This window comes from Zootoca vivipara, chromosome 12, assembly GCF_963506605.1.
Source record: "Zootoca vivipara chromosome 12, rZooViv1.1, whole genome shotgun sequence".
NCBI lineage: Eukaryota > Metazoa > Chordata > Lepidosauria > Squamata > Lacertidae > Zootoca > Zootoca vivipara.
This window is the reverse complement of record NC_083287.1, coordinates 34,745,197-34,995,551: the sequence shown is the minus strand read 5'-3', so window position 1 is coordinate 34,995,551 and position 250,355 is coordinate 34,745,197. Positions and strand designations below refer to the sequence as shown.

General features: G+C 42.9%; 3 protein-coding genes across 10 annotated transcripts; 2 read left to right on the top strand and 1 right to left on the bottom strand.

Moving 5' to 3' along the window:
• The first annotated feature begins 20,787 nt into the window (after positions 1-20,787).
• Positions 20,788-29,086, top strand: C1QL3 (complement C1q like 3). Its single transcript, XM_035129561.1, has 2 exons — positions 20,788-21,375; positions 28,907-29,086. The coding sequence occupies exons 1-2, from the start codon at positions 20,788-20,790 to the stop codon at positions 29,084-29,086; spliced, it is 768 nt and encodes a 255-aa protein (XP_034985452.1).
• A 3,731-nt stretch (positions 29,087-32,817) lies between these two features.
• PTER (phosphotriesterase related) lies at positions 32,818-71,388 on the bottom strand. Of its 5 annotated transcripts, none has more exons than XR_009558402.1 (6): positions 51,146-54,211; positions 48,825-49,273; positions 47,740-48,005; positions 41,899-42,039; positions 34,840-35,273; positions 32,818-34,797 (listed from the first exon to the last, which is right to left on the bottom strand). XR_009558402.1 is itself a non-coding variant. In XM_035129505.2 (6 exons), the coding sequence occupies exons 3-6, from the start codon at positions 49,254-49,256 to the stop codon at positions 35,063-35,065; spliced, it is 1,050 nt and encodes a 349-aa protein (XP_034985396.1). In that variant the 5' UTR covers positions 49,257-49,273; positions 51,146-51,195; positions 71,275-71,388; the 3' UTR covers positions 32,818-35,062. The 5 variants fall into 5 exon arrangements, 4 of the variants coding, with proteins under 4 accessions (XP_034985396.1, XP_034985397.1, XP_060136772.1 ...); XM_035129505.2 differs by adding an exon at positions 71,275-71,388 and having other exon boundaries at positions 32,818-35,273; positions 51,146-51,195; XM_035129506.2 differs by lacking the exon at positions 51,146-54,211 and adding an exon at positions 69,435-70,314 and having other exon boundaries at positions 32,818-35,273.
• On the top strand, positions 38,774-245,794 carry MINDY3 (MINDY lysine 48 deubiquitinase 3). 4 transcript variants are annotated; one of them, XM_035129659.2, is made up of 16 exons: positions 208,732-208,874; positions 209,092-209,334; positions 217,623-217,702; positions 218,357-218,414; positions 219,152-219,325; positions 223,349-223,400; positions 224,541-224,655; positions 226,248-226,321; positions 226,683-226,762; positions 229,586-229,656; positions 231,214-231,294; positions 240,963-241,035; positions 241,674-241,746; positions 242,811-242,898; positions 243,294-243,365; positions 244,441-245,794. In XM_035129659.2, the coding sequence occupies exons 2-16, from the start codon at positions 209,238-209,240 to the stop codon at positions 244,588-244,590; spliced, it is 1,338 nt and encodes a 445-aa protein (XP_034985550.1). In that variant the 5' UTR covers positions 208,732-208,874; positions 209,092-209,237; the 3' UTR covers positions 244,591-245,794. The 4 variants fall into 4 exon arrangements, with proteins under 4 accessions (XP_060136771.1, XP_034985550.1, XP_060136769.1 ...); XM_060280786.1 differs by lacking the exons at positions 208,732-208,874; positions 209,092-209,334 and adding an exon at positions 212,025-212,150 and having other exon boundaries at positions 218,357-219,325; XM_060280788.1 differs by lacking the exons at positions 208,732-208,874; positions 209,092-209,334; positions 217,623-217,702; positions 218,357-218,414 and adding an exon at positions 38,774-38,967 and having other exon boundaries at positions 218,513-219,325.
• The last annotated feature ends 4,561 nt before the right edge of the window (positions 245,795-250,355 follow it).

Sequence of the window (250,355 nt, the reverse complement as noted above, 5' to 3'; positions counted from 1 at the left end):
GTCCTTGAAAATTCAGCAGGGATTTCTTTCTGTTTTTTTCCTCTTTCCTATCCTTGCTCTTGCATCTGCTCCACCAATTAAGATTCCAAATAATTCAGAGGCAGCCATGCAACAATTGCTGAAGGAAGTGCTAAAAATACAACCAAGCCCTTAAAAGAACCAGAGCTATGCTTTGGCAGTGAACGAAACATCGTGGAAATCAAAGGTTTGTAGTCCATTCCTAAGTCACCTACAGAGAAGAAGCCAAGACTTGGCTCTCAAGGCTCAGGAAGCTGCAAGGTGGCCCTCAGGAATCCAGGCCATATGGAAACTGTTCATGTCAGCCTTCGCCAAGCTGGTGCCTTCCTGATGTTTTGGACAACAGCTCCCATCAGTCCCAGGCAACATGGCCAATTCTCAGGAATGGTGGGAGTAGTCCTCTAAAACAGTGGTCCTCAACCTTGGGCCTCCAGATGTTTTGAGACTACAATTCCCATCATCCCTGACCACTGGTCCTGCTAGCTAGTGATCATGGGAGTTGTAGGCCAAAAATATCTGGAGGCCCAAGGTTGAGGACCACTGCTCTAAAACATCTGGAGGGGACCATATTGGCTTCCCCTAGCCTAATCATCTTGTTACTGCTTGTTACTCCTCCTCGGATGAACACACTGTTCTCTCGCCTAGCTCCCTTGGATCTCGACCCAGGGTAGCATATCGTATATGTCAGGGGCAGAGGAACTTTCAGCCATCCAAATGTTACTGCACAACAACTCCCATCACTTCTAAGCATGGGCCAGGCAGGCTGAAGTTGATGGAAGTTGCAGTCCAACAACGACTGGAAAGCTACACGTTCCCCATCCCTGCTATGTGGTTTGAACATCAGGTGGCTATTGGTTTGTTTCAATCAGATCCCAAACTGTTCGCAAATACATCTTCACAACCCGTCAGCTTTAGCATCAAGGCACATTCACTTTGCAAGGCGCATTCACAGATCCTGCATGCAGCATTATGAAACTCAAGTGCCCTGACTTCCACAGTAAACTATTTACACGTCTGAGTGACAGCCATCATTAAGTGATGAATGTTCATGTAGGTATCAAGTTAAGATGTTTTTGCTTTGCTGATATGTCTTTGATGCTGAGGTTTGCTTTTATGGATTAAGTTATTTTAAGTAGTCTTAAACTGTTTTTAATATTGTGCAATAGGTAAAGGTAAAGGGACCCCTGACCATTAGGTCCACTCGTGACTGACTCTGGGGTTGCGTCGCTCATCTCGCGTTCTTGGCCGAGGGAGCCGGCGTACAGCTTCCAGGTCATGTGGCCAGCATGACAAAGCCGCTTCTGGCAAACCAGAGCAGCACACGGAAACGCTGTTTACCTTCCCCTGCTTGGAGCGGTACCTATTTATCTACTTGCACTTTGACGTGCTTTCGAACAGCTAGGTTGGCAGGAGATGGGACAGAGCAACGGGAGCTCAACCCGTCACGGGGATTCGAACCGCCAACCTTCTGCTCAGCAAGCCCTAGGCTCAGTGGTTTAACCCACAGTGCCACCCGCGTCCTGTGCAATAATTGTGTTTTAATGTTGTGTTTTAGTTGCTGCAACACACCCTGGGACCTTAGGCTGAAAGGCAAGCAATAATTTGTAATAATTTTCATCGTCTATTACTTATTATAATTCATTGTTCTGTTTTCCTGATTTTATTATATACTCTATGCTCTTAAAATGTAAGTCACTTAGTTACTCTCTATCTTGCAAAATTATTTTTGCTGTATTATTATTATTATTATTATTATTATTATTATTATTATTATTATTAGCTCATTTATAGTCTGTAGGCAACAATTCAAATGCCAGAAGACAAGATGGTTGAATTGCAAATGCAAAGAGCAGCAGAATACAGGAGTGCAACATCTCCACAACACTGCTCGCCCTTTATGAAGGCATTTAGGAATTCCTGCTCTTTTATTCAAATCTAGATTAATGTTTAGATATCCTGGAGATGCAGCTACAGGGCTTAATTTCTTAAATGAAGAGAGGGTTGGACAGATCAGTCCTTTTCCCGTCTGTATCACCTTTGCATGTATTCAGAGGTGAATTTCTTCTATCCTATTTCTTCGTTAATCTGCACCAATCCTGCCTCTCTTCTTAATCTGCACCAAAATGTGTATATAAATATGTATTTTGGATGAATCCTCAGAAAATGTGCATTTCTAAACTTACTTCTCTCAAAATACACATTTATAAAGGCACATCATCCTGGAATATACATTAGTAAACATGGTTTCATCCATTTCGGAGCCAAAAACAGCATCATAGAATTCAGAGAAAGTGCAAAACCAAAGGACAACTGCCTTCCAATATGCACATTCACCCAGGAGGTGCAGGTTAGGTATTCATCATAAGCTTTTTCTTGAAGCATCCCTAGCTGAAGAGCAGGCCTGCCTGGATGTCACATGAAGAGGAGGAGGAGGAGGAGGAGGAGGAGGAGGAGGAGGAGGAGGAGGAGGAGGAGGAGGAGTTTGGATTTGATATCCCGCTTTATTACTACCCTAAGGAGTCTCAAAGCGGCCAACAATCTCCTTTCCCTTCCTCCTCCACAACAAACACTCTGTGAGGTGAGTGAGGCTGAGAGACTTCAGAGAAGTGTGACTAGCCCAAGGTCACCCAGCAGCTGCATGTGGAGGAGTGGAGACACGAACTGGGTTCCCCAGATTACGAGTCTACCGCTCTTAACCACTACACCACACTGGCTCTCTTGAAGCTGCCTTGTTGTACTACTGAATCAGACCCTTGGTCCATCCAGCTCTTTGCTGGCTGCATAGGCTGGCTGCAAAAGCTTTCAGGAGGATCAGGTGAGGGGCCTTCCCCACCTACCTGAAACCTTTGCTTTAACTGGGGATGCTAGGATCATCTGCATGAAAAGCGGGTGCTGGGCCACTGAGCCCTCCTAACTAAAATTGAATCCCTCAGAAATCCTGAGCCAAATAGCTTTCATTCCACTAATGCAGGCCACTCTGCCCTGCCCTCTGATTTGGAACAGGAGTGCAGGCTGACTGGTGGTAGGGAGGGGAAAGCACTTTGCACATGCTCAGAAATGCATCACCCTCCTTCCACCATGCTTTGCATTCTCCAGGGCTGAGCATTGGGATTTAAGAAGAAGTTTCTGGGGCTGAGCCTTGCTCAAATTAAGCTCTGTGTGGCTGACAGCGCCATGCATCAACACCCCTCTTGGTGTGACAATTAATCAACCGAGCCTTTCAAGTGGATGGCAGGCACACCATTCAAGAGTTATTTTGATATGCTGTCAGATATTGAAGGCCTGATGCTGAAGAACATCCAGCTACATCATTTGCGTGCATAATTATATTGACTATTATTTTTTTATTGGCTAATCCTAGAAGAAAACGTTGAACAACAACTAGTATTGAATATCATGCATGTCTAATTTATATATATATATGGTCCTGTAAAACAAAGCACTTAAATGCTGTTAGGCAATACTTTAAAAAAAATTCTTTTGATGTCATTAGTCAACAAGGACTGCAGCATCTGCATGATATAAACTTATATATCTAGCAAGTTTAGGGTTTGTTGTGTTCAGTTGTGAAATGGCGAAGATCAGCAGTGGGGGGAATATAGGAAATGTGCTTGTAGTACCGTATGATCCCAGGGGCCATTTGTGAATCCTGAAAACATGAACATAAGAAGAGCCTGCAGGATCAGGCCAGTGGCCCATTCAATTCGGCATCCTGTTGGAAGCCTGAAAGCAGGACTCAAGCCACAAGAGCACTCCTCTCTCCTGTGGTTTTCGGCCACTGGTATTCAGAAGCATAATTGCCTCCGTGTTCAATCTGTGCACCTCTCTACACAAATAGTTGAGCTGTACACTTGTATAGTTGTTCAAATGCAAGAGTGTTCCATCTAACTACCTGTGTACGCAGATAGCTGGGCTGTACAAATCGACAAGTTCGGCTTTTTCATGCAAACACGTGTACAACAGAGACCTTGTACCTGTGCGGAGTGTAAGAAACTCAGTGAGAATCCTGGCAAGACCCTGTGATGGGTAGTTCCTAAATCTGGATGATTGGTCAATTGCGTTTTGGGTGGAGTCACACACACACCCTCCTAAAGGAGTAAGTTCATAGTCCAGGTGTGCTCCTGGGTGATTATAATGATACTACACAGGCCCAATCCCCGCACAGGCTCCTCTTTCATTTTGTTCCTCCCCTTACCCCTTACCTGGCAGTGGTAGGGTTGCCATGTCTTCCAAGAGCAAAAAAAGAGGCACACAGCCTGAAGCCACCCTCACCCTCACCTGAGCCACACACACACACCCAAAAAAACCCTCAAACCTGAACATTTCCTTTAAAATGTAAAAATCCCCCCCCCCCGGTTGGGCATGTTGGCTTCCCCAAAGAGGACATGTCCAGGATTTCCCGGACATATGGCAACCCTAGGCATTGGCAGCAACGCAGGATGCCCTTTCCCTAGATTTGTTGGTGGCGCCTATAACACCTTATGAACCACTGTGGGTGCTCAAGCTGACATAGGATGGATCTAGACACATTTAAAAAAACATTTCAGGAAAACACGTTGTAAACGTCGTAATAGGAAATGACGTTGGCGAAAGACGAAACTCTACAGCGCTAACTGTTGCCACAGTGTTATAATGCATTGAAAATGATTTTTCTTTACTAATGTAGCCGAGTCCTTAATTATGGCTCATAATTAGCTGAGGAGGAAGTTCATACTCCAAACTCCCCAACATGGCCCGTATAGCTCCTTCCCAGAGGAAAAGTTCCGTTTGCAACAGCAGTGAGATTGAATATTCAATGTATAGAATCTCTGCCTGACAAGGCGGCGGCATTAAATCAGTGGGCATCTTGCAGCGAAGATTTTTGCAAAGGTTAACTGTCAACCAGAACAGACACATTATCAAGAGTATGTTGGTTCAACCTTTACTGAACAGGAAGTGGAGCCTACAGCCGGAGCACCGCAAGGAACTATAGCTGAAGCTTTCAGGCATGGCCCCAACAGAGACCTCTAGGGCAGGCATTCCCAAACTTCAGCCCTCCAGATGTTTTGGACTACAATTCCCATCTTCTCCGACCACTGGTCCTGTTAGCTAGGGATCATGGGAGTTGTAGGCCAAAACATCTGGAGGGCCGCAGTTTGGGGATGCCTGCTCTAGGGTTTTGAATCAAAAGGAGGGACAAGTGTATTCAAATAAATGCTTTGGTACAATAAATCCATATTTTTTAAAAAAATAAAATAAAGTGAAGAGCCATTTCTTTGCAAGTGACTTGAGAGGCCATCACCCTGGAGAGCAGACAATAGCTCTCAGTGAGGGAGAGGCCCTTAAACTCTGTAGAAAAATACCTCAGCATTCCACAAGCAGTTTAATGTTAACTGTGCATAATAGGCTGGTGTTCATTCTTCTGCTAATCGGTGTCTCTCCCTTCCATTAACACTAACGGGATAATAGGTGCCATGCATCATCATTAGGACACACACCCTTGCAATCGCAGCAGGATTAGGGGGAGACTATCACCTCAGCAATTCTGAAGACAAAGCCACTTTCCGGACACCTAACTGTGGGTTTACGCTGAAACTTTGGCTACTGAAGGCAACGGATTTGGAAGGGCGAGCAACGGGGTGTCGGGGAGCTGTGGCACTTGCTGGCTGACACGAGTCCGAGAAGAAGCATTACGACTTTCTTTTCTCAGCCTGTTCATCCATGGTAGGCAGTGGTGCCATCAGGGCAGGGCTCTGGGGCAAGATCCTGCTCAGAACAAGTAGGAAGGCCCTTCAAACACAAGGTTATGGGGCCATAGAATTATTGGACTGCTACTCCTTAACTATTGAAACTACTGGGGGCTGTGAGGACCATATGTGCAGACAGATTGAAATAATTTAAACTCCAAAGCCATCCAGGTTCTACAGGGACTTTGATTAGGAAATGCATACAAACCTAGGAAGCTGCTTGATAATGAGTCAAACCATTGAGCCATTTAGTTCAGCAATGTCTGCACTGACTGGCAGCAGCTCTCTCCAGAGTTTCGGACAATAATCTTTCACAGGCCTACCTAGAGATACGGTACTGGAGATTGAACTTGGGACCTTTTACAACCTCCTGGAAGATGAACTTTCACTTCAACCCCCATCCTCTCATCCAATGGTATGTGAATTAGTGATGGGCAAGCCTTCACCAACCCGACTCATAGGGCATTTGTGTTTTGAAGCCCCTGTCTTTGTGAGAGCAGATGCAAAAATCCTACACATCAAAGCAGCCTATAATTAAAAACTTAAGAAATGTTTCTTCCTACTATTGACTATTATTTTTGTGATTGACCAACCACTCTTGCTCCCAGGTTCACAGCCTGTGTATAACATCTTTACAACTAGATGGGATCTGTCCTGTCTATATTTAACGCGACTCCAGAATTTAAAGAACCAAAAAAGAAATATTTTACCTCATAAAAAGAGCTTATGCGAAGTATGAGAGGTTAATTATAATATAACATTTATATTTTAATTACTCTTTGAGAGATGGCCCATTTTCCACAGAAGACTTCATCCCATTTGAATTAATTGATCCAACACCATCTCCAAGGGTCTTTTCCGGGATATATTGTCTGATGGAAGACTTTCCCTCATTGTCCTCTGAGGTCATGCACATGCCAAAAGCTAAGTAGAAATTGGTTATCCACTTATCTTTCATTGGAATAAGGTCACATGCTTTTTTATTAATAAACTAAGAACTTGTTTGCAGGATCATTACACCCCAGTTTACATAAATAACAATGCAGCATTTTTATGGAAGCGTGGATTGCATTCTGCACCCAAAAGGTAAAAGACCCCTGGACGGTTAAGTCCAGTCAAAGGAGACTATGGGGTTGCGGCGCTCATCTCGCTTTCAGGCCAAGGGAGCCAGCGTTTGTCCAGACAGCTTTCTGGGTCATGTGGCCAGCATGACTCAACCGCTTCTGGCACAGCAGAACACTGTGACAGAAACCAGAGCGCATGGAAATGCCGTTTACCTTCCTGCTGCAGCAGTACCCATTTATCTACTTGCACTAGCGTGCTTTCAAACTGCTAGGTTGGCAGGAGCTGGGACAGAGCAACGAGAGCTCACTCCGTTGCGGGGATTCGAACTGCCAACCTTCTGATTGGCAAGCCCAAGAGGCTCAGTGGTTTAGACCACAGCACCACCCACATCCCTACTACTCTGCACCTACCTCCCCCCATGCAAGGAGCCACTTAATATGCAACAAGAGGAATACTTTTAATCAATCAATGTTCTTTTATCTGTTTGGTGTGTTGTAAATTTTCTATCCTGTACACTTTGATAATTTTAAGTTGTTTTGAGACTTTTTAAAGTGGTACGTAAGTGTAGCCAAGGGGAGGCAGATCAAATAAAATAATAGAAATACTTAACTGACAAGAACTCAGTGGAGGGAGTAGCCAGCCAACCAGCCGAGTCTCAGGGGAGGGTACTTGCCTGGAGGCAGAGTCCATATGCAACATTCAGTCCAGGAGTATCTCAGTTCACGTAGTCAGATGATCCAGGGGTCAAGAAAGCCGAGGGGTCACAGTCATGAGAAGCAAGAAGCAGCAAGGTCTGGCTAAGAACGACGAATGTTGTTTCCAGCAACTGACTGAGGCTGGAAACCCTGCTTAAGAAATCTGGAGCCAACTGGTTCTCATCAGGAGCAAGAAGGCTGATCAGCAGCAGGTGGAGTCACTCTGCCTCCTGCTCCTTCAGGCTGCTGATCAGCAGGTGAAGCCGACTCCTGGCCCATGGCATACAGTTCCCAGAGTTCCATGGGAAGAAGGTTTGACTGTTAAGCACTACGGGAATTGAAGCTGTGTGAAGGGAATAGGGGCCTCCTAACAACTGTGTGCTGCTCTGGTTCGCCAGAAGTGGCTTTGTCATGCTGGCCACATGACCCAGAAGCTGTACTCCAGCTCCCTCGGCCAATAACCTGAGATGAGCGTCGCAACCCCAGAGTTGGTCACGAGTGGACCTAATGGTCAGGGGTCCCTTTTCCTTACCTTTAACAACTCAGCAACATTTGACAAACTACAGCTCCCATAATTGTTTGAGGGAAGCCATGGCAGTTTAAAGTGGTATCATGGTGCTTTAAATGTGTGGCCTCAGAGTGGCGTTTTCTTCTTCCAGGAAATGTGGAGGGTTGGGCTCTTCCCATCTCATTGAATTCCCAACCTCAGCATGCACACAGTATTTCTAATAAACCTAATAAAGCAGGACAAATGCTATGAAAATGTTATAAATCACAGCTCACTGGCCATCCTGTCAAAAGTAACATCTTTGACTTACAGCAGAAGGAAGGAACTGAATCAACTTTTCTCTCTCTCTCCCCTGAAGCATGTTTTTTTCCCCTTCCCTATTCTGATGGTGTTTCTGATTTCTCATGTCTCAACTCACCGAGGCATCCATCTTGGGTAAGAGTACACACCGCACTTACAGGTTTGGACAAAAAGGCAAATACTCACCCTTGTCTCCCATTGATGGCACTTTAGTCCAGTAACCTGGGGAAAATAGGGTGCCCCTCTTTCAGCTGTTACTAGGAACCTGACTAGGCTTCCCCCCCCTATGTTTTGTAGCAAAGGGTGGATTCCATGCACATTTTCAAAGTCATCAATTTTGCAAGGTGAGATTACTAAGGAATCAAATCCCTAGATCATTTATTAGTCTGCAACAGAGCAATGTGTCTTATATGATGGCTGCAGGAGCTTTAAAATGTCCTCTTCTCCCAAAATGTGCTCAAACAAACCCACCACCTATCTTTGAAAATCAGATAATACAGAATACTATTAAAAACTTTTATGGGGCTCCCTCCCCCCCCCCCACAAATTGTTCACGTTAGTAACAAAACAAAAGATCCCTTCTTGTCGGGACCTCACAGGCACTTTCCTGATAAAGCAAGCAGAGCTATTCTTCAGGAGGCGCCTCGCACCAACTCACCAGCCTGACTCTGATGCATATCCGACAGTTGCACAGTATTCCTGACATAAGTGGGCAGCTTTCAGTAACCGTAGAGTTTGAAAGAAAGAAAAAACAGCAAAGCACAAACTGAGAAGTATACTAATTATCTTGGGTAGAGAGGTCCTTGCCAGCTTAAAAAAAATCAAGGCATAAAAAAGCAATTATTAAAATTAATGCAACTTACCATGTGTTCCACTTCTTGAAAAAGCTATTTTTGGCTAGAGTTGCCATCTGTCCCATTCAGAACGATCGGCTCCCGAGTTTTTGCTCTCTGTTCTGCCTCCTACGATTCCCACGTGGAGGTCTCCAAACATACTCGCTTGGAAAGGAAAACTCAAAGAAGTTTGGGCTTCGGCACCAGCTGAACTTTCCTGAAACTGGCAACTGTTAAAGGGGATGAGAGGGAGACACCAGCCATCTAAGGAGCTATTGCTACCTCCTCCGTGAAGACAAGATCCCCCTTCAAGGCCTACGTCAGAGGATCTCCTCAGGGCCTCTTCACACATGGTGGGCCCTTAAATACGTAAAATGTGGATGTGGCAAAGTGTTTTACAATATATGGCTCGTGGAGCCACTCTGTCTGTCAGTTTGTAGAGGTAGCTGAATGGCATTCCCTATTGGGCACAAGTGGAGCTAATCCAGTTTTGTTATTGCTAGAGTTACTATTACTACTAGAAGTTTTAGGAGCTAGTCTGGCAAAGTTGTTAAAGAGATAGCGTGACGCCTGGGAGACTGGGGGGGTCAAACCCCCACCCAGTGAGTCATGACGTGCACCCTTGGGCCCATCACTATCTCTCAGTCTCACCACCCATCTTGCAGGGTTGTTGTAAGGAGGAGGGGAGAGAACCGTGTAGCCAGCCTGCGCTCCTTGGAAGAAAGATGGGGGTATAAATCTAATAAATAAGTTAGTACAGCAAGCAACAAAAATATGTTTTCTTTTTATTAGACATAAATTCAAAACAACATATTGCTCGATGTAGCAGCCCTCAGTTCCTGGGGTCTGAATGTATGGAATGTAGGCACTAATATTAAGACTGTAACTTGTTGGGTGATCATTGCTTGCCTGGTGCATATTATGGGTGTTCAAAGGAACCGCCTCATGCTCTTAATGAATCTAGTGAAAGCAGCTTTTGGCTACGCCATTCACATACCCTCAGTAGCTGCAACTTTTGGATTAAAGTGGTGTTTCCAGCTGGTCTTCAAAGGCATATGCTTCGCATGTAGCACATCCCAGAAATCTCATCTGGACGTTACCTGCATATGGATAACTGTGACCCTATTTTCTTCAGAGAAATGTTGGAGGGTATGGAGGAGTTGCACTTGACACCTTGCCAGTGGGAGGTGCTTATTGCCACTTGGCCTCCACTGACAAAACTGGACCAACCAGCATTGCCAGTGATTTTTTTTAAATAACCAATTAATTGATTTTATAATAACAAAAGAAAAGAAAAAAGAAAAATCATAAACCATTACTTTTTGCTTGACTTCCCTCCACCCACCTTCTTGGTTTCATTATTTAAGACTTGTTCAAGAACGTCTATAACACCTTACATTTTTAACAATCCCATTTTAAAACCTTCATCTTATTACAAGTGGCTTAAAAAAGTTATACTAATGTAGAAACCTAAACACAAAGCTTAAAAGGTATGCATTAAACATTACCCTTTTTTATAAACTCAAAGTCTCTTTCCTTAGAATCATAGAGTTGGAAGAGACCACAAGGGCCATCCAGTCCAACCCCCTGCCAAGTAGGAAACACCATCAAAGCATTCTTGACATATGCCTGTCAAGCCTCTGCTTAAAGCAGGCATCCCCAAACTGCGGCCCTCCAGATGTTTTGGCCTACAACTCCCATGATCCCTAGCTAACAGGACCAGTGGTCAGGGATGATGGGAATTGTAGTCCAAAACATCTGGAAGGCCGAAGTTTTGGGGATGCCTGGCTTAAAGACCTCCAAAGAAGGAGACTCCACCACACTCCTTGGCAGCAAATTCCAATTGCTAATTTGTCCTGCATAGTTCAATAGTTAATTTTGCCAATCTTCTTCATCTTCTTTGGTGGAGGCTTCTTCCTTCTGCAGGAGCTGGCTGGTCTTGGCCTGGCATCCACTCTTAGGTACAGGCCAGAATGATTTTTTAGGGCAGGGGTAGGGAACTTCAGGCCTGAGGCCCAAGAGCGGCCCTCCAGCCCTCTCTATCTGGCCCTTGGAATTCTTGCCAGGCCACACCCCCTCTGCAGCCACCCCCTTTTTCTCTAGGTTGAACCCTTCACCGGCCTTGCTAGGCATCCTCAGGGTTGTTTGCCAGGCTAGAATGTCCCCTTGAACTCTGCTAAAGCCTCTTGTTCCCCTGAACGGAGGCTATAAAGGGGTGTCTGAGTGTGTGAGGGAAACTAGCCCACTGTACAAAAACAAAATATATAGTTATTGCTCCTCCCACTTTTGCCTCTGGCCCCACCCACCCCCGGAAGGTTGCTGGGAAGATAAAGAGGCCCCAGGCTGGAAAAGTTTTCCTCCTCTGCCTTAGGAGGAATGCAAACTCATCCAGAACAATTTTTTAATACCCACCCATTCAAAATGTTTTTGTTTTTTACATTTAGCCGTTTGCTGCTTTTCTGCTCGCTTCAGTCTAATATTGCCATTTTATACTTTAATTGTTTAGTAGTTTTAAATGTAGTGCTATTAACTGGATTTGTTGTGTTTTACACTCTTGATGTTGTTGTTGTTGTTTGCTCCATAAGTACACACATTTATGGAAAAGCAGCAACAACAGTAACAATGGTGATGGAATATTATCCTTAATCCAGTCCAGTCCTGCACGCTGCACCAGAATAAATTCTCCAGAGAGGCTGGGCCTATCACTCCTGCATGAGCAGACAAAACTACGCTAGTATTGATGTTTAGCATCAAGAGTGCGAGTCCAGGAAAAGGGTTCTTTGGAAGGACTTTGCAAAAGTTCAAAATACCCTTGGCACTTATCAGGATCCGATCCTCAGCAGCTTAGTGGCCTGTTCTGTATCTTGAAGGAGGATTCCCTGGCTTGAAACACTCCCTGCTTTATTATCACCCCCACCCTCTCTTTTTTAGCCTTACAAATGAATAATTAAAATGATTGCAATTTGCAAAGTAAATTACACCATTAGCAACTCAGGAATTAATAAGCAGGGAACAAAGAGAATAATATATTGAGAGGCTGACAAGGGAAAAAAATAACAATAAATCTCCTGGCAATTCACCACTCTTAGGATTTTAATTTTGAGTTCTCCACTCCCAGCTATCCATTCTTATTGCACATCCATCAAATTCCTGATGAATATAAAGGATCACCGTATTTCATGTGTAAGGTTGCAGGTAGGGAGGGGCAATAGCATGGGAGTCTAGAACTGTAGATGACACAATAGAGGGGCTTGTCCTTCCTGCTACTTCTGAGTCCCCATCGTCCAGCATCCAAATCTCCATTTCAAAGGCCCCTACATTCTTACTTCATGGCCAGATTCATTCCCCAGGACTGACTTTAACAAGTGCCATAGCTTTTAATAAAAGGCCCGTGTGATTTATGCCACAGTTTATTCATAGATTTTAGGGGTTCTGTTTAATTTCAGTACCTTGTAAGATGCATTTGTCTTCAGCCCCCTTAATATTTACCGTTTACCTCCTAAGGGAGAAAGAAAAAGGAAAGGTAAGCAAGCAATATGTTCCCATTCGTCAGGTTAACATCCTTAGGCCTCAGGTAAAGAACGTATCTGTCCTATTCTGTTGCTCCAAACAGTGAAGAATCCAAACAGAGAATCACTACATTGCAAGATCAATCCCAGTCCAAAGAAAGATGATTGAATGCAGGCTTGGAGGTTAGGGAAAGTTATGGTATTTCTTTTAAAAAAAACAACTATATCTTTACAACAAACAAAACAATTTGAAAAATACATCTGCAGTTTTTGATTACGGTAAATTGAAAGAGGAATTTAAAATATTTTTAAATGTGTATTATGTTTTTCAGAAGAGGTCACTTATAAACAGAACAGCATTGTGGGATATACATATTTAGGGTGTTGGGGAGAACAATAATGAAGACTGCAGCTGTTTGACTATTTTATTGTCCCAGTCTCTTGTTGCTTCTTATTTATTATGGGTGTCAATTTGACAGAAAATGAATGTCCTGAGTAACAAATGAGTATTAATTAGTGTTTAAAATATTGTATTCTACAATATTCTAAGGAAAAAGGGGACATTTTCTTCTCTCTTTTTTCCTTTTTGGAAACAGCTGTCAATTTCAGCAGCTATCCCCTTGCAGTTGCCATTTTACTTTCCCAGAATGCTCTAGATGTTGTGCAAATTCAGGCCTGGGGGCCACATCTAGGGTCTATCTGGTCCTCAGGATTCTCCACAGGCCACACCTTCCCATCAGCAACACCTCTCACTCACTCGGCCTCACACCCTCTTCAAGTGTTTTTGCAGGTCTGGAATGTGTCCTAAAACTTGGATCATGTCTTTTGCTTCCCTTAATGAAGGACAGAGAAGAGGATGTCCATGCAGAAACAAAACTGCTGTACGAAGACAACATTTATATGCATTGCTCCACCCAATTTTGCCCTTGGCTCTGCCCACCAATGGTATGTGAACTTGGACATTTGCGCAGGAGAGAATGTGGTCATTGGGGGTGTAAAATTTCCCCACCCTCTTCCATGGCTTTCTAAGGGAAGGGACTGTGACTGCCACCCCACCCCTCACCCCAAATTCCTCAGAACAATGCAATAGCCAAGGCATTCTAGGAAAACAAAATGGCAGCCGCTCTGCTGTTATAGCTCCCATAGGTGAAGGCACAAAAAATTGCAAAAGAAACAGGCAATGAAGGGGGGGGATGAATAATGAAGGCAAATACAAGTGAAAGCTTGGGTGTTGTGCTTTTGCTCCTCCGGGCAGTGTGGGACATGAGGAGACCCCACAACATCAGTCCTGCCATGGGGAGCACAAATGATGAGTGAGCGAGTGCTTGTCTGTCTGTGGCATATGTGTAGGTGTGACTGTTCTGCCTCCTTTCCTGTCCCCCCCGAGTCGAGTGTGTGAATGTGCTGTGCATGTGCATGTGTGAGATGCTCACAGGTTGGCTTGTGACCCTTGGAACCAGGGCCAACCCTCAATGGGACCCTCAGAGGCTGAAGAGGGTTAGCCACCACCGGTTGAAGCAAAAGTAATGTAAACAAATAAATAATGAAACTAACAATGTTTTAATAATGAAAACAAATGAAACAAAAAATAATTTATGGCACACCCTTTTATTTGTGCCGGCTCTGTATTCGTCTTTTATTTTGCTGTATTTTTTTTATTCTTTGTTATTATCACATTTATCTTGGATTTATTATTGTAATTTTTTGATTCTGTAAAGGGTAGGCTTTCTGCAGTTATTTAACATGCTGTAGTACCCCACATTGTTCTAATCTCTTTGTAGGCTATCTAGATTATTTATCTCTTGTTTATAGAATAATTTTCCATTCCCTTAACTTGGCTCATTATGTATGTGCTCTTTACCTCATGACTACTAAAGCTTAGTTTTATATGTGTGTAGCAATATGTGCAGGTACCAAGTATAAATGTTTCTATGGTACTCATGCTTAGTAATAAAAAAAAAATTAATGGGTGACATATGCTTGGTAATCCTATGGACGCTTATCTGGGAGTAAGACCCATTCAGCTCAATGCGACATAGCTCAATAATCATGCCTAGGATTGTGTGTGTCTGCTGCTTCCCTATACACACACCCTGTGGATGCAATATGGAACATCACAAGCCCCATTTGGTATATTCAAAGTATGTCTAAGTCTTGATCCAATCCACTGAGTTGTGTCCAGTGGGCTTCTTTCCCCTGGAGGGAGGCAACACCCTGAGAAGAAGAAGAACCCATCAGCTACAATATATATTGTGTTTGATCATCATCATCATCAACAACAACAACAACAAACACAATATATATTGTTACAGTCATACCTCGGTTTAAGTACGCTTCGGTTTGAGTAATTTCAGTTTAAGTATTCCACAGACCCGGAAGTGTTTACTTCCGGGTTCCGCAGCACGCGCATGCGCAGAAGCGATCTGCATGCTTTGCGCATGTGCAGAAGTGCTCTATCGGCGCTTCACACACACACGCTATCACCGCTCAGATTAAGGACTTTTCGGGGTGCGAATGGCATCCCGGAACCGATTAAGTACTTAACCCGAGGTACCACTGTAATAATTTTATTTTATTTTATCATCTACAATACTGTCTTATTTATTTTATAGTACAGTACATTGATTATTGCCTTCATTTTATGGATCAATGGTCTCATTAGACAGTAAAATTCGTGTTAAATTGCTGTTTTAGGGGGTGTTTTTCATCGTCTGGAACGGATTAATCCACTTTCCATTACTTTCCATGGGAAAGTTCGCTTCAGTTTAAGTACGAACTTCCGGAACCAATTAAGTACTTAACCCGAGGTACCACTGTACATTTATATTATATTATATTATATTATATTATATTATATTATATTATATTATATTATATTATATTATATTATACTATACTATACTATACTATACTATACTATACTATACTATACTATACTATACTATACTATACTATACTATACTATATTAATTATTATTATTTCTAACCTGGTCTCCCCAGCCACTCTGGGCGGCTTCCAACAACAGATTAAAAATACATTTGAATCCCTCTCTCTATCTACTCTATATATTAACAACATTTAAAACTGGATACAAATCACACAAGGGTCTCAAAAGTACAAGTGTAAAACCGTCCTCACTCTGAATAAATGGGAGGTGCATTCTTTTCTTTAAAAAAAAACAGAACTTTGGCCAAAAAAAGAGAGAGAGCTGGTCAGATAAGCACAAGGGATCATACATTTTGGTGATAGCTGTAACAAGGGCAAACTTTAAAGGGAAAGAACTGAAAAAAAGACTAGAATTGTAAATATGTACAACTGGTTGGAAGATCAACGTGGCAGTGGAGGGGGGGGGACAGTAGTAGAAAGGGAAGATAGAGGAAGGAAATAATTCTATAAGAGCAATAGTATTCCTAAAACAATGGTTTGCGATCATTTCCTCTCAACCACTTTACAGCAAGCTCTGCAAAGAAACTTGGATTACACATGCTGAGCTCTTTTAGCATATCCAAAGTTAAAAAGGCAAAAGGCCTTTGAAAGGGATGCAAAAAAAGCCCACTGTGTCAAATATTTCTTAATAAATGAAGCCTTTTATCAACGATTATGGATATCAAAGGTGACTGTAGAGGTGAGATGAGAGGAAAAAGCAAGAGGGAGTTGCAAAGAGTGCCACATGTGCGCTTCAAAGAGGACTCTGAATTTAGAATGGAAGTATGTATTTAGTACCTGTAGCAGAACAATTTTATGAATGCCTGTAGCCATCAAATACCAGTATACTCCATGGCAAAGCAATGACATCAAGTTTGTTGTTCTGATGGCATCCATTTTTTGCAACACCTATTCAGATATTATTATTATTTTGAATGAAGCAGTAAGAGAATACTAGCTGCAGTAAGAGGTAACTTTGTAAGTGCAGTAACTTTGCACATGACTGATTCATCTTCATGTGCCGAGTGGTTTATTGTGTGAAATACTTTTATTAAGCCCAGTAAACCCCAAATTAGAGCCTAGGCTGCAGTATGCATTCCATGCTAAATCTTCCAAAAGTGAGTACTTGTTTCCTGTTGGTCAACTTGCTTCCTGTTGGTGGTTCAGAAGCCATTTCTGCTAAACAATAAATTGTGCTTTTTTCATGACACCAAATGAACATTTGGTTGCACAAAGGTATGAGCATAATATCTGAAGTGTGACATGGACATTGTGTGTGAAGCATAGAGGAGAGGGTGGACTGAGAACTGCAGAATCAGCATCTGAAAGGGTGAACTATCTGCCTGCCCTGTCCATCGAAAACCCCTTGAAGGTGGGAAGAGGCTGTGCTCACTTGCAGGAGAAAAAGCTGCTCTTAGATGCTCAGCCATAGTCCAATTCACCTTGCAACCACACTTCTCTAACATTGTATATCTTAGCAATGGAAGTATCAGAAACATTATTTCCCTATCCTTGAGGGCTACATTCTTTCTCACGTGCGCCATTACAAGCATGTTGAATTGGAGCCTAGAATTTTTCCATTTGTCTTAATCAACTAAATACATAAAACAGGGCCAACTTGAGGGTAGCACAGCAGGATGGCTTGTTTGCCTAGAGCTGCTGCACTCTGAACTTAGATCAGTGCAATGGATCAGAGTGTGCTTATGCATGTATGCACACCTTGAGCTGCTCAGGTTTCATTAATGCTCCTTGAGCAGAGATGGCCAGAGATACTTCGTTGCCTGAAGTGATTCTCTCCACCCCACATATAGAAACCAACCGAGCTGACTGCTGGATTTTAGTTCAGCACCGGCAGTGGGACAGCACCTTCCTCTGCACCAGGCTAGCTGAGGCAGTCCCTGTGGGACAGGCACCCCCAAACTCGGCCCTCCAGATGTTTTGGGACTACAATTCCCATCATCCCTGACCACTGGTCCTGTTAGCTGGGGTGATGGGAGTTGTAGTCCCCAAACATCTGGAGGGCCGAGTTTGGGGGTGCCTGCTGTGGAACTTACAGCTCTATCTCCTGGCAAGGAAGTACTGCTCATGAATCCACAACATCTGTTGCCTGACACAGCTGCCTGACTCTGGAACAAATAACATGGACATATATTTGGAGCCATTTCAACATATACACAGATCTTGAAACTAAAAAAAAAAGGCAAATGAGATCTGCAATGAAAAGTTTCAGTGCAGACTATTCAAATTTATGTTTTGGCTACATAATGATCCACCTTTGAGGAATGATCTTGTCAGTAGCAGTATGACATAGTGGTCAGAGTGCTGGACTAGTGCCTGGGAGACCAGGGCACAATCCCCATTCAGCCATGAAATGGGTGAAATTCATCCATGGGTGACCTTAGCCAGCCACTGCTTCTCAGCCCTACTTACACAGGGTTGTTGTGAGGATAAGCTGGGGTGGGGGGGGGAGCCATGTTCACCCCCTTGAGCTCCTTGAAGGAAAGGTAGGATATGAATGCAATAATAATATTTAATGATAGATTGTGCATACTTTTTATAGCAAAATATGATGCTCTGAAAACTTAATGTTTATGCAAGGAATACAAAAAACTGGCTGTGCTTCTGACTTTTCCATCTTTCTCTCTCTTTACAAAGAAAACCTTCCTTTGGGGAGAAGCTGATGTAGCATAAACAAGACACACGCCCATTAAAAAGAAGAAGAAGAAGAAAGCCTTTCACAGGATGGCCTGGGAGCTTGAAGCAAAGGGATCTGGCAACTGGATTGTGTCTTTGCGAGATAACAACTTTATTAAAGGTTGAGCTCTGACAAAATGCAGAAAAAAGGGGGCGGCGTTGGGAATATTTACAAATGCCAAAAGCTGAGGCTTTTATCAGCAGCACGCTGTGGAGATAAGGAGCTGGGCCGGTCCATCTGTGGCATGGTGTGGCCACACGCTCTTTGCTTTTTGATTCTCTTAGGAAAGAGAGCAAGGAGCCGCTGACATTTCTACTTAAAAGGAAGAATCGATGGATCTTTGTTTCCCCACTGGCTGCTTCTTTGACCTTATTGTGTTACGGAACAGAAGAAAAAGAACGGGAGTCCGCGGGGGGCGGGGGGCGGTATTATGAAGAAGAGATTCGTGCTATGCAATCCCCAGACAAGATCACAGCTTTCTGATCAACACTCGCCGGGGATGGTGTTATTTGCTTATTTGCTGCTTTTGCTCATTTCAGATTCTTGCCCTGCCGTAATAAGTCACACTTGTTCAGCCATCATCCCTGTATTGACAGGCAAATGTCACCTGCATTTGATTGACGTCCAATTGCTCCTGAATGCAGAAGTACGATTTAGGAATCAATTTGGCCTATTTGTTTAAGGCAGCCCTGTTCTGCCTTGTGCTTGGAAGGGAAATGGTACTAGCTTGATAGCTGTTGCAGAGAACTACCAGTTCAAATTATGGAAAGCTGGTGGCTTGGTCACCTTGCCGGAGAATGACATTCACCCCCATCTCCAGTGGGGAGGACGGGGAGAAGGGATGGAAGGCAGTTTAAGAAAGGAGAATTCAGTTGAGCAAACACTACCTCTCTTTGGGAAAAGGTGCTCAGAGTTGGCACAGAAACTTCTTTCTTGTCTTTGCTGTATATCGCCTTGGCTGGAGGGTCTCTTAGCCTGATATATTTAAAGGAGCACTATTATAAAGATATTTACAGTGTTGCCTAAGGAATTATTGTTAACAGACGACTAATAATAATAATGCTGCAGTGTCTGACCAAAGAGCAGGGGAAAGTCCTTTATATCCTCCATAACACTATAGTTCCTCATTTAATTTCCAGAGAAAGAGAGACAGAGAGTATTTTTCCATGTGTTTTAGGTAGATGCAGATTTAAACCAGGAAACACGTCCAACTCTCTGCATGGCAGTGGTTGGAGCGGATGCTGTTTCCAAATGGCTTTTTGCTGGGTGAACTGTAATACACTGCCCTTGTATTAAAAGTGATATTTCACATGACAGACAGAGACCGCTGGGGGAACTATCCAACAAGAAGTGTGGGTGACCTTTACATTCTGGATCAGTGATCTGAAGGTTATCCAAAAGGTGCTAAGTAGATCTCTCTCTCTTCCGACCCCCCCCCTCCTTGATCTGCTCCAGCAAAAAAAGAAAAAGAAAAGAAAAAGAAAAACGGGGTGGGGGAGCTGTCATCACTCAGGGCTCAGCAAGGGAAATGCTCACAATTTCTCTGCTCAGCGAGAATTTAAAAAAAAAAAGTAAGACGGGGAGGGGGGTTGTGGAGGGAGAGAGGGGAGGAAAACATTTCCCCACACTTGTCAGTGAGATGCCAAACTCTGGGCGAGTGGGATGAGCGGAGCAGATGCTGGGATGAGATGCCAAGGCAGCTCCCCTTTCCCCTGCGCTTTCGGGCGCTTATAAATTACCCCGGCGGCGCCTTTGCCAGCCTCCTCTTGTCGTGGCTGCGCGCGCTCCGACGAGCCTGTGGACAGCTCCCGGCAGCGGCACCGAGCGGCTCGCGGACCCCGGCAGCTTCAGCGAGGAAGGCGGCCAAGGCTGACGACGGGGAGCGCCCCTCTCTCCTCCCCTAGCTCTACTCTCTCTTGATCTGGCTGTAGCGCGAGCAGGATTTCCCCAGGAATCTTCGATCCCGATCCCCTCGCAGAGCTGATGTAGCTGACTGCTGAAGAGACAGAATGAATGAGTGACGGAAAGAAGGGGTTGGAAAGAGGAGAGGGGGAGAGGTGAAGAAGAAAAAAAACCGCGGGAAGGCAGCGAGAGAGGGAGGCTATCGGGAGGAGCAGAAGAAGGGAACTTGATTCGAGCTGGCACAGGCGGGGGGAAAAAGTCGATCGCCAACAGCAGCATAAAAGTGTGTGCGGCTCCTCTCGAGGGGAGCAGCGGCGGCGGCGAAGGCAGCCACAGGTGCCCCCGACGGGGAGCGAGGCTCTCGGGACTCGGCCTTGGGGATCGGACGAAGGAGCCCTTCCGGCGTGCTCCTCCCGGCCGCGAGGAGGAGTAAGAGGGCGAGCAGCCCCCTGGGACGCGGGGAAGGTGCCCCGCGAGGATTTCGGCTCGAGGAGGTTCCCGTCCCACCATCAAGATTTTGTCCAAAAGCAGGCAAGAGGATCGCCCTGCGCTGAGCCGCCTGGTGGGCAGCAGGCGGCGGCTGATCGCGGCCGGAGCGCTGGGGGTGGTCATGGTGCTGCTGCTGGTCATCCTCATCCCGGTGCTGGTCAGCTCGGCGGGCACGTCGGCGCACTACGAGATGCTGGGCACCTGCCGCATGGTGTGCGACCCGTACGGCGGCACCAAGGCGCCCAGCACGGCCGCCACCCCGGACCGAGGCCTCATGCAGTCGCTGCCCACCTTCATCCAGGGCCCCAAAGGAGAGGCCGGCCGCCCGGGCAAGGCCGGGCCCAGAGGGCCGCCGGGGGAACCCGGCCCGCCGGGGCCCGTGGGTCCGCCGGGGGAAAAAGGAGAGCCTGGGCGCCAGGGCCTGCCGGGCCCGCCCGGGGCGCCGGGCCTGAACGCGGCCGGGGCCATCAGCGCCGCCACCTATAGCACGGTGCCCAAGATCGCCTTCTACGCGGGCCTCAAGCGGCAGCACGAGGGCTACGAGGTGCTCAAGTTCGACGACGTCGTCACCAACCTGGGCAACCACTACGACCCCACCACGGGCAAGTTCACCTGCTCCATCCCCGGCATCTACTTCTTCACCTACCACGTGCTCATGCGCGGCGGCGACGGCACCAGCATGTGGGCCGATCTGTGCAAGAACAACCAGGTGGGGACTGGCGGGGAGAAAGAGAGGGAGGGATAGATGGAGAGAGGAAGAAAGCCGGTGGGAGGGGAGCCCGCACGTGGGCGCACGCGGGGAGCGCGTCTCGCTCGGTTGCACTCCGCGCAGCAGCTCGGATCGAGGCCAAAGAGGCTTGCCATCTATTTTTGTTTGCCTGAGTTGTTATTACCTGGCGCGACTCTCCTTGTTGGCTAGCCAGGTGGAAATTCAACAGGTGATGCAAAGGCGAGAAGAGCGCGTTTGTGCCAAACAAAGCTGCACCTGTTGAATTTCTGCCGGGGAGAGTTTGCCAGCCCTAAACCCAAAGGAATTCAGAGGAGCGCCGCCTGGAAGTGGTAGTGAGTAGAAAAGAGGCAGCCTCAAAGCCGGGGAGATGGTGAGATTTGGGAAGGTGCCCAGCGCTTAATTCCTAATGTTAAGAGATAGTCAAACTAGCTTGGATACTTTTAGGAAGCTATGAGTGGTGAAGAGATGGGACTCTGCGTATGTACTTTAAGACACTCTTCCTTGTTCAGTGCTGAACGTGGTGAGGAAGGGGTGGGTGCGGCGGACAGACAACCCCGGGGTTGTTAAAAAGGTCCCGGGGCTCAGCCTGCCCGCTCAGAGGAAGAAGGAGCTGCGGGAGGCTCCCACGAGGCAGCAAAGTCCGGAACTGGCAAGGAAAAGCCACAGGGATCGGCTGCAGTGTCCTGCTGCCGTTACACCCGAGGCAGCCCGTCAGCTCCGTATGTGCAGACTACTGAGTAAGCGTCGCTGCTTCCCGAGGCGACTTAAGTTGCGCGAGCTGCTCCATTCTCCCAGCCCCTGAGACTGCATAAATGGCAAGGAAGGGCCTTTTCCAATTCCACCCCTTAGGGAGTTAGGGAGGAAGCGAAGACTATTCTGTGCACCATGAGCCTGTACCGCCCATCCATAAGACAAATTCACGTGGGACGCCTTTCCTTTCTCCCTTCCTCCGTGAGGGAAAACAGCAGAGGTTCCACGGGACGTCGAATGCGAGTCCATTTCGGGAACCCTATGATAGAGCTGCGGCTGGTGGCAACCCCAGGGTGGGGGGCTTGCGACCCCCTAGACGTGAAACTCCAACTCCCATCAGCCTCAGCTGGCACGGCCAATGACCAGGGATGATGGGAGCTGTAGTCTGACACCCGAGCCTAAGTGGGCGAGTTGGACGGGGCGGTTCAGTCAGTCGCTGGTGCCTCTGGGGCAGAAATGTTGGCAGGATGAGCCAGAGGGACCCCCGGTGCAGAAGGGCTGGCTGGCTGGCCGCCTTTCGAAGCAAAAGCGCGCATTGCCCTCCGCCCCGCCCCCCATTAAGTACAGAGAGTGAAAGTGCCTAATTGATGGGCTTCAGTGGACCGTGAGCCGCAAAAAGCAGGCGGGCGCCGGGTCAATCAATTTATGCCGGGGAGAGGGAAAGGAGTCCTGAGAGAGAGGGAAACGGACTCGTGGGAAAGAGGAGCCTCGACCTTCCTGAGGGGGGGTGGGGTGGAATCCGGGAATAGGAATGTGGGGCGGGCGAAACCCAGCCCGTTTGTGTGCCGTGCTTCTCCCCCCCCCCCCCGTGGTCGTTTTTGAGGCTAGAGACCCCGCTCCTCCCGCCTCGTTTAATTGGGTCTCTTAATAAACGCTCCTCCTCCTCCCTCTCTCCATGCCACCCCCCCCCCCAGCCGCCTTCTCAGAGTCACAAATGAGTGAGCGAGCCCACAATAACAACAAAAGGGTTTACCCAGGCCGCGCTCAGTCATTAAGGGCAGATCAACTCACCTCGTGGATTTTGTTGACCAGGTTGCAAAAAGCGAGGAGAAAGAAAGTAAAGAGCGCGCGGCGCGCAGGCGTAGCTTTTGTGTTTGTGGTTTTTTTTGCGCGCGTGTGCTTTAAATGGATTGAAACAAAAAACAAAAAACCTGGTGTGACAAGCAGTCCCGTCAAGAAATGCTTCTTCTTCCCCCTTGCCCTTCCTTCCTTTCGCGGGTCGCCGGAGGGCGAGGGGGAAAAGCGCGGGCCTTTTGCTGCGCGCTTTCCTCGTGGCGCCGGAGTCGCCTGGCGGGCAGGAGGGAGAAAGGCGGGGAGAGGGTGGGGATTGTGGAGGGGCGGCTTCCCGGGGGCGAGGAGAAGAAGCTCCTGAGCAGCACGCCAGCCGCCCTCCACTTTCCCTGGAAGAAAGAGCCATTTCAAGACAGGAGAGGCTCTCCATCTGCTCCGAAAGGATCTCTCTGGGCGGGGGACCCACCCACGCCTCCTCGAGAAAGGAAGAAAATGGCCGGGGCTGGGAATGGACTGGGCTCAAGGCAATGGGAACTTTCCGCCCCAGATTCGTGGTTTTAGGGATAATAACCTGGAGAGTGGCCAGGATTATTATTATTTTTTAAAAAGAAACTTTTTTAAAAAAAGAAACTCAACATTTACAGGTGGAGAGACGGGGAGGGTAAATGCTAGAATGACAAGCATAAGTTCAAGATTCATGACGCTGCTGGCACTGCACTAAACATAACACCCGGCATTACAACCCTATCAATACATGTTTTTATTTACTCAGCAAGAAGTCCTACTGTGCTCAGTGTGGCTTACTCCTAAATCAGACATGCACAGGGTCGCATAGGTGAAGGAACTTTCCAACCTCACCAGCAACTCACCAGACTGTTAAGAGGAGGGTCTGAAGAGTAAAGCTTTTAAAACAACACCATCTTTGCTTTGCTTCCAAATTTAGCACCCCTTCCCAGCCACCCTTCAAGGCTTTTCTAGGCCAAACATTAAAAGATCACGTGTTTCTATAAAGTGAAAGGCATATATAATCCATTTTAAGTAGTGCTTCCTTTGGCTTTAAAGTGGCTCCCAGAGATCTGACATACATACCACACACAAGCACACTTGCATTAATTATTGTTTTTGTAAACAAGATTGATAATGGCACAGGGTAAGATAAAATGAGCCTAGAAGGGCTTTGTTGATGCAGAAGTCCAATAGATTGTTTATGGGTGAAAATAAAGTATAATAAACATTACAGATGTATCCACAATCAAATATAAACATTCAATCCTAAAAAAGGGAAAACCAAAAAAGGAGTTTGATTAAACTATATCACATGTCTTAGGTTTAGAAATAAAGTAGCTTTAAAAACCTTTATCAGAAAGCTTGAATTTTACATTTACTGTACTTCTAAATAGTTATTTTATATCAGTAGGGTGCTAAATGCATAGTGAGCATAGATTACTACACTGTTTCTCCCCAAAGGGCTTGTTAGTCATTGTTTTCATGTTTACAGCAACTCACCAGACTATTAGGGGTTCACTTTTAATATTTTATTTTCATTATTTTATATAGCCTTAATTGTAGGTAGCACAGTGAACATGATTTCACAGTATTCTAACCAAGGTTCCCAAAAAGCTGAAATATGATATTGTGTGTTTGTAGAAAGTGCCTGAGACTGAAGAGATTCCCCCCCCCTGAAAGGCAGAATAATGAAGCTGAAATTGCTGAACACTGGTACTGAGGAATACCAGTGTACCGTAACCAGATGAGAGCTCTTTCAGTCACTTCAGCTTTGTGTTAAACGGCAGATCACAGATGGGAGCATCAAAGGCTGGTATATTAATCTGATATGCCACTTAACCTTTTGTTTATGGTTTCTCAAAAGTACTGTAAAAATGAAATTATGGGGACATCAGTAGAAATTAATCAAATTAGCAAACACCTGCCATAAATATTGCTTTTAGAGATGAGACCACATTGTTAAACATTAAATACAGCACAGCAAATTGTCATGTCTCACACGTACAACCATCTGGTTCAGGGAAAAAAAAACTTTTTTAATTTTGGTTATTAAAAAGCATTATTAACACTTGATAGAAATAAAAAATAGAACACAGTAGAGTGCATGGCATATTTTTATGATCATAAATATTAAAATAAGCCCGAAGATAGACTAAGTACATAATTCCAGACATTTATAAATTGCTTAATTTAGTCACTCTACAAACAGAATAGACAAATATTGATCATGCAGTTCTGAACTCAGTTTATATTTATTCAGCCATAAGAAATTCTTAAGACTTTTTTTTTCCATATTAGTGAGTAGCTTTAGTTTGGGGGACTGTTTGATTTGATGAAGCTGGCAGCTAATGAACTTGAACAATAGAGCTTTCAATACAAAATATTGGTGGGACTGGCCAAAAAGAGAGCAGGGTGTTAATAGATTCAGGATGGTAATGTAGGAAAACATGAGTACAGTACTGAGAGTGAATATGACTTGCAGGGTTGGGGGTGGAATCATTCAAGAGCAACATTTATTGAATATCTCAAGGACTCCCATGTAACACATTGCCTTCCTTAACAGTTGGCTTAAATATAGAAGTGCTGAAGCTATAACATAATTGGTTTGTTTGCAGTTTTAATGTCCCTGTATACTTGTATAACTCAGTGAGGCGAGCCATTGTGAAACTTATGTAACACACACATTAATTGTTTTTAATTTTGAGGCACCTTTAACGTGTACTGCAATACACTTAGGGTTTTTTCTAAGATTGTCCTTATAGGCTTTAAAAAGAAATTACATTGGTTGCCAGACAACAACAAGAGAGGCAGTGTTTTGTAAAGGTAGCGCACACATAGTATGGGATCGAGGTTAAGTCACAAGGCATTGTAGCTGCACACCAAATGACTGCAATCTGCAAAGTATTTTTAGGAGTTCAATCGATAAATCTTTCAATTATTTTAGTGCAGACAATGTCCATTGCTGTGGAGAGTGCCCACTGCCTTTACATAGTCTTCGTAGTGATATATGAAGCACATTTAATGCTAAAGCCAGTAGCACAATAGACCTCGTGCTTTTTGTGTGGGGGAGTGGGGAGGATTCATCAGACTGTAACATAAAATGCTACATAAATTCAACGTGCAGCATTTACATAGTGCATGAATGGAATTTGCGCGATAATTTAAGCAGTCCGATTTAATAAAATGCAGGCATTGGTTGAACTTAAAACTCTGTGATAATAATTCAAACAAAAACAATCATCCCTTCTTTCTCTTTACTATTTGTAATATCACTAATAATCTCAAAACAGGGTAATTCCTAGGGATGAATATCTCTGGGGTTAATGGTCTGAAGCACCTGCTCCTCCCAAGCACCCGTTAACCCTTAGGAAATACACAAGTTGATAGTTTTTTGCTTTATGAGTAGCCAAGGCAGATCACTTCAATAAGTGTCATATTTCTGAGGATGCGAATCCAAAGTAGAATTGCCTAGGATATTATACAGTATATCAGCTTAAATTAGAACATTTGTTAAGCAATTACAAATCTTTTAAGCCTTTCTGAACCTTGTTATATGATGCAGAAGAGGAGGTTTTTTTTTCCTGCTCCTGTGATTTCTAAGCTTCCTAATACCTTATGAGATCTAGCATGGTGAAAAGTCTTATCCATTGTTAACATTTCTGAATTAATGTGGGATCATATCACATGAAAATTCAATTTGAAAACCTATCATTTATACTTTTGAAAGGCACCTGTGTATTTATTATTATTTTTACTTACTCTACATTTTTCAATCCCAAAAAGATTTTTAAAAAATATATCCAGGAGATTGCATGCCAAGTTATGCATTATTTAGTTCAGGTTTGCAAAAGCCCTAAATCACCAGCAGTTCTGTGTATCTGTGCTGGAATAAGAACAGGCAACAAGGCAGATGATGATGTGTTATACTAACATAAATCGCATACAAATAAATAGTTAAATATTTTGCTACTGAAACCAAACTAGTAAGTTTTCTGAACGATTCTGTTAAACTGGTCTATGTGCAGTTCTACTTCAGTGGGTTTAGGATTGTGGCCAGGTTTGTAAGACTCAAGTTTGTTAATTATATACAATTCAATATGGCATTCTTTAAAACTCCAATACACTTACAACTCTAAGCTTGTAGACACTGCATAATTAAGAATTCAGGGTTTTAAAATATAATCTCAAATCAGAAAAGCTGGTGTGATGTACATGTCCCCTGCATTAATTTAATTTGATGAATGGCTTTCAAACTGCATATATTCAATGAATGTGGAGGTAGTTGATTTTGTAGCTTGCTCCTGTGTTGCATCTTCTTCGTATATCAATTTAAACTTCGTATATCAATTTAAACATGATGTAAAGTTCATTGATTCAAAGTCAAAGGCATCAAGGGGTGGTTTTATTATATACTTACCCCTCTTGACATCTCTATGATAATCTCATATCCTTTCTCCTACAATGGGCCTGATTCTGATCATGAGCCAAGCCAACAGGAGTCTAGTGCAATGTTAGACTGATGCATACCTGTTGAATCTGATATGAGATCAAGACTGTGGTCGGCTTCTCCTGCCTCCCCCAACCCCCCTCCCTCTGCTTAGGCTCATTAGGTGGGATTGTGCTGGCCCAGTGGAATGCTAGCTTACTCCCTTTTCATTTCATATGTTCACAAGCTGCTTTGAAAAATTCCCCTTCGTGTCAGAAGCAATTTGTCATGCATAGTGGGAGGCACAGTTCAAGGAAAATAAGGTGCAAAGCACACCGGCAAAACACCAAGCTCATAGAACTCAGCATCATGCTCTAACCATCATGCTCTAACTGAGCTATCGCTGCTTGTTTCACAATTCTGTATATTTTGGCTTAAGTCTAGAGCACTGATCTGGTGAATTGACTAGTGTTGTACTGGCTCAGAATACCTCTCAGCATTCCAATTCTTGGGCCTGTCTGTTTCTCATCCTAATGTGAGAAGAGTAATCTTCACCTACACCACTCTGAGCTCCCAAGAGCATGGGCTATGCACAGTGCCAGATTTACGTATAAACTAAGCAAGCTATAGCTTAGGGCCCCACTCTCTTGGGGGCCCCCAAAAAATCAAAGGAAAAAAATCCCTGGATGTACATGTCCAAAATATAAGATAAAAAGCAAATATAATAAAACCTACTTACAACAACAGTGTTTTGTGTTGTGTAGGCTCCTATGATGGAAATAATGGCCCTGCCTGCTAGCCTTTTGTTATGTGCAAATGGCTTTAGATACCTATTAGGTCCATAAATTACCATATAGCGTATATTCAACACAAAAAACAGTGACAATTTGTTGTTGACAAAGGACAGCTGGACATATAAAGGGCCCCATTACCTTCAGTAGCTTAGGGCCTCATCAAACCTAAATCTGGCCCTGGCTATGCATATGGGAAACAAATACATAAAATAGTGTTTCTAGTTATTAGAAGTGATTTTACGACAGGTTACAGGCGTATGTTGATAGACGGGGAATTAGTCATGTATTATTCAGTCAAGCAAGCTGATGTTGGGTGGCGTAAGTTAAAATAATTTGCTATGGCTGACTCTTCTGCTAGTCTCTTATATGTCAGTAGCCACAGTGGTAAAGGCAAAACCTTTTTCTACCAAGAACGTAATCATAAAGGGCATTGGAGCATGCCACTCGTGCACTTCCGTTCCACAGAGCTGACGAGTATTATAATTGTAAACCACATCTTCTCATTGTGTTTTGTTTTATTTAGGTGCGAGCTAGTGCAATTGCTCAGGATGCAGACCAAAATTACGACTATGCCAGTAACAGCGTCGTTCTACATTTGGAGCCAGGAGATGAAGTCTACATAAAATTAGATGGAGGGAAAGCACATGGAGGAAACAACAACAAATACAGCACATTTTCTGGATTTATAATTTATGCTGACTGATAATTAAGTGAAACACAAAATCACATTCTTCTAAGTGATGGATTCACGTGGCAAAAAACAAAACAAAAACAAAATCGACGAATCAAGAATCCCAGAGGATACTGGCCGAGGGACACCTCATTAATGTGGGGGCAAAATGCTACCTGATTCACATCTGTACAACCCAGAGAGTGTGTTTAAAAAAAATATAGAGCAAGTTAAACAGATGTGTGATCCACTATCGCCAAAGCAAAATACTCCTTGTTGTTAAGTGTCCATGTGAATGAAGTCCTATATAGATCACAACTTTTATAGAGGGGAAAAAAATCTTTAAAGCACTGAATTATTTCTTCGGCATATACGATACTTTTGGTGTGCTATGATCTTGCTGCTTTTATCCATCCATCAGCTTTGGTACTTGTGACTTACCTGCTAACTATGATGCGTGTGGATCCAACTCATAGTATGTGGTGAGGAATGATTTTACAATAAAAAGAAGATGTAATTGAATTTTTGCTTATTCCCTCCAAAGGAATTTGCCTTGTCCTTATATGCCCTTAACTACCTAGAAATAGAAAATATACCTGCTTCAAGCCTTAGCTCTAATTTTACTGTATATAGGTGCAAGTCAGGGGTTGAAAATGATTGTAGCACAGTTGTGTCTCATTTTCCGTTCTTCTCTGTTGCTCCAGTCCGTCGATTTCTTACACACATTTTGTAGCTCCAGCATATGCAAATGGAGTTGCATCACCCACAAGCGCTGACCCATTCATCTCAACAGAGGGAGCAAATCTGTGTATAAACTCCTTTATGCGAATAATTCTGCTGCCTCCACTGAAGTGAATGGGCAGTCTCTGCACAAGCAAACGAGCCACATGCACAGGGAAGCACTTGCAGTGCTCTGAATCAATGTGCAAAAGAGAGAAAACCATAGAAAAGTCCAGTTCTGTCAAGACAATATATTGCCATTTCCATTAGGTATATGATCTGGTGCTTGACCTTTGTTTTAAAAACCTAGTCAAGTGTTACAAAGGCTTCTTCCCACCACGTAGGTCATGTTTTGGGGGGGGACCATACCCTATTTCCAGTGTCATATACCCACTATCAGCAGTGTCTCCAGGTGCAACATTGTTTTTCACAGGCACGAATAACCATTGGCCTATAAGGAAAAACTGTAAAAGTGGATACTCAGGAGCAGCATTTTGGTAGGGGTCGAGCTATCCTTGTTGGCTAGTTTCTTAGTGAAAACGCTGGGGGAGCAAGTGTTGCCCCAACATCTTGCCCAATCCTGCCCATTTGCTTTGCCCTTCAGAACTTGATGGCGCTTGAGCCTGATCCTACCTACAGAGTTTTCACCTTGTGCTTCATTTCTTGGGCTCCATCCACACTTAACTACTGCTGGATGGGAGCGTCTCCTTTATGGTGCTATCCAAAACACAGGCAGCATGCAAGGTAAATACAAACAGGTACAACTGATTATACAGGTTCTCAAACACGCAGCAAGGGGCCAGTCACATTGCCAATGATCCGATGCAGTCCTGTCTGTAGGGTTTGGTATATTTGCACACATGAAGCTAAACATTTCATGCAGGTACGTGTGTATGTGTGCATATACGGAAAAGGGGGCCTTGAGCATAATCTTCTATGCATGTCATCTCAGAAGTAAGCTCAGAAGTATGCATGCATGGGATTGCAGCCTTCATCGTGTTAGAACGTGAGAGAGGTGATTGTTGGTGCCTGGCTATTTATCAGATGAGTAAACCATTTTTACACCCTGGTTGTAGAGCAAGCTGTCCCAGCATGTGCAAATAAACTGTTCCACTGCAGCATCAGAAAAGTCCTACAATTCGATAGACCATCAATTACATTTAGGATGGTGTTGTTCATGGGCAGAATGCCTTTCAATCATCTTATTTCTGTAACAATCCTATAAATGAATAGCTATGGAATCAGAAGGTGAAGTTCATGATATGCCAAAAGCCACCAACAGTACCCATTGCTAAGTGCTGGAATATATAGGTCCGCTAGTGTTAAAGCAACAGTATTTATCATTATTTATATATCACTCTCCCCCCCCCCCAAGAAGATCAATGATGTGCGGTAAATCACTATAAAATATAAAACATAGAAAACAGCAGCCTGATTAAACTGATTTGCCTTCCTAAACAAATGTAGTAAAGGAGTCAATTCAACTCATTACACCCTTTTTACCAGTGACACTTGCTCTCTCCTGCACCTGTTGGTATATATACAATTTTAAGGTAGCTGTTCTTAATGGCTTATTTAAAGTCCGACTGAAATGAGTGTTCAAGAAACAATACTGGATGAAAACTTCTAGTTTCTATTTTGTTTGGCATAAATGTTTTAAGATTTTATATACAGTACAGTATGACAAAGCATCACTGTAACGATTACATAGGGAGTCATGAGGATATATTAAGATGCAACCCTTATGCCCACTTACCCAGGATACTTCTGCATGGGACTTCCTTCTGAGTAGGCATGCAGGATTGCACTGTAAGAGTGCTAAACTAAAAGGATGGGCTTCGTCTTACCATTAGTCCAATACAAAGGCCTTCAGAGTGCCAGATTGCGGAATAAATAATAGGATTGTATAATATATGTATATTATTAAAATATAATAAATTATGCAAAAGGAGACATTCTCAAATGTGAAACAAAAAACCATGTTTACTTTAAACCTATTTTTGTTATGTCAAGTGGTTCAAGAGACTTTTCGGTTGTACTTCCATGAAAAACCATTTGACACAATTAATGCTTCTGACAGTTTTTTTTAAAAAAACCCACTAAACAATTGAAAGCAGAAATTATCGGGGGACTCTAAATTGGACTGTTCAAGTCCACCTTTGAAATGCTTTCCTAATGCTTGTTGTATTCACTCCTAGATGCATTTACATGAAAGTAATTTCCACCAAACCCAGTTGTAGTTAACTCTGGGTATAATGGTTTTAGGATCAACATGTTGCAAATATGGAGCTTGCGTAAATGAACTTATTTTAATATTTTGCTTATAAAGAGAAATAGCAGCACAAGCCCATTAACAGAAACCATGAAAGCTCAACTTCCATTTGAAAGTGAGGCTTACTGTATGTTCAAGTTTCCTAAATATCATTCCCTTATTTCATAATGCAGTCTTATTTTTTAAATGTTTGTAAATCAGATATTAAAAAGGTAGATCTATTCTCCAAAAGGAACTTTGGAATTATGTCATTATTCCATTATCTTCTCCCTCTTTGGAAGGCATTCAAATTCATGATGCTCCACCATGCTATTTATAGATAGCAAAATATGTATCCAACAACACATATTCTTCTCTCAAAATACGAGTACTTTTCACTTGATTAGCTGATTCTGATTAAATTATCCTAATGATTGTTTGTGAGTTGATGCAGTAATTTTTATTTCATTTTAATGTAAGCATATATGAACTGAATATTTCTGCTTTGATGAAAAATACATCTGACTTCATCTACTGATTTCACAATTGATTTGATGGAGAGTACACTTGGTATACATCAATTGACCGCAAATCATTGGAGATTTTCCCCATTGTCATATAGTGTGTTTCAAGCAAGACAAAAGTTATGAAGGAGCAGATTCACCTATGCAGAGGGGCTATCCCCCCCCCCCCTGGAAAGAAGTTTCCATTGCAACTCTGGATGCAGTAGAGTGCTGCTTTTTTTGGAAATGCAGAATAATGTTTCCACTACACATGTGCAATCCCTTTTTCTATGCAGTTCACTCAAATGTGGCCTATAACTAAACATGCACAGCCAATATGAAATAATACAAGAAATTTATTGCCACAGGATATCAAATGCTGTGCACGCTTGGAAATATAATAAGCGACGTTAGATCACCAGACTGTCATTTTAAACAGATAGAACACTTTCTTTAGCAAAATCAGCATTTTTATTTGTTAGAACCACAGAAACAATAAAAGGCAAACTTTTAAATCATATCTTGACAAACTGATTTGTAAATTATAGGCTTTGTTACATTAGTTCATTATTGTTATTACATATTTTGATTTTGGGCATTGTCTCCACAATAATTTGCGACACAAGCATTTCTAAAAGAGTGAAATCTTGCTCAGCTGCTTTGTTTATAAAATACATCGTGTGTGTGTGTGTGTGTGGTGTTTTGGAAGAAAAACAAATGTTTGGATCACCTGAGTCCATGGACCAATAGCTGATGCAGAAATGACCATGTTTAAACCTGTTGAAATCAAAGTAAGGACATTTCATCCTGTGCGCCTGTGGCTGCTGATTTTCAATGAGAATGAAGTGCATTCAATTGAGCCTAGTGTGTATTGGAGGCCTTTAAATGCTTTTATTCACCCTGATACGGTTTTGAAATCCAGCCCTTAAAATGCTATTTGAATATATTTTCAATATGTAAATATACATTGTCAACATTTTTAAATTTTGAACATTATTTTATAAAAACTAATCATTAAATAAATAGCATATGGATACTTAGTAGGAGCATCAGTATTAGGAAAAAAAATCATTTTGGAGGGAGGTAATTTTAGCCAAAAATAACCCTAGGCACACCTACTTGGGAGTTTGCTCCATTAAACTAAGTGGATAAAGATTGTGCTTTTAAGTGGAAATCCTGAAACCACAAGCACTTTACTTGGGAGTAAATCCTGAATGTCTGAATATACATGCATAGAAAATGCCTAAAGCAAATACAACCATTACATCACCTTCAAAAATCCCCACATTTAAAGCAACCTCTTAATTTTCTTAGAGCCCCAGTCATATTTTTTTGCTTTACTTTTAAATTTCAATTCAAAGCAGCATTCACACAAAATATTACAAGGGAAGGTCAAAGGAGGCACTGGGGTTAAAGTGTTTTGACCATAAATATCAGGAATACAAATATACTAAGGCAGCTGACTTTGATGTAGGTTTGATGGAAAGCTGACAAAAGTATTATTGTATTTCTGCTTCTACTCATGGTTCCTCCCTTCTCTATAGCAGCTCTCCTGCAGATCAACGGCAATAAAACAGGGCTGGGGAACCTGTATCCATCCTTATATTATTAGGACTCCACTCCCAGTGATCCCAGTTAGCATAGCCAGTGGTCAGGAACGATGGGCGTTGCAGTCCAGAATCTGGAGGGTAACAGGCTCCCCACTCCTACTTTCAAGTGTCACCTGACACATCAGAGTGAAGTTGAAAATAAAAAAACAATGGGGAATTTCCTGTGCCGAAGTGCCTTAGGCATGCAGCTGGGGTTTGCAGGAGCCCAGCTAGGATTATGTGTAAATGTTCCAGCAATGGTACTTGGACCCAACTCCAGAATGAGTCCGCAGAAGCCATCATAATTACTCCATCAGTCTCAGCCCTTGCACAGCATGATGCTGTTCTCAAGGCTGTTAGGAGTATGCCCTAAAAGCACTGCATGAATGCATCCCAGCAGCTTTAAGCAGTTTTGTGGCGATTTTAGAAATAGTATGTGGAACAGAGCTATACAATTCTACCATACAGTCGTACCTCGGGTTACGAACCGCTCGGGTTGCGAACAGTTCGGGTTATGAACTCCGCACCCCGGAAGTGTTTTCGTTGCGCGCGCGTTCCGCGCATGCGTAGAAGCGGTGCGCGCGCTTTGCACACGCTTTGCGCATGCGCGAAAATCACAAAAACCGCGCTTTGCGCATGCGCAAAAATAGCGCTCGGTTTGCGTCCTTTTCGGGTTACGAACTGCGACCCAGAACGGATCGAGTTCGTAACCCGAGGTACGACTGTACTTGCTAAGCAAATGCTTATTACAGATAAAAATTACCCTTTGGCGAAGCTGTGTAACTGCCCCCACTCCCTGTATCTGAAAGGACATGGACACAATACTATGGCTTATTCTACTCTTAAGATGCCAGATTTGTAGGACTTTAGTTTTCTTCAAATAATTTGGATTTCAAATTTCCAGTTTCACAGAAGCAAATCTAGCCACAGCAATACTTACAAGTCCCTACTTGAAAGTCAACCATCGTCTGGGATTTCCAACCAATAGCTTATCGATCTTTTTTTGTGATATGCCTCTGATTAACATTTTTGGTACTATGTTTTCAAGTATGTGAGAATATCCATGACCCCCATATTTCTTCAACCTATTTTTTGTGTGCACATCATGAGCAAGCAAAACTCTGTCTTCATAGCCTTCATCAATCAACATCCGAACCCTGCAAAAATACAGACAATACACATCTGTCAATGTATAGTTCATATTAATCTGATAGGTGCTGTGGGTTAAACCACAGAGCCTAGGGCTTGCTGATCAGAAGGTCGGCGGTTCGAATCCCTGCAACGGGGTGAGCTCCTGTTGCTCGGTCCTAGCTCCTGCCAACCTAGCAGTTCAAAAGCACGTCAAAGTGCAAGTAGATAAATAGGGACCGCTACAGCGGGAAGGTAAACGGCATTTCTGTGTGCTGCTCTGGTTCACCAGAAGCGGCTTTGTCATGCTGGCTACATGACCTGGAAGCTGTACACTGGCTCCCTCGGCCAATAATGCGAGATGAGCGCCGCAACCCCAGAGTCGGTCACGACTGGACCTAATGGTCAGGGGTCCCTTTACCTTTACCTTTAACGCAGAAATAATTATCAGGTACAGACTCACACTATTTTAAACTAAATGACCTATTCTTGTGTGTTTTAAAAGAAATATAATAAACTAACATTTCCATCCTTCCTGAGGAGGAACAGTTTGGAAGCTTTTGCTTCTGTTTTTGCTTAGCCACTGTTTGTCATATCATTTGGACCAACAACTGTGGTCAGTTTCAAATAAGCAGTCTTGAAAGTGGCCTGTCTGAAACTTACCACAGTTTAAGATAGGCTACAGGTCTGGGGTCCAAGGGACTTTGCAAATGACATGGCAAGCCATAGATAATCAAAAGTGGAAGCAGTAGCTTCTGAACTCCTCGTCCTGGTTCTGTGGGAGGAGGAACAGGGAGACTGCACAATCCCAAGGCTTGCTGTGACTTGTCCCTGCTAGTTGTGCTAAACTATAGTTTAGCATGATATGCAAACACAGCTGCTATGCCTATAAATTGGCTGAAAATGATACTCGCCCAACCCTTTGGTATTTGCCTGCCTAGGCACCAGCTATTGGCAGAGTTGTTGTGACATAATGGAATGTTTATCCAAGTTATAGAATGCTTTCAAATAATGCAGCTTCTTTGAGGGAAGTGGAAAATCAGTTTGGCTGGGAAACATCTAGACAAAAGGAGAAGTATGCATTTGAGGGCTGGCAGCTGAATGGAGAGGGAAGTTGTCTAGGACAGGGGTTCCCAACAAAATTTTCACGAGGACCCCTCATCGAGCCGCTATTGTGACAAGGACCCCCATTAATTCCTAATCCTAAAATTAAAAAGTGAGAGCCAAATTAAGAGTCTTTTTTATACGTTTTTTTTTTACAGTTACAACAGAGTACTCCATCAGTATACAGTTAGTTTTAATTTTCAGTTCTTAATGAGATGAGTTAAATCTGAAATATTAGGTTCCAAACTTGAAACTTTCACTCTGAAATCTGACTGCAAATCTCTACCTGCCTACTAGTCAGCAGAAAATAACTTTTGGCTCCATTAGCACCTTTTTATTAAACAATTATGGCTGAGTGAAACATATCCAGCGCCGTGGTACGAAGATCCCTCCGGCGCCCCCCCCCCAAAAAAAATTCCCAAGAATTGACAACCTTTTTTAGGCAGGGGACCCCAAAGTTGTTGACCATTTTTAGGAAAGGTTCCCCAGAGAAGAAGCTGACAAGAAGCAGCAGGTGGAAATTAGCAAATGCTAAGGAAAGAAGGGGTGAAAGAGAGAGGGAGGGAGGGAGGGAGGAAGGAAGGAGTCAGAGAAAGAAAGAGAGGGAGAGAGGGAGGGAGGGAGAGCCGCGCACAGCGTCCAAGCAGCTCTTGCTTTTCTTGGTGGTACAGCGAGCTGGGAGAAGGGACGGACTGACAGGAGCTCCCGTCCACCACCACCCCTCCCAGCTCGCAGCAAAGCAAGCGGAGCAGGCTTGGTAACTGGCAGCAGGGGGGAATGGGGCATCCCAAAAGTGCTCCTCCTGCCTTCCGTGCCTGCGTTCCAACGGAAGGCAGGCAGGGAAGGCAGGCGGCTCAGCCCGGGAGAGGCTGTTGCTTTTGCAAGCAGAGCTACAGCCTCTTCGGGGCTAGAGCGCCTGCGTTCCGTGGGCTCTTCTAAAGCAATTACTTCGCTTGCTTTAAGGAGAGCCAACAGAAGGCAGGCAGGCGGCTCAGCCCGGGAGAGGCTGTTGCTTTTGCAAGCAAGGTGACAGCCTCTTCGGGGCTAGAGCGCCTGCATTCCATGGGCTTCTCCCACCCAGTCACCCCTCTGTGCAAAGGGGGCTGATTTGTAAGGCGCCCACACTGCTCCCTCACTGACAGAGGGGGTAAGACCACCACCCCCAAAAACAGTGCCCCCCTCTCTCTCTGGGGGTGGGGGTGGGCAGTGGAATGGGGTGGGGGAGGGGAAGGCGCAGCTGCCGAGGTGAAGAGGCGACCTCGCGCCTGCTTCAAAGCCTCCCACCGGGTCCTGAATTGAGGGAGCAGGGGCGCCCAGCAGCGAGTCCGCCACCCTCCGCCGACTTGGGAGTCTCATTGGGTCTCCTCGGAGGAGGCGGAGCCACGCCAAAAACTCCACAGAACAGCGTCTGGTGCTGCTGGCCACAGGCAGGGAGAGGGCGGGAAGGAGGCAGGCGAGCTCTGGGGCTTTTGGCGTGGCGCCTCCTCCTCTGAGGAGACCCAAGGAGACTCCCGAGTCGACGGAGCGGATTGCTAGGGGTGCCACGCCGCGGCAGCAGTGCGTGGCGCTCCCGCTGCGCGTGCGCCGCTCAGTACGCGCATCTTGGGGAGGTGATCTTGCGGACCCCTCTGGCATAGCTCACGGACCCCTGGGGGTCCGCGGACCACTTGTTGGGAACCACTGGTCTAGGAAAACTGAAGATGAAATGCAATCCAACACAGACAGCCACCACCCACCTCCCAAAAATCCTACAATGCCTGAGAATGAAGGTTGAGGTTTGGCGATTCCATGCACAAGATACAGAAATCTGCACACTCTCAATGCATGAAATCTATAAAGAATAGGCATCCAAGAGCATTCTGTCTTAGATCTAACTGACTACATAAACCTATGACCAAATGAAGCAACAAGACCTAGTCAGCCACGGGCTGAGAAAGTTTGCTTCCTGGAATCCTGAGTATGAGATGACAGAGCTGGATTTCTTAATAGCACCATGCTTTGAATGTTCTACTAGCAAAACAGGTGTAATTCAGGAATACTGAGAGGTCAGCACAGTCCAGAGAGCAGAATTCTGTAGTTGGACATGGGTCATTTTGGGATACTCAGTTATCCATTATTATGAACACTGTAATCATAGAGGAATGAATCAAGATTATCTGATCACAAGCATTAAGAGTTGCCTATGTTGTTGACTATTATCAGTGAGGCTGAGCTTTACATGATCACTGTAGCCACATCTGAGCTAATAAGCAGCAATATATTATTATGAATGCAGAACTACATGAGCATAATCGCTTCACCCACCTCAAACATCCTTGAATTGACAGATTAATAAATAAGCAAGCCAGCAATGACTTTAAAAGAAAACAACTTTCCTTCCACATACCCTGTTTCTCATATTTTAAGACATACCCATAAAATAAGCCATAGCAGGATTTTTAAGCATTCAAGGAATATAAGCCATACCCCGAAAATAAGACATAGTGATAGGCGCAGCAGCAATGCCGGCCGCGGCAGGAGGAGGAGGAAAAAAATAAGACATCCCTTGAAAATAAGCCATAGTGTGTTTTTTTGAGGAAAAAATAAATATAAGACGTGTCTTATAATATGAGAAACACGGTAATTGCTCTCAAAACTTACATAACTATGCATTTGAATATTTCAGTAATAATTTCCAGTAATAAAATGTTGAGAAGTTATCGTAAGACAAAAAAAAAAAATCTCTATACAATCCTATGCTGTCTCAAGGGACATATTTAAAGATGCACATGCAAATTTGGATATTTACAAATCTTTTATTCAGCGTTAGTGGAACTGAACATGAGTGAAGTCTTGAAAAATACCTTTCTCTCTCCAGTGTTTATACAACCAGACACAGAGGTCAGCTTGATTTGTATGACTATGATGAATACAAGCCAAACATGAGCTGACTATGAATTAATAGTAGCCTGCCAGTTTTCCTAGCATGCTCACCAACAATAAACTGAATGCACAAAAAGAAGTTTAATGGCATCTCTAGCATAAATGCGCAAATCGTTCTGGGTGAAAGGCAATCTTGTCTCCCTATAAAAATCTACTGCTACTTTTGTTCAATGCCAGTTTTGGGAAGGAATTATGAGGGAATTGTCATGGTGAGGAAAAAGGAGTATTGTATTGTGAACTGTTGCCACAATCAATAGCAAAAGCATTACTGATAATAATAGCCTTTCTACCTGCATAACTTCCAATCGTATCTGTCCAAGGAGCGCTTTCATTCATCACAAAATTGGCTCCAGATTAGTCAAGAAGCAGAGAGGTTTTAGGAGCAACGTCACAGTATGTTAATTTAACTCAGTATAGGGCAGGTTGATGGAGAAGCTGAAACGAAGTTCACACCTTCAGTTTTACCTAGTTTAACTTCTTTTCTAATGAGAGCTGCAGGATTTTAAGCAATGTTATTACTCTGTGATATGCAATCATGTGCTGTTGTTTTTTGCAACGTCCCTATACGCATAAAAGCTAAAAAAAAAGACGCTGGTTTGTATTGACGAAGAAATAGTAAGTAAGACAGCTACTTGTCTTGTATAGAATGCATCATCAGAGATCTACAACCTCTCCTAGACAATGACAGTTCTCTTTCTCAAACTCTGGGAGGAAGACCTTTCATTGCCTACAGACAGCCACCCAATCTTAAACAACTCCTCACCCACAATAATACAACCTCCAGACTTAACATGGACACCGGTACCAGAGCAATAAACCCAGATGCCAACAGCTATCAGTCAAGTCAATCACCTATACCCCTCCCCACCCTTTCTCCACATATAAGCGTCTGGGGACTTCTATTTCAGTGTATCTGAAGAAGTGTGCATGCACACAAAAGCTCATACCAAAATAAAAAACTTAGTTGGTCTTTAACAGGCACCCCTAAACTGCGGCCCTCCAGATGTTTTGGCCTACAACTCCCATGATCCCTAGCTAAGAGGACCAGTGGTCAGGGATGATGGGAATTGTAGTCCAAAACATCTGGAGGGCCGAAGTTTGGGGATGCCTGGTCTTTAAGGTGCTGCAGAAATAGACTGGAAAGAGAAGTTGCTGAACTGCAATTTATCACCAAACTTAAAACGATGGAGAAACCTGGTCTAAATAAAGACATTGGATTCTTATCTCCTTATACATGATAAAGCTATCTCCTTATACATGATAAAGCTATCTTTAACCATCTCACCCCTTGCTTTTCCTGTGGGACCAATTGTAAACAGTCGGAAATTCTTCCTGTAAGACCAAATGCAGCCATAAACAGTCCAGCCCCTCCCCACCCTCTCACTATATGTGGGGATCTGGTGACTTCTGTTTCAGTGTATCTGAAGAAGTGTGCATGCACACGAAAGCTCATACTAATGACAAACTTAGCTGGTCTCTAAGGTGCTACTGGAAGGAATTTTTTTATTTTGTTTTGACTATACCAGACCAACACGGCTACCTACCTGTAACTATAGTTAAGGAAGATATTGGTTAGCGTTAACCAGACATAGGCAAACTTGGCCCTACAGATGTTTTAGGACTACAACTCCTATCATCCCTAGCTAACAGGACCACATCTGGAGGGCTGTGTTTGCCTATGCCTGGCATTAACCCTTAACCATGAAGTCAAAATGGAAGCTTAAGAGAGTCACCACCTCTGTTACAATGCTGGTTGTGCCAATTTCTTATCAAACAGGGTATAGAAGAACCATCTTCTGGCTGAACCCTTCCCCTATAGATGCTTTCTCCCCATATATTGTCTCCTGTTGGGGCTGGACTTTTGGTCTCAGAAGTTTGAATTCCCCCTTTATGCCACAGCTGTGCTTTAAATGGCTCTATCACTGCTACAGGATATTGAAATTACAGAACATAAATATTGTGCTACTATAACACCTGGTTTGGCCTATGGTGAAAGATCTCAGGGAAAGAGAAGGATAAATTTTAATGCAAAAGGAATGAGGACGGCCTCTCCACCATATCTGCCAAGTTCCGGCCTGAGAAATAAGGGACTGGACCGGAAGTAGCAGACCGGAAGTAGCGCTGCCGCCATTTTGGAACTGGGCGGAGCATGCTCAGAAGCAACTTTTGATGCTGGTCTGCCCTGTTCCAAAATGGCCGCCACACCAGAAGTCGCGCTGCAGCCATTTTGGAACTGGGCAAAGCAGCTTCAAAAGTTGCTTCTGAGCATGGCTGCCGCGCCAGAATAAACCGGGGAAAAACAAAAAAATCTGTTTTTTCGGCTGGGAACAGCTGGAAAAACGGGGGTTTCCCAGGGTATACGGGAGACTTGGCAGCTATGCTCTCCACTTCTTATTTCTTAACCATGCTTAGCGACTGAGTGTTATGTCTGCCCTGGACCTTTGTGATTTAAGACGTTAAACTAAGTAGAATACCTATCCGTGGAAGGCAGGCATATTGAAATGCCATGCTAGTGCAAGTTACACGCAGGCTCAGTTTGTGGTACTTTCAAAACCTGGACACTAACAACATTGCTATCTCCAGCAGAAGTTTCCATGTCTGTACATTTTAATGCATTGCAATACATACCTTAAAATTCTTTCGTTGTCACTTGGCATATCGATATCAGGATTCATTTGGTACAAAATAAATTCTGTTCCAAAGAGGTCGTACTCTAAGTAGCATCCAAGCTCAGCAAACTCCAACAGTTTCTTCTCGTCAAATATAGTCCTGTACAAATCACAGTATACACTATAAACTTGCTCAATGCAATTCTTTCTCATAGCTGACTTGAATCATTTAACCTCATTTGAAAATAGCCTTCAAACACAGCAAATATTCTTTCATAATGGATTCATTCATTAGAAGTCAGCTTCATGGCACAATCCACCATATACTGGGTGAGTCTTTTTAAAAAGAGGCCCATGGAACATGTACTCTGTATTCATGGAGCTTCCTTTACTCACCCTGTAGGTCTGCTCTGATGTACGTCCCGTTGAGTCCAATGTGATTTACTCCCAGGTAAGTAAAATTGCAGCCTACATTACATAACTGCAGAGGTTCTGACCCCAGATATGCTTACAAATATTATTATTTTTGACACACATGGGTATCAACAGACTAGCTAGTCATCATAGTTTGATTTCTTACTTATTCTTTACTCTTCAGCAACATTTATGGTGTAAAGTCAATTAGCAAAGAAATTGTGAACACTTCTTAAAATAAAATTAATTTCTTGAACTTTCTCCCCATATTCCTATTTTGTGTTGGTTCAGAGTATTTCCAGTCTCGTCACCACCATAACATTTTGCTGATAAAACCTTTTTTTTAAAGGATTCATATACATAACCATAACCAATAGGTCTCAAGTAGAATTACAATCTAGTTTAATTTGTCACCAAGCCTTGAAATTTGACAACATTTCAAGCTACCACATATTTATCCTTACAACCATCAAAACAGTGGACTGTATTAAATTACATTTTATTTTTCCATTTTGTGAACTATTGGAAGGGATAGACTTTGGTTGTGGAATTCTATGTGAATATGTTTAAAAACAATGTACAGTCTCTCAAACAATAAGCAGTCTATCAGTAGTATTCAACTGAGTTAAAATTAATCTACAGGACTAAGTTAGGTCCATTAATTTGGTTGGCCACTGTCAGGACAGGATAGTGGACTAAATGGGCCACCAGCCTGATCCAGCAATCTCTTCTTATGCAATCACAGTGTGTCTGCTCTGAGTAAAACTTAGCTGAATGCCAGACAATATTTTTAGGTGAAAAATAGCAACCTATAAATGCCTTTAATTATTTTTTGTTCAGGAATAAGAATACACCCAAATTCCTCTACTATATGTATTGTGTAAAGTTGTTTGTTCACTGTGCATTTGGACAGCTCTTAAGACATCAAACCCAAATTTTGCATAATCAAGGAGCAGATTTTAGTCAATATTTGAATCCAACTGGATGCCATTTTGAATCAAGAAGGTGGACTGAATCTTTCAAAACTGCACTGATTCTCCTCTCCCCCTTAGAATTCCTGGGCAACCTTGGGGAGGAAGTTGCTAATAAATTTTAAAGATATTCCTGACATAATTCCAGAGACTAGTTTGGTCTTCTTGGAGACATTTTTTTTTAAAAAAAAAGTGGTGGCATTTCTAAAAGTTTGTGGGCAAGTAAATTTTCACATAGCCTGCATTGCCAGCAATAGTCCAGATTCAGAAAGCTCGTTAAAAAGAACGTATGCACACCCCAGCTTCCCAGTTGTGGTTATTTTTAGCCTAAGATGGTAAAAGCAATCAATATCTCCATAAAATAAGCAGATACCTCCTAACAAACCTAGAAACAAAGCAATTTATAGTTCATTGGGGAAAAGCCATACAATTAATATTTTATATTTATACATGTTTAATAAATAATTATGTAATTCAAATCATGCTTTTCTTTAATTATTTGTGAACTAAGTTGTCCACCAATTAATAAAGGTGAACTACCGCAGATCACTGAGGGCAAGAAGTCAGAAGTAGGTTTCTCCACCTAAGGAAACCCCCTTTGAAAAATGGGGGGGGGGTTACATTTCTAACATGTGGTCGTAATATTTTGTCTCCTGTCCTTCTGGTTAATGAAACCTTCTGGTTATTTTTAAATATAACTTCCAACAGAAACTTTAATTTCTGATAAGATATGAGGTGATGTCAAGAAGAATATATATATATATATAGAGAGAGAGAGAGAGAGAGAGAGAGAGAGAGAAACAGAAACAGAAACAGAAACAGACAGACAGACAGACAATAACTTACATTTGGCATAAATGTTGGCAAAGGACAGAGCGGAAACAAGGAGGGTTTGCCTCCATGAAGTGTTGGATGTGGGGTGTTGTCAAACTATTTGCATTCTTCTACCCTTTCTCCTTCTCTTGCCTGACTACCCAAAAATACTGTATGGGTGAAACTCAAAAGAATCATTCTCACCTACATTACTTTGGTGCTCCTTCTGCTTAATGCCACAAAGGCATTAACAGCTAATTCAGTTGCATCATAGTCTGTTGCTATGGAAATGACTGATGTCACAAATTCAATATTGTGACTTAACAGCAGGATTAAGTAGAAGGAACAGATGGAATGAGTGAGAGAAAGCTCTTGTTGAAACACAACTGGCACCAGCAGGACACTCATTATTGCCAACTGTAATTAATAATAAAAATCTTTTTTTAAAAAAATAATCACAGTTTACATAGGACCAGAGATTCTTATCCAATGGACTTTCAAAGTACTGTGCAAGTAGTATGGCTTTCATTTACAGCTCATCACTAGAAGCCAAAACTGCTATGTAAATGTATTTATACGCTGTAGTACCTTGGCAATATTTTGTATTATTATAATTTTTAAAATCACGTTCATAGGAATATGCTTTTCTAGGTATAGGTGTGAAAATATATTAAAAGAGTTGGGGATTTATTTAAATTAGGCCTGTCAATAGCAAACCGGCATGGTTACCTGAAGCAATCAAGAATTAATTCTAGGCAATCAGACAAGAAAGTAGTTGCAATTTGGAAGAGAGTTTGTGTTTTGTTTTATTTTTTTAAAAAATCATTTAGGCTTCCTTTGTCTCATAAATGCCTAAGCATGAATGGAAATGTAGATAGTAACATACATGGTGTTTCATGGAAAGTACATTTAAATTATACATGTATGATCAGTGAAAATCAGTTTTAGAGCAGTCACAACAATTCAATGATAAGTCATATGACTACAAATAGCTTCCAGCCTTCAGCAATGCCAATCAATACATGGTCATCTGCCAACTAATCATCAACCACACAAGGTCATATAAAATGTGGCTTAGCAGCATAGATCATGTTCTTTTAACTGAAGGGGTGAAGCATCCACTACTTTGCCCTCCATGGACGTTCTGTGACTTTTGTTTACAGAGGTAACAGTAACAATCTTGCAGTTGTAGCAGGAGAGGATTCAACAGATGTGATGTAGATGTAGCTATTTAAGGACGTGTGGAATTGTTAAGGTTTGGGGTTGTTGTTGTTTTGCAACATAGTCTGGAGAAAGCGGAAGATCCATTCTTATCCTGCAACAGAAAACTCAGGGAAGAGAGCCAGGCTATTTAAAGCTATCTGATCTGCAGATACATAGCCCTCCAATGTGTCCATGCCAAATGTTGCCATGTACTGTACTGCCTTTATGCAGCAGGCTGGACCAGCTACCAGCTAGGAACATGGGAAGCTCTTCTTACACAGAATCAAACCTTTGGTGCGAATAGCTCAGCGCCGTCCATTATCCACAGTTCTTAAGCTTCTATCTGAAAACTGCAGAGGGTCTTGGTGTACCACTTTATACCAGCTAGCTGACAAAATGCAACCAATTCAAACGATAAGTGGTATTTACCTAAAACTAAGGGGACCCAGGTGGCGCTGTGGGTTAAACCACAGAGTCTAGGGCTTGCTGATCAGAAGGTCGGCGGTTCGAATCCCTGCAACGGGGTGAGCTCCCGTTGCTTGGTCCCAGCTCCTGCCCACCTAGCAGTTCGAAAGCACATCAAAGTGCAAGTAGATAAATAGGGACCGCTCGGGCGGGAAGGTAAACGGCGTTTCCGTGCGCTGCTCTGGTTCGCCAGAGGCAGCTTTGTCATGCTGGCCACATGACCCGGAAGCTGTCTGCGAACAAACGCCGGCTCGCTCGGCGAATAGAGCGAGATGAGCGCCGCAACCCCAGAGTCAGACACGACTGGACCTGATGGTCAGGGGCCCCTTTACCTTTACCTAAGGCTAAATAAATGGGCATTAAGTTAGTACCATTAAATAAACAGGACTTCTCTGAGAAAAACTTAGCAGAATACCCCAGTCGAAGAACCTCTATTTGTACTAAAGGGCAGCACCTCTTCAAGAATTCAGACAGCAGTCTTTCCCAGCCCCACTGGGAGATGCCAGAGGTTGAACCATTGAAAGCATGTGCTCCACCAGCAAGTTATGGTCCTTCCCCTTGCCACTTCAACTAGCATGCATGCACACAAATGGGCTTATGGTGCAACCCTATGCATACTTACTTGAGGGAAAGCTCCATAGAACTCAGCAGAACTTGCTTCCAAATGAACATGTGCAAGACCGGGCTTTTAGCTGATCTTAACTAATGTACTTAAGGGACGAGGGTGGCGCTGTGGGTTAAACCACAGAGCCTTGGGCTTGCCGATCAGAAGGTTGGCGGTTCGAATCCCCGCGATGGGGTGAGCTCCCATTGCTCAGTCCCTGCTCCTGCCAACCTAGCAGTTCGAAAGCACGTCAAAGTGCAAGTAGATAAATAGGTACTGCTCTGGCTGGAAGGTAAACAGCGTTTCCGTGTGCTGCGTTTCCGTGTGCTGGTCCCTTTACCTTTAACTAATGTATGGTACTTGAGGATGCCCCCTCAACCAGTATCCCACCTAGAGTTTTTGCCACAGAAGAGTATGCTAATTTAAGAAGCCAAATTAGTCAAAGATGAAAAGACAGGAGATATTTGTGTCTGTTCAAAGTTGTGTGCAACTCGATGCTATATTTCTCAAACTACACATTAGGCATCCTCAGGGGAATGTGGGACACTAGCAAGGATGCTTTATTGCATCTATGCCCAGTCGTGAGCTCCAATGTGTTTGATGTGGCCTCACTGGAATACTGAATGGAGGGGGAAACAGGGTCACAATGCTCTAAAGAGACATGAAATGGCAGTGAGAAAGGACAACACAGGAGTCCAAAGGGAGGAGCATCACTAAATGTACGCCTGTTAATGTGGGGAGTTAGCAGTAAGTGTTGGGGGTGTGCAAAGCTGGGGGGGGGTAAGCAACTAAAGAGGTTTAAGAGCCAGACAGGGATTACCCAATGAAGTTGGAGAAGTGACATTGATATTCTAATAAGTTTTGAAGGGGGTTGTGCAACTTCATATAGCTCAAACACTGTTGTAAGTGTTGTATCTCAGCACAATATTTTAGTTATGGTGCTGAACGTTCCTCTGACATAAATGGGTCCTGATAACGCAAAGTAGACTTTGAAAATGTGATGATTTATTTAGGTGCTCAAGGAGAGACTCCCCAACATGAACAGACACTCTTATTCTAATGAGCACTGAGATCTACAAACCATTTAGACTGCCGGCCTTTTGGAATTAAAGATTTGTAGGTGTCAGCAGGACTAAGCAGTTTTGCACATACATGCCACTTTCAGGATTGTCACCAACTTCACTAGAGTTTCAATCTGGCAGTATGGTATGTATCGGCATTCTAGTATTCCTGCAATTGCTGGAACTGTGATGACAATGCTTGCTGTAATGAAGTATCAGAACACTGATAAAACCTGATTAGGTTCAAGCTGCTGTGGGTTTCTTAAAAGTTCCCCTGTCTAGAAGCAGAAATATTTACAAACAATCCAACACCAGAGCGGCCCATTTACCTGTCCATGTGAGACATGACGGTTTTTGAGGTATCGGCACCAGCTTCCTGCAAAATTCGAACGATCTGGAAAGGTGAATCACTATTCCTGCCAGGGTGGATGATGACAGGGCAGCCAAGCTGAGACTGAGCATGTGCCGTTGCTTGCAGTACTTTGTTTTCACTTTCTGTCAGAGGCCATGAGCAGCCAACCTCTCCTATGACCCCACACTTTATGTCGGTTCCATCAGCTCCATTGAGAATTTCATTAACTATAACCTCTGTCAGCTGTAGAAAATAAACACCCTTTTAGTTAAAGCTCTCTGTGCTGCATGGTATCAGAACTTAAGTAAAACAATGTAGTTCCTAATTTCAAGGTTGCCATGGTCAGTATCTTTCGGCCTTCGAATGCCTGAGTGAGCGGGAATGTTTTTATATCTCTCCTGAAAATCAATAGACACACCTCACCAAGGATGGCATTGAAAAATGGCAAACCATCACCAAAGGGAGTAGGCAACAGAAACGTAGCTCACACATGCATCCTAAAATACTGTGCATGAGATTGCAGGATGCTCTGTGTATAACAGCAGCAAACCCACTGGTTTTCAGGTAGGTAGCCGTGTTGGTCTGACATAGTCAAAACAAACAAACAAAAAATTCCTTCCAGTAGCACCTTAGAGTCCAACTAAGTTTGTCATAGGTATGAGCTTTCGTGTGCATGCACACTTCTTCCGATACACTGAAACAGAAGTCACTGTATCTGAAGAAGTGTGCATGCACACGAAAGCTCATACCTATGACAAACTTAGTTGGTCTCTAAGGTGCTACTGGAAGGATTTTTTTTATTTTTTGTTTCCACTGGTTTTCAGTTCATTTTCTCATGGAAGGATCTTGCCTTGTCAGGAAAAGCACTTCCACCAGAGAGATGACTTCCTCTGTATCCAACCCAGTGTATTATGCACACACACACACGCACGCACACACACACATACAATTCCCAATTTTGAGGCTTCCTATTTTAATTATGTTAAAAGCAAACAACATATATTGAGGTATTCAGAGGTTGCCAATAAGAGAGCCCAACTTTCAGTACGTATTGAGACCCACCTGCTCGACAGACATCGCTCGTGTTTCAGGAGAATGAGTGGCACCCACATAAAAGCCAGCACCAGCTATAATATGGACACCGGTTTCTTCCGCAAGCTGCTTTAGGGTCTTCATGTCTCTCCTTATCCCTGTGGTTGTATTTTCCACTATGGTCCCACCACCTGCAGCTTTGAATTGCAGCAGTTCTTCCTTCACAGCACTTGTTTCTTGATGCAGGAGGAGGTTCTCTTTGTGGCTGTAGGGATTCTGTTTCAGCCAAAACAAGTTCTTCATCTCAATGGATGTTTCAGAGAGTGCTTCTTGGCCTGAAGGAGGTGGGTAGTAACAGCAAGTGTAATCCATTGTCAAGTGCTCGTGGGTCATCGTGTAGCCAAGCTGGCTAGGCTCAACAAGGCCCAAAACAGTCTGGACTTTACCCTTCAGCGAAGGCATGTTTAAAAAGGCGTATTCTAGGAAAATAGACAGAAAGATGTTAAAGACCCCATACACCAATTTTCCTCCATGCATCAAAGAGCAGACTAAACTAGTTTCGATGTGAGTTCCCTTCTTTTGGCTGAGAAGGGTGGTTTAGACCACAGTTTAGACCAGGCACCCCCAAACTGCAGCCCTCCAGATGTTTTGGCCTACAACTCCCATGATCCATAGCTAACAGGACCAGTGGTCAGGGATGATGGGAATTGTAGCCCAAAACATCTGGAGGGCCGAAGTTTGGGGATGCCTGGTCAGAGGCCTAGTAGTTGCTGCTGCTTTTACTGTTGGGTTATTTAAGAAGGTGTGCTGTTGGTGATGGGTCAGCCAAGGAATTTGGGTGTCTCCTAGTTTGTCTTATATTTCTGGTGTTGGTATGGGTTTGCCATTTTCGATGTTTATGACAGCAGTGTCTCACACCAAATGTAGCTGACCTATAGAAAGGACTCTATGAACTGAGAACAGAGATCTTGTATGTACCCTCCTAATGCACACTGATGAGTCAAAGCAAAACTCAAGGCTTTATGGAAGGACTCGTCACCAAAGCTGGATGACGAGCTTTTTTGTTTTGCAGTCCATTCAAACATTACTAAGTCTGTATATATGAAGAAGAAGAAGAAGAAGAAGAAGAAGAAGAAGAAGAAGAAGAAGAAGAAGAAGAAGAAGAAGAAGAAGAAGAAGAAGAAGAAGAAGAAGAAGAGGAGTAGTAGTAGTAGTAGTTGGAGTTTGGATTTGATATCCCGCTTTATCACTACCTGAAGGAGTCTCAAAGCAGCTAACAATCTCCTTTCCCTTCCTCCCCCACAACAGACACCCTGTGAGGTGAGTGGGGCTGAGAGACTTCAGAGAAGTGTGACTAGCCCAAGGTCACCCAGCAGCTGTATGTGGAGGAGCGGAGACAAGAACCCGGTTCCCCAGATTACGAGTCTGCCGCTCTTAACCACTACACCACACTGACTTCCTCTCCCCACCCACCTCCAAATCTGTAGTTTTATAGTCTTAAACACAGTTTCAGAATAGTTTGTCAGGCTTTGGGGTACTTTGGGGGTAGTGAAGCACAGTACAGACAAGAGCTGCTAAAATAAGTGAATCTAGGTAAGGCGAAAATTCCTTTTAAATTATTGCCTATACCTCTGCCCTGATATTGAAAGTACTTACTGGCTGCTTCTGTGGTACAAGGGGGAGGAGAAAAATACAAAGCAATCTTAACATCTTCGCTCTTGCTAGAGCATGAAAACAACTAATGTATAGTGCTGACCGAGGGGGGGGGGAGGGACGCAGAATTGTGAGGGTGAAATACTGGCTTTTCTCCAGAATTTTAGTTACATTTTTCTTGCTTCGATTCAAAGCCCTATGGGAGGCTCACACTGAACTGCTATTGTACAATCAAGTAAACCACAAGTCCTCAAAGATTCAGTAAAGCCTAAGTAGTTGGCCTTGCAACAGCAGGACTACCCAAGTGGGAATGCAACCGCAGGAAAAGAGATTGGGAATACAGAAAAGGATGCCAGAGCATTAGAGACCTTGCATTTCTAAGTGAAAGGGGGGGGGGGAATACATCAATATGCCATTGTGTTAGGCAAGCTGTCATCAAGGATGAGGAAGAAAATCTGTGCAACTCAGAGAGAAAAAATAGGCAGGAAAAATCAAGGAGAGTATGAACTTACAGAGAGCCTTCAGTGCAAGAGAAAGCTGAAGGGTCTGTATTTTTCTTCTATGCAGGAGACTTTCCCCAGACAGATGCTGTTGCTTTTAGGACACAACTGAGTTACGGATACTAGTGTGGATCATGGAAGCACCATAAATTATGCAAAACAAATGTCTGTATGCAGATTTGTTGAACTTGCACAAACCTTTCTGACAGATGAGTATCAAGGCTTCCTTAGCACCAAAGGTGGATCTTCTTTTCATTAGAAATGAAACATATTGCAGAATTAATAATGGATTTAAAGGAAAACATCATTGCCATTTGTTCGAGAGTTCTAAAAAGTCAAGGGCTTAAATAATTAAATAAACAGCAATGCTTGTTTGTTCAGTCCTCCCTATCAACTGTTAATTTCATTGGCTTTCTCAGCCACAAGCAAAAAGAAAGAAAGAAAAAGTTGGTAATTGCCTGGTTCTTTCACTTTGTCTACCACATATCATTTATCACTTAGAGCCTGATCCCACATGTTTAGTTGTAAGTAGGTCCCACCAAGTGCCATGCAATTTATTCCTAAATAATCAGAGTCCGACTGCAAGCCTATGTATCAACGCTTTATGCCAAGGAAACCAGTGTGCATCTTTCCAAGCTGGTGAGATATTATGGTAGATCTGTTTAATGGAGCGCATTTGTTAACTGAAACTGCTCCATTGCCGAATAAACATTATTAAGTAAACCTTGAACGTACATTTCCTTACCATTTAAACCAGGCATCCCCAAACTTCGGCCCTCCAGATGTTTTGGACTACAATTCCCAACTTCCCCGACCAGTGGTCCTGTTAGCTAGGGATCATGGGAGATGTAGGCCAAAACATCTGGAGGGCCGCAGTTTGGGGATGCCTGATTTAAACAAAATGTAGTGCGGTTTAATTTGATTTTTAACATGCAAAGTTTTCAAGCTTACTAGTAAAGCTCCTCCACAGTAGGCTACAGCATTTAAACATCAAGCCTTACTGCTGCTGTCTGACTGTGTTCAGAGTCATGAAGTCTGCTCTTGCATACCATCCACTTCTATTATTTATAATTAACTCCCAACTCTCACTTATTTTTAAGTTTACTTTCCACATTAACACTAAACATAGCTGACTGCCTAGCTCAATTCAGATCTGCCTGATGGTAGATGCAAAGGCTTGAGGATATCTAGTTATAAACTCCAGTCAGCTAAAATCATCAGTTATGAAACAAAATACATGTTTAATGATGTCCAGAGGATAAGACTAACTGGAGCATACATTATTGATTAAACAGAAGCCTTTCCTGCCTGCCTTTTAGCGCATAATACCATAAACATTGGTTTGCTACTGGTAAAAAGCCCTCCAAGCAGATAGTCAGTGGTTCCCCTTCCCTCTGCAAATGCAACAGATAAGCTGGAGTCAAGAGGGCAAAGAGCCCGAGAGGCTCCTTTCTCCAGCAGGCCCATTTTTAGGGCTGCGGAGAAACAAAGCATCAAATTGGCACCCTTCCACAGCGCCATAGGATGACCTACCCACAGTGTACCACTATAAATATAAAGTGCCAGCAAATAAGCAAACGGAGTCCGTGTCACCTAGCAGTCGGTGAACGGTTCAGCTGTTTTCTGCGAAACCTCACCTCATGCAGAAAGAACACCTGCCAATTTGCCATTGCATTTATCTCTTGCATAGAATCATATAATACTGCATAGCTTATCTATGTTGGGGGGAGGATGCTTTTCTTGGGAATGAAAGGGCAAATGTGCCTGTCCTCTTCTAAAGGAAAATATCACTAGAGGGTAGAATGAAAAAGGGATTGGAGTCTTAATTGGAAAGGATTTCAAAAGGTCTTCTAGTCCAAATCACTGCAAGGAAGGGAATCTGTTGCTACACCATTCCTAATATGGGTAGCCTTCCAATCTCTGCTTTAAAATGTCTAACAAAGTAGAGTCTATCACCTTCTGAGGCAATCTGTTCATCGCTGAACAGCTCATGCCACCAGAAAGTTCTTCCTAATACCTCATGGAAATGTCCTTTCTTGTAATTTGAACACACTTGTTTAGGCCCTATCCTCTGGAGCAACAGAAACAAATATTTGAAGATGGCTACTATTAATCAGCCCTTCTGTTGCTAAACATGCACACTCCTTAAACCCTTTCTCAAGGGGTTTAAGCTTCTGTCTCCCTTGCAGTATGTGGGTCAAAGTACTGGTTTGTTTATTGAAGGTAAAGAAATATTGCTTTGCTAGCGCTAGCGCAGATTCCTGGGCCCAGCAGCAGACAGAAGTTAGGTCACAAACAGTGCTTACAATCAACAAGATTTCCAAGGGGATTTCTCTAGTGCAAAGCATTAAAAGCAAAATACATCTCCTGTACATTCTGATTAAATTTGAGCTCCCTGCCCTGGCTATTAATTGACTACTTTTGATGAGAGCTAACATTCTGTCAGAGCAGGCTACAGTTCTGGTGAAAGTTCAGTGATCCTACCCATGCTTACAGTCAAGGCAAAGAAGGAAAGAAAAGTTAATAGGACTGCGCAACACAGACTGGCTTTCGTCACTTAATAGATGTTCTCATTTTTAAACAAACGCCCACTGGAAAGTTAATTAGATTTAAACAATATGCTGAGCTCAACATAACTTATTCTGCATGGCTCCTTTTAAACTCTGTTAAAACTACACTGCACAAAAATAATTTTAACCACCGAGGTGTGTGTGTTTTTCATCTAGTTTTCTATAACAATGAAGTCAACAGCTTCCCCACTATTTCAGTTTGAGAGATTCATGGTACTTCTAGAAAGTGGTGGGCGCTTGTATGTCTTGAGTAAAAAGCATAACCCATGTGGGAGAACTTGAACAATTTGCCTTGAGCACTGATTTCTGCCACTGGATCTCATCCTGCTTCAGAAGTCAAGTTTGCATCATTACATATGCACCATTTCTCATATGTTACACCATCTTTGTGGGTTGTTTACTTGCACATACTGTCAAATGCAAATATCAGTAGCTGAACATAACATATGAATCAGCCAAAGTGTGAAACCTCCACACACAACCTTACATTCTGTAGTTTTGACTTGACCAACAATTCCATTGAGCTTCCTGTGGATTTTTCCTATAATTAAACATGTACACAGAAGATAAGGGATCAGAAAAAACCTGACCCTAAGCCAATATTCACATTCCTTTTTTGTCAAGAGAGTCATACTTGAGCATGAAAAATTGTATATAAGGTAATTTAAGAATACTGATGCAAGCACATCTAACATCTAATTTGTTCTGACCAACCTGTCATAGATCAGTCTATTCCAGTGTTTTTTAAAAAAACTTGTTTGCACTGCAGACCACTCTTCTACAGTGTTTGAAATTAGCCAGGCGTCAGGCACATTTTGCACCTGGCTATTGGCCACTTCCAACCAAGTGAAGATGGCTGGGCACTAAGATGGCACCTGACATCACCACCGCCTGGAGGTACATGCCTGGGGAACACTGGATCTTGACTGTTTTCTCACACTAATGCCACAACCTGTAGATTTCTATCAGCTATATTTTATCTCCGCAATCAAAAGGGATTTCAGGAACAAAAATGCTTTCTCTCTGCAGTGTCAGCAGGAGCAGTGAACAACATTACAGTGAATGGTTGTTGCCAGGGCCGTCTCAAGCGTGTCTGGCGCCCTGGAGCCGTGGTGCGGAGATCGCTCTGGTGCCCCTGCTCCACCCCGTTTCTTGCCGCGGCTGGTGGGCGGGTGCAGGGCGTAGCACAGCTTCCGCATGATGCCCCCCTGCCGGGCCGGCGCTCTGGCGCCCCGCACCACCCAGCCTACCCCTAGAGCCGGCCCTGGTTGTAGGGTTGTAGCTTGTATTCACTTACTCCACCCCACTGCCTGCTTCCACCCCCTGCTGACGGTTGTGAAGAATATTCTTACGTTATGAATAGTTTGTGTCACCATTAAGAAAAGGAGGTTGGAATAGGCTAATATATGTGTGGACAGTCCCTGGATAAAGTGACTTTTCTTCTTTCAGTTCTCAAATACCTTAACCTAGCTCAAGGTTGTCATCTGAACTAGCCAGATGTTTAACAGCCAGTCCATCATTTGAAAAATAAAAGTTTAGAGCTGTCTTGCCTTAAAATGACAATTGCATATTCTGTTTTGGAGACTGCAACCTTGTTTTTTTTTTTTAAAAAAAATATCATTTTTATTTCAACATTTCTGAATTTAGGTACATACAATAATGGAAATTAATACATATACATAAATAAAAGCAAACATACAAATCTATGCACCTCTTAAATAAACTTTCTTTTATACAATCAGACTTTAGTTGTGTCGTGATTATCTTTACTTTTCCTATAACGTTCATCTTCTCCACTTGTTCTTTCGAACTGGACTTCCTCCTGTTTCTTTCTTGGTTTTATTTCCCATTCCATCATTTTCGGTGCCATACTTTTTCTTGCCTGTCCTTATCTTACTTAGAATTTCCCTTTGTATATATACATATATATTTTCCTTCCGTTTGTTCTTACCTATATTTAACATATAATTTTACTTATATTTTGTGGACAATGGCTTTATAATTCTTTGTTGTATTTTAAATGTAATTCTACTAGTGTTTCTAATCATTTAACATAATCCTTCAAATATTCCATGAACTTATTCCACTCCTTTCGATACCTTTGTTCTTTTTGGTCTCTTAGTCTTCCTGTCATTTTTGCCAACTCTAAATATTCTGTCATTTTCTCTCTCCACTCATCTATGTTTGGAACCTCTGGTGTCTTCCACCTTAGAGCTAAAATAACTCTCGCTGCCGTGGTGGCGTACATGAAGAGGTTTTGATCTTCCTTCTTAATCTCCCTCCCCAGTATACCCAGCAGCATTTCTTCGGGTTTCTTTGGGAAAGTATAACACAATAATCTTTTTAACTCATTGTAAATTGATTCCCAATAAGTCTTTATCTTGTCGCACGTCCACCAGAGATGATAGAAATCCCCATCTTTTTTATTACATTTCCAGCATTTCTTATTGTTTGTTTTATATATTTTAGCCAATTTGACGGGCGTGAGATGCCACCTATACATCATTTTCATGATGTTTTCTTTCAGTATTACACAGGCAGTGAACTTAATCTGGTGGTTCCACAACTTTTGCCATTGATCTATGTTTATGTTATAACCTAGCTCCACTGCCCATTTAATCATACATTCTTTTGTCGCCTCGTCTTTTGTGTGCCATTCCAGTAGAAAGTTGTACATTTTGGACAGCAGTTTCTCATTACCTTCCACTAATTCTAATTGGAATTTGGATTTTTTATTTTCGAATCCGAGGTTCTTCCTATCTTTCATGAACAGGGCATTAATTTGATGGTACTGCAGCCATCCTATTCCTTTTTCTTTTAGTTGTTCGTATGGCTTAATTTTCCAACCTTCTTTCGAGTCTATCAGAATGTCGTCATACCGTAACCAATTTGCCTCCATATTTATCTTTTTTATACTCAGGACCTCTGTTGGCGACAGCCACCTTGGAGTTTTCCTTTCTAGGAGATGTTTGTTTCTAACCCAAACCTCATATAGTGGTTTTCTAATTACATGGGTTATAAAGCCCTTATGTCCCATTTTTTTCTCGTACCAAAGGTAGCTGTGCCAACCGAATACATTGTTAAACCCCTCGAGGTCCAGGAGGTCGGTATCTTTAAGTGTGACCCATTCCTTCAGCCATGTAATACAGGATGCTTCATAATACATTTGGAGATCTGGTAGTGCGAAACCGCCTCTTTCCTTTTTGTCAATTAGAAGTTTGTGTCTTATTCTGGGCGGTTTCCCCTGCCAAATATATTTCGAAATCTCCTTTCTCCATTCTGAAAATTGCCCGGTACCTTTTATAACTGGTACCATCTGAAATAAGAACAGGAACCTTGGCAAGATGTTCATTTTCACTGTGGCAATCCTGCCCCATAACGACAGCTGTAAATTCTTCCAGATTACCAGGTCCTTTTTAATTTCATTCCATGTCTTATTATAATTATCATTGTACAAATTTATATTTTTGTTGGACAACCAGATTCCCAAATATTTTATCTTTTTTACCGAATCAATACCAAGTTTTTCTTGCAATTCAATCCTCTCATTCTTCATCAGGTTCTTTGTAATCATTTTTGTCTTTTTCTTATTTAACTTAAAGCCGGCTAGATTTCCAAATTTTTCCAATTCTCTTAACAACTCTTCCAAACTGGATCTGGGCTCTTCTATCGTTATCACAAGGTCGTCGGCAAAGGCCCGTTGTTTATACTCTTTGTTTCCGACCCTTATCCCCTTTATATCTTTATTTTCTCTTATCTTGTCCATCAGGACCTCTAATACTAATATAAATAACAAGGGTGATAAGGGGCACCCTTGCCTCGTACCTTTTGATATGTCTAACTCCTCCGATAACATATTGTTTATAATTAGTTTAGCCCTTTGTTTCGAATAAATTGCTTCGATAGCCCTTCTAAATTTACTTCCCATTCCTCTTCTCTCCAATAATTTTTTCATGAATTTCCAAGATATATTGTCGAACGCCTTTTCGGCGTCGACAAATACCAAAGCCGCTTTTTTATCAATTTTCACCTCCAAATACTCGATAATATCAATTACATTCCTTACATTATTTTTCATATGACGACCTGGTAGGAAACCTGATTGTTCCTTATGTATTATTTCTGACAAAACCTTTTTCAATCTGTTCCCGACAATGTCCGCAAATAGCTTATAGTCTAGGTTTAACAGTGAAATAGGTCTGTAGCTTGTAACATCTAGTGAATCTGAGTTTTCCTTTGGGATTAAGGTTATATGCGCTTCCTCCCAGGATCTAGGTATCTGTCCTCTATCCAAAATCTCATTCATCATTAATGTCAATATTGGTGTTATTTCATCTTTCAGTTCTTTGTAATATTTTGCTGTGAACCCATCCGGGCCAGGAGCCTTTCCTATCTTCATTCTGCTGATTCCTGCCTGCACTTCAGCCGATGTTATTTGGGCATTTAACATACTGACCTGTTCCTCTGATATTTTGCCAAGTTTGCAGCCTTCTAGATATACTTCAATATCTTCCTCCTCTTCTTTCCCTTTCCGGTATAAGTCTTCATAAAATTTTTGAAAAGCTTTCCTTATCTCTTTTGGGTTTCCTGTCACCTTATTTTTTTTCTTGATTTGATGTATATAATTTTGTTTTTGTCTTTTCTTAAGTTGCCAGGATAGTAGTTTCCCGCATTTATTTGCGTATTCGAAGTTCCTCTGTCTTAACAATTTTAATTTCCATTCTATTTCTTGATTAATTAAGATGGAAAATTGGGTTTGCAACATCTTTATTTTTTGTTTTACTTTGGTATCTCCTGGCTTTTTGTTCAATTGTTTTTCACTTTCAGTGAGTTGTTTTATTAATTCTTCCTTTTTCTCTTCTCTTTCCTTCTTTTTTATACTGTTTTGTTGGATTAGGAAACCCCTCATGAGAGCTTTCCCAGCATCCCACACTATATTTATATTTATATCTTTTTTTAGGTTGAAATCCAGAAATTCTTTGAATGTATCTTTTGCTTTGTCTATTATCTCTTGGTCATTGAACAAACCCTCATTCATCCTCCAACGAAATGAGGGCGTCTCTCCTGCCAATTCCAGATATATCGGACTATGGTCCGAGAGTGTCCGTGGCTGTATGTCTACTTTTTTAATTTTTGAACTCAGTTCTTGGGATATCCAGATGTAATCTATCCTCCCTGAGCTTTGATTGGGCTCAGAGAAGTGTGAGAATTGTTTTTCGGTGGGGTTTTTAAGCCTCCAACTGTCAATTAAGTCTAATCTTTCTATCATGCTGAAGAAGGTTTTTGGGAGTTTACCCTCCTCATTTGTTCTTTTTCTTTCAGTTCTGTCTAGGCTTGGCATTACTACCCCGTTAAGGTCTCCCATCAATATTATTTTATCTTCAAGGTATTTCATCAGTATTTTATCAAGTTTTTTTATAGAAATCCGCCTTCTTCTGGTTTGGTGCGTATATACCCACTAGCAGTACCTTCTCCCCCTGCACCATTATGTGTACCCCTACTACTCTGCCCTCTTCATCCTTGAAGAGTAGCTCCGGTTTATATTTCTCCTTCACATATAATACCACACCTCTTTTCTTTTTTTCATTGGATGAAACAAAACCCGTTCCTAATTTTTTATTACCCAAGATCCTTTCGTGTTTCTTTGAAATGTGCGTTTCCTGTAAGCATATAACATCTAGTTTTTCTTTTATCAGCACATATTCTAATTTGTTTCTTTTACTTTTATTATTTAATCCGTTCACGTTCCAAGACTTTATTTTCAATGCCATATTTTGTTTTATTTATTATTATTTATTTATTTTATTTATTTTTTACAATATTTAAGTTCGATTTTCCTTATCTAATTCTATTTCTGTATCTACTTCCCCTTCTTCCGCGCTACTTTTCCCTTCATCATCCCCTTGTATCTCTTCCTCTTCCTCCTCCCCTCCTGTTGCACCTTCTTCTTTACTTTTTTCCATTCCTAATAGTTGGCCATACTTCCTTCCGAACTTGTCAATCTCGTGTTGGTTCCTAAGTATGAATCTCTTGCCCTTAAGGTAAAAGGAGACTCCGTCTGGTATCTCCCACCTAAAGCTTATTCCATTCTTTCTTAATACTATTGTAAAATCCCGGAATTTTTCCCTCTTGCGCAACATTCTTGTTGGCACTTCTTTGAATACAATTATCTCCGGAGCTTCCGGTTCAGCGCCAGCGCCGTCCGGCGGGGTCCGTCTCGAGCTCCGAGGCGACCCGTCTCTGCAAGGGAGGGGGAAGCAGCGGGAGCGCCGCTGCACCCCAAAGAACCCCAGATCGCGCGTTCTGGGGGCAGAAATAGCCAAGCAGCGCCCCAATCCCGACTCCCCAACTCTCCGGTAGGCTCTAATAAGAGCTCCGGAGCGAGAAGGGTCGCAGTCGCGGGGGCCATTTTGGAGCGCCATCGCTACCCTCGCAGGGAGAAGCTCCGTGCCGGAGGCGGAGAGCGCTGGATTTTTCCAAAGAAGAAGTCAAATTTAGAGACCGTGAGTAAAAAGGACTCAAAGATTTAAAATTGGATTTGAGATTGGGAATGGGGGTGAGATTTAAAAAACGGAAGCCGATCTCCCCCTTACTGATCTAAAAACGAAAGCAACTTAAGGAGGAATCCCAGTGCCGGGGGCTAAAAATTTTAGTGTTTGAATATCTCCAAGGACTGACTAAAGACTCTCCTCCTGAGGCAGGGTTAGGGGGGAGAACTGTTATAGACAATAAGAATCCCTGCAAACATATTTAGCTGAAGAAGAGACCCCCCTCTGTACCCTGAAATTCGGCACCCCGAACAGAACAGCGAGTGGAATATAATGGGGTGAGTGAAAGGAAGGAATTGACACTTTAAAACTTTTGGTTCGATATTTGAGAATATACTGTATCCAGTTTGGGCTATGTGGAAGAACTGCAACTTGTAACCACTTCCTGTTTTCCAAGTCTTGCTCTGCCCTTGAAAAGCTAGAAAAATGCCAACAGAAGATTACACACCTGGCTTCCAGGAGAAAGTTTTGAGACTCTTGTGGGAAATGAGAATTAATATGTATAAGACCCAACAACAATTAGAAGGAACAAACCAAGATCAAGATTTACAGGAGGATGAAATACTTCAAGAAATGGTGCATGAGGATAAACAGACAGATGAACCGATTTACAACACAATTGAAGTAAATGATGATGAAATACAGGATTTGCCAATGAATAAAGACTTAGCAGAGAGTGGAATTAACCCTCCTCAGGAGGGGAACAAGCAAGAATTTTTGAAGAGACAAAAAACTCACAAGAAAAGCATCATGCAAAGAAGAAGGGACTTATGGGGGGGAGAGAACAGAGAAGATTGGATTGAAAAATTGGTCAGGGAGGGGGTGGGATGAAGGAGGAATATTTGTTGTTTAATAGGATGGATAAAAAAGGACTGAAAACTGGATCACAGACTTTGGACTTGCTGGACTGGAAGGGGAAGGCCGGGATCAGGGGATAGAGAGGAAAGAATTGAGGATAAAGACAAAATCTAGAATTGGGAATGTAAAAAGGTTTTTAAAATTAAGGGAGTTCTGGGGGGGAAATTGGGGCATGGGGAAAAAAAGGAAGATTGATAAGTTAGAAATAAGATTTAGGAGTTATTTAGAAGTATCAAAAAAGAGAATTTGGTAAGATGAATGATTGAAGGGACGGTTGGGGGTTCTGGACCTCTTGTCGGCCCTCTGCGCGCGGGGAGCTCCTGGTGGCAGGGGGGGCTCCTGGGGTGGGGAGGGCGGGGAGGGAGGGAAGTCCCAATTGGAAAAAGAACCATTGCCTCTCCCTTTCTCTCCTCTGGGGCTCTCGGTGGCAGAGGGAGTGCTGGGGGGGAGGAGGGGAGGGAGGGAATGGGAAAAGATGCTAGAAAATAAATTTAATAGAAATAAGGATACTACTGAAGTAAGTTTAGAGAGATTGGAAAATAGAATGGGGAATATGAGAAGAAAACTGCTAAAATGGAGTTAAAAATGAAAATCAGAAAAAGGGGGAGGTAGGGGAAGCCCATAATAATACAATGATTTTAAAAAAAGAAAAGAAAGGAATAATTAATAATTGTTCCTTTTTATTTTTTTCATTTTTTCATTTTTTCTTTTTTTTTTTTGCAGCTGTTCTTTTATCCTCTTCTTTTCTTTTCTATTAATTATTCCTGTGGTTTTTTTTTTCTCTTTTTGGGTGATTTTTGATCAAGTTTAGATAAATAGTTGGGTGAACACCCACCCGCTCTCTTCTTATATCCCTAGGATCTCTCGGTGACAGGGGGGGGTTCTGGGGAGAGGAGGGGGGTGGGGACAAGCCCAACTATAAGATTCACCACCTTCGACTGCGCACTGTCCATGGGAATACCTGGTGGCAGGAGGGATCTCATGGGGGGTGGGTTGGAAGAGGGAGGAAAATATGTTATTTTTTTGTTTATGTGTTTATTTCTTTGCTTTGTTAATATGCAAAATCAATAAAATCAATTTAAAAAAAAATGAATACAATTATCTCCCTTCCGTCAATTATCAATTTTCTTAGGAAGCTCTGTCTTAGGATTTCGTTTCTCATATACATTGAATTAAAAATCACTAAGCAGTCTCCCGGTAATTCTTTAGCTTTTGCTTTTACGGATTTTACCTTGATTCTAAATGCATTCGTGATGACTGCTTCTATTTCCTCTTTATTTACCCCTAACCACTTTGCAATTTCGGTTGACAGTTTCTCTTTGATATTCTCATCTTTCTCCTCCGCCACTCCTCTACATTTCAAGTTAAGTTGTCTCTGTCTTAGCTCCATCAGAGCTAGGCTGTCTAGGATTTCCTCCTTTTCCTTCTTTAGTCTATTGATCTCCTCTCTAAGACCATCTGTCTCTTTCTTGATTTCTTTTACCTCCTTCTGTACTTTTTTCGAACTTTCTTCCAGACCTTTGGATTTTGTTGCTACCTCCTGAATTTGTTGGGATAACTCCCCCACAACTTTTTCAAATTTTTGGTCAATTGAATTCTGAATGTCCCCCAATTTTTTTCCAATGTTCTGTTCACTCTGTCTTATTTCTTTTTTAATCTCAGTTAAGAGTCCCTCCCAATCTCTACCCTCCTCCTGTCTGGAGGGACGCCTATCTGAAGGCGTTGCAGTTGTTCTTATGCCTTTTTTATCCCCCATGTTTGTATAAACTTTTAGCTTTCTAGGCCGTCTTTCCAAAATCCCTAAAGAGGAAAATCCCTGAAAGCAACCACCTTATCAGATTATCCTTTGGGACTGCTCTTACCACCCACCAAGCCTAGTCTTTTCCCGCTCAGTTCCCCCCTTAAACCTTTTAGACAAGAGCAACAATATCAGAGGATCTTACATCCACCAGAACAATCAACTGAAACAGTAATCTATTAATTTTCAAAGAAGTTCTTTCGCCTACGCCTCAGTTCAGTGACGTCCTGTATCTCTGTTGTCTTAGAAGAGATGGTCCTTTACTTCTTCTTTTCTTCCTTCTTGTTTTTCCCTCTTTAGACCCAGTCAGTAGATTCCAAAATAAAATTGAACATTCTTAAGGGTCCAGAAGAAAAGTATGTCCCCAAAGCACAACAAACCAATAATCCACAAAGTCCGGAGGTGATTTTATCTCCTCTCCTAGGCCAGTCACTAGTCTCTAGGTAAGTCCTTAAATTTCTTAGGCAAGTCCTCGATTCACAAAGTTCCTGAAGTCAAGTACGTCCAAAGAATGTTTCCCAAAAATATTCAATGAAGATAATCCAAGGTAAGTCATGTAAATACCTCTAAACTCCAATCTGACCCCAGGGGATAAATTCAGTGGTAGATAGGTATAATTCCCACAGCTTTCCAAACTTTTCCAGTAGGTTCCTCTCAGTCTTTTCTTTTTCTTTCCCCTCCTTTCAGTTGGGTCGGCTTTTCCCAGGAAGAGTAAGCCTCTTTATTTTTGCACAAAGGTAATATAAGACTTTAAGCTTTTTACCTTTTTCACCCCCTTTTTCTCCCACCGCTTATTATGGGGGGGGAGTGCCTTTTTAGTCTTTGTCCTTACCGCCAGGCGTGCACCGTCAGCGGGCCACCCCTCCGCGGTCACTGAGCTCTTCTTATCCACGTCGCAGAGGTCTCTAAATCAGCTGTTTCCTACAACCCCCAGCCGGGCGCCATTTTCACGCCAAGTCAGAAAACAGGTCCGTTTGTGCACACCCAGTCCCTCTGCAGCTGGTAAGCTTCTCAGGTTACTGAAGAGTCTGCCGAAGCTGCAGTTAAACCCCCACGGAGGCAAGCCTTGTTTTAAGGAGCCATTTGGCACCTAGCTGATATATCTGAGTTTCTAACACTTCTCTTCTGGCTAGATAGTTCTTTGCATATCACATTTTCTTATGTTCCAGCCACTACATAGGAGGCTACTAAAACATTTTGAAATTAAAGCTATATTCCTTTCTATTCCCACGCAGCTGCTCTAAATATGTAGACCCTACATAGTTAGTAGCAAAGGAACAAGAGAAACACTGCTATACAAAGCTGGTACTAGATTAAGTTTGCAAGACTAATTTGGCAAGTTAACACTCTGATCTAGAAAACCCCGCAGATTGAATCAACCTGAAAGCACACCACAAACAATTGATCATTCTGTCACCATAGTTTAACAATCAATTATAAATATAATCCAGAACCATGCCCACAGGCAAAACGCTTAGGTAACAGTACATTTTATTTTAAAACAGGGGTATTAATTTCCAATGAGATTAGAATGGTTCCTCAAATTATTATAGCAGTGCAAACATCTCTCTACCAAATAAGGTTTGTGCCAGTGGAGTAGTGTGAATATCAGCCCCGAGTCATTATAATGCTTTTGTAAGGAGCACACTCCCTAGGTTAATTTCCTATAGTAATGTCTTTTTGCTGTACTATAATAATCGCACACACAGTCTCTGCAGTCATTTCGGCTTGGCAAGCACATTTTAATGCTGTTAGTCCAGGCTCTCTATAGTGACATATTAAAAATGCATTTTGTTGTAAATGCGATGCAGAACAACAATGCTGAATCCAGATTGCTATGACCCAAAATGCTTAGTAGAGGCATGTCCCAGTAGCTATTCGTTGCCTTCTATGGGGTGGAGAGATAATTGTAGCTTGCTCTTTTGTAAAGATGAGTTGCCATGCAAAAAGCATGTCTATGCAAAGTATTGTATCTTGGTTTAGAACTGTTATTTCTTAGAGACAGCAGTAAATACTTTAATGGCAGGCATGGTGCTCTGTCACTGACATTTAATAAGACCTGAAAAAACTGAAATGGTTTGAAGACACAGTGAAACTTTACTGTACATATCAGTATGTTAGGAAAGGTGTGAAAAGCAGTGGAATGCAAACTGTAGAATGGAAAAGTCATATTGTGAGAAATTGCATAATTTTAAAATTGCTTAATTTTAAAATACTTTAGGTTCAAACAAAACAAGGACCTGCGAGCTCATGGAGACATTACTTTTTTTTTTAAGTACCATGGCCAGCAGCTTAACTAGCAGAAGTACAACCCCACTAGCCAAATTCTGCAGCAATTGCATGATTATGGTTTCATCCTTATGGTGGGAGAGTGTTGCCCCCCCCCCCGCCGCCACCACCACCATCAGTAAGACTATTTGCTGTTTTAGTGGCAAACCAACACATGTTCCCCTCTGCTGAGTTGAAGCGGGACATTCGCTGTCAAATAAAATCTTTTTAAAACAATATAAGGGATAGAGGAAGAATTGCTTAAGTCTACACATCCACACCATTTTTTTTTTTTAAAAAAAGAAAGCATGCAGTAGAAGAGGTAAGTATTCATCCAGAAACCTGTTTTAATAAAACCCAAAATATACTTCTTCTTTTTTTAAAAAAAGGCCAACTTGCTCAGGTAGGGGGCAAGGGTGGGGAGCAGAAACTGTGTCCCTTGTAAGATTAGGACTGCAGCCCGATAGCTACCTGCCTGGGATTAAGCCCCACTGAATTCAGTGAGGTTCTCTTCTGTGCAGGCATATATAGAATGGTGCTGTCCACTAGAGCTCCTTACTTAATGCCACTATGTTTTTCAGCAGCAGCACCCCCACATTCCACTTGTGTGCAACCATGTTAATAAGCAGGTCATCATTAGGTAGGTAGGTAGGTAGATAGGTAGATGATAGATAGATAGATAGATAGATAGATGTTATTTCGCTCGGGGCTGCTGCCTGGAAGTGAGCAAGGGAAGGCATACTGGGCTGCTCTGCAGAGAGGGAAGACTTAGGACAGGCTGGGCAGTGGCCCTGAGCAACTTCCAGCCAGCAGCCCTAGCAGCAAGTGAGTTTCTCTCTCTCTCTCTCTCTCTCTCTCTCTCTCTCTCTCTTCTCCCCGTGCACCATCCCTATTAAAGTAACCTCAGCCTAAGTAGGGGGATGCCTGTACTCCCATAGTTCTAGTTTCTCTCTATCCCTCTGTCTCTCCTTAAAGCCAATCCAAATTTGCAGGCCTTCTCAGAACTTCCTGCTTCCCCCTCTCCTATTCCTGCCAGCACTGCACCATGAGCAAACTACCAGCCTTGTCATGATGCCCAAACCCAGGCTCTCCACCCCCCCCCCTCAAACAAACCACAAGCTGCATTTGAATGACATCAACAAGTCAAAGTTGGTGGCTTGTTGCTCCTGCCACAGCAGAGCCAGGAGAAGGGGAAGGGTAAAGTAGGAACTTTTGAGCAGCATGTGAATGAGCTGCTCATCACATTAAACAAACCCAAATGGAGCCCCCAAAATGGGGTAAAGTCAGCCTGTCAATACATTTATTGAACCAGTCAATAGACCTCCAAATAAAACTTCTGCAACTGTTAACATACACAAATGAGATACAGGATCAAAGAAATCTATCATGGGTAAGACAAAGTTGTTACATTTATTTGGATGCAGATGTAGCTTGCATCTTTCTTGCTCTCAACAGGAATTTTGCTACAGTTTCTGTAATAAACTTATTTGTATCAGAAAGAAAAGGTGGGGAAAACATAAAGTACACATATCCTTCTAGGATACAAAATGATTACTGGATCAAGCAATTCTTTCCAGAGATTTTTATAAAGGTTGCAAAACAAACAACAACAACTATAAAGGTTGCAAAACAACAACATGGCTTGCTGTTTCTATTTATTCTGAGTCACAGGGACATAACCTTATCAGAGAGTTTCCCTAAATCCAAAGTCCTTCTAAGCAGAGGAAAGGCTGAAACCGAATGGTGCAGCACCTGCAGAAAGTGCCAGGTTCAATTTCTTGCATCTCCAGGTAGGGCTGGGAAAGATTCTGGTCTGAAAACCTGGAGAGCCACTGTAAATCAGGGTTGACGCCATTGAGCTAGTTGGCAAAATGGTCTGCCTCATTACATGCAGCTTCCTATGTTCTCATCTCCCTTATAGGAAATTAAATATCTCGATTTTTTGCTGGGACTGCAAAAACAAGGGGGATCATAGCTGCCAACTCCCGGATTGAAAAATCCGGGATCAGCAGCGGCGCGGCACCGGAAGTCGCTTCTACGCATGTCCGGACATGCGCAGAAGCGACTTCTGGTGCCGGCGCTGCCTGTGTCTGCATGTCTGGGCACCAGAAATCGCTTCTGCGCATGTCCAGACAGCTGGGAGCTGGGACATGGCCGCCGGCAGGAGCTGCATTCCAAATCTGGGAGATTTACGGAATATAAATCCATTTGGGATAACAGGGGGTAACAAAATATGGGGGGTTTCCCCGCGAAAAACGGGAGACTTGGCAGCTATGAGGGGGGTATTGGTAGGATGTCCAGATGCCAAAGACTCCTGCAACTCTAATAGTTGTAGGCAAGAGGGTATTTTAAGCAGATAGACTAAGCTACAACTGAAATTCCTTCTTCTGCATCCTATTTGTCAGATTATGTTTGGCTTGATTTAAGTCACAAGCTGTGCAGGTCTGGAGTAATGTTCAGCAGAAAGTAGGCTAAACATATCTACTCAAATGTAAGTCCCACTGAGTTCAAGGGAACTCAATCCTACAATCCTCCCAAGTGTTTTGTAGGAATGCAGTTGAATGGCAGAAAGCACACCAGCTGGGAAGAGATATATCACATTTCATGCTTTGTCATACACTGAAACATTTCACTCTCTCAAACACCTGCAGAGTTCCTTTTTGACTGGGAAGAGGGACAATGAGTCGCAGATCTGGTTTAGCCAGAATACTTGAAGGTTTAATATTTAATTCCTGTAGGTAATGCTAACAGCTGGCTATTTGGGACAGAATGTTAGGTTTCCAAAGAATAACATGGAATCATTTGAAAAAATTAAGAGTCAGCCAGAAGATCTGCACTGAATCAGATAATGAAACAAATTGATTCAGTTCCTTCAAATGGATTCTTATTCCATTTTCCTCTCTGGCACAGTGATAATCCTGGATCTTTCTTCTCTAATGGACTTTGTGACCACCATTTTCTTCTTCTTCCTAACTATGGCCAGAAGCAATCAACTTTGTGTGCACTGCATTAGTCACTAATTTTATGAGTTAATTCTGGTCACCTTTACAAAATGTAATTAAACATCTGACTGCCACTGTTGCCACCTCTAATTAAAACAGCAGAAGTGATTGTGACAATGGTGTCACTACGGAAAACATTATGTCCGTAAAATCTTCTAATGTAGGAAGGGGATTAATAATAACAATTGACATTTATATAGCCTTTTTAATACAACACCACTTGACAGGAAAACACAAAAGTCCATATCACAAGTTTTGCTTCCACCACCCCTGAAGCATAGCCACATAGCGCAATCCTGTTTGTGTTTACTCAGAATTAAGTCCCACACTGTGTTCAGTGGGGCTTGTTGAGGATTGCAGACTTAATCCCTTGAAAGCAGTGATCAGACCACAGTTTAGGACAGAAAATCGAAAAGGATCATAAAAGCTGTAAGGGGAATCAAGGTGAAAGAAAAGGAACTGCTGCCTGTGCCTGTTTGATCTGTTCCTTTGGAACAGGTTGTACCGCTCCGTTTCTACATGTCATTCATGAGTATCACCCCACCAGGTTTCAGTAATGCAAGTTCTTCTTGCTCGCTTCCCATGCTCTGTGCACTCGTGTAGAGACAACTGAAACATTGAAACATTCCTTCAAACACTGCTGCCTCTGTCCCCCTACAAAGGGAGTCCCTTGCCACAACCACAAGTCTCTTCCTTCTCTGAGGAGTGACAAGAATCGTTCTGCTCACTGCACCTTCCACAGCCACCTCTGTTATTCTTCCTCGGGCTGAGAATCAGGTGAGAGCATGGAATCAGTTTTGCAAAGACACCATCTGTCCTGCACTGTGAGGAGGAAGAGAGGGAGGGAGGCAGGCAGAGACAACATCAGGGCTAGCTCCTGTTGGGCTGCGCACCACCACCCTGCCAACTTACTGGCTGGGGTGAGCAGATATTGCTAAGAGGCCCTTCAGCATTAGTTTTAGGATCTATGACAACATTAAACACTTTAGCATTATTATTATTAATTTTCTTCAGGCACACATTTGTGCACAGTATATTTTAATTACGGACTGTCCAACAAACCCAATATGTTTTGCTTCTGTCCTTCAGCTCTCATTGTTGCTTTCCTCCTATTCCAGACAACAGGCACAGCAATCAACTGGTCCAAACTTCCCTCAAATTCTGGAGATCTCAGGGGCTTTACAGACAAACATTTTTAGAATAACTTGCATGGAATACTGATGGAAAACATTAAAATGTTGAAAATAATACTGGATTTCCAGTTCCAACAAAATGCTTTCCATAACATTATTCTAAGAGAAATTATTCCCAAAGCACTCCCAGGAAAGACAGCATGACATCAGAACAGCTCTTAATCTTATGTCATAGGATATCGATTTTATGGGCCACGTTATCTATATACAAAAAGATGACAATGGTAGATATCTAGTCTAGCCAGGGCACCTGTTTTCCAATGTTATCCACAAGGGCAGCATTCAATCACGGAGTCAAGGCTGTAGCTTTTCCATTTATCTGCACCTCCGACTCTCATGGTGGCTGAAACTGAAGAAGTGCTAGCTAGAACAGAAGCATTTGGTCCCGACGCAAAACCTGTTGTTGACATACGAGTACTTATGAAATCATTAATAATAGCAAGCAGCTTTGTTCATTACACTACCATTCATCTTCATGTGACTCAGAGTGTGTCCATAATTCAGCTACCAGATCTTGCATTCTGCGAAAACCCTGCCTATCCTACCAACGTCATCGCTTTGCAGGACAGAGAGGCAGCCATCTATTCCAGGCAAACCATGGGGCTATAGTCAGTGACAGCTAGTTTGTCAAATCCCAGCTACGTTCAACTGCAAGAATTACCCTAACTCATCATGTCCAGTAAGTACGGTAGTCTGCTGCTCTGGACAATCCGAAAGCATGAACAGATAATGGGGACAATGAAAGGCTGCTGTGGGTCTCAGCACTGGCTCCTGACATCACCTGCAGGGGCTGTGAAGCAGCAGATCTGCCCTGGCAGGGAACCCAGGAGCCTCAGCTGGCAAGAAAGTGGGGTGGCTGCAGCAGCCCCAGTGGCTTCAAAATGCCGCTGGCAGGCAACACAACTGGGGGCAATAGCTGAGGCAGAGGAGCATAAAAGGACTGAGCGAAAGGTGGAGGAAGAGAACCACAACGAGTGGGCGGCATGCAAGAGAAAGCATGCAAGATGGTCCATGCAGGAGAAAAAACAAGGACAGCCACAGGGAGAAAGGGAAGGACAGTGGAAATACAGTGGTATCTCAGGTTAAGAACTTAATTTGTTCTGGAGGTCCGTTGTTAACCTGAAACTGTTCTTAACCTGAAGCACCACTTTAACTATTGGTCTCCTGCTGCCGCCGCCGTGTGATTTCTGTTCTCATCCTGAAGCAAAGTTCTTAACTCAAGGTACTATTTCTGGGATAGCGAAGCCTGTAACCTGAAGCGTCTGTAACCCGAGGTACCAGTGTAAGTTGGTAGGGACAAAAACCTGGAGCTGGCTCTGCCTCCACCCCTTGGGCACGACAATACCACTTACTTTCTTACTCCACTGTGAATTACCACGTGGTAAATAATCACTTATAGTCACCCACTGTCTACATTTCGATCACTACATTTTCATCAGTTACATGCTTTAATTACTTTTGGGGGGCAGGACTGGTAAAATGATAAAAGAATCTACACACACACACACCCCAATCCTGTTACAGTGGGTTACAGCATAAATTCTAATTAGTGCTTTTGAAGAACATACACAAAGCACTTTGAAACAGTAATCCAGATTCTTACAATATCTTAACAGCAGTTTATGACGATTGCAAGCTCATAACAAACTAACAACAATCTCAATGGTGACTGATTACAGAACTAGGGTCTGCAATTCCAGATTAGGTTTTAAAGAGGAGGGGGGAAGTACGACCCAAAGTCCACCACGATCAGGAAAGCCAGCCATGAAGAGATCCCTGCTCCAGTCTCACCGCCACTAAGCTATTGGCGATGAAAGGCCTCAACCCCGCAAATATATCCGAGGGGATTCAGGGACTAGTTGCCTGACAGAGAGAACCGAGCAGCGGGGCCGGGGACCCTTCAGCCGGCTTTCGCGCCCTTTTATTCAACCCTGGGCGGGGAGAGAGCCGAGTCCCTGGTGCTTTCTACCAAACAAAGCAGGCGAGACTGACAAAAAGCGGCGCCCTAAACTTCCCGCCTTGCTAGCGCGGGTGGGTTTCGCAAGGCCCCTAAAAGAAACTTATTCTTCACTCCTTTTTTCCAGGCTCACCCACTGTCCCAGCCAGGTCACTCTCTCCTGCTGCCGTCGCCCTCGCGGCTCCCCTCCCCGCAAGGAAGTGGACTTCACTCCGGAGCTAGAGGGCCCTGCTCGCCTCTCCGCGCCTCTCCGCCTCCTGAACTCCGCCCTTCTCCTGGGCCAACCAGGGCGGCCGCTGAGGCCACAGGCCGGAGCCTGCCCGGGGAGGCGGTTCCCGCCTAAAGCTCGAGTTCCCTTTTGCTCGCCTCAGGACCTGTCAGAAAGCGGCTCGCGCGTAGGGAGGGAAACGCCAAGGCGTGCCTCGGGGAAACCCCCGGTTAAATCCGCAGAAAAGGGCCTTGGTTGCCTTGCAAACCCCCCGATCTTATGCACGTTTAGTGAGGGAGCCATGTGAGCAAGAAGGAAGCCACACTCGTTTCTCCCTCGCCATATGCGGCAGATCCTGTGACCTCAGAGCATCATGGTTCCTTCACGCGCAAGGAATTAGGCTGTGGACACGTCACCGGCGCAAAAGGCAGCCGGCTTGTTCTTTTCCCCAATTCGAATCGAAGCTGCTTGTTAAACTATTTTAGGATGCAAGCCCATTTCGCACAATTCTCTCCTCCCGTTGAAGCCTCCCAAAGCTCCATCCCACATTACTGCTGCCAATTAGCTTGGAATCCGGATACATAAAACACGGGGCTCATCCGTTATATGCACAACTGAACGTGATATTCTGCAGGAGAGGGCACCCTAGGCATGGGCGTAGCTGGGGGGCAGGGGGAAGCTGCCCCCCATAATCAATACAATACAAATATGAGGTGCTGCCCCCCCCAACGAAATGTTGCGCCCCCTAACAAAAATCCTGCCTACTACACCCATGATCCTTGGGTATGCCATCTTAACAGGCGGCCTGATCTGCACAATGTCAGATCAAAAGGCAATCTTTAATGAGAACAAAACAACAAGTGCTACGTTAATCAGTGCCTTGTAAACTTGGTGGCATTTTATATACAAACACCAACAACAGTTTTAGAGCTTTAAATGCATTGTGCATCTAGAAGCAAAGCAAAGGAAAACCAAAAGATTTAGAAAACATGCCCTCAACCAAAAGCAAGCCACTCTAGGAGAGAGAGTTATTAATAAGATCAACAGAGAAGCCCCGTCGGTATCTACTCATATTGCCTGGACGAATTATTCTGATGAAACAATTATGTGTGTATAATGTAGGTCAGTGATGGCTTTCAAGGAAGAATTCTAGGGTGCTCATGACTATATTAAACAAATGATCATTGCCTAGTGGGAATGTTACCAGTTTACATGGTCAAATGGGAAAAGTATTGCCTGACCATGAGGAATCTCTTACTACACTTTTGCACCTAGTAAGAAATCAAGAGAAGCAATGGGGTTGTTTTAAAAAGGAAAATACTACTCTCTACTTGGCTGAACAACGTAGGCAACCAGCTTGTCAAATGGTTATCTGAACACTGTGCTAAATGAATACTCCGCATTGGTTGCCTATATTTGATCACTTACTGAGAAAATGTAGCAAATGTTTTCCTGCCTGTAGGTGTGTAATTTACAACAAAATAAGCTTCTTTCCTGGGGAGAATATAGCAGCTTGGAAGAAAGGGGGTTGTTGTTGTTGTGACTATGGTGCAGGAAGAAGGAATCAAACCCTCTTCCTTGCATATTGGGGTCTTGATCCAGGCCCTCTTGGCTGCTGCTTATCACATTTAAAAAGTTTCAGAGAGAACATTACACATGTGCACGTGCTTAATATCACATATGCTTGGGGCAGCATAGATATAAGGAACTCCTGGACTTGTGCTACAAAGGGAATTAATGCTGCTTGTCTCTATGTATATTGAATGTAGTTTAAATTATTTTAAAATCACATAACTTAAACAGCTCATATTATTCCCAACCATTAAACATTTGCTTAAATATAATATAAAGAACTTTATTGTTGCTAGTAGATATTATTGTACTCTGGCAGCTCATGAAACCAAATGAGTATCACAGAAATGGAGGTGGGATTTTAATACTTTCCCTCCAATATTTACATGAAGCTTATCCAAAGAAAATTAAAATAGTCATCTTGGGCAAAATTTATATTTAAAAACTACACCCCAAAATGGCAAGGCCCTCAAGAGCATCTGCAGAATCGGGGGCCATCCCCCCCATTTATTTGTTTCTCAGGTGTAGTTCCATACACATTTACTTGTGAGTAAGTCCTCTTGAATTAATTGACTTCTACTCTTTTAAAAAAGTCATTTTTATTAAAGAAAAAAGAAAGCCAGTTTAATAATTGTGCCTTACTTCTGAGTAAATTTGCCTAGGATTAAGTAGCATCATGTGCCTTCTATTTTGGTAATGCATATTGTAAATTCAAAATTGTTGACCCTGTCACCTTTAGTGCTAATAAATTTCAGAACAGAAACAGAAGTTGCTATGTTTAGGAAGCTTCATCCTTCTACTTTTTTATTCATCGGGGGTTTTCCATTAAAACAAAGCAACTGTTCCTGAGAGCAGACATTCTAGCTTGATTATTTAGTATGTTCTTAAGTGTGTATCCTGTCAAGGAAAGGCAAGGTCTATTTTCTTTTAATTGAAAACAATCACCCATTTGGCTGCTGTGTTTCTTTGATTTATTGCCTCTTGGGCTCCCCTGGGCAACAAAGAAATTTGGACTTTGCATTGTGATGCTATTTGTTGGATCTTGGATAAATAAAATCTATTACATTTTAAGGATGAAACCTGCTCCTATGTTTAGATTAGCTCAGTCAGGCAAACTTGAGTTACAAAGAAGGTGGTTAGGTCTGCACAAGGAAGCTGGCAACATAGAGAAGAATAGAGAAGTATGCAGATAGCCCCAAGGGCCCAGAGCTAACCATTTGGAATAAAATTTGTGCATAATGTACTATGAAAGGTAGTTATCAGACAATGAAAAAACAACAACCCCATCCAGTGTTGTTGCTTTTAGACTCATTTTATAGTTAGCAGGCACTAAGGAGTGAGCCAGGTACAGGCAATCAGAAAGGTGACCATAAAGACATAAGAGCCTGCTGGAGCAGGACAATGTCAGTGGCCCATCTATAGTCCAGCATCCTCTCCTCCCAGTGGCCAGCCAGGTACCATGGCAGGCCCCCAAGCGGGACCTGAGCTCAACAGCACTCTCCCACCCTGTGGTTTCCAGCAGCTGGTATTCAGAAGCATACATCCTCTGGTGGTCACATACTGGTTTTGGTAGTCACATCCACACAATACATTTAAAACACTGTAACAGTCGGTAGCAAATGAGATTTTAGGGGGGGGCAAAGCACCAGAGACTTGGAAAGAAGCCTTTATCTCTCTGATACCAAAACCGGATGTGGATAAGACTCAGGTTAAGAACTATAGACCAATCTCCTTATTAAATGTGGACTACAAGATATTTGCTAGTATTTTGGCGTCAAGATTGAAAAGGGTGTTGAAAGATTTAATTCATAAAGACCAGGCAGGATTCCTGCCTGGAAGACATATGAAGGACAATGTAAGATTTATAATAGACATTTTGGAGAGATTGGAAGTGAAAATAAACACCAAAGCAATGTTAATCTTTGTAGACGCCGAAAAAGCCTTTGATAATATTTCTTGGAATTTTATGAAAAGAAATTTTGAAAAAATGGAGGTTGGCCAAAACTTTGTTAATGGGCTTAATGGTATTTATTCTGAGCAAAGAGCGAAGATTATTGTAAATAATGTGGTATCAGAAGAGATAAGAATTGAGAAAGGAACAAGACAAGGGTGCCCACTCTCCCCCCTGTTATTTATTTCTGTCCTTGAGGTTTTGCTGAATATGATAAGGAGAGATGAAGGTGTCAAAGGGATTACAGTGGGTTCGAAACAATACAAATTAAAGGCCTTTGCAGATGATTTAGTATTGACTTTGCAGAATCCCGAACAGAGTGCAGTGAGAGCACTGCAGATAATTCAAGAATTTGGCAGTGTGGCGGGTTTTAAGCTGAATAAAGGGAAAACCAAAGTATTGGATAAAAATTTGACATTACAAGAGAGACAGAATATAGAGGAATGCACAGGACTGAAGTGTGTAAAAAAGGTGAAATATCTAGGAGTTAATATGACGTCAAAAAATTTGAACTTGTATAAAGACAATTATGAGAAATTATGGAAAGAAATCCAGAGAGATTTGGAAGTATGGACGAGGTTGAATTTGTCTTTAATGGGTAGAATAGCAACTGTTAAAATGAATGTTTTGCCGAGAATGTTGTTTTTATTCCAGGCCCTACCGATAGTTGACAAAATGAAATGCTTTCAAGAATGGCAGAAGATATTGTCTAAATTTGTCTGGCAGGGGAAGAAGCCAAGAATTAAATATAAACTTTTGACTGATGTTAAAGAAAGAGGAGGATTTTCCCTGCCGGACTTAAAGATTTACTTTGAAGCTGCTGCTTTTTGTTGGTTGAAAGATTGGTTTTTGCTAGATAATGATGATTTGCTGGATTTAGAGGGCCATGATAATGCATTTGGTTGGCATGCATATTTATGGTATGATAAAGTGAAATTGCATAAAGGCTTTAAAAGCCATATAATTAGGAAATCGTTGTTTAATGTCTGGATGAGATATAAGGACTTGTTGGAAAGGAAAACTCCTAGGTGGATCTCACCACTTGAGGCAAAGAAACCTAAAAGGACAAATATGGATGAGAATAGGTTGAAATACAAAGACATTTTGATGGAAGTGGGAAACCACTTTAAGTTAAGACCATATGAACAATTGAAAGATAGGTTGAGCGACTGGTTTCAGTATGTGCAGATAAATGAAGCATTCAAGCTAGACAAAAAATTAGGATTCCAATCAGAAAAATCGAAATTAGAGACGGAGTTATTAGAGACAGACCACAAAAATTTGTCCAGAATGCATAATTTGTTGTTAGAATGGCATTTGAAAGATGAGCAAACAAAATCAGTTATGATTGAATGGGCCAAGGATCTGGGTCATAATGTGATGATGTCGGAGTGGGAAAAATTATGGAAGAAAGGTATGAAATTTACGGCTTGTACGGTGTTGAAGGAAAACTTGATGAAAATGATGTATAGATGGTATCTGACGCCGGTCAAGTTAGCTAAAATGTACCACAAAGGCGACAATAAATGTTGGAAATGTAAACAGGATGTTGGCTCATTCTACCATATGTGGTGGACATGCCCTAAGATAAAAGGCTTCTGGGAAATGATTTATAATGAATTGAAAAAGATGTTTAAAAACACATTTTTGAAAAAACCGGAAGCCTTTTTGCTTGGAATAATTGGGGAAGAAATTCCCAAGGACGATGTTAATCTGTTTATGTATGCCACCACAGCTGCTAGGATTTTAATAGCAAAATATTGGAAAAAAGAGGAATTGCCTTCGAAACAGGAATGGCAAATGAAAATGATGGACTATATGGAATTGGCAGAATTGACAGGAAGACTCCGGGACCAGACAAATGACAAAGTTTTAAAAGACTGGAAGAAATTTAAAATGTATATAGGGAATGTATTTGATAATTAGAGTTCGAATATCCAGGAAAATAAAGAGGTTAAGGCATTAGGGAAATAATAGAAGATTAAAAGTTTAAAATTAGGGTAGAGGATATGAAGAAGAATTAATTTTGAAGTTTTAAAGGGATTACATGATGGGTAAGAAAGATGATTTAGAAACTGCTATAGAAGTTTATAAAAATGAAAATCAGATAGTAGGGAACTGGGGAAGCCTGAAGACAATGATTATCAAAATGGATGAGAAATGATATATTTTTCTGTTATATGTTGTTTGATTTTTGTATTTTTGTATTTTGTATCTCGATGTTTTTTGTATTTTGTATGTTTGTTGACAAAATGATTAATTAAAAATATATTAAAAAAACAACAACACTGTAACAGTCATGTTTCTCCCTGGGAACTGGAGCTCTGTGTGGGGTACCCAACCAATTGTCCCTTTTTAAAAATATATATAACTTTTATTAAATTTTCTGTTTTATAATTTCAAATAAACATTTTACATACTTAAGATATCGGTGACTTCACTTCTTCTCTTTCCATGGCTCATTTTACATATCTTATATCCCTGCATATTTCACAAAAACTATACCAATCGATTTTCCATTACTGTATTGCATCTATCAGAACTTATTTACACTGTTAATGCTGCCAGTGTTTTCAGCTGTACACAATTATTTTCCATATATTCAATCAACGTTTTCCAGTCTTCTTTAAACAAATGTTCTTCTTGTTCTCTTATTCTATACGTTAAGTCTGCCAATCTTCTTTGGTTGGGACCTCGCTCGTTTTCCATTTGGGACTAACAAAAACACGGGCCACAGTTGTTGACCTTTTCTGGGTGGTGGTGGGGGGGTCCCGATACAACTCTCAGCACCCTTAACAAACTACAATTCCCAGGATTGTTTGCGTGTGGGAAACAATGATGGTTGGAATGCAATAAATGTCTGTTGTGGGTGTGACATCAGTATGGCCAAACTAGATGGGCACATGGTCTCCCTTAATAGAGTTTCAGATATGTTTGTATCCCAAAGCTTGGTTGTGTATGCTGACACGGGAAAGATGAGTGGGAACGGGGATGGTAGTACAACAGGAAACGCTTCTAGATTGTGCCTCAGATGGTTTAAATCACATCTGATGTCCAAAACTAGACATTCTGTATGTTGCAGCAGTATGTAATATTATGTTCCATCTGGCAGCTGCTTTTGAACTACTCCAGTGAGACAAAATCACAGCTCGGTGACAGTATGCCCATTTACAATGCTTCACTATTAATCAGTGAGTTTAACACACCATGATACCTATGAATAAATGCAGGCGCCAAAGGTGTATATCAGCTCTTGAAAGGCAGAATTCACAACAGATATAGGAGGAACCTTTTTAATGAACTGGGTTATACTTTGGTCGCACCCACATCATACATTTATACCACATCCATGCCACATTTTAACAGCTGTTGCTCCCTTCGAAGAATTCTGGGAACTGTAGTTTAAACCCTCACAGAGCTAGAATTCCAAGCACACTTGACAAACTACAGATCCCAGGAGTCTTTGGGGGAAGCCTTGTGCGCTAAATGTATGACCTTGGGTGAATAACAGAGGGAAGAGAACAATTTGGAGGATAAAACAAGAACCAGGATAATGTGGTGCTCTGTTTCTAGCAAGTTTTTTAAAAAATCTGTAATCAGTAATATGAAAAGCAGCAGGTCCACCTAACCATACTAAAATGGGAATGCATTGTAAGACTTCTACTTCTCTCCTTAGTCCCCCAGAAAGGCCCTATTATGTCAAAGTAAATTGTCCCAAGTGCCTTAAAGTGGTGCCTGTCTCTTCTAATTTTATTGATATAGCAAGAGAAACCCACATGTAATAGTGATTGTAGTGTCTCATTAGGGATGTAAATGATACAAAAATACAATTATTGCATAGAGGAAGAGGAAAAACAACAACTTTATTTTGATACTGGTGCCATAGAAATACACACACACACACACACACACACACACACACACACACACCAATGCCGTTCTTTGCAAAAGCCATGCCACTACCATTGCTTTCCAATTACACAAAGCCTCTCTAAGCTTACCACTAAATTTAAATGGGGTTCCTTTTAGAATGCCTTTTTGTCCATCTGGAAACACTACCAGAATAAATTAGTTTTGTTTAGTGCGCTACTCCGAAAGCATCTTTTCAATGGCTCTGAAAATAGAGCCACTTCCCCAGTTTTATTGGTTTATTACAGATCTGTACAACTCAACATCATTTTATTAAACCAGGCTGTGTATTTTCCCTTTTTGCTTCTTTATGGTGCGAATTTAGTTTTCATGAAAAGTGTCAGATTAACAGCCCTAGAGACTTAACTCTATTTATCTAGAGAGCAGCTACAGTATGACCAGTGGCAGGTCAGTGTTTAGCACTTTGCTGCAGCAATTGCACGTAACATTGATGTGAACAAATGAACTGCCATAGTGTGTCACATCAAAGGCCCAGCTAGCCCAGTCTTATATATCCAATAATGGCCAGTAATGGATGCTTCAGAAGAAATGTACGAACCTCCATAGTGCAATAATAGTATCGCCAGGTGTTCCATCCTCTCTTTCAGCAAAAGGAAATGCTGTGACAATTTGACTACGGTACAAAGCTACTTATCAGGTCATTGACTACTGAAGGACCTGACTTCTTCAAACTCACCTACTTGTATACTTTTTTTTAAAAAAAATCCCCAATAATGTTAGCCTTTTAATTAATATTACATAATATTGTAACACTTTTATGACCTCTTCTACAATGTCAGATCAATCATATAAACCAGGACGACTAACTGGTGTACCACCAAATATTGTTGGACAACAACTCCCATCATCCATAATCATTGACTATGCTTTCAGTGACTGATGGGAGTCCAACAGTATCTGAAGGGCCATAAGTTTCCCAAGCCACAACCAACTGTTGCAAATTTCTTTAGAAGAGCATCCTAGGTAATGCAGAAAAAAAGGAATTTGTTTTTGGTCCACATTCCAAAAGTTATGCAATGAGGAATGTTACAATGTGTATATAGGTGGAACCTTTGCCTATGTTACACATCCAGACTCTCAAAGACTCTCTGAATTTACATGGGTCACCTCCAAGTAGCTTGTTTCCTCTTCACATACAAAAAATTATTTTTGGTATCTAAAGAACCAGCCAGCAGTGGAGGAAGCTGCTCGTGTGCCTGGGAGGTGCGCCCAGGGGAGGGCGAGCTGCCCATAGGGGTGGGGTGAGCCACCCAGAGGGGCAGGGCACACTGCGGGGCCTCCGGAATTTGCCTGCCTCCTCCCACTCAGCCGCCCTACAGCTGGGGGGGGGAGGTAGTGTGCGGACTGTTTGGGCAGCCCGGAGCCTGCGTGTGCTAAGCCACTGCGTCTCTCCCAGGAGAGACGTGTGGTTCGGGCGTGCTGCAGGCTCCACGGTGAGTGCCGCCCAGCATTTTGTCACCCCCCTCAGTGGTGACACCTGGGGCAGACTACACCCACCACACCCCCTTCCTCCGCCGCTGGATCCAGTATACAGTGGTACCTCTACTTACGAATAACTCTACTTACGAATGTTTCTACTTACGAATGGAGCTCCGTCCGCCATCTTCAATGCGGTTTAGATAGGATTGTTTCTACTTACGAATTTTTAGATAGGGTTGCTTCTACTTATGAATTTTTTCTCCCAATGCATTCCTATGGGATTCGACTTGCAAATTTTTTCGACTTACAAATGTGTGTTCGGAACGCATTAAATTCGTAAGTAGAGGTACCACTGTATATATTTTTCCAGTATTGCCAGCAGATGTCCCCTAGTTCTTGTCTTTGAAGATAGGATTGATTACCATCTCCAAATGATAGATTGGGGCCCATCAGTATTCCACAGAAACCTTGTGTGTGAGTTGCCAAGCAATGGTTTGTGGATGTTGGCAGTGTATGGTACACAAAAACTTTAATTGCAATGGCATCCACGTCAGATTGTTGTGCCAAGCAAACACTAACATCCTTTCCTCTTTCCCCACTGAGGTCCAGCTCCGAGGGCCTTCTGGTGGTTTCCTCACTGCGAGAAGTGAAGCTACAGGGAACTAGGCAGAGGGCCTTCTTGGTAGTGGCGCCTTCCCCTGTGGAATGCCCTCCCATCTGATGTCAAAGAAACAAACAACCACATTACATTTAGAAGACATCTGAAGGCAGCCCTGTTTATGGAAATTTTTAAGGATGATTGTTTTAATGTATTTTTAATCTTTTGTTGGAAGCTGCCCAGACTGGCTGGGGAAGAAATAATAAATTACTACTACTACTACTACTACTACTACTACTACTACTAGAATGCATATAAATTTCTGGGACTGAATACTGTCATCTCTAGATCTGTCCTAATCCCATCCAAGAATGCCATTTCAAGATGAAATGCCCCAGTCTTTTACATTTACTTTATGAAAGCATTTCATTTGATCATTATGCATGCTGGCTTGTGCTGGTCAGCATGCATCTCACCAGCATGGGCCTTGCTTTGTTTAAAAAAACTTTTAAAGCACTGATCAGAATTGCACATAATGCACAGAACTGACAGTGTTTTATTGTACTGTTTGCATTGTTTTATGTCCATTTTGCTGCATATCACATTTATTAACTACTACAAATCCAAGTACAGTCAACTGGGCCATATCAAGGGGGAAGTTACCACTGAATTGTGCGCTTTTTCTTCCTAGCAACTCTCCCCCTTTAAATCAGTTGCTGGTGCATTCATTATTAAAGCTATCTCCTCCATTATGAAAGGGTTTCTGATAACCCAAGTACAATATATAGCTCAAATGACCTGTATCCATATACTCACTGGCATTCTCAAAGATTAGGGAGAGCAAACAAGGAAAAAATATTTCAGGAAAAAGAGCTGCATAGCAATCCCAACCCCGCTTACACTAGAGTAAGCCCCATTGAATTCAATGGGGCTTCTGCATCTTGAGTAGGCGTGGTTGCAGCCTCATTTTCCTTCCCCTCTTTTTGCCCTCTAATATTCCAGTTCTAAATTTCTTCACTTCCTCCCCCCACCCCCCACCCCGAGTTGCAAGCTTGGAATCATTTTTCAGTGTCACTCCATAATCAATTTTTAAAGGCTTTGAATGTCCTTTTTTGAGGTTAAATTTAGACTTTTATTATTTCCCTAGCAGTACATTTTACAATGTTGCTAGGATGTTCTTGAAACTGTTTCTACTTGTTACAGAATCACATGAGATTATTCTGCTCTTCGGTGCTGGTTGTGGAATTCCAACCGTGCTTTCAAAATAACAAAATGACTAGGGTTGCCAGGCTCAATAGAAGACAGGACCTCTGTGCCTTTAATTGCCCTGCTCTCTTTTGAGTCTGGAAACCTTAAAGAGAAACCAGCAGACCCTTTGTTTAATTTCCAAGCAAAGGGTCTGCTGGTTTCTCTTTAAGGTTTCCAGACTCAAAAGAGAGCAGGGCAAATTAAAGGCACAGAAGTCCTGTCCTCTATTGAGTCTGGCAACCCTAAAAATGACATAGGTAATTAATTTTGGACCTGAATAAACATATCAATGGTCTGATTATTTGTTTAGAAATTAGGAACCAGATACAGTTTCCAGGAGCTAGATTGGAAAGAGGAAATAACAGAGACCTGACAGCACCAACAGCTGTTCATGCTACAGGATTGGTCTTGCTCCTAACTTACATGTGTTCAAAATACTCTGTTGAAGTACAACTGTGTGACAATAGGCTTGTCTGCACATTTAGGGATTTTGTTTTTACTAGGTTCTAGACTCCACATATAAAGCCTATATAGTTTGTATGTACATAGAGTCCTTTTTACAACCTCTATTGAAAACACATAGTTAGGGACGTGGGGCAAGAAATTCAATTCAGTTTATATTTAAAGGCAACCCTTCCTAACTTGTACTTTCCAAACAATATTTGTGTGTGTGTGTGTAAATAAACAGCCATTCTCCAAATTTTGCATTCTCCAAAATTTAAATGCAATTATCCAGTCAAATAATGTGTACAAAAGGGCATATACTAGTGGAATGTGTGAATATCCGTGTATTAGTGAAAATAGTGTACATAAATTTGCCAAAAATGTGTACATGAGGCAAAATTGCATAGAAAAATGTATGTACAATGAGAAATTCACAGTAAAGGGTTGATGGATTTTGATGAAATTTTCCTTCACAGACTGATGTGAAAATGTATAGGACTGAATTTAGGACTGGAAAAAATGAGAGCTGGAGAGAAAGCAAAATTTACATATTTTCCTATCCCTAGACAGGGTGGGTCCAATAGGGCTTAGTTCTGACATGCATAACTTTCCCCCACATTCCTTGCACATACTAAGTTGCATGAACAACAAGAGGAGAGTGTCTGTCCTTGCTGGGGTTTCTGATCTGTCACCCTCTCCTCTCTCCCTAAGCAGCAACTGATTGAAGAGCTCCAGAGCTCCGCCTTACCTGGGATATTTGGACAGAAGGGTGTAAGATGAAGAAGTGGCCAGCTCCCACATACAGCTGCTCATACGGGAGGAGAAGTAACATGCTTTATGACTTCTTTGGCAACCAGGACCATTTTGTCAGGTGGATGCCTGGATTTTAAAATACCCTGCTCCCATCTCTCTCTCTCTCTCTCTCTCTCTCTCTCTCTCTCTCTCTCTCTCTCTCTCTCTCTCTCTCTCTCTCTCCCTCTCCCTCTCCCTCTCCCTCTCCCTCTCCCTCTCCCCCCCTTCTCTCTCTCTCTCTCTGTGTGTGTGTGTGCGTGTGTGTGTGTGTGAGAGAGAGAGAGAGGACTATTTTTATCCTAGGTGAGGGCAGCTAAAGGCTATTTCAATTTAAACTTCCCAAACTGGAAAGAGAGTGTTTGCAACCCTATGCTTTGAAATATGACAGAGAAAATGCATTTGCACAGTATCATCACCCCAAACTGAGCTGTGACTAGATATGCAGTACAAAATCAGAGATTTTCCTACAGGCCAGGTGAAGTAGAAGCATTTCCACTGTTTCTTATAAATAAATCAGAAATGGGAATATAAATTGATACCCCAAATAGCTTTATTATCTCCCAGAAAACATTCACTTTTAACTCATAGTTCATTAGTATTTGTAACCCGAGTTTCCTTAGGTTATGATCGCAACCCATAAGTTCAGAAGGAATAAAATGTGCTGCTAAAGGTAAATGCCTAATTCAAATTCATGGGAATGAACCAACACAGGAGTCCAATAATTATGGTAAAAGGAAGAAAACTAGTTATACTTTTTTCTCTCCCCCCCCCAATAATCTGTGTTTATATTTAAAAAACCGATATTTCCCATATCTTCTCCCTCCCAGTCTTTATTCTTCCTCCTTACTGATGGTTTCTCTTATCTATGTGTCTTATTTGCAGCTGTTCATCTCCATGGGCTCAAAAGAAGATCCCCCATATCTCTCTATTCTGATTTTGTTGACAACCCCCCCCCCAAATAAATTCATCATAATCACAGTTAACTCAGTTGGCAAACCAGCAGGACTGGAATGGAAAGAAACACTATGGAGAAAGAAGAGGTGCCTGCTAACGGTGATGTCTCTGTTGGAGGCAGTATGCTTCTGAATACCAGCTTGTTGGAAACTGCAGCAGGAGAACTCAGGTCCTGTTTGCAGGCTATTAAAAGGCCTCTGGGTGGCCACTTTGAGAGCACTATGCTGGACTAGGCGAGCCACTGGCCTGATTCTCACGCATCATGTGTGTTTGAGAGAGCAAACCCCCGATGAGAGCCTAAGGAAGACTGGCCATGCTCGGTTGCCACAGATAGTTGAATGTGAATTGGAAAGGAAAAACAGAATATGGAGTGGGAACACAGGGGGCGGGGGTAGAGAGCCTGTTTTCAGCCCTTATAAATTATGGTAACATGACAGAGGGCATAGCAGACTGGAACCCTGAACAAGAATACGTCTGACAATACGCAAGCAGCATCTTGAACTACTACTACAGTGGTGCCTCGACTTACGAATTTAATCCGCTCCAAAGGCACCTTTGTAGGTCGAAAAATTCGTAAGTCGAAAAGTGCCATTGGAAACGCGATTTCCCATAGGAATGCATTGGAAACGGAGAAATTCGTAAGTCGAAGTAACCCTATCTAAAAATTCGTAAGACGAAAAATCCCCATCTAAAACCGCCGTGATTTCCTTTTGGATGTCGAGACATTCATAAGCGCACGGCCATTTGCCCCATTCGTAAGTCGAAAAATTTGGTTGTTGAGTCGTTCGTAAGTCGAGGTACCACTGTATTAGTGATTAACACCATCTTCCAAGGTTATTACCTAGTCATGCTCAAAGTAATCATTGGCTTCAATGGTCTTAAATTAGTCATGACAAACTGCATGGATTTCAGTGGATCTACTGCATATTGCTCCCTGTGGAACACCCTCCCATCAGATGTCAAGAAGATAAATAACTATACAACATGGCAGCCATGTATTGGGAAGTTTTAAATGTTTGATGTTATTGTGTTTTATGTGTGTTGGAAGCCACCCAGCCAGATGGGTGGGGTATAAATAATAATAATAATAATAATAATAATAATAATAATAATAATAATGTAATAATAATGCCCTTTTTGTCATTGGCATAATCACTTCAAGGGGCAAGCAGCGCTAAAAGTTGTTTCTCCTTATGGGTTGTAGCTAATATTGGAACTACTCAGCGTAGACCCATTGAAATTAATGGTCATGACTGCGTTTAGGCCCATTAATTTCAATCGGTCTACCATGAGTAGGACTTTGGTGGCTACAACCCTGTGCTCACTATGGCAAGCAATAGGGGCAGAACCACACAAAAATTGGATTTCGGGTTAAAGTGGGTTATTCACTTAAGCTGAGCCAAGAAGGTCCACAAACTGTAACAGTGACTAAATAGAATTAAACATCATCTATATTCATAATGTGTCACTTTTTCATATTTAAATGGATTTAAAATCAAACAAGAAATAGCTGCTTTTGCCCAAATAACATAACAAAACTCTAAAATGTATTTTTTTAAAATGGAACTCTTCGATTTAAATTTTTATATTTGAATTTCATTTCAGCTCGAACATGACTTAAAAAATGAACAAAACCCAATGCAAATGTAGTTCTTGATCTAGCAGGTTCAACTTGCTTCATCATCAAGTCGGAGTGGGTACCTGCCTTGACAGTCTGTCCTATCTCGGTGAAAGGATGCCTTACATTCAGATGAGCTAATTATTATTGTTCCTGTGAATACCAAAGCAATTAATAATGATTAATTGCTTAAGTTAAATGTCACCATCTATATTTGATTTCCGAAAGGATTTCGGATGGCAACTTTGCTTGAAGACGATGGCCGTGCCTTTGGGGAAAAGGTATCGAATGAATACTGAACAGATTTCGGAAATAGGGTGTGTCAAAAGGCCAGGAACGGAAAAGGCAGCTCTAATGTTTACAGTTGGATTTATGGGTCGTGTTGGAGACAGATGATGCTTTCCTTGAATGGCTGAAGGCTGGGACCAGAAGACAAACATTCTCGGGATCAGATAACTAGTATCACTCTAACTATGCATATATATGACACATGTACATCAGAGCCATGAGGTCAGTAGTGCAAGGAGAATGTGCACAGGCAAGTAATGGTGGCTCTGCCCAGAATGCATTGGGTCAATCTTGAAGATATAAAGTGGTGTTGCCCCCCCACATCACATGACTTTATACCCAATAATACTTGGCAAGGATCACAGGGGCCACTGCCATACCATACCATTTAAAGTGCTCTTATAGACAGAGTCTAGGGCTTGCTGATCAGAAGGTCGGCGGTTTGAATCCCTGCAACGGGGTGAGCTCCTGTTGCTCGGTCCCAGCTCCTGCCAACCTAGCAGTTTGAAAGCACATCAAAGTGCAAGTGGATAAATAGGGACCCCTCCGGCGGGAAGGTAAACAGTGTTTCCGTGCGCTGCTCTGGTTCGCCAGAAGCAGCTTTGTCATGCTGGTCACATGACCCGGAAGCTGTCTGCGGACAAATGCTGGCTCCCTCGGCCTATAGAGCGAGATGAGCGCCGCAACCCCAGAGTCGGACACGACTGGATTTGATGGTCAGGGGCCCCGTTACCTTTACCTTTATAGCACTTTAACAGCCATGAATCCCCCCAATTCTGGGAACTGTTGTTTCTTAAGGGTGCTGAGAGTTGTTAGGAAACCCCTTGCAGCTCCTGAGAGGGGCAGGAAGCAAGTCTTACTTCATCACATTCTTGCTGCCCAGTTCCAAATATATTTGTTTCCAATGGAGCTTGCTCCAAAGTGGATAGAGAATCGCCGCCTTGAAAAGACCACAAGAATACATCAAGCACACTTATATCTATCAGGGTACAATGCACCCCTGATGTGATGCTGCAAAGGGACTGTAGATCAGTGGTGGGACACTCACAGCCTGCTCCACACCTCTGCCAGAAGACCCTGGCCTCTCCATTGAGAAGGATCAGAAGCTGCTGCCAGTCAGAGTAGATAACACTGGGCTGGATGGAAAAAAATAGTCCAGCCTGCTATATGGCAGTCTCCTAAGTGCTGCAATGATGATGATGATGATGATGATGATGATATCACATACATGGCTGGCTTCTGGCTTCATTCAGACAGCACCTTACCAGATACTTTCTGTGTTTTATATTATCTTTCACCCAATGTAAAAACCACTTCTGGAAATCTAGTGGGATCTAGCAGAAGCTTAGTGCCCATATCCATGTTGATCACTTCTTGGGGGAAAAAAAGAGAAAAATGCAAGCTTGTTAACCTAGAGTTGTTTTGTGCTATAATTTCCCTATGGTTTTCATGGATCATGCCATAGGATGACATTTGGGTGGTATTCTAGCACAGAGTTTTTCCTGGCCATTTTTATGGGTGAATCATCATAGAATTGTAGAGTTGGGGTGCTGAGGATCATCTAGTTCAATCCCTTACAATGCAAGAATAGGCAGCTGTCCCATATGGGAATCGAACCTGCAACCTTGGGGTTATCAGCACCATGTTCTAATGAACTGAGCGATCCATGCAGTGGAGGAACAGGAGAACACATGAACATTAAAGGGGTGAAGATGGCCCATGATATTTGCTGTTGTGTCACACCAAGCCCGCTGGTATGAATTAAATTTAGTGCGGCTGGCAGTATATTGACCAAAACAACAACAACACAGTCCCACAACGCAACAGGTAATGCAGTGTGAAAGGAACATTAAAGCACCGGGACAGTAGTGCTAGCTTTATAACCAAGAAAACTAATGCAATATGTATTCTCCATGTCTGAACATGCAATCTGTCTTTGATATGTTGATCTTGCTACCGGTAGATAATTTGATTCTCAGTAGTACTGAATGAGAGGCTTGGACAGAAGGGTGAGCCTTCCTCCTTAGAAAACAAACTGTTCAAACCAACTGGGTCCCATTTAATAGGAAGGTTTCCACAGTGCAAGAGGGAAATAAGCTTTGTATATTTATTTACCTTCCGCCCAACCTTCAGAGATGCAGGCATTGCTCAAAGGTTTGTTACTATGGCACTGCAGCACAAGCTTGTGCTTTTTGTTCATTCCTTATTATTAACTTTCCTTTCTTGAGAGGAGTCCTGACATGAGTAGACATGAATTTTTAACAGATACATTTCAGCAGTCTCGTCCCCAGTAGACAAGACAGGCGCTGTTTTTATATAGTTTTGTACAAATTATATCAGTCAGCTGAATGAGCACAGTTCTCCCACCCTCCCCTCCATCTCTGCCTTTTCAGCAATTCATTTACTGAAAAGTGATGCATACCGTACATTCAAGCAAGAGCACACAGTAGCTTTCAAGGCATTTCTATCAAGCAAGTAGCTAAGTATCTGGTTAAATGTGAGTATATGTGGCAGCAATACTGAACTTTCAGAGGCAGCCCCTAAGCCACCTTCTGTGGTGGTAAGCGCTGTGATCACACAACACTCAACTTCCCACATTTTCCCACAGATGATCTGAGTATTTCAGGACCCCGTGGAAGCATCGTGTATGGTTCTATAACAGAGGCAAGCTGCTAGCCTACAAACTGTGGATTCTGGACTCTGTTTCACCTCACACTTATAATTCCCTGCAACCAACTTAACCAACTATGGTATCCAGAATTTATCAAGGGGGGAAAACGTGCATCAAATGTGCTTTTACCTTTAAAGGTATAGTGTGTACACAGCCCAAATCATGCTAAAGTTGACATAAGTCTGAGTCATTTTGCTCAATATAAATTATTTAGCTTCCTGTGCTGCTTCTTTCATAGGGTTGATAGTGTTAAGAGTTCAGATGCTGAGCATAGAAGCATCTCCCCAGCCGAAGATGCCAGAAGCAGGCAGCCGACAGGGCGCCGAACAGATAGACAGGTGAAACCATTACATAATTAAGTCACTTGCTGCAGAATCACCTGCTTATGTCTGATGGATGTAAGCAAAGTGATGCTAATCTTTCGTGATGGAAACAGCAGCTTGATTGGTTTGCCGTAATGAAATAACGCCAGCCAAAAGGGCAAGGGGACGTGAGGTTTGTTAGTCCTCCTAATGGACGCCCACCTAATGAAGCCCTGAAGTGGCTCAAATTAGAGGCTGTTCACTAAGTGGGCTTCAGGGTACATTATTTCGCAACACTCTCCTTGGGAATTAGAGGAATGAATGGCAAGAAAGAAAAAGAAAGAAAGAAAGAAAGAAAGAAAGAAAGAAAGAAGCCCACTGTGCTTCTTTTATTTAAGATTTGGCATTTTTTTTTACATCTCCTGTGGTTTGATAACAGTATCCCATATGAAGCCTGTAAGGCTTAATACAAAGCTCAGCATTTTATTCTCACCAACCTAGCGGCTGGCCAGGTTGGGCCCTGGCTGAGGCCCCAGGGCTCAAAGGGCCCCTCAACGGTCTGACTCAGCCTCACACTCACTCACAATCCCACTGCCAGGCCCTGGGCCCAATGTGTTTTTGTGGTGTCAGTGCATGAGTGCAGCTTTTACATGGCAGCCAAGGTCAGCTCCCATCGACAGCATCCAGAGGACTCCCTGCCTCCACTTCCCTGCCTCACCTCGCCTGGGTTCTGAGAAAGGACCGAGCATCAACACTGCCCATCACAACATCCCTTGCCTGCAAATCTGGTATTTTAAAACAGGTGGTATGTGAAGATGTGCTTTATTTGTGTCTGTCCCGAATCGCCCATCATTCAACTTCGTGGGATGACTTTGAGTTCTACTATTATGAGGAGGGAAATGTCTCTCCCCAAACCACACATGACTTTATACACCCTCATCTTCCATTCTGCCCCCCTACATAAAAAAGCTGCAAACATAAAGGTAAAGGGACCCCTGACCATTAGGCCCAGTCGTGACCGACTCTGGGGTTGCGGCGCTCATCTCGCTTTATTGGCTGAAGGAGCCGGCGTACAGCTTCCAGGTCATGTGGCCAGCATGACAAAGCCGCTTCTGGCGAACCAGAGCAGCACACGGAAACAGCGTTTACCTTCCCGCTTGGAGTGGTAACTATTTATCTACTTGCACTTTGACGTGCTTTCGAACTGCTAGGTTGGCAGGAGCTGGGCCGAGCAACGGAAGCTCACCCCATTGCAAGGATTCGAAAAGCTGCAAACATAGGGGTTGATAATTTGGTTACCCTTTTCTGGACTTTTTCCAGTTTGGCAATATTCCTTTTTGAGGGACGGTCCTGCTTTTGATGACTCAGGATAGGCTTGTGCTGAGCACTGATTCACACACGCATGCTCATTTGTTAATGATTGTGGTATCAAAGGGATGGCATCCTTATGTGAATGAGCCACCCCAGATCAAAGGCCACAGGTAGCACTTTCATATCAATCACATGTTCATCCATTTAACTGTCTGTTTTTACTGATCTGCAATGCCATTCTGGGAGCCTTTTGGGGAGGGGGAGTGTTAAAGAATGGGATAAAAGTTATTTAATGACTAACTAAATAAATGCACAGCACAGATGCACCAGTTTAATTGCATCTCCCTCCATGTCCGCAATTACACTTGAGCAACAGCTGGGGAGCCTGTTGATCATCAATGCCCTGGGCCTTGATACTACACGCTGCAGGGCTGACTGAGAGAGATACCTGAGAGATGAGCAAATGACTGACTGTCTGCCTTTGACACCCTTCTTTGGGCTAAACTGGCAGAGGCCTGCCTTTCATTTGAGTAGCATAAGCTCTCCTTTCTCTTCTCTTTGTTTCCCAGCAGCAAGCCCTGCTGTGCAATGAAATGTCACTCAACGTGTGCAATTTGTTGTACTCGTTTCCACTGTCACTTGCACACACAAATGGCCATCTCTCCACATGAATCATTGTGATGGCTGACTGATCTGGGGCCTTTGCTTCTACCCATGCAAGTGACTAGTGAGAGGGCAATTAAATGAATCATTTCGGAGGCTGATTTGCTACATCATGGCCCCCCTTTGTTGTTGAAGGAGCTCCTGCACATGAGCTTCCACAAAAGCCTGTAAGCATGGGAAAGAATAGTATCCTTCCCCACTTTGCTAATTTGAACTGGATTGTGAACATGATATTCTTGGCCCAAATCAGGAGTGAGGAACCTCAGGTCCAGGGGGCAAATACACCCCTATAGCTCTCTCTCTCTCTCTCTCTCTCTCTCTCTCTCTCTCTCTCTCTCTCTCTCTCTCTCTCTCTCTCTCCCTCAAAACTCTCATTAGATCAAACCAGGTGGGTTGCAGCAAAACTATTGCCACCATCATCTTACATTCCAGCTTAGGCTGACCAGACCAAAGGAGCACTACAAGTGTGTGTGGACTAAGACACATTCCTCTGATGAGATGTTCATTTTATCAAATCCCACAAGTGCTGCAATGTGGCAGGAAAAAGACATGACCCATTATTTTTTTACATAACATATCTCTAGCCACCACATGTTTTTGCATGTTCAGACCCAGAAACCTCCCCCCTAATTAAATCCACACATGGCTCAAATTTTGGTTTGGTTTTTTGCAGAATTTAGGCCACAACTTTATTGATTACAGAAAGTGAGTGGTTGCATAGGCTCTGGTTCGACTATCTCCCTGTACCCAGGGAACCAGCATAGGTCACCCAAGGGTGAACACCTGGATAGGCGGAAAGCCGGGAACAGGCTATGTCCACCACCCAGATGTCCCCCTGGACTCAGACACGGGCACAACCCCCTCTCAGGGGTTGACCAAACCATTTGAGTCCCTGGATACCTTTAATGGAATACTCTTCACATAGGGATGGCGAGAGCATTCTCCCATCCCTATCACCTGAGCAAGTGCCTATCCACAACGTTACAAGTTGTGACAATTTGCTACGTGGCAGGTGAAACCCAAATGGCACCAGCCAATCAGCCAAGTGGGGAAAATTCCTGCCGTGCCCCCGTCCCAATGACAGACGACACACGACGGCATAGCAAGGTGAAGCGCAACAAGCCCTAAAAGTAGGGAGAGGTGGGAGGGTGTTCCGAATGCACACACCGAAAGAGGAAGCTCAGGGTCATGTCCATGGGCATATATAGGTCCCTCGATCCATTTGGACTGTGCCCCATTGGCCAAATTGAACCCAACTTCGAGGGATCTACCAATCGGGTGTTGTGGCTGACCAATCTTACCCACCCACAACACAGAGAGCCATTCTTCAGGCCTCACCGTAACACATGCCCTCTTTGAGGGAGGACACGATTTATCCTGCCACATTGCAGGGCTAGTTTTCAATTAGTAGTAATCCTGAGGGAACACTGTGTTTTGTTCTGTGAGTTGCCATTTTAGGATTAAATAACATGCATTATTTTCACAGTTGAATATGAATAAAAAATAAAAAATGTGGGTCCCATGCTGCAGAATGGGAGTCAGAGGTAGGTTTGGGCCAGTTGAAGACCACTGCCCTAGGCCATGCCGTCTTCCAAACCACACCAACCTTCCCCCAGACCACACTCTTTAGCTGCCCTGCTGTATGAGTGCTTCTGCCTGGCTGAGATGTATCCTTGAACTAGGTCCATGCCTCTTGCTTGGCTGGAGGAAGAGACGTGTGTGTAGAAACCTCTGAAGCTTGCATGACTGGGATGTAGATTACTATATAAAGGTAAGAGTCAGATCTGTTGTTCCACCCACCTTTACCTCTGGCCCCACCAATCCCCAGCCTCTTCTGATAAGGCGGGGTGAGAACCCCCCAAATCCCCTGCTAATCATTGTAGACAGTATTGAGCTAGATGGACCAATGGTCTGACTCAGTCCCTCCAGACTGGTGTTTTACTGCAGGTGTGTTCTGCAACACGTTTTTCTTAAGCATACCAAAAGTGGGTTTATTCTGTTCTGCAGCGCTTCCCCCAATACTACCACATTATTGCTGTGTGTAGGAGCTAAAGGGCAACAAAAGTGGAGCAAACACAAACCAGAACAATTGTGGTATAAAAATTAATGGGACTTCATTCAATTGTTGCGGGAAATGCACTGATTGGCAATGAAGCAGTGCGTCCTCCCCAAAACGTTTGCAGGCACAAATGGTACTGAAAATGAGATTGTGTGTGACTGCTCCAATAGCATCATGAGCACAATTCACTGTGAATGTGCAATAGAAAGGGCACCTGGAGGGAGCCCTAAGGAGATCTGTAAATTCTATGTTCTACTTGACTGTTTTTATTATAAACAGGAATGAATATATATATATATATATATATATATATATAATTTCCAGAACTTTGCCAGCTGAAGGAAGAGGGCCACTTCAGAGTTATAGCCATGCTTCCATTTAGAGTTGTGGGTGTGTTTTTTAAAATTGTTTTACCTTTATGAGACAAGAGTGGATAATCTCAACGTTTATTGCAAGAAGCCTTTCCGTTCTCTCTGTTTCTCCTTTTTTTAATTGTGGCTTTTGTTGTCATTGACAGAGAGGGTGTTTTGGTGGGTGTTTTCAAGTTTCACCACAGCTCTTCCATTCCGCGAGATTTTGTGAACCACAAGTATAGCAAGCAAATTAATTAATGCTCAATTATAGCTGCCATCTGGGGACTTTTGCGTTAGATCCATAATTAGGCTAAATTAATGCATCGTGTGTTTAAGAAATTATGCAACACCAAATTAATTAATCATGATTAGGGGCCTTTTTTGACATGTTGCCTGTCAGTTAATCATCTTTTCTCCCCCCCCCCCCAGCCTAAAAGAAAGGAGTCCTTGGGCAGCCAAAAATGAGAATGAAGGCGATGCTCCGAATTCTGAAAATTAAAGTGTGACAATATGTATGAGACTTCGACATTTCCAGCTCCTAATTGTGAAACTGCTGCATGCTTGGGTTCAGCGAGTTTCATGCTAAGCTCATTAGGGCTGTGTAAAGGACGCAGGACTGATTGTGTGAACTTCCCAGGAGAGGCATCTGACTGCTAGCCCGTGTCCTGACTGTCATACAGGTCTATCAGTCATCCCCTGACCTTACCGAGGGGGTAGACTTTCAATGAGAATGAAGAAATGATTTTTCTCTCTTGATTGTCTTCGGAGACAATTCCCTACCCCACCTCAATTGCTCTCTCTCTCTCTCTCTCTCTCTCTCTCTCCTCCCTCGATTGCATGCAAATGTCTTATGCATGCTGGGCAATCACTGTTAAGAGTAAGTTTGGGCTGGGAGGGGTGAGGAAAGAAGGCTCAGCAAGCACAGATGTGGACTGTTTCCATCTGCAGGTATGCTTTACCATACAGGGCTTTTCATCCTGGAAATATCGCATTTGAATACAGTGGGAGCAGATACGCAGATCGGCCTTCTTCTGGTCTGTTTCAGTTCCACACGTGTTCATTCATATGTCTGTTCTATCCTGCTTCCTCCTCATTCTGCTACGTTCTTCCCCAGTTTAGATGACACAATTAAATTCCGTCATAACCTGACCCTACTACCGAAAGGCATAATAGCATGACACAATGGGAAATCATATTGGCATCCTCCTGGTAGGTTTCTCTGATAATAAACACCTAATTTAAGAAGGGGAACATCATGAATTGCTGTTATTGCAGTGCCTTACTGTTATGCATCCTTCCATAAAAATATATTTTAACAAAAGTTATATTACAGTATGGCCTCCAACGCTGCTTTCCAAATGCTTTTATGTAGAGTTTTACCATTCTGACATGAAATAAATCTGTGTCAACATTTAGAATACACATGCCTTTTCATTAAACAATTCCCCTCCCCAAAATACACATTTTGTGGGGCATTTTACCCTATGCATTTATATGACAAATAAAGGTGGGAATTGCACTCCAAAAGGCAGAGAAACATGAAAAGCAAAGGACAAGTGCATTCCCATCTTTGTATTAAAGGGCGCTCATCCACGCTTCCACTTGTCCTGTGCTTCCTAGGTGCAGGGTTTATCTTTTGCTCTGGGAAAACTTGCTCTTTACTGCTGAATCGGAACAAATGGAAATCCATAGATAACCTGATTGGTGTTTGTTCTGGTTCAGAGGTAAATAGCTGGTGTTCCTGGAGGAAAGCAGCGGGATGAGTGGAAGTGTGGATTCCAGACCAAACAAAATAATCAAGTATTCCTAGTGGTGAATGCACATTTTGCTCTAACTTTTCTTTGCTGAAGTCCGCCACAGATTTCCCAGCTCTGAACCACCACAGCTGGCAAATTCAGCTCCTGCCCCACACTCCCCTCAACAGCTCAGGTACACAGGGCACATTTTACTGGTACATGGGAAACCTCATCCCCAGGGGCCAAATGCAGCCCTCCAAACCTTTCTATCTGGCCAAACACCCGCCCCAGCCCACACTCCCTACCAAACCTGCTTTGCACCCTCATGTGATTTTGCTTGACTGGACCATGTCATTGGACTCAGATCCTGCTTCTTGCTTATTCAGATGCATAACTGCACACAGAATTCCAGCCTTAGGCTTGGCACAGTGCAGGCTCCTGCGTGTTAATTGAGAAGGATGTTTCACTGAGTTCAACAAAGCTTACTCCCTAGTAAGTATGTTTAGGGCTGCAGCCATTAAATGCAGCCCCTGTGCAACTTAGAAGTAAGTCCCACTGTACTATGGAATTTACTTCCAGGAAATGTGTGCATCATATCTCAACCTTACTGAATCTTCATTTTGCCACAGATATGTTTCATTTTTATTCCCCTTTTCTTTCGTTCAGATGTGTGTGTGTGTGTGTGTGTGTGTGTGTTTCTCCTTCTCAGCCCCAGAGCTCCCCCGCCCCACACCTTCTCAGTGCATGTGGCCTGTTAGCTCATTCTTCCTCTTTGTCCATATTCTGATTCATGCCTCTGCATTTCCTGTTGAAAGCTTCATTGGTGGGTGGGTGGGGATTCCTGAGTAACCTCCCACAATATTTTCTGCTCATCCTGTTTGCCACAGCACTCCCTGCAAGAGAAACAGGGGGAAAACAAGTGGCTTGCCTGCCAAGGAATTCTGATTCTTTTCCCCCAGTTGGGCAGGCCGGAGGGGTTAATTCTCATTCCTACTTCTGCCAGGCAAGTGCTGACAATGAGGGAAGAACCCAAACCTCTTTCATGGCAAGAAGCATCGTTTCATAGGAACAGATAATAGTGACAGGACTTGATATCTCTACACATAATGAATTTACCCATGAATATATGGTGGTGGGCGGCCAGGAAAGGTCCATAGCTCAGAGGTAAATAGGTCCCATGTTCATTCCCCAGCATCTCCAGTGAGATCCCTGTCTAAAGCCCCAAAGATCCTCTGATGATCAGTGTAGACAGTACTGAGCTACATGGACCAATGGACCATGGGTTTCTGTTTTTGACACAACAAAAGTGGATTTATTCTGTACATTATCTTGGGAGCTCCCAATTCAATTTCTCCTTGTAAGAGCAGGTGTGTTGCCTCCCAGTTTGTACCAGGCTATGGCATGGGGAGGAGGACTTCCTGGTTCACCCTTCCTTCTCATGTTGATCCTTTCCTCCCCATTGAATATAAGAAGAGTCCTACTCAGTCCAGTGTCCTGTTTTGCACAGTGGCCAACAAGATGCTTCAGGAAGCCCACAAGCAGGACATGAGTGTGATAACAGCACTCTACCCTCTGTGCTCCCCAGAAACTGAAATACAAAGACATGCTGCTTCCAGTATAGGTGGGAATAAACAGCCAGCACAGCTAGAAGCCACTGATAACTTTATTCTCCATTCATTGGTCTAATTCCCATTTAAAGCTATCCAAGTTGGTGGCCACCCCTTTATACTCTGATTATGAATTCCATAGTTTTAACTGTGTGTGGTGTGAAGTACGTCCGATTCTCCTTCCTGAATCTCCAAGCATTCAGCCTCATTCTTTGGATGAGACCTGGCTGCATTACGAGAGAGGCAGATTAAGCTAAAAGGTGGTCGTGGCATTTCAGTATTCTTCCTTATTACTTCTACTTGTTCATTGCCTTATGCAACTTGTGCCTAGGTGGCTTACAAAATAAAGTGGTGCAGTATAATACAAAGATATACAGTGGTACCTCTACTTACGAAGAACTCTACTTACGAATGTTTCTACTTACGAATGGAGCTCTGTCCGCCATCTTGGATACGGTTTAGATAGGATTTTTTCTACTTAAGAGTTTTTAGATAGGGTTGCTTCTACTTACGAATTTTTTCTCCCAATGCATTCCTATGTGTGTTCGGAACGCATTAAATTCGTAACTAGAGGTACCACTGTATTTGAGAATAAAACACAAGAAGCCTCTTAAAACATTGCAGGTGACCACCCATGATTTTGAGTCCCTTTGCCCATTTGCCCTAGCAATCAAATCTAGATCAGGCAGTGTGGGCTGCAGAATAATGAAGGTGTTTCTTGTAAGGAAAATCCCACCCACCCACCAGCCTTAGCCCCCTTTTGATGTTAGGTAAGTTCAAAACTCCACACCTATCAAAATCCTAAAGAAATTCTGAAGCACCCTGAGAATGAGGTAGAAATTGGAGGACAGATTTTGGCACCTAACCTCAGTATCGTTGTGACACAGCAATGGCAAAGCTCTTCCTGTTGATTTTCTGCTTGTGTCATGAAGCAGTTAAAGGCAACAGTTCCCTGGCAAGAATAAAATAGGTGCCTTATCTGGAGGACAGTGTTGGAACAACCAAAGTAGTCACGTGAGCTGCTTCTTTAATGAGATCCTTGCTAGCAGCTTCATGCATAGGCAAGAGGCTATTGCTATTAATATTCCTCGTGCTTTAAGGGGAATCTGGCACACACAAAGGCTTATCTGTTTGAACTTCTATAGTTCCATAGATTTCGTGGCCTTTATCAAAGGCAATAGGCTTGAAGCTTATAAGTGCCACCTCCTTTTTCCTGCCCAGCACAGACTTACTCAAAATGACAGCTGGTAGGAAAGGCTCCAGAACTTTAGAAAAGCAAGTAATTGGCTAAGAGTATTTATTCTGCATTTATGCTATGCTAACCAGTTAAATAAAAGAGTAGCAGGTCTTCACCCAGAAAATGTACCTACAGGCAGAATCATGGAATCGTAGATTTGGAAGGGACCACAAGGGTCATCTAGCTCATCATCTTTGACCACTGATCCTACTAGTTAGGGATGATGGGAGCTGTAGCCCCCAAACAGCTGGAGACCCAACTTTGAGAAACCCTGATCTAGTCCAATCCCCTGCAATGCAAGAATCTTTTGCCCGATATGAGGTTGGAACCCACAACCCTGAGATTAAGTGTCTAATGTTCTACAGCATTCTGTGCCCTGTACCTGTACCTCAGTACAAGGTGAAACTACAGGTGGTTCCTCCAGCTTATAGCCCACCTCCTTCTCTGACTTCTGTACTGCAAAATTTTAGATATGCTGGTCAGGGGAAGTGAACAAGAGGGCTACTGCTTGAATGGAAAGGGAGAATGCAGTGACACCACTCTGGTGCTTCAGAGCCTTCAAAATTATAGGCACCTTCTAGGAGGCTTAGTTACAGATCTGCAAAGAAAAAAAACAGAGAAGAAATGCATGAGTGGAAACTGTCATCACACTGAATCTGTCTCCTTTTTAGAGGACGAAGCTGGGAATTTGGAGTGGGAGAGAGAATTACTCTTGGAGCCAGCCCCGGAAGTACATAATGAACCATAACCACTTGTGTAAGAAAGAGGAGGCTCCAGCCCAAGGACATTATGTTACCCTCCTCTGACTCAAAGGACTCCAGAAATGTTAATGGAATCACAGTCTGCTCTGGTCCATTAGAGTCAACTCAAGTAGCTCAAGTAGGCCCTTTAGATGAAGAGGTTCTTCTCAGTGAAGGCAAGGGCAACTGAGGTAGAGCTGCAGCTTCTATTTAAGGCTCATTCTGAGGCTGGCTGCTGCCAAGACATCATATGAGCACCACTCCTTTAGTGGATCCAATCTGAGCTCTGCACAGGGCTGTCTAGAGGATCGCTGTCCAAGGTACCACTGAATTTCTCCTTTGCTCATCTCAGCATCGCTGAGAACAAGAATGCACACATACAGAAGTCCCTGCCCATTTCAGATGATCGCCTTCCACAAATTGGAGGGTCACTTAAATGGAACCAGTGCGCTTGTCCCCCTTCCCCCTTCATGGGCTAACAAGTGTGGCATCTAAAAGGATCTTAAGTGCGTGTCTTTTGCATGTAGCTCAGGGTGGCGGAACTAAGGATTTTCAGTAAAAAAAACCACAACAGGAGATCTCTCAAGCCTAAATGAATTATGCAAATATTGCTTTTGTTTCCTAAGGCTTCTATTAAAGACAAGCTTGGTTCTCTCTCCCAATACCCTCACCAAAGCAACAGCGATGGATTTCTACCAGTCCAGTTTGCAAGAGCAGGATTTGTTGTTGTTGTTGTTCTGTGGACTGAAAACAGCCTGCGGGGTTTATTCCTGTTGAACCACTCGCCTTGTCCTCTGTCACTGCCGGTGACCTTACATGTCTTTTGCATAAGCTAAACCATGCTAAAAGCAACATTTCACAGTAAACCAGCCTCTGCTTCAGAACTGACCATGAGCTTTGCTGCAGATGTATATCACTGAAACACAATGCCTGGCTAGCACATTCTGCTTGATGAAACATACAGTGACTTCATGGTCTTTCTATGGAAATGTTATGGAGCAAGCTACCCAATGGGGACACAATTATTTTCACAATCAGAGACCAAAGGAAAATCGAAATTTCCTATGGATCAAACAAGCATGCTTTGATTGTCATTTCCATGCCACAATTTTTTAGAAAGCATGATTGTATATCTCATCCACACCAAATTTTGAATATTCAGTATGAATCTACACCTTCAGACCAGAGATCCTTTTCCATGTGCATAAGTTTAAGATGCCCATATCATCACCATCTCACACTCACATTCACCACCCCATTCAATGGTGTGTGTGTGTGTGCGGGGGGGGGGATGACAACAGAGAGAGTAGTTTCAGCAGTTTAGGAGTATACTTCCCTGGGTGTCAGCTCCACTGAACTCAGTTAATTAAAAGATGTTGTGAGGTCTGATGACAAATCTCCATTGCCATGTGCATTTTGACCCTGAGTGACCTTTCTTATAAGCAATTGCATGGGCCTTCCCTTCTCTACCAGGTAAGCAAAGACATTTTTTTGCATTTTTTAAATTCTAGTTTATTAAAGAGCAGTGTGCACGTGTGTGTGTGTGTGTGTGTGTGTGTGTGTGTGTGTGTGATTGTTTGTCCTGTGTTGAAATGGACTGGATCCATAATAATGTAGTTGCACTTAGGTCCCATTGAAAAAGTAACCATGGCTAGCTTAACACCCATTGATTTCAATGGGAACTAAGTGCAACAACTAATCTGAATCCAACCCAATGTTGCTGTAGTTATATCATAAAAAATAACCACAACAAATGGCCTTAAAATTTGGGATTTTGGGATTTTAAAAATGATTTCTGGGGGAGGGTTGCAATGCAACCTTGAATGATGTCTTCTTACGGTGTCTCCCTCTACCATAAAATCTAAAATGACACCCTGTTTCTGAATCTACGGGCTATTTCACTAACAAATAGAACAAACAAGATGCTGAATGTGTTTGGCCATTGGATTTTGAGGTTTACCATTCTTATGGAGCAGAACCCCCTGTGCAAACTCAATTGAAGTGAATGGGAGCTGCATAACACTCAAGGGGGTTCTTTATTATTTTTTAAAAAAATATAATCCACTTTTCTGGGCCTATCACACTCACACATCAATTAAAAGCCATGTGAAATGGGTAGGTTTTTGAAGCCTGTTTAAATATTCCAAAAGAGGGAACCAACCTCACATCCCTTGAGAGAGAATTCCGTAAGTTAGGACCTATTACTGAGAAGGCCCTGTCCCCAGTGCCTGCCAATCTTACTGATCTTATAAAGGCATTCATTAAAAAACATTTTATCCCGCCCTTCCGTAAAAGAAAAGAAAAGAAAAGCTCTCAGAGTGGTTACAAATGCCAATGATATGGGAGTTCCCTGTCCTTAGGCTTACAATAAAGAAATGTCATAAAAGGAAAAGGAATTGGGAGGGGGGAGGGGGGAAGCACATTCAGACATTATATCTTGGCAATCGGCAGCTGAAATGGAAAGATTTCAGCAAGAGGTGGAGCCAAAAGCTGCTCGTCTTTTAGCAGAGCAGATGGAGATGGATTGAATTTGATGGAGGTGCCCTGCAATCCCACTGCTCTCCCTCCCCAGTAATCTGATGCAGGAGCAGTCGATGGGGTGGTGCAGACAGGAGAGTGTTGCTCACCTGACTTCCAAACACTGAGCATGAGTCCCAGTTCCTGAGAGGGACAGGAGGAGGGACAGAGGGAGCGCAGTGGCAGGGGCAGCAGCAGAGCTAATCTGACTCTCCTGCCACGCAGGCACCATGCCTGACTCCCTACCTCTCCCCACCCTTCAGGAACCAGCCGTAGATAGATGCTCAGAAGGCAGATGATCATTGCCGCCCCATCTGCCCTGCTCCACCAACCACTACTGGCCTGAAGGAGTGGCTAATGATGGAAGTTGAGGGAGGAGCTTGATAGAGCTGGTCTGTCAGCCCAGCAAAGAGAGAAGCTCCACAGTCTCAGGCCTCATGCTCTCCTGCCAATAGCCTGACAGAATCTTAAAGGGACACCAACAAGCCAGTCCTCTGATGGCAATCTTAAATCATGGACAGATTCATATTAGCACAGATGGTTCTTCAAACAATGTTCTCGCACAGGTCAAACAATGTTCTTGCAACGGGTCTTGGAATGGGAAGGTTCCCAGTGGATTTCTGCCAGCGTCAGAATTTGTATTGTTTAATTAACAGCCATATTAAATCCTAACACAGTTAATAAATAAAACACATTTTGTACAGATTGCAAGCTGCCCTGTTTGCCAACTCCGTCAGCCAATAAAATCCGTTGATAGCGTGCGTTAGCTTCTGTCCCGTTTGACAGTTTTTAAGGGTTATTATCATATATATCTATAAAGACATTAAAAAGTTGCAATGCATATATATGGTATATATCGGCCTGGGTGTGCAACATCTAACGGATAAACAAGCTGCCCAAAAAGACGCCTGCATTGGCTGTTTGGTTTTGTCTCATCCTGGCCTCACACACAGAAGCCGCCCCGGGGAGATGAATGTGCCAGGATAAGTTATCTGGGGCTCATAAAATCTTTTTTAGAAGATTGAAATAAAGTCAGTGCTTGCAGAAGACAAATCAATTGTGACATTTCTGAATGGAGTGCGATGCATTTAATTAGCACAAGACATACTGGCAAATGCTGAATTACCCAATAAATCACTGGATGCTGGAACCCATACAGAGCTGGGAATCAGCTGTCTTGTGAGATGTACAGCAAGGGCTAATAGGGAGATCTGGCCATTTCTCCTACATTTTCTGCTAAATTTCATTCATTTTGACATTTACACACCAGGTCTCTATAATTATTTCAAAACACCAAGCACCGAAGCTTCTCCAGATCCAATCAGGGTTTTCAGGTTGGGGGGATGGGGGCATGATGCAGAATTATAGCATCAAGAGCCCCCCTTTTGCTTAAATGTTTTCCCCAGGTTTGCAATTTGGATTGCCCTCATTGCAGGTTGACTCCTGGGTGCTTGTCTGGCATTCTAACAACAAGGACAATTTATGGGCTAGGGAAGCTTAATAGGTGAATTCCCAAGCGGAAGATTGAAAAGCTTATAGTAGGACAGCAGCCGCTATTGACCTTGAACCCTTGAAGTGTTTGTGTGATGTGCTGGTGCAACACTGAACAGAAGTTTGCTGTGGTCTCTCATGTGGGTATCTGAGAAGGCAGTCGGGGTTCACGGGACGAAAATGCACACAGAGTCCCTGCATAGCACCAGGGATGCTACCCCCCCCCTGCAAAATAAGAACCTGAATATTTGACACCTTTAAGGTGCATTACCATTGGTAGTCCTATAGAAAGGTACCATGGTGTATCTTGTGAATGCAATGCACAATTTAAAATTTGAGTATGGTCACACTTTTTAGACCAAATTATCTGTGCATTTGTGTGCACAAGTTATGTCTGGGCTTAAGTCTATTCTAATCAAAACTTTATAGAGCTGAATGACAAGATTTTTATAGGGACTATAATTCTTATTCCAGGTTTATGCAAATTTTGCATTTGAGTAAAACCCGCAGGTAGACTATTCTTGTCTCTCTCAATATAGATAGATGGTCTATTTAAAGATTCTGTATTGTTAGGCATTTTATATTACAATAAAGTGCTATGCCTTCACAATCTGAGAGATAAATGGATAAGCACATAAAACCACAATAATAGCCCCATGGTATCAGAGGAAGATGGTGGTGTAGGAGGGGAGAAGGGGGGAAATGACCTGGATATTCCAAAATCTCCCCCCTCCCCCGCACAACCTACACAATTGTCCACAAAATCTTTTCTTAAGTTTAGCTGCTAGTACATCAAACTGGGTCACTCATATTTATCTGCATATATTGATTGATACAGCAATGACCAAACTACAATTCTGGCCAAAATAAAATGATGCAGCTCTTTGAGAACTCTGGAAAGGGACTAGGAAAGGTGTCTGATATTTTATGTATATGTTTACATGGTGCGGGGGGTGGGGTGGGTGAATCTCATTTTGAGAGGGAATCATTCCTAATTGCCAAAGGTGTTAAGGGTTTAGCAGTCTGTGGTAGCTGATTTGTTCACTCTTTCGTTTGTTCCCCTCATAGCAAGATGGTTCTCTGGTGGCCCTTGGAGGAGAGAAAAAACACCTCTGAGAGCTGGATGGCACCAACTCGCCAGGTTATTTCTTTCTTCTCCCCTCCTCTGAGGGAAAGACGGTCCCTCAGAAGCTGTTATGGAGCTGCTACTGGGAGCTGGATCATGACGGCTCATCAGATTGCTTCTTTTCACTTCCCCTGAGGCAAAATGGCCCTTTGGAAGCCAACGGTGAAAACTGAAATAAAAAATTGAACTCTCTTGTCTTTATTTTATTTTTGATTGAACATACGCACATATGGGTTTAGTGGCCCTTCCTCATCTCCCCTCTGAGGGTGCTGTTTTGCTCCAGTGACTGTCCATTCCTTCAGCTGTCCTCGACTGAAATGCCTGGCTCTGCAAATGATTGCTCAGCCACCCCCTGCTTCACTGTCCTGGGATACATAGGGCAACCTTTGCCAATCTGGTGCTCTTCAGACATTTTGGATTATGGTCCCCACCAGCCTCAACTGGCATGGCCACAACAAGAGATGGAGAGCCTGCAGCCCTCCTGATGTTTTGGGACTCCAGCTCCCATTGTTCCCACCCATTGGTCTCAATGACTGGCGCTGATGGGAGTTGGAGTCTGTCAGCAGCTGTCAGGTCACAAGTTCCTCATCCCTGCCTTAGAGGTAGGTTTGTGACATTGTGACTCCAGAACAGGGGTCAGCAAACGTTTTCAGCAGGGGGCCGGTCCACTGTCCCTCAGACCTTGTAGGGGGCTGGACTATATTTTGGAAAAAAAATATGAACAAATTCCTATGCCCTACAAATAACCCAGAGATGCATTTTAAATAAAAGGACACATTCTACACATGTAAAAACATGCTGATTCCTGGACCATGCGTGGGCCGGATTTAGAAGGCGATTGGGCCGCATCTGGCCCCCGGGCCTTAGTTTGGGGACCCTGCTCCAGAAGAATAACAATCTCATGTCTGCAGAACTGTTTGCAAGCCTTCCCATGAGTCTCCATCTGTATTTCAAATCTGACAATTTATCTCAGCCAGAAGAACTTCAAAATAAATTTCCCCCCTCATAATTTCAAGTGCAGTTTGACATTTGAGTGTGTGTGTGTGTGTGTGTGTGTGTACACACACACACACACAGACACACACACACATATATATTTTTGTGTAGATGTGTGTGTGTGTGTGTTGGCAGAGTGGGAAGCATGTTAACAGACTGATGGCATTTTAATTATTTTATTGAGCTGGCATGGGTTCAGATTACTTGTTGAAATTTCCAAACGCACGTTGGACTTAGATTTTACTTTGTAAACTGGGCCCAAGAGGCTGACTAATTAGAATCATGACTCAAAGCTATAAAGGGGTACTTATTGATTCAGCTCATGAAAAGACCAGGACAATCAAAAGCAAACATCCATCTCCATTTTCATCTGGGGCTCAGAAGGTTAAGTACTATTTGTTTCAGATCCCTGACATTAGCTCTCTCTTTGTAACATAGGAGAGAGCACAATTAACATTCTAGAGCCATTCAGTTTTAGTATGTACTATATTATTTGCAAGAATGCTCTGCTTGTAGCCTAATTACAGGTACAGGTTGCAAGCCATTATTTGAGATCTTTCACTGATTAGGATTTTAATTTAATGTTATTATTTTTGCACTGTGCTGGCCACAGATATATCTGAATGTACAGGATGGCCCTTAAGCTCACTGGTCATTGGGGAAAAAAGCAAAGACATTTTGAGGTCCATTTATTGTTTGGGAATCTTATTCTATTTTGTGGGTGTGTGGTTGTTGTTGTTATTGTTGTTTTTTAAAAAAAGTGCTACCATTTGTGTCCAGTATATGTGTGAAATTTTCACATGGACAGATTCCCCTGTGTTACATTTGCCTGTATATTCTATGAAAATGAGATCTGAGTTCAGTCATAAGCTGTGGGAAGTTGAATTTTTCGGAATATTTCATATAGTGATCTGTGCCAAAAACATTCATTTCTAAGAGCTGGAAAGATTCACACTCTCCCACGCTCAGAAAAGTTTTGTATGGCAAGAGTTACTAATTCTGTTAGAGGCATAAAAACTGAGTGAATATCTGCAATCTTTCCCCTCAGGATCATTCATTCAGATATGACTCCTGCTAATTTTTATTGAAAATGGCAGCTTACTGCACCCAAAGTCCAGAAGTGGCAATTTGCAGCCTGGCGTGACTGCAGCTGAGGCGGCGAACCATTGTCCTGCCCTACCCTGCCCTGCACAACCATTGGAGGGCGTCAATGGCTCCTCCCACAGCCATGCAGGATGCTGGGAGTCTGCTCATTTGAATTAGCCAATCACAGGCAGGCAAGGGGGTGTAACCACATCGCCAGACCTGGAACCCAGAGTCTTCACTCAGATATATAAGAAAATAGCCATGCCAGAGCCAGCCAGCTTAGCCAGAGTCGGATTCCCCACGGCCATGCAATAGACTTCGGCGTTGTCCAAATGTAAGGGAGCCTGTCTCATAGCCATCATCACGACTTTGTGGGCAGATAAGGCATTGCGCTGGATCATTAGCCTTGGCGAAAGGGGATGGAGGTCCCAGGGTCCGCCCTTCTCCACGACAAGAAATGGGTACCTCATTAAAGGGGTCCTGGGGGGGGGAGTTTGTTTGGTTGCCCAGATGGGGGTTGATGGGTCAGAGCATCCTCCCCAAACGGTGTTCCTGGTAGAATCATAGTCTACTGCAAAGAGGTAAGAGTCACACTTTCACCCCCTTTAACCTCTGACCAAACTACTGGCATGTGGACCTCAGATGGCTGCCCAATGTGGCCCCTGGGGTGAAAAATATCCCCACCCCCGTTATACCGAATGCATAGCTGCCAAGTACCCCGTTTTCCCCGGGAAACCCCCGTTTTTACTTACCTTTTCTCGGCGGTCTCCCATATCACTTCGTCTCCCATTTTTCTCCATTATTTTCTCCTGCCGGCGGCCATTTTTTTCCCCTGATTTGCCCTTCTATGGGCACCAAAAATGGCCGCCGCCGGCTTTGAAAGTCGTGTCTACGCATGTCCGGAAGTGCATAGACGCGACTTCCGGTGTTGGCGGCGGCCATTTTTGGTGCCCATAGATGGGCAGAGCGACACCAGAAGTTGCGTCTACGCACTTCCGGACATGCGTAGACATGACTTTTGAAGCCGGCGGCAGCCATTTTTGGTGCCCATAGAAGGGCAAAGCGACACCAGAAGTTGCGTCGATGCAACTTCCGGTGTCACGCGGCTGCCGGTCCCGGATTCTGCAGTCCGGGACTTGGAAGGTAAGTGAATGAAGTAGTAGAAAAAGGTGATAGAAATCTGGATCATACCACTTCTGACTCAGGTGAGAAGTCACCTCAATATAAACGCTCCCCCGTGTGAGAAGCTCCCTTTGTGTAGATAAGTAGCTCACTGGAGAGATTGGGGGGGGGATTAAATGCATCCCTCTGCTTGATGAGCTAGGTTGCTACATGCAGGATGCAGATGGGTCACTTGGAAATATGCCCCATCCTTGTAGTGTGAAGTGATATGGTCCAGGGTTTGACCACCTCAGTCCACCATCTGATGCCACACAATGTGTGCAGCTTGACTCTGAGCTGTTCCAGAAGCACTACATTTTCTTTCTTTGGAGAGAAAAATTAAAGGATTGACAAACAGATGATCTGCGAATGTTACCGGATGACAAATTGAAAGTTAAGCCTGCCGTGGGAATATGGGAAGAGATTGTTAACTCAAATGGCACTAGGTTTTTTTTTTCTTCCCATGGATGAAATGGTTCCAAGCTGTGTGGGTGACAACGGAGGTTCAAACGCCTGCAGACATTATTACTGTTAATATTACTTTGTGTTAATTACCAAAAATGTGATCCTTTGTTCCACATTTAATCATAAACCATTAATTGATTCCCACCGCCCCTTCCCCAACGCTCCTAATACATTTGGCAGTGGGGTATAGATGTGCTTCATGTAGCGAGCGTTCCATGTGCATGAATCACAGACATTTTTTAACAGTTCTCTCTGGCTTTGCAAGCATTTGTAACCATCTCTAACACTGCATCATATCGGGGGGGGGGGGGAGAGGACTGCTGCTCTGAAGCTGGAAGGTTTTCTTTTTAAATAATAATAAAGAGACGGACTAGAGAATATTCATTTCCAAAACCAATTAGAAGCATAGACAAGTAGCCGTCCACAAATGTATCCTGGGGGGCATGGAGATTGGATCAGATCAGATCAGATCAGATCTGTACCTCCAGTACCACAGATGGAGCTGGAGATCCAGTCTCTCTCCCTGATGCTGTAGGACAGGGGTGGCCAACTCTCAAGAGACTGCGATCTAACTGGCAGTGATCAGGTCAAAGTTGTTGAGCTTTTTTTTTGCGTGGGTTTGGGTCAAAGTTGTTTCAGGGAGGAGGTAAAATGTTGAGCTTTTTTTTAGGGGAGCCACAGTTGTTCAGCTTCTTTGGGGGTTTGGGGGGAGCCAATGATCTACCACAGTTGTTCAGCTTCTTTGGGGGGGAGCCAGTGATCTGCTGCAGACATCCAGTGATCTGCTGCAGACATCCAGTGATCTACTGGTAGATTACGATCTACCTGTTGGACATGCCTGCTGTAGGAGACAGTGGCTCTCCAACTTCCTTTTCTAGGCCACACTTTCAGAATAACAATTCGCTCACACCATACCAATTTTTATATTATTATTATTATTATTATTATTATTATTATTATTATTAAGAATAAGAAACACTTTGGAAAATGAAAACAAACAACTCCTAGCAGTGCTTGATTTATAACACAGAACACAACTACATAATATGATTGTGGGACATCCAGAAAGTCGGAAACAATGCAGCTACACAAGAAAATGAATCATTTCCAAAATATAATTATAAACAAGCCTTTTACATACTTAGGTATGTATACATGAGAGGTGTGTGTTTGCTTTTTGCTGCACAAAAGGTCTAATTTGAGACAAATGGACTCTCATCTAGTCATCAACACAAATAAGTCTTCCTAAAGCCCTAAACGGCCTCAGTCTAGTATACCTGACGGAGTGTCTCCACCCCCATCGTTCTGCCCGGACACTGAGGTCCAGCGCCGAGGGCCTTCTGGCGGTTCCCTTGCTACGAGAAGCCAAATTACAGGGAACCAGGCAGAGGAGATTTAGACACACTTCTGAGCATGCCACAGTATTTCCCCTTTCGCAAATGTAAAAATGTTTTCTGTATTTTATTTTTCTGGAAAGAAATGGAAAAACACAAGAGCTTTCCTCCACACTCAACTTCTGCCCCGCTGGCTCAAACACAGAGAGGCATAAGATAAGTTGGTGGAAACATCCTGGGCTTATTTTCAGCTGGAACTGACCACAACTCAGTCCTGACATGCAGGGCCGTCTTTAGCATATGCTCTGCCGGGGTGCAAAGATCTACCCAGCACTCCCAAATTTAGTGCTGCTCACGTCTACACCCAAGATTTACTTCTCCACAGTTGCAGGAGAGGCGTCTGTGTTGGTGTCCTGCTCTTCCAAGTCTCACTGTCATCGCCCCTCAAGAACCAGGCACCCGAGCTCTGTAAAGGCGCTTTTAAAAGCTCCCCAGGAGGAGAAAGGAGAAGAAGAGGGACACAGCAGCCGCGCTGATGGTGGGCAAGAGAGCAACGCCTCTCCATACAGGGCGGGACTCTGTGGAGGAGAAAGCGGCCAGGGTGGAGGTGGCAGCAGCGGCTGGCTTTGAATGTCCACACTTGATCAAAATTATTTATTATTTCATAACAGGTAGATAGTTAAGAGCTTAGGTGGCTTCAGCGGCGGGCGCCTGGTGCCCCCCAGAATTCAGCACCTGGGTGCCCCTCACCCCTTGCATCCCCAGGTAAAGACGGCCCTGCTGACATGTCTCAGGTGAGTGCCATTGACATTGGAAGAGAACAAGGGAGGTGCTCGTGGTGAGTTCCAGCACCTCTTTTTCTAGAAAAGCAACACTGGAAACAACCTTGTGTTTTACACACGCACACCCTATTACAGCTTGCATTCCTTGCCTGTCAGTACAATCCTATGTGTGTTCAGTTGGAAGTAAGTCTCACAATCATTAGTGTCTGTATGGATTTTAGAGTTGGGGGGCAGGCACTGACAAGGCTCTGGTATTTTGTTTATCATTTGTTTCTTTTTAGAAGTATTTGTAGAACACGTAATCACTAACCTCTCTAAGCGGTGTCCATAATGAAGGTATGCCTCGTGAAGTTCTCTGCATGCTGCTGTGTTTTGTGTGTTGTCTCTTACAAGGAAATCTCAGCCTTTCCCATGTAATAGTTTGTGAACATTGCCTCTGGTAAGAAAAAATATTTGGTACATCTCAGACTTCGAATCCTTTTGCTGGAGTGTTGTGTGTGTGAGATAGAGAGAGAGAGAGAAATAAAAAGCACAGTTAAGATGGAAGAAAATAATAAAATGAAAACAAGTGGACTATTCTATGAAGAGAAAAGCACTTTCAAATTTTAGAAATATATCCTGTGGTGGTTGGGGGACATGGCATTAAGACAGCTGAAAAACTCTGAGCTGGTCTGTTTGTTTACAGTGATGAGAAAATTGGCTTCCTGTTGCATGAGCTGTGGGGACAGCTGAGCAGTTTTGCTGGGTGGGTTCCTAATTTCTAGGCCTCTTTACCCAACACAAATGTTGAGCTTAGGAGGTGGATTGAAACCCACAGAACTGGCTTTTTCTAACAACTATGCAGAGTTTTGTCAGTGCCAGAAAAATGGGAAGTGTGGAGGAAACAGCAGGCTGTTGAGTCACCTGTATAAATATGTGCTAAATAATTTCACTCTGCTTTTGTTTTTGTGCATGGCCTGTGTCAAGGCCTTTTTTAGTGGCCCTCAGCAAAATTTGATGCCCCGCACCAGCCCTTGCTCTGCCTTCCCAAAGCCGAGTAACAAGGCGCTGGGCTTTGGGAGGAGACATGAGGGCTCTGACTCAGTCCTGGAGTCCTCCTTCCCACAGCCTGGTTAGTGCTTTCCCAGCTCGTGTGTGTGTGTGTGTGTGTGTGTGTGTGTGTGTGAAATTTTTGCCCCCGTGAGATAAAGCAGAATGAGGCCCAAGTGTCCCGTGTCAAAGTACTCTTGTGGCCCACTAGGTATGAAAAGTTGGGTTGTCCTGGCTTAGTGTTACGTATCCAGTGGTCTGTGTTTGCCTGAGCTTGAGTCTGGATTTGATACATCATATCCAATCACAGAACATTTCAGGATTTGGGCCTCTACCATTGGCCCTTAAACTCTGAGTTATGATTTGCAGCTTGGAAGTTTAGACAGCCAATCATGTTGGGAGTGGGAGTGGCCCAGGCCTTCAGAAATGTATATAAGCAGTAGCTTTGCCCTTGTTGCCCAGTTCTGTTAGTTCAGTAAAGGTTTTTGCTATTATCACTGTGTCTTGCCTCGTGGGAATCCACCTACACTTTACTTGGACCGATGGACAATTTTATATGCTGGTTCATTAATTAAATACACAGCACTCCGCCTCCTGGTCATTACCGGTAGAAAAAGGATCAGATGTGACATTGGAAGGATGTGGATACTATGATTGACAAGAAAAGGCTTTGCCTATGAAATGAAATGTACTAAGCATGTTACACATTGATAGGTTGATGCTTGCTCAAAATGTGCTCTTTCCCTTGTACAAAATACTGCAACAGTGGCTTTTTCATAAAGAATCCTGTTATCAGAAATGGTGCTAGCCACCATCAATGTGCCAATTATAACTGTGAGCATTCATTATATCTCCAAAGCAAGATACTTTTAAGTAACTAATGACTTGTTTTTCATTTGCATGACACTGCGGCATGCTATTTGATTCCTGCTCTGCAGCTGCAAATAATGAAGCAGTAGACCGTCCTAGGCAAGTTTGCGCAAGTGACTCTTTTCGCAGTAAACATTATTCCAGATCAGATTTCAGCCAGGTCTGGAACATGGTGATGAGTTCTTTAAAGTAGGATATCATGGGAGAGTTTAAGGGAAAGGAGACTCGGGGTGATTTCGCTTTCTGAACCATCTTGTGTAGATTTTGGAATGAAGCTGAAAGACCAAAATGCCCTCAGAATGCCTCCTCACATAAATACTGCCTTATGCTGTTAGTCTAGTGGGCTCTGTGACTTTTGGTCTGGCTGAACCACAGGGAAGAAAGGCATAAAAACTAGAGTTCTACTTTCCTGTTGTTGTTGTTGTTGTTTAGTCGTTTAGTCGTGTCCGACTCTTCGTGACCCCATGGACCATAGCACGCCAGGCACTCCTGTCTTCCACTGCCTCCCGCAGTTTGGTCAAACTCATGTTGGTAGCTTCGAGAACACTGTCCAACCATCTTGTCCTCTGACGTCCCCTTCTCCTAGTGCCCTCAATCTTTCCCAACATCAGGGTCTTTTCCAAGGATTCTTCTCTTCTCATGAGGTGGCCAAAGTATTGGAGCCTCAGCTTCACGATCTGTCCTTCCAGGGAGCACTCAGGGCTGATTTCCTTAAGAATGGATAGGTTTGATCTTCTTGCAGTCCATGGGACTCTCAAGAGTCTCCTCCAGCACCATAATTCAAAAGCATCAATTCTTCGGCGATCAGCCTTCTTTATGGTCCAACTCTCACTTCCATACATCACTACTGGGAAAACCATAGCTTTAACTATACGGACCTTTGTCGGCAAGGTGATGTCTCTGCTTTTTAAGATGCTGTCTAGGTTTGTCATTGCTTTTCTCCCAAGAAGCAGGCGTCTTTTAATTTCGTGACTGCTGTCACCATCTGCAGTGATCAAGGAGCCCAAGAAGGTAAAATCTCTCACTGCCTCCATTTCTTCCCCTTCTATTTGCCAGGAGGTGATGGGACCAGTGGCCATGATCTTGGTTTTTTTGATGTTGAGCTTCAGACCATATTTTGCGCTCTCCTCTTTCACCCTCATTAAAAGGTTCTTTAATTCCTCCTCGCTTTCTGCCATCAAGGTTGTGTCATCTGCATATCTGAGGTTGTTGATATTTCTTCCGGCAATCTTAATTCCGGCTTGGGATTCATCTAGTCCAGCCTTTCGCATGATGAATTCTGCATATAAGTTAAATAAGCAGGGAGACAATATACAACCTTGTCGTACTCCTTTCCCAATTTTGAACCACTTAGTTGTTCCATATCCAGTTCTAACTGTAGCTTCTTGTCCCACATAGAGATTTCTCAGGAGACAGATGAGGTGATCAGGCACTCCCATTTCTTTAAGAACTTGCCATAGTTTGCTGTGGTCGACACAGTCAAAGGCTTTTGCATAGTCAATGAAGCAGAAGTAGACGTTTTTCTGGAACTCTCTAGCTTTCTCCATAATCCAGCGCATGTTTGCTATTTGGTCTCTGGTTCCTCTGCCCTTTCGAAATCCAGCTTGCACTTCTGGGAGTTCTCGGTCCACATACTGCCTAAGCCTGCCTTGTAGAATTTTAAGCATAACCTTGCTAGCGTGTGAAATGAGCGCAATTGTGCGGTAGTTGGAGCATTCTTTGGCACTGCCCTTCTTTGGAATTGGGATGTAGACTGATCTTCTCCAATCCTCTGGCCATTGCTGAGTTTTCCAAACTTGCTGGCATATTGGGTGTAGCACCTTAACAGCATCATCTTTTAAAATTTTAAATAGTTCAGCTGGAATATCATCACTTCCACTGGCCTTGTTATTAGCAGTGCTTTCTAAGGCCCATTTGACTTCACTCTCCAAGATGTCTGGCTCAAGGTCAGCAACCACACTACCTGGGGTGTACGAAACCTCCATGTCTTTCTGGTATAATTCCTCTGTGTATTCTTGCCACCTCTTCTTGATGTCTTCTGCTTCTGTTAGGTCCTTACCACTTTTGTCCTTGATTATGGTAATCTTTGTACGAAATGTTCCTTTCATATCTCCAATTTTCTTGAACAGATCTCTGGTTTTCCCCATTCTATTGTTTTCCTCTATTTCTTTGCATTGCTCATTTAAGAAGACCCTCTTGTCTCTCCTTGCTGTTTTTTGGAAATCTGCATTCAGTTTCCTGTATCTTTCCCTATCTCCCTTGCATTTTGCTTGCCTCCTCTCCTCCGCTATTTGTAAGGCCTCGTTGGACAGCCATTTTGCTTTCTTGCATTTCCTTTTCCTTGGGATGGTTTTCGTTGCTGCCTCCTGTATAATGTTACGAGCCTCCATCCATAGTTCTTCAGGCACTCTGTCCACCAAATCTAAATCCTTAAACCTGTTCCTCACTTCCACTGTGTATTCATAAGGGATTTGATTCAGATTGTATCTTACTGGCCCAGTGGTTTTTCCTACTTTCTTAAGTTTAAGCTGGAATTTTGCTATAAGAAGCTGATGATCTGAGTTACAGTCAGCTCCAGGTCTTGTTTTTGCTGATTGTATAGAGCTTCTCCATCTTTGGCTGCAGAGAATATAATCAATCTGATTTCGATGCTGCCCATTTGGTGATATCCATGTGTAGAGTCGTCTCTTGTGTTGTTGGAAGAGAGTGTTTGTGATGACCAGCTTGTTCTCTTGACAGAACTCTATTAGCCTTTGCCCTGCTTCATTTTGAACTCCAAGGCCAAACTTGCCAGTTGTTCCTTTTATCTCTTGATTCCCTACTTTAGCATTCCAATCCCCTGTAATGAGAAGAACATCCTTCTTTGGTGTCATTTCTAGAAGGTGTTGTAGGTCTTCATAGAATTGGTCAATTTCACTTTCTTCAGCTCCGGTAGTTGGTGCATAAACTTGGATTACTGTGATGTTAAAAGGTCTGCCTTGGATTCGTATCGAGATCATTCTGTCATTTTTGAGATTGCATCCCATTACAGCTTTTGCCATTCTTTGGTTGACTATGAGGGCCACTCCATTTCTACTACAGGATTCCTGCCCACAGTAGTAGATACGATAGTCACCCGAACTGAATTCGCCCATTCCCTTCCATTTTAGTTCACTGATGCCCAGGATGTCTATATTTATTCTTGTCATCTCATTTTTGACCACATCCAGCTTACCTCCACTCATGGTTCTTACATTCCAGGTTCCTATGCAATATTTTTCTTTACAGCATCGGACTTTCCTTTCGCTTCCAGGCATATCCGCAACTGAGCGTCCTTTCGGCTTTGGCCCAGCCGCTTCATCAGCTCTGAATCTACTTGTACTTGTCCTCCGCTCTTCCTCAGTAGCATGTTGGACGCCTTCCGACCTGAGGGGCTCATCTTCCAGCGTCATAACTTTTATATGCCTGTTGTCTTTGTCCATGGAGTTTTCTTGGCAGGGATACTGGAGTGGCTTGCCAGTTCCTTCTCCAGGTGGATCACGTTTAGTCAAAACTCTCCACTATGACCTGTCCATCTTGGGTGGCCCTGCATGGCATAGCTCATAGCTTCTCTGAGTTATTCAAGCCCCTTCGCCACGACAAGGCATTGATCCATGAAGGGGTCTTGTAGGAAAGGGGTCTGCTTTCCTACATTTACTCAAATCTCATCAAAGATTTGGCTTTGATTATCATGGGCAGCTGCATAGCCCAAGAAAAAGCATAATCTAGAGGGTGATCATTTGGGATGCTCCAAAAGTTCTTTTTAGAAGAAGAAGGAGGAGGAAGAGGAGGAGGAGGAGGAGGAGGAGGCACCAGAATTTTGAAGTGAAGTTTATTTTTTTAAAAAAACAACAACAACATATACACATAGATGGAGACTAGAAGCAGAAAATGGTTCTCCTAACATAATCTGAAGCCCCAAGTAATGACTGCGTGCTGAAGTTGTCCCTGAGCCCCAGTCTCTCCAATTCTGAAGTACAACAAGCACATTCATAGAATCATAGAATCATGTACATAGTATATAGAATCATGTACTAGTCCAACCCCCTGCAATGAAGGGATCTTTTGTTCAACATGGGGCTCGAACCTGCAACTCTAAAATTAAGAGTCTCATGCTCTACCAACTGACTTACCTAGCTTCTGCAGTTCCATGCTGTCTTGGCACTTTATAGGTACAAGTAAACTTCATCCAGTGAGTATCCAACCCCCCTCCCCAAATTTCTGTACTGCTTTGCATTGCAATAGGAAACTAAAACATAGGGCTCATCATTCTCTTGATTTTCAACATTTTATCTAAGCAATTAGAGCTGTAATAAAGAGATTACACTTAAAAAAGGAAAGCACCGAGAGCTGCAATAATTCCCTTCCTTCCTTTTCATCTGTTCCGCTGCTACTCTCTGAAGTTAATTAAAAGGAGTGATTTCAGAATCGCGGCCAAAATTCTATGAATTTCTCACTGCTACTTTTAACATCTGCACGAGAAATTTCTAGCTGCCATTCATTTGGCTGCATCTTCAATAAGAAAATGTTTCCTATTAAACATCTCTCTTTCTCTCTCTTTTCTTTTTTATACAAAATGAAAATCAAAACAGCAGCTTCACAGCTGGGATAGCCAGATGATCAGCCATCCCAGCTCTGTAAAGGGTGTTGTTTGCTACTTTTTGGCATTTGAGAAAGAGTCACTAGTTTACCCTCCGGGAACATTTTGGATCCATGCGCCTCACACAGCTGTTCAAACTAATTCTTCAGAGAGCCTTTTAACACTCAAAGCAACACCACTTTCAGAGATGATTATTTTATAAGGAATGGCATAAAATGGGAAGCTGCTTTATATGGAGCCAGACCATTGGTTCACGCAACTCAGAGAATCTGTTCTGATCAGTAATGGCTCCCAGGCAACTTTTGCAGAAGGCTTCCCTAGGACTGTGTATTTGAGAGATGGGTGATTGGACTCAGTTCATGTAAAGGATATACTCTGCCAGTGCTGCTCCTTCTGCAATGATCCTTGAGCAGGGAATTAAGAATCTGCTTTATATTGATTCAGACCACTGGTCCATCTTGCTCAATATTGCCTACACAGGCTGGCAGCAGCTCTCCAGGGCCTCAGGCAGGAGTCTCTCCAAGCCCTACCTAGAGAGCCTCTTTGGCTTGCCAATCGTAAGGTTGGCAGTTCAAATCCCCGTGACGGGGTAAACTCCAATTGCTCTGTCCCAGCTCCTGCCAACCTAGCAGTTCGAAAGCACACCAGTGCAAGTAGATAAATAGGTACCACTGTGGCGGGGAGGTAAACAGCATTTCCATGCGCTCTGGCTTCCATCACGGTGTTCCGTTGCACCAGAAGCAGTTTAGTCATGCTGGCCACATGACCCAGAAAGCTGTCTGTGGGCAAACGCTGGCTCCCTCGGCCTCCCTTGGCCTGAAAAGCAAGATGAGTGTCGCAACCCCATTTAGGCACTTTTGACTGGACTTAACTGTCCAGGCGTCCTTTACCTTTTTAAAAATCCCTTTACCATTCTGTTTGTCTGGTTTTAGTGATCTTGGCTCACAAACAGTGACTTCCAATATAAGTGCAGCATAGAAAAAAAGCAAGCTCCTGTTTTGGGCTAAAAAATAGTTGGGGGCATGACAAACTTGGTGCTTTATATGTTCTTGGACTGTAAATCTCTTCTGTCCTGACAATTGACAGTGCTAGTCAGGGTTGATGGGAGTTGAAGTTAAACAACATTGGGGGGGGGAGGTTCCCCATTCCTGCTGTAAATAATAATTGCCACTTCTTCTATCCACACACAGAGCTTACCTCCTTTAAATCTTGGTTGCATTGTCCACAAGTTTGGAAAGCAGGAAGCAATTTGCTATTCATACCGATGAATTAATTAGACAAGCTAAATATTCCTGCCCGGACAATCTCTCTTCCTGAGCCTACACATTCAAGCATGACAGGATGTATGAAACCCTGGTTGTCAATGGTTACTTGGTAGCTCTTTGATGAAAGAGCATAAACAAAAAACTATTAAATATTAGCGAAAGTCATGCTGCCATCTCCAGAGCATGGAGGAACTAATGGAGTGCATTCGACTTTTTAAAACTCACACAGGGTGAGTCATGTCAATTTCAGTTTTTTTTAAAAGCAAAAGTACCACAGATCTAATGGTTCAAAGGATCCCTTTGTTGAACCACCTTTGGGTTTCATTACATCATAGCCACCAACGTTTCATGAGGATTAGACATGTAAAATGAATTGTGCCAGTATAGCTGGTATTTGAAAATGAGACTTAGAATGCTGGTTTTACCTGTTGCGAGTGGTCCAACATCTATGGACATCTGCTCTGGTGAGTTGTGGTGTCTCTGATGCTCTGCCAGCACATTCCACACAGCAGTTCATAGAATCATAGAATTGTAGAGCTGGAAGTACCCCCAAGGGTCATCTAGTCCAACCTCCTGCAATGCAGGAATCTGCTGTGAAAGGGGCAACTCGACTATGGGGTTGTGGCGGCGCTCATTGCCGCTTTCAAGCCAAGGGAGCCGGCATTTGTCCACAGACAGCTTTTCTGGGTCATGTGGCCAGCATGACTTAACCGCTTCTGGCGCAACGGAACACCGTGACGGAAACCAGAGCACACGGAAACGCTGTTTACTGTCAGGCTTCATGGAATTGGCTCCCCACCCCCCACCCCCACCCCGTGGCAGTAGATAAGCAGAACAAAGGGAAATGAGTCTTCTTAACAGTTAGAAGCTTTAATAATCACAGCGAGAGAACAAAGAACACATCTCCCAGAATGGCAGTGCTCCCAGTTAAGGATCCCACCCCCTTCGGTCTCTATTAATCTACATCACTCCTATGTCTTGTAATCTGAGCTTGCACCCTCTGTGCTTTCTGTTCTGCCACTTTCTGAGCTCTCTGTGACTTTGGGGAAGCGGTGGGTGGATCAATGCTGTCCAGAGACTGTGAATCTGTTAATCCTCTCTCTCCCAGTGTTTCTTCTTCTAGCTGTTCTCCATCCAGTATTTCTCAGCTTCTGCCTTCTGAACTATGCCCCTCTGCAAACCACTGTTCTAAATCTATACTGTCCTCCTGCTCCTGGGAAGATTCAGGATCTGGATCAGGAGCTGGGGGGTGGGGACGGGGAGGCTCCCGCCATTCCTCCTCAGTGCAGCCCCCCTCAGCACAGTCCCTGACATTTACCTTCCCACCACAGCAATACCTATTTATCTACTTGCACTGGCGTGCTTTTGAACAGGTTTAGACCACAGTGCCACCCACGTCCCTGGTACAGGGATACAGTGTGGCAGATGATAATAAAACAGGGGGAAATAATTCATATCTGTAAGTAAAGAACACATCACAGGTAAGAATAAAAACCAGTTTAAAGTATTGCTGTGTGTACTACACAGCTTGAATAATATAATTGGATCCTTGAGATGGAGGGGGGGGCTTCTTCTCACTGATCCACCAGTAGGTCTAGCTCATTATGCAAGAGGGGAGGGCATAGGACCTTCCCTGTGGTGGTATTCCACCAATGGAACTCCTTCCTCTGGAAATGCAGGTGGAGCCTACATTACATTCTGATGTAATGCAAAACAACAACAACAACCTGAGGCGTTTGGAGGAAATTGATTGCTCAAGGTCCTAGTTCATTTATTAACTGCTGCTGTATTTATACTAGCGTATTGATCTTGTAAATTCTAGTCGGCATTTTATTGCTTCCTCTTGATTCAAAGTATCTTAGTGGTGGTGCTTTTAATTAGTATGTTGCAAACTGCCCTGGGATCCTGGTTGGGTGGAGGGTGTTTTAGGAACTGAATGAAGAATAAAATAAATGATAAATGGGGAACCAACTTACTGGGCATGGTGGAGAGAGGGACTTGCCTCGACATAGGGATGGGCAGCTGGTGTGTGTGTGTGTGTGTGTGTGTGTAAGAGAGTGAGTGAGTGTGTTGGAGGAGGGGGAAGAGGGAGAAATTCATGAGGATAAGGCTATCAATAGCTAGGACTCATAGTGGCTATATATATTACCTCCTCAATTATTAGAGGCAGCATTCCTCTGAATAACAATTGCTGGAGGGAAACAGCGGAAGAGTGGTAATTCTAGAGTTGGGTGTGTGCAATCTGGGGAAAGTGTTGGGGTTGGGGGAGTTCTGCAGGACAGACAGAGAGGCTGAGAGAGCCACAGGGAGTGTCCAGAACCCCAGAAGCTGTCAATGGACTGGCTGGACACAGAGGAGTGGTGGGAGGCTCCAGCGGGGGGGAACCCCCAAGGGAACAAAGCTCAGAGCCCAGGGATTGATGGTGCGATGATAATGAGTGGGCAGAGGGAGAAGCCTGGGAGGAGGAGATGTCGGAAGCTGAAGAGGTTACAGGCTTTAGTGAGCGGGGAGAGTCTCTGGTAGAGAGTAGTCCAGAATCAGAAGCTGAGGCAGGAGAAAAGAGAGGCCAAGAGGCAGAGATGAGTCAGACTGGTGAAGAAGCCAAGGTGTCTTGCCCTCCTGCTGCAACAAGCTCCAACCCCCCTGTCTCCTAGGACCAAAAGAGGTTTGAAGAGGGAGGAGCAGAGACAGACAAGTCAGCAGAGCCTCAGATTGCTTGGGAAGGTCCTAAGGGAGGAATAGATTTAGGCAGCTGTGTCTCCACAATCTGTCAGGGAGCCAGTTAGCAATAAATAACCCGGAGTAAGTAAAGTTAACACTTTATTAAATGAAACAGGGCCTGCTCAGGGGATCGAGGCCTGATGGGCACAGCAACTCTTTTCTGGACGTCTTGTTCCTATGAGGCAGTTGTGGAGGTTGAATGTCCCCGCTTTCCAACAGCTGCCTAAATCTGCTCCCTCCCCTGGCAATCTGAGAGACACTGTCCTAAATGAAAGCTTAAAAGTATTTGAGAAAAAGAAAACTACGACCCTGCATCTTCCAGACAAATTCTTTCAGTACTCATTATGTGACTATTTTTTATGCAACACCAAGCTGTCCTGTCCTTACCTACAACTACTTTTCTCTGGGGGCTTTATAGCTTTTGCTCTGCCATTCTGCTCTCTGGATTTTGGATTTGGAGAAGCTTGCCTACTTCACACTTTCTGAAACACAACCACCCTTCAAATTCTCATTTGAAATGCTGACCTGGTTTGTTTATGACCAGGATGCAGATGCCGCCCCCTTTGAACTGCTTCTGGCCACCAGACCTCCCAACCCACACGTCTTAAGATGAAGCAGGGATTATTCCTAATTTGTACAGTATCTCTGGAGCAGCTGCTGCCCTGGAAAAAGCCAATCCATCACTAAAGACTCCCAAGTGAATCAACTGCCTTGCAAAGAAGAGACAAATCCATCACTTGGCACTCCAAAGGTTCTGAGTGACAAAATGACTGTTCTCAGCAAGGCAGGAGGAATGTCCATTAGAAGACAGAGAGGAGTGGCTTTGTTCATTGACTGGTCAGCATAAATGGTTCTCCAACTAAGATGAATGAAAGTTTTGCAGACCTTCCCGTGTTGGCACTTCCCATTGCCTTTGATCATATGCTTGACCTGCTAATGTATATTTTTTCAGAATACACAGAGGGAGTGTTGAACAAAGTGGCATTGAGGAACATCTACAAATGCTGAAGATTCAATGAGAGGATGGGCAGCCACAACTATCCAAAAACTGGTCAAGATACAACTCCCAGTGCTATCCATGTTGTTGTTGTTTAGTCGTTTAGTCGTGTCCGACTCTTCATGACCCCATGCACTGCCTCCCGCAGTTTGGTCAAACTATCCATACAATCCCATTTATTGCAGATGTTGGCCCAAACCCAAAGAAAAGCAAATTATACCGAAATCCCATTGAAATGAATACAGCATTAATTAATTGCAACTTTACAGGTAAAGCTAGAAAAGAGAGTTGAGAGTCTGCTCAGCAAGCCAGACTGTTCATTCATTCAGAGGGAACCATGACGTTTTGAATGGTAGAAGGAGAGAATAACACACAAAAATGAAAAACAGTGTAGGGTGTTACTAATCCAAGGTAAAAATATGTTGACGCTGATGGAAGGTTTTGCAGCTTATTTCATTGTTGCCGATGCTTTGGGTTGCTCCCCCCCTTTTTTAAAAAGAAGCATAAATGTACAGAGCTACATCAGCGAACCCTGGTCGTGAAATGCAACAGATTGTTTTAAGGAGCATGTAGCAGTGGGTGCTGAGCAAATGAAATAAACAATGTGTTACTAAAAGCAGAACATCTCTTTTACATAAGCCATATGGAGCACAAATTTGCCCATGCTGTAACATTTAAAAAACCGCCACTTAGGTGATAGTGTTCAGTCACAGTGTTCAGTCACAGAAACCTCGAACATAAGATAAGCTATCCTGGATCGGGCCAGAGGTCTGTTTAGGGCAGGACCCTGTTTCCAACAGTGGATAGGCAGATGACAGTTCTTCAGACACCCTCCCGGAAAATAAGTGGTGTGAATATCTTATTCAACCTTCTCCACAGTGAAGACAAATCCAAATAATTGATTCGGCTTTTCTGCTGTCTCCCTATCCTCTTTCAGCAATCCCTTCACACTCTTGTCATCTAATGGTCACAACACTGCCTTGTCTGATTTGTTTTCGTTTTTCAGATGCTTTTTAATTATTCTCTGCTTTAATGCTTTGATAATAGTTTCAAGTATATTCTCCATTATATATATTATATTGACCATTATTATATTGACCAAGCTGCGGGAGGCAGTGCAAGACAGGAGTGCCTGGCGTGTCCATGGGGTCACAAAGAGTCGGACACGACTAAATGACTAAACAACAACAACAATATTCTCCATTCTTTTCCTTATTCGCTCTCTCTTGCCTTTCATTTATTTTCCTTGAAGTTCATGTTCCTTTTTATTTTCCTCATTTGGGCAAGACTTTTACTTTTATAAAAAAAGAACCCTTCTTGCCTTCTGTAGCTTTATTGACTCTGCTCTTTAACCATGTTGGCATTCAGTTGCATCTGTGAGTGTTTGCCCCCCTCCCCAACTTTGCTATTCTTTAGTATACATTCTCACTGAGCATCTCTTAACATGATTTTTAAACAGCTGCAAGACACCCAGAAAAGATCAGAGCCGCCTGACTATTCCTTTTAACCAATCTCCTCATTATTATTATTTTTGAAGGTTCCTCTTTCACAATAAAATATGAGTGTGCTGAACATTTTAGGCAGCTTTTCACATGCATGCATGTTGAGCTGATAGCACTGTGATCAATACTTCCATGTGATTTGACAACACACCTGACACAGGGTATTGAGCACCATCACACAAGTGTCTGGCTGCTCAGTGTTGGAACAGGATGCTGGACTTGATGAACTGATCCAGCATGAATTTTCTAGTACTCTTATGCACTTAAAACTGCCCTTCAAAACTGTATAGATTGAGATTGAATCCTGACAAGACAGAAGTACTGTTTGTGGGGGACAGGAGGCGGGTGGGTGTGGAGGACTCCCTGGTCCTGAATGAGGTAACTGTGCCCCTGAAGGACCAGATGCGCAGCCTGGGAGTCATTTTGGACTCACAGCTGTCCATGGGGGCACAGGTCAATTCTGTGTCCAGGGCAGCTGTTTATCAGCTCCATCTGGTACACAGGCTGAGTCCCTACCTGCCTGCGGACTGTCTCGCCAGAGTGGTGCATGCTTTAGTTATCTCCCGCTTGGACTACTGCAATGCGCTCTACGTGGGCTACCTTTGAAGGTGACCCGGAAACTACAACTAACCCAGAATGCGGCAGCTAGACTGGTGACTGGGAGCAGCCGACGAGACCACATAACACTGGTCTTGAAAGATCTACGTTGGCTCCCAGTACATTTCCAAGCACAATTCAAAGTGTTGGTGCTGACCTTTAAAGCCCTAAACGGCCTCGGTCCAGTATACCTGAAGGAGCGTCTCCACCCCCATCGGCCATCCTGGACACTGAGGTCCAGCTCCGAGGGCCTTCTGGAGGTTCCATTGCTACGAGAAGCCAAGTTACAGGGAACCAGGCAGAGGGCCTTCTCGGTAGTGGCACCCACCCTGTGGAATGCCCTCCCACCAGAGGTCAAAGAGAACAACAATTACCAGACCTTTAGAAGGCATCTCAAGGCAGCCCTGTTTAGGGAAGCTTTTAATGTTTGATGGATTTCTGTATTTTAATGTTTTGTTGGAAGCCGCCCAGAGTGGCTGGGGAAACCCAGCCAGATGGGCAGGGTATAAATAATATATTATTATTATTATTATTATTATTATTATTATTATTATTATTATTATCTTCCCACAAACAGAATTATGCACTGTCTACCTTCAGGTTGCAGAAAAGAGTAGCGTACAAGGGGGAAATCGGACATGAGAGCCAAATTGGAAGTGTGCAGGTATGTATCTTGCTTTTTCTTAACTATTTACAGGAGTGAGGAAGGCTAATTCTCTCTGTTTTTTTTTTAAAAAAAACATTTTTATTTGATTTTACAAATATAAAGTTATATGTAAAAAAGAACCAAATATATATCCATAAACAGAGATTACTCCGAATCTCAGGACCTCCCCCCACCCCCTCCATGGGGTCCCATATTAAACATTTAAAGTTGCGTATTCTTCTAAATTCTAACTATTACAGTCATACCTCGACATCCAAATGCTTTGACTTCCGAAGGTTTCGACTTCCGAAGTCAACACCCCCGGAAGTGTTTTCACCGTGTGCACCGAAACGGCGCGTGTGGTCGGCGCATGCGCACAAGCGGCGCTTCAACATCCGAAAACCTCGACTTACAAAGACGGCCGCGGAACGGATCGTCTTCGTAAGTCGAGGTACCACTGTGTATCAATCCATATTATCCATGGTAATTATTACACTACAAGTGAAATTAAAATCCTGCCAATGTTTCCATCTCTTAAATGGTCTCTTAAATAACTTGTAAATATTTCCCATTCTTTTATAATGTATTTGTCCTTTTGCCTTCTGAGTTTTCCAGTCAGTTTTGCCATTTCAGCACAGTCCATCAGCTTGGTTTGCCATTCCTCTCTGATAGGGGCCTTGTCTTCTTTCCATCTCTGGGCTAGTAACATCCTGGCGACTGTTGTTCCATACATAAAAAAGTCTTTTCTGTTCCTTTGGGATGTCAGTACCTGTAATTCCTAATAAGAAAGCTTCTGGGTTTTGTTTTTTTTAGCAAAAGTTATTTTAACCCCCCCCCCCATTTCGTTATAGGCCAATTCTCACTGTGAAAGCAGTTCATGGGAAGGACAGACTTATCTACACACACACACACACACACACACACACACACACACACACACATATAATGGAGTGGAGATTAGACACCCACTCACAATGCTAGGAATCTGAGGGGGGGCGGAGTCTCCAGCTTGCTAGGCAGGGTTCATTTCCATTCCGACCACAATGGGCAGGTAAAGAGATAAGCCCTGCCTTCCTGCTTGTTGCCTTCAAAGCAAACCAAAACCCAATTTCATTATGGGATAAACGCCCTGCAGCCTGTGGCCAAACGCACAACCTGTTTCCTTGATATAGTGAGAATATACACCTTGCCATTTGGTTCTTCTTTAAAATCTTCATACTAATTCTTAAAGAGCAGTAGTTTGATACCGGCTCTGATCTCTTCCCTACTTCCTTTTGCGACCTGGTTTTCATCTTAACAAAAAAGAGTGTCAGTTCCCTCTTGGCTTCCAGGAAATATTTTCTTAAGAAGGCTGTGAAGAGTAGCTCCAAAGGGATTATAGATTGTGGCACTGCAACTAAATGATAAATGTCAATGCAAAGCTGAAGCATTTGTTAGAGGCTGAATCACGTTGAAGAAAACGAAATCTGTAGGCATATAGCCTACCCTTCAGGGCCTGAGCAGAAATTTAACTTTAGCATTTTTGCCTACAGTTTTTCTTCACTTTTTTCATCTTCTGCTGCATTAGAGTAGGGAGTTGAGCAATATACTTGGACAACTTGCCAAGGCAAAGCTAAGATGTTTATTTTTCAAACTTGCAAACTAATTTGAAGTCACGACGAATAATTAACCTAACGGGGAAAGAGAATTCATATGGCACTCTAAATTCACATTTATGAGCATGTGGCTTTCAAGACACAGAAACACCCTGCATCTTACATACTACACATAGGTTTAAAATCTATTGAAGCCAGTTCACACAAGCAACACGATCAAGTGGTTACCCTTTTGTGGGGCTGTACCACTTCTGTGGGGCAGGGGATGTGTGTCTGCTTTCCTGGAAGTTACTGACTTTTAGCCATTTGTGGGCATTCAGTTGTTTAAGTGGCTCTTAGCACATTCATGGTTTCGAAAGGCTTTCAGGGATATCGCTGCTTCTGAACTGTATTGCTTTTTAAAAAATAAATAAACAGTGGTTGAGCCACCTAATGGTTGAGCCAGCTATGGGTGAAATGAAAAGAGTGGTTTTGAAGATAAGAGCCCATCAGGATCCCATCAGATCCCAGTAGAGATGATGGAGAAATGGGATTCAGTTCTCATTTAAAAGCGAGCTTGCCTACTTCACAGTTTCTGAAACACAATCACCCTTCAAATTCAAAATTATCTCAGTTTTGCAATGCAATCCTCCAATCAACTGATGTGTAAAAAAAAAGTCCATATACTATGGTAAAGTGTGCATATATATATATATATATATATGCATATGTTAGCAAAAATAAATTGCCTACAAAAATGTGTATATTTGCAGAAATTTGCACTAAAATGCTGGTAAATTTTCATAAGGATTTAAAACACACACACACACACACACACACACACACACACACACACACAAACTGATGTGAAACTGTGGAGAACCAAACTTTATACAGTCAGGCCTCGGAGCTCTAACAGAATCCATTCCGAAGTCCGTTCGACTTCCAAAATGTTTAGAAACCAAAGCACGGCTTCCAATTGGCTGCAGGAAGCTCCTGCAGCCAATTGGAAGCTGCGGAAGCTGCGATGGACGTTCGGGTTCCAAAGATCATTCACAAACTGGAACACTCACTTCCAGGCTTGCAGCATTCGGGAGCCAAAACATTCAAGCCGCAAGGTGTTCGAGAACCAAGATACGACTGTATTGGAAAAATGAGAAATCGAAGTTTGTCCATGTCTAGATCCATGCCAGATAGCAGTAGATAGTGCCTCTTTCTCTAGATCAAGGAGTGTTGTATCCAAGGCTGGCAAAGTAATATTGGTACCTGAGTCAGAAAATTCCAGACTCACCTCTCCTTAGAAGTAAACATTACAATAATAATAATAATAATAAATTAAATAGCTATTAGCTTCCTGTCCTTTCAGAACCCCCAAATCAGCTACCTGAGGCAGCAGCTCCACTCTACCGAATGGCTGAGCGGAATGCAAACCATTTAAATGAAGAAATAAATAACTTGAACATACAACAACCATATAAAACATAATTTCTGCACATAACGATCATCTCAGAGAGAAAGGTTGAGCCTAGACTTCTCCCTGAGAGCCAAACTAATACACGCACCTACGCATTGTCAGATTTTATTTTTCTTACAGGGGTGTGGGAAAGGAGAGAGAAATGGTGAAGCGCTTTCTCAGAGCAAAATGTAATGAATGAGGAATTATAACTCAGTTCCTTTACCATTCCAAGTTTGTTTCTCAATTCCGTTTACCATGTGGCGGTCTTAAATAGGGTTGGCAGCCCTGGTACCTACCAGATGGTTTTTGGATTCTCTCTCTCTCATCTGCTCTATCCAGCAGGGATTTTGGGAGCTGTAGTCCAACATCTGGAAGACCCCAGGTTCCCAATTCATAGTCTAAAAGAAGTGGTTATAAAAGAACCAGATTCACAGCAGATTTACACTAGGTTCTCCCCACTGAACTCAGCAGAGGGACCTAGGATTGTGTGGCCAGTTACCGTACAGTATTTCATTATCTAGTTATGAAAAAAACAAACCCCAAATGGTCACAATTCCCCTATATAAAAAATGTAATCTATATTAACACAGTCCTCATTTCTTTCCCAGTCGCATAACAAATTTGGATAGCAAGCAAATGATTTTACAAGAAGCGTAAACTTATCCGTTTTCCGACAAGCACCCAATTCATTAAATCCCCAGCACTTTGCTTAGCTTCCTTGTGAAAACCTATGAAAAATGAATCTCTGTTCAGACTAGTTTGCCTCACTCCTAAGTGGTTAATTATAGCACAAGCGCCCTGATTTTTGTAGACTGAGATGAAGGGAGGAGGGAAGAACCTCAGAGACATATTTAATCATTTGGATCTAGTAGAACTGTGTTTATTCATTCCTTTTTACTCCATTAGAGAGCAAATTAGATTTGATTCGCTTGCTCTGATTGGCTTAATTGCACCAGTTACAGCTAAAGTACAAATAAAATTGTAATAAATTGAGCAGATGTTTAACCTACTCCACCAAGATCTTTAATAGTCAGTTCCAATTGCAATTTACATTCAGCTATTTAACAAGACCCCAAGGAAACATATTTGATTTTGGAGCAAACTGTTTATTTCAACGTATTACAGAAACAAGAGAACTGTGTCAGATTATGGGGTGGATATTTAATTTTCGTAACATTTCCACCCCACCCCCACCCCTACCCCCGAGTTTAATCTTGCTCTGCTTTGCCATCGTGGGCTAAGGTATGTGTGTAATACATCTTCTTACTTCAACAGTAGAGCATGTTGAATTTTTCAGCTTTCAAACTGCAAAAATGAGGGGTGCTAAAAAGTTGTAACATGACTTGGGAATTCAAAATACAATTTGGTTAAATTAATATAATTTAATTTTGCTTTGCAAGTAAAATGTGTGCATCATTAAAAATGATTGTCAAGTACTTGCAGTTATTATATTATTATTATTATTAATTACTGCTATTATTTAGCATTACCTGACATTTTCAGAAGGTAAAATTTAAAATCTTTAGTTTCCCAAAAGCAGGTTATGTGCTTCTTCATGAAACATGGACTTACCAAGCTAAATGCTGTCCAATCACAACAATAATAGAAGATTTGAATTCCTCACACCCAAATACACACTTCAACACCTTTTAAACATTATTGGAATGATATTAGATATATCGTTCTAAAATGTCACAGGACATGATGGTAAATTAAAAACCTTCCTTACCATGTTTGGTCCATAACAATGCAGTTTCCCTATTGCCGGTTCCTGGTTGCTATACAGCGTCCTCTGGTGTCAAATTTTAATAACGAATTATTAACGTTACAGGCAAAACATAATGTGTCCATCTCAGATCCTCCAAGTGTCCCTTTTTTCCCAGGGATGTCCCTGATTTGGAGAAGCCCTCCCTGTTTCTGATTTGATCCGGAATGTCCCGCTTTTCCTTAGGATGTCCCTTTTTTCATTGGAGAAATGTTGGAGGGTATGCCATCTACGTTATGAAAATTATTCCTTAACCCTTCCTTACATTACAAACCATGAGTGCAAGGTAAAAGTCGGTAAAGGACCCTTGGATGGTTAAGTCCAGTTGAATTTGACTATGGGGTGCTGTGCTCACCTCTGCTTTCAGGCCAAGGGAGCCGGTGTTTGTCTGCAGACAGCTTTCCAGGTCATGTGGCCAGCGTGACGGAACCGCTTCTGGCACAACGGAGCGACGTGACGAATGCAAGAGCACATGGAAACACCGTTTTGCTTCCTGCCACAGCAATACCTATTTATCTACTTGCACTGGTGTGGTTTCAAACTGCTATGTTGGCAGGAGCTGGGACAAAGAAACAGGAGCTCACCCTGTCACACATATTCAAACTGTTGACCTTACGATCGGCAAGCCCAAGAGGCTCGGTGGTTTAGACCACAGTGCCACCCACATCCATGATCCTATTAAGCTTATTCTGTATCCTGGAGTGCCTGGAGGCGGTTGGAGGATGGATGGCGGCTAACAGATTGAGGTTGAATCCTGAGAAGACAGAAGTACTGTTTGTGGGGGACAAGAGGCGGGCAGGTGTGGAGGACTCCCTGGTCCTGAATGAGGTAACTGTGCCCCTGAATGGCTAGATGCGTAGCCTGGAAGTCATTTTGGACTCACAGCTGTCCATGGAGGCGCAGGTCAATTCTGTGTCCAGGGCAGCTGTCCATCAGCTCCATCTGGTACGAAGGCTGAGACCCTACCTGCCTGCAGACTGTCTTGCCAGAGTGGTGCATGCTCTAGTTATCTCCCGCTTGGACTACTGCAATGCGCTCTACGTGGGCTACCTTTGAAGGTGACCCGGAAACTACAACTAATCCAGAATGCGGCAGCTAGACTGGTGACTGGGAGCAGCTGACGAGACCATATAACACCGGTCTTGAAAGATCTACATTGGCTCCCAGTACGTTTCCGAGCACAATTCAAAGTGTTGGTGCTGACCTTTAAAGCCCTAAATGGCCTCGGTCCAGTATACCTGAAGGAGTGTCTCCACCCCCATCATTCTGCCTGGACACTGAGGTCCAGTGCTGAGGGCCTTCTGGCGGTTCCCTCGCTGCGAGAAGCCAAGTTACAGGGAACCAGGCAGAGGACCTTCTCGGTAGTGGCGCCCACCTTGTGGAACGCCCTCCCATCAGATGTCAAAGAGAAAAACAGCTACCGGATTTTTAGAAGTCATCTGAAGGCAGTCCTGTTTAGGGAGGCTTTTAATCTTTAATCAATTATTTTATTCTTCTGTTGGAAGCTGCCCAGAGTGGCTGGGGAAACCCAGCCAGATGGGTGGGGTATAAATATTATTATTATTATTATTATTATTATTATTATTATTATTATTATTTCCTGATTCTCATTCCCAAGAATCCCAGGCACTTGAGCTACTACAGGGAGATCCTGGCAACTCTTACTGAGGCCTATCACACTCTGTATTTTAACAAACATTTTAATAGTGAGGGATCCAACGCAACAGACTAGTGAATCTCTTTGCCACAAAGAAAGCTAATGGACTTGAACAGAGTCGCTGGTGTCAGGTGATCATTTTCAAAGTGCAGTTTTCTGAAGAGAATAGTTGGCAAACAAAAGGCAGAAACACAGCTTGGGTGGAGGGAGCACCATTTTAAATATCAAACACATTTGTCAAATGCGGAGTCTATCCCTGGATCATTTGTAGAGGTGGGGGAGTGGAGAAAAATTATATCACAGCATGAATCACTTGCTTTAACAAGTTTGCCAAGCTCCACTCTGTTCTTGGAATAACAAGGAAAATGTCTGACTGGTCCCAGGAATGGATGGAATTTGCTTCCCTTACATAATTAGGTACATAGTCGGTGAGGGGTCATAGCTCAGTGGTAGAGCATCTGCCTTGCGAGAAGAACGTCCCAAGTTCAGTCCCCGGCATCTCCAGGCTGGACTGAGAGAGAACCCTGCCAGAACCCCCAAGAAGCTGCTGCCAGTCAGAGTTGACAATACTGGCCAAGATGGACCAATTGTCTGACTCCGTATAAGTCAGCTTCCATGTTCTAGCTTTCAAGGAGAAGCCTGAGACAAAGGCTTTGTAGGTCAACCACTGGTCACTATTACTGCTGCCATGAAGGGAAGAAGAGAGCAGAAGAGGGGATCAGGCTTGAGCTAGCTCACGCCTGCACTTCCTGTACATATAGGTGCAAATGTAGAAATTATGACTATCATTTAAATAGAAAATAATGCATCTCACCATAGCGGAGAAGGCTGCGATCAGACACCTTTATGCCTGCTGAGTCTGCTGGACAGGAGCTGTCAGAAGGCCATTCCCAGGCCCCTGCTGCCCTCCCTCCTTAGAGTTCTTGGTCTGTAAACAGGGTTCAGAATGGACAGTCCTTCCAAGAGAAGACTCCTTTCATACAGAGGACTGTCCTCTGCAAAGTAGGACACATGGTCACTCTCACTGCACCATGGCTGTATTTGTATCAGCGATGGTCAGTACAGTAGCACTTACCTGACCTCCCACCACTGAGAGAGAAGCTGTAGGTCAGCATGGTGCAAAGACGCCAGCAGGAAGACAGGATGGGTTCTTACAGTGCAGCTAATCTCCCCACCATCTCACCCCTCCTGGTAAGCTGCAGCAACACTGGTGACAGGAGGTCAGGTTGCCACCACCATGTCCCACCAACTGCTTCTGGTTTGTGTGGAAGGGGGGTGCATTGTGGGATAATTGGGGTGGGCAGTGCAAATCTCTTGCCTCCCGTGCTACAATGAGGGTGATGTAATGCAGTGTTTCTCAACCTTTTTTGGGCCAAGGCACACTTGTTCCATGAAAAAAATCTCGAGGCACACCACCATTAAAAAAGTTTAAAAAATTAACTCTGTGCAGCCCTATATTGACTATATAATTATGACTGTAAGAAACACTTGCCAAAAAGATAGTAATTTGTGTCTCACTTAAGATTGTATTTTTAAAGTTTGGTTGTTAATTTAAAAGAAATAGTGAAGCTTTTGTTTCATTAGTTTGATGAATAAAAATGATGTCCTTTTATGATCATGTACTCAATAAATGGGTTTTTTTTGGGGGGGGGAATTCCCTGGATGCACACTTTAATGAAATGTGTGGCGTACACCTATGCAAAATTGTTTTGCTGGGATTCTCGACAGGAAGTGCTGTGTCATTAATCGAAATGATTTAGCCTGCCTAAAATGAAAATACGTGTTAATATCATGACAGACTTATGCTGAAGAGTTTACTTTTCATCAATAAAAGTTTAAATACACCTACACGGAGTTCAGAGCCCCGCCGAGGGAGGAGGAGGAGGAGTGGACCCAGCGACATACCCGCCCCGCGGCCGCCTGCTTGGAGCCCAGCCGGGTGCGCGGCAGCAGCCATGGCGGGAGAAGGGCCGCCGGCGGGAGCCGAGCACCTGCCTTGACGGCCCCTGGGCACCCCGTGAGCTGCGCCGGGCTGCCAATGTCGGGAGAAGGAGTCCTGGCTGGCAGAGTCGGGAGACCATGAGAGCGTCAGCCCTGCCCCCTCCCACACAGCGCGGACTCTGGCGGGCACCTCACAGCCGTCTGGAGGGCGCCGGACGACTCCCGACATTCGGGAGAAACCGCCGGAGTCCACAGCTGCGCATGCGCAAAGGACTCCCGAATGTCGGGAGTGTCAGCGTCAGCCCCTGCCCCCTCCCACACAGCGTGGCTGTGATGACGGGCGCCTCAGGCGCTGCATAGCTCGGGAGTCGGGCGCAACTGCCGTGGGCACCGGACGACTGCCACGGGCGCAGCGGCTCGGCGCCCCTGGCAGCCCGGCACCCTGGTGCATTGCGGGCGACAATCGCCCTTCTCGTCACCGCACGTCGCGGCACACCAGTCAGCGTCTCGCGGCACACTAGTGTGCCGTGGAACAGCGGTTGAGAAGCGCTGATGTAATGGACTGGCTGGATGCAAAGGATAGGGGGAAGAAGGCTCAGAGCCAGGGTACTGGTGGTGGGACGATGACGAGTGTTTTGTTTCTTTGAATAAGGAGTTAATTTCTCTGCCATCGGAGGCTTTATTGTTTTATTGCTGACCTGCGCCTGACTCCAGCTCCTGACAGCTGGTCACCTTCAAAATGTCTAGAGACTGCCCTGGGCCCTTGCCATAGCTGCCAAGTTATCCCTTTTTTACAGGGATTTTCCCTTATGCTGAATAGGCTTCCTCATGAGAAAAGGGAAAACTTGGCAGCTATGGCCCTTGCCCCAAAGACAGTGTTCTGCTCATCTCATCTCATCTCGCCCAAGGTATCATGTTGTGCTGAATATTTCCGGTTAAATGTGATAAACTTTAATTTTTCTAGTGTTGCTTATTAGTCTGTTACAGTATCACTTGACGAACTGGGCGGGGGAGGGGGGAGTTACCGGCTCCTTCATTAAAGAAAGACCCATTACACAGGGGAAACAATATGAAAAGCTGTGATCCGAGATGACAGTTGGTTTACTCTTACCAGTTGATCGCAAAAATTTCTGTGCCATCTGCAGGAAGCCACACAGGCAAATGTGTCATCACATCTAATAATGAAAAGAAGAAACAGACAGAACGTGCTGGAGAAACAGACTGCTTTAATTACTCCTTTATGCTCTCCACTCTTTCGAAATTCCTAGGCAAAGTCCTGTTGGGTGAAACTGATCATTCAAATGAGGATGCCGTGACTACGGGAAATTAAAACGGTGGGAAAAGTCGCCAAGCTTTGACCTTGGGAATTAACCTCACCCTGCACTGCTTCCAGAATACATGAGGAGTCACAGTTAATGTTTGACATTTCGGAACAGGGTGAAAAGTAAACCCAAGGCAACGTAAGTTAAAACCTAATGTTTTAACCATTTCAGATTTGCAGCGGGGGAAGGTCAAGGCATTAACAGCTGTGGCATATACAAAATGTTTGTTCTGCATCTGGATAAGGGGTCCTGACCCATATCCAAAACAGAACACACGGTGCATCCAGACTGTTGCTGTTTCAGGGAGGAATTTAACCGCAAACCGGCACATTCAGAGTGCATAACTATAGCTAGTAAGAAAACAACTCTGTTTAAGAAGTCCAACAACATCTGGAAGACCATAGGTTCCCCATCCCTGATCTATTATGTAATTCCTTTAGTGACCTGCTCTGTAAAGGAGCTTCCTTGCCTACTGATCCTGGATATCTCTGTTTTCCAGCACTGCTGCGCTGGTGGAGCCTGTGGCCCTCAGATGTTGTTGGACTACAACTTCTATGGTGTGACTGTGGGCTTAGGCAAACAATATCTAGAGGACTGCAGGTTCCCTATCCCTGGATGGTAGAAATTTCTTATCCCATTCCCTTGCCCTCGTATTGCAGAAGCATAGCAGAAAATAAAATCAGGCTGTCAATGAAATGGAGGACTCTTTTTATGCAATTTCCATTTTTTAAAAAAAATATGGGGGCCCCTCTTTTTGTTTACCAAGAGTGCCCTGATTTCTCTCAGTTTTTCCATATGTTTCTTAGGAGGATGGAAGACAAGAACAAACCCGGTAGCCCCATGTGGGGAAAACAAAACTGAAGAAGGGGGGGGGGTTCTGCCGCCACCGCTGTCTTTACCTCTGCTCATTTGTTCTCTCCCACCAATTTAGACACCAACATCTTTCAGTGAAATACCAGCAGCCCTGTAGAGCTCAATTATGTTGGTTTGCAAAAAGACCGATGCTGTTTGTCCTTTGTTCATTGTCTCTGGTGCACATTTATCATTCTTGGGGATAGCTATAGAGAAGTAAGCGCCATTTCCTCACAAGTCTGTTATGAAACATAATATTTTAAAGTGGCCTGATGGGATTAGCAGCAGGTTGGGGGCCAAGGTGTGTGTGGGGGGTCACTATTTTCGGGTGGGATTCAGTCACATGCAGGAAAATTCAGGAAAATAGCATGATTCTCAACCACATCCACACCAGACATTTGAAGCACTATTATGCCATTTTAAGAGTCGTGCTTTCCCCCCAAAGAGAGTTGTGAGGAGACCCTATTCCCTTCACAGAGCTGCAATTCCCAGAGTTCCCTTTGAAGAGGGATTGATTGCTGAACCTTTCTGCTAATTGTAGCTCTGAGATGAGTAGGGGACTTCCTTACGACTCTAATATACGTCAGATACATGCTTATTCTAAAGTTCCATAGCAATGACAAATGTGGTCCACATCATAATATAGGGTTTGTTTTAGGCTTCCATCTTTTTTTCTAAAAAGACTTTTCTTAAACAGCGCTACAGAACACAATTGTATTTGTCTTCTTGAAACCATCCAAATGGGGAATCAAAGATGCCATTACAATCTCACAGGCCATCTTTTCTGTGTGCAACTCTGCACGTGTTCTGAAACCCCAATATTCTGTGCAGGCAGGTTAACTGTAACTAGCTAAGTTAGACTGAATTTTTGAGTTTATTTGTATTTCACTATGTGCGCAATTTATTTTGTGTTCCCTTTGCCTCCCTCCCTCTCTCCGTGCCTTTCCAAAATAAAATTCTGTATACTTTGATATTTGGCTTAATTGAGCTGAAAGAAATCTGTCCAGAATTTTTCACTAAAATCCTCTCCCACATGCTAGACAGCACAGTTGTTCTGCTAACTTCCTGAGCTAAAGCTATTTCATAAGGAGTTGTTAAGTTCTGTGCACATTGGGCTTTGGGGGGGGGGGAGTATATTTTATGGTTTAATATTTTTAGTGAGGGGTCCTCATCAGTTGGGCTTAGAAATCCTCCCAAAAGGTCAGAAATCCTGGAGGTTTGGCTAGGAGCTTCATCCGAACCTGTGGCAAGCTATCATAGTTCTCTTTGGGGAAAACACATGCAAAAAGGGGACCTGCCTGTTAGAGATGCCCAACAATTTCAATGAAAATAATAGTGAAAATTGGCAAGGTTTGCTTATTTGTCCTATGTCCAGAATGGAATTCAATCCAATGATATCTGGTATCCACTGCTCATGCCTTCGGTCTGCAGTGATAGGTAATTGATTACATTGCCCCACATTTGCATTGTATTCCCTTTGCATTGAAGTAAATGGGGTGGAATAACATAAGGGCAAAATAATTTACTTAAGTTACATAATTTCATCACAGAAGAAAGTGAAATGAATAATGTTGCTTTTGGCAGAAGGCGAATTGCAGCACAACAAAAACAGCACTGCATGCAATGGATGAAGGGCAGAATGGAAAATGATGACTTTGCCCATCCCTACTGCCTGTAGGGAATGTCTCTCCCATAACCCACCTATGAAGAGGGAGATTTCCATGCGGGCCATGATGTTACGGGGAGGAGAGTTATGCTTTCCCCTGCTCTGATTCCCCATCCCTCCCAGCTGCTTTGAGACACAGAAGGAGAAACATACAGGCAATTGATATGCTTTCCCCTCCTCTACAGGGGGAGGGAGGGGCTAAAGCCCCCTCCATCTGCACCAGGACCATAGTCCAACATGTTTCCGCATTTTGGCTTTTTCTTTAAAGCAAAAAGGGGAGAGGGATATTGGATTGAATCCAGGCTGCAGTACTCTCCTGCTGGAGGAAGGAGAGAGGTGATTTGTGTAGATTTCCCCCTGCCCCATAAAGCTCCCAAAAACCTGTTCCAGGAGGGGAGGGAGAATGGGGAATCTGTACAAAATATCTCCCCTCTTCCCCTACTGGGAGCTTCTGCTGGCTCTTGATCCTTTCTGCAAATGGAGGAGCAAGTGTACCTCCGACCTACTGGATTCCCAGTTCCTGATCTCCCTGCTGCATGTGGAGTTTGGCCCTCAGAACGATGGCTACCTCTCATGATTTAATTTTGTCTGCAAAAAGAAAGTGGAGAAACATCTATGGCAGTGAAGAAAGTGCTTGGTGTATAGTATACATGCTGTGAATTGGCAGAGCAGGCTGGTACCCCACAAAGGAGATAAATAGTTGGTCAAAAGTTTGCTGAGAAAATTGCTTGCCTTCCAGTACATTTGTGTTTGTGCATGAAAATGTTTCATTTTCAAAATCAGGTTTTCTGGGCAGGACCTAAGAAGCAGAAATATTTATCTTATGTTAAAGTACAGTAAGTTGTGTGAAAATAGCCATCAGATTTTTTGAATATGTTTAGCTTGAATCCTCTCCCCCCCCCCCCCATACACATTTCATCACCTCTGCTGGCAGCAATGTTCCAGTGCTGAAGAAACTGCATCTTGTTATGAGTTTGGGGTGTTAAGATGTATGCCAGACCCTTCTAATCCCTGGATCCAGCAAGTGTTAAAAGCTAACCAAGCCTTCTAAATCTGGGAATAGCTAAACTAGCTTCCTGGTGAGGTGATGGGGGATTAAAGGGCTTACTGCAAGGCACAAATGGGTGGAGTCCTTCCCTCAGCAGAAAAAGCCAGAGTTATAGAGCAGAAATATAAGCCAGAGTTATTTAAAAGTCAGAGTTATATAAAAGCCAGAGTTATAGAGGAAATCAGCCCTGAGTGCTCACTGGAAGGACAGATCGTGAAGCTGAGGCTCCAATATTTTGGCCACCTCATGAGAAAAGAAGACTCCCTGGAAAAGACCCTGATGTTGGGAAAAGATTGAGGGCACTAGGAGAAGGGGATGACAGAGGATGAGATGGTTGGACAGTGTTCTCGAAGCTACGAACATGAGTTTGACCAAACTGCGGGAGGCAGTGCAAGACAGGAGTGCCTGGCGTGCTATGGTCCATGGGGTCATGAAGAGTCCGACTAAACAACAACATAGAGCAGAAAGTGGCAGTGATGTGAGCTAGAAACAAAGCAGCATGAGGGAGAGAGTTTGAAATCTCCAAGGCCGTGGCTATGGGAGAAACAAAACCCTTTTAGGGTGCTAATGCTGTGAACCCCTCCATTGTAGGCTCAGGTTATATGTGTGTGTAAATAAACCATCTATCATAAAGACACCACAGTCTCCATTGTGCCTCATTTCCAAAAGGAAACGGGAACCTGGGGTAAGCCGCCAGGAACCCCTAGAATCTCACACCACTCAGAGACTGAGGTAGCGTGCAACAATATATTCCACCTTCTCTTCAACAGCAGATTAGAAATTGCCCAACAAGACGGTGCTAATTCTAGGAAAACTGAGAGAGAGTGAGAGCATATGGCATGGTAATTAAGAGCAATATGGAGTGAAATCTTTATGCTCTTTGAATGGCCATTTGCAAGACTACCTGCAGCCTGTCTTCTTCTTCTTCTTCTTCTTCTTCTTCTTCTTCTTCTTCTTCTTCTTCTTCTTCTTCTTCTTCTTCTTCTTCTTCTTCTTCTTCTTCACCACTTGTTACAAGCAACAGTTCCCTAATTTCTACTTACCTTTCCTTCGTCCTCATGTCTGCAATCAAGTACTTTCCGATATCACAAAACCAGGCCCCAATTAACAGTCAGGTTTGCTAAAGAAAGCCTCCTTTTTGCACTGTGCGAAAGCAGGCAAACAACAGGAGTTAATTTTCTTAGGTGGGTTTGAAAATGTTGACTATCTGGGGAATGGATGGGTGGACTGCCACACTGGTGGATGTGAGAGCGCAGCCCCTGCTGGGGAGTACACAAACTGTCGCCTCCAGACTTCCTGCAAAAGGTGCTCAACAGATTCTCAATATACCCAGCCCAACAAACTGAACAAGATATAGTGAGCACCCATAGACATTGATAAGATGCTCAGCATACCCAGCTATGGCAGTCCACAGCAAAAGATCCTACCACACTACATATGCCAGGTCCAAGGGTGCTGTTAGAAAAAGACCCACAGTAGAATATCATGAAATTTATATGAGAAAGCAAGCCACATGGAACCGCTAATGAAAACCTTCATTAAAAAATGACAACTAGTAAAGGAGGTCTTGGAATTCCTGATATTGCAAGGTACTATGAGCAGCAATAGCAAGCTTTTAATTAAAGTGGAGTGAGGATTGTAGAAACAATTATGGGAGCTACTGTGGTTTAAATCAAGAGCATATAGTATGGACTCAAATTGCTTATCATCAACTAAATCAATTCTGAAAGTGTGGTGCCAATATAATCAAAAACAGGCTCCAAATATAGCGCTCTCATTCTCTCTCTCTTTCTCCATCCCTTGGGGTCCCTCCCAACTCTACAATTCTATGGAACAAGCAGTAATACAACTAGACTCAGTGCAACCCCCATTTCGCCAACAGTTTCAAATAAGTCACATTGCTGAGCAATTAAGATTGAAATATGGACTGCCACATGGAGAGCATTTTGAAACTCTTCTGATTAACTGAAATTAAAAAAAAATAATTAGAAAAAATTATCTACTACCATCAGAGACTACATTAAATCAATTACAACCAACTTTGAAAAGGAATTGGGAAAAAGACTTGGCAAGCGATAATTTTTCTATGGAACAAGATGTGTGGTCTTGGTTGCTCAAAACAATATCATCTTTGCTGGTAAGTGTTAACCTTAAAGGAAATGTTTTCAGTTTTGTATACCAGTGGCATATAAATGAGGCAAAATTTATTAAGTGAATATGAACTCTTGGAGATGCAAGAAAGCTCAAGCAGATTTTGTACATATATTCTGGTCATGTGGTAAAATACTAAATCTTTGGAACACATTGCTGCAGAAAAAACACAGGGTACAAAATGGCAAGGAACACCAACACTACTTTCCTTTGTATAACAAGAACAGAACTTGTCACAAGCTTGTCATTTTTGCTCTAGGTTTTGTTTTTGTTTTTTGTACAATGCTTGGAGATTTTTAAATATATATTAAGCAGTATAAAATGGTTTAAATAAAATAAATAAATAAACAACTCATACAGGGAAATAAAGAGGTTGATTAGATGACTATTGAACTTCAGCACAGTCACCATTATTACAGAGCACCTGCTTTTATGAAAACATCTCTGCAATGTCTAAAAGAGGTTGGTAATCCTTTTTTCTTTTCTTTTTAATGAAATCACTGTCCTAATATGGAAGATGCTGACTAGAGCTTCATCACCAAAACAATCCCCATCACTGCCCTTCCTGTACCACCCACTCAATAGAGAAGAGAATAACTTCAAATAATATAAAGGATGGGCAGATGAGGGTTTGTATGGGCCTATTGATCTACAGTATTTGAAAAAGGAGCTCCTCTAACTCAGGTGCAGTTTGTGGTTAAATTCAAAGCAGGTGGCACCTCCCCCTCTCTCCATCTTGGCTTTTGAGACCTGGTCTGGAAGACCTGCTCCCTGCCTTCCTGCCTTCCCCATCAGGCCTGGGAGGGCAGGGCCCTGACTGACTCCAGCTGCAAAAGCTGAGGCTGTTGGGGTATTGTTTAGGGGGTTATGTGGGGCAGGGACAGGGGCAGAGGGAGTTGCTGTTATTTATTTATTTATTTATTTATTGTATTCTTATTTTATCTTATGATTTGTGTGGAAATTGTTCAATTTGGTTGTGTATTTTTTGATGTTTTATTTATTGTTTATGACTACTTTTGTTATGTTGCCATTATGTATTTTTTCATGTTACTGAGCATGGCGTGAACTATGGAAAGGCAGCATACAAATAAAATTATGTATGTATGTATGTAAATTGGAGATTTTTTTGGCCTGGTTCCAAGCATTAGAAATTTGGGCATTTAGTTCAAGAATTGCTTGTTCTGGAGAAGCCTTTTAATACTCTCATGTATTTTGAGAGTACTTGTGAAAAGGGACAGAGAGATCCTTAAAAAGGATGAATTTTACATTATATAGAATGTTACTGTCAGAAACCAACAACTCCTTAATGGGTTTGAAAGCCATGTAGGAAGATGACATATCTGTAAAGATTTAAGTATGATACTCTGTGGAGGTTGATGTGGTAAGAACCACCGTCAAAGACAGTCTCTGCCCATATTCGAGAGAGCATACTGAACATCATTTGACAGCAGGCAAAACAACTGTATGGAGGTGAGAGCTGGACCATAAAGAAGGCTGATTGCCGAAGAATTGATGCTTTTGAATTATGGTGCTGGAGGAGACTCTTGAGAGTCCCATGGACTGCAAGAAGATCAAACCTATCCATTCTGAAGGAAATCAGCCCTGAGTGCTCACTGGAAGGACAGATCGTGAAGCTGAGGCTCCAATACTTTGGCCACCTCATGAGAAGAGAAGACTCCCTGGAAAAGACCCTGATGCTGGGAAAGATGGAGGGCACTAGGAGAAGGAGACGACAGAGGACGAGATGGTTGGACAGTGTTCTTGAAGCTACGAACATGAGTTTGACCAAGCTGCGGGAGGCAGTGGAAGACAGGAGCGCCTGGCGTGCTATGGTCCATGGGTTCACGAAGAGTCGGACACGACTAAACGACTAAACAACAACAACAAAACAACATCAAATAAATAATAACTTACCTCACATCTGTCGAAGGGAATGCGATATGGAAGGTACTTTTTGCCACATGGGGTGGAACTGCCCAGTGATTAATACCATTCTGGCAAAGAGTATTCCAAGAGATCTTGCTGAGGAGCTTTACACAACTAATACCATTGAATCTGAGTCTTGGTTTGTTGTCAATTTACCCTGAGACTATGGACAAAGTTGTATACAAAGATTTAATAGCTTTATTGCTGGCTGCTCCTCATGTGGAAGTAGCCAAGCACTGGCAATATAACATTCTACTCCTGTTGCAAGGATAGTGGACAAAGAGTTCATAGAGCAGTGATGGCCAGACTTGTTTTTGGACTACAACTCCCATCATCCCCAGCTAACAGGACCAGTGGTCAGGGCTGATGGGAATTGTAGTCCCAGAACAGCTGGAGGGCCAAGTTTGGCCATCACTGTCATAGAAGAACCGAACCGAAAGACACATTTGCAACTAAATAGTATCCCTTCATCACTTACGTTTCTGGTATGACTTATTTCTGCCATGACTTGTTTCTGAACTATTTGTGGTTTTAACTCTCTTTCAACTAAACACCAAGCACTGTAATAATACTCGTAGCCTTTGTCCACCCCTTTCTTAAGTCAATTTAAACTTCTCTTGAATATGCAGCACGATATGGGGGTGGTGTGTTTTCATTTCACTGGTTTATTCCTGTGAATTCATATAATGTCATACAGCTGTATCTGCAGCTATTTTTTTTAAAAAAAACTCAATAAAAAGTCAAGTTTCTTTATTTAAAAAGAACTGCTTAATATTTTAAACATCTCTAAACAGTGTACAGTGTAAAAAGACAACAACAAACAGTATCATTAAAACAAAAATGAAACATCAAAACAGTGGTATCAAAGGATATGAAAACAAATAAATACATGAATTTGGAGCATTCAGACACAGAAGCAGGGTCTGATCTTATGCGTCCAGGAAAGCCTGGCAAAAGGATCTGAAACAACTGATGGTTGCTAGCATATATTTCAGAGGAAAAGGTGTTGTGCAGTACAGGGACCATGAGATGCATTTTATGAAGCCAAAGAAACGTGTGAGTGTTTCCCCCCAAAATAAAAATAGAATATAACCATGGAAGCTTCAGTTCTGAATGGAGAATTTTTTTGGGGGGGGGGGACAAGTTGTTCATCCCTTCCCCTATCAGCCATGTTCCTATCCAGAATGCTGCCCCAAACTGCCTTTATCCCCTAAATCATTCTAGATAAAAGGGGGCAGAAGGAAAGATTTAAAGCACTGAAAGGGTTAAGCCGCTTTCCTTGCCGCCACTCCAAACTGCAGCCTCCCGAGTCAGCTTTTCATTTAAATAAAGCCAAAATGCCGTTCTGCATCTGCACATGCGGTTGGTTGCCTCTCCCACAGTGATGGCATGAGGAGGCTCCTTCATGATCAATGCTAATTGGATAAAGCATTCTAATTTAATAAAACCTAAAGCAATAACTTGCTACGCAGCTAGGCCCCTTGTGCAGGAGACCTAGGCTCCACACTCTGTTCTTTGACATTCTGTTGGGAGCACTAAAACCCACGTGGCCATTCTGCATGCCCTCTGGAATTATTTTGGAGAAGCCAAGAGTGGAGAATTAAAATGTAATTCACGCCATAACTATGATATACATTTAGTTTAAGTGCCAATCTTAGGGTTGCCCTATATAATTCATGAGTAAAATGCAGGGAGCCTGGGCATAAATAGCCATTTTTATGGAGGCACCCCCCTCGGCACGGACCATAAATCAGAAATGCAGGAATTGACCCCACAGCATTTGCTGACCCTTGGGCACGAAAGCTCATAACTTCCCATTTAGGGATATAGGTACCAGGAACGCTATCATTTCTACTGTAAAAATTGTCCTGCAGTCAGCACTTTGTGCTGAGCGATTCAGTTAAAAGGCAGGGCATAGCAATGCTTAGCAGCCTGCCTTTCCTTCAGTCCAATAGATTGTGTTCTGGGCATGTAGGAACATAAAGGCCCGCCTTGTACTGAGCCAGCCCATTTAGCTCAGTAATGTCTATTCTGATTGGCAGCAGCTCTCCAAGGCTTCAGACCGAGGCATTTCCCAGCCCTACCTGTGGATGGGCCCTTCTGCATTCAGAGCAGATGCTCTACCACTGAATTATGTTCTCCAAGAGGCCAAGGACATCACTATGAGCAGGGAAGAAGAGAGATTGCTTCCTGCATTCTGGTTTAACAATCCAACCTTCTTCCCAGGGAACGCTGCATTAAATATATAGTGCAGGTGGGGGAATTTCTTTCTTCTTCTTCTGAATAGAACCATGTAAACAATTTGTTTTCTTCACTACTGAGAACCAAATAAGATTTTTTTAAAAAAAAAAATCTTTATTTATTTAGTAAAACATGTCTACTCTGCCATCTATATATATATATATATTAAAAATGTAAATTGGCCGTGTCTGTTAGTATCCACGTTTCACCAAAACCGCTTGACCGATTGCGTTCAAATTTTGACATAATGCCGCATGTGAATATGAGAGCAAGCCCATACCGTTTTCAAAGACAGATGTAACACCTGTGCCACGTAAAAACCCCAAAACCCTGTATTTCAAAATACACCACTCAGACAAAAATGCATTCTGGGAAAAGAACCAGGTTGCAAACCAGCACCCTCTAGCAGCGGCTACACTGGTACTGCACCTATAAAACCTTCCCTCTCAACAGCACCTTGGCTCCCATTTACAGACTAGGCCGAATGGAGGTACTGACTCGCCTGGGTGGGGGTTGGGGGGGAGGGGACGGGATAGGTCAGGACACAGTGGAACCAGTCACAGGGATGAGCCGGGGGTGGGGGGAAGAGGGGGCGTGATACGTCATGGGTCGGGACAGGGTGGGGGGAATCACAGGGATAAGCCACAGAAACGCATGGCAGGGCCAGCTGGTTCTAGTATAAAAATGTCACCCAAGGCATCTTATATCATTTAAAACATTACAATTCCAGAAGGACCCTTAGACCCAGAGGTCATATGTGGCCCCCTAGATCTCTCTGTCTGGCCCTCTTCCCAAAAAGAGACAGGGCCAGGTGTTTAAGAAAACTATTGCTCATGAAAACATTATCTGCCTCATCATATAAAAACCTGCCATGAATTAAGAAGATATTTAATGAGTGGCAACAAGATGAAGACATGAGAGATGGGGCCAACCACATGTCATGGGACCGGGAGAGGACTATGGAACTCACTCCCACAGGAGGCAGTGATGGCCACCAACTTGGGTGGCTTTAAAAGAGGACTGGACAAATTCGTGGAGGATAAAGCTGTCAATGGCTGCTAACCATGTTGGCTATGCTCTGTATCCACGGTCAGAGGCAGTAATGGAAGGAGAGGGTTCTTGTGCTGCAAGGATGCTGGAATAGAGGGGTCATTGGTCTGATCTAGGAGGTTCTTCTAATGTTTGTGTGAAGGTGTTCCATAATCTGAGAGACCCCTGTCGTCGTCCCTCCCAGCTGCTCTTCCATCTTCCTATAGGACCTTAAGCAGTTGGCAGAATGCTGTGAGGGGTATCAATCCTTAAGACAGACTTTCCCAGCCTAGTGTGCACCTGATGTTGCTGGACCACAATTCCCATAATCCTTGACTATTGGTCATGCTGGCTGGGACTGATGGGAGTTGGAGTTCAATAATGTCTGGAGCGCAGCACCAGGATGGACCTAAGCCATTTAGGGCTTTGAAGGTTAATGCCAGAACTTTGAATTGTGCCTGCAAACAAATAGCTGGTGGCTGGATTGAGATGCTGCTCTCCTGAAGACAGGTGTGGGGAACCTTTGGTCCTCCAGCAGTTGCTGAACTGCAATTCCCACCATCCTTGGCCATTTGCCATGCTTGCTGGGGCTGGCTGGAGTTATAGTTCAGCAATTTCTGGGGTCCACAGGTTCCCCACTCCCTGCATTATGAAGTCTCTACTTTGAAGCAGCCTTCAAAAGGCTGCCCAAGGACTCCCTGCTTTCCCCTCTTTTTCTCCACAGAGTTGCAATTTAACTGCAAAGGTAGATGCTGTTATTTGTTGGCACTTGATTAAAAAAAGCACCCCAAACCAAATGCAGAGGTGTTAGAAATATTGTCATGGTTCGCCTAAGAAGCCTCTGTCAGCATTTCTGGGAGAAGAAGGAAACAGCAGGGGCTCCTCAAACGAAGTTTTAATTACAAAAGTGAAGGAACTCAGCACAGGCAAAGGATAGAGGTGTCTCCCTGCACCTGTCAAGGGGAAATTTCAGGCTCCTTAAAACTCTGGCTCTAATAAGCAGCCTCCGTCCCTGAAGGCGTTTGCCTTCTGCTTCCCTCTTCACCCCTTCAACCTTGACTGTGCCTACAGAAACCGACACTGACAAACTCTGAATTTATAAACCGATGCCAGGACGATGGAACACTTTATTTGTTCTGTTTACATCCTGCCACCCGCCCATCACTGCACTTCCGGAAGCCGGCGCCAACGTACTTACAGAAGGAAGAAGACCTGCGTCTTTTCCTCCCATGCTCTGGTGGGAGCCAACTGTCTCGCTCCAGAGCCTGGGACCAAGAAAGCACCAAAACAGGGCACAGAATCATAAAATTCTGGAGTTGGAAGGGATCCCAAGGGTCATCTAGTCCAACCCGCTGCAATGCAAGAATCTCAGCTAAAGACATGGCAGCTTCTGTAATTCTGGACTTCTTGCTTAAAATGGGATAGTTGTGCGTTATGCCATATGTCCCTACTTTACAGAGGTCCTCATTTAATGGACTTTAAAAGGAAATGTCTCTCTTCCAATGAATCGTCTGGTTGAACGGCTGCCTGGTCCAAGTCTGGTTTAAAAATAAAGACCCCCTAAGAAGGGACACAGATGGCGCTGTGGTCTAAACCACAGAGCCTAGGGTTTGCCAATCAGAAGGTCGTGGGTTCGAATCCCCGCGACAGGGTGAGCTCCTGTTGCTTGGTCCCAGCTCCTGCCAACCTAGCAGTTCGAAAGCACATCAAAGTGCAAGTAGATAAATAGGTACCATTCCGGTGGGAAGGTAAACGGCATTTCTGTGCACTGCTCTGGTTCCACCAGAAGCGGCTTTGTCATGCTGGCCACAAGACCCAGAAGTTGTATGCTGGCTCCCTCGGCCAATAAAGCGAGATGAGCGCCGCAACCCCAACCGGACTGAACTCTCGGGGGCCCTTTACCTTTTTAAGAAGGGAAAGCGAAGGGTCTAGATTTGCCCGTCGATAGTTAGCACTTGTACAACAGACTGAGCAAGCACATCAGTCACTTGATCAGAGTCTTCCCCACTACTGTATAGAGAAATCAGAAATGTAACTTTCTGTTTAATTTATATTATTTCTAAATTTGCAACTATACCTACAAATGAGCATATACAAGAGTTATGCAAATCTGTGTCCTCTCTTGACCTCTTTTTCCGGTGATGTCATATTTGTCATAGAATGTTAAGAAATACGTCACCAGGTTTGTTTTAGATAGCTTTTTCTACACTTATTGAGTATGCAGTATATAAATTTTGTTTAAAAAAAACCTGCATTTTCAGAGGCAAACTGTAATCAAATAATTTTAGATTCAGGTAGGTAGCCATGTTTGTCGAATAATAATAATAATAATAATAATAATAATAATAATAATAATAATAATAATAATTGTCCAGTAGCACCTTAACTTAGTTGGTCTCTAAGGTGCTACTGGACATTTTTTAAAAAAAATAATTCAAATAATTTTACTTTGGGATTTTGTGGTGTGTGTGCTGTATATAGGAATCTATATACGATAAGGATCATTTTTCAACAGAATCCAGCAGGAAAATCTTTTCCCCAAGCAATTAGAAGCTAACAGCACAGAAATACTGTTTTGAAACAGAAATATATAATTTATCAGATCCTGAATATTAGTAATTAGTATACAGTACTGCCATTTAACCTCCTCTTGCATTCGCTGTGCTCTATAATGCTTATCACAGTGGCACCACCTTGTGGATTAAAAGAGGCCCACGACTCATTTCTGATCTGATGCAGTGCATTCACAACTTGTGTAATATATGTCCTGCACTAAGCTTTTGCCCAAATACATAGGGAAGACCTGAAATCCCCAGCACCGAGGACACAACTGGTTTTGTATTGCCTCATGGAATTGTAGATTTGGAAGGGACCTTGAGGGTCATCTAGTCCAACCTCCTGCAATGCAGGAATCTCAATTAAAGCATCTGTGACAGATGGCCCTCCAACCTCTGCTTTAAAAACCTCCGATGAAGAAAAGTCCACAACCTCCTGAGGGAGTCCGTTCCAGTGTCAAACAACACTTACAGTGGTACCTCAGGTTAAGAACTTAATTTGTTCTGGAGGTCCGTTCTTAACCTGAAACTGTTCTTAACCTGAAGTACCACTTTAGCTAATGGGGCCTCCCGCTGCCGCCGTGCGATTTCTGTTCTCATCCTGAAGCAAAGTTCTTAACCTGAGGTACTATTTCTGGGTTAGTTGAGTCTGTAACCTGAAGCATCTGTAACCCAAGGTACCACTGTACTGACAGACAGTTCTTCCTGGTGTTTTGTCAGAATCTCCTTTCTCGTAACTTGAAGCCACTGGTTCGAGTTCTACCCTCCAGAACAGGAGAAAGCAAGCTTGTTCCTTTCGTCCATGTGACAGCCCTTGAGATATTTGAAGTTGGCTATCCTATCTCCACTCAGTCTCCACTTATCCAGGCTAAACATGCCCATCTCCCTCAATTGTTCTTCATGAGGCTTGACTTCCCTGAAAAAATGCACTTTTGTTATTTTCATGAAGACATGCATTTTAATGCACATTTTACCCTAATATATACATTTCTTTACCATCCTTGGTTGGAGAATTCAGAGACGTGTGAATTTCAAAGGATGGCAGTGTTTCTGTCTGGGTGCTATTTGGGAAGATGCAAATTAGGTAGGTTCTCCTTTAAATGTGAACTGCATTGAATTTCTCTTCCCTCCCTAAATATGGGCCATCTATATGTGAAATTAGTGTTTCCTTGGTGACAGCGATGGGTTATGACAGATGCCAGGAAATGCCGCGCACTAGTAAGAGGAAGGATAAACATCTGACAATTAAATGTTGAGCTCGCTAATTAATTTAGCCATCACAAAAGCAGCTCTCAGGAGACTTGAAAATTGTCTATCGAAAGGATCCTGGTCGGTGGGTAGGGCAGTTCACAGACACAGGCAGGAATTAAGATCCAGGTCCCTCTCTACAAAAGTTCCAGAAATAGCATCAAGCTATTTGACCAAGTCTCAAAACTGTGAGATCAAAAGAAGTTGCTAACAACACAATCCTTTCTCCCAGGTAAGTGGGCATAGTATTGCAGGTTGACTCAGAAAGTCAAAGCGGAAGCAAAGGTGAAGGAGAGGGTGAGGTTAAGGTAGATGAAGGCTTGGAGAGGCCTCAAACATGTGGCCATCGAGATGTTGTTGCACTCCAACTGCCAGGAATGAATCTGCATCTTCTGCTGTGACGGCTTGCTTTCTCTTAAGTAGCTCCACCTTGGGTTTGGGGAAGAAAAAAAAGACTCCTTAAAATGAGCAGCGTACTGCCAGTCTATGTGGGAGAGGCACTGAATTTTTCTCACACCATATCACAACCAAAAGGAAAGTAAAAGCAATTCATATGTTTTCATGGCCAGGCTCCTGTTATATGCAAGACACTGTCACCAAGCAACACCTCAAACTGTTGAGGGTGAGGGGAGCTTGCGAATCCTTCCGTTTGTGAGAGACTTTAAGCTGCAGCCTCATTTTAGCTGTACAGATGTGTTTTCCTCAGTAAAAAAAACAACAAATGGGTTGGAAAACAAATTTTGCTTTCTTTTATTAGTATTTTTCATACATTCTTGTTGAAGAGGTTTGTTTTTTTCTTCCTGTGAGAATAAATCACACTGTGCTTATTTTCTTTCATTTTTTTTTTAAATGTATATTTCTGGAGGGATGTACACATTTTCATCTCACTTTCATTATGATTCTCCTAATTAACCAATAAGCTTCACAATCAAGTATCAGGCTGTCACCAAAATCAACACTTTTCAGTTATTAATAGATTAAGGAAAGAATGTTAATTCCCCCCCCCCAATTTCTTCCCAGGCTCCATTTCATTTGGTCTCATTACTTCACGAGGCAGATGGTTCCAGGGCTAGACCTGTCAACAGTTATTGGAAGGAAGAATGCATTCAGGGAAAGCCAAGATGAAGCATGAGCTGCCCCTCAGGAAAAAAGAAAAGAATAATAATAATTATGCTTTTTAAAAAGAAGAAAACACTGGAATTCAGAGCGTGCTGCTTAAAATCCCAATCAGGCACACTAAGCTGGTCTGCTGAGAACAGAGCAATTGTGAACTGGTCTAATTTTAATTTATTTTTCTCACTGTGGCCTCCTGGTGCACCTACTGTCTCCTTCATAATTACAGCAGTGTATGACTCCCGCTGGGGAACAGGTTACTCATTCATTTTAGGTGACCGTCTAATTGCTATTTTTTGGACTGTGTGGCCTCTTCTGAATTGGCTGAGACACAGTGCCAACTTGGAAAAAAGGCAGGACTACAGAAGTTCTTTCCCTGCCACTGCCCCCCGCCCCCAGGCAATGTTGCAAACTCAAAATCTGAGATGGCTAGACAAGTGTCAGGTTGACTGTAAGGAGAGCCCTGTTGGTTCAGACCAAAGGTCCATCTCTAGTCCAGAATTTGAAAGAACCTAAAGATGAGCCAGAGTGATTTGATAGCCAGACCTTCTGTCTGACTACCATCAGTTACCATACAATTATCTTCCATCAATGGAGAACCAACAGGAAGACAGTCAATCTGCCATTTCCTCCTCCGGAAGTCCAGTATCCTGTTCTCACAGTGGCCAACAAGATGCCTGTGGAGAACCTTCAAGCAGGGCCCAAGCACAAGTAGCGTTGTCCTTTATTCAAGGGTGTACATTCCAGTTGAGCCAGGTGAACATCACACTTGGACCCACCAGGAGATAACCCTAATGCCACCCCAGAATGGCACCTTCCCCTTACCATGGATAAAATTATCCCAAACCATTTGCACAAGTGGCTAACACAGCCTCTGTGGAGTTCAAATTCCCAGTGGCAAGCTAATTGCCAGGCATATGAAAATAGGCCCATGAAGGATAGCACCCAAGACATTAGATGTCTTAGCTGGATTTCAAAGATAATGCTGTTTTCTAGAAAGGGTGTGAAAAGGGCCCTTTCATCGCTTCATTTTTTAAAATTTATTTAATTTAAGGAGAGAGACTATTGCACAGTGGAAGGGCACAGGCTTCAATCCCTAGAGTCCTGGGGTATAAAGGGACCGTGTAGCGAGGGAAAAGAATTTTGTTTGGTTCATGTTTTTAACTCAATTGGCCTAATTTGTGTCTCCTGGACCAATACACATAACAGAACATAATGACACTGTGGATTTTGCACGCCTCCAAGATCCACTAAAAACAAACAAACCCCAAACCCAAATGTGTTGAAAAATACACATTTTAAGATAAAATACATTTAAAATGCAGACGCTGAGATAAAAAATTATTTAAAAACATGTTTGTGCATTTAAATATACATTTTCGTATGCAGCTGTTCAGTGCCAAAATGGGACAGAAGGGATTTAAAAATCAACACATGTGAAATTGACGTGGCTCAGGGCACACATGAAATCGGCATGGGTCAGAGGTAGGCCAATCCCTCCAGGTAGTGGGGTGGCTGGGGAAGATTCTGCTAGAGACCCTGAAATTCCAGCCGCAGTCAGAGCATGCAAATCGGTCCCCAGTGAACAAATAGCCTGGCAGCTATCAGGCAGCTTCTGGTGTTTGCCTGACATCAGGCACTTTCTCTTCCCTCTGCAATTTCTCCCACAATGCTGCTAGGAGATATGAGTTTCTTATGCCGCGCGACCTCCTTTAGTTAACCGCAAACTGAATCATGCCGTACAGTTCGGCTGAGTAATAAAATATAATCTGATTGGGAGGAGGTATAGGAGTGGGCCACATCATTACACATCCCTTTTTTTAACCCAGTTTAACAAGTTGCTCCCGAGAAGTTATTTATTCTAGCTGTCAACATCCTGTTGTTGAGATGATGGCGATCAAATCTCTTTTAGATCCTAATCTTATCCTTCACATCCCCCTGCCTGAACTATTTTGAAAGGCTCATATTGCCCCATATCTCTTTTCTTGTCAGCAAAGTGATTTGTTTGACATTGATCATTTGTTCCAAAGCCATAGTGGTGTTGGGTTAAAATAATAATAATAATAATAATAAAAATTCAACAATTATTTGCATGAAATGAAAATAGAACAACCAGGAAACAGTTGGTTCAGAGCTGTGTATACATGAATAGCAGGAAGGCTAAACACATTCCGGAGCAGCCTATATATATATATATATATATATATATATATATATATATATATATGAGAAACATATATATCACAATTTTCTATTCCTCCAACATGCTCAGTGTAGTATGGAGGATGAGAAGTGTTGCAACCCAAATCTGTCTATCTATCAGCTGGTCTGGAGCAAATGAGACATAAAGTTAAGTGTGTCATTAGTAACTATGCCTGTTTCCTTTCAAATTCAAATTAATAGTAGGCAAACTGGAAGATCATTTTTACTGGAACCACAGCACGTGAGTGGGGAGGGGCAGTTTAACTCTTCCTCTTCCAACAGGTCCAGTGAAAATCACTCCCCTTCCTATTTCCTACTAGCCCCCCCCCCCCGAGGCAACGAAAGCTTCCCTTAGTGCCAAATGCCAACAGTGCCCTTCAGCTCTCTATATTGGACAAATAGGCCAAACCCTACGCCAAAGGATAAATGGACATAAATTTGACATCAGGAATCACAAGACAGAGAAACCAGTAGGGGAACACTTAAATCTCCCAGGCCATTCTATACAAAATCTCAAAGTAGCTGTCTTATTACAAAAGAATTTCAGAAATAGACTGGAAAGAGAAGTTGCTGAACTGCAACTCATTACCAAACTTATAACCATGGAGAGCATAGCTGCCAAGTTTTCCCTTTTCTCGCGAGGAAGCCTATTCAGCATAAGGGAAAATCCCTTTAAAAAAGGGATGACTTGGCAGCTATGATGGAGAGACCTGGTCTGAATAAAGACATTGGATTCTAATCTCATTATACATGATAAAGCTATCTTTAGCCATCCCATCCCTTGCTTTTTCCTGTAAGACCAATTGCAGTCGTTAACAGTCAATGAGTTTCCACACCTATCAGTCAAATACCCATCCCCACCACCTTTCTGAGTAATACCCCTCCCCACCCTCTCACTATATATAAGAGCCTGGAGACTTCTGTTTCAGTGTATCTGAAGAAGTGTGCATGCACACGAAAGCTCATACCAATGACAAACTTAGTCTCTAAGGTGCTACTGGAAGGAAATTTTTTTATTTTGTTTTGCCAAATAGAAGCTTTCCTTCTATAGCTAACAGCAGCTTTGGAGAAAGGTGGAGGGAGGCATTTGGCTGGGCATAGAGAACCATGGCAGGGAAGGAAAGGGTTAAATCTCCCCCTCCCCATGCACTGTGATCCTTGTGGAAAACACCCCAAGCCTCCTATTAATTTAAAACACACAGACACACAGACACAAACACACAGACACACACATGGTGAGATGCAATTACGAATGACACATATCGTATCATAAACAGCACATCTTTCTTTAGTCCTGAAAAGTAAGCTAAGTTGATAGAAGAGATTCGCCAAAGGCTCTCTGGGATGGTTTTAATTAGGCCTGTCGCCAGATTAATGGGTTCTCACACGGCAGTCCAAACCCTGGATAGGCAACAACAACGGGTTTAAAGAAAGCAGCAGGGTTATCGCCACATCCACAGCCCTGCCACTCATGCCAGCCACAGCGGCAGACTTTGGGCTTTGAAATTTCGATGGTGCCCTGTGGGACGGCATAATCTGGCGGCCCCCTGATTCCCACCTTCCATTGTCTGTCATTGTCGCAGCGCCCCCTGCAGAATGCCCCTCTGGTCTTGGCACCCAGTGCGGGCAAACTAGTCAGACTCCCCTAATTCTGCTTCTGCCAGCTGAGTTGGTGGTGGCAAGCAAATTACTGTGCTCACCTGGAACTGGTGTAGCAACCAATGTCAAGTGACAGCAGTGGGGCTGGCTCAGGATTCAGCAGATCCCAGGTCAGGTCAGTCCCACCTCGCTCCTGGAATGCCCCATTAGGGGACTTTTTGTTGGGCCTCCTACTATTGGTGGAGACCCCATGCTATGGGCAGAATGAGGAGATCTGTGCTGTTGTAGGTCCAGCCGAAAGTGGGTTTGAATTGCAGTCTTAGTCTATTAATCATAGGCTTCTTGACCGAGTAACCATTATATTTGCATGGATTTGCATGCAAAAATTATAGTTATGAAGCAAGAAGTATATTTCTTTGTTTTTATAGGCTGTCTGCACATTGCTGGGAGTGTCATCTCAGAAGAAGTATTCTTCCTGTATTGGAATGCCTTCTTTACGGTGATGTTTGCCACATGCTGCACTGAAAATTATATACGGATGTAGTGTGAATTATTCAGGGGCAAACCAATCTTTCCCCCCTCCTCCATCATACTCAGGTGCCAGCATGTGGCATTAGGGGTGCCAACTTGAATAAAATATTGGGGGAGGGGCAGGTAAGTCACAGCACGCACACACCATTTGAATGGCAATGCTCATCAATTTTGTGGGGGCCCAACCTCCTCAAAAAAATTTTTTGGGGTGAAGGGACCCTGGCCCCTCAGAGTTAGCTCCTATGTGTGGCATCCTCAGACACCTGCCTTGAGCCCCTCTTTTTTTAAAAAACTGCCAGGATCTGTGAGCCACCACATTAATTTCCCCTCAATGTCCCTGGCACAACTTTGTCAGGGGCATTATGGGAAATTTAAATGGTGGCTTCTAGCCACCTGCCACTGATTCAGAACACTTTTTCTTCTTGTCACCACCAGGTAAGTCTGTCAGAACCCACTGATGTAGGAGGGGGCACACCTAATGCATTTTGCCAAAAGGCCCCCTCAAACTGGAAAACATCCTTGCTTATTCTTGGCTCTGGTGGTTTGCGTCCAAAGAAAATGAGCATTCTCAGTAGCCCAGTGGCTAAAGCATGCGCTAGATTCTATGAGGTTCCGGGATTATGGGCTCAAGTCAGTGGCCTTAGCCAAATCCTCTCCAGACCTCCCATCTATGATGTGGGGCTAATAACACCGACCTCTCTCACCAGGTGGTTGCAAGGGAATGTGCAGAACCACTTTCAACACCCCACAAAGTGCTCTGAAAAGGGTGAGAACTATTATTCATGCCAATAAAAGATATTTTGAAAGCAGAGTACCAAGCTCATTGCAGTCTTTTATAGACTCTTTTTTCCCCCCTTCCAGGAAACTGACAACTTGCACAAATGTGTGTCGTTTTCCCCAGTTTCTGAAACAAACCTGAGTGTGACAGCTGCATTTGTCAGTGTATTGCGCTTATTTCATTTTTCTGCTTCTGCTGTTCTGCTCTGTGCCCCCTCCCTGCAGACACATACAGCACCTCCCCTTTTGTTTCTTGTTACGCTGATTCAATGCTTTTATTCTGAGATCTCATATTTTACAGATTGACACTATTGAAAAGCAAAATCTCTGCTTTCCTGGTCTGCTAATGCCTGTCATTCCTGGCCTCCGTCTGTCCTTCTGACACCCACTCTATTCCCATATTCTCTCCTGCTCATTAAAGGAAAAGGGTGCCATGTTTGGGGATATTTATTCCTTTCTCGGCCATTAGGAATTGAGACTGGCAAATTCCTTTTTATGACCATTTACAGCTTTGTGCCGTAGTCTGCATTGTTGAATATTGCAGCTGTTGAATGCAGCCTTCCCTTAAAGCTGCAAGGCTTCGGCTTCTGCTTTGTGAACTTTTGGGATTCTGTGTGGTTTGTCCATACTTTGTACAAATGCTATAAAACAGTTCATTCTGAGCCTAATAAAAAGAGAGCACCACTTTCCTTCCCATTAGGCTATTTTTGAATCATCATGATGAACATGGGTAGGCAAACTAAGACCTGGGGGCCGGATCCGGCCCAATCACCTTCTAAATCTGGCCCGCAGATGGTCCGGGAATCAGCATGTTTTTACATGAGTAGAATGTGTCCTTTTATTTAAAATGCTGGGTTATTTGTGGGGCACAGAAATTTGTTCATATTCTTTCCCCAAAATATAGTCCGCCCCCCCAAGCTCTGAGGGACAGTGGACCGGCCCCCTGGTGGAAAAGTCTGCTGACCCCTGAGTCAGGGAGTGGCAGGGCTCTGAAGATTGAGGAGGCCGGGGCCAGGAGAGCGATCCAGGAGAGTGGACCAGTGATCTATGGGGTTTAGTGACACCTGCAAGGTAGGAGCCAGGGCAGGAAAAGGAGGAAGGGGCAGGGAAGCCCAAGGTGGACAGAAGTGCACAGGATGTGACTGAGGAGGAAGAGACTGTTCAGGCAAGGGATGGGCCAGTAGACCCCTGCCATCTTCCACCCTGCTGTCTCCTGGAAGAAGGAAGAGCAGCAACAGCTTCTGCGTAGGCAGACCCTCAGTTTGCACATGTGTGCACCATCAGATGAATGCAATAAGCTGGGGGGGGGGGTTCCCTCTGTTGCTTCAACTGCTCCTCAGGGCACAAATCTGGGGACAGCTGCCTAGAGGCTAGAAGCTTGTATGTGTCTGCTCCTGTAAGTGCTTCTTTGTCAGCAAAGACTTAACTTGTCTGCGTGTGGGCCAGGACCATGCATAAAACGAAACAATTCTAGAAACAAACAGCTGAAACTGCATTAAGGCCCACCAAGGAAATGTTGAACTAGATGATAAGTGAAATGCAGGACTGCATTTTTCTACCTTTAATTTTACACACACACACACACACACACACACACACACACACACACACAGTGAGAGAGAGAACGCAAATTGTGTCCTCCCTCAAAGAGGGCACATGTTGCAGTGAGACCTGGAAACCAACCTCCTGTGTTGTGGGTTGTGCCCATGCCTGAGTCCCCCTGAGGGGGACACCTGGGTGGCAGACATAGTCTGTTCCTGGCTTTTTTGCCTATCCAGGTGTTCACCCTTGGCTGACCTATACTGGTGCCCTGGGTCAGCGCTATCTGCAAGGGTGCAAGGAGCTAGTCGAACCAGAGCCTATGCAACCACTCACTTTCTGTAATGAATAAAGTTGTGGCCTAAATTCTGCCAAAAACCAAACTAAAATTTGACTCAAGTGTGAATTTATTTAGGGGGGAGGTCTCTGCGTCTGAACACGCAAATAGCTGCTGTGGTACCACAGTGGCTGCAAAGGGGCTTCACCCTTTCCCTCTTAGTTTTCCTGACAGAAAAATGCTGCCTTCTATCACTGACCTGCTGTTTGCCCAGAAGGGAAGCAGCAATTTGTCCTCACAGCAGTTTTCTACCTGGGGCAAAGAGCAGCTTGAGGGGGTTATGGGAGGGAGGGTTGATTGGGAAAACAGCACAGCCAAAAGGCTTAATTCCTTTCCCCCGTACTGCAGTCCCAGTCTGCATTGATGCCTCCCATCACAGCTATTTACTGTTTTGTTTTGAAACAAAAATATACAAATGCATTCACATAAGACATGTGGGTCAGGCCAATTGCCCATCGAATTCAACATCCTCTTCGCTCAGTGGCCAGCCAGATTCCTGTGGGAAACCAGAAAACTGGGCATAAGCACAGCAACATCTGATGTATTTTGGCCTTGGAAGTTGAAGTTTTTAGGACTGTATCATGAAAAGGAAATTCAGACAGAGGGTGTTTGAGTAAATGCTGCCACATGAATCCTCAAGTGTGTATGAGTGAGGGGGTATTTATTCTCTTAATGAAACTGAGGTAACTTTCTGAGGAAAAAACAAATGCCTAGAACCACAGAGCCCCACTGATTTCCACAGGGCAGACTTCAGAATGTGATCAACATTCCCTTTGACATCTTTAGGTCTTAGAAGCCCTCACTTTGGCTGCTTCAAGCCTTCAGTATTTTTCTCCCTACACTACATATAAAAAGCTGTGCGAACAATGCATTTATTTGGCTCTTGCAATTCTTTAAATGTGTGTTTAAAAAGTCTGGGAGGCACATGAATATAATTGGCTGAAATTCCACTAAAGAAAGCATCAATATACCTAGTGATGATCCTTTTAGATACTTATGCAAAACAAACAAGAGGCTTATTTAATGTAGTCTCCGCTGTTTCCCCCTATATCTTTTGATCGATTGCTTTGTGGTCACGTTCATTAGACAGTCTAATTTGAACCACAATTAGATTTTATCTTTTTAAAAGATAAAGCAGATTCCCAAGTCATTAATTAAAGGACCTGACTCAGGTAGGCCGCAAGATGGATGTTACACTCCTCCACTGATGACCCAGCTCAGCAAAACAGAACACTTTAGCTTTGAGAAGCAAATACTCTCAAACTAATTGAATGCAAACTTTTGCTGTGCACTAGGAAGGAGAAAATCTCTCCAAAACATTCACAAACCCACACCTTTTGGTCTTGCTGCAATCCACCTGTAAGACTTGCTGGACTCTATTGTATGTTGAGACAACCTGAGACAGACTGGATTAAAAACAGAGAGACTGAATTAAAAACATTATCTGAAGTGCCACCGCTGAAATGCATGTGTGGCTTCTGCATTCAGCTTGCCAAACTTTTTAGCATGGAGGAAAGGCATAGATCACAGATGTGAATATGCCCTAATTCTGGACCATGATAGCTTTGCCACAACGCTTCATGCCCTGGTAACCTCATGTCTTGACTACTGTAATACAGTCTACGTGGGGCTTCCCTTGAAGTTGGTTTGGAAATTGTAGCTGGTGCAGAATGCTGCTGGCAGGTGCATTTGTTCTATGGGATCTGTGCTGGCTGCCTATATGTTGCCAGCCACAATTTTATGTTTTTACTTACAAAGCCCTGAGCAACCTGAGACCGATGTGTATTATTATTATTATTATTATTATTATTTCTTATTAAATTTATTAGGTGCTTTCTTGCCATGTCAACTCAAAGTGATTTACAATATGTTAAGTAAAACTCCCCAAAACAAACTTAATAAAACTTGCATTGAAAAAAACAACCCCTACATTAAAACATCCCACCCACAGGAAAAAGCTGTAGATAGTTAAAAGCCTGGTTAAAAAGGAATGTTTTTCTTGCCTGGCACCTGAAGATATGTAATGATGATGCTAGGTTAGCCTCCTTGGGGAGAGCATACCTTAAGCAGGGAGCCACCACTAAAAAGGCCCATTCTCATGTTGCTGTTGTCTGGAGGGGGGCATTCAAAGAAGAACCTCATATGACAATCTCAGGGTCTGCGTTAGTTCATATGGGGCAAGACAGAGCCCTTGAGGTACTGGGGCCCTGAGCTATTTAAAGGCTTTATAGGTCAAAACTAGCACTTTGAACTGGAAACAGTTGGCAAGTAGTTCACAGACAACAACAGGCCTGTGGCATAGTATTGTCTGAGCGCTTCCACACATGGCCCGCCAAGCTCCAAATACAGAGGAGGGTGCCACGAGGAAAGGGGAAGCACTAGAGGCCTCCCCCCGCTATATGACCCTCATCTCCCTCTATAGACCAACTGAGATGGGAAAGAGTGGAGGGCTGCTAACTGTCCTGCTTAAACTTTTCATTTCATTATGCAGTCATGTGTTTTGTTGTGATTAGACACTTATTGGAAACCATCCTGGGATTACCCTGTAATGAAGGCTGGTCTATAAATAAATTGGGTTAATAATTTAGTTATTAAAGTGGGTTTGTGATGAATAAATAATAGTTCGGATTCTCCTTTAGGTGTTACAGGAAGCTCTGCTGGCAGAATGAAAGAACGATGCCCCATTCAGCTGACAGCGCTCCTGCAATAATGTCCAAAGCTGTTCTTTTCTAGTTTAATATGAGCTGTGCTGACTGGTGTCTACTTATCATAGGAATGGGGAACTGCATCCAATCAGCAGCCTGGATCTTTATCTCTCCCACTCTGCAACATATCAATTGTGAGAGGTGAGTGGGTCATTGTCCTGTCAATCAACCGATGTCACAACGATGTCAGGTGACCCTTTCCCCCTTTGTCAAACCGAATCGGGAGTTCCTGCAAAACTCACTTTCGGCTGAGCATCATCCTTATCTACCCCACACTGCAGGTATGGGGCACTATGGCCCTCCTCCTGCTTCCCCCTCCCCAGAGCCTTAAAACTTCCGTAGCGGCCGTCTGGTTGGGTGTGCAAATGGCTGCTGGGGAAGGGGGGAGGGAGCCTCTCCCTGGCCCTCCTCCTGCTTTCCCCTCCCCTTAAAATATGAAAAACTTCCGGCTGTGGCGGGTGAGTCAGCAGCTCTTTTTTGCGCTCCCCACCCCCATAGGAACGCATGAATTAAATTTCAATGCATTCCTATGGGAAAACGCGCTTCGCAAAATGAAATTATCGCAACACGAAACGACTCGTGGAACGAATTAATTTCGTCTTGCGAGGTACCACTGTATGTACTTTCCCTTTCCCATTCCATAAGTATGCATGCCATCCATACCTGTTATTGTGACCTTCCAAATCTAATGCTTCTTCCTTTTCCAGTTTTATCCAGTCCCTAATCCACACCAAACATACAGCCTCATAGTACGATTTAAAGTCTGGGAGGGCGAAGGCTCCTCTTTCTTTTGTATCTGTAAGTACCTTATGTTTAATCCTTTGCCTTTTGTCCCCCCACCCCCCAAAACTTAGAAATATCCTTTTGCCATCTTTTGAGACAATCATCCTTAACCATTACTGGGACTGCCTGAAAAAGAAAGAGCATTTTCGGCAATACATTCATTTTCACTGCCACAATTCTTCCTGGTAGGGAAAGGTTTATTCAACCCCATATTTCTAAATTCCTTTTTATTTCACACCATACTTTTTCATAATTGTCTTTATACACATTTATATTTCTTGCTGTTAACCATATCCCTAAATATTTTACTTTTTTATGAATTTCTATCTCAATACTTTGTGCCAAATCTTTTTTCTTTTCTTCTTTTAAATTTTTAACTAATAATTTAGTTTTAGTTTTATTTAATTTAAATCCTGCTACTTCCCCAAATTCTGGAATTTTCTCTATTACCCTAGGGAGAGAATTTTTTGGATCTTCTACCGTAATTACTAAATCATCAGCAAAGGCTTTCAATTTAAATTCATTTTCCCCCAGTTTTTATCCCCATAATCTCTTTATCTGCTCTTATGTTTCTTGCAACTACTTCCAGGACCAAGATAAACAATAACGGTGATAACGGACATCCTTGCCTGGTTCCTTTTTGTATCTTGCATTCATTCGTTATCACCTGGTTGCAATAAGGATACTTTCAACCTGGAGAATCCAGTTGTTTTGTTCTTGAACTGCTCCCCACCACACCCTCCCCCAATACAACACTAGAATCTACCTTCATCCGGTGTCTTTTCAGATTCCTTTCCTTCTCCATCAATTTGAAATAACGAGGCGTCTCTCCGGAAACTTAAATGCTAAGGAAAGGCTGCCTGTCGCCACTGGGGAAGAGCAGATATTGTCGTGTTATCCATTCCCGCAATGACATCAGCCGCCTCGGTGTGTAGCCACAGATGCTTACACAGCTGCAATGGAGCTAATGCAGACATGGGCAATGTGATTGTTCATCCCTCATAGAATGTTTACAGACAATGGAAATACACATGAGAATTTCCATTCAGTTTCATTAAAACTATGGCATATGCATTAACTGATTAATCTGTGTAATTAACAGCATGGCTAGCAGGAAGGGAAGTGGAAGAGAAAAAGAAAGGAGTTCCCCTCTCTCCCAAATGAGCATTTGGCCTCTCACAGAGGCTTCTGTTTATTCATTTATAGAAGTATTTGCACACTTTACATAAAGGTATTTACGTATCAGAGTGGTGCGCAGCAACAGAGAAGAACATTATTTAATAAAAGAAACATTAAAAGCAGGACAGAATCATGAAAATTACTGGCTACCAGGTCCACCCTAATGGCAGGAAGTTGCAGGAGTCAGGAGAACATCAACAGCTGTGTCTATGTCAACAGGACAGCAACTCAACCTAGCAGCTTGGACTTGCTACCCAAGCAAGATGAAGGGTTGAACTCATTCCCGCTGAGCTATGGAGGTACGTACACTCAGAGATGGCGGAGGACTTTATAATTATAATTATAATATAATATAATATATTACAGTACTTATACCCCGCCCATCTGGCTGGGTTTCCCCAGCCACTCTGGGCAGCTTCCAACAAAAGATTAAAAATACAGATTATAACATCAGTCATTAAAAACTTTGCTAAACAGGGCTGCCTTCAGATGTCTTCTAAACGTCATATAGTTGTTTATTTCTTTGGCATCTGATGGGAGGGTGTTCCACAGGGTGGGCACCACTACCAAGGAAGCCCTCTGCCTGGTTCCATGTAACTTCGCTTCTCGCAGTGAGGGAATTCTAATAATAATAATTTATTATTTATATCCCGTCATCTGGCCGGGTCTCCCCCGCCACTCTGGGCGGCTTCCAACACACATCAAAATACATTAAAATATCACAAAAAACTTCCCTAAACAGGGCTGCCTTAGGTATTTTCTGAATGTTGTTTATCTCTCTGACCTCTGATGGAAGGGCGTTGCACAGGGCGGGTGCCACTACCGAGAAGGCCCTCTGCCTGGTTCCCTGTAGCTTTGCTTCTCGCAGTGAGGGAACCGCCAGAAGGCCCTCGGTGCTGGACCTCAGTGTCCAGGCTGAATGATGGGGATGGAGATGCTCCTTCAGGTATACTGGGCCAAGGCCATTTAGGGCTTTAAATGTCAGCACCAACACTATGAATTGTGCTCGGAAATGTACTGGGAGCCAATGTAGGTCTTTCAAGTCTCGGCAGCTGCTCCCAGTCACCAGTCTAGCTGCCGCATTCTGGATTAATTGTAGCTTCTGGGTCACCTTCAAAGGTAGCCCCACATAGAGTGCATTGCAGTAGTCCAAGTGGGAGATAACTAGAGCATGTAGCACTCTGGTGAGGCAGTCTGCAGGTAGGTAGGGTCTCAGCCTGCATACCAGATGGAGCTGGTAAATGGCTGCTCTGGACACAGAATTGACCTGTGCCTTCATGGACAGCTGTGAGTCCAAAATGACTCCCAGGCTGTGTACTTGGTCCTTCAGGGGTGCAGTTACCCCATTCAGGACCAGGGAGTCCTCCACACCACACCACCCCCTGTCCCCCAAGAAAAGTACTTCTGCCTTGTCAGGATTCAACCTCAATCCGTTAGCCGCCACCCATCCTCCAACCGCCTCCAGGCACTCACACAGGCACTTTGAATTACAAAGCAGACACGTCCCTTAAGAGACAGGCCATTCACAGGGAGTCTCCCTGCTGCAAAGGCCATCCACTTTTCAACTTACAGGGCACTGATGCAGTGAAGGGGGCCAGAGAGGGTGCCCCCCCCGCTTTCCTTGTGAGAATTACAAGTCACGTCAGTAAAATAAATGCCCAAAACAGAGCTTGTGAAGAAGCAGAGATTGGTAGCAGTTTAAGCTGAGCTGGCATTTGTCTCCTTACCACCACGAGTGTTGCTATCTGCTTGCTGATCAGACAGAAGTACTCCTCCCAACTGATCATTCTTAACATTGGATTTGGAACAAAAAGTTGTCCTAGAGAGTGTGTGTGTGCACACAAACAAACAAACAAACAAACAAACATTAGACCAACTGGTTTGCATTAGTGTGAGAGTAAGCAACTCCAATGTGTTTCTATTTATCACCATTTGCTGTAATTGGACACCATTCATTTCCTTCACCAGCTGATTCCTTTCCATTATTTCGTCTCAAAGAGGACTGCAATCAACATTAGTTAGTGGGAATTTTGCTTGCCTAGAAGCTTTTGTAAAAGAGATGGAGGGGTGGATGACGACCATCACTGGGTATGCACACTAGAGAGGTAGTGTTTGCTTCCACAGTTATTATAACCCTTTTGCCTTTTAAAATGGTTCATTATCCTTATTGATACAAGGAGGGAGGGCCTATGTTTTGTACTGTAAAAAACCGGAATGCATCTAAGTATAGGATTTCAAACATCTGCTTCTGGATCCCTAGATGCATCCTCTCATACTGTGATGGGAAAGGACCAAACCATCACTCTTATTATTTGTCCTGCAATGGGATTTAAGAGCACCCACCAAACCTACTATGGGTTTTGGAATGTTGCTTATTTGCTACTCATTTTGTATTATGGTTCCTGAGATCAAGAAGCAGGTTTTCATCTGCATATGGATACCATCTGGGCTTCATTTGGAATCAAATATACAGTGATACCTTGACATACGAATGACTCGACATACTAATTTTTCGAGTTACGAAGGGGGGAAATGGGGGCGCGTTTACGAATTTCTTCGGCTTACGATCGGGCCCTCGCCAACAGGGCTCAAGCACAAGAGCCCTCTCCTCTCCTGTGGTTTCCTGCTGCAACTGGTGATGTACCCCTCTCTCAGCAGCCCACCAGGTTTGGAGGAAGAAGGAGAGAGGGAGAACGAGAAAGAGACAAGGGGGGGGGAATGGAAAGAGAAAAGGAGTGGCTCATCCACCTTCGTTCTGGCCCCACCCACTGCTGACTTGCATCCTCCAACAGATTACCTCCAAGGGAATGTGGCTCTTAGCAAAAACCTTCCTCACCCTTGTGTTCGTTACAGGATCCATAAAAATAACAACAGCAACACAAAACATTTGGACTTGTCTTCCCAACCGGCACAATGTCGCCCTCCAAGCAACGCAATGTGATCTTCCCCAGGGGGGCTGTAAGAAATATTTCTAGGGCCTGAGACACGGTTAGGCATGACCTTCTTTTTAAAATGGTCTTTCCTGACATCTTCTCTTATATGTGCTTGTTTCAGATCTGAGGAATGAGCTGCATTGATCCTAGTTCTGGAGATCAGTCAGAGTAGTAAACAACAAGGCTCGGTGATTTATGACCAGGCCGGCTGATAGTACCTTAGAGATGCTTAACCACCTTCAACTTAAGAGCTGGTTTCAGGAATGTGGAATTTAAACATTTCAGGTAGCGTTCCTTCAAGCCACTCACCTCTGCAAAGTGAGAAAAGATTTCAGGCAGATCAATAAGAAAGGACTCTGATAGCTAACCCAGCTGGTGATAAGGTCTGTACTGCATTGGCAAACGGGCAAACTTCTAGCAACATGCAATGGCTGCAAATCCAAGGCGTCAAGTTTTGTTCTGTCTCTCTACGAAAAAGGATTCTCTAGACTGCAGGTCAAGGAAATGTTTCCTCTAGCACTGATCTGCATATGCAGTACAATCAGTACTCTTGGAATTATCTCCCAAACAGCAGAAGAATCCCAATTTGCAAAGGTTTCCAAGAGAGAGAAAAAATGTGTTGAAATTCCATTAGGGATCCCCTGTGAAGAGGGGGTGGTTGGTACGCCACTCTGAGAATTATTGCTCTGGGTGTGGAATTGGGGGGTCTCCCAGCAACTCTTGGCACCCTGAACAAACTACATCTCCCAGAATTATTGGGGGAATGTCATGACTGCTTAAAGTGGTATGATACTGCTTTAAATGTATGGTGTGGATGTGGGCTAAGATAAATAGAACTGCGTCGTCCTGGGAACTATGGCTTACTCCATACAGAGCTACACTTAACAAACCACAGCTCCCAGAATTATTGTGGGGTAGAATGGCCTAAGTCTGGGCTGTAATTCTTTCTGGGGTGATCACAGGTCAGGGAAGAGCTTGTGAACAAAAGATCACAGAATGAATCTAAACTGTGAAAGATACCTGAAATGAGATCTCGTTTTAGGGATCTTTTACAGTTTAGATTCGTTCTGTGCTCATTATATTCTCGTGATTGTCTTTTTTTTTTTTTTTGCTATCCTGTGAACAAAAGATCGGCAATCCACAAGATCTGCACATCTAGATTTGCTTGATTTTGGCTTCCTTCCACTGCTTTCCCTCCAAAGCTCCCTTTGGAAGGAAGAAGATCTTCTGCCCTCCTGATCTAGAGCCAGGGCTGCAAAAAGAGGCCATTAGGTAAATCTATGTATGTTCTTTAAACAATATTTGTGCTGAGCACTTGAATATCCCAGCGACGCTCCTTTCCTTCCAAGTTCCCTATCGAATGGCCAGTGAAATCTGAAGCACGCTGAGCGTTAGGGCGCTGTATTTAAAATGTACATTTTAAATAAATTAATAAGTGGCTTCTTATAAATAATGGAATGTAATTAAACTCTATATTCTATTAGGCATTCATACACTTATAAATATTTATACTGGAATTTTCAGCGCGCACTTGAAAAGAGACTTGCGTCGAGATGAGCAACTTCAACAGCCTCCGAAATATTTCCCTGGGCCATGCTGCCGACGGAGCCCTTCTGTGCGCAAACCGATGATGATAACATATACGTTCGAGTTCAGGAAGGTCTTCAGACCATGGAGTCCACGGATGGTGGGCATTATCCTTCCAGCCTTGAATCATAAGTCTCTTTGCATGCTTTTCCTGTCCAACAGTTAGTCCCCGCACCACAGGAATATAACTTAAAAGTGCATGAGCATCCAGAAATAGGAAGGGTTTTTCCAAAACAAAGTTAATACAGATGTTTTCTGATCAAAAAGGAAGACCCCACAGGATGCTGCCTGAGTGCTGGAAGGAAGACCTGGCTCCCTGCTACAAGGCCATCTCCCACCTGGCCTAGGGGGCGGAGCCCACACTCACCCTGAACAGCTAAAAGAGGCTCCTGGGAGGCCAGAGGAACAGGGCTGGAACAACTCTTGGGCTGGGGCAACTGGCTAAAATGTTTTTAAATGTTTTAAATCAGGGGTCAGCAAACTTTTTCAGCAGGGGGCCGGTCCACTGTCCCTCAGACCTTGTGGGGGGCCGGACTATATTTTGGAAAAAATATGAACGAATTCCTTTGCCCCACAAATAACCCAGAGATGCATTTTAAATAAAAGCACACATTCTACTCATGTAAAAACATGCTGATTCCTTCCTGGACCGTCCGCGGGCCGGATTGAGAAGGTGATTGGGCCGCATCCGGCCCTCGGGCCTTAGTTTGGGAATCCCTGTTTTAAATGGTTCTAATTTTGGTTCGTCTGTTTCATTTCTGTCAGGTTGGTGTTGGTTAAATGTTTAGATGGGCTTGGCAGTTACTTTAATTTGGTTATAACTGTAAACTTATTATTGTTATTATCATTGTTATTGGTTTTTATTGATTTATTGGTTTGTTTGTTGCTTGTATAGGATATCTTGTTTTGTTAATGTTTGATGTTTTGTTGTGGTTTATCTGTTGCCCAGAGGGGCTGGGGAAACCCAGCCAGATGGATGGGATATAAATTAAAAATTATTACATCATCATCATCACCACCATTATTATTATTACAGGTTATGCCCATGTCAAAGAGGCATCATCATTGTTATAATCTATCTGAACCACTCTGAAACTGTTCTGATCCATTCTTTCCACCATTTATGGGCCGCTTCACAATGTTGCCATGTGCTTCTCTTCCTGAGAGAAGTGACCTCCAATAGTAACAACTGTTAGAAGAGTTACTGGTAGGTAGCCGTGTTGGTCTGACGTTGTCGAAACAAAATTTTAAAAATCCTTCCAGTAGCACCTTAGAGACCAACTAAGTTTGTCATTGGTATGGGCTTTCGTGTGGAAGCTCATATATGAAGAAGTGTGCATGCACACGAAAACTCATACCAATGACAAACTTAGTTGGCGTAGCTGGCAAGTCTCCCGTATTCCCCGGGAAACCCCCGTTTTCCCAGCCGTTTCCCGCAGGCAGCCCAGATTTTTAAAAACCCCATAAATCCCCTGGATTCTTACCGGCCCGGGGAGGCTTCTTCTGCGCATGTCTGGAGTCTCTGGACATGCACAGAAGTGACTTCTGGTGCTGCGGCCATTTTGGAAATGGGCAAAGCATGCATAGAAGCAACTTCCGGTGCCACTCTGCCCAGTTCCAAAATGGACACAGCGTGACTTCCGGTGCCACGCTGCTGCCGATCCCGGATTTTTCAATCTGGGAGTTGGCACCTATGTTAGTTGGTCTCTAAGGTGCTACTGGAAGGTTTTTTTTTAATTTTGTTTCAACTGTTAGAAGACTTCAGCTCATTTGCATTCATAAAGCTCACGGCTTGAATGAATGCGCTAGACGCCAAATCACAGCTTGCAGCACCTATATCCTACTACTGAGCATAATTACAGGCTAAACAAAGGCTAACTAAAATTCATATGGCATGCCGGAGCTACCGTTAGGTGATCCATCTGGCCAAAGATGTGAAGATCGGTCTACAGTAGATGAGCTTGCACCCTCTGCTGTTTCTACAGTTTGAAGTTCTACCTCCCAATGTGGCCTTTTTGCAGAAAAATGCATACCGTTGACCACTCTGTAGCAGTAAGTTCCAAGAAGGAGATTTCAGATCATGCCATCTTGAAAGAACTGCATTAACATTGTTGTGTAGTCTTGTGAGCTGGCTGTGCCCCCCCCCGCCAATGTACTTGGTAGCCATGCCCACCCGCTATCTGCACATTCAGACAGCATGTGGAAGGGTCACTACATATAAACAGTTCCTCCATCTGAGGGGGAATGACCTTGGAAACTCTATGTCAGGGCTGGGGAACCTTTGGCCCTCCAGACGTTGTTGAACTGCAATTCCTATCATCCCTAGCCAGCAGAGTCAACTGTTAGGGATTATGGGAGTTGTAGTCCATTTAGAGAGCCAACACCTCCCCAGTCCTGTCCTGCGTGAATACTTTGATATGTGTGTAGATACTTTTCACATGCTGGCATAACACATGGATGGAATGGGGTGGGGGAACATGGTCTCTGGGCATGTTGCTGGGGAGGGGTAAGTCTAGCCTTGCCCCCACAACGCCCATGACCCATTCTTTCAATGAATTGGGGGGGTGTCATCTGAGCCTCCAAAAAGCCTTTTTATACTTCAGCAAAGCAAAAAGTAGAACTTACAAAAGCAATTCTTAGTGACATGCTAGGACCCCAAGTAGCTGCTGATTCCATTTCCTCTCCCATTTCACGAACAGTTACAGGCTTGTTTAAAGGACAGTGTAAAGTTCATACTAATGCAGTTCATTTTTTTTCTGGTCAGCAGGCAAGACTTTTAAATACAGAGAGAAGTGGCAAATGCTCTTTCCCCCCTACAGAGTAAATGAAATGACGTAGCCTCTGATTTTGGGAGCCAATGTTGGTTTTCCACCCCCGAGTTTTGAGACTACCGAAATAGATAATCCACTATTTTTGTTCCGAGACCATTATGTTTATCCTTTGGTTTTAGTGGAGTTGGCATGCTCATAAATCGCCTCTTCCTCTGGCTGTTATTTCTGCCTGGTAAATTATTTTTTTATTCGCAAGGCAATAAAAGGTCACTAGAAAAGGAAATATATATATATATATTTCCATCTCGTAAAATAAAGTTAAACAGTATTTAGCATTTATATCTTTCCAGGGTGGTAATCAAAATATGGTTTATTTGACTGAATGAAGACCTATGATACTGAAAGAGATGAATCCAATGACTCGTTTGAGCAAAGGAAGATAAATCTTCAGCAATGTCATGTGGGCAGCCGTGGAAGACCAATGCCCAACTACACACAGGTCTGTGCAGAAGTGGCAAGAGTTTTGGAGGGTGACCAGCAGTTAATGATGGATGGAGTCAGGAGCGCCAACTTGGCCCCATGACCATGGGTGCCCTTGGCTGTGGGTGCCATGCAGCATGCATGACCCTGGCACTGAAATTTGTGGGTGCCCGGCCCCTTCATGGGGAATTTTGTGGGTGCTCGGACACCCAGGGCCCCAGGGAGTTGGCACATGGATGGATTTGCCAATCTATGTTCTCTGTCTCGTTTCCTATCATAAATCCAGTTCTTCACATTTCTGCAGTAATTTGCAAATTCTTTTTTTAAAAAAAAATCATCACGAAAATTCACCACAACTTTAAGTGTGAATTTCCTCTAATAAACATATTTTTGGGTGCGCTTTTGACCATGGTGGACATTTTTGCAAGCAATTCCGTCTAAAATAATGCATTTTAAATGTTATTTTCACTAATACGCATTAATTTTTATGCACACTTTTCACAATATGTGCAATTTTGTACCAATCATTTGTTATTGAGAACTGGTTGGAGGAAAAAATTGAGAAATTATTGCCTCCTACCATGGAGCTGAGAAGTGTGAATTAGGTACCATAGCTTTTCATTAAAATGCAAACAATATCAGCTTTCTCCTCCATCCTTACCAGTGTTTGGGGTGGGAGAGATATCACAACCCTTCTAGAAAATTTCCCTAATGCCCATGCTGTTCATGTTGTTAAAAATCAATGATATCTTATGTTCCTTTTTATTAAAATAAAGCATTCCCCTCCCTCAATCCAGATATTCCCATGCCCAGACAGGAGTGCCAACTTGGCCCCACGACCATGGGTGCCTGGGGAGGTGGGTGACATGCAGTGTGCATGGTCCTGGCACTGAAATTTGTGGGTGCACGGCCCCTTCATGGGGAATTTTGTGAGTGCTCGGGCACCTAGGGCTGCAGGGAGTTGGCACCTATGTGCCCAGGGATACCTCGAAAAGGAGAATGTATGAGAAAATCCGGACTCAGGGAGAGAAATGGGTGGGAAGGCAGTGATTAAGAAAAGAATGTCATATGGACAATGAAGAATTAATGGAGGTACAGTAAACTAGTTATGATTTAGTTATGATTCCTGTATTACGGGGGTTGGACTAGATGACCCTGAGGGTCCCTTCTAGCTCTACAATTCTATGATTCTCCCAACATACGCAAAATTATTAGCTTTGTCTCCTTCCCTCCCTCTTTCTTTCTTTCTTTCTTTCTTTCTTTCTTTCTTTCTTTCTTTTGCCTTCATTACCTTCATCAAGTATGATGAGCCATAGCAGAATTCTGAAGTTGTTTTCTTTTTAGGCCACTCCATGAGCTGAACTCTGTGAATTAATTTTTTTCTGGCAAATTAATTCCACTCAGGGGGGAGTTTCAGAGCACTGGGTTTTCGAATGTAGCCAGAAAACGACATTCGTCTGGCATCTGTGATGCCAACAGCCTTTGTCCAGATCCTAATCTCTTTCCTGAGAATGTGGGTTTATTGGGGAACAAAACTGGCATGCCGAATCCTATACACACAAAATGCTTCTTTTGTGTAAACAACAAGGTATATATATATATCAAATGCCTAATTAAATTAACTGTAAACATATTTATTTGGAAGTAAGGGCTGGGCCACCCATACAAACACCCATTTCTCTCTCCCTAGTTTGCGTTTGCACTCCTTTCTCAATTTACACAGTGTAAATTGGATTATTGTCTTGATTAGTAGCATCAGTCGGGTGATTGCTATTCACTTACTGCATGGGTGTCTTATGCTAAGTTCTTTTATTCCACATTCTTCGAGCTTTCATAGGAGGGTGGCATATGGCAGCCTTTGCCAACCTGGTGCCTACCAGATGTTGTGGACTACAACTCCCATCAGCCTCGGCCAGGATATTATTAAAAACCAAGATCCCCAAATAAAAAAGTATGAAAACTGAACATTTGTGCTTCTGCTCTGCAAAACAAGGCAGTTGTCAATATTTCCCCCACTGCAGCTGGAAAGCTGAAATTCAGAACTTAGGACACTTCAAGACTACCTCTGCTATGTTCGGTCCAATACTGGCAAATTCAGGTTTCACAATCGAAGTTGCATTGGAGCTTTTATAGAACAAACTTCTCCCCCCCCCCAACAAAAAAGTACTGTATTTTTCTGCGTATAAGGCTAGGTTTTTTTTATTTAAAAGTTATGCTAAAAATTTGGGCTCGTCTTATACACAGAACAATCTCCGTTTTCTCAATTTTTAGTCCCAAAAAAGAGGGGTGTCTTTGTCTTATACACAGAGGCATGTTATACATGGTAATTCTATAAGGAAAGTCATGGGAAAATGCACTGGGAAATGTGAAGTTTATACCTGCTTTGACACAACAACATCTAACCTCCCTGCAACAAATCAGGATGAATGTTCAATAAATTGGTCACCTGGAAGTGACCTTACATATTCAAAGACACATTGATCCTTTTAAAAAGCAGGTTTTTGGGTGGAGAGGACACATGTACATTTCTTTAAAGCTCAATCAGAGCAAATGGCAAATTAAGTGTGGATAAGCCCTAAAACAGTTTCGCCCCCCCCCCAATTGTTTAAAATAATTCTAGATCATTCTGAAGTTCTTGGTGCAGAAACACGGTGCAGGCTAGTTAAAAGCAAGCTGATTACTGAGCAAGGCTTGAAATCGGACATTTTTAAAATTAAAAAAGGGCAAACATTCAAAAGCAGAACCATGAAGTATACCTCTCACCACAGAGGCCAAAGTTTGAGCTCTGTGCAAAGGCAAGCTGCAACTAGCTCAGATAGCTGGGGAGATAGCTTAAGTCGGTAGAGCACAAGACTCTTAATTTCAGAGTTGTAGGTATGAGCCCCACACTGGCCCAAGATTCCTGCATTGCAGAGGGTTGGACTAGATGACCCTTGTGGTATACCTTCTATGATTCTAAGCGATAGCCAATGTGCTCCCCTCTGGATATTGTTGGCCTACAACTCCCTTCGGCCCAAGACAGCATGTGCAATGGCGGGTGGGGTGGGTGGGAGCTGTGCCCTCCCAAAACCAGGAGGGTACCATGTTTGCAATCCTTACACTATCCTTAAACTTGAACTTAGAAGAAAGGTCACTTCCTGTTGCATCCAGGAATTGCAATCTTATTTTTTCCACATTTACTAGTAATGGAAAACGTCTATTTTCAGGACAGTTTCTAAAAGAATGATTGAGATTTGATGGGCCATTCTCAGTCTCTGTCTCTTCCCCCATAGCCCATAATCAAATATATACTCATTGTTACCTGCAGAGTCTTCTGCCTTGGGCACCTTGAAATTTTATAAATCCTCGTAAATCAGGTAATCTTCTGCATTTGTTCATAGCAGGGCCAGGATTTCATATTCCTCCCTACCCCCTTATCAACCAATGGCTTTTCGTGCCTTTTAACATTCTACAGAAGTCTATATATTAGGTAAAACTGCAAATGTGCCTTAAAATGCTGCCGATTTTTCACGAGGACTTTTTAAACAAAATTGCAAGCTGATACAGAAATGGGGCCAAACTGAAACCAAGACTGGGAGAATGAGAGAAACTGAATAACACACCCTTACTAAATAATACACCCTATTCTTTGTTCCATATTTGCAGAATCTTGCAAGCCCCAGTTTTGAGGCAGAACTGCAGAGATCTATGTTCCGATTCATGCAATCACATAGTATTTATTGATAATTAAACTCTTGCCAATCCAGGGACCCTGAGTGACCAGTGACAAAAGCTGTGGATCATGCAGGCCTTTTTAATGAGTGATAGTGATGGGACAAAATAATTGAACATCACATGCCGTCTGCCTTGTGTTTGTCTGCTAGAATCCAGACAAACCTTTCAGAGGACAGAGCTTGTCAGCGTGCTGATGGTGAATGACAAAGTCTTCACATAACCTTCAAACAAAGCAGGAGTTCCAGCCAATCAAAGCCCTTCGTGCGAGTCCCACAGAGCCAATAAATGTCTCATATTCATTTGTCAATACATAGCAGCTCAGAACTATAGGTTAGAAGCAAATCACACACACACACACACACACCTATAGTATTGTGACTAATAAAGATTTCTCACCTCTGTGCATCCTTCTTGGATTAAGTTTTAATTTAGTTATTTCTACACTGGGAACTGAGATGCAAAAGTAAATTAACAGCAGATGTTTTGCGAGTGATCAAAGACAGCACACCATTATAGATTAAAATTAGGTTTTTTATATAGCCCAAAGGTTTGAATAATCTCCTCTTTTCCCTTCTAAACTGGATTAATATTAATTCATGGTGTAGTGGCACCTTTCTGCTTTGCTTCCACACATCTCCACACAGAATGAGGAAATGAGGTGAAAAGACACAGGTTGCAATCCTATTTAAGCTTACATGGATGTAAGCCCCCTTGAACTCAATGTGACTTACTTCTGAATAGACATGAATGGAATTGCAGTGCAGGTCTCATGGGTTATAGGTTACATAAACACCAAGGGAATATGCAATTGTTTGAACCATTAATAATAATAATAATAATAATAATAATAATAATAATTTTTATTTATACCCCGCCCTTCCCAGTCAAGACCGGGCTCAGGGCGGCTAACAACAAATAATATCAACACAAATATAAAAGAAACAATTCAGTTAAAACAACAGAATAATACAATGTTAAAACTCAATTTTAAAATTAAAAATATACGAATAAGATAAAACCATTATAAATAAAACCTTATAAATAAAACCTTAGGGGAGGGTAACTGTGGGGTCAGACTGCGTCAGTCCGAAGGCCAAACGAAACAGCTCTGTCTTGCAGGCCCTACGAAAAGATGACAAATCCCGCAGGGCCCTAGTCTCCTGAGACAGAGCGTTCCATCAGGTCGGGGCCAGTACTGAGAAGGCCCTGGTCCTGGTCGAGGCCAGCCTAGCCACCTTGTGACTTGGGATCTCCAATATGTTATTATTTGTGGACCGTAATGTCCTCTGTGGGTCATACCGGGAGAGGCGGTCCCGTAGGTACGAGGGTCCTAAGCCGCATAAGGCTTTAAAGGTCAAAACCAGCACCTTGAACCTGATCCTGTACTCCACTGGGAGCCAGTGCAGTTGCTAAAGCACTGGATGAATACGATCCCGCGGCCGGGACCCTGTAAGGAGCCTCACTGCGGCATTCTGCACCCGCTGGAGTTTCTGGGTCAGTTTCAAGGGCAGCCCCGCGTAGAGCGAGTTACAATAATCAAGCCTAGAGGTGACCATCGCATGGATCACTGTGGCTAGATCAGGTTGAGAGAGATAGGGGACCAACTGCTTAATGCGGCAGAGATGGAAAAATGCCACCTTGGCCGTGGATGCAACCTGTGCCTCCATGGAAAGGGAGGCATCCAAGGTTACCCCCAAGCTCTTGACAGAAGGGGCTGACACTAATTGGGCCCCAGCGAAAGATGGAAGTTGGCCCCCCCGCCCCATGTCATCCCGACCCAGCCAGAGGACCTCTGTCTTCTAAGGATTTAGCTTCAGCCGACTCCCACGTAGCCATCCAGCAACAGCTTCCAGGCACTTGGTCAATGTGTCCGGGGCCGAGGCAGGACGGCCATCCATCAACAGATAAATCTGGGTGTCATCAGCATATTGATGACAACCCAGCCCAAAACTCCGGACAATCTGGGCAAGGGGGCGCATGAAGATAACCATTGACAAATGGTTGTTTATTGGTGCTGGGTAGTAACATTGTTGTTGTTGTTGTTGTTGTTTTAAAAATTCTTTTCTTTATAAATATCAGAATATTGTATTTGGGATATCTATCTATCTATCTATCTATCTATCTATCTATCTATCTATCTATCATTTCATAAAATTTCTACACCGCTTGATTGTCGGGGGAAAACCTCGAAGCAGTTTGTCTTTTGATATTCTCACTTAAAGCTAAAAGGTGACAAAGAATTACATCAATGACACGTGTTATATCATTTCACCAAAGCACAGGAGACAAATAAGGTCAGCTCTAGCAGAAGATGAGCTGCAATGGAACAGAAACAGCGCTGCATAAAGGATGGGGTGGGAAATGCTCACAGGGCATTCACAGAAAAGTTTGGTCCTGGTTTTCTTCTTTTCCAGAGTCTAATTTCAGTGAAAAATTTGTTATTTCTGTAATAACAGAAATAAACAGAAATTTCTGTAATAACAGAAATAAGAGTCAGAAATCTTTGCTGATCTATTGCGAATCACCCAGAGATCTATCTACTAGTAGATACCGATCTGCCTTCTGCCCACTTGTGAGCTAAGCAATGCGACAGTGCTTTTCTCATCTTTGCATCATCCTTTCATTTAAACACCTCTCGCTTTAGAATCTGACATCTTATTCATGAGCGTAACGATGTTGCTAAGTCTTTCCCCCATTGCTCAGTAACTGCATTTCCTATTGAAATGACACTGAAATAGGGGTCACACTGGCAGACAATTATGTGAATCAAAGGACTATTGTGCACCTTAGTCATACTGAATCAGAACAGCTGGTGGGTTTTGTACAAAGCTTCACTGCCACACTGCTGCTTCTTTTGGCTAGAGATGATTTTTGCAGCTAGGGCGATCCAAGGTGGTACGTCAGGATGTGTAAAAGAATTTCGATGGAGCTTTGCAAGGGGTGTATGCATAAGTGTTCCTGTTGCATGTCGGGATTAGACATGGGTTCCAAAGAAAGTTCATCTTACTCCTTTCCCTTAGGATGTTTTGCTATCTGGCAGAGACCTTTTCCTTCAAGAGGATCTTTGCCTGTGACACTTTGCTCTGTTTTTTAATCTAAAAATAATACCGTATCTAAACTATAATCCTTACGACCACCTTGTGATCCTTACAACCACCCCCCATATTGCGGATAGTGGGGGGACTGAGGCTGAGAGAAATAGAATCATAGAGTTGGAAGGGACCCTAGGGGTCCTCTAGTCCAACCCCCTGCAAAGCCCACTTGTCTAAACCTTGTGGGCTTATAGCAGAGGCAACACTGGAACCATGGACTTCCTGATTCAGAGTTAAGTCTCTTAAGCCACTATCATACAGCAGCTCTTCTGCTGGAAGTTTTATTGGTATCAATTGATATCAATTGGGGCTCATCAGCATTGTTAGATGTTGTAGCGGTCACTCTGACCTGCACATCACCACTGGACGTTTTACGGTCGATTGGTGATGTGCCAACTACAAAATAAACACCTCCACCAAAACACCACAGACCAGGATACAGATAAAATAAAACGAAGTTGCTTTATTGTGTGTTCATATGCTTAATGGTTGCAGTACAAATCTTAGGTTGTTCTAAATTTCAGATGGTTCCTATACCGGCCTATTACCTCTAATTATAAATTACCGGCCTATTACCGCTAAAGTCAACTAAGTAAATATTTATTAATAATCTCACAACTTTGTATCCCGTCTGACTAAATCACCACCTATTCTCCTTCCTCAATATACTAAACCAGCTCTCTCTGCATATAACCAACCACTCCTAGTTCAACACCAACTGACTCCAACCTCAACTTCAACTCCAACCTCAACTGACTAACTGCCACTCGGGAGGGGTTTTTATCCCTGGGCTGGGCCCGCCCCCGAGGGTTCTATCTGCTCCAAGCTTAACCCCTCACATGCTGGGTCTTGTCTAGGTGGCGAATCGCCACAGATGTGTGCAGCTATGTTTGTACATCGGGTTTCACCTTGCTGTTTTATGCAGTCTAGCTTTTAGATTGAATTTCTGATGTGTTCCATTACTGGTGTTGTCAGCTGTTGTGGTAAAGTGCACCCAGCAGTATTGGGAGAGCAAAGAGTTAATACAGTCGTACATCAGAAGCCAAACAGAATCTGTTCTGGAAGTGCGTTCAACTTCCAAAACGTTCAGGAACCGAGGCACGGCTTCTGATTGGCTGCAGGAAGCTCCTGCAGCTAATTGGAAGCCGCAGAAGTCGCGGTGGACGTTCAGGTTCCAAAGAATGTTTGTGGCGTTTGGGAGCCAAGATGTTCATCTTGCAAGAAGTTCGACTTCTGAGGTAGGACTGTAGTTGTAGGAGAGGGCCCCCACCTTCAAGGGGCAGCATAGGAAGGACAGCCCGCTCGTCTGTTTTTGTTTATTGATAAGATGATTGACTGCTGTTAGAGGTCCTGTGCCTCGACTGTGATCATTTCAAAATTAATTGCTTACGTTCTTTGAGCCAGTAGCAGTGTTCTCACCTAAGCATCCTTGAGCAGCTGCCAGTAGCTTAGCACCTGGTATTGCCCACAGTTAATGCCTGTTTCCAGGCCTCCTATTCCACCACCACCCCAAGCCCAGCACCCTATGCAGTCAGGTGACATGATCTTAGTGTCTTTCTGACGCATTGTGGGAAGTGTAAATGTTGTTAGATGCACACACACAAACCCCACTTAGTGTTCAGCACTGGATCATTGAAGCCAGATAAACGCACCAGGAACTACTGCCTGAGAAGGGGGGGCACTAGAGGGACACTGGGCAGGACCCCCTCAAACCTGAAGCTGACTCTGTCCCCATCTACACAAGGCCCACCTCTTCCTGTGCATATCCCCAGCCTAGATTGTTTCCTAGTGTGTTGCTAGAGGATGGGCAGCCAGTGTGATGCCCACCACATGCTGTTGGACTTCAACTCCCATCAGCCCCAGCCAACACAGCCAATAGTTAGAGATGATGGGAGTTGCAGTCATCCAAGAGCATGAGAAAAACATTGGAAACACTAGCAAAGTTTGGATATTTTAGCAGTGTGTCTAAGAGAGAAAGGCCTGCGAAATAATTATTATACAGGTTACAGGTAGGTAGCCGTGTTGGTCTGGATCGAAGTAAAATAAAAAAATTCCTTCAGTAGCACCTTAAAGACCAACTAAGTTTTTATTTTGGTATGAGCTTTCGTGTGCATGCACACTTCTTCAGATAATTATTATACAGTTTGTGTAGCAGAAAGGTCATTACTGACTGGGCACCTTAAAACTGGTGTGTCTGTCAATAACCCCTTCAAGTTTACTTCTTTACAGAAGTACTTTCCTTTGATATTTGTGAGGCAATTGTAGTTTTATTCAGCAGCAATTGTAGTCATTTTCTTCTGGAAACTCTGTGTTCCTAGATTAGACAAAGGAGAGAGTTTTCTGTAAGAATTTCACAATACAGTCATAAAGGTAAATGGACCCCTGACCATTAGGTCCAGTCGTGACCGACTCTGGGGTTGCGCGCTCATCTCGCATTATTGGCCGAGGGAGCCGGCGTATAGCTTCCAGGTCATGTGGCCAGCATGACAAAGCCGCTTCTGGCAAACCAGAGCAGCACATGGAAACGCCGTTTACCTTCCCACTGTAGCGGTTCCTATTTATCTACTTGCATTTTGACGTGCTTTCGAACTGCTAGGTTGGCAGGAGCTGGGACCAAGCAACGGGAGCTCACCCCGTCACAGGGATTCGAACTGCTGACCTTCTGATCAGCAAGCCCTAGTCTCAGTGGTTTAACCACAGCACCACCTGGGTCCATACCTCGATTTAAGTACACCTCTATTTTAGTATTTTCAGTATAAGTATTCCGTGGACCCATCTGGAACAGATTAATCCACTTTCCCTGACTTTCAATGGGAAAGTTCACTTCAGGTTAAGTGCGCTTCAGGTTAAGTACAGACTTCCAGAACCAATTGTGTTTGTAAACCAAGATACCACTGTACCTGACTGGTGGTGAGCCAAACTAGATAATGATAGGAGCATTCACATGTTATGTTCAGGGAGTGAAGAATCTGTGTATCTGTGTACTCAAAGAGCTGAGACATAAGCTCATATAGCTACCCATACAATAGACTGTTCTAGACTGTTAGTCTTGCCAGAATACATACCTTATTTGATACTCGCGAGTAGGATTTATTCCTAACATTGAAATTTCTGGCCAGAGTTCTTGGTGTAAAAAAACCTTCTTTTCGGTGTACCCATACAATAGCAGCACAAATCACTCTTTTGTACCTGTGTTCTGTGTAATGTGTGAACGAGCCTATAATTATTCTGCAGACAGTATTAGTCAAGGTATTGCATGGATTAGATTTCACTTCAAGTACTATATGGCTCTATCTAGCAATCAGAAGTGTACCTGGTAGTGCAATGTCCTAACTATTATGTAGAAGATTATCCATGCAAAAGAGTGGGTGGGTGGGTGGGTAGTACTTTTGTTAAAGTGCGCTCCATCCGAAACCTGACTTTGATTTTTGAGTGTGGTTTCAAAGTTTGGAGGCAACTAAAAAGAATTTCCTCCTTATCTAGACTAAATGAGGACAAAAGGGAAGACTGTCCAGAGTACAAACGATGACCTGTAAGATTAAAAAGAAGTCTCTCTGTTGGAATTTTATCATCACTCGTAAATGACAAAGCACCAAAAGACAGGTTTCTGGCAGGAGCAATATATTTTCTTCAGGGCAGTAAAATCATCAGCGAGGTGTCTGTATGTCTGTAGTGCTGCTTGAATATGAAAGCAATTCTCTGAAGCTGGGTGGCTTAATTCCATTGTTTTCGTCAAGAACGAATATTCTGGATCGCAATTTTCAGTGACTGATTGTAATGAGTACGGGCTTGGAAAATGGATGAGCAGGCTTCTTGAATGATTGCTGGACCCGGCTCCGATACCATTGACAGCAATATTTGCATCTATCTAAAAAGAGATTAAATGTTAACAGGGCTTCAGTACATTTGTCTGCCTGGCATCTTGTGTGACTGGTTTTCCTATTAAATTAAGGCCGAGGAAAGGGCAGAAAGGAAAGAGAAGTGGGGAGGGGGGGAGAAGAAGGGGAAAGTAGAGAGAGAGATGGCAAAGTGAAACTCTTAACATTCCCGTCTCTGTATCTGTTTTGTGTAAAAGAATTGCCGAGAAGGGAACAAAGTGGAGATTCCGGCATTGCAGGGGGCTGGACTAGTTGACCCCTGGACTAGTTGAACTCAACAATTCTACGAATTCACGATTCTATGACTTGCTAGATTATCACCTGATGTGTGCTTAATGAAAACTTGCTACTGCTCAAAATGCCTGAAATAACCGTGTAAGTTCGTTGTAGATAAACCCTCAAAGAGTGTTGTGGTGCCTTTGGGGGTTTACATTTGCTTTTAATTTGTCGCCTGCTGCTTTTATGATGTCCTCAATCCAGTGGGAGCCCTGCTCCCCTTGAAGCTGCCCTGTTGGTGTCTGACTCCTGTTCCTCGCTCTTAGCCATGGCTGGGGTCCAGAGTCACAAGGGCTATGTAATATACCTCCAAAGCTGGAGATAAGAATGCCAGTTGCTGGAAATCATGCACTCAGGTCCTGCTTGGGTATTTTCCATAGGCATCTGAGTAGCCACTGTGAGAACAGGATGCTAGTCTAGGGGGGGGGGTCAATGGCCTGGTCCATCTGGGACCTTCGTACTGTATGTTCATTTTCACATATACAAAGTCTTCCTTCAGTTCAGTAAATGCGACACCTATTCATTAACATATAATCATGGGTTACACAAGACAGTAGTATTTTTCAAGAACCTCCCCCTCTTTGTCTTTTAAATGTTACATTTTCCCCCACACTGAATTCCTTCACATTTAGACAAACACCAGTCCACATCACTGGGTCATCTACTCCAATCTCACGAGAATGAGGAGTTCTGAGGATGAAAGATCAGACTATAAACAAGAAAAATAAGCCCATTCTTCACCAATATATTGGCATTCTGTCTCTTCCTCCTACCAGTCCAAGCACTGCACATGAAAATTACAGAACTGAAAATATACTGTATCTGAGATGCCACGTAAGATCTATGAACATCTTGTCCCTCTTGTCATTGTCAAGAAAACATCAGCAGAAGGTGTGTGTGTGTGGAGGGAGGTGGGATTTAAGTCTCACTAAGATATTAACTAAACCAGCAGTTTCCCCAATCCCTACATCAGCCTTCTCCAACATGGTGCCTTCCAGGTGTTTTGGACTACAACTTCAACCTTTCCCAGCCAACATGGTTGTGCTACTTTGGGGGATGATGGGAATTGTAGTCCAAAACACCTGAAGGGCGCCAAGTGGGCTGCTGAGACAGCCACCATGATCATTTCCCATAATTCCTTCACATAGCATTGGCCCAGGGCATTGTGGGAAATTAAAATGAAGCAAACTCGGTGAGGGGTGTGGCCTGAGGAGAGCTCCAGGGGCCAGGCAGAGAGGTCTGGAGGGCTGGATTTGGCCCCCCAGGGATAAGATTCCCTACCCCTGAGGCAGAAAGTCCCACATTCAATCCCTGGCATATTCAGTTAAAAGGGTTCAGGAGCAGGTGATGGCTTGAGATCCTGCCATTCAGAGCAGACAACAGTGGGCTAGCTGTTTTAAAAAAAGTCCAAGCTGGTATATGGCAGAAGTAGAGATGGCAGAACACACTGTCTGCTGACAGTGGTGGAGCTTCATGCTCTGGCACGGGGGGTGGAGGTGCAGAGCAGGCAGGATCGGAGTTGGCGCATGTGTGCTTTCTGGGGGCTGGGCATGCTACCCGCAGGGACGTGGTGTTTGTTCTGGGGGTGGGGCACTCCACCTGTGGGGGGCGGGGCACCCAGCGGGGGCGGGGGGCAGCCGTGACGGAACCCCACCGGGATCGCGCTGCCATGGGTGGTGCGCTCCCCCCGCACTCCTCTTCCTCTGCTAGTGTCTGCTGATTCTCTGGGAAATGGAGGGGTTACAAAGTCAGGAAGTTGTGCAGTCATGGTGGCACAGGAGAGAGAGGTCACAGTAGAGAAGAGAGGGAGATAGAGACCCACCATCTTTTCCAAGTGCTCCCAGAATCTGCTGCCATTTTAAAAAAGCTTTTTGGTGCAGGTCATGGAGTTTTGGTTTCAGACAGGGCTGTGGTTCCCTGCAGAGCCAGGGCAGCTAGGATCTGAGTCCTTATTGCCAGGTGAAAGCAAATGAGAGCTCAGCTGCCGTGGCTGAGGGGAGCAGCGGGGCCAGCCAGCCGGCCAGCCTGGGGGGCTGAGAAATTGGCATGTGTCTGTCGACTCCAGTCAACCAACCGGCAATCAGCACCAGCTGAAGACCTGCTCTTCAAATGACTGATTCCGTTCCATAAGGCTGGAGTGAACCTCAGACCATCAACTCTCTCCAATATACTCATTAATACTCAGGAAAATGCCCCAGCTGAGGCTGTTAGCTGCAGGAACAGCGGCAAGGGAGAGAATGAGTTGAAGGGAGGAAAAGCACTTAGGAAGACAGGCAGGGAAATGGAAACAAGGCTTCTTTAAAAAAAACAAAAACAACAACCCCTATTTTGTTTCTGTTTTTCAAGAGGCATTTCTCTGTAGCACCTGCCATCTGCTTTCCGGTCCATTGTGACCTCTGATGATCAGGGCACCCAAACTTGGGGTTTTATTTTATTTTTTTAATGGCAGCTTTGGCAAGCGACAAGAGGTGTCTTATTTCAGATTCTCGAGTTTCCAAAGTTGTGTCTTAACCTTTCAATCTGCTTCTTAATACCCACGTCAGGGCTCTTGCTGAGAAAGAGGCTTAGTGTCACTGTCCTCAATCAGTGTCCCTTCATTCCCTTTCATTAAGGACCATGTTTTCCTGACAAAGGATAACAAATGGACACCCCTGGTCCCTAATGCGCTTTTTGACTACAGAGCCTGTTTCATTCCTCTGCAAAGCAATTGCAATTATTTGTCATTTTAATATGACTTGGCAAGGGGATCCAAAAACACAGGGCCATTATTCATCAAAAAGTATAGTCCCCCCCTCCTTGCATTAATATTACAATATCATTATTATTAACCTGACATTGTATGGTCTAGGTGTAATGGCATCATGAAAATAAAGACACACAAAAAAGGAATGGAGGGTTAAATTATTTTTCAACCACACTCATACTACAAGGCAAAAAGCAATTTAAAGAACTGCTCCATTTCTGTTAAAAATGCTGCAATTTATTATCATTAGGGCTAGGCTACCTTTTACTGTGCTACTAATGGAATCAGTATTTTTCCACAATTAATTGGGAATAGTAAAGCTGCTTTGCACAGCCATTCACATCATGCATAAAACAGATAATATTAAGTATTGGGATGTTTTACATTTCTGCCATCCCATGCGTCTACCACAATGTGCTTTGAAAACAAAAACAGAAAAAAAGCAAATTTATCCTTGAGTAGGTACTTCAACATTTCATTCTTTTGCAACCTGTCTGATTTTTTATTTTTTTTTGTAAAGTCCTACAGTTTGTCTTTGTCCATGGAGTTTTCTTGGCAGGGATACTGGAGTGACTTGCCAGTTCCTTCTCCAGGTGGATCACATTTAGTCAAAACTCTCCACTATGACCTGTCCATCTTGGGTGGCCCTGCACGGCATAGCTTATAGCTTCTCCGAGTTATTCAACCCCCTTCGCCACGACAAGGCGAGGGATCCATGAATTGATCCATGAAGTGTTCTCGAAGCTACCAACATGAGTCTGACCAAACTGCGGGAGGCAGTGGAAGACAGGAGTGCCTGGCGTACTCTGGTCCATGGGGTCACGAAGAGTCGGACACGACTAAACAACAACAACAGGTAGGTTTTATTTTGGTTCCGAGCTGTTGATACTGGTGATGGGATGAAAAGTTCTCAAAAGTAAACTTTTGGCCAGGGAGATTTGGAGATCACTGACAAAATAGAGATGATATGTTTTACATGACATTAAATTAAATTTAGAGGTCAAATTAAGCAGTAGCATCTTTAGTTAAAGCACACACACACACACACACACACACACACACACACACACACAACAAGCTCAAGACCTATCTATACAGTGGAACTTCGGTTTATGAACACCTCGGTTTATGAATTTTCGGTTTATGAACGCCGCGGACCCATCTGGAACGAATTAATTAATTTTCCATTACTTTCAATGGGAAAGTTTGCTTCAGTTTATGAACGCTTCTGTTTATGAACAGACTTCCAGAACCAATTACACCCATGCTTCAGTTTATGAACGCTTCAGTTTAAGTACTCCGCGGACCCGTATGGAACGGATTAATCCACTTTCCATTACTTTTAATGGGAAAGTTCGCTTCAGTTTATGAACGCTTCAGTTTAAGTACTCCGCGGACTGTCTGGAACAGATTAATCCACTTTCCATTACTTTCAATGGGAAAGTTCGCTTCAGTTTATGAACGCTTCAGTTTATGAACAGACTTCTGGAACCAATTGTGTTCATAAACCGAGGTACCACTGTACTATAACACAGGCATAGTCCTCCAGATATTGTGGGACTCCAGCTCCCATCAGTCCCTGCCATGTTGACCAATGGTGAAGGATGATGGGAGCAGCATTCCAGCAACCAATCCCTTATCCCTGCAATAACATAGGTTGACTTTTACGCTACCATGGCTGCCATGGCTTTCACCAAAGAATTATGGGAATTTACAGCGTCTAATCTCCACTAAAGATTGCCAGTCATCACCCCATTCTCACCACCACAGATTGCCAGGGGTCTTCTGGGAAGGGGGAATTACTTTTGACAAAGTTTAATTCTGCAGCTTGGTTATGGCCACAAACTTGGTTGGCAGAAGAAGTCCAGACATCTCCATGGATGGCCCAAGACTTCCTATCGCTAAAGCAGAGCAGCAAATGGCTCCTCCCTACCGTCGCGGTGCTTAGTGATGTTTGTGTATGTTTCATACTTGTAAACCACTTTGACTCCTATTTTAGCTTTAAGTGGCATATAAAATAATACTAATGAGTTGCATCCAGTGCTAGTTCTACTCAAAGGAGACCTTTAGAAGCTGATGGATGTGACTAACTTTGGTTCATTAATTTCAATGTGTCTCCTCAGAGTAGGACTAGCATTGGGTGCAACATCATATCATCTAAAGTTGTGTGGCAGTGAAAATGCCCCAATAATACCTTAACCATTTGCTGCCCTTTCGTGACACACAAAAGTAGCCGCCTGAGGTGGTTGCCCCGTCTGCCTAATGGTAGAGTTAAAACTGCCCATACTCTTTCTCAGGGAGAAACCCCTTGGTTAAGGGTCTGTTATACCAACCAAAGTAACCCAGGGACCCAGGTGGCGCTGTGGGTTAAACCACAGAGCCTAGGGCTTGCTGATCAGAAGGTCGGCAGTTCGAATCCCTGTGACGGGGTGAGCTCCCGTTGCTCGGTCCCAGCTCCTGCCAACCTAGCAGTTCAAAAGCACGTCAAAATGCAAGTACGGTAGATAAATAGGAACCGCTACAGCGGGAAGGTAAACGGCGTTTCCATGTGCTGCTCTGGTTTGCCAGAAGCGGCTTTGTCATGCTGACCACATGACCTGGAAGCTATACGCCGGCTCCCTCGGCCAATAATGCGAGATGAGCGCGCAACCCCAGAGTCGGTCACGACTGGACCTAATGGTCAGGGGTCCCTTTACCTTTACCTTTATACCAACCAAACCTTTTTTTGGCCCTATAATCAGAGTGAATTCCAGTTCCTTGTGTACTATAGTGTGAAAAGCTTCTCCCAGCAACAAACAGTGGGTCATTTTTCAAGTTATTTTCCCCTTAAGTGTCAGTGTAATTATTTATTTCCAGTGGAGTTGCAAGACTGGCAAAGCAGAAAAACAGAACATGCTTCTCAGAAACATCTCCCCAAATGAAGGTGTTGTGGCAAACAGCATCACATGACAGCTCGCCAGATTGGACTCTCTGCATTTGACCTCTGACAGTCCTCTAGGAAGGTGAGGAAACGTTGTGTTGGGGCTTTTGCGCTGAGCAGCAAAGGCTAATCAAGCCTTGTGGTTCTTCTCATGATGAAGACTGTTGTCCTCTGGGAGTTAAAAGCAAATCAAGCATATTTCCCATCGGAGTTTTCCACACAATCCAAAGTCCAGCTCAAGAGCAAACTATATAACAGTTGAGCTGACCTGCGTCCTCCCAAATCTCTGAGAGAGTAACCTGAACAAGTTTTACTATAAAGAGCTTGGTGTGATATTAAATCTATGAGGATTTGTTCTCATGCAACATCCTCCTCGCCCCATAATTTCCCTGTGGCTTCTGCTCTCTGGCACTAAGGTATTTGTGATCTGAATGTGTGGAACTGGGAATTCTCAGGCAATTCTCCTAATTCTTTTTCACTGCTGCGTATGGTTTAAAGTTGACTTAAGATCATGACTTGTTCCAAAGCTGGTAACTATACTTTCCCAGTAAGGATGAAATAGTTAATTGGCACATAGCGTGGCAAGCCACAAGTTGCAGCCTGGCACATTTTCTTTTGACCCCATGAACAAATCAAAGGCAATACCAGGCAGCACATCACAGTGTTGAGCTGGGTGGGGAAATTTCCCTTTCTGCTCTTCAAATCATCATGGGATGTCTCCAGACTCTCACTATTTTTCAGGAAGGAATAAGCGCACACTGGAGATTAGGTTTTTGCAATTAAAGTGGATTAAAGCCGTGGTTCCCAACCTTTTTGGTATGGCAACCCAAAAGTTCAAATTTATTTGGCACTGTGACCCATCAATTTATTCCCACATGGATTTGGGCCTTAGGCACCGTAAATACAGCCATCGATTTATCACATTTCAACTGTGTTTGCTTAGTTTATAACCATTAGATGCACCCAAGCAAAAGTTTATCTAATGTGGAATTGTTGAAATAATTATAATACTTACAAAATTATTCAGTTTTGCTTCATCTGATCACAGGATATTTTGAGTTCATTTATAAAGTCTGCAACCTACCTGCACAGGCTTCGCAGCCCACTTGTGGGTTGGGACCATCAGATTGGGAAATGCTGGAGTAAAGTATTCTGTTGCCCTAGCGCAACAAATTCACTTACAGTAAACACACACACATTTTGAAGTTAGGAAGGTGGTGGGGCAATGCACTGCAAAGTGTGGGATGAATGAGCTATTCATGGGAAGACATGCAAACAGACTGCAAGCAAACCGGGATGAATGTTCATTGTCATAAAACCAGCACACCCAAAAATCTTGAACATGTGCAACGAAGACTGAACATAGTCTAACCACCATGTAAGCTTTGAGCAAGCAAATCATGATAAACTGTCTTCAGTAGTCCATGGTCTCTACCACAGTTGTCAACCCTCCCTTTTTTTGCTGGAAATTCCCTTATTCCAGCGCTGTTTCCTTCTGCTATCCTGGATTGTTAGATAAACTGTAGACTGTCCCTGGGACAGGTGAGGCTGCTGCTGATCCCTTATTTTCAGTTGCGAAAGTTGACAACTATGGTCTCTACACACATGCCTAAGACTGTGCATGGTCACATCTCCTTTTTGCCCCGGCCCACCCCAGCATGTGGCCCTCAGAGGTGTTACAACGGAGCAATGCAGCTCTCTGCATGAAAAGGGTAAGCCATCCCCCCACCCTTTAATACTTTTGTATTGATTTCAAGACAACAAAATGAAAGAACTTCAAGAAACCATACACAGTTGAATTTAGTTACAGATACAGGTTATAGAATACTTAGTACAGAGTCAGACCAGAGCTGTTGTTGTTTAGTCGTTTAGTCGTGTCCGACTCTTCGTGACCCCATGGAACATAGCACGCCAGGCACTCCTGTCTTGCACTGCCTCCCGCAGTTTGGTCAAACTCATGTTTGTAGCTTCGAGAACACTGTCCAACCATCTCGTCTGCTGTCGTCCCCTTCTCCTTGTGCCCTCCATCTTTCCCAACATCAGGGTCTTTTCCAGGGAGTCTTCTCTTCTCATGAGATGGCCAAAGTATTGGAGCCTCAGCTTCACGATCTGTCCTTCCAGGGAGCACTCAGGGCTGATTTCCTTAAGAATGGATAGGTTTGATCTTCTTGCAGTCTATGGGACTCTCAACAGTCTCCTCCACAAGGGCGTACCCACCGCAGGGCAGGGAGGGGCCGCTGCCCTACTCTAGAGGCAGGGCCGGTCGGGCAGCTGCGGGCAAGAGTGGCGCTGCCGGCGGGGCTGGTGGGCAGAGGCGGAGGACAGCCCAGCGGAGCGCGAGTTCGGCGCCCGCAGCAGTCTCTTGTGCCCGAGCCGTGCGGAGTCCACACAGCCGCGCTGTGTGGGAGGGGGCAAGGGCTGACGCTCCCGACGTTCGGTAGACCTTTGCGCATGCGCAAAGCGGGGCGCATGCGCACAGCGCGGCTGTGGACTCCGGCGGCCGCCGTGCAGGGCGCATGCGCACAGCGCGGCTGTGCTCAAAGGTCTCCCGAACGTCGGGAGTCGTTCAGCGCCTGCCAGACCGCTGCAGCAACGGAGCCTCGGATAGCTTCGCGGAGGCCGGGGCTTTGCTCCAGACCTCCGCAGAGGCCCCGATCCAAGCCTGGTTCCCTTCTCTCCCCCCCCGCCCACCCCCAGACTTCCCTCTTCTCCTCTAGGCGGCCGCTGGTTTTCTCCCCTTCGCCGCCGTCGCTTCAGGTTTATTTTGATTTCACCTGGGCTCTGTAGCCCCGCCCACATTCCCACTTTGTGGCCCCTCCCCTCCCGCGCCTTGGCCCCGCCCCTTGCCCCCCCCCTAGTTTTGATCCTGGGTACGCCCCTGCTCCTCCAGCACCATAATTCAAAAGCATCAATTATTCGGTGATCAGCCTTCTTTATGGTCCAGCTCTCACTTCCATACATCACTACTGGGGAAACCATAGCTTTAACTATACGGACCTTTGTCGGCAAGGTGATGTCTCTGCTTTTTAAGATGCTGTCTAGGTTTGTCATTGCTTTTCTCCCAAGAAGCAGGCAGTTTCGTGACTGCTGACCAGAGCAGAGCACAGCAAATTTATTACATTATCTTAGCGGAATCATTACTAGTTTTGTGTGACTATTACGCATCAGCATAGCCCCTGCAAACTGGGACATGGGTATTGCGTGGGCCTGAGAATTCTGAGTCCTTATTAATAAAGGAAATAAATAAATAAAAAATACATTTCCTCAAGCTGTTCTTTCTGTGCTTCACCTCTCCCCACTAATCTGTGTTGTGTAAGATGTTCAGACAGGGCTATATCCCAAACATTATTGAACCATGCCTCTTTATTTCATTTTATTTCATTTCCTTTGTTGAGCGATGACCATCTGAGCCACCAGCAAAAACAAGACAATATATTTATGCTTAACTGTTGGATTAAGATCACTTTCCAGTGATAACAGTGATAGGGAAGGGTCAAGCAACAGGAGTCGACACATTATTGATGACATTGTGTCAAATACTAAGACAAAACCACATTTACTATTCTGCATTCCCAGGATGCTTGAAATATATATATATATTCCAAACACCTTCTCCAGCACAAGGGGGGATCATCCTTGAATTAGAAGCTTCCTGTTTTGATTGCTTATGCCACAAAGGCAAGAGCAAAGGAGCTACAATTGCAGCCAAGAGGTTTGGTCACATATCCCTTAAGTATCTGCTCATAAATTCATGTGTTTATCACAATCACAGTGTTTGGTGTTCTCCTATGCATGTAATGTGTGCAGTTGCTCAAAGGGACTACAGCAAGCACAAGCTTTTAACTCAATCCACCCACTTCCCCTTGCTATAGCAGGAATGTTGTACAGTGCAAGAGGGGAAAGTTTTCCTTTTAAAAAGAAATTGCCATTTCTTCCTAATACAAATCATGAAGCCAACAGAGGGCCTCCTTTCAATCCTCGTGAGTATACTTCGTTCGTCCTTGGAAAAAATATATCGAATGCAGCTTTCAAAGTGATTTATTATGTGTTATTGTTACAGTGTTCAATATTGTTCAATACCGAACTACTGTACTGATTACCACTCTCCACTCTGCTTTAGTTCTATCATGTGTTTTTATTTACCTCCTGAGGCCAGAAAACATTTTAATTGGTTTAGTGAAGCTTGAACTCTCTTTTATCAATGACAGGTTTCATCAGAAGGGAACTGAACCAGAGGAAACTCTCTGCATAGAGTTTTGCGCCCCTCTCACCAAGCAGCGAGAAACTTCTCTTCGGGGTCAGTTTCTTGGGGACAAAAGATGGCACATGTGGCTTCTCCATACCACAAACCCTTTTATTTCTGAGGTGTCGCTGTGCTATTTGTTTTGAATTGAATTGGCACTTCGTTCACATCGGCACCATCCATTTAAAGCAGTATCATGCCACTTTAAACAATCGTGGCTTCCCCCAAGGAATTCTGGGAGCTGTAGTTTGACAAGGGTGTTGAAGAGTTCTTAGGAGACGCCTATCCCCCACACACAGTTACAATTCCCATACTTTCCTTGAAAGAGGATTGATGGTTATATGTCACTCTTGGTATACAATAGGCTCCCATAGGAATTGGCTGTTCAGAGTTTTATTTTGTGTTTTGATGCATTTTTTGTAACCTAACTTTCAGCAACCAGATGTTCTGGACTACAACTTCCATCAACCTCAGCCAATATGTGATGGGAGTTGTAGCCCTAAACATCTGGAGGGCATCATGATGGGGAAGGCTATCTTAACCTTTGTATCTAGATGGGTGAACTTTCTGTTCCTTGTTTTCAAATCTACATTTCCATATCAAGTTGTGACTATAAAAAATAGTATCCATGAAGATTCATGCATTTTAATGCAAATATCATCTAATAAATACATGTTCATATGCAATTTTTCCTAACATACACATATTTGCAAAGCTATTTCTCCTTTAAAAAAAATACATTGTTGTATATTGTTTTCACTAATAATGTTCTTTTAATGGACACTTTGCCCCCCAGTATATGTATTTTTGTACACATAGGCTGGAGAACTGCATTGCAAAATTCTGATAAGTGTGATATTTCGCAGGACAACTGTGTCTTGCTTCTCATATTGTTTGAAGAAGTACAGATTAGGTACCGGTAGGTTTGCCTTTAAATGATAACTGAATTGAATTCCTTCCCCATCCTCACCTATGTGATTGTTGTTTTTATTGTTGCGCACAGCGAGAAATGGCAGGGGAAAATAATGAACTAAAAGCCATTTGAAACTTTCAAGTTCGATTGAAATTCACGAAACATGTGCTGTGTTTCTTAAAGCAAAGTTTAGGGGTTTCTTTAAAACAACAGCAACGCACACTACCCTTGTTTCTACATTCCATAAACAGAAACCATTCTAGCAAACTCAAGATTTGCATTTTAGGCAAATCCTAAAAATCACAGCGTAATTAATGACATTGTTTTGACTTTCTATATAAAGTGAAGGGACATTATACTGTGAAGTAAAATGTATAATGGACTGTTTGGGGTGTTCCATGTTTGTGATATCTTCTGAACTGCAAAGAGTTGTTAAATTATTTCAACTCCTTTTTTCCCATCCCGCTGTCTCTCTTCTTTATTAGCAACAATAAATTCTTATCTTTTATCCTTTCTTTGTTTATAGAGTGAAAATGGCACATAATGCCCTTTTAAATGGATGTAAAGTTGGACGATGATGGAGTGTCTGGGTTGTGATTTACATGCCATTGCCCTGTGCTTTGTTGGTTTTCTTAGGTCCCAAGTGAAACAATAATGTTTTATAACTACTGTATACTTCGGAATAAAATTAAATATAGAAGTATAAGCCTGGGGTGGGAGGGGATGACTTACCCAAACAATAAATTTGAAAGTTAAACTGTTTTGATCACATCTAAAATGAAAGAGGTTGCATCCGGCCCCAAACATTATATAGTAGCTTCTTGGATTTGGACTAAGATATGATATGATGAAAGAAATTTCTTTCTTTTTTTTTCAATCAGGGTCAGGTACTAATGTGGTACCCTCTCGATGCTATTGACAGCCACTCCCATCAGCCCCAGCCAGCTGGAAAGGTGGGAGCACAGATATCTGAAGGATACTACATTGGATAACTCTAATCTAAGCTAATAATGTAGCAAGAGTCCCGCAGGATCAGGCCAGAGCCTATCTAGTTGAGGATCTTGTTCTCACATTGGCCAACCAGATGCCTACAGACAGCCTGCAAGAAAAAGCTCAGTGCAACAGCACTCTCTCTGCTTGTGATTCCCAGGAATGGGTTTAGAAATGCTTACTGAGTCCGGTCCTGGAGGTAGAACGTAACCCTGTAATATGTTGGTAAAGCATGTCTAAGTGCTATGTCTGAGATGTCCTGGAGCTGCTTAGCATGCACAGTGTCCAAATTGGCCTTGGCCCTGTATACCTGAAGGAATGTCACCACCCCTGTCATTCAGCCTGGACACTGAGATCCAGCTCCAAGGGCCTTCTGCCAGTTCCCTCACTGCGAGAAGTGAAGTTACAAGGAACCAGGCAGAGGGCCTTCTCGGTAGTGGCGCCCGTCCTGTGGAACGCCCTTCCATCAGATGTCAAGGAAATAAACAACTATCTGATTTTTAGAAGACATCTGAAGGCAGCCTTGTATTGGGAAGTTTTCAATGTCTGGTGTTTTGTTCTGTTTTTATATTTTGCTGGAAGCCACCCAGAGTGGTTGGGGCAACCCAGTTGGATGGGCATCTTTCAAGTAATAAATTATTATTATTATTATTATTATTATTTATTAGGGAAAGTATAATAATATGCTGGCAGAAGTCTCTTCCATCACTGTCTTTTAGCTGGAGATGCCAAGGGTTGAGTTTAGAATCTTCTGTGTGGAAAATGTATTTGACCTGGACAGTCACTTTGGCATATGAATCCATCTTTGGGATTGGACTTTTAGAATGACACAAATGAAAACCGCAACAAAATATTGCAGCATATCTTATACTCCATCCTAAGGGATGCAAGGAAGCATTGTTTTCCTTTCCACTCTGTGTTCATTGCATTGACGCTCATTTGCCACCAAAAAAAAGACACTGTTGATCTGTGGCAAAATGGCATAGTTTACAAAGTTTATGTAATTAATTATGGAATGCATTGCTATTATGTTATTCCGCCCCATTCATTTGAATGCGAAGGAAATTAAATGCAAATGCAAGGGGGGGGGGGGGAAGAGACGTAATCAGTTACATATCATTTGCAGACTGAAAGCAACAACCGCAGCGAATACAGATCATATTCCCCAGACATGGGATGAATAAGCAAACACTGACAATTTCCACTCTCATTTCATTGGAATTCTCTGGCATCTCTCCCTCCTCCTGTTTAGGATTCTGGCCAATCCTTCTCCCCAAGCAGAATATCCTATTTCCCCATGAAGTCCTGGTCTTCTTTTCCAACTAACTGTCAGTGTTCTGTGACGAGCATGCTCAACCCCCATTGGGCTACTGGGGAGAGGGCTGCCCCCCTGAGCGTTTGTCCTCTCTGTCTCTCTCTCTCCCTCATTCTGGAGTGCTCAGGTATCTATCTTCCAGGCATGGTGGCTCCTCTTCTCAGTGGCCCCATTTGGGTTCTACTCCTGTTGGCACTCACTATCAATGTTCAGTATTAGCAAGAACACTTTTGTGCTAGGAGAGAAGTAGCATTAAAAACTATGTTCAGAGTATGCTAATGCACTGTTAAGAATTGTTCCTTGCCTCTAATTTCAGCGAAGAAGACGAGTTTGCAGTTCAAACCCATCCTCTCTGTTTTATACTCAAGGCGGGATAGTACGACTCCTTAGGTCAAAATAACAATATCTGCTGCTATACACTTCGCTGCCATTGAGCCTCATGCTATTCAATAGAATGCATTTCAGCTCCAGCTATTTCCTGTCACCCAATGGAGTATGTGAATGTCAGGCTCTTTCTCATCAAGTCTCCAAAGAATGGCTAGGACATCTCAGGACAAGCTTTGCCATAATGTCTCTGTATCACCTATTCACTCTCTTCCTTTTGTATCGTCATAATAACAGACTTGCAAGAGCTCTTCTGGCAGTTGGGAGTGCGGGGAGATGCATACTGGCCCTTTCACTATATACCTTATTTCTCACTTGCCAACAATTTTCTCAAGGGAAAAATATATATATTAGGAGGAAATTTCTCTCGGCTGTCCTCAAACCAATCTCCTTTGGGAAGTGGAATTGGTGCCGCCGTATCTTTTATTGGATCAGCCGGTCCTTGAAAGATCAGAAAGCATTTGAGTCACTGAAACGTTCGTAAGATTAAAATGTGTCGCAGCGGTTGGATTGTAGGTTACATTCCCGGGTGGCTTTCGCAAGCAAAATCCTGGCATCTTTCCTTCTATTTCTGAGGTTCAGTCTGTGAGTGCCATTGTGTATGTAGCCAGGCCAGTCAGATACAGGTCTAGTGTCCCAGGGGCTCAGAGTGAACCTTCATTGACCCAAACTGTGCCACCACTCCCTGCTGCGGTGAGGCTGAGGTCTGGTGTCTGTCTGTCTGTCTGTCTGTGTGTGTGTGTGTGTGTGTGTGTGTGTGTGTGTGTGTGTGTTAGAGATGGCACTGTGCTGAGGGGCCCCTGAAATCTGGTACCCGCCCTGTATGAAGCCAAAACTGGACATGAAGGAGGTATTGGAAGTCTGGGGGAACCTCAAGATGGACAGGATTTTTAAAGGGGGGGGGAATGAGGGATGTGAACCCCTAAAATAGCTTGATGAGGACTAAGCTTGCTTAATGGTCTTGGAGGTGAGGGAGAAATAAAACCACTCAGGGTGAGGACATGGAATGAAGTGGAATCCTGGAGCAGCAGCACTTCATCCTGCAACATTTTATTGCAGCTCCCACTTGTAGCTCACCAATTTATTCGTGGTCAGATTAGGTGAGGTCCTTCTGGTTCATAGATTATAGGTTTAAAGCAGGGGCCCCCAAACTACGGTCCCCGGGCCGGATGCGGCCCAATTGGCCTCCCAATCCGGCCCGCGACGACCCCCGCCACCCGCTGCTGCCGCCCGCTCTTACGGCGCGCGGCGCGGCGGCGATCTTCAAAATCGGCAAAAAATCGCCGAAAATCCTTTGTGCGCATGCGTATGGGCCTCTCCTGACCCAGAAGAGGTCATTTCCGATGCACTTCCGGGTCGGGGGAGGCCCATACGCATGTGCACAAGCGATTTTCGACGATTTTTCCCCGCCCGTGTGCGTGTGCGCATGCGCATGGGCGCACACTCCCCCGCCCTCCGGCCCGCGCACTCCCCTGACCTCCGGCCCAAAGCCCGGTATGTCTGGGGACCCCTGGTTTAAAGGAAACAAAAGCCCAAGATAAACAACTGAATATGTATTAATTGTCACCAACTCCCAAGTTTTTGTTCTTTCCCTCCAATATTGCCTATCGCGTGACCCGGTTTCCATAATAAGCCCAACACAGCCAGTGCAAAAACCATTATGAGACCCAGAATATAAAAAAAAATGGCACAGCATTATACTCAATATTTATAAACTACATCAATGAAAATGCAGAAAGAAAAACCCAAATGATATAAATCAAGAGATGGTAGACAAAAATCTGTTTGGACTGCTCATTCTTTTTTAATTCAGTCTGGTTTTTTCCATTGTCCTTGGAGAGAGTGGTAACTCTCAACTCCTCGTTCTGGAGTTCTTTTTTGGCAAATAAAGGGTTGTTTTTTCCCCTACGCAGCTGCTTTTGTCATGGTATTACTGTGGATCTTACTCATATACTCACTATATGAGTTCTTGAAGCTCTACTAGTTTGTCCCACAGAGATTAATAAGCAAGGATACAAAATACCACATATTACATTAATAGATTGACAGTTAGTAAAACTATTCAGTATAGGTTTCCTAAACCATGAGTTCCCTACCATTCTTATTCATCCTAAGGATGGAAGGATATTTGTCCTAAGTAGTTTTACAAATGGAGCAGAGTGTAAGAGTAAGATTCACACTAATTCCACAGAGGCCCCATTAACTACATATTTTGTAGAACATCAACGTACCCCAGAAGAACTATTTATTGTTGTTTTCATAGAGCAGATTCATATAGGGTGGCTCCCCATTTGTGGAATGCTTTCCCCAAGGAGGCTCGCCTGGTACCTTTGTAACATATCTTCAAATGTTAACCAGTCTATAGCCTTTTAAAGTGTGGTGGGGGTGTTGTCTTTAAAACAACAACAACTACTACTACTACTGTACTATTATACAGTATTATGTATTTTGTGCTTTGTGTTGTAAACAGCCCTGTGGTCTCTTGACGCCTCATTTCAAAGGGCAAGACCCACACTGTGCAAGTATGAAGTTCATTGAATGCTCCCTTTAAATTCTGTAAGTCCTAATGGATTCAATGTCAAGTTTGAGTTAACTTCATCCCTGTAACATCTGCTGGTAATTAATCACCTTCGAAGGCATTATCATAGCCGTTATAAATTAGGTTTTCAGAAAGTTGTGTTTATTCCGTCTTTTTTTTCTGGGAGAAGTGTATGTGCAGAGGTTGAGTGAAATATTGGATGGTTCATACTGGGAAAGTGCAACAGACAGATAGTTGATCAGGGCCGTCTCAAGCAGGTGGAACACCCTGGCGCTGAGGCACGGAGATTGGTCTGGCGCCTCCGCCCTCACAGCATGGCTTCTGCACGGCTTTGCCACGCAGCACCCCCCCCCCTGCCGGCCCACCGCCCTGGCGCCCCGCGCCACCGGGACTATACCTAGAGCCGGGTCTGTAGGTGATAGGTAGATAGATACTGTGTTGGATATATAATAATAAGTTGTACTTGCAGCTAAAGAATTCGTCAAGGTAAAAGCAGCTGCATGGGAACCTCTTTTGCCAGAAAAGCAGAAGAACTGGGATGCCTCTTCCGGAGTTTAAGGTTATCACTCTCTCCAAGGACAATTGAGGAACCAGACTAAATTGAAAAAGACTGAGCAGCCTAAATTAATTTTTTTTCTTTCTACTGGTCTTCTGATTTGTATTATTCATTTTTTTTATTTCTGTAGTTTATGGTTTATATACATACTGTATATATTGAGCATAATACCATGCAATGTTTATATTTTCTCATTGCTCTTGCATTGGCTTCTAGGGACCCCAATTGCTATTGTTCTTTATCCCAACACAACCAGCAACTTTTCAATCGGCACCTACGGTATTTGGGCATGTCCACTGGAAACTAAAGCTGGGCTCTGTGGCTTGTTATCTTTAATAAGATATAAGCTTTTGAATTATAAACTTTTGATCCTGGCAAGACTCTTCTTTCAAAGTCAGGAATGTTGTGGAAAGGCATAGCTGAGCTAGTGAGTGTTTGAAACTTTCAAGCCAGGGCTTCCAGAAATGCTGTGCTGAACATTTCTCCTGTTTGTTCTCATTCATGTGCGCTCTCTCTCACTCACTCACTCACTCTCTCTCTCTCACACACACACTATAAATTTATGAGAAAGAAATTACATTCATAAAATGGTGAAAGAGGAAAGAAAATTTCAGGGAAATTCTCATGGACAAGGCTCAGGGTTTATGTTCTGCTCACCTTACTTTCAAGGTGGCCAAAGGGTCTTTGTGGGTGCCCTTTCTTTTATTATGCAAATCGACTTTCCAATGGTCTGCACTGCGCAGCCTCCCTGGATGCTGATGCTTCCTAAAAAATTCAATGACACCCTTAACTGGGCTTTCTGTAAGAACAGGAAACTTGGAAGGCCTACGGAAGGTTCCCCCTCTTTAAATAAATCAGTGTGGGAGCTTTTGTGTGTGTGGGTTTTTTGGGAAAGATAAAAGGTAGGACTTTCATTAAACACAAAATCAGTGACTGCACAGTAGGGGCTCAGTAAGGGAACTCCTTGGATTCTCATGTTCAGTTAAAGCTCATGGGATGATGTCAATAGTTAACTTCTCTCACGGGCCTTTTTCAGGTCAGGAAGTTGAGGCAGCTAAGGAGGCTGCAGAGATGCTTAATGAAAAGAAACATGCACATGAGCTACAGCCACCTCACAATGATAAGGTAAGCTCACCCCACCCCACCCCAAATTATATGAATTTTTAAAGTGCCCTGGGTATGGATAATTTTAATGACAATAGGAGCAGAAATTGCCAATGTTTTCTTATTCACCCCGTGTCCAGAAAGCAAATGAGCCCAGAAATCAATATTTGCTACTGTTGTCGCTTGCAGTTTGCAAATGATATGTAATGATTATGTGTCTCTCCCCCCCCCCTCAATTTATGTCGTGTTTCCTTTGCATTGAAATGAATGGGATGGAATAACATAATGACAGGGATTAATTAAATAAGTTAAATGATTTCACCATGGTGAACAGCAAAATGAATAGCATAGTTTGTGGCAGAAGATGACCTGCAGTTGAACAGAAACAGGGCTGCATGCAGCGAATACAGGGAGGAATGGGAAACTGCTTTTGTACATCCCTAGCCCCAAGCAAGGAGCAGAATAATGGAACCCTCTTTCGCTGCAGAAGAAAACTTTTGAGAAATTAGAGGACAAATTTTGGCACATCACCATGTTCAGCTAGCATAAGCTAGCATATTTCACTGGTACTTAAATTCTTATCTGTTCCCTTGCTCCACCATAGAATCTTGCTGGGGTTTAGCAAATTAAACAGCTCTGATGCTCACACTATGTTGGTCTTTAAGGTGCTATGTTGTACTTAGTTGGTCTTTAAGGTGCTACTGAAGGAATTTTTTTATTTTACTATGTTAAGAACTACAGTGCCCTCTAGTGGGCAGAAACGTGTGATGGAATGATTCTTAAATGAGCAAAAGCCCATCTCCAAATTACCGGTTTAAAACAATGGGAGTGCTCGAGGTCACTATTGCAACTGACAATGCATTGTAGAGGATGGCTTCAGAAATCTCAGGGCACGAAGGTACAAGAGGTGGCCACCTTGCTGCAACTCAGCAGATCTGTGTCTCTTCAATGACTGGGAACCGTGTGTGAGTCATCTTGGACTCCATCACAGAAGAAAGGCAGGGCAGAAATTTAAGAAAGTAAATAAATAAAATCTACCACTAAGCACCTGCAAAGCATCCGGGATTGGGCCTGACTCCTTTTGAGGAAATGTAATGAACAAACTCTTCCAATGCTACACAGTTAATCACAGCAGCAACCTCTTGGGCACTCCCATAATTTTGGAGGGTAACTGCACTTTCTAAGGGAACGACCGCAACTCAGTGGCAGAGCATCTGCTTTGCACAGATAAGTTATTTTTATTTTACAAGATTTATGTACCATTTGGTTGCAATGAAACTTCCCAAGTAGGGCTGGGAAATCCCTGCCTGAAATTTTGGAGATCTGCTGGCTGTCAATGTTGGACAATGCTAAGCTCAATGGACCAATGATCTGACTAAGCATATGGCAGATTCCTGTGTTCCTAGGTTTCACTGCACTCGTGTAACCTCTGCATGGCATATATTATAGATATGGCTGGCAAAATCATTGCCCTTACATACTTTGGCCAAAAGCAAGTTAGCTTTGGGTCCATAGTAGTTATATATTAACCTACAAAGCTTTTGTCAATCTGCTCCCGCTTTGCTGAAAGTCCTCCAAGACCAAATATCCCAACCAGCTATAATAATAATAATAATTATTATTATTATTATTATTATTATTATTTATTTATACCCCACCCATCTGGCTGGGTTTCCCCAGCCACTCTGGGCGGCTTCCAGCCGAATATTAAAAACAGTACAGCATCAAACATTAAAAACTTCCCTAAACAGGGCCGCTTTCAGTTGTCTTTCAGTAAAATAGTTGCTTATTGCCTTGACATCTGCTGGGAGGGCGTTCCACAGGGCGGGTGCCACTACCGAGAAGGCCCTCTGTCTGGTTCCCTGTAACCTCACTTCTCGCAATGAGGGAACCGCCAGAAGGCCCTCGGTGCTGGAACTCAGTGTCCGGGCTGAATGATGGGGGTGGAGACGCTCCTTCAGGTCAGCTACATGATCACATATGACGGCTCCATGTTATTTCATTCATTCTATAGTCTTTTAATTTTTTGTTGGAAGCCGCCCAGAGTGGTGGGGGAAACCCAGCCAGATGGGTGGGGTACAAATATTATTATTATTATTATTATTATTATTATTATTATTATTATTATTATTGCATATATTCTAATAAATACAGGCAGTGGCATGAAGGGAGGCCCGTAGTACAGCACCTGCATGGCATTTTTTAAAAGATCCTAGCTTCAATTGCTGAGTAAAGCTGGGAAAGATTTGTGCCATATCCTACTTTCTCCATGTGAAATTCTGGTCATTCCGGGGTAAGAAATTCAACCGCATGTGTGAACCAGCCCTTCAGTGAGATCAGCGCAAGAGGACAGATGTGCACTTATTGTGCTGGTGTCAGCACTGTGATGTGCTGGTGCGCTGGCAAATTCTGAAGTGGAGAAGCTCACAGTGACAGTTTCCATTGCCAAGGACAGTCCAAAATGCAAGTGGCAGTGCTGATCTGCTATCTCCCATCGTCTCTGACCATTGACTATGTTGGTCTTGGACTGATGGGAGGTGGAATCTGACAGTATCCAGAGGTTGGAGAAAGCAGACATGTGATTGTTCTTACACACCTGTCACGTAACCTGGGGGTTTTGTCAGCAAATTCTAACAATGCTCATGCAGTATTTTGTTAAGTAAACCATATCATACATGACTTGATTATTTTAAAGAGCCGAAGATAAATGAACAAACGAAACATGCACCAGTTGATTCTCACCTCCTGGCAACATTTATAAGTTTGTATCTTTCAAAACTGTTTCTTATTGCCACTGACTATCGGTTATTGGCTATGTAAATAAATATGGATTTTGTCACAGTCATTATGCCGCTGAGGCAGAACACGCAGCACTTTCCCTCCCACCGAAATCAATGGCAACATTCCAATTGATTCTATGAGGTCAGGATTGCAGACAAACATTCTTGACATACTTGGCAACTTAAAAGTTTTATATTTCTCTATTACTTGTGATAACTTATATTCTCTGATTTTCCACTGCGGGTCACGACAGTCGTACCTTGGAAGCCAAACGGAATCCGTTCCAGAAGTCCGTACGACTTCCAAAACGTTCAAAAAAACCAAATTGTGGCTTCTGATTGGCTGCTGGAAGCTCTTGCAGCCAATCAGAAGCTTGGAAACCGTACACAGGATTGCATGATCCTACTAAATTATGAGTATTGTGTTAGATCAAGTAATTTTCAATCTGTGTTCCATAGCCATCCACTGATGGCATTTTGATGCCTAGTTCAGGATGAGTACAAACATGAAAATGTGCCTCTGGTCTAAAAATACATTGTCAGAAATTAGCATAAGAGCAATTTAATAATAAAAAAAGCTTGTTGGCAATTAGAATTAGGAGCTTCCATAGAAACAGAACTATAAATCATTTTACTTTCCATTCCCTCTAGATAAAAGATGATTACCACTAATACAAGCTGCAGGAGAAATCAATAGGATGTTTTATATCCCCAGTAGGTCATAAACTTACTATAATTAAGAATGGTGTATGGGTTAGCTCTTTGCACCTTCCTGTCCTCCCAGCTATTCATAGTGTTATGGGTTTGCGGGGGGCAAGGATCCTTTAAAATTCCTGCGTTCTCCCCATAATTCCTGAAATCAGTAAATGTGGGGTTTGAAGTCAAACAGGCTTCCTCAGGAGCTGGTCTTAGAAAGATGTCACCCAAGAACAGAGACAAGTGATGGCCGAGCCACTAACCTGATGAAAGGTGAATCAAGCCATCAGACAAGAAAGGGAGAGGCTGCCAATATTACAGGAAAAATGTGAACTCTTTCACAAGATACTTTATAAATTATTGGGGATTTTGGTGGGTGTAGGACTGAGCTAACTTAATCACTGAGTGTGGAGCTCTCTAGCTCTCCAAGATGCCTGAGCTTCCTGATCTGAAGAACTCCTATGGGAAGACTTAACTTTTGCTTCGTATCTTCGCTCTTTTAATCAAAGTGTGGGAAGCTGGGGAGGGTGACTACCTATTGCCTGAGATCACTGCACTGGCTGGTTTTGTTTTTAAGGGAAGATCTTCCGTTTACTCCTTACCTCTTTCGGCAATTATTTCTTCTAAATGGGGGAAGGGTTGTTGTTGTTGTTTTGTTGTTGTTTTGCAATCAGTGCCCAGCCCAGGCACTTGGTAGGCAGAATTGTGCTTTCGGCGTTTACAGGAAAGGTTTGTCAAGGACATCATGGAGTTTTCAGGAAGCATGGGAACGAAGTCTACAGAGTGCAGACAACTGAGAAATATTTGTAGGATGAATGAAAAGAGGCTCACAAGCACCTCTTGGCCACTTTAGAAGTAAGCTGAAGGCAGCAAAAACCTTACTTCCCCAGTCCCCACCCATGATAATTTCTCTTCCCATTTAGCATTTTCAAACGCAATTTCCTTTCTTGTTATGCAATGGGGAATGGCAGAGGGGGGGGGGGAAATGCAGGATTCTTATTTCTGGGCACAAAATATTAGGGAGTACATTTCCAGCATGAGCTACCAGCTAAAATTGTGGATATCTGCACAAACCCTTGGACAGCTCAGGACACACTTCTGACTGTTATTCCTCTGCATTCTAACCAAAGTTCCATTTCTTTTGCTTTTGTATTCTGCGTGGGTCCGTTATTCAACCTAGTAAATTGCTCACCCTCGGTTGTCACTGAAGCTATGCACTGACCTGATCAGTCTTGAGATCTTTCCACAATAAATTCCCCACTGCTCTCCCTAGCCAATATATGGGCTGATTGCTGCATTTGGCACACATTTCCCGGGCTGGTCTCTTGCTCCCAGATTAATTATTTCTTCTTTTGTCTATACTGAACTCGACTTGCCGTATACAAGCTATCTACATGGGAAAAAAAGCTTTATGAAAGCTTATTATATTCCTCTCACCCCCACACCATTATTGTCTCAACATCCATATTTAAGATTGCCTGCAAGACAGTTGGTGCTGTTTTAAATCTGTTTGCAAACCATTAATATCAGGGTGGCTCAACCATGAAACTACTTTGGAGCTGAATCAAATCATAAACACAGGGCTGCCAAGAGGATACCCTGGGCCTGACGTTCTATATATATATGGATTGGGCCCTCTGAATCCCTCCACTAAGCCACCACAGTCTGTTTACAATAACTCCTGCTTATGTACATATTGTTGCATGCCAGTCCAATCTCTGAGCAGTGAGAGATTCCAGGGTTTGTGTTTCCTTCGGAATGAGAGACAGCAGATACCGTGGTGTCTTTATGATATAGGTTTATTTGCGCATATATACAACTCGAGCCTAAGATGGAAGCGTTCAGAGTATGAACACCCCAAGAAGGCCTTGTTTCTTCCATAGGTCATGCCTACAACCGGAAATATGCCAAGGAGAGAAAGTGAACTTCAAGCTGAGCAAGTCACTAATAAACGCAAATCACAGAAACATAGAATTGTAGAGTTGGAAGCGATTGCATTGGGTCATCTAGTCCAACCCCCTACAAGGCAGGAATCTCAACTAGAACATACATGAGAGGTGGCCATCCAACCTCCAAGGAAGGAGAGTCCACCACTTGTTATGGGAGCCTGTTCCACTGTCAAACTCGGGCAGGAGATATAGAAGCATGATAAGCCGCACCAACAGGTTAAAAAACAGTTTCTACTCATGGGCCGTGAGGCTGCTGAATGGAAGACAGCAACATTGCAGCTGACGTTCGGGGTTGGTGGTCGTGTGACAGCCCCCAGAGTGTAATAAGGACTTAGAGATTGGGGTGGGGATGGGGAGCTCGTTTAATCTCACTGTAAACCGCTTGGACTACTGCAATGCACTTTGAAGGTGACCCGGAAACTGCAATTAATCCAGAATGCGGCAGCCAGACTGGTGACTGGGAGTGGCTGCCAGGACCACATAACACTGGTCCTGAGAGATCTACAGTGGCTCCCAGTAGGTTTCCGAACACAATTAAAAGTGTTTGTGCTGACCTTTAAAGCCCTAAACGGCCCTAGTCCTGTATAACTGAAGGAGCGTCTCCACCCCCATCGTTCAGCCTGGACACTGAGATCCAGCGCCGAGGGCCTTCTGGCGGTTCCCTCATTGCGAGAAGCAAAGCTACAGGGAACCAGGCAGAGGGCCTTCTCGGTAGTGGCACCCGCCCTGTGCAACGCCCTTCCATCAGAGGTCAGAGAGATAAACAACTACCTGACATTTAGAAAATACCTAAAGGCAGCCCTGTTTAGGGAAGTTTTTAGTCTGTGATATTTTGATGTGTGTTGGAAGCCGGCCAGAGTGGCGGGGAGACCCGTCCAGATGGGCGGGGTATAAGTAATAAATTATTATTATTATTATTAACAAGTGGTACAGTGACAATAAAGTATTTCTATAAACAGGCTCTAATGGTCAGAAAGTCCTTCCTGATGTTTATATAGCTTTTATACAATGTTGTTTATTTATTTATTGCAGTTTTATCCCACCTTTCCTTCAAGGAGCTCAAGGTGGCATACGTACTTCTCTTCCTCTTCCATGTTATCCTTACAACAACCCTGTGACGTAGGTTAGGCTGAGTGTAAGTGACTGGTCTAAGGTCACTCAAGTATGCTTCATGGCTTAGTGGAGATTTGAACTGCAGTATCTCAGGCCCTAGTCCAACACTCTAGCTGCTACCCCAACGCTACCTCTAAGGAACTCACAGTGGTGATTCAGCAGTAAACTTCTGAAATATATTACGTTCATAGTGACTTACTCAAAGCCTGGTGAGCTTTCCCAATAGATTATAGACTGTGGTCCCTTTCAAAAAAGGAAGCAAGACTTGAGAAAGCAGACGCCATCTTTTTAAGGACAAGCTGTTCTAGATGGTAACCCACTTCTCCTTCACATGGCTTCAATTTAATTAACTTGGAGTTAATCTTGATTTTAAAATCTTTTCCGAGTTCTGCAAGACTGCAGTGAAGAGCTACTGTGAGCAGTAGAGTATTTGCAGTAGAGTATTTGATGCACCTGTTGTCTTTGTCCATGGAGTTTTCTTGGCAGGGATACTGGAGTGGCTTGCCAGTTCCTTCTCCAGGAACCTATCCATTCTTAAGGAAATCAGCCCTGAGTGCTCCCTGGAAGGACAGATCGTGAAGCTGAGGCTCCAATACTTTGGCCACCTCATGAGAAGAGAAGAATCCTTGGAAAAGACCCTGATGTTGGGAAAGATTGAGGGCACTAGGAGAAGGGGACGACAGAGGACAAGATGGTTGGACAGTGTTCTCGAAGCTACGAACATGAGTTTGACCAAACTGCGGGAGGCAGTGCAAGACAGGAGTGCAGGGATACTGGAGTGACTTGCCAGTTCCTTCTCCAGGTGGATCACATTTAGTCAAAACTCTCCACTATGACCTGTCCATCTTGGGTGGCCCTGCACGGCATAGCTTATAGCTTCTCCGAGTTATTCAACCCCCTTCGCCACGACAAGGCGAGGGATCCATGAATTGATCCATGAAGTGTTCTCGAAGCTACCAACATGAGTCTGACCAAACTGCGGGAGGCAGTGCAAGACAGGAGTGCCTGGCGTGCTATGGTCCATGGGGTCATGAAGAGTCGGACACGACTAAACGACTAAACAACAACAACAATTTGATGCACCAGCCATATAAAATATTGATTTATATAAAGCAGAAACTAATGGACCCAAACCAAAATCAAAGGCCAGAGGAAGTGCAGAGAATATTCATGAAATAGGTCCTACACAGGAACTCTGATAGTTGGAAGAGCAGCATTGACACCTGGTGTTAGACCGGTAGTATTGCTTTGAAAATTAAAGGGCTTTTAAAAAGGACACTGGCTAGTTCCAAAACAGGGATGGCTTGAGACATTTCTGACGCAAAGCACAAAATGGCACCTCCTCTCAATCAGGGAAAAGGGGGTAAGCGAATATCTACATCAGGAACACCGGGGGGGGGGGAATAAAGATCTACACTGGGATCTGCTGCCCCTGTGGGTCCTGCCGCCTGAGGCAGTCCCCTCATCTTGCCTCATGGGAGGGTGTTGTAGGGTTGGCCCTGTTCCAAGCACTAAGTGGAAAACACTATTACTACTCTCACACACCTCAAGCAGTCCTCATTCTTGAAGCTATATTGTCAGAAAAGGGCAACCAGAATGATCATTGGGGGGAACAACTACCCTACAGGGAAAAGTTACAAACTGTGGGGCTTTTTAGATTGTGGCAGTGGAAGGAGAGCATGTAAGGGGGCACTGTGTCAAAATATGCATTCTTAATCCATAATTACCGGGGTGCTAGTTGTGAGTCATTCCAAGAGAAGACTGACGAGATGCCCCAAAGAAGTAATATTTATACTAAATTTTCCTTTGAAGAATATAAATTCGCAATCCATTCCTAAATTTAATTGCTAACTACCACAATTACAAGTGGAAAACAAACTTACAGTAAATTATAGCTTTTTCCACAAGATATCTGGATGCATAAAAGAAAAATAATAAATTCCACTATTAGAATAACATTCGTTCAATCTTTTGGACATGGAAACATGTCTGGTGTGCAACTGAGCATGCTAAAAGTTGTCAGTTAAAGATTCTGATGCAGCTAGCTGTCTCTGTGAAAACAAACCTTCCTGCCTAATTGGGAGCAATTAGCATTTTTTAAACACATGTAGTTTGTGGATTTGTTGTAAGTGTGGCTCATTGCTTGCAATAGATGTTGGTCAATTCAAGGTTTTATGGCTTTACAATAAGCTTAAAAGTTTTAAAGTCATGCTGTTTTAAGATAGGAGGTGAGGGAACTAGAAGATCAGTGTGAGAATCTGGCCTGTGTTGCCTCTCATGATGAGGGAATCTCAGAGAAAATGTGATGCCTTCATTCCCCATGCAATAGGCTCAGCTGGGCTACATTAGGTTGAGGGAAATTATTAAAAGGAATACAGTATCAAATATGGAGTCTGATCCATTACCACAACATAGGCAGGTTGCACAGAAGTGCAAGTATTTGCCACAAGCTGATTAATTCTGCTTTTTTTGCAGGGATCAAGTATAGCTCTACCTGCCTCACACCTGATGTTACATATGCCATCAGGTGGGGGCAGGTGGGCATGGCTTGGGGGTAATAGTCTTGTGGGCCAAATGAGGAGACCTGGTCAGCCAGAGGTTCCCTACCCCTGTCCTATTCCATGACGGATTATTATTTTTTAAGGGATAGAATGGAATGCGTTGGTAGAGCTTTCCATCATCTCCATTTACGTGTGTGTAGTCTACTACAGTTTGTGAATTTTCATAATAACTATCTGCGATTCCCCTCAGGGCAGCTGAGAAAAGAAATAGCAGTATCTATATCTTGAGAGTTATCAATAAATGAGAAAATATGGTCCACTGAGCTTACAGTGGCTACACTTGAACAATGGATGACTGAAGAGAAATTCCAGTGTGGAACTTCTGAATTACAACTTCTCGAGAAGTTCAGTTTTTTCACCTGTGGCCTGAACTGAGATAAAAGAACCACCGCCGCCCCCACCTCTGCAGGTATTAATTAGGTTGCCAACAACCTAATTGTTTGTGTTGCCTTCAATGCTGCTTTGTGAATGATTTCTCTATTGATTTGATTTTTTGTATAATCATCAGAGTCTGTATTGTTATTATTATTATGCTTTTCATTTTTCTCCAACCTCAGTGCTAAGAATCCTGTCAAAAGTATACTGCTCTACCTTGGATAACATGTCATGTATCTGATGAAATGGGCTCCAGTTCATAACAGCTTATACCATTATAAATTTGCTAGTCGTTTAAAAGGGCCACAAACTGTGTTTTTGTTGCTGCAGATGAAAATGGTTACCCCACTGGAAATTGTTTCCTACATATTCTTCTTTCTTTCCATCAAGCCCAGTTTTCTACTGCTGGCACTTTTTTGCTACTATTTTAACACACACACACACGTGATACCCTTTCAAGTACTTCAGTGCTCAAATGGCGATCAAGCAGAAAAAGGGATGTTACATATGCTCAAGAAAGGCCTCATTCTTAGGACTGAACTGGATTAGATGCTGAGAAATGCACAATGAGACTCCTGATGGCTCACTTACAGCACTTTAACCTATCATGCGACCCCCGAGACAAGGAGATAAGTAACTATGCAACTTTTAGAAGACATCTGAAGGCAGCCTTGTATAGGGAATCTTTTTAATTTTTAATGTTTTATTATGTTTTCATATAGGTTGGAAGCAGTCCAGAGTGGCTGGGGCAACCCAGTCAGATGGATGGGGTATAAATACCGGTAGTAAAAATTGTTGTTGATGATGAATAGGGCGTCCCTATTTTCATCCAAGAAATGGTGGAGGGTATGTATTATGTCAAAAAGTCCTTTGCTTGGCACTTCCTGTGGGGAACTTGGCCCCAAAGCTGATCCACCGGCACTGAACTTGTGCACCCAATTGCTTTTTCTTTCTTTACATTATTGGATCATAATTGATATAGTTACAGGTAGGTAGCCGTGTTGGTCTGCCATAGTCGTGCATGCACACGAAAGCTCATACCAATAACAAACTTAGTTGGTCTCTAAGGTGCTACTGGAAGGAATTTTTTAAAATTTTGTTTCGTAATTGGTATGCTATGGGTTGTTTTGACTTAATATGCTATTCATCCTCCTTTTCTAAATTCTATTCTGCAATATTTTTAAACCTCCAAAACTAAAAAAAAAATAGGAATCCAACCCGCGTGCACGACTCTTTCCATTTTTACCTGGACATTCGCGCACAGAGCATTCAAACAGGAAGCGAGAGCCGGGCGGGACTCTCCCACTTTGAAACGAACCCTTCTTTGTACCCACCCTATGAATGAGCACCTCGCCCTTTCTCCAACTTCGGCCGCCCGCTATGGATTGGCCCGCCTGCATGCCTGTCGCGCAGATCAGTCGAATCACAGCCAGCCCTATTGTTGATTGGCGTGCGGCCGAGCGTGTTTGTGTGCACCCCTTCCCTTCCCCGCCCCGCTTCTGACCGTGTTGTTACTCCCCGAGTCAAGATGGGCGGGGGAGAAAGTGAGTCCCGCTTCGACGCCTCCGATTCGACGGGGTGCTTGCTTGTCAAGGAGCTCCTCCAATGGGGGCCGCCCGTAGTGCCCAACCCCGCCATTCAGTATTACTACTGTGCCCTGAGGAAGGGAGCGGGTGAGGCAGGCGGGCAGCAGTGAGGGAGGAGGAAGAGCGCAAAGGCCGGTCAGTATAAGCATCCGCGACGCCGACGGGGGAGTCGGTCCAGGCGGCCCCTCGCGGGGAAGCGCGGCCTGCTCAGGCGTGGTCTCTGGGGGGAAGCCCCGGTCGGGGGAGGGCGGCGCGGCCCTATGTTGAGGGAGAAGCGCCTCAACGGGCGGCGCTGGGCCTCCGTCTGCCCCCTGTCCCCCTTCCTGAGCATCATCCGCTTCTCCCCCTTCAGGCCCGGCAGCCGCCGCGTGAGGAGTCCGCTTGCCGCCGCTTCCTCCTCCTCCTGCCCATGTTCAGCGAACGCAGGTTGGCCGCCGCCCCTTCGTCGCCTTTGCTGCCGCCGCTGTCGCCTTTCCGCCGCCGCCGGGAGCCGCCGCCATGGCTGACATGGGTCAGGAGGTCGTCCACCTCGTGTGGGGCAAAAAGCCCGGCACGCAGGGCCTCGCCGACACCATCTTCTGCCGGTGGGCACAAGGTACGTCCCGGCCTCCCCCCCCCTCGCTCCTCCTGATCTTCCCTCCCTCCTTCCCTCTTCGCACCTTCATTCACTTTTCAAATTTCTCTTTCACACCCCCTTCATCCGCATCCTGCACACACATCTTCTTTCCTTTGGACCCCTGTGCTGTTTCCCTCTCCCCCTTTCCTCGTCAGGCGCTGGTGGGAAGGGTGATGCCGTCGGTAGTGTCTGGCATGACAAGCGCTCCCAGCTGGCGCAGCCTTGAACTGCATCATGGCAGTGAAGTGGGTGGTTTGTGACTTGGGAGAATAAGGGATCTCCACCCTTCTTGCTCCTCTGTCTCACCCGCCCCCCTTTTTGCACTGTAACTTGTGATCTGAGATATATTCTCTCCCCTTGATACATCTTCCTTTGCTTGTTATTCCCGTTTTGAAATAGGCAGGAAGGGACCCAAATATACAGGAGGCACAGTCATCATGATAGCTGTTAAGATGTGTCATTTGCCTTCCCACCCCCGCCCTATGAATGAGCGGGGGATATCTTTTGCACCATAAGATTGGCAAACCCTTTCTCTTTGTCTGTAAAAGTCTTCGGTATATTTACTACAGTGGTACCTCGGGTTACAGACACTTCGGTTTACGCGTTTTCAGGTTGCGTACTGCGGGAAACCCAGAAGGGCTACTTCTGGGTTTCGCCACATGCACAGAAGGGCCAAATCACACTTCACACATGCGCAGAAGCGTCAAATCACATCACGCATGTGCACAGACGCGGCGCTGCGGGGTACGAATGCTGCAGGTTGTGGACGTGCCTCCGTCACAGATTACATCCGCAACACGAGGTTTCACTGTAATGGGAAAGGGTGTATTTGCCACCCAGTTAGGCCTGGGTGATATATCGCCCAGGGCCGGTATGAGGAGCAGACCGTGATGTCAATTTCACTCAGCGGTATATCGCTGGTGAAACTGCCTCTGCTCCTGAGTCCCTCTGCTAGCAGTGTCTGCTGGAGGGAGTCAAGAATTCCTATACTGTATCTCTGAGTGAAACCACCATCCCACTCTGCCCTCATACGATAGAGGGGGAGAAACAAGCTGTATTGGTGAGGCACCGATGCAGTTTGTTTCTCTCTCTGCATCTTTAAACTGCTCAACTGAGGAGTGTGTGACTGCCCTTGCCTGAGTTGAGCAGTTTAAAAGGAGCCCCCAGCCTGGCATTGGCTTCTGCAAGCGGGGTGGGGGCTCTGTGAAACTGCTCAGCTGAGGAGAGCGCAGTTGCCACTCCCCTTAGCGGGCAGTCAAAGGAGCCCCAATGCTTCGCACATGAGGCACATGAGCGGTGAGAGCACCAGGGCTGTCTCAACTTGGGGGGGAACCTCCCCTCCCCTCAGCTGAGTGGCACAAACAATCTGCCTGCGAGCCTGGGTGAAACTGCCTCAGCTTTTGAGGTGAGAACTGGGGCAGTTTCACCTGGTGTCTCGTGGGTAGAAGCCAATACACCTTGTTTTTTCTACATCATGGTATATTGCCAAACTGTGATGTTTGGCTGGAGATACACCATGATGTTGAAAAGCTGTTATCACCCAGCCCTAAACCCAGTAGGTGTCAAGATACATCTTCTGCTGCTCCTTTGCCTCTGGTCAAGGACAAACTAGTAATTTTCTCCCAGCTCCGTGTTGCAAACAGTGCTACTATATTCAGCACAGTTTTATTGCTGTTTGTAATAACTATCCTACATTAATAACTATCCTACATGGTTGGGTAACATTGGTACTTTTCCATCATGTGTGTAAGTCAAGGGTCCTAGGTTTCCTTAAGATGGTCATTCTAACCATTAGTTGTTCTGATAAATTTCTGCTATGTCGTATTGCATGTTATGCTTTTGGTCTGGTTTCACATAGCTGAAAAATTGGTGCTCTTGCCCAAGAATCTGAAATACTCTTTGATTTGTTAGCAAGGCTTTCTTCTAAGTACTGCATGGACTTGGGATGTGATATTCTTTTAGTATAATTTCACATTTATAGTCTACTAGATTGCTGTGGAATATGTAGGAAAAGGTTTCAACATTTCCTCTGCTCTAAGCTTGACTTTGGCTTACTCCATGCACATAATGATGCAGCATTGATTGCATTGATTGTGGTGTTTATCAACAGCTTGTCCATGAATAATGAATATAAAAACCTTACAAGTTATTCTGTTCTTTCTCTTTTGCTTTGGGAGATTTTTTTTGTAACCTAAAAGTTAATGTGCTGTGATCTTGGTAGAAAGAAATTAGGGATTGTGTCCATACTACTGATTCCCAAGCTTTAATTGTTTATTCATAGAATCATAGAATCATAGAATCATAGAGTTGGAAGAGACCACAAGGGCCATCCAGTCCAACCCCCTGCCAAGCAGGAAACACCATCAAAGCATTCCTGACAGATGGCTGTCAAGCCTTATCTTAAAGACCTCCAAAGACAGAGACTCCACCACACTCCTTGGCAGCAAATTCCACTGTCGAACAGCTCTTACTGCCAGGAAGTTCTTCCTAATGTTTAGGTGGAATCTTCTTTCTTGTAGCTTGAATCCGTTGCTCCGTGTCCGCTTCTCTGGAGCAGCAGAAAACAACCTTTCTCCCTCCTTTATATGACATCCTTTTATATATTTGAACATGGTTATCATATCACCCCTTAACCTTCTCTTCTCCAGGCTAAACATACCCAGCTCCCTAAGCCGTTCCTCATAAGGCATCGTTTCCAGGCCTTTGACCATTTTGGTTGCCCTCTTCTGGACACGTTCCAGCTTATCAGTATCCTTCTTGAACTGTGGTGCCCAGAACTGGACACAATACTCCAGGTGAGGTCTGACCAGAGCAGAATACAGTGGTACTATTACTTCCCTTGATCTAGATGCTATACTCCTATTGATGCAGCCCAGAATTGCATTGGCTTTTTTAGCTGCTGCATCACACTGCTGACTCATTATTACAGCACTGGCAATAGAAACAATGAAGTACAAATATTTATCCAATAATAATTACTGTGTTTGAGCATGGCACTGAAAGCTCCCTCTAAAAACAGCATTTAGGAATCATCCATGTAATCTTTCTAGAAAGTTAATATGGTCTTCATTTTAATTTCTACGTCTTTTTCATTTGACAATATTTTATAATAGTTACAGGTAGGTAGCCGTGTTGGTCTGAGTCGAAGCAAAATAAAAAAATTCCTTCAGTAGCACCTTAAAGACCAACTAAGTTTATATTTTGGTATGAGCTTTCGTGTGCATGCACACTTCTTCAGATACACTAGAAACAGAAGTGTCAGACCCTATATATATACAGAGGGTGGTGGGGGGGGGTGGGAATGGGAGATGGGCTGATGGGAGTGGTAAACCTGTAGATGGGTGTTAATGGCTGCTGATGGCTGCAATTAGTCCTGGGCTGAGGTGCTAAAGAAAGCTTGATCATGCATAATGAGATAAGAATCCGATATCTCTATTCATCCCAGGTGCTTCCATGGTTTTAAGCTTGGTAATGATTTCCAATTCAGCAACTTCCCTTTCCAGTCTGTTCCTGAAATTTCTCTGTAATAAAACAGCTGCTTTGAGATCTTGTATAGAATGTCCTGGGAGACTGAAGTGTTCTCCTACTGGTTTTTCAGTCTTATGGTTCCTGATGTCGATTTATGTCCATTAATCCTTTGGCGTAGGGTTTGGCCTGTTTGTCCAATATAGAGAGCTGAAGGGCACCGTTGGCATTTGATGGCATACACAATGTTAGAAGATGAGCAATTAAATAGTCCTTAGATGGTATGTTGGATGTTGTTGGGGCCAGTAATGATGTTGTCCGGGTGTATGTGGCAGCAAAGTTGGCATCTGGGTTTATTGCAGGCTCTGGTACCAGTGTCCATGTTAAGTCTGGTGGTTGTATTATTGTGGGTGAGGAGTTGTTTAAGATTGGGTGACTGTCTGTAGGCAATGAAAGGTCTTCCTCCCAGAGCTTGAGAAAGGGAGCTGTCATTGTCCAGGAGAGGCTGTAGATCTCTAATGATGCGTTGTACTGTTTTAACTTGGGAGCTGTATGTGATGACTAGTGGTGTTCTGTTATTTTCTTTTTTGGGTCTGTCTTGCAGCAGGTTCTCCCTAGGTATCAGTCTGGCTCTGTTGATCTGTTGTTTAACTTCATCAGGTGGATATTTTAGTTCTAAAAAGGTTTGCTGTAGATCTCTTAGGTGAGATTCTCTGTCTGTAGAGTTGGAACAGATACGGTTGTAACGTAGGGCCTGGCTGTATACGATGGATTGTTTGGTATGTTTGGGATGGTAGCTAGAAGCATGTAGATATGTTTGTCGGTCAGTTGGTTTTCTGTATAAGGTGGTGTCTATACGTCCATCCTGTATTTTTATAGTAGTGTCCAAAAAATGTATTTCTTGCATAGATTGGTTCATTGTTAGGTTGATGGTGGGGTGAAAGTCATTGAATGTCTGGTGGAAGGTTTCCAGGGTCTGTTGTCCATGTGTCCAGATAATAAAAATATCGTCAATGTATCGTAGGTACAAGAGAGGTTTGAGTGGGTAGGAGTCTAGGAAACGATGTTCTAAATCTGCCATGAAGATGTTGGCATACTGTGGGGCCATGCGGGTGCCCATGGCTGTGCCGCTGATCTGGAGGAACAGGTCATCACCAAATTTGAAGTGGTTGTGGGTAAGGACAGAGTGGCAGAGTTTGGTAGGCAGAGTTTGGTAGCAAAGTCCGCTGTGGTTTTATCTGACATTATTTTATAATGTCCTTTTAGAAGTGCCATCCTGTAATTAGAAATTGCTAAATTTTGTGGACACTACAAGATGATTCAGCCCTATAGCCCATTTAAAATAGCTACTGGTGCGACCTAAAGGGACGCGGGTTGCGCTGTGGGTTAAACAACAGAGCCTAGGGCTTGCCGATCAGTAGGTTGGCGGTTTGAATCCCCGCGATGGGGTGAGCTCCCGTTGCTCGGTCCCAGCTCCTGCCAACCTAGCAGTTCGAAAGCATGTAAAAGTGCAAGTAGATAAATAGGTACCGCTACAGTGGGAAGGTAAACGGCGTTTCCGTGTGCTGCTCTGGTTCGCCAGAAGCGGCTTTGTCATGCTGGCCACATGACCTGGAAGCTGTACGCCGGCTCCCTCGGCCAATAACGCGAGATGAGCGCCGCAACCCCAGAGTCAGTCACGACTGGACCTAATGGTCAGAGGTCCAGTGCAGTTCTCACCACAGTTGATGTTTCATCATCAATGAAATATGCATTTGTGGTTATGACCATGTTCCAAAGGTGTTGGTGTTCATATCTGTATACCTGATAACCATGGAAAATCTCAGAACCGAAGTGTTATAGAAATGCTCCTGTTTGCTTCCAGTGGCCTACTTCATACATCACATTAAAAATAGATTGTGATTCAATGTGAATGAGCAGTGAGCTGGTATATGCTGCTTGTAGGTTCCTAAGGTGGTCCTCCTCCAATAGTTCTGCTGCACCACAAACAAAACAAGCCAAAAATTGGCTTGTCATATTGTTCAAACCTGGGCTTGTGGTTTGTTCTTCTCAAGCCCACACCACGAGGGATAAACCAAGAACAAACCTTGATTTCTGTTCATGGTTGGTTTGGAAGAAACAAGCAATGAGCCTGGGTTCAGATAACAGGCCAGACTCTGACTTGTTTTGTCTGTGGAGCAATAGGAGCAGGAGCAGGAAAAGAACACCACAGGAACTTTGAGCAGTGTGCAGTAGCACTATAGCTTGTTTAAACTATTGTTTAATGTGATGTGCATTCTAGATCAATGTAATTTGTCCTTTATTTTTCTACATCTGTTCTCCTTTGTGTGTTGGCTGCTGAAACAATAATAACGCATTATGTTGTCCCCTCTTGGGAACGGCTATTTTCCTCTTATTTCCTATTTTACATTCAGGTCGGTAGCCATGTTGGTCTGACCCAGTCAAAATAAAAAAATAAAATAAAAAAAATTGTCCAGTAGCACCTTAGAGACCAACTAAGTTCGTTCTGGGTATAAGCTTTCATGTACATGCACACTTCTTCAGATACCAGATATCTGAAGAAGTGTGCATGCACACAAAAGCGTTTTAAATTTATTTTTCTGTTTTTATATAGAAAGGAGTGTTATAAATGGGTACACTGTATTGCATTGATTGCATTTCTCTCTGTGTGTGCATGCTCAGTTAACATTTTGGAGCTTATATGCGCTTGTAACTATGTTACTTGTTATTTTTAAGCTATTACCTTATGTCCTTTAGTTTGGCTGCTGCTGTGGTGCTTTTATATTAAAGTCTGTTTGTTTGAGGGACCTGGCAGCTGGATATGCTGATAAGAAAGGGCAGGGCGAGGAGTATGTTCTGGCAGAGCTAATCAATGAATTTGTTTTCATGAGCAGATTAGGGTTATGTTAGGACTCCATGTTGCCTTCAGAAAAACACTGGCAACAGTGGACAAATGGATGAACAATCCCAAATCTTTGAAATGTGTTGACCAAAGAAAAGGGATTAATCATAAAGTTGTCTTGGCCTTCTCTTTTCTTCTTCTTCTTCTTCTTTTTTTAAAAAAGGTTCACTTTGACTGGCAGCATTCCAGGCTATTAAATTAGTAAATTAGTATTTACTGGCTGTACTGAAATAATTTGGTCAGAAGTGCAAGCTTGTTTGGTTATAATTTAAAATATTTGCGCCTATAATGGAAGGATCAATAAGAAAGAAACGTAAGTTGAAGAAATCCCAGCTAAGTAATTATTCTGAAGAAGAATTTTCTTTTTGCAAAGGTTGGATAAAAACATTTCAGTTACCACCCTGGTCCTTTTGTGTACATGATAATAAATCACATTCTCGTGTACTCACTCATGTAGACAGTGTGTGATCTTGAATGGGGTATGGTCAGTCATACAGTATATGAGAAAGTTGTGTGACCTGCCAGAAGATTTCTGGTAAGTCAGGATAAACACCTCTATCACAAATATATGCTGCAGTGTCTGTTAAATAGATGACTGTTGCCATCTGTTCTGTTGACTTGTTTAATATATTTTATTTTTCACTTTCTTCTCCCCTAAGTTGGATTCTTCTGGTTTTGGTTCTATTGCAGCTTTTCCCCACCCCCTTTCACCCCAGCAATTCGATTGGACTGGAATAGAAGCTTTCAAGCTTTACAGTACCTTTGTCTTAATATAAGCTTCAGTTATTGTCAAGTCAGAAAACCTGGCCTCGTTTTGCTATCCTATCACATAATAGTTTTAGAGCTGCTGCTGAGCTCAATGCAAGTTTGTTCTAACATCGTATTGTGGCTATAATCTTCAGTACTCACATAGAAAATATTCCCCCTAAATACGCTTTTTAAAAAGTTCATAGAGTCCTTGGAATTACATGCAAGTCTTGCTTTTTATGTTGACCTGCTTCAGAGATGGACTGTACTTGTTTACCATTTCCTACAGTATCCTTATAAGTGTTTGTGTCTTGTAAAAATACCCCTGCTTCACACGTTATATTGAAATGGCAGGTGAAACTTGTATCCATTGTTTTTGGTTTGTTGCATGGTTCCATTTAGCTACTGGAAAAGCTAAGCAACAGCGACATATTTGTACACTCTGTTCACTCTAAAACCTCATTTGTGTCAAAGCAATACACTGGTCTAGATTGATATGACCTAGAAAGTGCATGGAGTTCAATACAAAATTGAGCAAAACTGCAGAACAGAGTTTTTGTGTGTGGCTGGAATGTATCACTGGGGAGTTAGGATATCTGTGTTTAGATGGAATTTATTTTTTGTTGAACCCAGTTGAAGATAGTCATTTTATGAGACCATGACTGTGTCCTCTCCCCCGCCCCCACCCCACCCCTGTATATGGACATTATTACCATGTAGGTTTCCACTCCCCTGCCCCCAGTCATTTATTTATACTTTGTCCACAGAAGTTTTTCTTAAAACATTAAGAAAAAAGATTTATTTTACAATGAACTCCAAATGGCCTTTACCAAACCAGACTGAATAAAATTTGCACATTTCTAACAGAAGGTAGGATAAGTAAGGATATGAACACTAAGAAATGATAATTACCTACTACCACTCCGAAAATGAGGCTGGGGTTGATGTAGTTTCTTGAAAACATCAGTACAATGAATTGATACCGTTAAAAGAACTGAGTAGTGTTGTTTGAGTTTTATTAGGCTGAGACAGAATATTGAAAGTAGAACTCAGTAGTTTGACTCTGACAAGGAATAAGTATGAAAGACTGTTCTATTAATGGGACATTTTTCTTTGGAAACAACTAACCCATTATTTTGGTTCCTCCTATTAGGGTTTGTATTTAGTGAATCGGAATCAACTGCATTAGAACAATTTGAAGGAGGCCCTTGCGCTGTGATTGCACCCATTCAGGTAATACTATATAGAAGCTTGTGAAAACTATGTAAATTTGAAACATACCTATTTTCGCCTTCTGTCCTTCGGCTTATGTGAAAACCTAAAGTAAACGCAATGACAAATATAGGTTGGGTTTACTTTAGGTGATTATTCTCTGTTGAAGTAGTACAGATTGAACACTACCAGTGCTGTTTTGAGCCACTGTTGTCTGCAGCATTGATATAATACATAAAATCAACATGGCTACTTAAATGAGTTGCAGATATAGATCTGAGAACTAACCTGTTCCATGAGTTCCTGTAGCACTTACCTCTTGATAAAGTTCATTTTATGTTTTAGGTAGGGGCAGATATCTAGTCCTCTAAATTGGCCATCAAATGCTTCAAACATTTGTAAGACTTGGAGAAAATGATATAATTGCATGAGAAAATGTATCATGCTGTTATAGTTAAGCAATTTCTAATCCCGTAGCTATGTAAATAATTTAGTAATAGTGAGCAAAAAAGTACAGTAATTTGTATCTTTGCATAGGGAAAAAGGCCTTCTGTAACTAGGAATGTATTTTATTTCTTTTAAAAGAAGTTAAACTGATATTGAAAATGGAACACTTTGCACCACTGAAGAACAAATCATACTTATCTGATATGTCAATGTTATCTTTAATATAAGGCATTCCTTCTGAAGAAGCTTTTTGCTTGTGAGAAATCTACCTGGAGACAATGTCAAGGTAACCATAAACCTACCTCCACAAGAGGGTTTTGATATAGTGCTTCTCAGCAAATTACACAGTGCTAAGCTAAATTATAGTTCACTATTATTCATGAGCTATTAGCAATATACTTCTGCAGTAATTTGATGTTACAATTAGTGTACAAATGCATTATTTGCTGATGATTTTGAAATAGAGGAAATAGAATTCAGCATTACAAAAATTTAAGTGGGGCTCAAGAAAGTCCAAATCCTGCAAATGGAATTGTCATGCAGATTAGGCAAGTGGCAGAAATGTCACTGTATATTCTTTATTCTTACTACACAGTTTGTCTTACTGTTTCTGCTGAACTTGTTTCTTTTATCTTAAGACTGGAGAAGGTGGACTTATCCTCATTGATCATTGTATTCAGTTGGGATAAGTGGAGGTACTTGGAACTCTGATGAATAAAGAACCTTTGCCCATGACCCTTGATTTTCTAAGGCTTAGTAGAAATTAATTGTGTGTATGTATAGTTTCCCCCCTAGAAAAAACAGTGAACTGGAATCTGCCGAAGTTGTCAAATTATAAATGCAAAGAAGAACTGGTTCTTAAGGTTGAACTCATTTGTATTGTGATTATAACATGAATTGTAAACAGATCTTTTCTGCTCTGCACCATGCCTTCCTTGTTCCATTTTCTTACTGTTATCCTCCTGTCCCTGCTGTCAAAACACTGTCAAAAATTTGTGTTTGTTCTGACTTTGAATATTTCAGAGGAAGAGCAGAAGAATCTCCTCTGTCATACCTTAAGTGATATTTTGGAACTGGCTTGCTCTGATAATTCAGACTCATACTGTTTGGTAACGTGGCGAAGAGGAAGGACTGCTGAAGAAACTGCTAGTATTTCTGAGAGTTCTGCTGAGTCAAGCCACCAAGAGGAGCAGCCTTGTAAGATATGCCTTGTGAATATGATTCTGAACACTGTTTTGGTTTTGTTAACAAGCTTTATTCTGTTTTTAAGAATGTATACCAGATCTTTATTGTTTATTGTATACCAGATCTCTTATCCTGGCACTAGTTGTTCTTAGGTTTCAAAAATTAAGCTCAATACAGACTCATTTAAGTGCCATTGATCTAAGGCAGGACGGGCTTACCTGTGCGATGTCCCCTCTCCTGAAGTCACTGAGCTTGATTCCCATCATTCCTGATGATTGGCCATGTTGGCTCAGACTGATGGGAGTTGTAGTTCAACAACTTCTGAGGAGTCACAGGTTAGCCACCCCTGATCTAAGGATATTGAGCCTAGTGTTGCATCCCATTTTATGGTGCTAGGCAACCTTTAGCTATTGAAGATTAGGTTTATAATATTTGGATTATATAAACACATTTTGACTCAATAAAATGGTGCCATTAATGAATCAGGCAGCACACTGTATAGCAATATTTTTCTGATAGAATAATTTAGAAATGCTGTAGGTGAGAGGCATAATATTGAAGAGGCATTCCTCTATCTGCTTCATGTGACATGTACATAACTTAAGAATTTCAGAAGTATTCATATGCAAATTTTCATCTAGTTTAATATTTTTAAACATAAGATTCATCGACTGGTCAAGTGTCAGTTATATTAAATATATAATTAATTGAAGAGGACCAGTGTGAGTGATTTGGAAATGACTTTTCGCTGTTAAATTTATCTTACTACCCTTGTGTGTTTCATAGTTACTTTGGGTTATTTTAACACATTTGTTTAGTTTCCACCTGCAGTCAATTTCTTCTTTAATATGATATCATTAGGTCATTCACAATGGGCAGTCACTAGAGGAGAGTTGTTGTGACGAGAAATAATTTAAAGACTCTTGCATGTGATTAGTGTTCTGATATTCTTGTCAAAACATTTTCTCTAAATAAGTAAATTTATTCATACGTGGGTCATAAAAATAAAAGGAGAAATTGAACCCTCCCCCTCACATAAATACACTTTATCATCATGTTAGTGCAGTTCAAAATATTCTTACTTAAAAAGCTACTTTAAAAAAGAGAATGCTGGAATACCACTATAATTCTATGACATTCTGAAAAGTGCTTCTATGGGTACCTTTTAGTAATGAGAACACCACATTCCTATCACTGGTATCTACTTCTGCATAATTGTGCGACATTTACCAGCTTCGTTTCAGCAGCTCGTGATTTGTACTTTCCTATTCTTCCCTGATTTAATTACAACAGAATGGGCACATGTTTAATAAATAATGGTAACACAAGTATTCAGGATCCATTATCAGATTCTAAGTCTGGCTTTTAAAAGCAACAAGCAAATCCACACTTATTCAATATAGGGAACTTTTGGTGACATCTCACATTGTACAGGTGGACACCTGCTTACATAGTGGGACTTGCCCTTACCCCTTGCTCCCTACAGTAGGGCTGGGTGATACATCAATACATCATCCAAAACCAGTTTGATCATTGTTTCATAATATTTGAGCTGGCAATATATCGTGAATCACAATGTGTGTAAGTGCTAGGCCAGGCACCCCCAAACTACAGCCCTCCAGATGTTTTGGCCTACAACTCCCATCATCCCTAGCTAACAGGAACAGTGGTCGGCGCAGATGGGAATTGTAGTCCAAAGCATCTGGAGGGGCAATGTTTGGGGATGCCTGGGCTAGGCAATAACTGGTTTTCAACATTGCAATAACTCACCAGTTAAACACTGCAATATCATCACTAGTTAAACATTGGAATCATCCACAATGTCTGAAATAAGGCTGGAACTATACAGAGGCAATGTCCAAGCAACTGCTACTACTAAAGAGGTCTAAAGCAGATAAATGACAATATTATCAATCATCACACATTCAGTTTCATCAGCAGGCAAGTCAAAATGCATCGCATCAGGGACTTTTGGTACTGCTGCCACCTCCCAACCTTGCAGGCAAAAAGCAAACAAACAACCCCTTGGAACTTTAGTAAATCATGTTTTTGTACAGATACTCTATATTAAAGCTTTCCCATTTCATACTTCCTTAAATAGTGAATCAGGCAGCTTAATTCAAACCTTCGTGTTTTATATAGGACGTTTTCTCTCAACAGTACTTGTGTTCCTCTAATCATAGTCCATCTCTTGACATACTGTTGTTACCATTCCATTCAGTTTAGCAGGGTCAGTGAAATTGGCAACAGTAACTGGTCCACAGATTGCCAATGCAAAGTCTACTTGTTTCATCTGCTTTATGTTGTGCACAACTATGATTTGTTTGCCATTCATTGACTGTAATAGTGCTAATTCACAGGTTCAGAAACACCTTTATATCATAAGTCCCTCAGGTTGTGGTGGTTCATAATTTAATTGGTTTTATTGGATGTGATTGGTGCAATATTTAATTGGTGCACCAATAATTAATTGGTGCAGTAGTTAATTTTAGAACACTTTTCACTGAGGCAGGGGTTCCCAAACAGTGTTCTGCAGACCACTGGTGGTCCCTGAGCTTCATTCAGATGGTCCACAGCATGTCTGTAAAAGTACAGTACAATTAAAATATTAGAGCATTAAGCACAGCACATTATAAATTGCTACAGCAGGCAGAAAAATAATTAAGTGGTCTGCCAAGATTCTCTGCAACATTCAAGTGTTCCATGAGGAAGGGAAAGTTTGGGAACCACTGCAGTAAGGGCTGCTGTTCGTACCTGGTCAGTGTCCCAGAATAGGCATCTGTTACTACCGGTAAAGCTGTATGTAACAATTTCAGTGTTCTTCACTTCGCAAAGCGACACTATTGTTAATTAGTACAGTTCAAAGGTTTCTTCCATAGAAGATGAATCCTGCTAGCCTGATTTTGAGGGCTTGCCATTCTTGTCATGTAATAAGAATTGCAGAAGCTGCCACTATCACCTTTTCCTTAGGACCCCATGTTAACAGCGATACAGATAACATTAGTTTCTGCACTAGTTTTCCTAGATATTGAGTTTTATATTAAAGTCATACTTCATGTTACGGCCGCTTCAGGTTACGTGTTTTCGGGTTGCAGACCATGGGAGACCTGGAAGTACTGGAATGGGTTACTTCCGGGTTTCGCTGCTCGCACACGTGCAGAAGCTCGCCAAATCGCGCTTGCACAGACGCGGCGCTTCAGGATGCGAATGCTGCAGGTTGCAGACGTGCCTTCATCACGGATTACGTCTGCAACCCGAGGTTCCATTGTATATTATATTCTGTCTCACGTTACTCAAGGCAACATATATGTGGTTCCCATGCAGGTGTGATGTTATGCTGAGCCCATTTCACTAATACTTGGTAACACATTAGTTAACTGGGAAGGCATCAGTTGGGTAAAGGAAAAACCTAATTCAATTACAAAGGATGAGGGAAAGGTGGTATAAAGTCTGAACCTAGGAAGGCACTAAATGCTGTATTTTTTCCTACTGTTGGGTTACTTAACACATACTTGAGTAGAATAATAGAGGATAGTTATCTTTTAAAAGAGCATTGCTTAAAATATATTTTTCTGATTAGTTGTTCTGAAGCAAAATGTGTTGAGAGAAATGGAATGAAAATACAGCTGTCTTAACACCGGTTCTGCTCTGAAGTTATCTGTATAACTACTCACTTGCTCTTGTGGAAAATTTACTCAAATAGCAGAATTGTGTGTTCATTATGCTTGCACTTGGTGACCTCCCTGCCGTGGTTGTCATAATTTATGCAAAACTTGAAAGTTTTCAAGGCTATTGAACTAATGGTTTGCTAGTCTAGACTCAATATTGCTAAATTGTTTGTACCTGTATTGTGGAGACCTAACTGGGTTACATTAAATTGGCTTGCGCCATGTAACTATACAAGTGGAAATTGGTCCAAAAGAGGGTGGGGGTTTGGGTTAAATTATGAAAGACTTGGAAGTATTCTAGCTTGCTGTGTGTTTCTTGTGTCACTTTTTGCCATGTGTAGTGCTGAAAAGTGTCTCTTGTGTATAGCTGCCTTGGCTGTCGAAGAGCTTGGCTTTGAGCGATTTCATTCATTAATTCAGTAAGTAACATGTTGGAACACTTAAAATACACTATCTTGTAGTTCCCCAATAAACAAAACTTCTTTCAGGTGTAAGCCTCATACTTAATGCAGTTGAGCATCAAGGTTTAAAAGATAATTAGGCTCAAGAAATCTATTGCTTTAAGATAAAAACAACTGTGACTATCCAAACCTGTAATTTTAACTTGATTTTGTTGCTGCTTTAATTCAGGCGTTTATTTTAAAGTTTCAGCATTAGCTTAGAAGAGTCATGGTTGAACATTTCAAGTGGCCTGAATACAAAATTGTCCTGTGAGCCACATGTATTTAGAAAAAAACTGCATGGTTTTAAGCAATCCAGTTTCTTACTCAATCACCACAATTCAGCAGTACCTATCTTAACGTGAACTCAGGTTACACTTCCCAGATGCTCAAAAGCTAAGTTGGGAATGAAAGATGGAAAGACCCATATACCCACCAATCAGTGATTCACACTGATTCACACATCAATGGGCCTGTGCTGTGAGAGGTATCTAAGTGAATTCTCTCGGCACAATTCAACTCTTGGGAGGAGTGAAAAAAGGGCACCTGAACTTACACTACCAATTGAATGTGTGGGGTTTGTGATGGAAGGGAACATTGTGTAAGCACAGCATTAGGCATGCAGTCTTCTGTATTTACAGCTTTCTGAACTGAGTTCAATATGGGGCTATTAGCTTAATTAGGCTTTTGCTATTTGAGAATATTTGTTTATAAGGGCAAATGCTACTATCTTCCCATTGTGTCTTTACCAACAAGAACAAAATTTTAAGTAGTCATTAAAGTTGTGATGACCTAAAGCTAACATCTGCCAATTTTCACTGTCGTATGAGAACTTTTCATTTGAAAAATCAAAACCAGGCTTCTAAAATTGTGGTGCTTGCTGCCATATTGACACTACTTGTACTGTGTACATGCTATAACCATTATTTTTTCTCCCATAAGACAGTTGCTGCTAATTGTGTTGCAAATGTCTTGATCACAGATATTATTGCATGCCTTAAGCATTCAGTTGCACCTTATGTTATCTTGCATTTTGTTGCTAGTCAGCTAACAAATACAAAATTGAACTCTGTCAAAGCCCAGTACCACGTCTAATGGACTTTTCTTTTTAATCTTCAGCAAGCAATCATTCACAAGCTTTCCTGATTTTAAAGAAGCCGTTTGGAATCAGTATTCAGCCTGGACAAACAAATTTGGAGTGTTGCTTTTTCTGTATTCTGTGATACTGACAAAGGTTTGTTTCTATTTTAAAAAATGTTTGTTTTCTTAAACTAACAAAAAACGTGTCTGAAGCATAAACTTAGTAACATTTCATTTTCGAATCTGTAAAATAGCCTCCTTAATTTGTAGTAGAGAAGCTTTCAAAACAGGCATGCTTTTTTAAATCTGTGGTTTGGGTCTTTAATGTTCTTTCTGCTTCCCACCTCATACTGGATATAAGGAAGAAAGGTGATTAAAGGTGCTCGTTTCCTCCATACCATCACCTTCAATACCATGTGTGTGCCTGCATGAGGCAGGCAGATTTATTAACTTCCTGTTGTTTGGCCTGATCTTCCCATTTTGGTTTCATAACCTACAATTAGATGTTTTAATACTGTAAACTGTTAATTTTACACTGTGGGAGAACCTTGAGCTTTGTATAGGCACTTGTTAACCATGGATGAGGTGGGGGGGTGCCCCCAATCCCTCAACCCAGCTGCTTTTTAGATCTTTGTTTTGATCAGTGCATAGGTATGAAGGGGAATTTTAAGCTTGTTTGATTGAACGTACTGTGAAATCTCCCTCCAAGTAGGAACCCTGGCTTATCAGGTTTTTGAGTTGTGGGAGCTGCTTCTAAGCAATTAAATCAAGAACATGTGAACAAAAACAAAAAATAAAAATAAAGAACCTATCGTCACAACGTTGACACAAAAACTTTGCACATACACTAAGCAAAAGAATGAAGAATCACTACCCTTACCCCTCTCTCCCCACCCCCCAACCTCACAGTGTCTATGACAGCAGTGTCTCACACCGAATGTTACTCACCTGTAGAAAGGACTCTGTGAATTGAAAACGGAGACATTGCATGTACCCTTGTTAACCATGAAAATCCTTTAATTAAAAACAACTACTGTATTTTCCCGTGTATAAGAAAAAAATTAGGCAAAAATTGGGTGTCATCTTATACACGGATAGTGAATGCAGAGGGGGGGGGACGTACGATTAATGGCAGCAGCAAGCAGGAGACTGGCAGCGGCGATTGGGCAGGTGATTGGTGGTTGTGGCAAGGCCTGCTGGTGATTGGCTGTGGCAATTGGGCAGGCGATTGACGGCTGCGGCAAGGTGTGCGATCGGCAGTGGTGGGCAGGCGGGTGAGCGATGGGCGGAAGTGACCTTCCCCACCCCCCAAAAAAGCTAAACAACTTAATTTCTTAATTTTGGTTTTTAAACATGGGGGTGTCTTATACACGGAAAAATATGGTATATATATTTTTAACTCATTCAGACTTTTTTTTGGGGGGGGGTCATTTTACAAAGATCTAAACAGCTTCTCTAAGGAGCTCTGGGAACAAGACTTGCATGCGCCCCTCTGCCCCATGCCCAATTTACTCCTTTGCTTGTTCAGTGACAGCCTGAATGGCAATTCAGTTATCTTGTTGGAACAAGTTAGTCAAAATGTAGGGCAAACTAACCATATGTATCAGTTTTTCCTGATACTAATACCGTATTTAGGTTTGTTGACAAAATGTGAAGGGCTGGTTATTTGTTAAAAAAAATATTTCTTAGCAGGAAGATGTGGCCTCTATGCCAGTAAATATACCAGAAAGCGTTCGTGTTTTCTAGGGCATCGAAAACATAAAAAATGAAATTGAAGATTCAACTGAGCCATTAATAGATCCAGTGTATGGTCACGGAAGGTAAGCTCTGGTTCGTCCTATACTTTCCTTAAGGAAAGTACTGCCTGTTTTCTGAACAAATCATACTTTAGAAACACAGTTTCTGCCATTGATGGTGAATATGTGGGACAGTGGTTTTTTTATCATTTCATCTGGAAGCATCTCGTATTGTTAGCACCTATTGTGTTGGAGGTATGATTTTATACCAGATGAACTGAAATTGAACCTTGACCTTCCGAAAAAAGTTAAGTGCATGTTGTAGCTTGCGTTATCTCCCTATGTGCTTTTCAAGAAAAATAGTTGTAGTGCCATCAAAATTAATTTGTTTAGAAAAATGTGAACGCAAATTGCAAATCTAAAAGCTTGTTTTCTTCATATTAAGCCAAAGCTTAATTAACCTCCTGTTGACGGGGCATGCAGTATCTAACGTCTGGGATGGAGACAGGGAATGCTCAGGAATGAGTAAGTTTGTATTTGATGTGACTTTGCTGTGAAGCGGCATCAGCAGTTGTATACTAAATGTTTTGAATTTGAATTGTATATAGTTTTTACAAACTAAAGCTATGGCTTCATACAAATGCTTGTGTTTCTTTTTGTCTATTTATTAATATTGACATATTATTCCACTTTAAAATGCTACTTGACTGCAAAATTCTAGTCATTCGTTTTTGGTAAACTGCCTCCCCACTAGGTTCTGTGAGATTTGAGTGCTGGGCTTTAATAAATTTCTTCAAGGAGTCTAGGGAGTCAGGAGTTTGCATTAGCCCATGTTAGCTAATTACCAGCACTGTATACAGTACAAGGAAACTTGTACTCTTTAGTTTACCACAAGATGGCAGTTAGGTCCTAAGGAAGAAAAATAAGTGAAGAGTTTAGAATGTGGGTAAACCTCTCCAAAGTGAATCTAGTTGCTATGAAAGACATTGCACAAGGTAGTTACTGTGGGATAGCTAGGCAGTGCCTTTGTCTCCCCTCTAATAAGCAATTATATCATAAATAAGGAAGGCTGATTGTGGGTTCATGTAATCAAGCTCTTTGACAATGTGCTTATAAGAAACTTGATAGAATTCTAGAACTATGAATCTAGAACTATGCTCTTAGTAGAATGAAAAATAAATCCCAAAATCTGTTTGCCAACAGAGTGTTTGTCCCTAGTATATTGCCATATATAGCCATTTGGTTATAAATGAATCACTGAAAAAGGAGGAGGAAACTTGAAAATGTAGCGCTGTAGTTTGTTTCGTCTTTCCAGAATTTCAAGATTAACAGTGAAGAAAATTGGTATAGAGTTGCTGATAATCCTGACTTTTTTCTGTAATGTTCAGATACAGCCTAGATACAATACAATAATGCAGTGGTTCCCAATTGGTGGTCTGCGGACCCCAGGTGGTCTGTGCAACCCACCCAGAGTTTCATGGCATCATTCGCATAACAAAAACTACCATAAAGATCAGGGCCGGCCCTACGGCCAGGCTGGGTGGCGCAGGGCACCATGGCGCTGGCCCGCCAGGGGGGCGCCACGAGCTGTGCTGGCCTGCCGGTCCGCCGCGCAGCTGCGCACACGGCACCCCCGCTGTGCCTGCCCGCCCGCCGTGCAGCAGCGCCTGTGGCAGCCGTGCTGCGCGCTGTGCCCGCCCACCCACCGCGCTGGGAAACGGGGCGGGGGGGCGCCGGAGGGATCCGCCGCACCACGGCGCCAGGGGCGCTTAACACGGCCCCGATAGAGATATCTTTTTTTTTTAAAGTAAGAATTGGTCCATGGCTTGGCTTTTGAAAAACGGGGTCTGCAGTACTTCCCTGATTGGGAACTAATGTATTCCTTGGGCAAAAGTAGCTAAAAATCAAATTGTATGTTACCCACAAATGTATGCAATGAAGCCCCAAAGGTCACTCTTTTAAACAAAGAAAAAGTACTCTTGGATTATTCTTAACCCTTTCCACGCCAACTTGTTTTTCTGCTCCTGTTTGGCCCTTCTCTAAAATTATGGTATATCCCTGTGAGCATTCCAGATGCATGTTTACTCTCCTTTTTATTTTCTAAGAAAATAACTTTAGAGTTCACATTCATTCCTCAACATCCTTCAGTTCTTTACTCAAAAACAACTCAATTTCTTCTGCCAACACACTAAATGTTGGTACTTCCTCTTCTTTTCTATTGTTCTTATTTTCCTCCCCCCCCCATTTTGAGATAATGAGTAATTTCCCCAGCGCTATAGCCAATTTCCATTCCCTATTCCCCATTCAAAGAATATTCTTATATCTTAACCACACACAAATTTCTCTGAGGTATCTCTTATTAATTCCTTTGACAGATTAAGAACTACCGGTAGAATAACTCAGTTTGGTGGTTATATTTTATTTGTTATTTCATAAAAAGTAGCCCACTCAATTTTGATTAATTAGTCAATTAAAGAAATAATAATAATAAACAAAAGTACTGATTTTCATGTGGTTCATAGTGGGAGGAGGGAGGTTTGGGGAACCACTGGTCCAGGCAACATGTGTGCACCTTTCTTGAGCTGTTGTATAACTCTCCCTTACAGAATGCAAAAAGGGCTGGGGGAGAGGAGGAGTTTGCCTCAAGTTAAGCAGGCAGGTTTGGGGCAGATTTTTCTGATATGTTAACAGCATGCTCTTGAGTTCAGATAAATTTGTAGTATGCCAACTGTGTTTTCAGCTTTTCTTAGAGTGGCCTTTTTACAAGCAAATTTTCTTCAAAAATTTTATGCGCAGAGGACAAGTTGGCAATGGAAAGAAAAAGCCCATTTAGAAGGATGTTCTAGTTCTTAGCATTGTTTGCTTTTAAGAGTTCATCATATCTTTGGCATCATTTGCTTTGTTTAAAACAAAAAGCTTCTTGTAAACAAAAGAGAGAAATAATTATTATATCGTATGTGTTTATCAGTTTTTTCTTCTGTCGTTATGACTTGATTTCCATGATAAGTTACTCTTGAAAATTTGTAATAGGGCTTGGGCCAAGAATGCTCCCCTCCACCACCATGCTTTGGCCTCTCTCTCTAGCCTTCCACCATCATTCAGGGGGTGGATATCTCATTCCATCAACATGATTTGCGCTCCATGAGTCAGGCAGTAGTTTTGTCACTTCCAGGGTCCATTCAGTCAGAGGATTTTAGGACTAGGATTGCACCCTTATTTCTCTGCCTAGTTTTTATGTGCTCGGTTACATGATTGATTGTAGGCCAAAGTGTCATGGCATGTTTTAAGAAGGAAACTGTAGCATGACTCAAATTTTGCAATCTAATACAGAGTTTTATTTCTCTTCAGAACTACTTGGAATACATAAACAAGCAACTGTTGGTTTTTTGACACTTATGGAATCTCTAAGATACTGTAAGGTAAGATAGTTCAAAGTCCTTGGGTGATATGCTGTGTTATTCAGACTTAAGAGTAGACCCATTGAAATAATTGAAGTCAATTTATTTCTGTAGGTCTGCTCTTGGTATGACTTAATTGGATATTGCTCCTTATGTAAAAGCATGGCTGGTGTTAACTCCAGAAAGAAATTACTTTGAAAACTTGTTGTTTCAACTTCATCCTTTAACTGTTGAAGAGAAATCAGAGATGAAGCATATGTCATCTAAATTTTTCAAATCTCAAGTTTAAAAACTTTTTGAGAATCACCTTTTTTTAGCAACAGCAGTCATACGGTATGTCTTGCTAATGAGTAAGCATAGAAGAAACTTAGCTTATTCAGAGTTACAAGTTATGTCTGCCTTTCGCTTCCCTCTCCTGTCACAAGAATATAAAAGGCACAATCTAGTTGACCTGAGACAGAATTCTCATAGGATCAATGAATCCCTGTTTTCTCACCTCCCCTTGCCTATGAAAAATTATTTACGTAGTTAAGAAATCCATGTGCACCAGCTTTCCCTCTTGCCTCAGTATAAATTTAGTTTCAAACCATTAATAATTTGCTCTGAACATACCATTCACTCTTAATGGGCCCTTGTAAGCAGGGGAAGATGGGAAAACAGCTATAGGAATCCTGCAGGTGCAGGAATTGCACCCAATATATCTGATATTTTACTGAAGCATCCACACTGCTTTGTCCCTCTGAGGATCACTCATGCACAAATTAGACTTGTTCAGCTCTTAAACATTCTTATTTCTTGCATAAAAAAACCCAATAACTCTTTGGAACCCTAAATTTAGTTTTTGCAGATGTATTTGAGATTACCATGCAAGTACAGCATTCATTATGATACAGAATTCATCCTGATAATTAAGAACATAAGAGTAGTCTGCTGAATCCAGTCAATGGCCCATCTAATCCAGCATCCTGTTCTCACAGTGGCCAATTCTGGTTTTACTTATTTTTTAAAAAGTGTACAGTTTCATGTTGGTTGTTATTATTAATAAAGATGGTGGGGATCATGATGGTGGTTATTAGAATAGTAGAGTGAACCTTGCAACATGCAGTTTTGTCTGATAGAGCAGGATCCAAACACAGTATCTAGGAATCAGGTCACAGTGATGAATACTGTACATAGCTAACTTTCACCAATTTTTGTACCTGTCTCCTCCTTTAGTCCTTTCATACCAGGCTCCTTCATGCATATGGGGAAATCTCACCTGGATTTTGGAATACAAAATAAGCAGTATTATTATTATTTATTAAATTCCTATACCACCCCTCATTGGAGGATCACAGGGCAGTTTACAATACAAAAGACATTCAACAGTAACAAACAATAACAATACCCCCCCCCCCACTGTTTAAAAGGCCATAGATGGTTTAATTAGCCAAACCGTGTCTGATTTATTTTCTCGGGTTGCAGAGCTATTCTGTTGCAGAGTACTATTAGCCCAGCATACACTGCAATATTTGAGGACAAAATGTTGTATGGTGTTAGGTTATGAACTTGCTACATGTTTTTTTCTTTTCATTTTAGGTTGGCTCCTATTTGAAGTCCCCAAAGTTCCCTATTTGGATACTTGGCAGTGAAACTCATCTCACAGTCTTTTTTGCCAAGGTAGGATTCCTTTATTTTGTTTCATTTCATCACCCTCGGCCAAATACATCTTATTTTAAGTCTACAGTTCAAATATTTTCTACAGTATACTCTTCTTACACAGCACTGAAAGTTTAAAATAATTTATTGGTATACATGTTACATGAAAACATACTGGATTTCTGAGAATGTCTTAAGCAAACTACTCGGTCAGTATGGTTGAAAACAACAACTCATCTTCAGGATCTTCTTGAGTTTTTCTGAGTAGTTAGAAATCAAGTCCCAAAGACCCTTCTGCTTGGCTAAAACTATTACCATACATGGCTATTTGTGCAAAGCTATGTATTGAGCATTGCAATCTATGTCTTACCAAGTGTGGTAGTAATACATTTTTCTCTGACTGATCCTGAAACTTCATCAAAACAAGGGATGGGGTATGCTGCAGCTACATTCCACTGATCTTTGGTGAGTGGAAAGGATGACATTTTCCTCCTGCTTTCTGGACTTAGAAGAGTTATTCAGCATGAATCCTGTGTTACAGCTAACCTCTGGATAAGTGTGAAACTGCAGGATCTGTGTGGGTTTTTCAAAAATGACTATGTAGGAAAGCATCCAAGAACAAGCGTATTTGGGGAGGTGGAAGCTAGGGAATTCAAGCTAATAGTTGTAATATTTATTAATACTAAGAACAGGCATAGGTAAACTCCGGCCCCCCAGATGTTTGGGACTACAATTCCCATCATCCCTAGCTAACAGCACCAGTGGTCAAGGATGATGGGAATTGTATTCCCAAACATCTGGAGTGCCAGAGTTTGCCTAAGCCTGACTAAGAAGGATGTGTTTGCGCTTGTCCCAGAGTGCTCCCAAACTTGCAAGAGGACCAGGGAAACTTTAATTATTTTTTAGCACTGGAGATGTTTCACATTTTTTAGTCAAAGCTGATAATGGGCATGTTGTTTTCAGACCACACTAAATAAGATCTAAGTACATTGTTATTGTCTCATAGTACTTTGTTGCAGTAATCTGTAATATCATATTAAAATTGGAGGTAACACAAAGGCAGCACAGAAACATTCTAATGCACGGGTGTCAAACACAAGGCCCGGGGGCCAAATCCGGCCCGCCAGACCTCGTCATGTGGCCCGCCGAGCGCCCCAGCCAGCGGGAACCAGCAGCGGGACCTTGCTGCTGAAGCACCGCACCGACAAAGCGCCAACAGCTGGGGCGGGGGGGTAGAAAGGCGGCCGGAGCAGCGCTGCGTGGAGCGCCCCGAGCCACAGCAGGAGAAGGAGGAGGCAGCTTTGAATCCTCCTCCTCCTGCCACTGCTCGGCGCCTGGAAACGGCTGCTGCTGCTGCTGCAGCACAGACAAAGCACCCAGCAGCACCGCTTGGAGGAGGAGGATTCAAAGTGCTACAGAGCACTGCTGCGTCCCAGAGGCTCGGGATTCTCCACACGGCGCTGCCGGGCACCGACCCGGCAAGCCTCCTCCTCCTCCTCTTGCCTCACCTCCTCCTCCTCCTGCCGCGGCTCAGCCTCATGAACGTGAGCTCAGCAGCGGCTCAGCCTCACGAACGTGCAACTCTGAGGCTTTACGCACTTCTCCTAAAACGGACACCCGCTGCCTTACGCTGCACGGGAAATGCTTTTTGCCCCTGGGTCCCTTCGCGCTCTTTTCTGGTGCTGAATCAAGGCGGCGACCCCCCCCTTCCCTTTCTTTCTTCCTCTCTCTCGTTCTTATTCTTTCTTTCCCTCTCCTTCCTTCCTTCTTTATCTCTGTCTTCTCTCCCTCTTTCTTTTTCTTTCCTTCTTTATTCCTTCTTTCCTACTCTTCTTTCTCTCACCTCTTTCCTTCCTCTCTCCCTCCTGCTCCCTCTTTTCTTTCTTTCTTTCTTTCTTTCTTCCTTCCGTCCTTCCCATCTTTCTTCCTCTCCCTCATTCTTATTCTTTCTTTCCCTCTACTTCCTTCTTTCTCCCTTTCCGTCTTCCTTTTTCTTTCCTTCTTTATTCCCTTCCTTATTTCCTACTCTTCTTTCTCTCCCCTCTTTCCTTCCTTCCTCTGTCCCTCCCACTCCCTCTTTTCTTCCTTCCTTCCTTCCTCCCTCCCTCCCTCCCTCCCCTCCCCTCCCTCTCCCTCTCCTCAGAAACATAGGATGCTGCTTTATACTTCTGGCCCTTAAACCCTGGAAGCAGGAGAGCAGCTCCAGTGAGTCAACCTCAGCCAGTCCCTTTGGTGAAGGGTGGTGGCTCACTGGCAGAACATTTGTCCTGCATGCAGAAGGACCCCAGCATCTCCAGGTACTAGTAGCTCTGCAAAGGTCCTGCATGAAACCCTAGCGAGCCTCCACCACCCAGTGTAGTTACCAAAAATCATTGTTCAATAAATTGTACAATAATTGTACATTTGAATATCTACTTGCCATTATTCTGACTATGTTTCTGCTTTCAGAGCTAGTTATTACTTACATTATTACAAAAAACAGTAATAATTGAATGCAGTGACAATAATTTATGATAATAAAGAGTGGACACATAGTCCTACAGATACAACTGGCCCTTTGAGGGTGACCAAACTGCTGATGCGGCCCCCGATGAATTTGAGTTTGACACCCCTGTTCTAATGGTTAACCTCAGTGTTTGATGTTAATGATTACATTGCTTGACTCTATAATTTTAAAAAGAATGTAATATGAAGAGTAGTATATCTTTAGTTATAAACCATGATTTCTCATACTTTTTGAATATTTGGATTTCAGCACTTTAGTGTTCTATACCTAGATAACACATAAAATATTTTTCTGTGATTTTACATTTTGCTGCTAAAATCTTGAAGAAAAGCAGATAGACCCCTCCCCTAAAGGAAATAATTTGTTCTATCACCTAGAGGTATATATAATATTTTTTATGGTCTACATTCAGTCATGAACAGTGACCTTTTGGACTACCATATTTAAAGTCTATGCTGACAAGGTTAGTTAGCAAAAGAATTAGAGTGCTGAAATCAGTTATGCAGAATCCAATTCTCTTTTGTAAGAAATGCAACTTAATAGAAGAGACTTAAGGCACTCCCAGAAAAAAAACAAATTGGCACATTCTCTTTTAATTTAATTCAGTGCCTGGAAGCATTTCAACTGAAGAGCAACATTTTTTAAAAAAAAGCAAAAACAAAACAAAAGCACAGTTCTAAAATGGATTTTGTTTGTGGTGTTTAGGCATATATCCCATAGTTCTTGAATTAAATTGTAATGCATTGTATATTATTAACTAGTTACTGAATACTACTTCATATCTATGACTAACCTGTATTTTTAGCTTATTTAAATAAGGGTCAATCTATAGAAAGATTAGGAAAGAATATAGAATTAGAAAAATTAAGATTAGAAAAGATTATAGAAAAGGCTTGTGATACACTCTCTTTTTTTGAGTCTCTACCACTTGAAAATGGAGGTGGTTGTGTCCTTCTCTGGTCTCTGTAGATTCATTACCGTATATATGGTTAGGATCCAAAGAACTATGTGTTCTTTTCATGAGCATACTGTAGCTCTGCCACCCATCTCAAAAATTAACTTGGTTGGTGTCCAGTATAGCATCTAATGCAGCACAAGATGCAGAAACCGGTAGCAGATACTTGACAAAGCTGTTCAGATCCCACCGTACTCCTGAGTGTGAATGAAGCATTCGTCTTTGGACTTTAATTTGGATTTGTGTTGCCTGCTGCGTGCTTTCCAGCTGAGGTTTAAATACCTTAACATACGTCTAATAGTAATGTCTGCACTGATACAATTACATGGATGACAAAGCTTTACTAAAATCAGTTTGTCTTCTCTTAGCTATTTGATCATTGCGCAGACAGTAATGCATGTGACAGCTGCTGCCTGCCCACCTACACTGCATATAACCTTGGATACAGCATTCAGTTTCATTCTTTACAAGTGCCATTAATACCCTTGCAAATCCATTTCATACTCCTCTTTGAAGCTGTGATAAGCTTGTTTTGCATTCTCTTAATTGTCTCCTTTGTGTGGAGATGAAGATCTTTGTATATACACACATGAATGCTTTTGATTTTTCCTTAAGACAAACAAGAAGGATGTGTAAGACCACTCTAAAGACTCTTTAAATCTTACTGTGAAGACACACCAATACATCCAGAATTGCTTAATCTTTCTCTTGTTTTTTAGCACTGGATATTGCACCCTAAATTAGATCAGTGCTAGTTTGGGAGGAGGAAGTCATGAATTTTGGAAGCTCTGTTTACACATCAGGCAAAATACTTTCAGATAAAGATATCTTGATTTTGTTCTGAAACTTGGTGTAAACAGAGTCCAAACCAATGAAATCAATGGACTTAGGTAAAATTATTTTCCATGGTCTACTATGGGATTGAGCAACTTGGATATTGCCCAGAATGTTTCCAGCATCCTTTTTCATGCATAAGTCCCAATTAAGAATGATGACCCACACACCTCTCACCTTTGCTGAATCAAGGACAATCTAGCAAACCACTAACACTGATATCTTATGACCATGAGCTAAGCATGATATTTAAATTAATAGTCAAGATGTCACAAGTCACTAGCGTATTTGAAGAAGTATATATTATACATGTATAACCAATTTGAGCTACTGTGCCTTGAGTATAGCATAATGTAATTGTTAAATACTGTTATGATGTAACTTTTATAATGCAAAAGTATGCATTTACTCTGACATCATATCTTTACATGCTATTGTTGTTTTAAATTTGTAACCTGCAACAATAACATGTAAAGATATGATGTCAGTAAATGCATACTTTTGCATTATAAAAGTTACATTGTAACAGAAGAATAATAAGAATTTAGCAAATTGATAATAAAATTAATGCTGTGTTGCTGTGTCCTCCAGAAAATCCAGTAAACAAGAAATAGTAATTCTTACAAAATGAAAGCCTGCTATAATTTGTGAAAATATTTGCTTCTTTAAAACTGTGTCAAATGATTTAGGAGCCCTCCTGTTGGGAGTAGCACCTGCTTAAAGCAAAATCAGTGGATGTGGTCTTCATGCCTTAAGTTTTATTGGAAGGCAAGCTGTAATCTAAGTATAATTTTTCAGCCTTGTGATGACTCTGGTATAACATTAGCTATGCTGGATTTGGAAAGTCTTATAACTTGTGCAGTATCTTGTACCTCTGTATAGATCAATCTGTAGAGCATGAGACTCCTAATCTCAGGGTTGTGGGTATGAGCCCCACATTGGGCATTACCCTCATGGTTCCTTCCAGCTCTACAATTCTATGGTTCTATGTTGCTGTCACAATTGTTCTACCATCCCTGCCTAATTCAAATTTAGGATGTAGGTGGAAGAATCTGTGGTGAGGGTAGAGTGAGCAGATAACAGTCATTGGTCCTAAATGGTTCTGGATCTTAAGAATTTTAAACAGTCTGTTAGTCCAGTGGTTTTCAATCGTGTGCTGTTGCACCCTGGGGTGCCTTGAATGATGGTCAGGGGTGCTGCAGGCAACACTGGCCTCTGTCACTCTTTCTTTCTCTTTCCTCTGATGCCCTCTCATGTCTCTGCCTCTCAGGCTTGCACAGCCGTTTATTGCAGCACTGGTAGGGCGTGTCATTTAAGGGCGATTTTTTTTTTAATTTGCTCAATGAGGGGTTCTAAAAATATGTTATTGCACATGAGGAATCCAAATCTGCAATTATTTTTATGATTGGTTGATGTTTAGCTTGGTAAATTGAGATCTGTTTGAAATACACTTAAAAAAAGCCGAAAACTCGCATTTTGAAGCGAAGTTAAAGTTTTTAATCATTTTATACAAGCGAAAATATAAATAAATTTTGTTTCCAGCTGTAACAACATATCATTACTTTATCTTAGGCATCCCCAAACTGCGGCCCTCCAGATGTTTTGCCTACAACTCCCATGATCCCTAGCTAACAGGACCAATGATCAGGGATGATGGGGATTGTAGTCCAAAACACCTGGAGGGCCGAAGTTTGGGGATGCCTGCTTTATCTTATAACGTCCTATTATAGTAAAAAAAAAAAAAGAATAATAAATTAACAACTTCAAGGGCTGGTGTCACATGATCATGTATCTGCTGAGGGCCCACATCTGAGTAGGAGAGCCACTGGCAGAAGCCCCCTGGACCATGCTCTTCAAAAGAAGTGTACACTGTTAAAATTTGATTCCTGTAGAATCTAAAGGCCTGCTCTTGATCCTCACAAAGATGGTGTCAGACTTAGAGAAACCATATTCCATGCAGGTCAAGACTTCTGTTCATTTAATGGTTCTGAAGCAGGAGAATATATAGTATTTCCATCCTTCCATCACTGTGATAGAAGGGTTACCATAATGCTTATTATCCATGCTACTATTGAAGGAACTAAAATCTTGTCTTTCTTAAAATGTGGCAATCCTTATCTTAAGATTGGGTGCCTGCCCAACAGCCTTAATCCTACACTATCAGAATGCTGTTTTTGCACCCCCAATTTATCCAATATGGAAAGACCGTCACTTGACTGAACTTTGGTAGCTCTACTTTACAGTGTATTTTTAACACCTCCAAGTAGTTTATCCAGTCCTCTGCATAGACTTCCTTATCGTGTTTATCATCATAGCTATTCTTCAAAGAAAACATGCTTTTCTCCTTCATGGGAATAAAATTCTGTTTGCAAAGGGTGGGAGTGAGCAACAAAAGGACACAATTCTCTGCTGAATATAGTATATATATATATAGGATATAGTATAGTACAATAAAATGATGTTGGTGGGTGAGCATCCCAGCTCCTTTGATGACCACACAATTGTTCTGGTACCAGAGATGCTCTGTAACATATTCAAGCAAGACCCCAGGCCCCAGTCTCCAATGCAACACAGAAGACAATTGCTAGGGCTGGTTAGATGTCCTCATGCCACCCCATTCTGTCTATCTCGGATAGATGAGAAATCTACTTGTCAGAGCATTTCGGCTTTGAAACCCCAGCGACCTCAGTGGGTGGACTGATGGTAGAAAGCAAAAAAGATATCACATACTGTTGTATAATATTAATATTAATCTTAATATTAATAGTACAGAGAACTACAATACATATATATATAAGAGAACTACAATACAGTGGTACCCCACAAGACGAATGCCTCATGCAACGAAAAACTCTCAAGATGAAAGCGTTTTGTGTTGCGCGAGGCGACTCGCAAGACAAAGTTTCCTATGACCGCGCTTCGCAAGACAAATAGGAATGCATTAACTAAATGGGTAGACCGGGTAAACTGGGAGAATTTTAAACCGTGCTTTGCAAGACAAGTCTTTTGCTATACGAAGTGACTTGCAGAACAAATTAATTTCATCTTGCAAGGTACCACTGTATCTTGTAATCAATTTTAGGCACTTATCAACATCTGTTTTCATCAAAATTGGGGAATAATCTATATGTTTATAAATGACAGGAAAATTTAAAAAATGTTAAAAAGTAGGGACTTTTCACATAGAGATTTACCAAGCAAGACCTCAATATTTACAAGGAACCAAAATATATTTCAAATTACCTCATCATACCACAACTTTTTAACACCCCTCAAATCAGGATTTTTAAAGATGAAAAATTCAACACGCCCTATTGCAGCAGTGCTGACTATAAGCTCCACAGGCGAATGCTGCCTCTCGGAGGCACCTCTCTTTGGGGGGGGGGGGGTAGCAGCAGCCTGGAGGACTCCCAAGGAGAGGAGGCTGAGGGAACACTCCACAAGGGAGGGTGTTTGAAAAAGTGTGAGAGGCTGCCACAGAAAGAATGTAGTTGGTTAAGGGAGACGTGGACCCCAAAAGGTTGAAAACCTCTGTGCTAGTCTATGCCCATATTGTTCCTTCTCCCAAGGGTATTTAAGCTTAATATGACTTGTCTTTTAGCTAGTTTAATGACAGCATCTGTCCACAGCTATGTACTGTTTTTAGAGCAATGGTATTTAGAAACTTTAAAAAAAATCAGTGATGTATTTTTAAATGATTTTTATCAGCTCTGCAGTTATTATAGATTGTATGTGCTGTTTTTGATTTTTGAGAACAAAAGCGGCTGCGATTTATTTACAATGTACTAACGGTGTGTGTGTTTGCCTCCAAGGGTAAACATGAGATTCTAAAATAAACTTGTGTTATCAGAATAGCATTTCAAAATACAGCAAAATGGTTTTGGGCAGGAATATAATATTTCAAAGTCCAAAGGGTAAAACATGAACCTCTTTGCCTGTAGGACATGGTGTACTTGAACAATGCTTGGTAAACTACTGATAGGATTTCCTTCTATGGAAGATTTGGGGGTTGGGATGTTTTTAGACAACAATTTGCAAGGCCTGGGTGCTTGTGTTTGGCAGAAGTTGTAAATGCTTGGCAGATGAAGTTCATTTTTGGGATATTTTGTTTTTTTTTAATAAGTGTTGCTGCCGAAAGTGAATGTATTACTTGCTTTTTACAAAATACAAATGCTGCAAAAATTAAGGCTGTACTGTTTGATTGGAGTGTGGAGCAGGTTTGGTGCAGACTAAGCAATAGCATAAGACAGGATCGCAGAAGCAGCCTGATCCACTTGTATCTGCAGCAAGAGTCTCCATAATAAGACAAGGAAGTGTGGTAGAGCCTTTTTGTTGAGCTCCCTGCTTACCCCGTAAATCACTGAGGCTGTTGCTTTTGACAGAGCAAGGATCACTGCCAGGTCTACTTCTTTCCTACCTAGACCTGCCCCGGTGTTTTCTTGGAGTAGCTACCATCCCCAGACCTTTGCTGCTGCTTCCTCTCAATATCAGTTTAGGATTGAGAAGAAAGAATTATACTTTTCCCCTTTGCCCATCGTAATGCTTATAATAACCACTGAAATTTGGCAGTGGGAATAGAGAAAAGGAGGTGGAAGGAGAAGGAATTGGGAGAAAAGGAGCAGCTAACCATTCAACTCATGATAATTGTTTGATTGGAAAAAAAAACCAAAATGCTCTAATTTGAGTGTCCCTAGACCTAAAATTGAAATAGCAGCACTGTGTATGTGTTTGTGTGTGCACGGACTGCTTTGTGAGATATGTAATCATTGCTTTGTTTATTGTTTTGTATAATCCAGGAAGTCCCTTTATGCACTGTTTCTGGCACTGAAAGCATACAGTAGCTCAGTGTCACGCCATAGTTTGCACTAATAACAATCTAGATGGCATGCCATGCTTTATAACTGCTTATCTGCTCAGCATGTTAGACTGTACATGCATTTGGCTCTGATGGTAGAGAAACAGCCACAATTATGGTTGGTCAATCGATACTGTGCCAAACCATGTTTCTGCAAAGTTATTTCAAATTATTATTTGTGATTTTTGTTTGTCACTGTATTGTAAACAATGGTTTGTCAACTTGGACATGATTTAAAACTGTAATAGAGCTTTCTTAACTATTGTTTGCTGTTATGTCTGAACTGAACCATTTTGGCCTTTCACTTACTGGAACATATTTTATTACTACTCTGGCTTGGTCCTACTGTTCACTAGGGTTGATTGTTAATTATCAATTTCTAGTAGTAATAAAAAAAAACCAAACAAACATACCGGTATGCCTCACTTTCCTAGATGTTTCATTTATGAAGATGACATTCTGCATTTTCATTGTTTGTGTTTATTGCTTTTCATCATTTTTCCAGTGATATATTTAATTTTGTGGAATTCTCTCTTAAGGATTTAGCTCTTGTTGCTCCTGAAGCTCCCTCAGAACAAGCCAGACGAGTCTTTCAAACATATGACCCTGAAGGTAAGATATGTATGCTTACTTGTAACAAAATGCAAATGAGTTCACTCTTAAATGTTAAGGTGCCAAATTAGTACAATCGGATGATTTAAAGTAGGCATAAAACAGAGTAAAAATAATGCTTTAAAAGCATTCAGATACTATCAGTTATCCCTTTTACTCCACAGAGAATGTAAATTGCATGAATTTAGTATCAAAGAGATAGTTATATTCATGCTTTCTCGTTTCTTATGGTGTTTGGCACTGTTACAGCTTGGCTCATTAAATGAAACTTTGCATTGTTTGATATGCTCTCTTGCAGGAATGCAGTTCTCTCATTCTAAAAGTAAATGCATTACTATGCTTGGTTAAAATTGCATCATGCTTTATTTCAAGACACTGGGGCAAGGATTTTCATGCAAGTTTGTGCTGCAATTATGGTATCACATAGTCAGACTGCAAGTTACAATGCCCTGAAAATCATTAGAGAAGTAGTTATTTCCAAGAAATTGCATTTTCAAAGTTTGCTTTTTCATATCTATATTTAGAGAAATGCACATTACTTCCCATTTCAGATGAGGCAGTATTAATCAGCCCATATAAATATTTTTAATTCTTAGACACCTGCTAGTTCATGCTAATGACATTTCCTTTTTTTTCAGATAATGGTTTTATACCAGACAGCCTTCTAGAAGATGTAATGAAGGCTTTGGACCTTGTATCAGATCCTGAATAGTAAGCAAAAATTGGCAACTGTTTTAGAACACTGTTTAGAAAACCTTTACCAGGATGAAATTCCACCTATATTGTTGTTTTTTGCTACAGTGTACACAACTAATTCAATATGTATCCGCTGTAAGTAAGGAGCAAGGTGCTTACATACAAATTCGAGACTAGTTTTAGAGAGATTTTCATTCATTCACATGAATGGAGAAATGCTAGGTTATTTCCTTCTCAGCATTAATGTAACATTGTAGCAAAGTGTAATATGATTTGTGGCAGATTTTTTTTCTCTAAATGAAATGTGCATTATAAAGTGAGGATAATTTAGACCTCCATACTTGTGGTAATGTAGAGCGAGTATTTTTAATACTCAGATTCAATACACATCTCATAAATAGTTAAATTACAGTTTTGAATGTTAAAGAGAATACCACTTGCCTATCCAACGTTGTTGGTTTTTTTAAGTATCACTTTAGAACAAAGATGAATGTAAAATGTACTATGTAAATGCAGCATTCCTTCCTCAGTCTAGTTTAGTGCAGGGATGGGGAACCTGCGGCCCTCTGTGCTGTTGGACTCTGTTTGGCCTCAGCCATAATGGTCAGTTGTTGGTGATGATAAGAGCTGTAGTCTAGCAACATCTAGAGGGCTATGAATCCCCCATCTCTACATGCTTAATTCTGTTCATTGTGGCCTGTCAAACAGATAAAACAAGGGTGGGCCTTCTCAGGACAGTTAGAAAGACGATGTGTGTGTTAATGCTCAAGACTTATCTTCACTCTCTTCTGCTGCAAAATCCAAGGAATTAAGACAGTGTACTTTTTCTGAAAGCTTTACCTAATAAGGCGTAGTGTGTCAATTGTTGTTGCTACATTGATTTTAAATAAGATTACTTTGGTTTAAAAATAACTCTTATTTGGCAACCAGATGCCATTCTTTTGCAATTGCTATTGGGATTCTAAATACAACAGCTTGATTGTTTTTGGCATTAAAAGTGTTGTAGAACCATAGAGCTTAGTCATGCAAGAATATGAATGCACCACACTGATATTTTTGTGTTGTTCATCTTATCTTAGTGTAAATCTCATGAAAACAAAATTAGATCCAGAAGGACTAGGAATCATATTACTAGGTCCCTTTCTTCAAGAATTTTTCCCTGAACAGGTAATGTAACCTCTTTCTATTCTTGCAATAGGGCATTTTTAAAACAAATGTGGGTCAGTGATTCTGTAGTTAATATACATTATGGCTGCATAATGTATATTAATATGTAGTTAATATACATTATTAATATACCATTCTGTAGTTAATATACATTATGGCTGCATTTGGATGATCATATCTTGGCTTAATAAGCCAGGGTAGGAATGATCCATATATCCACACATGCAGCCTCTTCATGCAGCTGCTTCAGTCCTCCCTTCATAAGCCAGAAAAGAAACCAGGAACTATCCCATTAACTATAGTTTCTTGTTACATTCAAAGTGGAGAAAGGGAACAAATACCTTCAATGATATTAACCTATGGCTTTGGAGTAACTGTCTTGTGTGTTCCCTTAGGAGTCCAAGGTTCAAGAATCATTCACTGTATACCACTACAATGGATTGAAGCAATCTAATTTCAATGAAAAGGTATGGCAGCAGTGACTTCTCATACACCTAATTGGGGAGCTGCATGTTTTAGCAGATATCCCATGGAAATAAGTTGGGTTCAGCCTATTTCTAAGTGGACAATCCACAGTGTGATAAAACCACCATTTGGCTGGTGACACATGTTCTTAGAAAAAAAAAGAACAAATAGAAAACTAAGGAAATGCAAATGATTACGGAGGCATTTGGAAATGTTAGTGTTTTGTCACCAGTTCTCTCCACCAAAGAAGCAAATTTTGAATTATCGTGAAATGTTTAATAACTGTGCTTCAAAATGTCAAGAAAAGAGTTGGGGGAGGGTACTAGGCAGTCGTTGCACTAATCACTAAAACAATTTTCCAGTTTTGCTTTATTTAAAATATAAATTATTACGGAACTAGCTTTTATCTTATGGAATAATCTGTTTTGTATCCATGTAGGGTTTTCTCACCCATTTCAGTTTAGGTGCCTAGAGATATGGTTCCCATCCCATCTTATAGCGTAAACTATTTAGTGTCCCCTGTGTAGGCGCACTGAGTGAAAAAACAGGCCCATGGAGATTTCTGCAGATTTAGGTGGATCCCTGAGATGTGCACAACAGTGTTGGGTTTTCTGAAAAGACTCCCCACCTGCTCATTCCAAAATTAATGGAGGTGGAGAATTCCACATGGACACTGCCTTCATGCTGCCTCTGGATGTTGGCAGCAGAGCAAGCTCAGTCAGCAAGGGCTAAGCATTTAGGTGTCTCTTCCTTCACTACAGCCTGTCCTCAAGGCCCCATGTTCTGTCACCCCATAAGAGACTAACAGACTAAAGACCAAGCTGGTTCTAGAGTCCCTCTTATATCCCTTCTTCATGCATGTTTCTGGTTAATAGTGAACATGTGTAGTAAGGCACAAAAACGTAAGAGTTCTATGAGTGTTTCATTTCATCTTGTTAATAAGGTGCAGAAGATTTAAATCGATTTGAACCTTTGCTCTCAAAGTGATCTTTTAAAAATTGAATGGCTCGTTTTTTGGTCTTTAAAATAACATGGTATTTCTTTGGAACAGTAAATTAAATAATTACATTTTCACAGGTCATGTACGTCGAAGGTACAGCAGTGATTATGGGCTTTGAAGACCCAATGCTACAAACTGATGATACTCCAGTCAAGCGCTGTTTGCAGACTAAATGGCCATACATAGAACTACTCTGGACCACAGATCGATCCCCTTCGTTAAATTGATGCTGAGAAAAGACCATGTACTTATAAATATCCAACATTTTGAATGAAGGTTGGGTAGGCAGCTGCCTTTATTTAAAAAACAAACAAACAAGCAAACTATACTTTTGACTGCGTGGCTATACACTGGTGTCACCAGGAAACTGTAAATAAACACTTTTCAGTGTTGATTAGACTATTTAATTTTTTTAACAATTGGATTGATTTGTTTTATACCAACTAGTTCCTCTTTGGCCATTGTAGTACAGTTATTGTGAGTTCTCACCCAGAAGCCTCCTTGTTCAGCCCCAAAACAACCTGGGAAATGGTCTAGTAGTGCAGTATCTGCATATTAGATGAAATTGGTCTTGAACATCATCATAGTATTCACCTACTTACACCTTTGTTTGACCATGTGTTTTATTTGGATCATTCTGCCTTAGGGCACAACCCATTGGGAAATTCCTATACATGTACCCCACTAAAAAGGATGTGCAAGAGCATGGTAGCGTTTACCCAGTTCTCAGGGCTTATTCAAGGCAGCTGTTGGGTGGGTTTTGGCATGCACTGCAGTATCGCAGCTTTGGGACTAGATTGGCATTTGCACTGAATATGTTTAGATGAGTTAAGTTTCTGCTGCTCTCTTCTAGAAATCTTAAGACTCATCTACATGGCTTTGCACAAACGGCAAAAAAATGATGTGGGGTATTTTTTTGTTTTTAAAATGGCTAATTATAAATGATTAATGCTATTTATTGGCAGTTGTATTGTTCCCAGAATTTACATATTTGGCATACTGAAGGTCAAAGCAAGATTTAAGAAGAAAATAATAATAATAATAATAATAATAATAATAATAATAATAATAATAATAATTGATATTGTATAAAGGAAATATAAAAAGCCTTAACAGCAGAGAGAATTTGTGCTGCGATTTTTGAAGCTGTTCATGTTATTATTGCCAAATACCTCTTCTCAACATGTCCTAACAAAAAACATAAGCCAGCACTATTGTATGTGTTACATGCATGAAAACATCTGTTATTCAAGTAGTATAGTCCATTATTTATTATCTAGCAGGGCTTAATAAAAATCTACCCAAATAGTGAACTAGTGATTTTGCCTCCTTGCCTATCCAATTTGGTCACTTTTATTTGTTATTTTTTAATATCATAAAGTAACTATATGGCTATTGAGTAATGGTATATTATACTTAAATCATACTTAAGGCTACCCTGTTTTTCAGAATGTTAAGGAAAGGTAGCCTTCAGAGTGATACATCGTGCCCATTGATGCTCTCATCTCCTCCCACTTCCACCCAAAGTTCCTTTGTTTCAAGGCTTCTCTGTTCACTTCAGTGGTAGAGGCAGCGTCACATGCATGGAGCTCTTCACAAAAACTCTTGGGGCCCAAGTGCCATTGATGTTGCACAGAATTTTTATTTTAAAACGCATACACCTCAGGCATCTTCTAATGAATTTGGGAGTAAACAATCTTCTTGTTTTTCCTTTCAATAAATGGGCTACTTTCCCTTAGGAAAAATATTCAGACATCCATTACTATACAGTGGAACCTCGGGTTGCAGATGTAATCTGTGATGGAGGCACACCCGCAACCCGCAGGGCTGCGTCTGTGCACATGCGTGCGCAACGCATGCGCAAGCAACGAAACCCAGAAGTAACCCTTTCCGATACTTCCGGATTTCCTGTGGTACGCAACCTAAAAACATGTAACCCAAGGCGTCTGTACCCCAGGTTCCACTGAAATGCAACCTGATTCACTATTCTTAACCTTTCCTCAGTCCTTGCTTTAGTCCACCAGAAGAGGCAGAAATGTGCATCTTCTCAAATACAAAACGTTCTTGCTGATCTATGCAGCTATTCTATAGAAATAAGTGCTATTAAAAGGACCCTTTCATTGACCAGGGACTGTACTACTGATAAACACCTTTCCAAATAGTATTTTTTTCAAAAGGCCAGAACTGTTTGAAAAGGTGAGGTGGTAACTTGCAGATTTTTAAAAAAATCAATGTTGCTGCACTCTGGCAAATACAAAATAACTATTAGAAGCATGTGTTATGTTAATAGTCTCAGCTGCTCTTGGCTTGCAGTTATTCTTTTCTCCAAAAAGAACAGTTGGAGATGGCTAGAAATGCTTGGACTGCAGGAGAAAAGGCATATTACTGAAGGTTACATATGCACACAAATGTACTATTATGCGGGAGTCATATGTCTAGGAAGGTCTAGCATGTGCTTTAGTAGCAGTAAAATGCTGTTGAAACCAAGTTGTTCCAGTTCGTTATTAGAGGTTTGTAACCCGCATCCCAGTCTCATGATCATGTAGCTGGCACTGTAGTCTGTGGCTCTGTTTTATAATATCCAAAGCACATCACTTTCCTTGCAGAAATTTGTCTTGGGTACTTATCAGTACCATTAACCTAATTGTGCTATTTTGTATTATATTCAACAGTGCCTGCAATTTGCTGCCAAATATCTGCAAAACTCAACCCCCTGTTTTAACACTGTGTCATTTGCATTTCTTAGTAGCACCCGTGGGAAAAACGAAGAAGCAGGCCCAAAAACTGATATGTAGAGTTTCATTGTCAAATCCCAGCAGTGTTTCTGGAGAGAGAGAATCAAGTGCAGTTGAACTCTGTTTTTCCCAATAAAGCTGGGTTGACTGCAGAGGGATCAGGCACTTGAAGCATCCTTAGCCAATGAAGCAAAGGCGTAATTGAAGAGCACAAATGCTATCTTGTTTGTGTTTTAAGATGGCCCCATATTTTTCATGTTGACTTTGAGGGGAAGATGGCGAGAGAGAGCCCTGGGATTTTGCTTTGGATTTGTTTGTTCTTCTGGGTGGGCAAGGGCCCTGTAAAATAAACTCAGGCCCTCTGTGGGAAAAGTGTGTTTGGCTTGATCAGAGTTTCCTTTGGAAATCCCCACCCCCTGCTCTGGGAGATAACAATTTTTGTTAGGGCAATTATATTGGGCAGGGGGTGACACTGTTTCTTTCCCTGCTTTATTTCAATGCACTCACTACTCTGGAGCAGCAGAGGTTCAAGGTCAACTGTCTCTCCATATTTCACAGTTAGTGGCTTGCTTTTCCTCAAGAGATAAAGGAGAGAGGTAACAACTTCCTTCTGTTACAGGATGCTGCTGCTGCTGCTGCTTTTGTTCTTATTATTTTAATGCTCCCCTCCAGAACCAGAAATACTGCAAAACTTACTGATGTGTCAGAATGACTGCCTCTCTCAAGCAGGGAACCAAACGTCCATACACTTCCTCTGTTGGCAGTAGGGTAGTTACTTATGCACCACAAAAATAACATAGTTTGCATAATTCTTTGCATATGCTAATTTGTGTCTATTGCTGCCGATTTAGGGATAATTGCTATGGTTCAAAAAGAAAGGCGATAGAGGCAGTGACCATTTTGCATGGGGGTTCCATTCCTGGGCCCCCGTGTGCATCTGCAGAACCCACATTAGCCTGCTCCGCCCCCATTCTGCCCTCTTCTGAGTCAGAAGACCTGCCTATTGGGCGGATGCAAAATGATTGCCACCTCTACGTCTCGCCTTGGTTGGGGAAACGGTGGCCCCTATGGCCCATTGTGGCCCTTGGTGTGAAAAACTGTCCCCACCCCTGCCTTACAGTTCCATCCTTTACTTGGTCCGAAGAGTCTCAGCTACAACTCTGTCAAACCATATTCACCTATTTGAAGTATAAGAAATAAATAATAAATAAGGTTTAACATTTGCCATAAGTTTCTCAGCTAAATTTTTCTTTTTAATCTGATTATTTTATCCTGCTTTTTAAAATTTCAGCCAATTTTATTCCTTTTTAAAAAACAAAACAAAAACAAAACCAGGTGTTGGGAAATAAATTAATTGTAATATAGATGATGGTGGTGTGCTTGTTTTGTCATAGTTATGCTGAAAGAAGGCCAAATGTTCCCCTTCCCCCTCTTGAGTTTGAGAGGCCTCTGTGGCTCCATTCCCACCGCTATGGGAAGTTGATGTGTTCATTTCACTCTTAAAAATCTGCACAACAGCTCTGGTTACATCTCACTTAACACTGCAGCTGATAGGAGCGTCTCAAAAGTCAAATAGCATGAGGCAGGGCAAGCTGGTGATGACAGCTTAAGGCGCTACACTTAACCTTGGAAATAAATTTTGCTCTTTTGCTTGCAGTTGTTGGATGTGGCCAAGTAATTCTGCCTGCCACTCACATATGCATTCACACCACTGCTATATATATAAATGCACCCTACACTGTCTCCGACTTTGTTTTAAATGCCTTCATTCAGAATGTTCTCAACTGACTCCTCCATCTCTCTCCTTCCACAGCTTTTTGTTTGTCCTGCCAAAAGCTACAAGATAAGCTGGTTTTAGAGAAGTACCCAGATGTGTGTGAGGAAGGGCCTTTTTCTCATGCCAGAAAAAAAGCACCAGACAATTTGGCTCCATCACGGTGTATCTCTCTGTCTCTCTCTCCCCCTTCCCTTTGTTTTAGTGAAAACAACAATACAGACAAGTCCTACCTATATTAACAACACTGATAAACAGAACTCGGGAAAGGAAGTTTTTTTTGAGAAAGTTCTCAATAGTTTGCCTTAACCAGGGATAGGGAAGCCGTCGTCATCCAGATGTTTTCAGGCGACAACTTCCATCATCGCAGACCATTGGCCATGCTGGCTGGGTCTGATGGGGGCTGGAGTCTGGCAACATCTGGATGCATGGGCGTATCAATCAAAATCAATACAAATCTGAGGTTCTGCCCAACCCAACCCCCAACAAAAGTCTGCTCCCCTAACAAAAATCCTGAAAGGTCACTGGTTCCCCCCCTACTTTAAACCATGAAAGCTGAGAAAAATGGCGACAGATAAACATTTTCTGGGGATTTTTGCCATTCCTCATTTTTCCTTCTGGCAAAAGAATATTCAACTTGACTTTTGGGGGGAAGTCAGAAGCACAGCCTTCTTAGTTTGTTGAAAAGCAAGAAGTCCTGAAAGGGGGTGGGAGGAATCATGGTGGGGTGAAGAAAAAGCAGCAGCAGCTTGGGACATTTTGAGAGTATTATGGCATAGGGCAGGGGTCAGCAAGGTTTATCTTGTCTGGGACGGATCGGTCCTGCAGAGATCCCTTCATGGATTGCGTGTGCGCACCAATGATTTTCAGTGTCTGTGCAGACGCAATTTTCGGCACCGTGGAAGTGAGTCCCCGCGCTGCACCGGTTTAGCGCAGCACGTGAGTGGGCGGCTCGGTTGGGGGCAGCTTGTGGGCCGGTCAAATGACCTCCACGGGCAGCTTCCAGTCCATGGGCCTTAGGTTGCTGACCACTGGCATAAGGTTTTGTGGAGCATAGTCCACTTCATCAGATGGATGAAGAACTGCCTCAGTAGCCAATGTGGTTGGACGGACCCAGGACCTGGGAGGTAAAGGTAAAGGTAAAGGGACCCCTGACCATTAGGTCCAGTCGTGACCGACTCTGGGGTTGCGCGCTCATCTCGCATTATTGGCCGAGGGAGCCGGCGTATAGCTTCCAGGTCATGTGGCCAGCATGACAAAGCCACTTCTGACAAACCAGAGCAGCACATGGAAACGCCGTTTACCTTCCCGCTGTAGCGGTTCCTATTTATCTACTTGCATTTTGACGTGCTTTTGAACTGCTAGGTTGGCAGGAGCTGGGACCAAGCAACGGGAGCTCACCCCGTCACAGGGATTCGAACCGCCGACCTTCTGATCAGCAAGCCCTAGGCTCAGTGGTTTAACCACAGCGCCACCTGGGTCC

What these genes read in the sequence shown, in the direction of transcription:
- C1QL3 (XM_035129561.1), top strand. Translation starts at nt 20,788, where the DNA reads ATGGTGCTGCTGCTGGTCATCCTCATCCCGGTGCTGGTCAGCTCGGCG. An exon ending in ATCTGTGCAAGAACAACCAG is followed by an intron (nt 21,376 to 28,906) that starts GTGGGGACTGGC and finishes TGTTTTATTTAG; the next exon opens with GTGCGAGCTAGTGCAATTGC.
- PTER (XM_060280789.1), bottom strand. Translation starts at nt 51,203, where the DNA reads ATGAAAAGAAGATCCACCTTTGGTGCTAAGGAAGCCTTGATACTCATC. An exon ending in GATACTCATCTGTCAGAAAG is followed by an intron (nt 49,274 to 51,145) that starts GTTTGTGCAAGT and finishes CTATTTTCCTAG; the next exon opens with AATACGCCTTTTTAAACATG. An exon ending in GAGCGATGTCTGTCGAGCAG is followed by an intron (nt 48,006 to 48,824) that starts GTGGGTCTCAAT and finishes TATTTTCTACAG; the next exon opens with CTGACAGAGGTTATAGTTAA.
- MINDY3 (XM_035129659.2), top strand. Translation starts at nt 209,238, where the DNA reads ATGGCTGACATGGGTCAGGAGGTCGTCCACCTCGTGTGGGGCAAAAAG. An exon ending in CCACCAAGAGGAGCAGCCTT is followed by an intron (nt 219,326 to 223,348) that starts GTAAGATATGCC and finishes TCTTGTGTATAG; the next exon opens with CTGCCTTGGCTGTCGAAGAG. An exon ending in TCACAGTCTTTTTTGCCAAG is followed by an intron (nt 231,295 to 240,962) that starts GTAGGATTCCTT and finishes TTCTCTCTTAAG; the next exon opens with GATTTAGCTCTTGTTGCTCC.